General features: G+C 47.1%; 5 protein-coding genes and 1 non-coding gene across 13 annotated transcripts; 5 read left to right on the top strand and 1 right to left on the bottom strand.

Moving 5' to 3' along the window:
- The first annotated feature begins 6,879 nt into the window (after positions 1–6,879).
- On the top strand, positions 6,880–51,754 carry PXN (paxillin). 3 transcript variants are annotated; one of them, XM_058531554.1, is made up of 15 exons: positions 36,877–37,797; positions 39,567–39,793; positions 40,100–40,215; positions 40,645–40,781; positions 40,893–41,094; positions 41,945–42,080; positions 43,581–44,465; positions 45,498–45,773; positions 46,018–46,329; positions 46,944–47,045; positions 47,322–47,492; positions 47,608–47,781; positions 48,409–48,490; positions 48,630–48,778; positions 49,588–51,754. In XM_058531554.1, the coding sequence occupies exons 1-15, from the start codon at positions 37,707–37,709 to the stop codon at positions 49,852–49,854; spliced, it is 3,327 nt and encodes a 1,108-aa protein (XP_058387537.1). In that variant the 5' UTR covers positions 36,877–37,706; the 3' UTR covers positions 49,855–51,754. The 3 variants fall into 3 exon arrangements, with proteins under 3 accessions (XP_058387536.1, XP_058387537.1, XP_058387535.1); XM_058531553.1 differs by lacking the exons at positions 36,877–37,797; positions 43,581–44,465; positions 45,498–45,773; positions 46,018–46,329; positions 46,944–47,045 and adding an exon at positions 6,880–6,996; XM_058531552.1 differs by lacking the exons at positions 43,581–44,465; positions 45,498–45,773; positions 46,018–46,329; positions 46,944–47,045 and having other exon boundaries at positions 37,466–37,797.
- A 3,046-nt stretch (positions 51,755–54,800) lies between these two features.
- RPLP0 (ribosomal protein lateral stalk subunit P0) lies at positions 54,801–58,424 on the top strand. Its single transcript, XM_058531550.1, has 7 exons — positions 54,801–54,902; positions 55,882–56,057; positions 56,168–56,255; positions 56,382–56,528; positions 56,639–56,824; positions 57,671–57,811; positions 58,201–58,424. Exons 1-7 carry the CDS (start codon positions 54,849–54,851, stop codon positions 58,360–58,362), a joined length of 954 nt encoding a protein of 317 aa, XP_058387533.1. The 5' UTR covers positions 54,801–54,848; the 3' UTR covers positions 58,363–58,424.
- Positions 58,425–59,575: 1,151 nt separating this feature from the next.
- GCN1 (GCN1 activator of EIF2AK4) lies at positions 59,576–116,904 on the top strand. Its single transcript, XM_058531549.1, has 58 exons — positions 59,576–59,636; positions 64,080–64,182; positions 67,608–67,671; positions 68,247–68,378; positions 68,894–69,002; positions 71,732–71,830; positions 71,923–72,057; positions 72,920–72,988; positions 73,118–73,226; positions 73,824–73,898; positions 74,170–74,298; positions 75,071–75,121; positions 75,473–75,571; positions 75,790–75,963; positions 78,021–78,173; positions 79,327–79,419; positions 80,514–80,589; positions 80,748–80,907; positions 81,718–81,907; positions 82,001–82,125; positions 82,932–83,110; positions 83,413–83,506; positions 84,982–85,095; positions 85,216–85,414; positions 86,325–86,480; positions 86,958–87,139; positions 88,861–88,941; positions 89,296–89,439; positions 90,408–90,535; positions 90,705–90,894; positions 91,103–91,173; positions 91,818–91,983; positions 92,339–92,533; positions 93,589–93,835; positions 94,298–94,419; positions 94,774–94,888; positions 95,672–95,851; positions 99,083–99,303; positions 100,550–100,618; positions 100,820–100,958; positions 101,048–101,244; positions 101,443–101,585; positions 102,971–103,088; positions 103,203–103,418; positions 104,582–104,746; positions 106,100–106,261; positions 106,545–106,637; positions 106,873–107,016; positions 107,112–107,381; positions 107,627–107,740; positions 108,230–108,460; positions 110,157–110,350; positions 110,487–110,601; positions 112,531–112,627; positions 113,006–113,154; positions 113,902–114,009; positions 115,433–115,651; positions 116,181–116,904. Exons 1-58 carry the CDS (start codon positions 59,619–59,621, stop codon positions 116,304–116,306), a joined length of 8,016 nt encoding a protein of 2,671 aa, XP_058387532.1. The 5' UTR covers positions 59,576–59,618; the 3' UTR covers positions 116,307–116,904.
- LOC131398684 (U6 spliceosomal RNA) lies at positions 114,405–114,508 on the top strand. The gene has a single exon (XR_009216963.1). It is a non-coding gene; the product is annotated as a U6 spliceosomal RNA (small nuclear RNA).
- A 16,511-nt stretch (positions 116,905–133,415) lies between the features above and the next one.
- Positions 133,416–151,507, top strand: RAB35 (RAB35, member RAS oncogene family). 2 transcript variants are annotated; one of them, XM_058531547.1, is made up of 6 exons: positions 133,423–133,606; positions 139,197–139,247; positions 142,281–142,404; positions 147,361–147,485; positions 147,577–147,701; positions 149,144–151,507. In XM_058531547.1, exons 1-6 carry the CDS (start codon positions 133,555–133,557, stop codon positions 149,270–149,272), a joined length of 606 nt encoding a protein of 201 aa, XP_058387530.1. In that variant the 5' UTR covers positions 133,423–133,554; the 3' UTR covers positions 149,273–151,507. The 2 variants fall into 2 exon arrangements, with proteins under 2 accessions (XP_058387531.1, XP_058387530.1); XM_058531548.1 differs by lacking the exon at positions 147,577–147,701 and having other exon boundaries at positions 133,416–133,606; positions 149,144–149,250.
- Positions 151,508–152,174: 667 nt separating this feature from the next.
- BICDL1 (BICD family like cargo adaptor 1) lies at positions 152,175–245,569 on the bottom strand. 5 transcript variants are annotated; one of them, XM_058531543.1, is made up of 10 exons: positions 245,092–245,564; positions 238,176–238,391; positions 179,277–179,393; positions 176,231–176,377; positions 170,092–170,271; positions 169,274–169,492; positions 168,003–168,146; positions 162,046–162,176; positions 156,698–156,818; positions 152,175–153,689 (listed from the first exon to the last, which is right to left on the bottom strand). In XM_058531543.1, exons 1-10 carry the CDS (start codon positions 245,524–245,526, stop codon positions 153,528–153,530), a joined length of 1,872 nt encoding a protein of 623 aa, XP_058387526.1. In that variant the 5' UTR covers positions 245,527–245,564; the 3' UTR covers positions 152,175–153,527. The 5 variants fall into 5 exon arrangements, with proteins under 5 accessions (XP_058387526.1, XP_058387529.1, XP_058387525.1 ...); XM_058531542.1 differs by lacking the exon at positions 152,175–153,689 and adding an exon at positions 153,696–155,244 and having other exon boundaries at positions 245,092–245,568; XM_058531546.1 differs by lacking the exon at positions 168,003–168,146 and having other exon boundaries at positions 245,092–245,563.
- Positions 245,570–266,865: the final 21,296 nt, after the last annotated feature.

Below are 266,865 nucleotides of genomic sequence, written 5' to 3'. Positions count from 1 at the left end.
GCACATACCATTCTGAATACCAGCCCCTCCTCCTGGAATGCCCTTCTCACTGCCTCCCATTCTCCAAAAGTCAGGTCAAGTTAGCTCTTTTCCAGGAAACTTTTTCCAAGCCTCATATGAATCACTGTTAAGCGATTGATTCTCCTTCATATTAATGTCAGCCGTGTCATCTTTACAATGTGGTTGTACTTTATTTTTAAAACATTAATTCATTTTGGGAATAGGTAAAATTGTATACATGGTTCAAAATGCAAAAGATTCAAAAGGGTATTTAGTGAAATCTCCTTCCCACTCCTGATCCCCAGCCACCCCATTCCCCCCCAACCCCCACCAGGTGACACTAGTGTTTATGTATTCTTCCAGAGATGTTCCAGCATGTGTCAGCATCTCATAAACAAACATATTGTTTCCCATTTTTTCCAACAAATGATACACATGTTACACATACTGTTCAGCTGTATTTTTTTAGATCTTGGAGACTGTTTTATATCAGTACATAATGAGCTTCCTCAATCTCTTCATGCGGCGTACCATATAAAGTGGAGGAAGATAGGCACCGATGTTAGCCCAGGGCCGTCTTCCTCAGCAAAAAAAGAGGAGGATTGGCGATGTTAGCTCAGGGCTGATCTCCTCACAAAAAATAAAACAGCACTGCAGCTAAGAACCGTGTACTTGAGTCTTTGCTGTCAGTCCTGGGAAGCTCCGTGAACGGCCTGTGATAAAGGAGAGAGGCTTGGGCTGGGTAGGATACTGGGGTTCTCACCCTGAACCTGCAACTAACTCCACAGCCCAGCCAACTCAACTCGTGACTGGAGTTTGAGACACTTCCTGATGTATGATCACTCCCTGAGAGCACTGTGTAGCTGAAGAGGTTAAGCTGGAGCAGAGGAGCAGGGTCCCCAGCCTTTTATTCTATCAAACAATATTTACTGAACGCCTGCCATTCTAGACACTGGTGAACAAGATAAGCCCAGTGCCTTTTCTCAAAGTGTTGACATTTTAAGGGGGGAGGGAGAGACAAGTAATAAACAGGTAAACAAATTAACACAGAACATAATGTCAGAAGGGAAAAGTAAATACAATAAACCAGGATAAAGGAACGGGGTCTGATGGGGGTTGGGGAGATTTTAGATAAAATGTCCAGGACATGCAGAAGTGATGTGTGAACTGAGACCTCAATTATGAGCAGGAACAGCCTTGCCAAGATCTGGGAAGAACATTCCAGAAAGGGGCTCACAGCTGCAAACACTCCAAAGTCAGAACTAGCTTTCTGTGCTTGAGGGACATAGCCGAGGCCATTGTGGCTGGAGTGTAATGGACCAGGGGAGACTGGAAAAAGACAAGTTCTGAGGTGTGGCCTTGGAGATCCTTGTGAGGAGTTTGGATTTTATTCCAAGTGCAACAGGAAACCGTTGGAATGGTTAAGCAGGGAAATGATGATGAGACAACACACATTTTTTAAACGTTACTTTGTGACCCAGCCATTCCACTCCTAAGTATTTACCTAAGAGAAATGAAAACATGTCCACACAAAGACTTCTGTATGAATATTCACAGCAGCTTTATTCATAGTGGCCAAAACTGGAGAAATAACCCAAATATCCATCAACAGGACAATCGAGAAACAAACTGTGGTATATCTAGACAATGGAGTACTACTCAGCCATAAAAAGGAGCAAAGTCTTAGTACATGCAAGATGTGGATGAATCTCATGAACACACTAGGCCAAAGAAGCCAGACCTCCCCGCATCCTGTGAAAAAAAAAGAGAGAATACATAGTGTATGATTCCATTTATAGGAAGGCATTATAGAAAATGTAAACTAATCTGTAGTGACAGAAAGCAAATCAGTGGTTACACAGGGCCAGCAGTGGGCGCGAGATGGAATGCAGCGGGTGTGAGGGAGTGGTGGGATGTCTTGTATCTTGATTGGGGTGGTGGACACGTGGATGGATACCTCTGTCAAAGCTCATCAGACTAGTCTGCTTGAAATGGGTGCGTTTTACTGGCTGTAAACTCTACCTCAGTAAAGTTGATTTTTTTTTGTAAAAGAGACGTTAGGTTCTGGGCGGAAAATAGACCATAGCGGCCCAGTTTGGAAGTTAGTGCAGTAATCCCAGGTGGTGGCTTGGCTGCCGCTAGGGAGATGGTGGCAGAGGTGGAAATAGGGGAGGGACGCAGGCTGGGCTTGGTAGGTTGGCGGGCAGGACTGGCTGTGGAAGGTGAGGACAGGGAGGACTCGGGGATGACTTCCAGGTGTGCATAGGGTCAACGTGTGGGGCCCATGAGGGAGACTGGGGGCGGAGAGCTTTGCAGGGAAATCCAACTCCCTCCAAAAAAGGGCTAAATAATCTCTTGAGAGCCCTGCTGGCCGTACAATTCCTGTGTGTAAGTCCTCCCTGACCGGGAGGTAATGAATGTCAGTTGTCGAGAAGAATCCTCAGCATTCCTGCCTTATGGATGAGAAAGCTGGGGCTTTGAGAACTTCATCCGCTCTCCGGGAATCCTCCCACTGGTAACTGAGGAGAGCTGGGATTCCAGCTCTGCTCTTACTTTCTCTTACGTTGTTTATTTTTTTCTGAGTGCTCCTCTGCTCCAGCTTAACCTCTTCAGCTACACAGTGCTCTCAGGGAGTGATCATACATCAGGAAGTGTCTCAAACTCCAGTCACGATTTTTGCTGTAACTCAAAACCCACTGTGCTATCACTTACTAAATATTTTTCTGTAAATGGCCCAGTTTTTTTTTTACTTAGCCTCATCCTAATTATAATATTGGTTTTATGTGCTAATTAGATGTTTTTCCATTATACATAAATATATAATTATTAAAATAAGAAACCTCTGTCCATGTACCATTACACATCTCTTATTTCACTGGTAGTACTTGTACCAGTTTTGGGGGGAATTCTTCGTGGGATCACCCTAAAATACTGTGTGCAAGTCAGTGCTCATGAAATCTTTATTCTATATTGATCTAGATACAGCTCTTTTTGTGTGTGTGTGTGTGTGGAAGATCAGCCCTGTGCTAACATCTGCCAATCCTCCTCTTTTTTTTTTTTTTTTTTTGCTGAGGAAGACTGGCCCTGGGCTAACATCGTGCCCATCTTTCTCCACTTAATGTGGGACACCGGCACAGCATGGCTTGCCAAGTGGTGCGTCGGTGCGCGCCTGGGGTCCGAACCGGCGAACCCTGGGCCGCCGCAGCGGAGTGCGCGCACTTAACCGCTTGCACCACCGGGCGGGTCCCCTAGATACACCTCTTATGGATATCACTTTCTCAACACCCAGCTAAAGGGCCATGAACAGTGCGCTTAACTTCCGATACAGCACTTCCACTTCTAGGAACTGATCTTCAGGAAATAATTAAGGATGTGCTCCAATAATTAGCTGCACAGACGTTCTTCTCAGCATTGCTAATTATAGTGAAAACTTGGAAATAACTGAATGTAACCAGGGAACTAGGTAAGTAACTACTGGTACAGTTATGTGATAAAATGCTATTTTGCCCAAGGAAATGATGTTTTAAAAGAATACTGAGTGCTATGAAAAGATGTTCACAAAATATTAAGTGAAAAACAAAAGGTAGGTTTAGGGCTGGCTGGGTGGCGTAGTGGTTAAGTTTGTGTGCTCCACTTCAGTGGCTTGGGGTTTGCAGGTTTGGATCCCAGGCACGGATCGATGTACCACACTTCAAGCCATGCTGTGGCAGCATCCAATATACAAAGTACAGGAAGATGGGCACAGGAGTTAGCTCAGAGCTAATCTTCCTCAGCAAAAAGAGGAGGATTGGCAATGGATGTTAGCTCAGGGCTGATCTTCCTCACACACACACACACACACACACACACACACACACACAAAAGCAGGTTTCAAAGCAGTGTGCAGAAATATAAAAATATATATTGAAACATTTTATATTTACATATAGATGCACGTGTGTGTAAGATAATGGTCTAGGAAATACACAGTTGGTCATTAATTTTTTGGATTATGGATAATTTTAATTTTCATCTCTTAGTTTATCTGTTTTTTTCCTAAATTTCTTCCTAGAATGAACAGCTAAATTGTAAAGAAAATTTCCACACCTGTTTCGTAAGCTCTGAAATTTACTCTTCTAAATCTTTTTTTCTTAACCCCCTCTTTCTTCTCAACATCAATTAGTGCAGTGCTAAGCTTAATTCATTAAGTGGGTGCTTAATAAGTGTTATTCACACAGTATATTTTTATTGAGCACCTACTGTGTGCTGTGCCTTGTGCCAGGCACCGGGGTGGAGTAGACACGGTCTCTGCAGACAGGTGTGGTCTCTGCCTTCCTAAAGTGTAGAGTCTAGTAGGAGATGGACAGACACAAACAATGATTGCATAAGAATTGTTTAATTATAACTATGAGGAGTGCTTCCAGGGTGCTAAAAAAGATCTTAATAACAGGGGTCCTGCAGGTCAGGAAATGGTTTTCTGAGGAAGTGGCTTTTAGGTTGAAATCACCAAAAATAATGATGCCCGGTGACATTTAAAGCTGCGCTGACCATCGTGGTAGCCACTAGCCACATGTGGCTACTGAGCACTTGAAATGTGGCTAGTCCAACTGAGACGTGCTGAAGGTGTAAAATACACATTGGATTTTGAAGACTTCGTATGAAAAAAAGTGAGATATCTCCAATATGCTAATTTTTTTTTTGGAGGAAGATAGGCCCTGAGCTAACGTCTGTTGCCAATCCTCCTCTTTTTTGCTGAGGAAGATTGGCCTTGTGCTAGCAACATCCGTGCCCATCTTCCTCTACTTTATATGGGATGCCGCCACAGCATGGCTTTGAAAAGCGGTGCGTATGTCGGGCCCAGGATCCGAACCTTCGAACCCTGGGCCGCCGAAGTGGAGCACTCGAACATAACTGCTACACCATGGGGGGCCGGCCCCATCTCCAGAATTTTTATATTGATTAAAAGTTGAAACAATAATATTTAGGATATACTGGATTAGATAAAATATATGAAGATTAATTTTACCTGTTTTTTTTTTAACCTTTTTTAATGTGGCTACTAGAAAATTTTAAATTACATAGGAAGGGTGACTTATGGCCTGTTTGCTCTTCTGCCTCCCCTTTTGGACAGTAAACCTCAAGAAGGCAGGCACCATATCAGTTTTATTCATCACTGTATCTCCAGCCCCGGCACAGCTCCTGGGACAGAACAAGCGCTGTTAAACATCCCATCATTGAGCGAATTAATGAGTGATCTCACTACTTTAGCTTCCATTTCTTCCATCAAACTGTGAACTTTCTGAGGAAAGGGACTATGACTTGCTTTGTTCCAAGTGTCAGGCGCGACGCCTGCTAGTCATTCAGCAAATATATATTGAGCATCTCCTACGTGCCACACATATGCTCAGTATGGATATGTGGTGAGCAGAAATGCACAGGTTCCTGCCCTCACATACTTTAGTCTGATAAGGAGATATTTATTAAATAATAATCCTACCACTAAATGTAAATTGCAGTGGTGAGAAGTGCCTACAACACAGAGGTACACGAAAGGCGCCAGAAGAGAATGAAATAGAGAGACTGCCTAGTTCGGGAGCAGTCTTGGCTCTTAAATTTCAGTATGGGAGGATGTAGCAGCTAGGGAGGTGAGCCACTTGGTTCCACCTTCAGAACAGAGCTTGTTATCCAGTTCCAGGAATGACAGCTTCCAGATGCAGGGCCTCCAGGGGAAGGCCACACTCATCCTGGGCATCCCCAGCCAATGGCAGAAGACCGGCCTGGACACTTCTGCCCAGTGGGGACTCTTCTAAGGAATTTTTGCTCTGGGGCTCCCCTTGGGTTGGCCTGTCTTTGTCAGTTCTGAGTCTCTCCTTGCTCAATCTTGCTTCTTCCCCTTTGTCTTTCACAGGTGTTACTGCCAACTCTTTCTGAACATCTGCTTCCTGGAGGACCTGACCTGACGCACAGGGTCTTGGGGGCTGGATTTTTGTGGGAAGGGGAGCTCGAAGCCGTGTTTACAGAGGATTTTTCTATAAAGTCGACAAACTACCATTGCCCATTCCAAAGTGTGGGGAGGGGCTCATAGTCATAACTACCTCTGTGAGAATTAATTTAGATAATAGCTACATAGTATATGACACTCAATAAGTGGCGGCTGTTATTATCACCTGATTTCTGAGTGTGGGAGCGGAGCCCCTCTGGGGTCTGGGATGGCAGTGGGGTGTTTCAGGAAACTGCCCCGCACTGGGTGTAACTTCCCTGTAGTTTTTCCTTTAATGTCTAAGGTGGGGTTCTCTTTGCTCCACGCAGAGTTTTGGAAAATTCTCCCTCTAGGGAAGGCGGACATGTGGAAGATTAAAGGATATGTAACCTCGAAAGAATTGAATCTGGCCCCACAGGCTGGGCTTTCAGTTGCACTGTCATCGGTCCAGAGGGGAACCCCAGGAAAGGTCCTTCAAAGGCTCCTGGCCTCGCCTGGACTGATTTAGTGTTCTTCTGGGAGGTGACCTACTAGGAGACAGACAGGCGGACAAATCTGACTCTCCAGTGGACAGACATGCGATGAGTGAGTGACTGATGGATGGACAGACTGTGAGACGTCAAGACAGGCGGATGGATCTGTCAGCCAGACGGTCAGGCGTGTGACTTAGAGACAGACAGAAAGACTGGCGGGGGGCGGGGGGGCGGGGCCTGAAAGCCTGGGCGCCTCCTACCTGCCGGCTCGGCCGCGAGGGGGCGCCGCCGCCCCGCCCAGCGTCGCCCGCCGCCCGCGCTGGGCGCGCGCTCGCGGGCCGGCGGCGGGGGCGGGGCCAGCGGGCGCACTGGGCGGCGGGGGCGGGGCGCGCGTGCTCGCGGGGGCGGCCGGGGGCGGGGCGCGCGCGGCGGCGGCGCTTTCCGTTCCGGGCCGAGGCTCGCGGCGGAAAAGTTGCGGGGCGGAGAGGAGCGGCCCCGGGACGGGCAGCGAGCGCGACGCCGAGCCGGTTCCCGGCGCCCGCGGCCCCGCCATGGACGACCTCGGTGAGTGAGCAGGAGGCCGAGGGAGGAAGCGACGAGGGGCGCGCGGCCCCGGGCCGGGCGGGCGCGAGCGAGCGGCGGGGGTCGCGGGATCCCACCCACGGCGGCCCGGGTCCGGGGTCCCGGCTCCGGTCCCTGCCAGCCGGGGCTCCGCGGGGCCAGGTCCCGGGCTGGGCCTGAGTCCCGGGCCAGGCCGACCCCGCCGCCGTCCTCACAGCCCCCACCCCCCGCCTCGGGGACGGCCCCACCTCTGGACCCCGGACTCGGGGACCCACCTCCATCTCCCAGACCAGCTTGCACCTCAGGGACCTGCTCTGTCCGTCTCAGAGATGGGACCCCCCACTGCCTGGACCAGATCACCTCCCAGCTATGGGACCCTGAATTCACAGACGCTTCCCCACCCCCACCTCACAGGTCGACCGCCCAACTCGGGGAGCAGCTGCCTAAACTCATGGGCTGGTCCCTCATTTCCAGGACCTGCTCCTATTCCCTCGAGGACCGCCCCCACTTCGCAGACGGGTACCCCCACTTCAGGGATAGCCACTCCGAGCCCACCTCTTTCATTTCACAAGTCAGATTCACAACTTAGAGATGAGCCTCCGATGACCACACCCCCACAAAGACAAGTTTGCCATCTGCCCCACCAACCCCCCACTTCAGGTCCGGTCACCCTGTTTCATGGACTGGTCGCTCTGTTTCATAGCCTGCCCTCTGCACTCTATGGACCAGCCCATCCCCTTTCATGTCGCAGACCAGCCTAATCCTGGGAGAGTAAGCTGGGACATAGGATTCTTCCCCCGCTCCCAGGCTCTGGTGAAATGCCAGGGGAATGAGGAGGGAAGTGGGCCCTGAGGTACAGCCATCTCTGAACTTGTCCTGGCTGGCAGAGTCCCCCAGCCCCCTAGTATCAGATCCTGCTGGAAGCCACACAGGTACGGAGGACAGGATGCCCGGAACAGAGTTTTACTGTTTTCATGTTATTGGAGCTCCAAAACTGCTCTTTTCAGTCTGGACTTGATCTGGTGTTAGGGCAGGAGAAAGTATCTCCTGGAACCAGACGCTAAACCCAAGGCGGTTTGGGCCCGGGTTCTAGGAATGCCTTGAGTGGCGTGAACCCTGGAATGGGAGGATTCACTCTCTCCCTCCCCTTCACGCCTATAGCTGGAGGGCCTCTGAGCTGGGGAGGTGAGGAGGGGGGCACAGTTTCTTCTCTGTAGGAGCCTTGTCTTCCCTCTCTGGACTGTGGGTGGCTTGTGTGACCACTGATGCTTTCTCTGTCCCAGCCTCTGAGTAGTGGATTCATCAGACAGGACTGACGGGCCTCCCCCAGGCGCACAGGGCACTAAGTTAAGACTGGCTATTTGCAGGCACTGGACTTCCAAGGAGACAGGGAGAAGGACTGGGACTTGACTGCTTCCTGGCAGCTTCCTTTTGGGATCAGGCTGCCCCTGAGAGATCCTGGAGCTGGGGATGCTGTACGATCCTGCCTGTTTTGCAGAGTGTGGTGGCTGCCAAGCATAGTTCTGCCTCTCGGTCAGGCTTGGCACCCGTTTTTCCAATACATTTAAGATTGGCATGGCTTCCAGGCAGGTATTTTTTTCACATAAAAATAACTAAGCTGAAAGATGGCTGGGGGATATTTTTTTAATCAGGGCCTGAAAGTCTCCATGCTTTCCCAGTGAGAAGTGGGGAGCACAGTTACTGAAATGCTGATGCGGTTCTGTTGCTTCTACACAGCCCCGGTGCTGTTTGAAGGCCTGAGAAAGTCTTCGTAGAGTTTGCAGTCAAAGTCCGGAATTCCTGTCCTCTGACAGTCTTCCATTTAGGGCCAGGAAATTGAGTTAGTCTCTGAAAGGAAAGAGAGTGTACTGGCAGAGGGGATTATAGGAATTGAAATTTGCTCTTTATGCTGTACTTCCCCGTACCTCAACTTGTCGTATCCTCATCGCAACCCTTTATAAGAGCCCTTTAGGGCCACTGCTGTCATTACTATTGCCTTTTACAAATTGAGAAAACTGAGATTAAGAGAGGTTGATACACTTGCCCAAGGCTGCACAGCCATGAAATAACAAAACCATGACTAGAAGCTCAATCTCTAGCTTCTAACTCTGCAACTCTTGTGTTCCCAGAGGGCTTTCTTCCTGAGGAAGGGTCGCAGCAGGGTGATGGCTGCCACCTGTAACTTCTGCTGCCTTCCCCCCCAGGCTCTGCCTTCCACCACTCTCCCCAGTTGTTTGAATCTGGGCTGCCTGACTTCCTTGGCCTAAGCTCCCAGGGGGCCAGCCACGCCTGGCTGATCAGAGCCTGGGGGTGGGAGGAATGGGGCGTGCAGGAGGGGAGAGGAATTTGCCTCTGCGCTCTGGCCCCATCAGCTGTCTGGATGGCTGCTCAGCACCCTGCCCGTCAGCTGTTTTTCTTGGTTAGGGTGGACACCAAGGCCAGGCCTCTTGTTTTTATTTTTCTCCTGAGAGTGCGCTCAGCTGTGAGCCTCCCGGTCCCTGAAACGGGAGAGTTAACAGTCTGTCCTGTGGCAAGGCCAGAGGGGGCAGAGTCTCCCCCGTGACTTTGGTTTTTGTTCTAAAAAAAAATTGGGGAATTCTCCCCTCCCCTTACCTGCTAGTGACAGACTCACCATGTGCTGTTTAATAAGTTACAAATTTATAGCACTTTGGACAGAAAAACATAAACACAGCCCTTCCCCGTGTGTTCTCTTCGCTTGGTGCTGCGGGGTGGCTGCTGGTGGCTTTTCTCGTTACTGTTTAGACGCTGGTTTGGCCGGGAGTTCATCCTGTTGGAGTTCTGGCTGGAGTTTCCTGGAGAGGGTTCCCACAACACTGAGATGCCTCTGATTACGTTTTCTGACCCAACTCCTTGCTCTGCCCTCGTCCACGTTCCTAGTGCGCTTGGGGGGGCCTGTGACCACAGCTGCGGTCCCATAATGATCATACATGCTAGATGGGAGAGGCACCATACTCAGCCTTTATGCATATCATCACGGCCATTCCAAGAGGGAGGTGTTTTATCTCTGCTTTACAGATGCAGAAACCTGAGCTGTGGAAAGTTCACCAGGGCAGCTGGGATTGGAACCCAAGCTGATCCAATTCCAGATCTAGTCATCTTAATCGTAATAAGGTAGTAAGTGCTTGGTGACTAACCAGGGGGATGAGCCATGGGGCCTGCTGAGTAGTTGCTAGTTACCTTTAAAATTTCTGCCCTGGGGGCCATCCCCAGGAAATGGCCTCTATGGCAAAGGGTGGGTCCAGTTCAGGCCTTGATAGTTTGCCTTCACCATCTCTCGCTGGGGGAACAGCCAGCTGTTGGCAATGCCCAGTTGCTGCTGGAATCTGGACGTGTCTTCTTTCAGCTTCTCAGCAGTCTTGACCCTCTGGGAAACAGTGCCTCATTGTCCACAGGGGTAGTGCTAGGGGGCAGGGGAGTTGCCTGGGGCATTCCGGGCTATGGAGCCTCCCTGTTTCCATGGAAAGTCTGGACTTTGGGCTTGCCCATCTGAGGTGCCTGTGTGTGTTAGGCCAGGGTCAGGGCACCCAGCTGCTGGGCCTGTGGCAGAGGCAGCCTGTAGAGTGATGGTGCGTACCTAGTGGGCTATGTGTCTGCACTGGATCTTCTCCTGGGCTATACGCTCGTGAGGGGCAGAGCTGGGATTCAAACCCTGGTGTGTTTGATTCTTAAGCAGATGCCCTTTCTGCTGTGCTAAGCTGCTGCCTCGGCAGCCACGGCTTAACGTGGAGAGGTTCGGGCTGCTGGGGGCCATAGCCTCGTCACTGTGGATTTGAGGTCCTCCTAGGGAACGTATCAGTATTCTTTTCTTCCAGCTCCCCCGGTCATGGCCATGCATTGGCAAAACTGCGTGGGCCCTCAGCTGGAAGGGCCAGTGGAAGGCCAGAGTTACCGCTGAGGCGCTGAGCACCCCTCTTTCCCCGTTTGCTCATAGTGCATGGAGGGTGCTGACCCTCAAAGCTTCCCTTGGGCCTTTACCTTGTTCCAAGGCTAGAGCTGTTGAAAAAGCTTCCTCCCAGCTTCACTCTCATTCTAGCCCTTCCCTGCATTGTCCTAGTCTCAGTGCCTTCACTAATAATACCAAACATCTGTAGAACACTTTTCTTTTTTACATTGTTTACAGAACTCTTTCCCATAATGTTAATTGAGCACTTACTCTGTGCTGGCACTGTGCTGGGCACCTTACACACATTATTTCACTGAATCCTGTGCGCCATATGAGGCACAGATTCTATTCTTATTACTACTACTGCCCATTTTATAGATGACGAAACTGAGGTACAGTTAGGATGAGCCCACTTGCCCAAGTTCTATAATTAGTGAGTGGCTGGGCTGGGATTTAAATCCAGGTCGGGAATTTAAATGCAGAGTCTGGCTTGTCACCATTCTTTACACCTCAGTTCATGATACTGGATCACATCTTGGTTGCCTGTTGATTTGATTGCTTTCCATTTCTATGATGCTAAAAATCTTTTCCGTCCCCTTCCGACACCCCCTATTCTCTGTTCAGTCTTCCACATCTGTCCTTTTTGGCTTCTTCCCTCTCCTTTGTTCTTTACTGGGGACTCAGGATGGGACACAGGGCACTTATGGCATGTCTCCTGCTCAATGGCCCCACTCCTCCGTCATCTGTCACCTCTCTGGTCACCTGTTACCCTCGAGACAGAGCTGCGAGCTTACAGCACAGCTGCTGGGGGGAACCTGGGGCAAGTCCTCCAAGGTTCTTCTTCTACTCCTGGTTGGAATCAGAAGCGTCTGTGCCCCCCACCCCATATGGACACTCTACTCTCTTTGTTCAAGTGTTTATACATGGCTGCCATTGGGAGCCATCCCATTTCCAGAGGAGGAGGTCATTGAAAACTTTTAAGGTAGAGAATTGAGGATGTCTTGTGAGAGGGAGAGAGGGAGAGAAAGAATTAGGAAGCTGAGTTTCCCTAGAAATCTTGACAAAGCAACTGATTAAAAGGGGCGTGCTGGGATCATCTCCTCACCTGGGATACGCCTGGAACCTCCATGGCCTCCCAGGTCTACTTCGCCTTTTCTGTTAGGGTCTTTTGGGAGTCTCACTTCTGGCCTTGAGCCGGCTTTCACATCCTGATAAGTCTTCCAGCTAATGAATTGATTGCCTAACCAGTGGGGCCCAGGGCTGGCCTCTCCAGGGAGGCCTTGGACGCTGGGCCAGTGGCAGGCAGAACGTGTTGTTGGCCAGGCCCAGCCGAGCCCTGGTGGCCAAGTTTTCCCTTAAAGATGGCCTTTTAATGCTTATTTCTTGTGTGATTGTGGTATTGTGGTTTTATGGGAGAATGTTGTTATTGTTAGGTGCATGTTAAAGTATTTGGGAGTAAAATGTCATGAAGTCTGCAACTTAGTTTTAAAAAAAGATATGTAGAGAGAAAGAGTGAGAGCATGTGCGTGCACATTTTTATACAAAATGGCAAGATGGTAACAATGATTGAATCTAGGTGGAGGGTATTCGGGTGTTCATTGTAATGGTCTTTCAACTTCTCAGTATTTTTAGACATTTTCATGATAAAAAGTTGGAAAAAAGTAAGAAAACATTGCTTTTCCATAGTGGGCTTGGAGTCACTTGACCAGGGGTGCTTGTAAGCATCTGTCTGTGGTTGACCTGAGTGGCTCGGCCTCCTGTGATTCTCGGCCAGGTGGTAGAAAGACTGGGTGGGCAGAGACAGGAGCCAAGCAGGCCTGGGATGATAGTGACTGGTGATTGTCAGCTGGGCATGGGGGTGCACAGCTGCCATGACCTGTACAGAAGAAGGGACAGGGTCGGCCAGAGGCAGTGAGCTTCCATAATGTGGAGGCAGCCTCTGGGGTTATTTTGGGTGTGGTGACATTAATCTGACCAGGGTCAGGGCGAGGAAGATGCTGAGCTCTGGTTGGAGTTTGAAAGGGGTGGTCTGGCTGGTAGGATGCAGAGCAAGCTTCGCAAAAGGCAGAGACCAGCCTCTGGGCAGCTGGAGCCTGGGGGAGGGGATGAAATGCCATTCTCTTCACATCATGAACCTCTTATCTGTGGCCAAGGGAACACCATTAGCCTGTGGGCAGCGTGGGCAGGAGTGGCCCCAGGCTCTTGCTTGCAGCTCAGATCTGGCCATCCAGTTCTCCAGACTTGAGGCTCCCTCTTCTGGAATCCTCACTCCCAGGTCCCTCTTGTTTGTGCTGACTCAAAGCCGCCACTTGAGCCTCCCATCCTTTTGGGAGAAATAGCTGGATTCTGGCACCCCTTGGCTTTGAGGGCCCTGTTGCCTACTAGAAACATTTTGGGCAGCCAGCAACCCTCATAAGGGGAGCGCTTCATGCGAGGGTCTCCTTTGAGCCTCGCAGCTGTCTGTCAGCCTGCAAGGACGCAGAGGCTGCCCACTTGGTAAGGATCATGGGATCTTCCTAGTGTGGTCTCAGAGTGATGTGTCTCGGCCCTGCTCTGCCTGTTTGAAAAGCAGCATGATGTGTGTTTTATTGGGGTGGGGGGAGGGGGTGGTGCTGGGAGGAAGCTTTATGTAATTCTTGGCTGGGGCTCAGGTAATTGTTTTAATGAAATGGAATGCGGCTTATTCAGAACTCACTTGGCAGAAACAGCCATGTTCTGTTCTGTTTTCTTGTTGGGGAGAGCGGGGCACACATTTCCAGCTGTGTGGAATAGTAGAACCCTGGGTAAGCACAGCAAGGTGGGGGGAAGCCTCCCAGGAGCTCCTTTCTGGTTTAGCTCAGGGATCCTCAGGGGCTTGATTCTCCTCTGGACACCAGTCTGAATCTTTTTGAATGAGCCGTGGAGACTGGGCCTCTTGCAACAACAGAAAAACCCTATTGAGAGCAGGCTGTAAAGTGGGCCTGCATGCCCGCCCGTCACTTAGCTGGGTGGCCGAGTGAGATGAGGGATGTGGTCGTGCCTAGCACACAGCAGACAGACCCTCCACCACCGTCTCTGTTTATCCACTCTTAATTCTACCTCACACATCTCTTTTTCCACCTCAGCACCTTTTATAACTCCCCATGCCCCCCCCCCCCCAGTATCTCCCATTGGTGTAGACAGCCTGGCCTAATGTGACCAAATATTCTCCATCTGCAGTTTACCTCACCCCTTTTTCTTCTGGTTCCCTCTTTTTACCTTCTGCCCTTCCTAACTTCCTTACTCTGCTCCTTTTTTTAACACAGCCTGGGCCATTCTTCCACCTGTTCTCTTTTGCTAAGAAAGCCTGTCACTCTTTAGCTGCTGTATTTCCCCCTCTCTTCCTTAAGACCCACTTCTCAGAACCTCCCTTTCTCCTTAGAACCCCCTTCTCTTCAGAACCCCCCTTCTCCTCAGAACCCCCCTTCTCCACAGAACCCCCTTCTCCACAGAACCCCCCTTCTCCTCAAAACCCCCCTTCTCCACAGAACCCTCTTCTCCTCAAAACCCCCCTTCTCCACAGAACCCCCCTTCTCCACAGGACCTCCCCTTCTCCTCAGAACCCCCTTCTCTTCAGAACCCCCTTCTCCTCAGAACCCCCTTCTCCACAGAACCCTCTTCTCCTCAAAACCCCCCTTCTCCACAGAACCCCCCTTCTCCACAGAACCCCCCTTCTCCACAGGACCTCCCCTTCTCCTCAGAACCCCCTTCTCTTCAGAACCCCCTTCTCCTCAGACCCCCCTTCTCCACAGAACCCTCTTCTCCTCAAAACCCCCCTTCTCCACAGAACCTCCCCTTCTCCTCAGAACCCCCCAGCTGCCTTCCCTGCTTCCTTCCCTGATCCCTCTCTGGGGGTGCACTTCTGCGTTATTCCAAAGGCTTTTGCTGGGCCACCTTTTTTTCTCCGAGATACCTAGGTCAGTTTATCTACTTGTGTGACCTCTTTTATCACTTGTGTTTTGGCAGCTCCTAAATTTGTATTTCTACCCTTGACGTGGATTCTATTGTCCAGATTCTTCCGGTCTGCACGCCAGCAAAGACCCAACTCATTTCCTCACTCTCTCTTCGTGGCCTCCTCTATTGTCTGCTCTCTCTGTTATTGTCCCCTCTCTTCTCTTGGCCTTTGTGGAATCATGAGCATTTGTGCAGCACTTTCAGATTTAGGAAACGTTTTCATGTGCTTCATCATTTTTTATGTGATCCTGAAAACAACCCTTTGGGGTGGGTGGTGGTTTTCCCTGTTTGACAGATGAGGAAGCTAAACTAAAGCTCAGGGGACTTAGAGGAAGGGGACACACCCAGTGTCACCACAGATAATGATGCAAGAGCTTGACCTAGGTCTTCTGGCGCCCAACCTATTCTCTTTTTGGTACTTCATACTGGAAATCTTAAGGCGGAGATGAGAAATCACAGGTTGGGTTTGGCTTGCAGACCTGTGTTGCTTGGCCTTCATAGTATTTACAAATATTCCAAAGTTGTTGCCAACATTTAAAGCATCAGGAGATTGTACCTAGAAATCCATATGTCATTTCTTTTGAAAAATCAGAGTTGGCCACACTGGACGCCCATCCTCCATGGCACCGCTTGGCTGACCTCAACAGCTCCAGCCCTCGCAGTGGCCCCCTCTGTTGCCTGAAGTGGGCCTTGCTCCCTTGTGTGTATTTCTACCTGGCCCCACTGTGGGAGATTCTAAGAATGCCATCTCTCTGCCCTATATTTACAGCAAACACACAGTTGCCAAGTTTAGAGGGTTTCTTGAACTGCAGTCTCTAAGTTAGATTTGACTTTTGACCACTAGAAGTGCTTAGCTATGTGTGGAGTCTGGATCTTTGTTCATGTTGCAGGAGATTGCCTCCTCACCTGTCTCCCCGCCTCACCCTCCACCTTTAAGATCTCAGCTGCAGCTACCTTCTTGAGAAGGCTTTTTTCCAGTTAAAACCAGCCAACCTCTTGGCCCTCCCACTTTAGTATAACTTCACAGATCTATGTGAATTGGGCTTCTTTCCTTTTGTCTCCCCCTCTGCCCTGTAAGCCCCTTGAAGCCAGGGATCTTATCTGCCTTTCAAGTGTCTCTAACTGCCATGTACAGCTCCGTTCTCTCTGTGGTTTCTTAATAAATATTTGATGGTGGTTGATGATTAAATGGGTATGAACTGCGGACACGCACTATGATGCCGAACCTCCAGCAAACCACTTCCTCTGCTGGAGAATCTGAGTGAAGAACTTTCTGGTTTCCAGGTGGGGAGGCAGCATGGTGTCACAGATAGAACACGGGCTCCGCCGTCAGCCACTCCTGGGTCTATATCGGTGTTGTCACTTACTGTGTGACCTCAGCAGGCCAGTTTACACCCTGAGCATCAGTCCCCTCATCTATGAAACAGACGCATTTCCTAAAATACTTTAAAGTGCTCAATAAATGGTAACGATGATCATTATTATTCATCCTTGGAATAATCTAGACCTTACTCTGGGGGTTTGGCTTTCTCTGCCACTCTCTCTGCTTCATGTATCTGCTGCCTGTGTCTGCTGTGGCCTTGGTGGTGGGCATTTAGAGCACGTGAGCCTGGTTGACCAGTCAGCTGGGCCTGGGAGAGGGATCTGACTTCAGACATCTCCCAGGAGAATGTGATTTGGGCCTCTTCATGGCCCTGTGGGGTAGAGAGTGTGTGGGGCTCTGCTCTGCAGGTGAAATGGTCATACCCTAGTGCTGGTGGGGTTAGGTTGGATTTGGTTATGTGATGTTTAATTTCCCCTGACCCTCTTTGGTGGCTTTGAGGAGGAAGTGGCTGGGGGAGAGGTTGCTCAGTGGCTTGGTTTATACTAATCGCTCATCTAACATCAACATTTGAGAGCTGCTGCAGAGAGCCACTCTCAGATCCGCTTCTAGTTAGGCATTGGGCTTCTCCCAGAACCCTCAGGCCTTCCTTTGGTCAAGGCAGGCCGTGAAGCATACTCTGTGACATCTACGAAGCCTCACAGGATGGGCCTGGCCAGTGAGGCTCCTAGTAGCAGTCGAAAAGGGAGAGTGGTTTTCTGTATTGTGACCTGTGGTTTTTTTCAGTTGAGTGGGCGTTGCCATTAGCTAGAAGCTGGCCCAGTGATGGGGCTGCTCTGCCTGCCTCTGTAACCTTTTAAGGGCAGTTGACCTATTGGGTCAGCCATGGGCCCCACTGGGGGTTTGAAGTGGCTCAGAGTCCTGGCCAGGCTTTTCCTCACTGTTTCCAGGAACATTCCTCTTCCCTAGGTGGAAATGGGACTGTCCCATGGCCTGCACTTGGTTTTCTCCGAATTTGCTGTTTCCTCTGTGGGCTCCTGGCTTGGCTGGCCAGCAGTGGTGGTTTCTCATCGCTGGTGAGCTCCAGGACAGCCGAGTCAGCTGGCTCCTCCACGGTGGGCGTGAAGGAGCGGCTGCGGTGCCTGGAACACTCCATTCATGCCTTGGAGACCCGCCCTGGCTGTCCTCCTGAGTTTGTGGGTCGCGTGCTGCCTGTCTTGGCAAGTCCTCTGTCCCCGTGAGTGGATGTGCAGTTTCCTACCCCCTCCTTAGTGGTGTCAGCCTAGCTGCGTCTTCAGGGTGAGGTAGCTATTGGGGTAGCTGGGTGGCCTTGTTTCTTCCCTGCCTCACCACCTCAGATGGCCTCTTCAGCTGTGTCCTGGACTGTCCAAGAATTCCGGCCCCTTCTCTCTCTTTGGAAGTCGGCACTCGAAGTCTTTTTGCCTGGTCTGCTGGAGCCAGCGCCAGCCACACCAGAAACAAGCTGGGGAAGAAGAGGAGTGTCACCTGGAGGTGGTTGTCATGGCTTCCTGTTGTCCCTTGTGGTCATCTGCTTCCAAACATCCTGTTTGTGCCCCTAGAGCAGCAGGAACTGACCTGGAGACAGCTGTTATCTGTCTGACCTTGGACAGAGGCATGGGGGCCAGGGGTGTCACAGTCTGTCTGCCCCAGGGGTACCTTGGTTTGCTGTTGGTAGTGTTGGCTGGTAGCAGCTCCTTTTGGCGTCGCTGACTTGGGCTTCATCCCAGCTCCGCCCTTTCTCTTCTCCCAGCTTCTAGTGCCTGTGAGATTTTTCCTCCGAATGTTCTGTTGGGTGTGGTCAGTCAGCACTCCCTTCTCTGGGGTTCTGGACCAGTTCAGTCTTAGACCCCCATGCTTCCAGAGCTGGAAGGAGCATTAGGATGTCACCTGCTCCTGTGGTTGGGGTCTCTGCCCATCACCTTCTTCAGTCAGAGCTGCCTGCTTTTTATCCATTTAGGTATTGGGCTTCCATCGAAGAGTGTAATTGCAGAAGAGGTTTTGTGGTTTTTAAAAAATTTGAAAATAAAAATGTAAAGCATTTGAAAATCACTTATGAGGTTCAACTCACCCATTTTACAGATGGACACACTGAAGCCTGCTGAGGAGAAAGCACTTGCCTGGACACTTAGTAGCAGAGCAGGCTGTGCTTTTTCCTCTTTCTAGCCCTTTTTTGAGAATATCTGGGGTCCTAGTTTTCTTCGTTTCTAGAACTACACACCTGCCACAGTGTAGCCTCAAGCCCTTGTTTTTTTCTAGGGATCTTTCTCATGTCATTTTGTATCCAATATTGTTATTTACTTTTGTAAAAGTTTTTATATTAAAGAAGATACATGCTTACTGTAAAAAGAAAAAAAATAAGGAAGTGGAAGTCATTTCTTCCTTCCCCTACCAGGGGTAACTTGTTAATAGTTTGATATGTATCGTTCTCAGCCATTTTCTATATATTTATAAATATATAAGCATGCATATGATATACATACCCTCCATTGTTTCTTTTTAACTAAGATGAAATTCACATAATATAAAATTAACCATTTTAAGTGTACAATTCAGTGGTATTTAGTACATTCACAAGTTGTACAAACATCACCTCTATCTAGTTCCAGAACATTTTCATAACCCCCAAAGGAGTTCCCGTACCCATTAAGCAGTCTCTTCCCCTTACCCCTTCCCTCAGGCCCTGGCAACCAGTAATCTGCTTTCTGTCTCTACAGATTTGCCTATTCTGGACATTTTATATAAATGGAATCATACCATATGTGGCCTTTCATGTCTGGCTTCTTTCACCAAGGATAATGTTTTGGAGGTTCATCCATGTTGTAGCATGTGTCAGTACCTCATTCTTTTTTTAAGGCTGAATAATATTCCATTGTATGGATAGACCACATTTTGTTTATCTATTCATTTGTTGATGGACGTTTGGGTTGTTTCCACCTTTTGGCTACTGTGAATAGAGCTGCTATGAACATTTGTGTTCAAGTATTTATTTGAATACTTGTTTTTAGTTCTTTTGGGTTTACATCTCTTTGTTGTTTTTATTTTTATTTATTTATTTATTTATTTTTGTGAGTAAGATCAGCCCTGAGCTAACATCTGCCAATCCTCCTCTTTTTGCTGAGGAAGACTGGCCCTGGGCTAACATCCGTGGCCATCTTCCTCCACTTTATATGGGACGCCGCCACAGCATGGCCTGACAAACGGTGCGCCGGTGGGCGCCCGGGATCCGAACCCCGGGCCGCTGCAGTGGAGTGTGTGCTACGCCACCGGGCCAGCCCTCTTTGTTGTTTTTAAAGTTTGTTTTTCTATGTTGTTGTAAATGTCTGTTAAAAGAACTAATTATATTCATGTTCTTTTTAATATTTAACTTTTTTTTACTGATTATCAATGTTGTACATGTTCATTGTAGAAAATTTGAAAACTACAGAGATGCACAAAGAAGGAAATGATGAAAACTTATGGAGATAATCATCCAGAGATAACCACAATTCATATTTTAATGCAATTCTATAACATCTTTTCAGTGCATATATATTTGCGTAATTGGATTAATAATTACCAGCGTTAATATGTTTGCTCTGTGCTAGGCACTGTTTTAAGTGCCTTACTTGCGTTAGCATATTTTTTCCTGGCAACAACCCTACGAAATAGGTATTCTTATAGATGTGGACACTGAGGCACAGAGAGGGTAAGTGGCTTGCCTGTGGTGAATTGCTGGTAAGTGCCCACACCAGGATTGGAATCCGGAGACTTCTGTAGTCCACTGCAGCCCCTTTGATTACACTGGTTCCCACTCAGTGATGCCACTGAGTGCCACTGGAGAGGGAGGAGGAGAGGGGATGAGCAGGTGTGTGTTTGTGTGTGTATTTCATGTATGTGGATCAGGGTGTGCTTGGGAGTGTAGTAATTGAGAAAATGATAAACCAGCTGTATGAGGGGGGTGTTGAACACTGATCCCACCCAGATTTATCAGGGACTGAAAACCACTGCGAAGTGTGGTGTGAGCTGACGTGCCTCCCTCCCCTCCAGGGGAGGTCTGTGGGCCGAGTAAAAGGAAGGGAGCCCTTCCTGCTCTGTGGCCGCCACCCTCAACCCCCTCTGCTTCAGTGAGCGAAGGCCTGGGGTCCCTCGTCTTCCTCAGACCAGCGTTCCATGGGCCCTCTGTCCTCCTGCTCTTCAACTCTTAGATTATTTGCTTGTATCTTCCTCTGGTTTCCTTTTTTTTTTATAATTTTATTTATTTATTTATTTTGCCCCCAAAGCCCCAGCAGATAGTTGTACATCATAGTTGCACATCCTTCCAGTTGCTGTATGTGGGACGTGGCCTCAGCATGGCAGGAGAAGTGGTGCGTTGGTGCGCGCCCGGGATCTGAACCCTGGCTACCAGCAGCGGAGCGCGCGCACTTAACCGCTAAGCCACGGGGCCGGCCCATCATTGAGTATTTTTTTAGCAGTCCATTTTACCCCCACTGTTGGTTTATTTAGCTAGTCTTATTGGTTTGCTTTTTTTAGCAGTTTTTCTACAGTTTACAGTTAACTTATCACAGTCTACCCTCAGACCATACTAAACCATTTCATGTATAACATAAGAACCTTACAATGCCATATTTCCATTTCTTCCCATCCTTTGTGTTATTATTGTCATAAATTTTACGTCTCCATATATTATAAAACCCACCCTATATTGTTAGTCTTTTATATTTACCCACAAATTTACTATTTCTGGCACTCTTTGTTCCTTTGTAAGAAGGGCCTTTTAAAGTCTAAAGAAATTAGCAAAAATGTTTACAAAACATTATAGTTTTCCTTCCTCTCCCTTTCAGTTTCTCTTCCAAAAACTTGTCTTCCTCTTTCTTTCCCTGCCCGTGGAACTTCCCTCAGCATCGCTAATCTTCTGGGCATGCTCTGGGGTTCATCTCCTCTGCAGCTCATTCATGATAATCAGTGATGCTATCAGCTGCTCCAGGATACAGAGCCCCATGGCTGGTGTTGCTAACACATTCCAGCGGTGGATGGTTCAGAAATCCGCACATTCCAGCTCATGTCTCCTGCCCGCTCTGCCCCCTGGGGAGAGGTGTGACAAGATCCGAGGACGCTGGGCCTGCTGTGCTTCCTGTTCCTTCTTGCCCTTAGCTTGGTAATACCTGCCCCCCTCCTCTAGCACCAAATGAAAGTGCCTCCCAGTCCCAGGTCCTGACTGCCTGGGTACCCAGACTGCCTCACAGCGGCCTCACTCCTGTGAGCCAGCCCACCTCACCAGCTTGCCCTCCCCCTCCCACAGAGGAAGCCAGACAGGCCACACAGTGAGTTTAAACCTTAAGTACCCACAAGGGGCTGCTGTGCTGCGGCCACAAAGGCTTGTGGAGTGTTCTTTGATTTTTTTTTTTAAGGGTAGGCGTGGTGCCTGTTGGGGAGAGTTGGTGGTAACTAGATCACAGTACATGGAAATTTCCTGCGATAGGAGAGTGGGGAGGGCTTGGGCCCTGTGCTCATGTGTTGCTGGCCCCCATTGTGCTTTGCATGTAGTGAACACTTTTGAAGGGCCTGGAGGTGGCACGGACTGGAGTGGTGAGGCAGGTGCCTGCAGCACATGGGCTTGGCGAGGGTTGTTCGTTCATTTGTTCGGTGGTCATCCATGGAGCACCTATTATGTGCTGGGCTCTGCTCGATGCAAGGAAGTGAAGGTGGATAAAGACACACTCCCTGCCTTCCATGAGCTGTCACAGGCTGGTGGGACATAGGCACTTAGGCAGACAGTTCCTACCAGTTCTATATGTGCTTTCATAGGGGAAGTGCACAGTGCTTTGGGAACTCAAAGGAGAGAGGCCTCGAACCCTGTGCAGGGAATGTGGTCAGGGAGGGCTTCCTGGAGGAAATGGTACCCTAAGCTGACTCTTTGTCTTGCATTTACTTTAATTGGAATCTTGACATTAAGAAAAGCCCCAAACCTTCATCCTTTATATAGATAGATGGCTATTCCATAATAAGATCTGGGAATCTCACAGAAGAGGCCCCTAGCATAAAAACCACACATTCCCTTTTTTTTAGATAAGGAAGGCAGATCCTTTTTATCCTCATGTTGCAGAAGAGGAAACTGAACTGTGATGAGTTTCAAAGGATAAGGAAGGATTTAGCCTGGTAAAGAGGACAGGAGGGTAGTCTAGGCAGAGGGAACAGCCGGTGCAAAGGCTGGGAGGGAGGAGGCTTTTGTGTGTGTACTAAGTTCATCGGCTAGGATCTGGCACTTTGTGTCCTCCCAATGGAATCTTACAAACTAATCAAACTCAGCCTGAGCCACAAGTCCAAGGACAGTTGCTGGCCTTGGCTTTCTCCGCGGAATGACCTTTTGGGGTGGCCTTGGTATGGCAGCTGAGTTAGGGCTGGCCTCCGGGGCTTCTGTTATCCTCCCGTGCAAATTCTTCCTGGCCTCAGCTGGGGTGGGGCCCTGGCCAGTTCTGAAGGGCATTTCCACGAGAGTTTGGGGCCTGAGATTGTGTCCTGGGCCCGGCAGCCCCAGTAGTGAGCCCGTGTGCTTGTGTGGCAGGAAGGACCTGGTTCCTGTGATAACACACTTGGCCGAGCCCCTCTTCCGGAGGGCGGCTATCGGGGGACGTAGTTGGTTTTGTATTTGAATTTCAGGGACGGACTTCAGCCCTGAGAGAGTGGGCTGAGGGAGGGAACCCATGCTATTCCTGAGTGCTCTGAGAATTCCCAGAGCAGGCTGCATGCGGTTTACAGCTTCCCCCACAGCTGGGCTGGGAGAACTACTTGTTTTCAGAGGAAGAGCGAACTGGAGTGGCAGCCCTGTATCATTTCCCAAATTGCTACTTTCTGGGCCCCTGAGAGATTTATAGGTGACTTGGCTAGGGGAAAAGAAGGGCCCTCGGGCCGGCTCGGGTAGCCACGTGGCTTTGCCTGTCCTCGATTACTGCCCTTGTCACCCTGACCCTCCCATGCACCTTCTTCCCTGCTCCTCCTCCCATCTTCCCTATCTCATCTGATGGATGTTCCATCCCTCCCGCAGGAAACAAATGTGGGAGGCATCCTGCACTCCTCCTTTTCTCCATAGCCACTCAATTCCCAGTTCTTGTTGATTTTACCTAGTTTTATTTAGAGCATTGTGACTTTGGTCTTCCTCAGCTCGAGCCCCACCTCCCTCCGTCTCTCCTGCACGCATTGCCTGAGTGATGTGAATGCAAGCCTGGTCCTGCCCTCCCTGCCGACAGCCTTCCGTGGCTTGCCCTTGTAAGTCCAGACTCTGCAGCAGGCCCTGAGTCCTCGACTCCTCTTCCACCAAGCTGGGACTTGTACTCTGAGCTCCAGCCCCCTCTGTCTGCCAGGCTGTTTCTCACCTCTGCCTCTGTTCCTTCTTCTGCCCAGAAAGCCCCTCCTGCCCTCTCACCCTGGCCCCAATATGACAGTCTCATACTAGTTAGCACTCCCTGGGGACAGACACTGTATTTTGGTCTCCCCTGTGCCCAGCATGGCGTTTGTGGATGCTGTCAGGGCCACCACTGGTAAAGATGAGGCAGCACCCAGGGAGAGGGATAGAAGGCCTGGAGGCGGCAGGTGGACACATACACGGAGCTCGCCCTTTTTCACGGATAGCCTTGGTTACCCAAGTGAGGCTGCGCGTGCCCGCTTTGTGCCTCCTAAGTGGTGGCAGCTTTGCTGGAGAGGAGTGTGTGTGCTGCCTGATTCAGTGCCCAGCAGGGCCCATTCTGGAAATTCCGGTCACCTGGGATTGAGACGAAGACGAGGCTGCCTCAAGCGATCAGACTTGCCTTCAGAGGATCCAGCAGTGAGTTGAGAGGTGCAGGGTGGCCACTGTCAGCCCTCCTCCTGGGCAGTGGGTTCACCATTGTGGATCCTCAGGACCATGAACACTATGAACTGTCTCTCCAGAGAGGTGCCATAGGGGCATGCACACGACGTTTTGTGTGTAATTTCAGGCGGTCTGCACATTCCCTGGAGGGTCATCTGTGGATGCTGGGTTCAGACCCCTGGTTTAAGGTTGAGTTCCCTTGCTGTGGGGGCTCTCCGCCTCCCTTGCCCTGGAAAGGGGAATGAGGAATCCTTTTGCCTGATGAGTGGGGAGCTGAACTGAGTCAGCAGAAGGAGGGGGGATCGCAGAACCGGGTGCTGGCCGCAATGCGCAGGCAGGCGCTTGTCATGCCAGACACTTAGGGCCTCTGGAATAAGTCCAGGGCAGCCTGTGTCCATGCTGCTCCAAAGGCTGAAACCTCTGGCGAGTTAGGAGTTAGAGACCTCAGACGTGCAGCAGGGACTGCCCCGGCCCATTCCTGGACTCCGTTCTCAGAGCTTGGATTGTCGGGAGCAGACAGCACTGTGTGGGGCTGGGAGGTTGGCCTTTGGACGGGGCTCCCAGGAGGACCAGCAGCTCCCTTCCTTCTGTTGGCCTTGTGCACTGAGCTCCCCATGCCTTGAGACTGGGGCCTCTGGTTGCTCCCACTTGGCGAGTCTTTGAACTTGGGAATGGCTTTGAAGCCAGGGAGAGAGATCAGTTTGGGGCCCTGTACAAGCCTGTTGACTTGTTAGCCAAGATCTCCTTGTTGGCAGAGACCAGTGATCCGGTCCTGGTGTATTAACAGATGGATCTGGGGGGCAGTGCGGTAGGGTCGGGCTGCCCGCCTGACACCTTTCAGAGCACTGTCTCTGCAGTTGCTTGTAGCTGGTGGTGCTGGATGCTCTCTTGCCCCTGCTTAGTCAGGGATGTCGGGTTTGTGGGTGGGATAGCTACTCAGCCCCCGTCTGTCACCTGGCATCACCTGGTGTCACCAGGTGAGGTAGGCACTAATGATATGAACGGGTGGTGTGCTTGTGATACGCCAGGCCTGCTTTATGTTCTTTATGTTACCTCTTCCTCCGGATGGCTCGAGCGAGGCTTGGAAATTCCACAATCCCCATGATGTTAGAGGCTGTTATTACGCCCATTCGATAGATGAGGGAACTGAGCTCAAAGAGGTGTCATGCTAGCAAGTGGCAGAGCTGAGACTTAGACCTCAGTTGTTCAACTATAGAACCCACACTACAGTGTGTTGCAAACTCACATCCTACTGAGGCTGGGCAGGGGTTGTGAACAGATGAAGTGGGCCAAAAAGAAAGGGAGCTCGATTTCATGCTGCAGCCACTGGTTGCCCTGCAGGGAAGTAGACTAGTATTCGTAGCTCTCCTGACTGCTCCTGGGAAGCCGAAATCCTGGCTTTCATGTGAAATCTCTCGATTTCTTAAGACTAACTCAGATTTCTTAAAAAGCACAAACATCCCTGTAGGGAGTGGGGTTCAGCCTGCAGGCCTTGGGCTGGTGGTCTCTGCTGTATTCTGTGTTGCTTCCCTTACCCCCTGGTCCTGCTGCCCCTAGAATTCCCTCTGGAAGGAAAAGGGTCAGAGTTCATTGCTGAAAGAGATCTTGGAAGATTTTCGGTGCCAACCGTTAGTCATTTATGATTCCTATTTCACCAAAAAGATGGTAGGTGTCAAAGGTAAGGAACTGTAGAATCTACACGCAGGAGTCCATGCTTATGGGCCTGAGCAGTCAGGGCTCTGCCCACCAGCTGCTGGGCGCCTATTTCCCAGCCCCAGAGGCCGCTGGCACTTCCTGCTGTCTGCCACTCCACACTAAGCTGCCCTGGGCTCCGAGGCTGGCACAGCCCCTGGTCTTCCCTCGGAGGACCTGGGCACTGAGGGAAGGCCGTGGCTGCTCTTGCCTGGGTTTTGAAGTTTGTTCCTCTCACATGGAAACTGGAGTCACTGTTCATAGTGAGATTTGAGTCCTCTCATCCCAGCTCCTACCTCAACTAGGTGTGGGGTAAGACGATGATGGAGTGGGGCCAGGCACCTCCACCCAAGGGACGGTGCCCTTGGAGGAGGACATCACCGTTTGGGGCACAACAAAGAGGGGTTGTGGTGACAGAGACTTGCGCTTTTAAAAAGGAGAAACAAGTGCTGTCGGAGAGGGCAGTTAGAGGGCGGTGCTTGGTCAGCTTGCTGACTTCCTGGGCGACCACTTCCTGTCCAGGCAGGGGGACAGGCAGCAGCCCCAAGGGGCAGTTTTCTTCAGATCAGAGGTTGCCAAGTTAACCACGAGGCTCCCTGATTTTCCATACAATTGTCTGGGGGCAGAGCACAGGATTTCTCATCCCTGCTGTCCTTGGGAAGTTTAGACCAGGAGCGTCCAGGGCAGCCGCACCCCCCAGGGCGCAGCACACCACTGGGCACAGAGCATGCACCGTGAGTGTGGAATGATGGGGTTCAATGCTCCTGACTTATGCTGGCCTGCCCCCTGCCCGGATGGCTCTTCTCCTTGGCACCTCAGAGTGAGGAAACGTTTCCTGCAAACACTGCTGAATCTAGCATCCAGTGGAACGAGTGACATAAATGGTCTACCTGAACAGTCACCCCAGTCTTCCCCTCAGATATTGTTTCTGTTAGAAGACAGTCTCTACGGTTCAAAATCCAACTTCCAAACAAACTTTTGGAATACTCCATGCGTGTACCTTGGGACTTCCTGTGTGATGTTTTGGGGTATCACGTCTGGGCACTGCTGTTGCCTTCTGTCCTGGCTCTGCTGGGTTGGAGTCCCAGAGCTTGAGTGTCTCCTCCAATAAAATCCAAACCAGGGTTGAGGTGGGTATGTCCCCCTCCCCCCATCAGTCAGCTGGTTGCAACCAGCTGGGCTTGGTGGAGGGGGGCCAGCCACGCCATGCCGCACCAAGGCAAGCCAAGCTGGAGCCTGGTACCCTCTCTGCCGCATGGGCCCGGGGCACAGACCACTCCTTTCACTTCTTCCACGAGGCTTGCGATCTGCTTGGCTCGCTGCCTCAGCTCTGCGGTTGGTGGGCTGCTTGCAGGCAGATTACAAGGTCTTATTTTGGTTCTGTTCCCACCCTGTGCTCCTCCTCTGCACCTTGATGTCCCTACATGTGAACCTGATGATGAGACTGGCAGCCCTGAGGTCTCCCTTTCTTTCCCTCCTTTTTTTCTATTGTGTTTCTCATTGTGACTCTGGTTAGCCAAAGCCATGAGGACTGCAGCCTCCATGTGCTGTCCAAGAAGAGGCCGATTTCCCAGTGCGGAGAGTCGGTAGGGATCTGAGCTTGGGGAAAAATTTGTCTCTTCCTCCTCAGGACAATAGCTGAAGACATCCCTCCCTTGTAGATCAGTGACACCATCCCATCAGGGCCTCGGGTCTGTCAGGTCAGGCCTGCCACCTGCCAGCGTGGGGAGTGAGCGCAGGGAGCTCGGGAGGGATCAAGACAAGGCTTGGGGCTTCTGTGTGTGTGATGACCATGCCCTTACTCAGGAGGTGCCGACAGTCAGTCGTGACGTCAGCTGTCAAGTGGCCCCAGGAGAACTTGATCTTCCCCAGAACTGAGCAGATGGCTTCCAAAACTTGTGAGATGGAGAAGAGCAGGGCTGGATGGCATAGATGCCTCTAGGGAAGTGAAAGTGTCATTGAGGGTCGACTGGGGGATGTAGGGGTCAGCTGGCCCTGGCTCTCTTGCTCTCCTATCTGCCCCTTCTCAGAGCTCTTGACTATCTCAGATAGTGGTTCCAACTTGTTCCACGGTGACATACCCTAACGATAACACTTGTAGATAAGGATCATGCGCTGCCTGTCCTTCTTCCTGGGGTTCCATGCACTTCCCAGCTCTTTCTCTCACTTGAGAAAGCATATTGGAACACACGTGGGTGGGGCTGATGGTCATGGGGTGATCTTGGACCCACTTCAGCAAATCAGTTGCAAATGTCAATACTTTATGATTGTTAGTCAAGGAAGGGTGGTGGCATACCTCACGGCTGATTGGTTGCACATCAGGCTCGAAATTCTCTCTCTCCCGCCCTCAGTTGGCTGTTTGGTGCTAGTTGGCTATTTGGTACGTTCAGTGGGGCCCTGATCGCCTGTCTCCTGATGATTCTCATGCTGCCTCTGCCTGTTTCTGAGGGGGCTGAGGAACCACTGATCTGTCTGTGCCCCGGAACAAATGGCCCAGGCCCCCTCCTCTCCAGATAAGGAGACTGCCTGGCAGTAAGCAAGGGCGGAGGTCAGTGCCTGGGGCAGCCCTGGCTTGCATCATGCTGGTCAGATGGGGCCGCTGGCCATATGGCACAGGAGGAAAACACTCATGCAAGTCAACCCGTACAGCGGCAGGTTAGCCTAGAACATGGGGCTCCAGCCTTCTCTGAATTCTTGAGCTCCTAGTGCCACCACTAGGGGCCCATCAGTGGTTCAGGACTCTGCCTGAGGCAGAGGATGAGGAAGAGAGGGAGGGGGAAAAGAAGAAAGGAGACCCAGAGCAAGGGACCCAGAGGAGACAGCAGTGGAGTGGCACCCCAGTGGCCAGCCATTTTGGATTGCTCCAGGGACTCCGGGGACTGGTGCATTGGAAGCAAGAGAGTGGTGACAGGCAGAAGGGATGGCTGCCGAAAGTGCTTGTTCCTCTCCCAGTGGGGTGTCACGGCAAGAACACGGACTAGCTGTGCAGTCAGGCAGAGCTGTCCTCGTGGGGGACTCCCCCTGCCTGCAGAGCGTACTCGTTGGACGTCTCTGAGCTTCTTTGTCCTTATCTGTAAAATGGGGCTGCAAGGCCAGGATCCGAGTAGATGCCCAGTAAGGATTATTTCACTCTTCCCCTCTCCCCCTGTCTGAGCTTTTTTCTGGCCATGCAGGCCTGTCTTTGGGTCCGTTTGTGGCACTCTGCTGGGCTCGGAGCCTCAGTGGCAGGAGCAGAGGCTGCTCTCTCCTGGGCTTGCTCCTCTGGGAGGTCAGAGGCTAGGGACTTCCGTGGAACTTGGGCAGCTCCTTCTATTGTCGTGATTCCAGGTTCAAAGCCACAAGGCTCTCAGACAGCTGTGACTTCCCGGCAGGCAGTAGAGCTGGTGGGGGTGGGGGCACTGGAACCCTGCAGATTCTCTCTCTTGCCTCTGTCCTTGCTAGGGAATGAGTGGAAGGCTTCTGGGCTCAGCTGATGTTCTCTGAGGAGGGCTTGGAATGAACCCGAGGCACGGAGGGGTGAGGTCAGTGGTTTGCTCAGCAAGGAGGCCCAAGTTAGTGACAGACCTGTCACAGCTCCCAAGATTCCTGGCCGAAGTCCCTGGCTCCACCTCCTCCCCCTCCCATCCTTAAGGGAGATGAAAATCAGTGACGCAGATTTATTTACCAAGTGTTTCCTCTGTGTCACAGTGGGAGGGCAGAGGAGGCTCTCCCCAGCCCTCATGGTGGCTTTCGCATACTTTTTCATTGATTACTCACCATGTGCTCTATGAGGTGTCTGAGTAACTAAAGCCCAGAATGCTCTAGTAAATTGCCACTCAGGCTAGTGAGTGGTGGACTTGAACCCATCCGCCTCACTACTTGGAGGCCACTCTGCCACACTGTCAGGTGGGCTGAGATGCCAGAAGGGTAGACAGCTAATGTTACTGACCCAGCTCCCAACACCACCAGAGCAGCCAAATCTATGGTATGGACAGGAGTGGCTTTATGTGTGGACAGTGGTGGCTTTGTGGTGCTGCTTAAAATTGTTCACCAAAATCCCCAAGTACAAGTGCAAAAAGTCTCTTTGAAGCCTCACTTTTTTTTTTTTTTTTGCTGAGGAAGATTGGCCCTGAGCTAACATCCATGCTCATCTTCCTCTACTTTATATGGGACGCTGCTACAGCATGGCTTGACAAGCGGTGCGTCAGAGTGCGCCCAGGATCCGAACCTGTGAACCCTGGGCCGCTGCAGCACAGCGTGCGCACTTAACTGCTTGTGCCACCCGCCTGGGCCCAGAAGCCTCACTTCTTCTTCTTCTTTTTTTTTTTTTTGTGAGGAAGATCAGCCCTGAGCTAACATCCATGCCAATCCTCCTCTTTTTGCTGAGGAAGACCGGCTCAGAGCTAACATCTATTGCCAATCCTCCTCCTTTTTTTCCCCAAAGCCCCAGTAGATAGTTGTATGTCGTAGTTGCACATCCTTCTAGTTGCTGTATGTGGGACACGGCCTCAGCATGGCCGGACAAGTGGTGCGTCGGTGCGTGCCCGGGATCTGAACCCGGGCCACCAGCAGCGGAGCGCGAGCACTTAACCGCTAAGCCACAGTGCCGGCCCCAGAAGCCTCACTTCTTATCTCACATTTAATTTGCATTTTGCGTTTGACTCCATAACATAGCCTTGCTGGTTAATTTAAGGCAATGGTTTAAAACTTGCTCCTGAGTAAATTTGATTGTCAGAAGATGTTCTGGGTTTATCCTGAGGTGGGTCCTGTGCCCCTGGCCTCCAGCTGTCCCCTGGGAGTATGGATATCCTGGTAAAAGATGGTGCTGGTGGTGGTAGGGAGGCACATTCAATGTTGTGGATAAAGGCACACAGCTGGGAAAAAAGAGGGGCTGGGTTTGACTGGAGAGGCAGGTTGCAGTGAGGGGGCCCAAGGAGGAGGTAAAGGCTAGTTTGCAGCCGTATTCTGAGGAGCTCAAGACCAGAATGCCAACCCCAGGGGTTCTGATCTTATCCTGTAGGCAGAGTGGTCATCAGTGGCTAAGTATTGTGACTCCTCCTTGCTCGGCACACATTCATTCAGTGTATGAGAGGCCTGAGAGGGTGTTTGGGCTGTGGGGATCTAGCGAGGGGAAAGAAGGTCCCTGTCCACAGAGGGTGCAGTCTAATGGGAGAGGCGAGACTGACGGGTAGACACACACAAGAAAGGTGAGCTTCCCAGAAGTTCAAGCTGCTGGTGTCTGCTGGAAGGGTTAGAGAGGGAGAACCTGGAGGAGGAGCTGTAGGCGAGTTCCGGAAGGGGCTGAGCAAGGATTCGGATGCCAGTGGAAGTTGTCAGCTGCCTGTGATGAAAAGAAAGAGAGGCAAGTAATGGAGAGAGGCCCGTGAAGGAAGAATTGATGCGACTTGGTGATCAGTGAAACGTGGGGAACTAGAAGAGGGCTGGAGCTATTACAGGGACTAATAGGAGAACCGTGAAAGGCAGGCAGGAGAGAGTTGGGGTAGGGAAACAACCCAGCTGCCTGAGACCCGGAAGCACCAACCTGTTCTGTGGCCACCGTGGGCTGTGTTCATTGTCAGAACTTGACCGGCAAAGAGAAGGTAGCTAGTGCTGTGAAATCTACACATCGTGAAAAGACTACAGCTCATTCCTGGAACAGGCAAACTTGTGAACTTTCTGTTCGCGTCTCTGTAGGGCGGGTGACTCACTTCTGCGCCCCTCCTAACCTCTGTTGGTGATTAACAGGGGTGAGAGGCCCGAGGAGCCGCCCTGCTCTGCCTCGAAGAGCCGGATTGCAGGAATGGATTGGAGTGGATTTGGAATAGCTGAGAAAATTTCCAGCACAGGAGCCTCCCAGGTTCCAGGCTGTCTGTCTTTTTGTATGTAAATCATATTTTACCCATTGAAGCAACTGAGGAATGGGCCTGGAGTTGGGCCCTAGACTTGACCTTAAAAAGTCCAGAGTCTCTGGGTGACCTGAAGAGGTGAATGAAATCTGACCAATGAAATGGGACCTGTGGGGGAGAGCGGGGCTGCTGATCCTGGACAGAGAGAGGAATTATTTACAATAGAAGAGACACTGGATATCCTGCCAGCCTGGACCTGCTTCTGTGCCCGCAGGGGGTGGAGGTGTGCAGAGTAAACCTGGGCGGCTCCTCCCAACCTGCTGCTCAACCTCCCGGAGCCCCATCAGGTGGGGAAGCCTTGATGGCAGCCAGGAGGCTGATCGATGGCAGTGGGGTCCCTGCACGGGTGCCTGGTGCAGATGGGGCCTGGCACGTGGGGCTTCTGCCTGGAGCTCAGAGTGACCTCTGGAGTTGCCTTTCCGCCTTTATTCTCTCGAGTCTCTGGTTACCTGTGCTCTCTGACCTTGGGCGCAAGCCACGCACCCAATAAAGAAAGTGAGCCTGCCAGCACACTCAGGTTGTGTCAGCCCCTGCCAGGCTGGGCTCCTCAGCAGACAGGAAGCCACCCACCTATGGCATGTGGGAAGCTCAGGGAAGAAACACCTTATCCAAAGGGCCACTTCCCGCCTCTCCCAGCAGCAGATTGGAAGACTGCAGCCTTCTCCCCTGGTTTCCTGTGTGTCATACCCAGCCCGAACTTCCTTCAGGGCCCTGACAGGAAAATGGCTGTTCCTGTTGAGTGAGGCATGAGTCAGCGAGGGAGAATGGTGGCTGAGTCTTCATAACCTCCAGGCACGGCTATTAAATATTTAAGTGACACTACGGTATTGATTGTTTCTCATCCATCCCCTAAGGGAGAGCACTTCCTGTCTGGGATTCAGATAATACCATGTCTTGGATTTAGACAAACTCTGAAGTGCTTCAAGGTGCTATATAGTAAATCTCACCCGAAGTTGTATTATCTCGTCCTCAGAGCTTGCTGCCAGAAATGGGGACAAATTGGGTTCTGCCCATTTTACAGATAGAGAAGACGACCCAGAGAGGTGGTACCGCCCATTGACAGGCACCCAGCAGGCTGGGCCTGGAATCATAGCGTCCTGGCTCCTGCTTGGCACCGGCTGTTTTCTCTGCTTGCTGCTCCTTCCCCGTTTTCCTCCTCCTCACAGCGCCTCTGTCAGTCAACCATTCATTATGGGGATGCGGCATGGAGCAAGACAGACAAGGCCCCTGCTCTCTAGAGCTTAATTCTTGGAGAGGAGACAGTCAGTTGACAAGAACCCAAATTGGCAGGGAAGGCCCCTCCAGGAGATTGAGTTCCTAGTCAGTGTCCAGGCCCTGGGTCCCCGGGCTGGGTGGGGGCAGAACAGATCTGGCCTAATTGTGGATGGGCCCTTACTGGTCACAGATCTGCCTTTCCTCCCAGGACAGTTATCAGGATAAATATACCCAGCTCCCCATTCCTGGGGAGTTACTCACTGAGTAAAAGTACCCCGCTGCGGATTAGATTACCTCTGCTCCAACTGCTCATGTGCTCGGGGCTGGGGGAGGGGGCAGACCCGCCTTCTGTTCTGCTCTCCTTCCTAATCTGGAAGAGTGTCAGCAAAGGGGCTGAGATGAGACCATCCCCGAGAAGCCAGTCCTGCTGTTTACATAGCTCCTTCCTTAGGAAGGGCCAAGCCCCGCTCACTGCTTATATCCCTGAGCTCAGGCAGCCGTAAGGAGGCTGGGCAGCTTCTCCTCTGACACTCGAGGTCACCAAAGCCCCTGCAACATGTAGCCAGCAGGGGGCTGAAACCTCCCTTGCCCAAAATTCTGATCCCAGTAGGATAGACAGGCTGTAAGGCTGGGCTTCTCCAGGACCCGTAGGGAAGGGACTTACCAAGCTGGTGCTGTCTCTCTGAGAGTTCGGGTCTAGTATTAAATGGCAGGGATAGATAGCTGGCCCTGGGCTGTTGGGAACGCCTTTGTGCCATGGCAGCCCCTTGCTGCCTCTGCTGGGGCTCTCAGGGTGGTGTTTTCTGTTCTTTCTTTCTGCTTGTCAGCTCCTAAGGAAACTGTGCCAGCCCCTGTGTGGGGCGATGAAAGCTGAGTTAAACTGGCCTGCAGAAGGAAGGTGGGTGAGCCAAGTCTCGAAAAGATCTTGTTCATACAGTGGGCCTCTCCTAGGCCAGGCCTCAAGAATATAAGACGTGTCAAGGTGGAGTCTTCCTGATGGCCAGAGGGCCTCACCTCTTCTAGGTCTGCCTGGGGCTGCTGGTGGAGGAGTCCAGAGTGGCAAGGGAGGGCGAGGTGGTGAGGGGCCCAGCACTGGGGCAGGCATGGCAGGGGAGCCTGTGAGCTCTGGGATGAGATGATGCCCACATTTACCTGCCTCATCCCTAGAGATCTGGGTGAGGGGTCTTTTCCAGGGCAGCTTTGTTTTCCCCAGAATGGTGCCTCTAACTACTAGTCCAGGCTTGCAGCATCCTTTGCCCTTAGGAGTGGGGTGGGATGGGGAGGCACTTTCTCTTCCCCTCCAGGGCCAACCATCTCGCTGATAGAGAGCTTTCTCTTTCGCCTCCGAGGCTAACCATCTCTCTGGGAGGGAGCTTCCGTCTGCTCAGCAACTCCCATTTACTGGGCGTGTGTTCCATTCTAGGGATTGTGCTAAGCAAGCACTGTATATCCATTTTCTCATGTAATCCTTACTCCTGTGAGTAAGATGGTGGAATTCCCATCCGACAGACAAGGAAACTGAGGCACAGGAGCAGTTAAGCAGCCTGGCCAAGCAACTTGGCCAGTGAGCAGAGTCTGTGTGACTCAGAATCCCCCTGTGTGAGTTTTAACATCTAGTGTGCTCAGAACCTGGGAGGAAAGAATGAAACAGCTCTGGGTCCCCTCTCCTTCCCCCAACACACACACACACACACACACACACACACACACACACACACACACACACACACACACACACTCTCCCTCTCCCTCCCTCCCTCTCCCCCTCCCTCCCTCCCTCCCTCCCTCTCTCTCTCTCTCTCTCTCTCTTTGTCTCTCTCGGGATCCTGGATGGACCTTTATCTCACTCTCTTGTCATCTGTCCAGCTCTAGGCCTCTGGTCTTGACAGTCTTTATCACATACTAAGAAGTGGCTGGGCTTGGGCAGGAGGAAGCAGCCAGGCCTTTGAAAGAGCCCTGACTTGTTTTTTATTGGGGGTAGACGTGGAAGGGGTTCATTGATTCTCTTTAACTTACTGGGTGCTGTGTGTCAGTGGGTCAGCCTAGGTCCCCAGAGCCGCAATCTGGGAGACATCCCCTACACTGGGGCATGAGGGGGTCTGGGGTTCCCGCCTGCGCCCCTGGGCTGGTTTGGGAATGCGAGGGGCGAGGGGCGCAGCTGCGGCATTCGCCCTGGAATGCGGGCAGACCGGCCCCTCGGTGCCCTCCCTCCCAGAGCAGCGATCCGGACGCCTGCGTCTTAACTTCGTGGCGGCTGCAGACCCAGCGGCTCCCACCCCGCCCTCAGAATTCTGCTCGGCCAGTGGCTGGGGCCCGGAGGAGGGTCTCATCTCGGCCTGCTCCCGGTGAACCATGCTGCCCAGCCGCCTGCCCCGTGGCGGCCTCCCGGCCAAAAGCCGCTGCCGGTCTGAGCGTCCCGTTTGGGCCCAGACGCTGCCGCGGGGTGGGGACAGGGGCTCCCTGCGCTGCGTCTGCGGAGGGGGCGCTGGCAGCCGGGGCGCGCGTCCCTGTGGGTCTCCGGAGCCCCATGGCTGCGTCACTCTTGGTCGCGCCTTCAAATGATAGTGTGCTTCAGGCACGAGCCGGAGGCGTGGCACTCAGCCCCGTCGCGCTCCTCTCCGTAGCCTGCTCCGTCCCTCCAGCTCAGCCGAGCTTTCTCGGCATTGAGACTTCCCCAGTGCACCGTGGCTGGGGGCTCCCTGGTCTTCCCTGGCACGAAAATTCCGTGTTTCCTTAGGTTACCTTGGGTTACTCCCGCGAGGGAGCCCACGGGCCAGTAGCGCCCTCTGGCGGGCAGTGGCTGATGGTCCGCACCCCTTCGTCGCCAGGGCATGGCTGGGTGGCCTTTGCCCCTGATGGGCTGGAGGCTTTGTGCTCAGCCCCCTCGCCCCCAGCTGCTAGAGGAGAACCCCTCCCCTGGGCATACATGTTGGAGGGACTCACCCAGAGACCTCGGCTTTGCCTTCTCTGTGGATGGAAGTGCCAGAGCCTGCAGAGGCTGGCCCAGAGAGGCAAAAACCTGCAGAATCGAGGGTGGTTTTCTCCAGAAGGGGCTGGGAAGCCCCAGGGAGAGCTTCCTTCCGCAGGGTGACTGGGGCGGGCCTAGTGGCTCTGACTTGTTCTCAGGGTCTCAGGCCTGGACCCAGAAACTTAGTGGAGAGATGCTGAGGAAGTGTGAGGCCTTCCTTAGCCTGAATGAGCAAGCTCCGACGGCTTCAGGTACTGCTGCTGTGTATCTAGAACTGTCCTCTGAACATGTGAGAGAGGAGGGTGTGTTCCGGTGGGCACCATTTTCTTTGACACCTTCTTTGGGGTGTGTGTAGAAGGAATCTGAGCCTGCCCCTAGGGATTTAGAGCTGGGTGCCAGGGAGCTGTAGCTAAAAACTGAGGGAACCCCCCATGGAGCGCTGCCTGCAAGTGGACTCCTTTGTGCAGTCCTCCGTCTGCGCCTCTGTGTACTCAAGCAGGGGAGGAGTTTGCTGAGCTTGCAGGGAGACCTTGGCCCGCAACCATTTTGCAGCCTGTGGGGAGATAGCAGGCTCCTGCAGCTGTAGGCATCCAGAGTAGAGGCCCGAGTGTACTGCCAGGCTGCCTCCTGTATTCCTGGCTGTCTTCCCTGAGGTGTTTGTGGGGGGTTTTGGGGGACAGTGACACCAAGTCTTGTCCAGTCACTGAGCAAAGAGGAAGGGTGGAGAGAGAGGAGGAAGCTACAGCACAGATCGCATTGCTGGGGTTCCTCTCTCTCACTCAGATGACGGAAATTTGGAAAATGCTGTGCTTCTCCCTGACATCCACGTGTTTCACTTTGGATGTTACTTTATTACTTTGCTTTTTTTTTTTTTGTGAGGAAGATTGGCTCTGAGCTAACGTCTGCCAATCCTCCTCTTTTTGCTGAAGAAGACTGGCCCTGGGCTAACATCCGTGCCTGTCTTCCTCCACTTTATATGGGATGCCGCCACAGCACGGCTTAACAAGCTGTGCGTCGGTGCGCGCCCAGGATCCGAACCAGCAAACCCCAGGCCGCTGCAGCGGAGCACGCACACTCAACTGCTTGCGCCACTGGGTTGGCCTTGGTTTTCTCTTGAAGGTCACCCTTGTCATGCCTTGCCCAGATTCTACCCATAGAAGACTTAGGAGGAGAAGTCAGTACTTGGCATCCCACCCCAGTCTCCTCGGAGGAAAACCTTTTTCTGAATTTCACAAAGCAGATAAGATCTGTTTGTAGCTTTCCATGTACTCTAGCATCTGCTGTCCCATACAAACCCCACACCAAGGCTGTGAGGTAGGAATTATGCACCCTGGCTTCCCAAGGAAGCTGAGGCTCGGGGAACCTAAGCAGTCTGCTCTGTGGCCACGGATAGAGGAGCTGAGACTTGAACTCAGGTCTGGCTCGACTCCACAACTTGTCATCTTTGTCCCCCAGGACTGCTCCTTCCAACCAACAGATGTTTCCATGTTGAAAAGAGCCTGTTGAAATCATAAACCAGAATCCAGGCCATAAACCAATAAGCCAGACTGAGAGTCAGGTCATGAGTGAGGGGGAGGGTGTTTGGTGCAGAGGGCAGTGGCGTCCCCCACTCAGAAGGTGTGACGTGGTGGGAAGGTTAACCACCTGTCGTCTACTGAGTGTTTGGAGCCCGAGAGACCCAAGTTCAGATCCCAGCTGTGTCACTTCAGTCAGCTTTGGCAGCGTGGGGATGTGACTCTGCCTCTCGGAACCTCAGTTTCCCCATTTGTGCTAGTGTCATTGTGAGGAGGAAGGGAGGTAACACAGGCGAGGCTCCTGGCACGTGGTGGGCGTTCAAGCCTGACAGCAGCTTCTGTTATCCGCACCCTGCCAGGGCTGCACTTGTTGCTTGCTCTGGGGAGCTGGCTCTGCCCATGATGGAGGAGGGACCCCCCACCCCCACCCCCACCCCCGCTGAATTGGGCCCGGAGGAAATGGAGACGCTGTGTGAAGCCAAGACAGCAGGTGTGGCTGTGGAGAGGCCACTGGGATTGGCCCTGGACACTGGTTCCTTTTCTGCTGTTACCTAGACACACACTGACTCCCTCTAGTTCCTGTTTGCTAGAAACAGGAAGCTAGACCTCTTCCCGAGGACTTGGAGGGGGAGGGGGCTGCAGGAACTGATCTTTCTCTGAAGTCTGGGAGACCTGTGCTGGGCTGCTGGCCCTGGGGTCCTGGGCCTTGGAGCAAGCTTCCCCTGTGACCTGCTGGATAGGAGCCTGGGGTAGGTGTGGCCGGCCTTGGGGGTAGGAGATCAGGACAGGCAGCTGGGAGAAGGTGTGGGCCCACAAACCAAGGCCCTGGGTGTGGGCCTTGCCTCCCTCTTACTTCCTCCGAGCAGGGGTGGGGTTGGGGGCACACCCACAAGGAAGGATCAGACTGACAGCCGTTGGAGCTCAGGCCCTGTCACTCAGGAAGTTGTACCGTTTGAATATGGCATCATCTTGTGGTCACAGCAGCCTCTTCCAGGCCAGATTTTTGGGGTTTGGGGCTTCTGAGGAGTCAGTCCTGTCACTCACTGGCTTTGTTATCTGGGGCAAGTCCCACCACCTCTTGAAGCTGGTTTCCCCATCTGTAAAGGGAGGATCAGAATTCCAACTTCATAGGGTATTAGGAGGATTAACTGAGAGACCATGTATGCCAAGTGCCTAGCATGGATTCCTGTTACTAGCAAATGGCAATAAATACAGTCATTGCTTTCTGATGATTATTATCTCAAGGGATAATAGCCAGGGGCTGAACATTCCCTGACCCCCAGTAGGTCACCGGAGGTGAGAGGGAGCAAGTCCATGAGCATGGCAAGAATGAGGGTGTGGTATCGGGCCAGGCTCTCTGGACTGTAGGGCTGTTGAGGGTCCCAGGAAGGGAGTTCCTACCCCCACCCCCCCGAGCTATACCCTTCTTGTCTGGAGACTGGGGAGCTCCAGGGCCCCCCTGTTGGCTGCCCAGTGCCAAGGTAATGGAATCTTGCACTTGAGGGCTGATTCGGCTCCCTTGTTGCTGTTAAAAGCAGAATAGTGGGGCCCTGGAGCCTTTGGGGCCAGGCTGCTTGCCAGGCTGCTGCAGAAACAGCCTATGGAGCAGTCCTGGCCCCCTGCTTGGCCGAGGGGGTGGGGAATACTGCATCAGCCTCGTTCCAGCCCCCACCTTCCCATACACCTCGCCCCATAGCCCGGAGCCTCGGGAGGAGCTGGGAGCTTGGGGTTCTGCTTCTACCTGGTCTGGAAGGCAGGTGCCACCCCAGCAGCCTCTCCAGTCTGGGAGCTGAGGAAGCCTAAGCTCTTGGAAAGTAAGTGGGACCTGGCACTGCCTGGGCCCCTCCCTGTGACGTGGGGCCCCTCCTGCCCGTTCTCTCCGCCTTGCCCTGCGGACTTTGAGTGCTGAGTTCCAGGCAGGCATTTCTGACTCCCAGCCAGCCAGCTGCACAGCCGTGTCGGGAGGGAACGCAGAGCCAGGTGCCTGGCTCCCAGAGGTAGGAGAGCCCAAGGGCAGCCCCTGGAGCCTCCAGAGCACCCCCAGTCTTGGACTGGGGAGAAGAGGTCGGCTTTGGGAGCTGTTTTTAGCTAGGCTGCTCTGGGCTGGTATCATCCTGTCCTGAGGCTGGTCATTTCTTCTGTGGGTGGGGCAGGTGCTCAGAAGTTCTTAGCTCTTGGGTGCAGGAAGGGAGGGTACTACCACTGGAGAGTTCCTGGGATCCTTGGTTCTCACCCGCTCCTCGTGCCTCCTCTCTGTAGACGCCCTGCTGGCGGACTTGGAGTCCACCACCTCCCACATCTCCAAACGGCCTGTGTTCTTGTCGGAGGAGACCCCCTACTCATACCCAACTGGAAACCACACATACCAGGAGATTGCCGTGCCACCCCCTGTCCCTCCACCCCCATCCAGTGAGGCCCTCAATGGCACCATCCTTGACCCCTTAGACCAGTGGCAGCCCAGCGCCTCCCAATTCATCCACCAGCAGGTAGGTGGGGACAGAGGCTTGGAGGCCCCCAGAGGCTTTGGGGTAAAAGGAGCTTGTCTGGCAGGGGCTTGGAGAGCCAGCAGAGAAATGGGATCAGGGGAATAGAGAGAGGGGCCAGGCAACGTCTGGCGCTCCCCGCCAGACGCCACGTGAGGGGGCCAGTGACCAAGTGTTAATCACCTGTCTCCCGACCAGAATGTGGAAATTCCCTGGTGAGACTGGCTGTGCGTAGGAGTCTCCTGGGGGTGACTGGGCTGTTCCTCTTCCTCCCCTCAGAGGAGGCTCTGAGCATTCTTCTTCCCACAGCCTCAGTCCCCATCGCCCGTGTACGGCTCCAGTGCCAAAACTTCCAGTGCCTCCGTCCCCCAGGACAGTGTGGGCCCTCCGTGTCCCCGAGCTGGTGAGGAAGAGCACGTCTACAGGTACTCCCCAGCCCCTCCCCGCACACCTTCCCCTCCTGCTTGGAAATCCCAGGGACCGGCAGTGCTGGAGGCAGCTGAGGCCAGGGACCAGGCATGGCAATGGCCAGAGGAGGGTCCCACCTCAGGGTCATTGGGTTAAACTGCGGAAGGCCCCGAGGCTCCTGGCCAGCTCATAATGCCTCTTGACTGGCCTTGTCTCCAGTGGCCTCATCGCTGCCCCCTCCATGCGGCGGCTGGGCTGGGCTGTCACATCACCCTGGGGAGCTGAGGAACTGAGGCAAGACTTCCTTCCTCCGTCCTCTTACCACATCCCTTCCCCATTATCCATCCTCCTGCTGGGGGAGACTCCGCCTTATTCTCCTTGAGAATTTGGGGGCCACCAAAGCTGGGGAGCATCTCTGACTGTTGTCTTCCCCTTGCGTCTCAAAGCTTCCCCAACAAGCAGAAGTCGGCTGAGCCTTCACCCACTGTGATGAGCTCCTCTCTGGGCAGCAACCTTTCTGAGCTCGACCGCCTGCTGCTGGAACTGAATGCCGTGCAGCATAACGCCCCCGGCTTCCCCTCAGGTAGGACCGGGTCCCTGGGGCAGGGGCCTGCCAGACCCCCCAGGCCCTGGATGGCCTCTGGATCCCTGGAGGGCTTAGGGCTGAGCAGCCTTTCTCTCTCCCTTTCCCAAGATGAGGCCAACTCAAGTCCCCCGCTACCTGGGGCTCTGAGCCCCCACTATGGCATCGCGGAGAATAACAGCCCGCTAGGGGGCCAAGCCGGGCCCCTGACCAAAGAGAAGCCCAAGCGGAATGGGGGCCGGGCACTGGAGGACGTGCGGCCCAGCGTGGAGAGTCTCTTGGATGAACTGGAGAGCTCCGTGCCCAGCCCCGTGTGAGTATCCATTGGGCTCTCCCAGGCTGGGGAAGGTCTTGCCCAGCCAGTGCCCATGCTCCAGTGTCTGTCCACTTAGCCCTGGTGTCACCTGTCCCCTCTGCAAGTGCTGGTTGTTTGCCAGGCCCTGCATCAGGCACTGGGGGATAGTGGTGAGTCACACGGATCTCATCCCTGCCTTCAGTGAGCCACCATCCATCAGACAAGACGGACGTCATGATACCCTGGGCACACGTAGCTTAGTGGCTGTCAGCACAGGCTGTGCAGCCACATAATAGGGTTCATATCTTGGTTCTACCTTTACTAAGTGTCGTCTCTCAAGCCTTAGTTTTCCCATCTGTAAAATGGGTAAATGGATATGGGGTATTGGGGATAAAGCCAATAACACACGTAAGGCACTTGGAATGGTTTCTGGCTCATAGCACATAATACATAAGGCAAGTGCTTACTAAATGTTAGCTCTTCTCAGTGTTACCATGTTGTTAGAACAATCTCACATATACATACAGTGTAGTGGAGGATGCACAGGGTGCTTGGGCTTGTTTAACAGGCAGGCTTGAACTTGGGCTAGGAGGGCCAGAAATGTCTTCCTGGGAAAGGTACCATTTGAGCTGCCCTCTCTTCTCCTATGGCAGCTTACCTCAGCACTGTGTCCCCTAGCTGACAGCAGCCCCCTCCCAACGATGGGTCCCCAGGAGATATTGGGAGCTAGTGGGCTTCCCCGGGGTTGGGGGTGGCAGGACCCCAGTGTCAGAGCTGAGATGTTGATCTGCTGAGGAGGGGAGGGCCACTCCAGGGGAGCATGGGCCTGGACTCTGGGGTTCCCGCTGATGCTGTGCCTGCCCTGCAGCCCCGCCATCACTGTGAACCAGGGTGAGATGAGCAGCCCTCAGCGAGTCACCTCCAGCCAGCAGCAGACGCGCATCTCGGCCTCCTCTGCCACCAGGGAGCTGGACGAACTGATGGCCTCTCTGTCGGATTTCAAGGTGCCCCGAGGCCCCTCCTCTTCCATGCCCTGTCCCCTCAGACTCCCCCCTTCTCCCTCCATACCTCAGTGTGAGTAGCTGGAACTTGGCCCCTCAGTGTTTGGGTGCTTCTCCCTGAGCCAGGGACTCTTCAGTGCCCTGGCCTTGCCAGCCAGGCTGTGTGGGGACTGAGCGGCCTCACAGCCTGTGAAGGCAGAGAACTGTGCAGCAGGGACATTCCTTCCTCCTCGGGGCTCCCAGCTCCCAGCCACCCAGGCGAGGGGATCAGGAGGCTGGGACAAAGGGCTCTGTGTTGATGGCTGCTCTTGGTGGGGGAGGGCCCTCTCTGCTGGGCCATGTAGGCCTTGGGATCCTGTCCCTGAGAGGTCATTTGCCCTGGAGCCCCATCTCCCACGCTGGCTGTCCTCAACACGTCCTCTTTCTTTCTGCCTCTGGTTCCTGAATCCACAGGCCTCCTGCGCCAGCCTCCCTTCGTCCTTCTCCCTCTCCCTCCAGAGGCCTCTGAGTCCCCACAAGTTCTGTCTGTGGGAAACCTAACCCGTCAGCTACTGGGCCAATCCTGCATGAGGTGACCCCACCTCCCCTCCCGGGCCTCCCCAGGTCTGCCAGACCCGGGATGTTTTGTTTAGAGGATGCAGGGCCTCCATGGATTTAATATTGACTGAACTTGCCAACAGTTGCTGATTTCACCCTTCCACGTGGGTCGGCCCAGACCTTTGGGGCATACTTAGGGAATCCGAGATGGGGAGCCAGTGGTCGAGTGCTCTTGGCCCTGATGGTGTCTCCAAGCCTCCCCTCAGCTGGGGTTACACGATGGGGCGTGGGGCAGCCTGGGCTTGTGACCCTTGTGTGCGGGTTGTTCTGAGCAGCCACGGTCAGAAGCAAGTCAGTAGGTCTCAGGTGTTGGCCTATGGGAGCCCTGCCCCCACGCCCTTTAGGTGGCGGTTGCTTTCTGAGACAGCCAGCCTCGTCAGGCCCCATGAGAAGCTGTGCTGGTTCTAGATGTGCCCCTAGAGCAAAGTTTTGGGGGACATAGGAAAGCTGGGATTGTCTGGAAGAGACAGAGCCCAGAGTTGAGCCGAGGTTGGAGGAGGCAGGCAGCTGCCTGCAGCTGCCTCTCCCTTGCTTGGTGCCTGGGCTGACCTCCCTGGTCACCCGTCTCCCCATGGTCACCTATCTCCCCACAGCCACCTCACCTAAGCCTCTTCTCCCTCCAACCTACTCTGACTGGGTGGCCCCACAGGCGTGGCTCAGTAGCTGCTTCCTGCTGCCTGGGTTTGATGGGGGCCGAGGATGTGGAGTCCAGGAAGACCTTTTTGGGGGTCTGGGTCTTCTTTGAGTGCCAGTCGTTGTGCTTCAGCTTCCTGGGCACCATGGTCAGTGTAGCTGGTGGCTCTCAGAGCCCTAAGGCCGAGCCCACCCCCTGCAGCAAGCCTCATTTCTCACCTCTCCCATCTCTCTCTCCTCTCCTCTCTGCCTTTTGTCTTTCTCCTCCTCCAGACCAGCTCCTCTGCTGTGGCCTCCAGTGCCCTGGGGCTGCCGCCCAGCTCAGCTCCATCCCCACACCACATACTTCATTCTCCTCCTCCTCCTGGGCCCTCTGTATTCTTGCCATCCACTGCTAAACCCTCCCCTGGAGGCCACGGTCACGCCCCGCAGGTCCTCTGCACTGAGGGCAAGGATAGTAGATGGGGCCCTCTACCTCCTGTGGCCCCCAGCTGGCTTGATTTGGCTGGCCTCGGGGTGACACCTGATACCCCCAACTCAAGATCTCCCTCTGCAGAGGGTTCTCTGGGGTCGTTTGGTGCAGAGAGCCAGGCTCAAGTCTGGAGGGACCTACCAAACCTCATGAGTGAGCTCTCCAGGGCTCCCCCCTGCCACACTCTACCCCAGGCTGGGTGTGCAGGTCCCCAGGAGCCTGGAGACCCCCAGGGGCCGCTGACCAGCCCTTTGTACCCAGAGGAAGCTGTGGCTGCCACTTGGGAGCAGCCGTGGGCTTTGGAGGCACTCAGGCCTGAGACTCCCCATGGAGCTATGCCCAGCTTCCAGGGAGTAAGCGAGCCAGCTGTCGAGGCCATGGACCGTCAGGCTGTCTTCCCAGATACCTGGAGTCTCATGAAGGAGCATGGACAGAGGAAGGAGAGGGCAAGGCCAGAGCCAGGGGAGCCGGAAAGCAGCTGCCCTGCCCCAGTTGCTGTGCAGTTAGGTGGAGATACGGCCATGAAGGGAAGCCTGGTCAGGCCAACCCCAGGACCTGAGACCCCCAGGAGGCCAGAGGGCACCACCAAAGCTGCTGCCGAGGCCAAGAGGGAACAGCCAGAGCTTCCACGTGCCGTGGTCATGGACACACCCAGCACCAATGAGAGGATTTCCACCTCTGGCCAGGCAGGCGCAAGCTCGCACGGCTGCTTGGCATGGCCCTTGGCAGGCCTGAGTGTGGGCCACTCCTGGCTAACCGCATGCAGCCTCCCACTCTGCGCATGTCTGCTTGGGCAGCAAATCTCGGGAGACCGTGGCCTGTGGCCCTGACGACCAGCACTTGGCAGTGGGATCTGTGGGGCCAGTGGAGCTCCCTGGGCCCCGGAATTTCTCTTAGTGACAACCCACCTCTTGCTTGTCTAAGGCTTTTGCCTTTAGATGAGCTCCCCCTTCATCCTGATGTGATGTGCGCGAAATGGTTGGAAGCGTGGGCTTTGGAACCAGAAAGAACTGAATACAAACCACCCCTCCAACACTTGCTGCCTGTGTGACCTTGGGCAACCCCCACTAGCCTCAGTTTTCTCATCTTTAGAGTGGGGTAACAAGAGACCATTTTCCCCCAAGGTTGTCCAGAGGACTGAATGAGATAATGCCTGGAAAGTGCTTAGAAAACAGCACACGGTCCTCAAGCCATGACTGATGTTACTGTTGTTATTTGCTTCTTACTTGATTAAAATTTTACGCCCTTTCCAAAAACAGAACAAAACAACAACAACAAAACTGCTACAAACAAATAGGCTGTAATATAAACAAAAAAACTGGTTAAAAGATGTACTGGAGGGAAAGACCTCATTTTTCTATTACAAATCAAAGAAAGAAAGAAAAATCCTCATGCCCTTTCAAGAATGTCCACTTAACATCCTCTTAAATCATTCTTGTAATAATCCTGTAAGGCAGCCAAGAAAATACTGTCACCCCATTTCAAGGATAGAGAAACTGAGGCCCCGGAAGTGAAGTGTCTTGCCCAAGGTCAATGCTGCCTTGGAGGTGAGCACAGGGTGAAGGGACTCTGCTGTGCCCCTGCCTCCACCCCACCTCAGCTTGGCTCTTCTCTAGTGGATTTGTTCTGTCCTCCCTTCCCTGGGCACCTGAGTGTGGACTGAGCAGCACTGGACCGAGCCCAGAGGGGACTGTGACAGCCTCCCCCTCCCCCCTCAGATCCGCTCCGTGATCAGGAGGAGCCGGGAGACGGGCCACGCACACCCCATGTCCCGGGAGCCCTCCCCTCGCCGCCGGCTGGACCCTGCCACCCTGAGCAGGACCCCATCCCAGGAGCGGCTCATCGCAGAGCTGCAGGGTCGGCTGGGCATCCAGCCGGAGGCGGAGGAGGCAGCGGGGGCAGCGGGGGTCTCCGCCGAGGACTGGCTGACCGAGGGCGTCGTCATCACTGTGCAGCCACGCGGGAGGCGGGCCGGGGGGCAGCTTGTAGAGAAGGTAGCCAGGAGATGGCCAGGGCCAGGGCAGCAGGTGCCCCGATTCTTCCCCAGCACTGACCAGAGGGGAGATTTGGTGTGTGGGGAGGTCCTGCATCCTGTGGCCTTGTGAGGCTGGCCTCGCTGTGGGTGCCAGAGTGGGGAGGCCCAGGGTGGCCTGGGAATGTCACCTCTTTGTGTCCCTGCTCGCTGAGCTGATGTTTCCTCCACTTTCTTTATCTCTCTCCCTCCTTTCTTCTTCCCAGGTTGTCTTCTCTCCGGGCTCTCCCATTCCCCTGAGAAGAACCTTCTCTGTTCGGGCTTCTCCTCCTCCTGTCCCTTTGCTTCAGCATCGCAAAGACGCCTCGGCCAGCAGCTCTTCTCCCCAGGCCAGCCCGCCTGCCCCCTCCATCCTGGGGCCCTCAGCTCTCACCTGTGGTTCCCTTGGGGTCCAGAGTGCTGAGACAGGGCCCCGGGAAGACGATGCGCAGGGCCCCACCCCTCTCCCTCCTGCGCCCCACACCAGGAGGTCTGTGGGCTGCCAGACTGACGAGGACCCGCTCTTCCCGCCGATGCAGGCAGGCCTCCTGGGGCCCCAGTGCTGCCCCTGCCTGTCCCCGTCCTGCTGCCCAAGCCATGTGCACACACAATCTCTGCCCCTCTGTCCACAAGCCCGGCACAGACCATAGTCCTTCCTTAGACCTTGCCCTGACCCTGGACTCTCACTTAACCTGATGTCCACTCTCTCATCCCTGGGATGTCAGCTGTCCTCTGCTGCCCCATGGGGCTTCCCTCTGCCTGCCCCTTCCTGTCACCCCTCAGTCCTGCCCCAGGCCCTGTCTGAGAAAGCCAGTCTCTGAAGGGAAACCACAACCTGTTCCTCCTCCCGTGGACCCTAGGCCTGGTACCTGGAGGCCTCTCTGCTTTCTGGCCCAGTCACCTGTCCTTCCTGTGTCCCATGCCTTTGGTTGGCTCATCTCCCTCTCCCTCTGCGTCACTCCCTGGGCCTCTCTCTCTGGGTTGTTTTTTTCTAGACTTTTTCTTCTGATTTTGGTACTGCCAGTAGGGGGAAAAAAATCCTCTTATCTCATCCTAAATTCCCTTTTGTGAAATGGTCCAATAACAAGGTCTCTCTTCTTTTCTTCCTTAATTAAAAAAAAATTTCTTATCCTCGTTTCCTCCCCTATCTAAGGTCCAGGACCTGGAACAAAGAGCGGATGGAGAGCTGTGCTGGGCGACTGGCTGGCCTCCGAACAGCAGGCAAAGCAGTCCCGAAGGGCAGGACGAGGGAGGGGTCAGTGCCAAGGCTGGGGGCTCCGTGTCCTGCTTGCCGTGTTTTCCCGGGCCTTGGTCAGGCCAGCGGGGTGCTCTGAGCCCCTCTGACCGCCAGGATGTCTTGTGGATGCCGCTCTCACCTTGAGGGCTCTTGAGGCCCCTGGAGGAGGTTGCACTTCTTGCCTCAGTCAGCCCCTCTGTCCAGGAGGGAGCAGAGCCCCCAGTGCCGCAGCGCTGTGAGACACCGTCCCCAAGCCCAGAAGTCCTGACCCGTCCTCCCTCCTTGTCTCCACAGTTCATGGCCCAGGGGAAGACGGGGAGCAGCTCTCCCCCAGGGGGCCCCCCAAAGCCCGGGAGCCAGCTAGACAGTATGCTGGGGAGCCTGCAATCCGACCTGAACAAACTGGGGGTTGCCACTGTCGCCAAAGGGGTCTGCGGGGCCTGCAAGAAGCCCATCGCCGGGCAGGTGATGCGGGGTGGGGGCGGGGCAGGGGAGGGAGCAGCAGGTGGGCCCTTTGCTCCTCTCCAGAGTGTGCTCTGTGGCGGGCCAGGGCTGAGCCACTTTCCCCCTCCCTCCTCAGGTGGTGACCGCCATGGGGAAGACATGGCACCCGGAGCACTTCGTCTGCACCCACTGCCAGGAGGAGATCGGATCCCGAAACTTCTTTGAGCGGGATGGACAGCCCTACTGTGAAAAGGACTATCACAACCTCTTCTCTCCGCGCTGCTACTACTGCAATGGTCCCATCCTGGATGTGAGCTCCTGGGGCACGGCAGGGAGGGGCAGCTGAATGAGTCGGCTCATTTCATCTTCATTACAACCCTGTGAGGGTTCAGGTGGTGCCATCTGAGGCTCAGCGAGGTCACATCACATGCCTGAGCTCACACAACTAGGAAACAGTAGGGCTGGGATTCAAACCCAGGCCTGATGCACGTTAAGCAGCCCCACCTCCCTTCCACCTCCCATCCCGAATTGCCTTCTGCGGAGACTCCCAGAGGTTACGAGCCCTGCCTGGATAAATGGAGTGGCATGCCAGCTCCCTCACTCTCCCGCTGTGTGACGTGAGGGAAATGCCTAGCCTCTCTGAGCCCAAGTTTCTTCACTTATAAAATGGGAATCACAATAGAACCTATGACCTTGACCCCATGTAAAGATTAAAGAGTGTGTTTGGCATGACACATCCTTCAATAAATTGGAATTTCAGTGGTATTCAGAGCACAATGAGGAGAGACCCCAATCTTGGGAGTGTTTTGCTCTTTCTTGGCAGTGTGCTGGGGGTGGGGGTGGGGGCGGGAGGGACAGCCTTGCCTGTGCATCTCAGTCGTGGGATCTCTCCATTAGGGCGGCAGCTTGGCTCTGATCCCACACTTTGCTTTCACAGAAAGTGGTGACAGCCCTTGACCGGACGTGGCACCCCGAGCACTTCTTCTGTGCCCAGTGTGGCGCCTTCTTTGGTCCTGAAGGTACTGACCAGCAGACTAACTTGCAGCCTCCTGGGAGCGGCGGGGGTGGGCGTGGGGGGTGGGAGACTTGGCTGATGTTGGAGTCAGGGTGGCTCCGCCTCTGGAGGCCCTAACTGCCCCGCCAACCCCTGCTCCTTAGGGTTCCATGAGAAAGACGGCAAGGCCTACTGCCGGAAGGATTACTTCGACATGTTCGCGCCCAAGTGCGGCGGCTGCGCCCGGGCCATCCTGGAGAACTACATCTCGGCCCTCAACACCCTCTGGCATCCCGAGTGCTTCGTGTGCCGGGTAAGGAGCCCCCTGCCCCTGCATCCTGAGGGGCCGGGAGCGGGCGGTGGGGAGAGAAGAGCCTCCTCCTGGTGCTCTCTGGATCCAACTTGGTGGCCTCATTTGGGGTTATTAATGGGGTGAGCAGGCAGCAGGTACACTTCCTCAAGTCCAGTGGGTCCTGGGCTCATACTGAGGCTGGGAGAAATCAGGAGCGAGACGGACGTGTCCCTAGCCTTGTCCTTTGTCTTGGCCCTGCAGCTGGTGATGTTCGGGAGAAGCACATGTGAGAATTAAGTGGGGTAATGCAAGCATTTAGCCGCCTCAATGGAAGTAGGCAGTGGTTTCCAGACTGCATTCTAGGGGGTAACAGGGGCCCACAGATGTTATTAGGGATCTGGCAAGGGCCCTCTGACCAAATAAATTTGGGAAACACTGTTCACTGTATACCTAAGTATACACGTGAATCTCCAGACGGGAACTTAGGATGCAAAGTTGGACCACGGAACCCTTTTCTCAGCACCAAGGTTTCTGAGCACACATTACAGCCACTTGTCTAAGGGCCCGGGAGTCAGGCCTATGTTTGAGTCCAGGCTGTGCAACTTAGTTAGCTGCCTGACCTTGGGCAAGTCACCTAACCCTACACCTCTGTTGGGAGAATTCATTAAGTGTTTAGTGCGGCACTTGGCACATAGGAGATGCTTAGTGAGTGGGGGTCGTTAGGAGTGTGCGACCATGACTGTCTCCTGCCATTACGCTGGGAGCTGCCTTAGCCCCCCTGCCCCAGCCTGAGCCCCCTTCCCTCCACCCGCCCCCGCTTCTGCCTGCAGGAATGCTTCACGCCATTTGTCAACGGCAGCTTCTTCGAGCATGACGGGCAGCCCTACTGTGAGGTGCACTACCACGAGCGGCGCGGCTCGCTGTGCTCCGGCTGCCAGAAGCCCATCACGGGCCGCTGCATCACCGCCATGGCCAAGAAGTTCCACCCGGAGCACTTCGTCTGTGCCTTCTGCCTCAAGCAGCTCAACAAGGGCACCTTCAAGGAGCAGAACGACAAGCCTTACTGTCAGAACTGCTTCCTCAAGCTCTTCTGCTAGGTGCCCTCGTCCCTTTATCTGCCCCTCCCCCGGCCCAGCTTCCCCGACTGCTACTGTGACCCAGAGGCCTCCCCCAGGGGCAAAGGGGCAAACCCCACTGGAACTGGAAACTGCGTCCTCAGCTGGTGCAGGGTGGCAAGAGGGCCGCAAGGGGCCCTGCCGGCTTTTCTTACTCCCGCCAGAGCCTCTGGGCCTCCTTCCTCCTCCTGCAGCTCTCCCCAGGCTGCCAGCTCTTCATCCTCCCTGGCGATGGGGGCTGGAGGACCCCCATCGGCCACCCACACCACGTGTGTCCCTACAAACTCGCCTGGCCAGGCCAGCACCCCACACTGGAGCCATCTCTTACTCATTTTGGCAGTGGAGCCAGGGGAGGAGGGTAAGCGGGGTCAGATGGGGTCTCTCTTTATCCTTATTTCCCCCTCGACCTAATTATCTTTGTTCTGAGAGTATTGGGGGACACCCGGCTCCCTCCAGACAATGCCAGCATAAATCCATCCATTCAAGGGTGGAAGTGCCCAAGGGGCCATGGAAGGTTCCTTGTGCTCCTCCTGCCCTTCCAGTCTCCCCAGGCCTGGGCGACTGCCCCCTACCCTCCCATAACTGCTCTGGTTCTACTGAGAAAGGCCTCTCCAGCAATAATGTTTTATAGTCACTTCCTCCGTCTCCGGGGATGGCGTGAGGTGGGGAGTCACCCCATGCCTGGACACTGTACTGACTTTGATAGATTTCTACACTGAGGTTTGAATTCGTATCATTTGTGTTGCTTTTACTTCTCTATACAAAATGATTATGAAGAAATTTTAAAGGTGTCCCCTTTTGTACTCTCCTCCTTGTCTACCGCCACTGGTCCTGTTGATGACGGTGGCTGTGGTATGGAGTTTACCTGTACTGAGGGCTTGGGGTGGGGGGAGCAATTTGTATTTTATTTTTTCTTAGCACAAGCAGGTGAACTGGGAGCAGCTCTGAGACTCCTCTTCTTTAACTTCACGGCTCACCGGGACTGTTTTATAAACTGCTGTATTTTGAAACCCCTTCCTTACTACCCAGGCCAGCAAGCTCTTAACTGAAACTGGCTTAAGGGTGTCTTGCCCTTTGGCTCCTAGAATTCTGAACCTCATCCGTCCTGTTCCTGAGGGAGGAGAAGGGGAAAGTGCACTTTGAGGGTACTTTCCTGTCTGTCTAAGCCATTAGGAGCGTCTGCTCCCCTGGGAACTTTTTGACAACAAAGAGAACCCATTGAACATTCTCGGCCTCCTCACCACTTCTCTTCTGCCTTCTCAGGAAAGCTGGTGTCTGATTTGGGCCATTGGTCTTGTTGATTCCACTGGGCGCATCACTTCCCCCAATTTCCTGCCCTCCCTGGAGACTGGGGGTCTGGGGAAAGGGCCCAGGTTGTTGCAAGGGGGCCTGATAGGATTCTGGGCAGAGGGATAGGATCCTGCTGAAGCAATGGGAAACCCCAGAGCACTCTCCCGCAAGGATGCAACAGGAGCAGGCAGACCTGGGGTTCCTAGGAGGTCACTGGAAGGGGGCCCCAGTGGGGTCTGAGGTGAGGAAGATCCAGACCACTCCGCTAGTCTGAAGGCAGAGGCTGAGTGTGCTGGGGTCTCAGAAGAGGGTCCCTCCTTCGTGGCAGGGCTAGGAGCAGCCCAGGTCTGGGGAGGTCAGCCAGGCCCCTCTGCAGGTCTGATGTCTCCACTTCCACCCATAGGCCTTATTGCTCTGTTTACAGTGACCTGCCCCAGGCCCCTCTTTTCCAGGGACTGGGGTTTCTGGGGTCCACCCTCTGGGTCAGTGGCTATTTGATGATTTGATTTTTTTTTCTCTGTAAACTTTTAACCTGGCTTTTCCCCATTTCAGTTCCTGTGATTTATGCCAATAAAGTTTGCCATTATTTTCACCTGTGTTAGTGCCTTTTCTTTGTGGTCTGAGATAGCAACTCAGGAGACTGAACCCTCCCCAGACTCACTAGGACCACAGTTTGAGGGTAAATCATTGATGTTCCCTTACTTGAGGCAAAAATCCCTGGGGATGGGATCCCTGCTCCACAGGACCCTTGTCTGTGGTCGCAGGTCCACCTGGCTCCTGTGTGAGCTTTGCTCTTTCCTCAGCAGTTGGTGGCGGCAGGCTGGGGAGCAGTGTTCTTGGGCCCTGCGTGGGTCAGGCCCTGCCCCAGGTGCTTTGAGGTGGATTCCCTGAGGGTATCCTCACATGGGCCTGTGGGTGGTCTTATCTTCATTTGCAGATGGGGAAAGAGGTTCAGAGAGGAGAACCAACATGCCCAAGGCAAGCCTCTGAGTGAGCACAGACACAGGATGTGAACCTGGGGCTTGCCTCTGCCTGTGTTCCTCCGTTGACCAGACACCCCCACCCCCATGTGCTGGCACACGTTGAGTGTAGAACCATCCCAGCTGAAGGTGGTGGACTTACGGTTGAAGATGGGTCTCTACTGCCCCCTCGTGGTCATGTCTATATTTGCACGCTTCCTCCTTGCTCTTGTCAGAGCCGAAATTCCAGCGCTGGGCACCCAGAGCTTCCTGGACAGCTTTGTTCCCCTCGAGCTGCGGCTTCAGTTTCCCTGTTGTTTGGAATAGTCCTCCAAAAGCAGCATGTTGAATTCTAGTCTGAACTCGGACCATTTCACAGTGAGCTCAGAAGTGAAAATTACCTTCAACTCTCACCCAAAGATAATGACTTGGTTTATTCTTCCAGCCCATGTTGGATTTATTTTACTTTTAGAAATGGATGTGGTACACTTCCTTGTAATTTGCTTTTTCACTCGACTGTACTTTGTGAATATTTTCCCATGTCAATAAATATAGATTTGCATCATTTTTTAATGGCTTCATGGTATTCCATTATATTGATATACTACAACTAGAGATGATATTTATATAATCAGAGCCAGGATGTCCTTGGAAAGGTACCATGGGAGTATGTATGTACTTGGAAAAGTGTGTTTAGTGGGAGACAGTGTTTGGAAGGAACTATAACATAGTAAGGGCCATGGGCTTTGAACTTGCTCCTAGATTTCAGTTCTGAAGCCATCATTTACTGGCAGAGGGACTTGGGCAAATTATTTAACCTTTCTGTGAATTTTCTTATCGATAAAACGGAAATACTAATACTGTACCTCCTCGGGATTGTTGCAACGATTAACAGCAGTGATGTGCAGAAAGTGCTTAGCACAACGCTGAGCATGCAGTAATACGTTGTCATCAAAAAGGGATCTTAGCGGTAACCAACTCCAGCAGTTCTCTAAACAGGCTCATCAGCAGAGGCACCAGGAGGCTTTAAAACAAAATACAGAGATTTCTAACTTGGTCAAGTGAAAAGGGTGGAGATAGGGAAAAATATTCCTTTTGCCCTAGGATCTAAGCTCATTCATTAAAAAAAAATTTATTGATATAGCACAATTGTTCAAATAAGTGTTGAATGGATGTATAATAAAAGAAGCTAACGTTTAGTGACTTCCTCCTATGTTCCAAGAACTGTGTTAAGTCTTAACACATATCTCACGTAATCCTCATACAACTCTAGAATGTGGATACTAGCATTATCCCCATTTTACAGATAAGAAAAGGGAAACAGAGGGTCAGCAAGGTGAAATCACTTCCTAAGATGACACAGCTAGGAAGTGGCAGAACAAGTAAATGGATCCAGGTCATCTGACTGCAAACTCCGCATTCATTCATTCAACAAACACATTATATGCCTACTGTGTGCCAGGGACAAGACAAACGGAGCTTGCATTCTTGCAGAGAGAGACAGAAAACAACATAAGAAATAAATTATATAGTGTGTTAGAAGGTGTAAGTGCTACTGAAAAATAGAACAGAGTAAGAGGGGGAGTGGGAGTGGATTTTTTGGTAACCTTAAATAGGGCAATCAGGGTAAGCCTCGTTGAGTAGGTGATATTTGAACCAAGACTTGTTGGAGATGAGTTACTTGTGTGGATATGGGCAAGGAGCCTTCCAGGAAGAGGGAATATGTAGTGCAGGAGCCCTCAAGTGGGAGCATGCTCTGGAAAAGCAGCAAAGAGCAGCGTCTGGCTGAAAAGAAATGAGTCAATAGGAAAATAGGAGATGAGATTATAGCGGTAGAAGTGGGGAGCCGATCACGTAGGGGCCTTTTTACTCAAGGGAAATAGGAAGCCTTTAAAGAATTTTGAGCAGATGAGGAAATGATTTGACTCAGGTTTTAAAGGATCCCTCTGCTTTGGTAGGGGGAAGAACAAACTGTAGGGGACACAAGAGACCATTCTGTTTCTAGGCATGTGCAATTATTTCTCAGCTCCACGTCATACTCTTTAGCTTGTGACTTGGCCGGTTGGCAGGGGTAAACGTGCACTCTCAGTTCACAAACTCTAGCTCCTTCACAAAAGCAGCTCCGCTCCAGCAGAGGGAAGCAGCTCTGAAAAAGCTCCTCCAACATGAGGCAGAGCCTCCCTTAACTACCTAATTTAAAGGCGGCTTCCTGTTGGCTGGAGTGGCAGCGATATCATCCAATGGCTGTCTATATCAGGTCTGCTTCACCTGACAGGCGTTCGCGCCAGCCAATAGGCACGGGCGCTACCCGTGGCTTCTGATTGGTCCTTTCGTTGACCGATAAAAGGTGCGCGCCGGCGCGGGCCCCTCCTTTAGCCAGGCGTCCTCGTGAGAGGTTCGTGAGGTTGCGGATGACGCTCCTGGCCCCGGCGGCGGGAAGGATGGGAGTCCTGGAGGGGTCTTTGGGGGAGGAGGGGGGGTTTGGGGGCCGCGGAGTCCAGGCCTATCCTGCCTGGCGCCTCGGCGGCGGCTCGCGCTCCCCGAGTGGCGGCGGCAGCGGCCGCCCCAGGCCGGGCGGCAGGCGCTCACGCGGGGCGCGCTCCCCGTAGGCCTCGGGCTTGGAGCCCTGCGGCGCGTGGGGCCGGTGTCGGGGTGTCTGAGCTCCCTCTCTCTCTTCAGTGACATCGTCTTTAAACCCTGCGTGGCAATCCCTGACGCACCGCCGTGATGCCCAGGGAAGACAGGGCGACCTGGAAGTCCAACTACTTCCTTAAGATCATCGTAAGTGCGGAATGGGTCGCGGCCGCTCATCATGCCGCCTCGGCCCCGGGCACTAAAAGGGACAGTCAGCTGCCATGTGCTGAGCGCTTACTCGGGGCCAGCTACTGAGTTAGACTATTGCCAGATCTCATTTAATCTTCACAATTTCCCCAGATCTGCGGCCCCCCTCCCACCCTTGTTGCAGATAAACAGGCGCAGGCGGGTTAAGTGGCTCCTGAGATGACAGCATTTATACCTAGGTCTGTCTGGCCTCTAGATAGGCTCATCATACTTTTACTCATCTGCCTCCATCTTTGGGAAGGTCTGAGGCAATCAGTGACTCATTATAAAGAGGCAAAGTGTTGCATATTTAGGTCCTGTCAATCAAGAAACTAAATGTCCAATGAATGTTATCTTCTTGATAGACTTAAGGTGGGTTTTCCCTGCCCAGAAATTCTGACCGTGCTGCTCTTCAGGCATTTGGCTGCATTGTGGAATGTAGTTTATTGTAGCCTCCCTTGTTTATCGTGAATGTTTTCAGACACACAAAACACTTAAGAGAATTGTACAATAATCATATATCCACAATCTAGATTGTACAAGTAATGTTTTGTATTTGTTTTATGTCTTGTTTTGAGTGCTGTAAATCTACTCTTATTTGGAACAGTTTTTCTGTTAACTCAGCCATTTTAGTGAATCAGAAACACGCCTCATAGTGGGGGAAAATTAAAAATGAAAGCTAAAATTAAAAATTTTTTTGATTGAATGTACAAACCTAATTTTCGCCGTTCATACTCAGCAAGCAAATCTTTGACAACTCTGGCAGTGTGACAGCTCTGGTGGCTCCTACTGGGAAGAATTGTCCCAATCTCTGAGTCACTTCAAAAGCATAGAAGAGACGGAGTGAGATGGAAAGCAGCCATTGTGGGATTTGGTTTCTCCTGAAATTTTTCCTCTTTTCTCCTGTTAAACTTGGCTTGTTTCTGACTTGTTTTTGTAGCAACTTTTGGATGATTATCCAAAATGCTTCATTGTGGGAGCAGACAATGTGGGCTCCAAGCAGATGCAGCAGATCCGCATGTCCCTCCGCGGGAAGGCTGTGGTGCTGATGGGCAAGAACACCATGATGCGCAAGGCTATCCGAGGACACCTGGAAAACAACCCAGCTCTGGAGAAGTCAGTTAATTAATTCTCTGGGTATCTTTGTCCTTCTTCTGCCCTTTTCCTTTTTCCTGGAGAAGAATGGTGCTGAAAGGTGACCATCTCCTGTAAACTTCTCTTTGCAGACTGTTGCCTCACATCCGGGGCAATGTGGGCTTTGTGTTCACCAAGGAGGACCTCACTGAGATCAGGGACATGCTGCTGGCCAATAAGGTAAGGGGAGAATCAGGTTGGCTAAAGAGACCTTATCACTACTTTTGGCTCCTTAAAAGTAAAATGGACTATTCTCAAGTTGTATCTGTGGAGGAAAGACTTCTCATGTTTCTTATTTTTGTTCAGGTGCCAGCTGCTGCCCGTGCTGGTGCCATTGCCCCTTGTGAAGTCACTGTGCCAGCCCAGAACACTGGTCTGGGGCCCGAGAAGACCTCCTTCTTCCAGGCTTTAGGCATCACCACTAAAATCTCCAGAGGCACCATTGAAATCCTGGTGAGTGGACCTGGCTTGCCAGTGCTGGCCAGACAAGTGGTCAGGGCTTGGTTGCCTTGCACCTGCTAGATGTCCAGGTGTTAACTGCCAACTGTTACCTTGTTCTTCAGAGTGATGTGCAGCTGATTAAGACCGGAGACAAAGTGGGAGCCAGCGAAGCCACACTGCTGAACATGCTGAACATCTCGCCCTTCTCCTTTGGGCTGATCATCCAGCAGGTGTTTGACAACGGCAGCATCTACAACCCAGAAGTGCTTGACATCACAGAGGAAGCTCTGCATTCTCGCTTCCTGGAGGTACAGGCTGCCATTCCAGCCCCTTCGTACATTTATGGTTGAGAGCACGACTAGCATCTGACTGAATCCTGGCCACGCAGCTGAAACTAGCTGTGTAACCAAGGATAGTTGAATCTGTCTACCTCAGTTTCCTCATGTGTAAAAGGGCAATAACAATATAAGACTGTTGAAGGATATAATGAGTTAATGAGTGTAAAGACTTAGAACAGTGCTGGGTGCATAATGAGGGCTATTATTTGAGGAATAATATCTGCAATAAAATGAGATTTTGAGTAGTGTCATGAGTCAAAGGAGAAATGAGAAAAATGTGGACAGTTTAATATATGAATGTTGCCAAGAACCCTTTCTTGGGAGGATTGACTCTTCTGAGACTGTCTTGCTTAATTTTGTCATTAAAATATCCTTTAATTAATGAATAAGATGATAGAAGATAAAATTCCTTTTTTTTCTTGGACAAATGAAAAGTTGCAATTATATATACTCTTAACTCCGTCTTTCTTGAAAATCTCCGTGGTGGATGAAATTCACATCTGGAATTTAATGTTTTTCTCTCATGGAACTCAACAGTTTTGTTAATAGTTTATATTTTTCACAAAATGGTGGCTTTTGAAGTAAACATCATCATTATGGTATAGGGAATACCCAGGTTGGGAATGAGGGCAAAAAGCATTTATAAATTACTGGGTCTGAATTGCCCTGCCAGAAGCTTTTGGTGTGGGATGAAGTGTCCTGTGTGAGGCTAAGATGCCGACCTAGCAAGTCTTGTCTGCCATTGAGCTTTGCCTGGACCTCACTGTCTTCTCTCTAAGACATCTCACCTAAAATGTAATTTTTCCCTCTTTATAGGGTGTCCGCAACGTTGCCAGCGTGTGTCTGCAGATTGGTTACCCAACTGTTGCCTCAGTACCCCATTCTATCATCAATGGGTACAAGCGGGTCTTGGCTTTGTCTGTGGAGACTGATTACACCTTCCCACTTGCTGAAAAGGTAAAAAGAACCCACCAGGACCACAGTGGGCCTGACAGTTAGCAGGGGGATAAATGGCAGCCTGCTGAGTTAGTGCTTTTGTAATGATATTTTACATAGCAGGTAAAATTTTTGAGTGTATTTATGAGAGGTTGAGGGGCAGGGGAGGTATGTCCTTTACTTTAGAAATGACAAGAGACCCAAAGAAGGGCTGTTAGTTAATGGGTATAGGACCTGGGCTGAGCTCACTGGGCCCTACCCAAGCTGTCCTGCCTGGTCACTTCCAGGGAAGGCTTCACTGGCTTGGACGTTGTTGGCCATTAAACTAGAGCTCCACAAAGGCCAAAGGGTTGTGAGTAGTAGGGGTTGTGGATGACCATTTTGACCACAAACTTTTCCCCTTGCTTCAGGTCAAGGCCTTCTTGGCTGATCCATCTGCATTTGTGGCTGCTGCCCCTGTGGCCGCTGCCACCACTGCTGCTCCTGCTGCTGCCGCAGCCCCAGCCAAGGTTGAAGCAAAGGAGGAGTCGGAGGAGTCGGACGAGGATATGGGATTTGGTCTCTTTGACTAATCACCAAAAAGCAACCAGCTTTATTTGTGAAACAAAAAAATAAAGGCTTACTTCTCTTCAAAGTCTCTGGACTCTTCATGTTTTGCATTTTGAGGTTTACAGTGCTGTATGCTAGAAACTAAAGCCATGGTAAAACCAGAGCGCTTTATTGAGTTGATGTTAGGATGTCCTCTTTGTAAGTGAAGTACTGCTCTCCTAGCATCTTAGACTTTTTCTAGACCCAGTTTTAACTGTATTTTTATCACACAAGAATTCTTGTTTCCATAGCCGTTCAGCCACTAGCCACGAGTAGGTTTAGTATCAGTTGAGGTAAGCGCTCAATGAGTGCCAGGGTTTTTCAAACTGGTGGTGATCCAATTCATGAAGAGTAGGTGCTGACCGTTATTTAATGTTTGCTGAAAGGTGAGGTGTTTTGTTGTGAAGCTTATATTTATAAGTTTGTACTGGTCATGATGTAAATCTATTTGTTGTAATAGGTCTCCATCAAAAGTTTGATAAGCCATTGCTGGTAGAGGACCAACGAACAACTGAGCTGTGCAGACTCCATTCTCTAAACTAGTCTATAGCGTGGGCAGATCTGCACGAGTAAATTCAGACAGCTCTCCACGGACCATGAGGCCCTTTCCTTTCCCCCAGCCTCCCACCCTGTGGCCTTCGCTTAAGCTCCCAGCCTGGAGCAGCCAGCGTTTCCCCGGGCAGGCTCCTCCCCCAGCTCCTGAATCCTTCCCTGACTGCCACATCTACCCTTGATTTCTAACTCCTAGATCGTCCACCACTGGGTTACATACTCAGAGGACAAGACACTACTAGTTCGCTGTCTCCCTTTTACCTAGTTCAGTTCGTGCAGTCGGAGAAACTCACGGAGAATTTCTCTAAAGAATGTGGTCTTCACTCAGGAAAGGCCCCCACGGGGGTGTCCAGGCTGGACCTGTGGGCTCGAAGTGGCTCGGGGGCTGCAGGGCCGTCTCACGGCGTTACCGATGCTCAGAGAGCCCCCTCCCACGAGGCCAGGCTGAGAAGGGCACCGGGCCCCAGCTGCTGAGGGGCGGGACGTGGGGAGGAGGCTTTCATCGTCTCCGGCGCGGGCCCGGGCACCCGATCCGGCTGTCCGACTCCAGGCCGGGGCTGCAGCGGCCGCCGTCCCGCCCGGGGGCGCCAAGCCCGGCCGGGCCGGGCTCCGGCCTCGCCCTGCCGCGTGGGCCCGCGCTGTGACCCGGAAGCGCTCCGGAAGCGGTTCCGGAGTCAGCGCCGGCAGGATGGCGGCGGACACGCAGGTGAGGCAGGCAGCTGCGGGGCCAATGCGGCCAGAGGGCGGGCGCGGACGGCGGCCGTGGGGCCGGGCCGCTCGTGCCCCTGGCCTAGGGACACCGGGGGGCTGCGGCTGCGGAGGGCGCGGCCCCGGGGCTGCGGAGGGCCGGCCCCTCACGGCTCCGACTCTGGCCCGGCCCTGGCGGCACAGCCCGACCCTGGGCTGGAGGAGTCCGGGGCTCCGGCCTCAGCTTGGGCATCTGGAGCCCCGAGGGGCCCGCCCGACCCCGGGGTTGCAGAACCTCACCTCCTGGAGTCCCTGCTCCATTTCTCCGAAGCCTTCCGGTAATGAGCTGGGCCAATGCCAACTCTTCCCTAAACTTTACATTCGGCAGATGTTTCTCGAGCACCTACTATGTGTAGGGACTTCTGGCATAGTCTTTGGATTTATACAGTTGTGAGTTTGAGTCCTAGCTCGTCGATTCCTGAGACGCTGGGCAAGTTACTTAACCCCGCCAAGTCTCAGTCTTCATCTGTAAAATGAGGTTAAAATAATACTTATCCCGTAGGGTTGTTGTGAGGATTCAGTGAGATAAAGTAGGGATCCGTATATGTTGGTTATTATTAGGTCCAGAGTTAGATAAAAGAACTGTCACTACCCAGGAAGACTCTTGTCACCCTTGAGTGTTATCACCTGTGGGTACCTTGTGGTTCAGAGAAGGGCTTGGGAAAACCTTTTCCCTCCACCCCTTCCTCGTTTGTAGCTGTGAGTGTTTTAGGGTGAAAAGGCAATATTATGGGAAAAAGAAATAGGTGCCTAAAGGACAGCTTGGCTCACTTGGGTCTCCAGGGTGAGGAGATTAGTTGATTTTGATTTGGAGGCCCTGAGGCCAGAGAGTGACCACTTAACCTAAACATTCAAAAGCCGTGTATTCGAGTTTCCTGTTACCAAGGGGTCAGTAATTTGTTTCAAGTTGTGTTGTATTGAATCCTGGAAAGAAGAGTTTAGTCTGTTGGGTATATCGAAAAGGGTTGGTGGAATCCATGCTGATTTTTAACATTAATATTCAAATGCAAAAAAGTCTCTAGAGCTGTGTGGTTCAATGTGGTAGCCACTAGCCACCTGGCTATTTAATAGCCAAATGGCTACTTAAGTTAGTTAAAATAAGATGAAATTAAAAATTCAGTTCTTCGGTTGCATTAGTTGCATTTCAGTGCACAGGTTGCAACTCGCGACCAGTGGCTGCTGTATTGGACAGTGCAGAAGAGTGTTTCCAGGGGCCGGCCCGGTGCCATAGTGGTTAAGTTCGCGTGTTCTGCTCCAGCAGCCCAGGGTTCGTGGTTCGGATCCTGGGTGTGGACCTACACACTGCTCATCAAGCCATGCTGTGGTGGCATCTCACTTACAAAATAGAGGGAGATTGGCACAGGTGTTAGTTAGCTCAGGGACAATCTTCCTCAAAAAAAAAAAAAAAAAGAAGAGCGTTTCCATTACCCCAGAAAGTTCTGTTGGACAGTGCTGCTCTAGAGAGAAACCTGTGGACTTTAAGGTTGTTTGCCTCTGATCTCACCCACAAATGCCTTCTCTGAAGGATCTTAGTGTGCTCTTCCTTGGTTTTGTCCTGACAGGGTCTCAAGTGGGTAACGTTCATTTTCTGATTAAGAAAAAGAAGAGCCTTGAACCAGAAAAGCTCTTTCATCTTTGTGAGAGAAACTAGTCAGGAATTTAATATTGTGGAAAGACAGCTATGTGGAAATTCTAGGTAAAGGGTAGATTGTCTACATGCGTCTATTTTTGCTATCTCCTTAAACCTCGCTAAAACTAGTAAAGGTTTTAAAAAAAATAATCCCACAGGCATTGGGAGAATGGGGAGCAGACAATAGCAGCAAATTTTTGGAAGCTAGAAAGTGAAGAGTGGGAAAGGATTTAGCTGACCCAAGGAAAATGAATCCTAAGCCAATAGTTAGGAAAGCTGAGAACCAACCTGATTTACATTGCGGAATCTCTGACATTTGGCAATTGATGGTATCAGCTAAATTCTGGAAGTGAGGGGCTAAGTTAGGAGGATTGGTTGAAAGCCATTTTTTCAGGTGCAGACCGATCTCTAGCTTTCTTTCTTCACCTTGGCAAAAGACTGGAAGTTTTCTCTCTGGAGAGTGTAAAACAGGATAATTGTGAGGACCAGCATAGGATGTCCAATAGCCGAGGAAATCATCAACAAAATAATTCAAGAAACTTTCCCTGAATTAAAGGATGTGTTGCCAGACCAAAAATGCTTGGCACGATGGATAAAAATAGACTCACAACAAAGCACATTAGCATGACGTTTTAGAACCCTGGACACAAAGAGAAGATGCTACCTAGAAGCTTCCAGGGGAAAAAGTCAGGTCTCATACAAAAGATCAAGAAGCACAGTAGCCTTGGACTTCACTACAACACTGAAAGCTAGAACTCAGTGGAAAAATGTCTTCGGTATTCTGAAGGAAAATGATTTCAACCTAGAATTCTGAAGCCAGGCAGGCTTAAATCACGTATGAGGCTAGAACAGTTTCAGATTTGCAAGGACTTCACAAAATGGAGGCTGTGCTTCACCCAAACACAAGGAAGAGTACATTTTCAGGGTGATAAACCACATCCCAGCTGTACAGGCTCACCTGCCAAGTTGGGGCAGGTCAGAAAGCTCTGGGAGAGACTTCTTCAGGACGTTGGAATTCAATAGAACAGCTGATCTGCCTAAATGTATTGGGATTTAGACAAGTGGCAAAAAGTTTGGGGTTGAGTTATTAATTAGAACAGATAAGGCAAACTGAGGTGAGGTGGGAAAAGCAAGGATTAACTCCAGGTTAATAAAAAAGCTGTGCAGAATAGTAAACGTAGTTTATTAAATGGAGGTTGAATACCGTTTACATATAAGCGCTGACTACTGAGCTAGCCCGTATTATGAAACTGAGGAATTATATTGGGGGAATGGGGAGGGTGTGTAGTGGGGTTGGAGAAGGAAAGAACTATGGTAGAAAAGCAATAAAACTGAAAAATCAAGAAGTAGCAGCACAAGCAAGTTATTTAGAGATATGGAGATAAATACCAAAATAATCAGCCAGAATTGGTGAAAGAGGTTGTCCTTGGGGACTGAGGACTAGGGACTGGTTTTTATAGTAAACCTCCCAGAACTCTTCAACTTTGACTCTTTAATTATATGCATGTATGACTATAAAAAAAGGCAATATTGAAACCATCATTTATGTAGAAGATAGACTTTTGGGCATGAGTATATTCATTGCCAATAGAATTATAGCGGGGCTTTAAGTGTAAGGAAAACTCAGCATTATGTGATTTCTCTATGCGCCCTTGAATCTTTTTCTAGTAAAGCCTTTCTGTGAAACACCCTGGCACCAGTGTGTTAGTTACTTGGGTCTTATTACGCCCTGCTCTACTGCTCGTGTATCCATGACCTGCCCATCTTGTAGCTTGTAAAATATTGCTCAGGCGCAGATTTTCAGGAATGTTTGCAGAGTGGCCCCCTCTCTGGATCTTATGCTTAGATCTCTGTGTGGGGGCATGCAGCTGTGGTAACATCGATGGTGGTTGAAAGCTAAGGACTTGTTAGCATCAGTTTATAGACCTATTGGTTTCAGGTTTAGTTTCAAAAATGCAGCTGCTGTGGCTCTCAACTCCAGTAGAGCAATGGCTTCCCCTCTTGGAGTCCGTTCCTTCATCACCTGTAGAAAGGGGGTGCTGATGCCTACCTCAGAGGCTTGTTGGTAGTAGTAGCTGACTTGGTGCTCAGGATGAGAGTAAATGCTCTATATACACTATCTCATTTAATCTCCGTAGCAGTCTTGTGAGGTAGGTGCTATTATCTGCATTGTATAGAAGATCAAGGTGATGACGTAATTTGACTGAGTTTCCACAGCTGGTAAGAGGCAGAGCTGGGATTCAGTCTCTTAGCCTTTCACCCTTTAGGTGAAATATCCTTTGCTCCACTAATGACTTGCCAGGATACTGACAGTTCCCTCATGGGAGGTTTATGTGAGATAATATAAAGGGAACATGCCCAGCACATAGTATGCCCTCACTAGATTTTGCATAATTCTGAAAGGATATTTTCTGTCCTGAGGTTTTTGCCTTTTGCCTTGCCTCTTTTTATCCAAGTTGAAGTAAGGTATATTGACTAGTTGACAATGTCTGGAAACAGTTTGGATTGTCCTACCTGGGGCGGGAGGAGTGGAGTGCTGCTACTGCCATCTAGTGGGTGAAGGCCAGGAACGCTGCTCAAAATCCTGTGATGTATAAGGACAGCCCTCCAAACAGAGAGTTATCCAGCCCAAATGTCAGTGGGTGGAGGTTGAGAAAGGCTGGGTGAGAGAGATCTTCACTGAATTCTGCACCCCCATCCCCAACACGTGCACACACACACTCATTGTTTTCTAGTCTGGTGAAATTTTCTCTGTGGGCTTGGTCTTCACAGGTTTCCGAGACACTAAAGCGTTTTGCAGGGAAGGTGACAACAGCCAGTGTGAAGGAACGGAGAGAAATCCTCAGTGAACTGGGGAAATGTGTTGCTGGAAAAGGTATTTATTTTCCGTCCATATGGCCTAGAGACGATTCCATTTCAAAGTAAATTGTGTTCTCTGTTTAGAACTATGGTCTTTTCCCCTCGCAGCAACTTCTGCCGTCACTTTCTGTGTTTGCTTGTTATAATGTGCGTTGAAACGGTTGGGTTGGTGGAGAGTTTATCCATTTAGGTGGCAAAGCTTTTCACGGTTTTAACCATTTTGATTGGAAATACATATTTCTAAAAGATACCAACAATCATCCTTAAGTAATTTACCAGATGCAAAAAACATTTTCCTTATGACTTGAGGCACCATTTTTCCCAATCTGTGTTCCATGGAAGTGAGCAAGATGGTAATAGGTGATTGGCCAGTAAAGGATTCCAAGATCAAGTAAGTTGGGGAGATGTCACATTTTTTAATGCCCTCTGGGAGATTCACAGCATATTCCAGGAAGGTGTTTTAACTTTATTAAGCTTTCTTTAATCCAGTGTTCTTCTTGAACCTCTTTTTTGCTGAAAACCTGTTCAGGGTCTGGAGAACACTTTTTGGGAAATGTTGAGCACATGTAGTTATCCTGATTCTGTACCACAACCCAGGGCTATCTCTACCACCTATGGAGTGTATAAGCCTAGTTTGCCTTCATCCAATAAATCCTAATTAGTTTCTGAGTTTCCTTTTGGTATGTTTTTACCATACAGCATTAGTTCTCAAGTGTGGTCCCTAGATCAGCAGCTTCAGCATCATCTCAGAACTTGTTGGAGATGCAAGTTCTCATCTCCACCCCAGAAACTCAGATCTAGAGCCCTGGGGGTGGAGCCCAGCATCTGTGTTTCACAAGCCCTCCAGCTGATTCCTGGGTTTGCTCAGGTTTGAGAAGCAGGGCTGTATAGAGTTGGGTGCCCCTTCTCTCAGCTTTCCCCTCTGTTTAGTTAGGAGCCTACTTTCTACCGCTCTTTCACCCGAGTTCTCCTTTGCCACTTCTGATCTGCTGTCGCCCGGTAACATACCCAAGCTCATTAAAGGTGTGTGTAAATTAAGTAAGTTGCTATTTGTGAGCTTCTAAGAGATTCTCCTGTGTATTCAGGCTTTAGTGTATGCGTTTTATGGCACCTTCAAAAGTCTTTCTGGTCACTTCTCAACAAGGTTCTAGTTACAAAAGGCTGCCATGTGGCAAGATACTAGCTGTCCACACCTTCTGAACCAGGATAGTTGACCCTCCCTACTAAATAACTGCTGAATACTACACTTCCCCCCCATTTTATGGAGTAAGGAGTTCAGTGTGTATGGGTGAAGTTTATAAACTACTCAGGGCCTTTTCAGGGTGATTTTACTCTTCAATCACCCTGAAATTCTACAATTCAGGGTGAATTATATTTGTAAAGTGTTCAGTAACCTTTGATGTATAAGTTGATTGTGGGAAGTTAACTTCCCCTTGCATGAAATCATTAGTTCTCAATTTTCTAATGTTCTGAGTCTGAGCAGGAACCATGGCATAGTGATAATTATCCTGGCCTCTCCTGTTCTTAGGGTAGCAGATAACCAAGTGAGCTAACTAAAGGTGGGGGAAGGATATTTTCAACCAGGCTGAGGAGTTGGAGACTTGCTCAGAGCTGTCTAACCCTGGATGCAGTTGGTCAGCATGGCTCAGCCCAGCCTGGGCTTGAGGTCTCTGAGGCCTCTCTGTTGTTCTCCTTAATCCTGCCTTCATGTGCTTGGACCCTGAGACTCGCTGCTGCGTCATCTCCTGCGCCTGATCTTTCCAGGCACAGGCCTGTAGTGCGGCAGTCAGTGATGACGGGCTTGGGCTGTGGGGTCAGACGGACTCTGCATTCTAGCCATGGCTCTGCCACTTACAGGCTGTGTCACCTGGTTCAAGTTATTTAACCTGTCTGAGCCTGTCTCCTTGCTTTGAGCATAGAGATGGCAGTAGGGCCTCCCTCACAGGGTTACTTTGAGGAGTAAATGAGAACATGTATGGACAGTGCTTAACACGGTGCCTGGCTGTGATAAGCCACAATCTTAGCCACAGCTATTTCTGGCCCACATCACTCTTTTTCTCAGTTACTGAAATAGCCCCAAATCCAATGGACCAATATAGTGTTCAGGGCCCTGGGGTACTGGGTCCCTGTACCTCCTTCACTTGCCCCCTGTCATTTGGGTGCCCGAAGTGTGAGGTACTGTGTGAACCCTCTGAGGGCCTCCTGCTCTCGGTGCCTCCCACGTTAGTCTGTCTTATACCACAGCCTACATTTCCCCCTACTCAGACCCTTCTCCCTCTCGTCTGCATGCTTCAGTCTGGCATGCAGGACCTGTCACAGGTTGGTTTTCCATTATTGAGCTTTATTGTTCAACTGAAGTTTCTCTTTCACTTGGCTGGCCTGTTTGCTTTCCTGTGCCTCTGTTTCTTGGTCTTAAAATGTGCTCAATCACAGTACCCACCTTATAGGGATTAAATGAGTTAATGTATGTGAAATGCTTAGAGCAGGGCCTGGCGCTTTGTGAGCACTAGCTAAGTGTTGGGTGTTTTTATTCATCCTCCTCCCCTTCCTCCTCAGGGGTCCTGAATATGCATTATGTATTCTTACTCCTGTACTTTGGCTCATGTTAATGCTACTCAGCATGTAGTTCTCTCTCTTTCCATTTTTCCATAGCCTACTAATCTATTGGACTAAGCTTCTGTGTCCTTAAAACCTTTAGAAACAGGGCCTGCCCGGTGGCATAGCGGTTAAGTGCGCGCACTCCGCTTCGGCGGCCTGGGGTTCACAGGTTCAGATCCCGGGCCCGCACAGATGCACCGCTTGTCGAGCCATGCTTTGGCGGCATCCCATATAAAGTAGAGGAAGATGGGCACAGATGTTAGCCCAGGGCCAATCTTCCTCAGCAAAAAGAGGAGGATTGGTGACGGATATTAGCTCAGGGCTAATCTTCCTCACAAAAAAAACAAAAACATAAAAAAAAAAAAAAAAAACCCTTTAGAAACCACTCCAGTTACAGGTGTTCTTCCCTTTTCTGATCTCTTATAGTCCTTTAATTTTGTACTATTTTTAAAAACCGTTTATTGGGATATACATAAAGTACACATATAAACGAATAGCCCACTGAATTATCACAAACTAAACACATCCATGTAACCAGCGCCCAGATCAGGAAGCAGAAGAGTCCCAGCACTCTAGCACCCCCATTCCAGAGCATGTTAAGTTTGGGGCCGCTTGTATTTCCTTAGTTTCATTTGTTTAACAAATGTCCACCTGAGAGCCTTTCTGTACCAGATGTTTTCCTCAAGTCCTATTTTGTTATTGCTTTATCCTCTTGGGAATTCTCTCTCAAGTGAACAGGGAGTATCCAGGGGGCAGAGATCATGTCTGGCAAAATGCCTGGCTCAAGCAGATGCTCCTGAAGTAGTTTTTATTGACTAATGTCTGTGTAATCTTTGGTTTCAGATCTGCCAGAGGGAGCAGTGAAAGGGCTCTGCAAATTATTCTGCTTGACTCTGCATCGATACAGGTGAATCCCAGACAAGGGCCCAGTGTCCAGAGCACTTTGTGCAGGGAGGTAGTATAGGGTAGTGGTAAGAGCCCAGGCACTGGAACCAGACTGCCTGGGTCCAAATCTGGGCTCTGTCACGTCCTAGCTGGTGGATCCTGGGCAAGTTACTTAACCTCTCTGTGCCTCAATTGCCTCATCTGCAGAATGGGGCTGATGCTGTTATCTACCTCACAGGTGGTGGTTAGTAAGTGTAAGGTTCCTGAAACAGTGCCTGCCGTGTCATGAGTGCTCAATATGGATGCTGTCATCAGTCGTGCATGTAAAAGCACTTAGCCTAGTTTGAGGCCCGTAGTAAATGCTCCATAAATGTAGGGATTGCCCTTACAGCCTTAATGGCTCATTTGCCCTTATTAACTACTTCCAGAACTCTGGGAGGAGGTAGATTTATCTAGTTATTTCATAACCCCATCAGCTATGGTCACTGGAATACAGTGTAATCCAATTTTCCTAAGAAAGACCAGCGCTTGGCCTAAGCTGCCCTGCCCCTTCCCTGTGTCCGTGTGTCCACCTTTCTCCTTCATTCCTCCCCCTAGAGATGCAGCCTCCCGCAGGGCCCTGCAGGCAGCCATCCAGCAGTTGGCTGAGGCCCAGCCAGAAGCTACTGCTAAGAACCTCCTGCACTCTCTGCAGTCTTCAGGCATTGGCTCCAAAGCAGGTGTCCCCAGGTAAGAGGTAAAGGGGTTGGTGGAGTCCTACTCGGGACTGAGTGCCGATGAGCTGTGTTGAGCAGGTGTGAGCTTGCCTGTCCCTTTCCCCTTTGCAGCTCTGAATGACACTGGCAGTCTGCTTTCTGAGTGGAGGGAGAAGCCAGGGTGGCAGACTTAGTGGAGAAACCACTTTGCTGAGGAATGGTGTTAGGAAACCAGTCTAAGCAAGGCTGTTTTGAGGGGAAGCCAGATGCCCACCAAGCAGTGAACAGGAGAAACCCTCTTTTTGTTTTTATAGTTGTGAGTGCTAAGAGATGGCAGTCTGGCCGATGAGGCCTGTACTCCTTGTCCTGAATTGTTACAGATGATTTGTGGGGAACTGGTTTCAAGTTCTGCCCCGTTTTAGGTCAGGAGAGGGTCCTACATACCAGGCAGGGCTTTGCAGTGAGCATTTATGCTCAAGATGGAGGCTGCTGCTCTGCACTCACCCCTCGCCTCCCCTCCCCTCCCCTCTCCTCCCCTCCCCTCTGCAGTAAGAGCAGCGGCTCGGCCGCCTTGCTGGCCCTGTCCTGGACCTGCCTACTGGTGCGCATTGTCTTTCCCTTGAGAGCCAAGCGGCAAGGAGACATCTGGAACAAACTGGTAGGTTCCCTGGGTCTTTGGAGTAGTAACGGTCAGCTGTCTGCACAGAGTTGGGGCATGTTTAAGCACCTTCTCTGGCCAGTGCTCTTCTTGGTGCCAGGTGACCAGGTGCTTTGAATTGTCCCAAGGTGTGTGACTTTGATGGATGGGCATGAGTGCAACGTAATAACATTCATCTGTTTATCAAATATATATGGTTGGGAGGTTCTTTTGAATGTCTAGATATGCTTAGTGGAGGGCAAGAGGAATGGTCTTATGGTTTAGTGAAAAGGAGTCTGAGGATGTTAGTATGAATCTGATTATTCGCCATGAGATTTGGCTGAGTACTTACCTTCTGAGCCTGTTTCCTCATCTATAAAATGGGAAAAAGTACCACCCACCCCATTCACCACCACCCACCCCTCAAAATTCACCTTCATTGTCGTGAAGATGGACTCAGACCAGATGTGAAAGGACTGTAGAAACTTACAGAGGGCTGTGCAGGTAAATGAAGAGTGTATTGAAAACCATGAGCACCTCTCCCCGAAGCAGCAGCTAATAAGACATTGATGGCCTCATCCCTGGGAGCTCATCCAGCACACTTCTGGGATGACCCTGGAACGGCCATCCGTGATTAACTGAACGATAAGAACACTGAAACCTCATAGGTAGTGGATATGCTGGAATTGGACCCGCTTCAGAATGTGTGTTTCATTGTTACCAGAAGGCCTTCTTATAACATGGTTCATCATGGGCTCCCTCATTGGCTTCTCTTCAATGAATTCTTATAACCATTATCCGAGATAAGTTACTATGCTTGTGGGTTAGTGAGTGGGAGGGGTCAACCCTGGAGTGTTGTGTTTACGGGACAGAATGTGTCAGGAGCTTGAGACCATGTTTATTTTTTCTGTATCTTGAATCTAGGTTTTTCCTTTGCTCGTTGCTAATGTCAACCATACTCTTAGGTTTGTGGTTCATTTAGTTGCTCAAGTATTTGTTGAGGGCCTCCTCCATACAGCGTGCTGTTCTAGGACTGGAGGCTAAAGCAGAGAACAAGACAGAGGAACTTGCTCTCAAAGAGCTCACGCTCTCATGAAGATAGATAACAAAGTGGTGCACAAATAAATGATAGGATGTAAAGTTATGCTGCAGAAAAGTGTGTAGGAGGAGAGAGAGAATGCAGTGAAGAGTGATGGTGGGAGGAAGGCCTCTCGAAGGAGATATCATTTGAGCAGGATATGAAGGAACAAACCATGCCCAGATTAAGGATTGGAACATTCCAGGAAGAGGGAATAGCAATATAGTTCTGAATGTGATATCACCAAGCTTAAAAAGCTATTTTAATTAAAGAAATAAACAGTTTAAAATTCAATAGGTATAGAAGGATATACTAGTTTCCCTCTCACCTCTGTCCCTCGCCACCTAGATCCCCCTCTATTACTACTTCCTTATGTTTGTAGATGTCTTCTCTGTATATATGACTAATAGGTTTTCTTGTACAAATGATAGTGTACCGTACATACTTTTTTCTTTAACTAGACTTAAAATTTGTTCCAGAGTGGTATATAGTTTCTCACTCTGAATGACTATTTGCTAATCCTTTGAGTGGATGTGCCACAGTATATATAACTGGTCCCCTGTTGATGGCCATTTATGTTGTTTACCATCTTTTATTATTTTTTTAATATATATATTATTTTAAAATAGCTTTGTTTTTTTTTTTTTGAGGAAGATTGGCCCTGAGCGAACGTCTGTCGCCCATCTTTCTCTTTTTTTCCTTTTTTTCTCCCCAAAGCCCCAGTAGATAGTTGTATGTCACAGTTGTACATCTTTCTAGTTGCTCTATGTGGGAGGCCGCATCAGCATGGCTTGATGAGCGGTGTGTAGGTCCACACCCAGGATCCGAACCCACGAATCCCAGGCCGCTGAAGAGGAGTGCGTGAACTTAACCACTATACCACCAGGCCGGCCCCTACAATCATTTATTATTATAGAAAATGTTGCAATGAATAACTTTGTGTACATATGCCATTCTGTACACATGCAGATGGAATTCAGCGGACTTCTTAAGCATGCCCTTTTTCTCAGGGTGGCTATTCGCACTCCTCACCAGTGACCTTGGGTGTTTGTGGCCATAAAGTCTCGGAGGTTTTTCAATTGAGCGCCTGTTATGTGCTTCACTCTGGGTTGGATAGTGAGCTCCACACAGGCCGAGACCATCATATTGGTCTTCGCGTCCGTATCCACGGTGCCCAGCATAGTGCCTGCCATTTCATTTAGTCAGTGTTCAGTAAGTATTTGTGGAGTTAATGAAGGAAAAGTCAAGGCAGATAAAGAAATACATGATGCAGGTTCGTTGTCCTCTTCCTACATGGCACTTACCTTGCTGGAATTGTATATTCATTTGTGTGTTTATTTGTTTGATATCTTTCTTTCTCTCTGGACTATAAAGTGCATGAAAACAGGGCTCTATCTGTCTTGGTTCTCATGTGTCTTCATTGTCTGACTCATAGTAGGTGCTCAGTAAATGTTTATTAACAAAATGCATGAGTAAACAGATGTAATTCAACGACAGGGCTAAGTGTGGAGGCTGGAGGGAAGAGGATCTGTCTGGAGTTGAGTGGGAGAGGCCTAGTGGAGGTGAACCCAGGTTCTGACGGGCCTGATGAAGGTCTTGGGCAGGCTTGGAGGATCCCGGGACCTCCACTACCATTTCACCTCCTGACCTGAGCCTGTCCCGGTCCTGGCAGGTGGAGGTGCAGTGCCTGCTCCTGCTGGAGGTGCTAGGCGGCTCCCACAAGCATGCTGTGGATGGTGCTGTGAAGAAGCTCACCAAGCTATGGAAAGAGGTAATGGGAGGCTGCAGGGGGTGGTGGGCGTTGCTTCTTCCATGCCACCCCCCGTGCCGTCTGGTACACCTGCTTTACACTTTCCTGTTCAGAACCCCGGGCTGGTGGAACAGTACTTGTCAGCCATTCTCAGCCTAGAACCCAACCAGAACTATGCAGCCATGCTGGGGCTGCTGGTGCAGTTCTGCACGAGCCACAAGGAGATGGACGTGGTCAACCAGCACAAGGCAAGTAGACTCACTGGAGGGAAGGAGGGGGAACTGGTTTTGGCCTGGTGGCCCCAGCTGCTGGTCTCATCTGAAGCTTGCTGGTTTTCTCACATGAGGCCCTGGCCTTTCACCATGGTAATGAACCTTGAGGAGTTAGACAGTTTTCCCTCCAGCTCTGACATGGGGTGAATCCTGCCATAGTTACCAGTGTGATAGTCTGCCTGTTCATGCCGTGATTTATTCTCCCACAGTTGAGCAGCTGCCATGTGCCAAGCACTGTGCCAGGTGCTGGGGACGCAGCAGTGAGCAAGGAAGCTGTGTTCCCTCCCCCTGCGGAACTGAGTCTGAGAAGGAGTCTGCCCTTAGACAGATAGTCATCTAATTAACCAGAACTGTGATAAGCACTTCAAGGGAAAAATACAAGAAGCTGTGATACTCTGTAATGGGGGACCTGACTTAGGCTGTGGGTCGGGGAACACATTGCTATTGAAGGATTTTCAAGGGTGAATAGGCCTTAGCAAGGTCAAGGGGTGAGGGAAGGCATTGTGGGCAGAGAAAGCAGCCTGCAGGAAGGAGCGTTGAAGAGGTGATGGGGTGGAGTAGCACGAGTAGGTTAGAGAGGTGTGAGATGCAGCCAGCTGAGTAGCAGGCAGGCCTATGAGCCACGCCAAGGATTTTGGACTTGATCCCAGGAGCGAGGAAAAAACTGTGGAAGGTATTTAAATGGAGAATGGCGTGATCAATGGGACCTCTGTGCGTGACACCATGAAATTTGGGGCACTGGTTTGTGTTTTTAAAGGCACTCCCACAAGAGGGGTCTTAGGCCAGTGATGAGATACCTCAGAACGTCAGGGTGTAACCAGGTGCTTGCATTCTCTAGAGCGCCCTGCTGGACTTTTATATGAAGAACATCCTGATGAGCAAAGTCAAGCCTCAGAAGTATCTATTGGTGAGTGAGAGGTGGCCCTTACTGACCTGGACAAGCTAAATCCCATTTTCAATTCTCTGATTCAGAACTGTCCTTTATTCTTGGTCTGTTCCTGGAAGGGCTGGGTGCCTGACTCCTTTCTCTTTGTAGGATAACTGTGCCCCTCTGCTCCGATACATGTCCCACTCGGAATTTAAGGATCTGATACTGCCCACCATCCAGAAGTCTTTACTGAGGAGTCCAGAGAATGTTGTTGAAAGTAGGTTGCTGCCAAACAGGACGATGGGAGGGAGACAAGTTGCCTGATAAGCTGCATGCCTGATACTTGGCAGCAGGAAGCATTGTAGGGGATGGGTGATGTATTCACTGTTTACCTCAGTGGGACCTTAGGAGAGAGATCAGGGACCCTTTTGAGAATATGTTGAAAGTCATGGCCCTTTTGCTAGAAGAATGCACAAAAGTATATCTACTTAGAATACTGCGTACAGTTTTAAAGGTCCAAGAAGCTTCTGGAGACCATTCAGGTTAAGATCGTCTTCTCTAGACAGTTTGAACTTGGTGTGGAAGTGGCTTGAAACCATAGGATATGAGAGTTGAGTCTCTGTCCTGTTACTCTTGGTCAAAGGCGTAGGTGGAATGTTGGAGGGGCGATATTTTGCTGATTGGGATGGGGCACTCTACGTCTTTACATCAGAGCTTTGGGGTAAAGACGTGACCACTCGTGTGACCGTATAGAGATGGAGAGTGGTTGCTTCTGTGTGGCTAGACAGTAGGCCTGATGGCCTTGGCTGGGGAGTAGGGCAAAAATGGGCATTACGCCTGAGGCTGACATGGTCGGTGCTTTCTGTCCCCCTAGCCATCTCCAGTCTGCTGGTATCAGTGACTCTCGACCTCAGCCAGTATGCCCTGGACATCGTGAAAGGACTGTCTGGTGAGTACCCCGACACCTCTCCAGCCCCTAGAATGGCACCTTGGGTTTTGGTTGTACTTGAGCCAATTATTATAGAAAGAGGGGTAGGAGACAGCTCAGGTTAGAAATGAGGCTTTAACCTAAACTACATTTCTTTCCTGAGATCCTTTATAATGAAAGCATAGAGCTAGGATGGAAGAGTAGGAATGGAAAAGGCATGGAAAAGGCAAACATGAAAGCCTGGGTGTTCTGCTCTTGGCAGCCTCTGAGTCACAGCTCTCTGTGTGTCCAGGTCAGTTGAAATCCAACAGTCCCCGCCTGATGGATGAAGCCGTGCTGGCACTGCGGAACCTGGCCCGCCAATGCAGTGACTCTTCAGCAATGGAAGCCCTGACCAGGCACCTGTTTGCCATCCTCGGAGGTGAGCAAGCCTTCTTGGCTGTGGGGATGGCTGAGGGGTGGCCCCCAGCATTCGTGGACACTGGGACCTGACAGGGACTTGGTGCTCCGAGTCTGCTCATGGCAAGGCTGTGTGAAGGCAGTAGAATGTGAAAGTGTGAAGTAAACAGAAGCACGTGCAGGGCAGTGTAGATGGGGGCGATCTCAGTTTCATTTTTTTTGTGTGTGAGGAAGATCAGCCCTGAGCTGACATCTGCGAATCTTCCTCTTTTTGCTGAGGAAGACTGGTCCTGGGCTAACATCCATGCCCATCTTCCTCCACTTTATATGGGACGCCGCCACAGCATGGCTTGGCAAGTGGTGCGTCAGTGCGTGCCCGGGATCTGAACCGGCAAACCCCGGGCCACCACAGTGGAGCGCGCGCTCTTAACTGCTTGCACCACTGGGCTGGCCCTCAGTTTCATTTTTTTTAAGTATGTACATTATTGTTTGCAGAGAGGAAAAAATTAGAGGGAAATACACCAAAATATTAATGTCTTTGAGTAGTGGGAACATGGGTGATTTTTAAATATTTATTTTTATATTTTTTCTGTTTCTTAAATTTTCTGTAAGAGCATATTACTTTTTCAGGGGAAAAAAAGCTAGTAAATGTTGTTTTAGACCCAGCTTCTCAACAGAAAGGCTATTTATGGAATCAGAAGCTATATCTTGATGTCACACACATGACCACATTATTCACCCCCTTGGGAAGGTGGCAGATGTGAATTTTGTATCTCTGCTGTCTCTCCTCTCAGGCTCAGAGGGAAAACTAACTATTGTAGCCCAGAAGATCAGCGTCCTCTCAGGTACAGAATTTCTCCACGGTAGTGGGAAGTGTGGTAGTAGATGAGGTGTAACGTTAACTGTTAGGTAAGGCGAGTCCTTCTTTGGATCTTGACTCCTCTGCCAATCTTGGACATCCCAGCCTGGCTCCCAGGACTCTGCTGCCTGCCTGCTTGGCAAGCAGGACCTGTTCAAGTCTGGCGGGAGGCCTGGCTTCTGTAGGAGGCAGGACTTTTGGAGGAGGGGTAGAGGGAGGTCAGTGATGGCCAGAGGAGAGGCATGGCTGCTGGGGAGGTGGGCAGTGGCGGGAAGACTCAACGTGTTGGTGGTTTTATGCTGATGAGGGGCTGAGCAGGGGATCCCCTGCTTTCCAGGGATTGGGAGTGTCAGTCATCACGTGGTATCTGGGCCTTCCAGTCAAGTCCTGAATGGGACCGTAGCAGAGCTGTTCATCCCATTCCTCCAGCAAGAAGGTAATTGTGTGCAGCATGGTGAGAATGCCATCTAGACCCATCCTTGACCCTGGTTTTCATAGTCAGAGCCTCCCATGAACCCCTTCTGAAGGCACACCTCCCCCCGAAGCATTGCTGCTTCCTCTCTCTCATACTCCTGGTTGCTTTCGTGCGCTGCTGGCAGGGATTTGACGCGCATCTAAGAAGTCAACTGACTGGACTTCTGCTTCTTGTCTTAGTTCACGAAGTCACCTTGGTGCACGCTGTCTCTGTCCTGGCTCTTTGGTGTAACCGGTTCACCACGGAAGTGCCCAAGAAGCTCACTGAGTGGTTCAAGAAAGCCTTCAGCCTTAAAACCTCCACCTCTGCAGTGAGGCACGCCTACCTGCAGTGCATGTTGGCCTGCTTCCGAGGTGAGAGCCTCCCCCGCGGAGGTGACCGAGTCTTCAGGGCATGATCACCATTCTGGGCTTTCTCTTTTGGTTTAGCTTATTTTGCATCATTTTCTCCTGAGTCTCTGGGAGCGTTGGGCTTAGTCATCCATAAAGCCCAGAATCAGTGTCCAACTTCACAGCAAATTCTGCCTTCTCCCCCTCGTCAGAACTTCAAAGTAGAAAGCTTATTCAGAGAGCACCCGGAACCAGAACCTGCTGCTACATTACCTGAGATCATGGAGAAACGATTCTGATAGGACAGATTTAAAAGGGCTAACTTCATATAAACTTTGTGCTGGACCTGTTAAAAACAACCACTGCCCTCGGTTCAGTGCCAGCAAACCTACTGTCATTTGGACATCGGCATCCACCTCTTCCCGGGCAGAGCTAGGGGAAACTTTCAAATCTGTATAGGAGCTTGATCTCCAAGGTGCAAATCTCTAACATTGATTTCCACCTCCAAAATAGGCTTGTATTTCTTTAAAAAAAACGTTTAAACTTTTTTTTTTTTTTTTTGGGAGGAACATCAGTCCTGAGCTAACATCTGATGCCAATCTTCCTCTTTTTGCCCAGGAAGATTGGCTCCTGGGCTAATATCTGTGTCCATCTTCCTTTACTTTCTATCGGACGCCGCCACAGCATGGCTTGACAAGTGGTGCGTCGGTGCGCACCCGGGATCTGAACCTGTGAACCCTGGGCCGCCGAAGCAGAGCACTCACACTTAACTGCTGTGCCACCGGGCTGGCCCCAAAAAAGTTTAAACTTTTGATGGCTGTGTTTAAAGAAATGTCTAGGAGATGCCACAGCTGCCTTTAGAGAGGGGACACCATTCTGTATGGTTCCTGTATTCATATATCAGTTTGCAGTTTTGCTGCGTTGATCAACCTTGATTTTAAATTGAGTTCTAGATAGTTGAGACTTGGTTTAACCCAGTCTCTGCAACTTGAGCTAATTCTACTTGATGCCTTTAAAATAAACATGATATAAAATAAACTTTTAAAATAAACATTTCTAGGGGCCAGCCCGGTGGCGCAAGCGGTTAAGTGCACGCGCTCTGCTATGGTGGCCTGGGGTTCGCTGGTTCAGATCCCGGGCGTGCCCTGATGCACTGCTTGTCAACCCATGCTGTGGCGGCATCTCGTATAAAGTGGAGGAAGATGGGCATCGATGTTAGCCCAGGGCCAGTCTTCCTCAGCAAAAAGAGAAAGATTGGCAGATGTTAGCTGAGGGCTGATCTTCCTCAGGAAAAAAAAAAAAAACATTTCTTGAATTCAAATCCATGACATCATCCAAAAGAAAAACTGGTTTCATTGTGAAATCTTCTGATATGCCAGTTCAGTAGTTAAGAAAACATGGGTTTAGCTATAGTTTTAATAGGTTTCTGCATTTTTTTTTTTAAATGGGTTTTGTAGTTCATGGGTCAGCAGATTGGTTCTGGTTTTGAAATTTGGGTCCGGAGGTCATCTGGAATGGGGGAAGAACCCCAGATAGTAATTGGTAGGCTCGAGGTTGGCCCTGGTTCTCCCTCAACCAGCTGTGTGGTCTTGGGCAACTCATTTAACCTCTCTTGGTCTGTTTCCTTATCCATAAAAATGAATAGCTGGACTATTGGGTTAGTAAGGATCCTTCTAGCTCTAACTTTATGGCTGTAGAATTTGATTTAAGCCTCAGATTCTAAATTTTTTTTTTTTTTTAATTTATTTATTTTTCCCCCAAAGCCCCAGTAGATAGTTGTATGTCATAGCTGCACATCCTTCTAGTTGCTGTATGTGGGACGCGGCCGGAGAAGCCGTGCGTTGGCGCGTGCCTGGGATCCGAACCCGGGCCGCTAGTAGCGGAGCGCGCGCACTTAACCGCTAAGCCATGGGGCCGGCCCAAGCCTCAGATTCTAATTCCACTTCTTTGAGATATTTGACAAGGTAACTGAAGGGTTTTAGTCAGCCAGTTCAGACCTGGGTGGGTAACTCCTTTCTTGAGTAATCTTGTTATCCCTGAGGATCAAGGCCTTCTGTAAGGTTCTGGCCCTTTCTCCACAGGTGACACACTGTTGCAGGCCCTGGACTTACTGCCCTTGCTCGTCCAGACAGTGGAGAAGGCAGCCTCCCAAAGCACTCAGGTTCCCATAGTCACCGAAGGAGTCGCTGCAGCCTTGCTGCTCTTGAAGCTTTCGGTGGCTGATTCACAGGCTGGTAAGAGTCCAGAGATGTCTGGGCTGGTAGCAGACAGGAGCCTCTTTCAGAGTCCTTGGGAGGAGTGTCTTGATGTTTAGAATTTTACAGGTTCAACTTGGCCACTTACTGCATTGGGTCAGCCACAGGGCTGCTTGTCATCTGCAGGGATGAGCCTCAGGTCGCACTGAGCAATGGGAATGCAGTCAGGGGACCCTGTCACTGTCCTCCATCATCCTGTTGCTCCAGTGCTCTGGGACCAGGGCCTGTAGGTAATGCCCAGACTGACATGGGTTTAGTAATGGGATGTTTTTTAAAATTGGTTACACAGTTATAGAGTACAGAATTCAAAAGGTACAAAAAGATATAACGTGAAAAGCTTCCCCTTAGCCAGCCTGTCTTCCAGCCACTTAGTTCCCCTCCCCGGGCAGTATTACCAGTTTCATGTCCAGGGATAGTCAGTGCATCTTCGTCCAAACATGCTGGGTAATGTACTATATAGGCCATGTTATATACTGAACATAACTTGGGAAAGATTCCAAATCAGTACAACAAAAAGAGCTTTCTCATTCTTTTTTGTGGCTACGTGGTGTTCATGCTTTCTTTAGTCCACCTCATACTCTGCATGCAGACATACCTGAACTTATTCCTGTGGTTAGAAATGGAGTCCAGCTCCTTTCCTGTTGTGTGCCATCTCTGTATATGCTGGGACACTGGCTGGATGTCAGGAAAGGCTTCATGACAGAGGGAGCATTTGAACTAGGGTCCTGAAGGCTAGGAAGGATTTCACTATCTGGAAGGGAATGGCCCAGTGTGAGTTCAAACCAGCCCCAGTCAGAGAATGGCAGGGAAAGCACCTGGTGTGAACCTCAAGTATTTTAGCCTGGCACCTGGACTAGGGAATTTCAGATGGGAGGCAGCTCGCCTGCCATCTCAGAGACAGCAGAGAACCACCGAAGGTTTTCGTATAGGCGATGATACTAGAAGGATGGTTAGGTCTCAGAATGGGGGTGGGCAGAGGGCGTAGGAATGACCCATCCCTGCTGGCAGATCACCCCTGCCTGCTGTATCAGAGGGTCTGGCAGCAAAGCCAGCCTCACAGCTTCGGGTTGAGGGGACCAGCCCTGGTGGACATGGTGAGCTGTGTTGCAGAGTAATCTTTCGATTCTTGCAGAGGCCAAACTGAGCAATTTCTGGCAACTGATTGTGGATGAGAAGAAGCAGATTTTCACTTCTGAGAAATTCCTGCTCATGGCTTCAGAGGATGGTGAGTTACTCTCCCCTTAGTTGAGCCCGAGGTCGGGGCTGAGTCTCTCTGCCAGGTCTTCGGGGGGACCCTTCCCCAGTTACCTGTTGTCTTGATCAGTCAGCTTTGCAAAAACCTGAACCAGGGTGATCTGGCCCACAGCCTGACTGTCATGGGAATGAATTTATTCCTGCGGGGCGTGTATAAGGCTAGGGAAATGAGGGGAAGTGGGAGATTTGTGGAGACAGAGCACTAATGGTTGTGGAGCTGTGATATTAGGTGTAATTATAGCTGATTGGGTAATTGGTGCTGTCTCGGAGGTTTTCTTTTATTAAGAGGCAGCTGAGAAGCTCTGGTGGAGTGTGGCTGGCTCCACTCCCCTGCCAGGAGACACAAAAACTACTGGTTTCTTTCCTGGCAGAGAAGGAACAGTTGATCTTTAAATGTATGTTTAAAATTCTAGGTTGCCTTAGGAGTGTCTGCTGCTAATTGGTGATTTGAAAAGTCTTTTTGACTCACAAATCACAACATCCTATTAATGATCTACAACTGTTAGTCACTTTCTGATTTTTTAAAAAAAACCTAGCTGGTTTTTTGTGTAGAAAATACATTCACATAATTCAAAAATAAAAGATCCAAGAGAGTCTACACTGAAAATTATACCCTTGCTTTGATCTCTGGCCACCCACTGTCCCTGGCCGTGGAGAACCAATTTTACCAGCTTCTTGTGTATCCTTGATGTTTTATATTTATACCAGCAAATATCTTTATGTGTTAGTTCTCTACCTTTTTTACGCAAACAGTAGCGTGCCTGCGATACACGTTGTGCTGTCTGCAGTTGGGAATCATTCCGCGTCAGTATATAATGAGTGTCTTCGTTCTTTTTTAGAACTGCGTAGTAATTTTTAATTAATTAAAAGAAAGTGAATACTTTTCCTTATTTCAAAATACATGTGTGTATAGTTAGCCAAGAGAAGGAACTTCAAATGAGCTGTAATTTCACATCTAGTGATAATCACATTTACATTTTGGTGTTCATTTTCCGATTTTCTCCAGTTCTTTCTGGATATGTTCTCTATTTTAAAAACACGTCTGCTGTTTCTCTCTACTCCTAGCCCTGTGCACCGTGTTGCATCTGACAGAGAGACTTTTCCTCGACCACCCTCAGAGACTCACAGGCACCAAAGTGCAGTACGTGAGGCTCGCTTACCTTTGCTCTTGGGCCAAATGAGGCAAACCCTGTCAGGATCCTGAGAACGGGTGGTGTGTGTGTGTGGGGGGGTGGGAGGGCTGACTGTGGAGAGCCCTGCACCTGGCCTTCCCCCAGGACGGTCTGTCCCTGCTTACAGGCAGTACCACCGGGCTCTGGTGGCGGTGCTCCTGAGTCGCACCTGGCACGTGCGCAAGCAGGCCCAGCAGACAGTTAAGAAGCTGCTGTCGTCTCTCGGGGGCTTTAAGTTGGCGTACGGACTCCTGGAGGAGCTGAAGACTGTCCTCAGTTCTCACAAGGTGAGGGCATCTGGGCTCCAGAACTGGGGATCTCAGACCTGCTTCCTGACCCTGCTTGTGCCATGGGGTGTTGGCTGGGCCGCTCTTGGGCTCTTCTTGCTCACTCACACTCTGTGTGATGCCAGAATCTTCTCTCCCCTTGAGCTCCAGTAACATCTTGTTTCGTATAATTCCTTTTCCTTTTCATAGACCCTTTTCTTTCTTCCCATGCCTTGACATGTAGTGCAACCTTTTTATCCCTGAGTAATGGAATAACACTTTGTTTTTAAAGCACTTTATGACTTTTAAAGCATTTTCTACCCCTTCTCCCTTTTGCTTTTTCACAATGCCTTTAAAAGGCTGACAGGCCTACTACCCTTATTTTATATGAATTGTCCAGGGTTCCAGCAGCTGAAATGACTTGCGCAGGGTCTCCCGGCCAGTGGGTGGTGGAACTGGGAGTAGACTCTAATGACCTGGGTCCTGTTTATGTTTCAGTGCTCTTTGTGCTCCATTTCCCTGCTTCCCTCCCTCCCTAGTCCTGCTCGAGGGATGTGGGCCAGTGACAGACCAGTGGTCTTCGGCTGGGTCTCCTGGACCGGTTTCTCTTGCCTTCTTTTCCCCTATGGGCTTTTTAGGTGCGAAGTCACAGGTGCTTCCTCCTTACAGGCACATCTTACAGCCTGCGAGTCCCAATGCAGGGAGCTGGGTATCGGTTTCCACTCCAGCGGGGCCCCTGAGAAGAACATGAATAAGAGGCAGCTGTGTCCATGCGGGCCAGGCCTGCACAGGGCTCTGAGCAGTGGGGGCGCATGTGTTGTCTCCACGCAGGTGCTGCCCTTAGAGGCTCTGGTGACTGATGCTGGGGAGGTGACTGAGGCGGGCAAGGCCTATGTGCCTCCACGGGTCCTGCAGGAGGCTCTGTGTGTCATCTCCGGGGTGCCTGGGCTGGAGGGTGACATCATCAACACCGAACAGCTGGCCCAGGAGATGCTGATCATCTCCCACCACCCATCTTTAGGTCTGTGGTTGGAGTGGGTGTGCAAGGGGTTGGGGGACTCTGTCTTAAGAGCAGGCTGGGCAGAAAGCCTCAAAGAGCTCCCCTCTGCTTCAGTGGCAGTGCAGTCTGGACTCTGGCCAGCACTTCTCGCTAGGATGAAGATTGATCCTGAAGCCTTCATCACCAGGCACCTGGATCAGATCATTCCCAGGATCACTACACAGAGTCCCTTGAACCAGGTGATTGTTACATGAGCTAGTTCTGGCCTCAGGTCAGAGTGTGGGAAGGGAGGATTCAAAGAAACAGGTGAAAGTATGATGAAATGTGGGCTTAGACCCTTGGGTTGCAACTGACAGAAAATGCAAGCTGGTTTGAGCACAAAAGGCGACTTGCTGCCTCATCTAACTGCTAAGTCTCAAGATATGACTGGCTCCAGGTGATGCTGGCTGCAGGGACTCAGATGTTGTCCTCAGGACGTTGTGGGTAGTGTCTCTCTTGTTCTCTGTCCATCTGTCTGTCTCATCCACCTATCTTATCTCTGCTTTCCACCATGTGGGCTCCTTTCTCAGACAGTCTTCCCCTTTCTGGTAGCAGGCTAGCTGCTAGAGTTCCAGGCTTACAGCTGATCCCCCCTCATCAGCTCCAGTGGAAAGAACTTGTGTTTTCCAATCATTTCATCTGGCATGGGGTCTCACTGTTCCTGGTTGACATGACTTGGGTCCTGTGCTCATCTCTGAGCCTATCCTTCTGGTCTGGACCACGTGCCCACCTCTGGAAAGGGTGGGGACAGCTTCACCTGAACCACAGAGATTGAGAGTTGGGGAGGAGTGTGTCCCCCAAATCAGGCTGCTATTCTAGACAAAGGGGTAAATGCTTATTGAGAAGGCAGGTACATGCCACAGCTGTCCGCTCTGGTGGGCAGTGCTCAGAAAGAAGAGGCAGTGGCAAGAAGGGGAGCCAATTGCTAGGGGCATTCAGGCGTGGCAGGACCCCTCTCCACTGCTAGCCTTGGAGCACACTGACCATGTCTGTGTTTGTCTGGCAGTCTTCCATGAACGCCATGGGCTCCCTCTCCATCCTATCCCCAGACCGGGTCCTCCCGCAGCTCATCAGCACCATTACTGCCTCCGTGCAAAACCCCGCGCTGCGCCAGGTGACGCGGGAGGAGTTTGCCATCATGCAGACTCCTGCCGGGGAGCTATATGACAAATCCATCATCCAGAGGTGAGATGCCACTTGTGGGCTCAGTTGCCCCAAGCCTTAGTTTTCTTGCCTGTAAGATGGAGACAACGCCTCCTTTGTAGGGTCGTTGTGAGGAACAAATGAAACAACCTATCCATTCATTGGACAAGTACCTGCTCTGTTCCAGGCACGTGCTTAGTCCCAGGATACAAGAGCATGTTGAGTATCTAGCACTTTCCTGGTGCCTACTACTTAAAAGCTAGCTGGGGTTTTATGGCTAGTGGGAGGCTGAAGGGCCTGGTGGCTGTTTTGAAGCCGGCTGATCACCAACTCTGGTGTTTCAGTGCCCAGCAGGACAGCATAAAAAAGGCCAACATGAAGCGAGAGAACAAAGCTTATTCCTTCAAGGAGCAGATCATCGAGCTGGAGCTGAAGGAGGTGAGTACACGGAAGCATTGCACACGCGCTGCTGAGCTTGGTGGCCTCAGGCTGGGGACTTTTCCTGCTGCACATATGCTGTTCCCTTGGGTCATCCTGAGACCATGGCACACTCCTCTGATCCCCCGCAGCCCCCTAGGTCCTCCACACTCTTTATTTAGCCTTTCTCGGTAGCTTTCTCCACCCCCAGCTCAAGGAAAACAAATTTCTTTGTTGGGTGCTGGCAGCAGTTCATACATTCCTCCACTAAGTGGTGTTGCCTGATTCCATGCCTGTCCCCCCAGCTCCTGGAAGGCTGGGACCCATCTTGACTCTTGACTGCAGGCACAGGGCCTGGCACAGTGTAGCCTCTGAGGAATCGTGGTTCGATTGCTGTGTTCAGCTTGTAACAGAACTGGTTCCAACAGGAGCAGAACACACAGGGCTCTTTCCTGTCTTAGAGCCTTTGTTCTTCCCTTGGTCTTTATCAGACTGGGTTCTTCCTTTTTTTTTTTGTGAGGAAGATCAGCCCTGAGCTAACATCTGTTGTCAATCCTCCTCTTTTTGCTGAGGAAGATTGGCCCTGGGCTAACCTCCGTGCCCATGTTCCTATACTTTTTTATATGGAACACCGCCACAGCATGGCTTGACAAGTGGTGCATTGGTGCACGCCTGGGATCCAAACCTCCGAACCCCAGGCCACCGCAGCAGAGTGCACACACTTAACTGCTATGCCACCGGGCCGGCCCCCAGACTGGGTTCTTCTTGTCTTTCCCATCTCTCGTCTTTCACGTGTCTCCATGTTCCCTTCTTAGAGAGGTGACCACCCTCCCCCACCATCCAAAGTAAACTCCGCCCCTCTTCCCAGTTACTATGCATCATATTTATTCCTTTCATTACATTTGTTATGATCTGAAGTCATCTTATTTATGTGTCTGTTTACCTGTTCATTGTTGTCTTTGCCCACTAAATTGTGAGCTCCATGAGGGCTGAGACTTGGTCTTGTTCCCCATGGTGTCCCCAGCGTCTAGAACAGTGCCTGGCACAATGCAGGTGCTCAGCAAATACTTGTTGAATGAATGAGTCCTTTCTCGGCCTTTTCCGGGCTTTGGTTTATACTGGGAGAGAGCTTCTGTAGGGAGGGCCTGGGCAGGCAGGGAGGCTGAAGTTTTGATTCTGAAGCCGTGTGGCTACCAGAATACCCTTTTCAGCACACTGAGGGACTTTTCATTTCTGTAACATATAAAAGGCCTTCCTCGTGTTTGTCAGTAGAGAATCCAGTAAGAAATCTCTTCTCTACTGCTCTCTCCGTCCTGTAGAAACCAGGTGGCTGTGGACTTTGTGGGAGGTGGGGAGGGCCCCTTGGCAGGTTTGGGGGCCCAGGTCACAGTCTTAGGGCTGGCCTGGTGCTGACTGTGGAACCGAGCTTGCCCTCCTCTGTGGAGGGAGGGAGGTCTGTTCCCTGGAGATGGAATTGCTTTTCTCGTTCCCTTCAGGAGATAAAGAAGAAGAAGGGCATAAAAGAGGAGGTGCAGCTGACCAGCAAGCAGAAGGAGATGCTGCAGGCGCAGCTGGACAAGGAGGCGCAGATCCGCAGGCGGCTGCAGGAGGTAAGTGGCTGCCACCACCACACACTCGTGCCGTGAGAGTGCTGGGCGGCCCAGGCCCGCTCCTCGCCGTCCTGGAGTGGGGCCCCGCTGACCTGCCTCCTGGGGTGACTCTGCTTGCAGCTGGATAGTGAGCTGGAGGCGGCACTAGGACTGCTGGACACCATTCTGGCCAAGAACCCATCCGGCCTCACCCAGTACTTCCCTGTTTTGGTCGACTCTTTCCTGCCCTTGCTGAAATCTCCGCTGGCCGCTCCCAGGATCAAGAACCCTTTCCTGTCCTTGGCTGTCTGTGTCATGCCCCCTCGGCTCAAGGCTTTGGGTTAGTCCTTGTTCGCTGGCTGTGGGCATGGCCCGGGGCAGGTCGGGAGGTGGGCAGGCGATGCCCCTGAGTGCTTGTGGGGAGGTGCACAGTGATCGAGGCTACTGACTTTTGTTCCGCGTGGAAGCAGCCTTGGGAACCTCAAGCTGCGTATCCTTAGGAAGGCCATAGCGCCTCCTCCTCTCTCCCATTTTATGTCTGCTGTGCTGTCACTCTGAGGACCAAGGTTTAGACTAGTCAGTATGATCTTTCTGTAGCAGTTTTAAAACTAAGAGGTCAGAAATTCAGTGGCAGTGGGGAAGGTTTAGTGCCACATGGCCAGTCAGCACAGCCCAGAGCTCCTGAGCACCCACTTGTCGGTGATCAGAGGTCTCTGTGACCATTAGCTTTCTTTTGGCTGTGCAGAAACAGAGACTAGGTAGAGTGACTGGGAATTATGGTGGCCTCACTTTGTGGGTTGTTTAACGACCTTAAGCAGACTTCCTCACCTAAAGGGTATGTTCCCATGCTGAGGGTGGAATCTGGGAACTGTCCTGAGTGGAAAAGTCAGTTGGTACATATAGAACCTGCCGGAGGCGTTACCTGGCTGGCCGGGCTGTTACATGGAAGATGGGAGTGCCATATGGATAGAGCTTTACTCTTGGCTGAATAACCCGTGGGTGGTTCATGCCTCTTCTCAGCGTACTTTTAATTTCTTAATGTCAGGACAGCTCCCTGCCTGCCTACCCTTCAGCACTGTCACAGAGACGAAATGAGAAGTGAGGTTGAGGATGTTTTGGCACAGCAGAATTGACTACTGTTAAGTCAGAGGGATGTGGCATCTCTGCCCTGGGTCCCTGGTTTGCGCCCAGGCCAGATTCTGCATCTTTGCCTGGGTCATCCCCTGCTGTGTCCCTTCTCTTTTACACAGGCACTTTGGTGAGCCATGTGACTCTGCGCCTGCTGAAGCCAGAGTGTGCCCTCGATAAGTCATGGTGCCAAGAAGAGCTGTCGGTGGCCGTGAAGAGGGCGGTGACCCTGCTGCACAGCCACACCATCACCAGCAGGGTGGGCAAGGGTGAGCCAGGTAAAGGACAGGGCAGACAAAGGGCCCGAGGCAATTTGAGTGGTGGGGGAAATGCATGAGCTATGACGTCCCCCAGGGCTTCCTGAGGCTGTGGCCTTGGGCAGCTCTCTTCCCTCTCTGGCCTTCATTTCCTCATCGAAAAAACGGGGGTTGGACTAGATGGAGGTTTTCTGAGTCCAATCCTGGCATTCTGGGAGTTGCTGTGACCCCCACTGAGGGTTTGCTTCTTGTCACTGGAATGCACTTGTCTGTTTTAACTCATATTCTGGAACTGGGCAGTGTTTGGGGTAAGAGCAGGATTGGCTTTAGAACGGGGCTACCAGCTGTCGCCCCTGTCGTCATAACATGTGCTTCTGGGTGTCAGAAAGGGCCTCCAGGCTTCCCGCCTGCCCACTCTCTCTAAGGACAGAAACTGAGGCAGCAGCGCCGAGTACCCTGCCTTGCCTGCAGGATCATGTCTGCTTCTTGTTCTCATAGATGCCGCGCCCCTGTCCGCGCCAGCCTTCTCCTTAGTCTTCCCGTTTCTGAAGATGGTGCTGACCGAGATGCCCCACCACAGTGAGGAGGAGGAGGAGCGCATGGCCCAGATTCTTCAGATCCTCACTGTGCACGCCCAGCTGAGGGCCTCACCCAGCAACCCGCCTGGGCGTGTGGACGAGGTTGGCAGGGGAACTCAGCTCTCCCCTTGGCTTGAGTGGGGTTGGGGAGGCAGGAGCTTTTGACGCTTCTGGTGGGGCAGTGGAGTGTGTGTTTCTACCTACAGCAGCAGCTCTTGGTGAGGAGAACCCAAATGTTCTCTTCAATGCAGCTGTCAAGGCCTCAAAGAAACTTACAGGTCTCCTGTGTCTGATAGTTTCTGAAAATCCTGAAGAAATTGAAGGATTTCGTATCAATTTACTGTGTTTGTTTTGCTTCTAACTCAGAAGACAGTACTGATCATTCTTCCTGTGACTTAGAATTATGAGATTGGACCTTATTCATTGAGGGGTTTTCTTTTTAATAGGTTGTGTTCTAAAAATTTGCCAAAGTAGGGGCTGACCCCGTGGCATAGCGGTTAAGTGCGTGCACTCCGCTGCTGGTGGCCCGGGTTCGGATCCCGGGTGCGCACCGATGCACCACTTGTCAGGCCATGTTGTGGCGGCGTCCCATATAAAGTGGAGGAAGATAGGCACAGCTGTTAGCCCAGGGCCAGTCTTCCTCAGCAAAAAGAGGAGGATTGGCATGGATGTTAGGTCAGGGCTGATCTTCCTCACAAAAAAAAAAAAAATTTGTCAAAGTAATACATGCATATTTTTAAAAATTCCAACAGTACAGAAACAAAACAGAAATGCCACTCCCCAGAAGTAACTGTTGCTGATAGTTGGGTGTATACCCTTGTGGACCTATTTTTCAGCAAGCACATGCAAAACTCACACGCCCACACACAGTAAAGCAAAAATAGATTGTACTGCCTTTTTCATATGATATATACTCTGGGTCTTTTCCCATGTCAGTGCATATGGATCTACTTTATTGATTTTACAGGCTGTGTGGGATTCTGTGCAATGGGTACACCATGTCTTAGTTAAGTCTTTACTTGTTGATGGATATTTTAAGGTTGTTTCTAATTTTTCTCCGTTTGGAACAGTGCAGTGGTGTGCCCCCTTGTACGTATATGCCCCTTGCACACCTGTGTGAGCATTTCCATATGACAGATGCTTGGGTGTGGAGTTGCTAGGTTATGTGGCATGTTCTGAGCTATGTCCTCATCAAGAGTTCCCTTTTTTCCAAACTGAATGCAACCTCAGATATTGTTGTTTTTTTTTTTAATAATTTTATTTATTTATTTTTTTCCCCCAAAGCCCCAGTAGATAGTTGTATGTCATAGCTGCACATCCTTTTAGTTGCTGTATGTGGGACGCGGCCTCAGCATGGCCGGAGAAGCGGTGTGTCAGTGCGCGCCCGGGATCCGAACCCGGGCCGCCAGCAGCGGAGCGCGTGCACGTAACCGCTAAGCCACGGGGCCGGCCCCAACCTCAGATGTTGTTAATCTTGCCAACGATGGGTGAAAGGATGGTATCTCATTTTATTTTGTGTTGTTTACTTACTTGTAACGTTACATAAGTATCTCATCGTGTGTTTAGGAGCCGTCTGTATTTCATATTGTATGAATTTCAAGCGAGTTTCAGAATTCATTTATTTTGAGTCCCTGAGGATCATGGTTGACTGGGGTTGGCTCCTGTGGATTTAGTTGTAAACCTGATGGGCTTTCTACAGTGGACTTGGCCATATAACCCAGAGTGTTCCCCTGTGTGTGAGAGGATGCTGCTTCCTGTGCTGCCAAACTTGGCTACAGACCTTCCCCAGAGCCTCACCCTGACTGTCTGCTGTCCTCTCCTAGAATGGCCCGGAGCTGCTGCCTCGCGTGGCCATGCTGCGCCTTCTGACTTGGGTGATCGGGACGGGCTCTCCCCGCCTACAGGTGATCTGGTTTTCAGTTGGCTATTGCTGTGACTTAGTTGTTGACCTCGACTTCAGGTCCCGGCACTTGGGGTTGAGTCCTAGTTCTCTCTCTTGGCCCTGAGTTTTGGACTTGGGCAGAAGGGCTGCTTTTGAGAGCCAGCCTGACTGTTCTCAGCTAGTGAGGGGCTTTGCCTGGGTCCTGTCACTGGCGTTGGCCTGGAGCTGGGGTCTCAGCCCTAGTAGGGCTGTGGGGTGGATGTTCTCAGTTCAGATCCCTCTCTGAGCCCCTCAGCGCATCACTTGGCCCCCTGCCTGGCCCCACAGTAGTAGATAATTTGCTGAACTGAGCCCAGCGGATCGATGTCCTCCTTAGGTTCTGGCTTCAGACACCCTGACCACCCTGTGTGCCAGCAGCAGTGGCAAGGATGGCTGTGCCTTCGCAGAGCAGGAGGAGGTGGATGTGCTGCTCTCTGCCTTGCAGTCCCCGTGTGCTAGCGTGCGGGACACTGCGCTCCGGGTACGTGCCCACTCCTCGGGGCCACCATGGTGTCCCTTGTCACTCAGTGCAAGTATTTGAGCTGCATGAGGGCCATTCTCTCAAATGTCCCATCAGATCTAATGGGAGATGCCTCACATCTGCACTAGTGTGTCCTGGAGGCAAAGAGAAGAGCTCACACAGTGTGGGTCAGGGTCATTCTAGGAATCAGCAAAATGAAGCATTTGTCATGATGTATCAGTATTTTTTTCTTCACCTCTCTGAAGATGTCACCTAATTTCTAAAATGGAATGTGGATCTTGGTACTTTATTATAGACAGACATAACTCACAGAATTAGTTCATTTCTTTAACCTACTACCTTGTATTTGCCTTTTCTTGGTGCTTTTGGACTACAAACTAAAGGACCTCCTTAGAATATGAGGCAGTGTTTCCCAAATGCCAGTCTGCAGCCTCCTGCTGTTGATCTCTGACAGAGCTTTCACTGGTCCTTGGTAAAATCTGAAAAATGATGGCAATGTGGTAAATTTTTCTTAAAACAAAGGAAATGCCCTTCTTCTGAGGTTTTATCTGTCTTGCTTAGTTAGAGTTGCATTTTTAAATTTTACATTGAAAAATATTCTACCACCACACCACCAGCATTTCATGAAAGAAAAGCTGAAGAGACTGAGCAGCTAGTGAGTTGAGCTGACTTATAACATTCCCTAGACCAGCCCTGACCAATGGAACTTTCTGCAGTGATGGAAATATTTTGTATCTATGCTGTCCAGTACAGTAGCTGCTAAGCCAACCTGTGGCTTTTGAGCAATTGAAATGTGGCTGGTGTGGCTGAGGAACGTATAGCTAATTTTAGTTGATTTAACTTTGAAGACCCACGTGTGGCTGGTGGCTACGTCTTGGACAGTACAGCCCTGGAGGGAGGTGGGGAGGCAAGTCAGGGGCTCATCTGAAAAGTCATGTCTCACACGGTCCAATCCCACACCGTCTCAGGGGCTGATGGAACTCTACATGGTATTGCCAGCGCCTGACACTGATGAGAAGAATGGCCTGAACCTTCTGCGGAGGCTCTGGGTGGTCAAGTTTGACAAGGAGGAGGAGATCCGGAAGCTGGCTGAGAGGTAAGAGCCATTAGAAGGTTGTTTTTCCTGCTCCGTTGTGTTTCCCCTTATGAAATAACTGGACCCAGCGTGCTCAGCCTACAGCAAGAGAAGGGCCAGGTGGTCTGGTTTGGCGGGACGGGCGCTGGAGATCCTTGTGTGCCCAGCCCCCGCCTTTGGTCTGTTATAGTCTCTGGTCGACAATGGGCCTGGATCTGCAGCCAGACCTCTGCTCCTTGCTGATTGACGATGTCATCTATCACGAGGCAGCTGTGAGGCAGGCCGGGGCTGAAGCCCTGTCCCAAGCGGTGGCACGTTATCAGCGACAGGCAGCGGAGGTTATGGGCAGGCTCATGGAGATTTACCAGGAGAAGCTCTATGTGAGTAGCCTGTGCACCCTGATGTGGTCTGGGTGGTGTAAGGGTGGGTTGGACTCTGTTCAGCCTCCGACCCGCTCCAGACAGGAGTCTTGGAGGTCACTGGCTCAAGGTGGCTGTGACTGGTCTCTCGCCTCACACCAGGTCGCTGGCTTGCCCAGCTTGGCTGGAGAGAGCACTGTAGTGCATTTATCAACCTGTCTTGTTGCAGCGGCCGCCCCCAGTGCTGGATGCTTTGGGACGAGTTATCTCAGAGTCTCCTCCAGATCAGTGGGAAGCCAGGTATAATGGCTTTTGCAATCTTGTTCCACTCAGAGCTTTCTGAGATGTAGCAGGTTGGCTGGGCTGGGTGCTGTGAGGAGGCAGCGTGGAGTAATGGGACAATGGAGGGAAAGGGCAAGACCTCCCTCTGAGTCAGAGAGACCTGAGTTCAAGTGCTGGCTTCTCCTGTGCTAGCCGTTTGACCTTGGGCCTCTGGGCCTCTGTTTCCTCAGAGATCCCTGGGGCCCTTCTTACTGCTCTGTAGCTGAAAAGAACACAGCAGTTTGTCATCATAGAATGTATCCACTTCTGGGTTCCTTTAGCTCTCCTCCTCCTGCAGCCTGCCCTGGAGGTAGAGGGGTAGACATTGCACTCAAATGTGGGGAAATAGAGGCAGAGCTGGCTTCCTGCCCAAGGTCATCCTGTAGGAGGTAAACTCCGGGCAGGTGGCAGGTCTCTATTTGACAAGTGGGCTGTTGCAGACCATTGGCAGAACATTGGGTAAGCACTGGACAGTGGGTGCCATGCTGTGCTCTGCCCCCCCAAAGTGGTGTATGCTGCTGGCCAGCCCCCTCTCCTTGTGACACAGCAGGAGAGACCCCACCAGCAGAGGAGGCCCCTGGCTGGCCCTCGCCCCCCTGACACGCCCCCCGCTTCCTTCCCAGGTGTGGCCTGGCTCTGGCCCTAAACAAGCTCTCCCAGTGTTTGGACAGCTCTCAGGTGAAGCCACTCTTTCAGTTTTTTGTCCCTGATGCCCTCAACGACCGAAACCCAGATGTCCGGAAGTGCATGTTAGATGCAGCCCTCGCGACTCTCAACATCCACGGGAAGGTAAAAGGTTTCAGCCAGCTGAGGGGGTGGGGAGAAGACTGGGCCAAGCAGGAGGCGGGCCGAGCAGTGGTAACACAGGGAGGCTGAGTGCCAGAAATCCTGGCAGGGCACTGGCCCCTATGAAAGTTCTATTTGTATTTCTTTTGAGCCAAAAAGACCCCAAAAGGGTGTTAAATTCTAATAAGTCTTTTGTAGTCCTGCCAGAAAACTGGGAAACCCACTGGCATTGCTGGCTGGCTAGTCAGGATGCCTGTCCCAGAGCCAGACTTAAGCTTGGTCCTTGGGGCAGAGGCCATCATTCCCAGACGCAGCCTATAGGGTTGACGTGAGGCTCTCTGTGTGGTTGGCTTTCCAGGAGAACGTCAACTCGCTGCTGCCGGTGTTCGAGGAGTTCTTAAAGAACGCGCCCAACGATGCCAGCTACGATGCTGTGCGGCAGAGCGTGGTGGTCCTGATGGGCTCTCTGGCCAAGCACCTGGACAAGAGTGACCCCAAAGTGAAGCCTATTGTTGCCAAGCTCATCGCCGCCCTCTCCACCCCCTCCCAGCAGGTACCTGCCGCCTGGCCTGGGGCCCCGACTGTGGATAGGCAGTGGGATGCTAGGACTGAGTTGGGTGTCAGGGTCCAGAAGGCCCAGTTCTCTGCGAGGAGTCAGCCCCTCTCTCAGGGAACAGCCTGGTTTATAGTCAAGAACACCCCTGGAGAGGGAATTATGTTGTTTTGTTCTAATAGACCTCCTAGATATTTTTATTTTTTCTACTCATTTACTAACAGCCTTTTTTTGCACTTAGTATAAACCTGGCACTGAGGATACAAACGTATAAAAAAAAAAAAAAAAGACTCCCTCTGTGTCTAACTTCCCCTGACCCTCTCTTTGTATTTGTTATATGTTTCAAGGGCCTTTTAATGCGGCCTCCAGGCCATAGTGCAGGAATTTTTTAAAATCTTTTTTGAATGTATTATCTGTGACTTGCATTTTGGACCACCCAGAGTGTCCTCATCAAGTGCAGGTTTACAAAATTATGGTCAAACAAGTGGTCAGAAAACCCAACCTGCAAAGGGTCCTGCCCGGGCTCCTGGCAGCGTGACACTCTGCTGCTGTTGGGTTGGGCTTAATGAGCTGTGGCTGGAAGGCGGGATTGACAGCGTCTTGTGGTGCCACTCAATTTGGGCCTGGCCCTGTAAGGCCCAGCTCCATTTCCCTGTGACTTTGACAAGTTTGAAAACTGGGAGGTTGGTCTGTTTTTAAGGAGGCACAGTAGTGTGCTTCCCTCTGGATCTTTCTCTGTGAGTGAGTGTAGTCTTCCTGGAGTTTTCCCCCACCCATCTAGGCCTAGGTTCCCCCTTTAGATCAGAAATAGCACCATATATGACTAATGCTCTCGTCTCTAACAGAAGTAGTATGCACCCCGATGGAGCTCATGTCATACATGAGCGTGTAAACTGTTTGCTTCTCCAATGCCCTGTGTAGTTGCCTGTTGACAGGCAGGGGATGAGCTGGGTCTTGGGGACATCTAGTGGTGAGGTGCCACATAGGACTGTGTCAGCCACCAGGAACCGGCTGTGGTTGAGCTGCGACACTGACGTGCTGGGCCTCTCCCATAGGTCCAGGAATCTGTGGCCAGCTGCTTGCCGCCCCTTGTGCCAGCCATCAAAGAGGACGCAGGAGGGATGATCCAGAGGCTGATGCAGCAGCTACTGGAGTCAGACAAGTACGCAGAGCGCAAAGGGGCTGCGTATGGGCTGGCAGGCCTGGTAAAGGGCCTGGGCATCCTCTCGCTAAAGCAGCAGGAAATGATGGCAGCTCTGACCGATGCCATCCAGGATAAGAAGAACTTTCGCCGGCGAGAGGGTGAGTGTCTCTGAGCTCGGTGCTGCCCTGTATGGGAAGTTGGTCCCCACAGCTGCCAGAGGAAGGAATCTGGTCTTTCCTTCCCCACTGAAGGGCTGCTGTTTGTGTGTGTGCTGCAGAGGGGGCAGTTGTGTGTGGCCCGTTCCATCTGGTCCTTGTTGGTGTGGCCTAAGCTAAGAGAGAGATTTCTCACCTTTAGCTGAGAGAGATTTTGTCTTTCTAGCTGTTAGTGCCAAGAAGTGATGGATGTTCCCCTGTTCTCTCCTCCTTTCCACTCAGCCACATCCCTGCTCTGGGGCTTCTCAAGCTTAGGCAGAGGGTGCTGCTCCTTCATGGGGCAGCCACTTTAGTCCCAGAGCTGCCTGAGTGTTTCCAGATGGTGAGGAGGTGGCAGGGAAGTAGTCCTGTGGCTGTCCCTAGAGGACATTCTGTTGCCAGCTGTCCCGCCTTCTCCTCCCCCAGGAGCCCTCTTTGCCTTCGAGATGCTCTGCACCATGCTGGGGAAGCTCTTTGAGCCATACGTGGTTCATGTGCTGCCCCATCTGCTGCTCTGCTTCGGGGATGGGAACCAGTATGTGCGTGAGGTAAGTCCTGAGGCTGCACGTGAGATCTGCCGGCAGCTGGGGGCCAGCCCCTGGGTGTGAGACTTGACTGGGAGTCTCAGGTGGTGTAAGACCCCACCGGTAGAACCCCTTCTGCCTGCACCTTGGGCACTGGTTACTGGGACAGAGTCCTCTGGTTCCCAGTAAAGTATTGAAGCTCTGTGACGTCAGAAACCATATCTCTCCTTCTCAGCTGTATCTGAAGGCCCCGGTACAGGGTCTGACACAGTGGACTCCCAGTAAATGTTGGTCACCAGGGGAACACTCAGTCTGGCATCAGGCCTTGACCCTTGCTTGGGCACGGAGGCCCCTGAACGTCTTTTATCCTCCCTTGAGGCTGCAGATGACTGTGCCAAGGCTGTGATGAGCAACCTGAGTGCTCATGGGGTGAAGTTGGTGCTTCCCTCCTTACTGGCTGCCCTGGAGGAGGAATCCTGGAGGACCAAAGCCGGTAAGGCTGCTTCCTTCCTTGTCTCTGTCGCAACTTCCTTTTCTGAAAACTGTCCTTGCAGGGATCCAGGTAGCCACAGCTCTTATCCTGTGTTTGTGCTTCCCAGCCCAGGGATAAGGCCAAGACTCTCTGAGCCATTAGGGAGCGCAATCCTTCAATAATTTGTGTGCTTTCACACAAAGAACAGACCTCTGACAGGAGCCACAGCCTTAAGTCCCCAAATCCCAGAGTTTTAAAGCTAGTCTGTGGCTAGTTCTGTGATTTTAAAGGTTTTTTTCCCCCATTAACCCCCTTTTAAAAAAATATAATCTTATCTGGGATCCTAATACAGATACAAGCAGAGTTGTTCTAGTTTGGGCAGGGTTGAGGTCTGGGGTCCTCCCACTTGGCCTCCCCCTCAGTCCTTCAGGCTTTGCCCTACAGTTTGAAAAATCACAGATCTAAATCAGTTTCTTCATTTGTGGATGAGGAAACTGAGGCCAGAGAAATTGAGTGAATTTGCCTTGGATCACCACCAAGACTAATCCAGATCTTCCCCATCCTGGTCTCACCTCTTTCCCCACTGCTGCCTTGCCCCTCACCCGGGATCCCATGGCTGTGCAGACCTCAGGAGCATTTTGCTCGCTCTGCTGGAGCCAGTCCCCTCTGCCCTCTTCCCAGGGACCACTTGAGCACAGTCTGCGGAGGAGCAGGCTGGTTGTCACTTGCCTGGTCAGGCAGCCCAGGCGACTCGCCAGCCTCTGCTCAGTGATTCCATGCTGGGCGTGTGTCTACCGTCTGCAGGATCGGTGGAGTTGCTTGGGGCAATGGCGTACTGTGCTCCCAAGCAGCTGTCGTCCTGCCTGCCCAACATCGTGCCCAAGCTTACAGAGGTGCTCACCGACTCCCATGTCAAAGTACAGAAGGCCGGACAGCAGGCGCTCAGGCAAATCGGCTCCGTCATCAGGAACCCGGAGATCCTGGGTATGCCTCTCCCACAAGGGCACTGTCCCTGGCTTCTCCTCCCGTCCCTGATACTGCACGAGGCATGCACCCATTCAGCAAAGATCTTTGCCCTCTGAGGACAGATGTTCACATTGAAATATCCTCTAAATTCTGGGAAGCTGGGCCGGCCCCGTGGCTTAGTGGTTAAGTGCGCGCGCCCTGCTGCTGGCGGCCCGGGTTCGGATCCCAGGCGTGCACCAATGCACCGCTTCTCCGGCCATGCTGAGGCCGCGTCCCACATACAGCAACTAGAAGGATGTGCAGCTATGACATACAACTATCTACTGGGGCTTTGGGGGAAGAAATAAATAAATAAAATCTTTAAATTCTGGGAAGCGCTTTTCCTAGAATAATTAGTGGAAAGTAGGTGGAAGCAATCTGTTCTCCCACTGGTCTGGAGCAGTTGTCATTGCACAGATAGGGAAACTGAGTTACTGGCTCAGAAGCAGCTTGACTCTGAGAGAGCCCCATGCACTAAGCTGAGCCCTGTGGTCAAGAGAACTGAATGACAAGCTCTGGGCCACATCAGCATCACCCGAAGTGTTAGGTTCTTTGGGAACTTACTTTCTGTCTCATTCCAGGAGACCTGTGGTAGGGGGAGGTGAGGGAAAGATTATTCCCCTTAACTGTCCTCTTTAGTATGGTTCTTTCTTGAGTCATGGGAAGAGGTTGATTTCTAGAAACAAAGCCCAGCAGCCACCTTGACTAGCACATCACTTGTTAAATTTTAAGCTTTAACGTGAAGCATCCTTGCCCACTCAGTGGAGTTCAGCCAGAGTGTTACTAGACTTTGTTTCATTCAGAAAATGATGGGATTTTTGTTTGTTTTTGTTTTTCAAGGGATGAATGGATATACTTGGATTTTTTTGTTTTTTTTTCTTTCTACGATGTCCAGCAGCCCTGGGCATTTCTAAGGCCCGGAACAGTCTCCTTCCTTCCTTCCTTCCTTCCTCCCTTCCTTCTTTCCTTCCTTCTTCCCTTCCTCCCTTCCTCCCTCCCTCCTTCCTCCTTCCTTCCTTCCTTCTTCTTTCTTTCTTTCTTGAGGAAGATTAGCCCTGAGCTAACATCGGTTGCCAATCCTCCTCCTTTTTTTGTGTGTGTGTGTGAGGAGATCAGCCCTGTGCTAGCATTTGCCAATCCTCCTCTTTTTTTTTTGCCTGAGGAAGACTTGCCCTGGGCTAACATCCGTGCCCATCTTCCTCCACTTTATATGGTACGCCGCCACAGCATGGCTTGCCAAGCGGTGCGTCGGTGCGCGGCTGGGATCCGAGCCGGCGAACCCCGGGCTGCCGCAGCGGTGGAGCGTGTGCACTTAACCGCTTGCGCCACCGGGCCGGCTTCAATCCTCCTCTTTTTGCTGAGGAAGATGGGCCCTGGGCTAACATCTGTGCCCATCTTCCTCTACTTTATATGGGACGCCGCAGCAGCATGGCTTGATAAGTGGTGCATCGGTGCATGCCTGGGATCCGAACCTGAGAACTCCAGGCCACTGAAGTGGAGCATGTGCACTTAACCGCTATGCCACCAGGCCAGCCCCCAGAACAGTCTCATTTCTATCAAATGAGTGGAAGTGCCTTCATTTTGGGAATCCAGCTTAGGTCTTTTTTGCTTTAATTGAGAAATAATTTGCATAATACAAAATTCACTTTTAAAAAACGTACAATTTTGTGTTTTTTAGTATATTCACAAAATTATGTAAGCATCACTACTGTCTAGTTCCAGGGCATTTTCATCATCCCAAAAAGAAACACCATACCCATTAGCATTCACTCTTTATTTCATCCCCTACCTCTAGTCTCTGACAATCACTAATCTGTTTTCTGTCTGTGGTTTTGCCTATTCTGAACGCTTCATGTAAAAGGAATCATACATGTGGCTTTTTGTGTCTAGCTTCTTGCACTTAACTTTATGTTTTTAAGGTTCATCCACATTGTAGCATGTGTCAGTACTGCATTCCTTTTTATGTCTGAATAATATTCCATTGTATGTATAGATCACATTTTTTTTATCCATTCATCAGTTGATAGACATTTAGGTTGTTTCCACTTTTTGGCTATTAAGAATAATGCTTCTATGAACATTTGTGTATAAGTTTTTTGTAGACATTTTTCACTTCTCTTGGTTAGATACCTAGGAATGAAACTGCTGGGTCATGTCATAACTTTAAGTTTTTGAGTAACTACTAGAATGTTCCAAAGCGGCTGTACCATTTGAGATTCCCAACAGTAATGTATGAGAGTTCTAATTGCCAACCCTGTTATTATCTGTTTTTTTGGTTACAGCCATCCTAGTGGGTATGAAGCGGCATCTCATTGTGGTTTTGATTTGCATCTCCCTAATGACTGATGATGTTGAACATCTTTTCATGTGCTTATTGGCCATTTGCATATCTTCTCTGGAGAACTGTCTATTCAAATCCTCTGCCCTTTTTTTTTTCTGTGAGGAAGATTGTCCCTAAGCTAACGTCTGTGCCAGTCTTCCTCTGTTTTCTGTACGTGGGATGCTGCCAAGGCATGGCTTGAGCAACGTGTAGGTTCACGCCCGGGATCCGAACCTGCAAACCCTGGGCTGCCGAAGTGGAGCGGGCGAACCCAACCACCACGCCACCACACTGACCCCCCTCTGCCCTTTTTTAAATTGCGTTATTTGTTTTTTTTAATTGTCAGCCACCAGCATGGGTCTTCATAGTGGTTAAATTCCCTGGGCTTTTGGAAAAGATAAGCCAGGTATTTCTCTTGATATTCCTTCTGCTGGGCTCATGGTGCTGAATCTGAGAGCTCATTTTATCTGGGCTTAGCTCCTCTGAGCATTGTGTGCTTCACTCCCACCATTGGTTCAGTGGCCTTTGGTGTCTCAAAAGTTTTTTCACAAAATCACTTCTGGTTACTGCTTCCAGAGTAAGGTCGATGGTGCTCAAGCAGCTCTCCTGTGGAGGCCCAGCACTGTGGCTGCGGCTCAGTGCCCACTGAGGCTAGATCACAGCTCCACAGTGCAGAGGGGCGACAGCTGCCACCTCCACACTGCTTCCTCCTGGTGGAGAGGATTGCTCTTTGCAGACAGGGTGGCTTCCCCAGCTGGCAACTTGTGGGGCTCCAGGGAGCGGTAGCTGGGACTCCCTTCTCTTCTGATCCCCCCTAGTTCTGGGGACCCAGCGGCTTTGCCACACCGTAGACTTGTACAAACCAGCCTCTCTCCTGTTTGGACATGCAGCCATTGCCCCGGTCCTGCTGGATGCCCTGACAGACCCCTCCAGGAAGACCCAGAAGTGCTTGCAGACCCTGCTGGACACGAAGTTTGTCCACTTTATTGATGCTCCGTCCCTGGCCCTCATCATGCCCATCGTCCAGAGAGCCTTCCAGGACCGTTCCACAGACACTCGGAAGATGGCAGCCCAGATTATTGGCAACATGTACTCCCTGACAGACCAGAAGGTAGCAGCCCAGCTGGTCCAGGACAGACCAGTAGATGCTGGTTTAGGGCACAGAGTCCCTGCCCACAGTAGACATGGGAGGGCTGTGTGCATTTGGTCCCTGATTATGTTTAGGGGAAGAAATGGACCATTTTGGGGTGGAGGGTAGAAATCTAGGCTCTGTGAGCATCTTGCACAGGACAGTGGCTCAAGTCCTTGTTAGCTCAGCCCCTAGGTCAGGCCCGTCTCAGTGGGCCCCTTTTCCAGATTGAGAGGGAGGAAAGGTCCAGCCTCACCTTTGTTTGACCTTTCAGGAGTGTTGGGGAAGTGGCTGCTGCTTTGACTGCTTGCAGTGTTTTCTTGTCACAAGCATTTGCTTCTGTAGGCCTCTCAGAGGAAATCAGCCTAGTTGAGGAGATTTACTTTGTTTATTTGTTTGTTTCCTTGCCCCAAGGGTTGCATTCGTGGTCTCACTGTCTGCCACAGCTCTGCTTTGCTTGCTGAGCCTACGGACACAAGAGACAAAGTGGGAAGTTATGTCAATCCTAGAAAATTTGGGAAACTGAAAAACTAGAAAAACAAAAAATTTTGTCTGTAGTCTTCCAACACTAAAACAGTTACTGTTAATGATTTTTATTACATTTTAAAAATTGTATTACTGAACACAAACTTATTTTCAAGTTAAAATGTTATTCATAAAACTGATTTTTAATAGTTATATAATATTCCAACAAGTTTATATACTATAACTTACATAATTCTATCATTGGTCATGTAGTGTCCAAGGTTTTTTGCTGTTTAAAATGATGCTTCAGTGAACATAAGGCTTTTTCTATATTTAAAACTGTTCCCTAAGCTGAATGCTATATCAAGAGACATAAACCATTTAAGGTGAAGAAAGGGAAGATGATAATGCAATTCTGAAAGGAAAATGCCAGAAATAATTTCCTAGATTCCAGAGGCTGGGCAGGCCTTGGTCCCAGGAGGGGAAGAGCTTTGGACTATAGCTGGCGGCTCTCTCATCTCCCAACCTGTTGAAGATGGGCCTTGGGTCCCGCATAGGTTTCCCTGAACAATTGCGCAGGGCCCTCAAGGAACCAGTCAGAGCAGGGAATTCTTTGCCAGTTGCCCTTCCCCACCTGTTCTGGAAGCCCCCCTGCTGAGCGCTCCTTGTCAGCAGAATGGTGAGGTCAGGGTCCACAAGAGAACGAATCCCAAAGAAAGTAGGAATCGGGCCTCTGCTTGAGTCACCTCTTGTGTTATTGTAGGATTTGGCTCCTTACCTGCCAAGCGTGACACCTGGCCTGAAAGCCTCTCTTTTGGATCCTGTACCTGAGGTGAGTCTGGGAGGAGAGGGGTCAGGAGCTTGTTATTTTAGCCCAGTCCTCAGAAAATTTGATTCTGAGAATTCCCTTTAAGCTGCTTTTATGTCTGTTTGCTAAAGGGAGGGACTCCTGAGGGGTCCTTCTTTGCTCCTGTGTGGTCACCTAGTTTTGAGTCACATCTCCTCACCATCCCTGCTCTCGGTTACCTGACAGGTGCGGACAGTGTCTGCAAAGGCTCTTGGGGCCATGGTGAAGGGCATGGGGGAGTCGTGCTTTGAGGACTTGCTGCCATGGCTGATGGAGACGCTGACCTATGAGCAGAGCTCTGTGGATCGCTCAGGCGCTGCACAAGGTGAGGCTAGAGCAGGCCCAGGGGCCAGTCCAGGAATGCCCTCTAGGGGCCCTCAGATCTAGTGGGTTCATTCTGTCCTTTTGTTACAGGGTTGGCTGAGGTTATGGCTGGCTTGGGGGTGGAGAAGTTGGAGAAGCTGATGCCGGAAATCGTGGCTACAGCTAGCAAAGTGGACATTGCACCCCATGTCCGAGATGGCTATATCATGATGTTCAACTACCTGCCCATCACCTTCGGGGACAAGTTCACTCCTTACGTGGGGCCCATCATCCCCTGCATCCTCAAAGTAGGCACCAATGACCATGCTGAGGGTGGCGTTACTGAGGAGGGCAGGATGCATGTGTTCTCCTGGAGAGCTGGGCTCCCTGCCAATTGGGGCTGGGTGGCAGGAGTCCTCATCTTGCTATTCAGGGAGTCCCATTTACTTTGGGGTCTGGGTGTCTGGGGGTGGCAGCCCTGGCTGACCCACCTTCTGTGTGCACAGGCTCTTGCTGATGAGAACGAGTTTGTGCGTGATACCGCCCTGCGTGCCGGCCAGCGGGTCATCTCCATGTACGCTGAGACGGCCATCGCCCTGCTGTTGCCCCAGCTGGAGCAAGGCCTCTTTGACGACCTCTGGAGAATAAGGTGAGAACTCAGACAGGAAGGCCCAACAGCCCCAGCTTTGCGCTTTGGGAACTCTGAGGAACGAGCAGAATGAGTTGCCAAGAACTCTCTCCACTTTCTCCAGACCCTCGCTTTTAACCGTTTTGTAACTCGCCTGTTTCCTGTAGCATTGTCTTCATTCTGATTCTCTTTTAAAAAGTTCTCTCTGTTCAGTCCTTCAGTTTGTATTAAAATTTTAAACACAAAATTTTAAACACAAAACTTTTTAATCTGGAAATTCTACTTATAGGAATTTATTCCAAGGACATATTTGGTCAAGTGCTTAAAGATGTCCATAGAAGGATGTTTGTTGCAGTATTATTTATCATTGGAAAATTGGAGGTTGGTTTAAGTCGTAGCACATCCACAGCATGAACTTTTATTCAGCCATTACAAAGGACAGAATAAGAGGACTATCTAAGCTGACACAGAAAGCTCCTCAGCCTTCCCACTTCCCACGTTGTGTGGGGCGTGCGTGTCTCTGTAGAGGCCATGTGTGCAAGAGTGTCACCAGAGTGTCAGGGTGTTTAGGTGGTGGGAGTTTGGGTGGTTGTTTATATTCTTTCTGTACATTTTTCTGTATTTTTTGAATTTTCAGTTTGAATATGACTATTATTATTATTATTTTTTTTGTGAGGAAGATCAGCCCTGAGGTAGCATCCATGCCAATCCTCCTCTTTTTGCTGAGGAAGACCGGTCCTGAGCTAACATCTATTGCCAATCCTCCTTTTTTTTTCTCTTCTCCCCTTTTCTCCCCAAAGCCCCAGTAGATAGTTTGTACGTCATAGTTGCACATCCCTCTAGTTGCTGTATGTGGGATGCCGCCTCAGCATGGCTGGACAAGCGGTGCATTGGTGCGTGCCTGGGATCCGAACCTGGGCTGCCAGCAATGGAGTACGTGCACTTAACCGCTAAGCCACGGGGCCGGCCCTATGACTATTATTTTTTTATGATCATTAAAAACAATAAACCTCATTTAATTTGAAGAGAAATAAAGTTTATCTTTCTAGGCCGTTCTGATGTCTCCACTTCTGTTGATCAGCATTCCTGGTTTCCTGTTAATGCTTCCCTCTATGTTCTCTCTCTCTCTCTCTTTTTATAACTTAGATTATAGAAAATTTTACATTTGCTTTTTAAAAGTGTTTATTCTTTTCCACGATTAAAGTTTATTAGTAGAAAAGTTGGCAAGGAAATGTGTAGAAAGTGTGAGGAAATGACCATCACCTGTAACTTTTCTCCCATTCCAAGATAACCACCATGAATATTCTGGGTGCATTTCCTTCCAGTCTCTTTTCTGTGCTGTGCTTGGTTGTGCCCTGAGACTGCCCCTTGTGGCTGTGTGACTCTGCTGTTGGCATCCTTCTCAGGTTCAGCTCTGTTCAGCTCCTTGGGGATCTCCTGTTCCACATCTCAGGAGTCACTGGCAAGATGACCACAGAAACTGCCTCCGAAGATGATAACTTTGGAACTGCCCAGTCCAACAAAGTATGTGCCTTGAGTTGATTTTCCTTGCTTTGCTGATGGTAGGGATGTGCCCTGGCACTCATGCTGTGGAGGCTTCACCCTGTGTGTTCTCTGTTTCCTTTCCACTGGCTGCAGGCGATCATCACTGCCCTCGGGGTAGATCGGCGGAACCGGGTGTTGGCAGGGCTATATATGGGCCGCTCGGACACCCAGCTGGTTGTGCGGCAAGCATCCCTGCATGTCTGGAAGATTGTGGTCTCCAACACACCCCGCACCTTGCGTGAGATCTTGCCCACTCTCTTTGGTCTCCTGCTGGGTTTCCTGGCCAGCACATGTGCAGATAAGAGAACGGTGAGTTTCCCGGGCCTTGCTTCTGACCCAGCAGCCCCTGATAACCTCCTTTCAGAGGCTAGAAAGCTGGGTCTGCAGAGACCGGGAGAGCGCCTAGGGTCCCCTCTCTAACAGGAGAACATTTATGTATTTACTTAGTAATTCCACAGATATTTATTGAGCATCTGCTAGGTGCTAAGCAGGGGCCTAAGACCTGGGAATATAGTGGAGAAGAAAGGCAGCCTCATTCCTTGTCCTTGTGATGCTACAGTCTGGTAGAGGAGGTGGATATTAATCAAATAACCACACAGACAGATGTAAATGCAGCTGTGGCAAGTGCTGCATGACACTGCATATGCTTATCACAGGGGCATTTGACCTAGCTAGGGAGGTCAAGGAAGGCTTCTCAGAAGAATTTATGCTTGAAGATGAAAGATGAGTAAGCAGCAGCCAGGTGAGGGAGGTGATGAAAGACTATTCCAGACAGAGGAGTAGTGCTTTAGATACAAGGGTGGGATGTGCAAAAGCCCTGTGGTAGGCAGGAACGTGGCCAACGGTAGGGGCTGAGCAAAGGCTGGTGAGTCTGGAGTGAGAAAGCAGACAGGCGCAAGCATGGTGTGAGATAGGGCTGACACTTCAGGCTGGGACAGGCCGTGTTTGTTGGTTGGAGGAGGGGCTCAGCCTGGACTGATGATCACTTTTGCCAGTCCCCTTTGGCCCACTCCCTGGCACCCTACCCCCATCCCTGAAAGGGAAACTGCATATTTGGCTCTAAAGAAAGGTTTGCATGGGGCCTCAGAGGAGATGGGTTTTTTCCTTAAAGCATTTGTTCCAAATTCAGCTCCTCTTGGGCAAGAGCACAGGGTTAAGTGACTTCTAGGCTGCAGTTTTCAATCCAGGGAAATTGGCCCTTGACTGAGAGCATATGATGAAGTTCCTGTTCATAGATAAGGTGCCGGCTCTTGCTTTAGGCTGTGTAGGTGTGTGTGACACAAAGAGATAATTTTATTTTGTAGTGTTTTGTAAGCACCTAGGGGGGGCTCTTCAGGGGTAAGAACATTTGGGGAAGTTAAGTCAGTGACTCAGATAAAGTCTAAGAGGTCCAGGGCCCTCACTGTGGAGTTGTCCTCTGGGTGCCCTGGGCTTTGCAGGGAATTGACGTCTGGCTTGATCTCTGCGGACAGATTGCAGCAAGGACGTTGGGAGATCTCGTCCGGAAGTTAGGGGAGAAAATCCTCCCTGAGATCATCCCCATCCTTGAGGAAGGCCTGCGGTCTCAGAAGAGTGACGAGAGGCAGGGTGTGTGCATTGGGCTGAGTGAGATCATGAAGTCCACCAGCCGGGACGCCGTGAGTATCTTCTAAGGGCCCCGCAGGCCCTGCCCCTGCAGGTGACCTGACTCAGAGGGCTGGGGGGAGGTTACAGGAGAAGCTGCACTACCAGGGACACTTCATTTCCCCCTCAGGACACATGAACCTCACTCCAGGGGGCACTGCTGGCAGTGGGGTGTTGGCGGGCCGCATGTGGACTGGGGTTTCCCTCCTCTCAGCTTTCCTGTCAGTTTTGCAGGCTAAAAACTAAGTGATTTAGAGGCCTTGAGTGGCTTTTGGAAATCAGAGATGATCTTTTTCTCACTACTCCTGAGGTTGCTCCAGATTAATCCCTTTTGTGTCACTTTGTCAGTTCAGTTAAAATGTGTGGTATCCTTAGCAGGGAAAGGAGGGCGGCAGGGAGCAGGAGGTGCGTGCACTTGTTCTTAGAAGGAGTGGAGTAGATAAGAGTAAGTACCCAGTGGGTGGAAACGTATTCTCTCCAGCAATAATACTCTTTCCATAGTAGCAACATTTGAGGGGTTTGGAATCCTTCTTACTGACCTTTCTAAGGTAATTGATCCTGGAAACATGCCTGGGGAGTAGGTTGAATATATATAGGGCTCTCGACAGGGATGAAAGCACCAAAGTGATGAAGTGGATGGCCAGTGAGAAATGTAAGCACGTAGCCAATTGCTTAGCCTGAGCATCCTCATCTGATTTACTGGATCCTTCTCCGGTGTGTATCAGTTATATGTATTACATTTGAGGTTTCATATTTCATTTGGCAAAGAACACGAATAAATTCTGTCACCAAATAGAGTTGTGATTCATTGAATAGTTACTGAGTCCCGCAAAGGCCGAGACCTTGCTTGTGGTGAGGCCAACACGTAACCAGTCCTAAGATTCATAGTGAGCTTGGCTGTGGTGGAATTGGTTACAAAGGAAACAGAGCTGTCCTTGGGCCTGCTGTAGCCCCAAAGACTTCATAGAGGAGCAAGTATTTATTTGAGTTGAGACTTGAAGAAGGACTTGGAAGTTTTCCAAGAGGAAAAGCAAAACAGGGAGTCGAGGGAGAGGAGGCCTTGGCATGCAGAGCCTTGCTGTGGGAAGGAGTTTGGAGTTCCTGTGGGAGACGGAGAGTATCTGGAGAACTCACCTGAAAAAAATCAAGCTATTAAGTCTAGGTGAAAGGTCCTCAGGGGTAGATTACATATCCTCTCTGCTTTTTTATATGTGCACAGTTTCACAGAAAACTCAGTTGAAAAAAGTCAAGCCAAGGAAGTGGCAATGGCCTGGCCAGGCCAGAGGGCCTCACCCATCCTCCCGGGCTTGCTTCCGCTCCCTCCTTGCCTCTGCAGTGTCAGGTACAGCCCGCGTGTGCTGTTGCAGGTGCTGTATTTCTCTGAGTCCCTGGTGCCCACGGCAAGGAAGGCTTTGTGTGACCCGCTGGAGGAGGTCAGAGAGGCGGCAGCCAAGACCTTCGAGCAGCTGCATTCCACCATTGGCCACCAGGCTCTGGAGGACATTCTCCCGTTTTTACTGAAGCAGCTGGTGAGTGGATCTGCCACACACCTACCAGTTTGGCTTTTACTATCTTTGTAGAAGCAAAATGCAGGGGGCTTATTCTGCCAAGGCAGCCGCAGTGTGGGCCCCCAGAGGGAGTGAGCGCAGCAGGATCAGATTTGGCTGTGCTTCTCCGCTGACAGTCAGTAAGTGTGGGTGCAGTGGGAGGGAGGGAGGGAAGTGGAGAAGGAAATTGGCAGTGGCTGGTCCAGACAGCAGAGGTGGGGATAGGAGCCAACTTCTCGGTGTTGCCCCCAATGCCCCTTTGCAGGATGATGAGGAGGTGTCAGAATTTGCCTTGGATGGTCTGAAGCAAGTTATGGCCATCAAGAGTCGTGTGGTGCTGCCCTACCTCGTGCCCAAGGTAAATCCCAACACATGGCAACCCCCTGTGGCTCAAGCTACAGCCCCATCCTTGTTCCTGGGCCTGCCAGGAAGACCAGTTCTGAACTCAGATGTTGGGGGAGGCTGGTGGTGGGTATGGGATGCCCTGGAGCAGACACTCAGCCCTGAACAGCGGGAAGGGATCTCCCAGAGCCTAGTGCAGCAGCCAGCACGGGGCAGCATTCATTAAGTTGATATTATTCATCATTCTACAGCTGACGACTCCCCCTGTCAATACCCGGGTGCTGGCTTTCCTTTCATCTGTGGCAGGCGACGCACTGACCCGTCATCTTGGAGTGATCCTCCCAGCAGTCATGTTGGCCCTGAAGGAGAAGCTTGGGACTCCGGACGAGCAGCTGGTGAGTGTGGTGATCAGTCTCGCCAGCTTTCTAACGGCTGTCCTATCCTTCCCTGGCAGAGCCATGCTCAGCCCAGGTGTCCCCTGTGGTTTTAGGAGATGGCCAACTGTCAGGCCGTGATCCTCTCAGTAGAGGATGACACTGGGCACCGGATCATCATCGAGGATCTGTTGGAAGCCACCCGCAGCCCTGAGGTGGGCATGAGGCAGGCTGCTGCCATCATCCTCAACATCTACTGTTCCCGATCGAAGGCGGACTACACCAGCCACCTGCGGAGCCTGGTCTCGGGCCTCATCCGCCTCTTCAACGACTCCAGCCCTGTGGTTCTAGAGGAGAGCTGGGATGCCCTGAATGCCATCACCAAGGTCAGGGGACTGCTGACCCCACAACCAGCTTTTGATTGTAGGCAATTCCAGACGCTTATAAGACTAGACTCTAAAAATAACCCCCCGTGTACCCATCACGCAGCTTCAACGTTTATCAATCCATGACCAATCTTGTTTACACTCCCACCCACACCCTTTCCCCTGCTATATTATTTTGAAGCAGTTTTGAGAGGGCTGTACTTAGAACTCTGACATCCTCTCTGCTTTTTCCTGGCTTCCCACAGAAGCTGGATGCTGGCAATCAACTGGCACTCATTGAAGAACTGCACAAAGAAATCCGGCTCATAGGGAATGAGAGCAAAGGCGAGCATGTGCCAGGGTTCTGCCTCCCAAAGAAGGTAAGCCGGGGGCTCGTGGTGCAGGCTGCTGTGGGTATGTGGCCTTCCTCCATCTTCACCCCCAGTCCCAGGTCTGGTGGGGCAAGGGGAGCAGCCACGTGTTAATCTGACTTAGCACCCTAGGTGCTATTCCGCACTTTCCCAGACAGCGTGTTTCTTTTCTCTGGTGGCCAGAGGAGGGCAGGGTTCGTGCTGCTTTCATTGTAAGCTGTGGAGGGCACCTCAGCCAGAGCAAGTGAGTCACAGAGGTGACAGCAGCGCATGGACCTCTGTGTGATAGGCCTGTTGGGGGCTCTTATCTTCTTGTCACTGTCAAGCCAAAACTATTTCCCAGCCGGCACCGTCTCAGGCTGTGATCCTGGCAGCCGGAATCAGTCTCTCTTGTGGAGCTGAGGAGAGGATGGCTGACAGGAGCGCCTTGCTTCCAGTGGGAGACACCTGAGCCCAGTGCCCTAGAGATTTGACCCTCGGGTGTGGTTCTCTTGTCAGGGAGTAACCTCCATCCTTCCAGTGTTGCGGGAGGGAGTCCTAACTGGCAGCCCAGAACAGAAAGAGGAAGCAGCCAAAGCTTTAGGCTTGGTGATCCGCCTCACCTCAGCTGACGCCCTGAGGCCCTCCGTGGTCAGCATCACTGGCCCTCTGATTCGCATCCTGGGGGACCGATTCAGCTGGAACGTGAAGGCGGCTCTGCTCGAGACACTCAGCCTCTTGCTGGCCAAGGTGAGCGACTAACGAGTTCATTCTCTTGGTCCGTTCGGATCTTAGAGGACGTATCTGTCTGCAGGAGACTGGCACACGGTGTTGTGTGGCAGCAGAGTGACAGCTTATTATGGAGAAACAGCATAGCACAGGGATTAAGACCTTGGACTCTAGACTCACACTACACGATGGTCAATTCCAGGTCCACCACTTTGTAGCCATGTGGCCGGATGACTTGGGAAAGTCATATAACCTCTGAGCCTGTTTCCTCACTTATAATTTGAGAGCACTAATTCTCCCTGCCTCACGAAGGCCGTGAAACGTGGGGCTTAGATGAAGTAACACCAGGCACAGTGCCTGACACATTCTAAGCACTCGATACACGCTAATTGCTATTATTTTGAAGAACTACTGGTTCAGAGGAAAAAATCTAGGGCCACATAAATACAGTTAAAACATTGTTTAAATATGCTTTCGTTCTGTATTGCCACCTCATAAAGGGAGATGCAAAGAATCTGATGAGAGACTGAAAAGGAAGTCTGAGAGCAGGTGGAATAACTTCAGTTTTTGCCAAAAGTGTAAGAAGCAAAGATCCAACATATTAACCATTTGTAATGTTTTATGGGGCAATAATTAAGCCTTTTAGATTTTAAAAAGTATCAACAAAGCCAAGATTTGTTGTTGTAATAAAAAATTGAATTCTTACTTGAGATTTGGAAACAAAAGCAAGCTGAAAATGTGTAGCTTTTTTTTCCTTTGGGGAGAAGGGTGTGGAGAGCAACTTCCCAGCTGAAAAATGGGGATTGTGAGCATCAGCTTCATTCTGTAGAAAATTGATTCTTTTTTTTTTTTTTAATTATCATCTTCACCTTGTGTTTTTTTGTGTGGTATTTTTGTAATTCTACATACAAATGGAGCTCTTCTCTCACAGCATTTGTCCCTTAGGCCATGAGTCAGATGTCATCCCTGGGCAGATGGTTCCCACCTCAGATTTGCTGGCTTTAGTCTGTGATGTGTCTTCCAGCAGCCTGCAAACCCCAACCCCAGTATTTCCAGACCTCCAACCAGCTACTTTGATTTTCCCATTTAGCAATAAGTAAACCTTTGTCTCGGACCCATCTGTATTTTATCACAAGTGTGCCTGTTTTTCTATATATGGTCAGGGATTAAACTGGATTTTTAATGGGAGGTGTGCACATGTGTACAGGGATGACTTTCTGAGGTCATTTGTTTCATAGGATTGTTGAGGGCTGACTGTCAAGTGCTCAACCTGTGTATCGGTTGCTCAGTAGATGATACCTGCCCTTAGTACCCAGTCCATTTCCCTGTTTGGGCACTAGAACAGATCTTCAACCGTGCTGACAGCTGGCTGCCGCCCCACTCTTTAATGTATTCGGAGATGGAGGTTTCAAGTCACTAGTCCACGTGGATAGGTCTCCACTAAGCCATGCGGACGGTGCCTGTGGTGGTGATGGTCGCCCTCGTCATCCTCCTCCTCCTCCTCTCAGTGCAATGAAGGATGCTGAAAACAGAAGAGGAGACTGAGCATAACCTGCCTGTGCTTGGCGCTCCTCGCTTCTGGGATATCTATTCCTAGCCTGTGTGTGAGAGCTGGGTCAGCTCGTGGTGGTTTGTGATTGATTGTTTTTGTGCCTGTAGTACACTGTGGCCTGGGGCTCACCATAGCTGTGCTTTCGGGTGTGGGTTTCTCAAACAGGTTGGGATTGCCCTGAAGCCCTTCCTGCCCCAGCTGCAGACCACTTTTACCAAAGCCCTGCAGGACTCCAATCGGGGGGTGCGCCTGAAGGCCGCTGATGCGCTGGGGAAGCTCATTTCCATCCACATCAAGGTAGATCCCCTCTTCACAGAGCTGCTGAATGGAATCCGTGTCATGGAGGACCCGGGTGTCAGGTGAGGTACCAGTAGGGGCGTGCTGTGGCTGCGAGGAGGCCAGGCAGCTTCTGAAGCAGCCCTGGGCAGGGCCTGTGTGGGCAGGAGCAGTGGTGAGGGAGAGCCAGGTTTTAAGTTGGGTGCATTGGTTCTGTAGGGACACCATGCTGCAGGCCCTGAGGTTTGTGATTCAGGGAGCAGGGGCCAAAGTGGACACAGTCATCCGGAAAAACATCGTCTCGCTCCTGCTGAGCATGCTGGGACATGACGAGGTACAGCTGCAGGTGGTGGTGGGGCTGATGGGCTTGACTGCTGTCCCTCCTCTTGGGTTTGATTGGTGTCTCTGCTTGTGTTAGACGAACTTGGTACAGCTGCCAGCTGGTCAGTCGGCATAATCATTCCTGACATTCATATCTCTCTTTCTGGCTTACCAAGCATTTGCTTGTGAGGGAGACAAGGTGGGTAATATTGATACTGATTATTCTGTTTTATAGGTACAGAAAGTAGGTTTTTTAAAGTCCATATCTCTCACTAATCTCTAAATTTAAACAAGTCACTTTCCCTCTCTGCCCTCATTTCCCCATTTGTAAAATGCAGAGCTTCAGTTATTGGTTCAGGAACATTTGTTGAGCCGAAGGGCCTAGCCCGGAGATGAGTAAAGCATGGTCACAGCTCTCAAGAAACTTGGTGTCTGATGACTGTCTGGGTGGGAGGTCTTAGCACTGTTGAAGAGGGCGAGACTTGCCTGGGGCCACACGCTAGCAGGTGGTAGAGTCAGAACCAGGATCGGAGCCCTGCGACTCCTGGTCCTGTCCAGGTGCCAGCAGTGTGGCCCTTCCTCACACAGTCTGGCAACATTTGTTAAGTACCCGTCGGCTGCCCAGCACTGTGACGGGTCTAGTAGGGGATGAGTCTGTGGATAAGAATTTTCTTTCCCCTTTGACAGACAGCCCTCTGTTGTGGGGCCTAATCTCTGGAGAGCGGCCTTTCAATTCACATGGTTTTACACTTCATTGTGTGTCCACACAGGGGCCAGCCATTATTGCTGCTGCACTTACCACGGCTCGGCAGGTCTGGTCTAATCCCCAGCTGCCCGCTCTCTGACTAAAGCCCCGGTCTTCTCTGGGGGTACAGATGGGAGACTCTACCTTCTTTTGGTCCCAGTCTGTCAGGGTTTTTACGGGGCTGTGCACAGTACAAGCAAAAGTTAGTATTTAAACCAATTTGCATTTCACCACAACGGAGCTTGAAATAGATCCTGCTGGAGAGAGTGCGTGTCAGAGAGAGCCAGCTTTAGCCTTGCTTGGCTCCTGGGCTTCTGCTTGGAGCTGAGGCCCAAACTGCTGGCAGACCATCGTCACCCAACTCAGAACTTCCCCTGGATCAAAGGTGGCAGTCCAGGGTGCCAACCTGGCATCAGCCTCTCCCACAGGTCACTAAGTCCCTGGTTGGTGGTTTGTTTTGGGGGAGGCACATCAAGTTGGTACTTATTAATAATACAGCACATAACTTAAAACCCACTCGCTCAGGATCCCGTGATTAGCTGGCAAGGGAGGGGCAGTAAGGAGCCATTTGTGTGTCTGGCTTTGATTCTCACAGAAAAAGCGTGGTTGTCACCTGTCTTCTTGGGGTTGATTAGTGGCTTCTTTTGACTTCCTCAGACAAACCCGAATAATGGAGGTGGCAGTGGGCACCGACACAGTAGAGAGATAGCAGGGAGTCACTCTGGACACAAGATGACACACAAAAAAAGGAGCTCAGAGAGGTTCTCTAGCTGCCTCTGGTGACCATGGGCAGGGGTGTCCCCTCTGTGCGCCCCTCCCTACCTCACGGGGCTGTTGATAGTAACTGAGATAATAAATGTAAAGCATTCAGACGTCCTAAAAAGAAAAGTGCTGTGTAAATACGGTTATTATTGCTATTATGATGATTACCATATGCACGCACACTGGAGTTTTCTATAATTAAGTGCCAGATGTGTAATTTTTAACTCCTTGCCAAGCAGCAGTTGCAGTGAATGGCAGTCCCATTCTGGCAGCGGGAGCGCCAGTGCCTGGAGTAAGGGCTGTGTTTAGAGTCCCTGAGTTGCTTTGTTCCTCCTTCCCTTCTGCCCTCCGTCCGGGGCACAGTGGGTTCCCTTGGTTACCGTGGAGCCGGTGTGGGGCTCACACCACCTTTCGTTCCCTTCTCTGCCCTGTCAGGACAACACTCGTGTCTCCTCGGCTGGATGCCTGGGGGAACTGTGTGCCTTTCTGACGGAAGAGGAGCTTAGCGCTGTTCTTCAGCAGTGCTTGCTGGGTAGGTCTCTTGTCCACTGGGGCCGTCCCCTTCAGAGCCCCCCAGCCCTGGGGGAGAGTTGTGGGCGCCTGTCTCCCCTGCCTCTCAGAAGGTCTTTTGGCAGCTGGACCACCGCTCCTTGGGAATTCAGCTGTTAAAACAAAATGGAATTTCCAGTGGTCCTGTAGCCCTGAGCTCTGCTCAAAGAACACAGCTGTGAGAGACCCCTCCTTAACATGCCACGTTGGGCAGGGAGGGCTGCGCACAGTGTGGACTGGGGTTTCCACAGGCCCCGAGTCGGCACGCTAGTCTCAGAAGTGGGGTAGGCCTGTGGGCTTCATGGGCGTTGGGGGCATGCTGTAAAGTGCAGGTTGACCCCAGTTGTGTCCTTCCACCCAGCGGACGTGTCTGGCATTGACTGGATGGTTCGGCACGGGCGGAGCCTGGCACTCTCTGTGGCTGTGAATGTGGCTCCCAGCAGACTCTGTGCAGGGAAATACAGCGGTGAAGTTCAGGACATGATCCTCAGCAATGCCATGGCAGACAGGGTAAGGCTTCAAGGCAGCCAGACCAGTCCTCCCCCTCCCCTAGTCAAAATTCCATGGCCATAGCTTTGCTGACATAGCCTGGGGAACCCCAGGCTGGGTGGTAGGAGGCCTGTTTTCAAATTTTGCCTTTGCTGGGCCGGCCCCGTGGCATAGTGGTTAAGTTCACACACTCTGCTTCGGTGGTCTGGGGTTTGCAGGTTCAGATCCCCGGTGTGGACCTACACACTGCTTATCAAGCCATGCTGTGGCAGGTGTCCCACATATAAAATAGAAGAAGATGGGCACAAATGTTACCTCAGGGCCAATCTTCCTCAGCAAAAAAAGGAGGATTGGCAACAGATGTTAGCTCAAGGCTAACCTTCCTCAACAACAACAACAAAAAATTTTACCTTTGCCGGTAACTTGCTGTGCCCTTGGACCAGCACTCAATCTCGCTGGGCCCCAGTTTAATCATCTAAACAGTGAGGAGTTTGTTTGGAGCATCTAGAGGTCCCTTCTAGGTCAGAAAGTCTCTGGTCCCTGTTCCCGGGAACCAGTGACACTGGTTTTATTCGTCTGCCTCACAGCCAGGGTGGCATGTCTACATGAGAGCTATTGAGGAGTCTTAGCTGGGGTGTAATAAGGGTAGAGGGGCTGATGATAAAAACCAGGGTCCTGGAGATTCCGGGGAATGGGATTGTGCCTGGCCCTGTTGCTCCGAGGAAGGAGCAGGATGCCGTCCTGTCTAGCCCTCTCCTCTCTCCACAGATCCCCATTGCGGTGAGCGGGGTCCGGGGCATGGGCTTCCTGATGAAGTATCACATCGAGACAGGAGGAGGACAGTTGCCAGCCAAACTCTCCAGCCTGTTCATTAAGGTGAGCAGGGCAGCCTGACTTGTGAGAAGGACCCAGGCCCAGAGAACACTGGAAGTGTGTCCTCAGACCAGCTGTGTTCTAGGAGTTCTCCATGGATAGCCTGCGGGAGATCTCCGAACCCTTAGGGATAGAATGCAGAATGGTTCTGTGTGCGTTTTTCCCTGGAAGAATGCCCAACTTTTTGTCAGATTCTCAAATAGACCTGTGATCCCAAATCAAGTGAAGAACCACTATTTTAGGCGTTCTTTCTAGGCACCCCGATTTTGTAAAATTGGGAACAAACCTGGGTTCAAATCTTAATAAATCTTCTCTTCCCTGTCTCCCTTTAGCTGGCATGGCACTTATTAGTGTGGCTCGTGTGGTGGCTGCAAGGCCTCAATTAGGAAAGCCGGGGAGTGCTCGCTTCGGCAGCACCTATGCTAAAATTGGAACAATACAGGAAGATTCTTGGCCCCTGCGCAAGGATGACATGCAAATTCGTGAAGCATTCCATATTTTTATGCAGAAATAGAAGTATGATGTACACCTGAAATTTACACAATGTTATAAACCAATGTTACCACAATAAACCAAAAAATAAAAAAAGAAAGGAAAGCCAGGGAGCCAGACAGTGGAGCCCCCACTGCCTGTGTAGTAAAGCGTGCTTCCCAAACATTAATGTGGACACAAATCAGAACCAGAATCTGCATTTTAAGAGATGCGGCCACGCTTGAGACTCTGCCTTTGTAACCAGCTCCCAGGCCTGTCAGTGCTGCAGGTCCATGGACATGGCTTTGAGTAGTGAGGTTCCAAAAGGTGATGGCCCCCTCCCTGCAGACACCAGAGCCCTGCTGAGAGTTTACAGGGCCCTGATTAGACTGAGCCTGTGAGGGCATCACCCTGCGTGCAGCTCTTCATCAGCATTTGTTTACTGGGGACTCTCTGGGCGCTGGCTGGGCTAGACCCTGAAGGTGTAGAGATGACCAGGGCAGACAAGATCTCTGGAGTTGGAGACACACAAGAAGCCCGTGGGGAGGGCCCTAATTTAGATGGTGTTGTCAGGGAAGACCTCTGAAGGTTGACATGTGAGCTGAGACCTAAAGGATGAGAAGGAACCAACCAAGTGAGGATCCGGGGCAAGCACGTCCTGGGCAGTGGGACCAGCCAGTGCAGAGGCCCGAGGCAGGAAGGAACATGGTGTGTTGGGGGAAGTGAAAGCGCCACGTGGGCCAAGAGTACTGAGCAGAGGGGAGAGTGGCACGAGATGAGGTAGAGAGGGAGACGGGGCCGAATCACGCCTGTCACCCTCCCACAGGAGGGAAGGCATTGGAAGGGAGCACTGGGGTCAGTTTCCGTGATGAAGAGAGTGTCAGGGCAGGAGTTTGGGCTTCTTTGAGAAACAGACTGGATGTGCCTGACTAAAAGCCTGTGTTCCTCTTCATAGTGTCTGCAGAACCCATCCAGTGACATCAGGCTGGTGGCTGAGAAGATGATCTGGTGGGCAAACAAGGACCCATTGCCTCCCCTGGACCCCCAGGCCATCAAACCCATCCTGAAGGCTCTTCTTGATAACACCAAGGATAAAAACACAGTCGTAAGGGCCTACAGCGACCAGGCGATTGTCAGCCTCCTGAAGATGAGGCAGGGAGAAGAGATGTTTCAGGTGGGAGCCTGGACTGGAGCGCCTCCGCGGGGCATGCTGGGGCATTCGTCTTGCAGGCCTCTTCTGCATGACAGTATTGAAGCATCATACTCTTCCCTGCCACCCCGCGTGTGTGAGTGTTGAGGGGCAGATTGTGATCCGGTGCCTGAAAACACATTCCTCTGTTCTTGTGGTGTTCAGACTTCTTTCAGCAACAGAGCCCTTTCTTCAGATAAAATCTCCTGTGGCAACCAGACCTAGAAAACAGATCCCAGTAGGGCTGCTGATGGAAGCCCAGAGCCCTGTTCACTCAGTCCCCTACCTCCTCGCCACCTTGAAAGCACTGAAAACTCGAACCACTGCTGCCTCCCCACATGAAAAGCATGATGAGTGTTTTCTTGGCTTTCCCTGGATCCTCTGATTCCCTTATTTTTCCAGATTTCACCTCAGTGGTTCTAGTTCTGAGGTTAGCATTCATTTTTGTCTTTGATTGGAGAAACTTGAAGCCACATCTTCTGACTCTGTCTCCTCATTTCCGTCTTCCCCACAGTCCCTCTCCAAAATCCTGGATGTGGCCAGTTTGGAGGTGCTGAATGAGTGCAACCGGAGGTCCCTGAAGAAGCTGGCCAGCCAGGCCGACTCCACAGAGCAGGTGGACGACACCATTCTGACATGATGGGCCTGGCCCCGCCCACCAGGCTCCGCAGCAGCATTTCGGCTCCACCTCTTTGTTCAATGTTTTCATTTTTGAAAATACGTTTGTTCCGATGGGGAGCTTAGGAGATGACGTTCCCAGAAAGCATTTTAATATATCAACAGACCACAGCCAAAGCCTTAAATCAAACCCACACACAACTGAAAATTGCCTTTTCCATCTCTCACCCTTTTCTTTGGAGAAGACAAGAAAAAGCACATGCATGAGCCTCACTGAATGGCGGCCAAGAGCTGATCATGCAGCTTAGCATGGCCAGGTCTGGAACAGTCGGGTCAGTCCTTTGGTTGCTCTTCTCCTGTGCTTGAGCTCTGGTTCCAGAGCCAGTGCTACCAACCTTTTGCCTAGATCCCGAGTTGGGCACAGAACTGAGGCGCTCTGCCTGGTGTGGTGTGTCTTGGCGTGGCTTTTCAATGTTGTGCAGCCTGACTGGATCTGACCCCTGTCAGGTGGCGATGATACTCACACAGCCCTGGTGGGTCCCAAGTCGGGGGAGGGGTATAGGCTTAAATGCAGGCTGTTTGAAGGAGGAATGTTTAATAAAGGCTTTGATTTAATCTTGTTATAAGCAGATTTTTTAAAATCTCCAAACATCCGTTAAACATGAAGCTTCCTGCTTCAGGAATAAGGCAAGGCTTGCGACTGTTTTCGTAAGTATTGGCAGCACTCTGATTTCTGGGCGACTCTCTCCTGCTCTCAAGAGTCTTGTCGATGTCTGTAGACTTCTGTGTCCTGACGTCGGGTCTCGAGAGATATGCAGCCAGGCCTGCGATCTTAGCCGATGTAGAGAATGCCAGGGTCCAAGTAGCCACTTCTCTGCTCTTTCCTGACTCAGAAAGGCAGAGAGCTGCTGGTAGTCAAGTTTTAAAGAGAAATCCATCCCCTCGGTGGAGTCAGAAAGAACCACATTCCTGTAGTCAGAGGACTTGCCAGAGGAAACCAAAGTTGCAGTTCAGCATCTGCCTCCTTTGTGAATGACTTCCTTCCTCATGGTTCTTAGAAGGCTCGTGATCCACTCGTCCTGTCTCACGGAGCACGTCCCTTGGCCCAGTGACGCAGGTTTTCTGGGCTGTTTCCCTGGTCACAATGTGGAACAAACCTCTATCAAAATTACTGGTCAGAGCTGTAAAAGGAAGGAAAACTAAATATGGTGGTAGCGAAATCACTTTGTAAAAGGTCTAAAATGCTATACCAAAAAAAGCAAGACTTTGCTTATTAATAATCCAGCAGAGGTAGAGAGTAGCCTTGTGACTCAGCATCTTTGATGAATAAGACAAGGGGACCTCTACAATACTTCTGATGAAATCTTTGCTTTCTGTGCCTGAGCCTTACATGTCACAGGACTTCCTATTTTCTTGCAGCAGACATGGTCTCAGCTGGCTAAATGTAATTGTAGAATTGCAGGGCTGGAAGGGACCTTGAGAGGTCAGCTGAGTCGGTCCCCATAGCCAGAGCAGCCAATGGTTACAGCTTTTGGTAGCCATAGTAACTCTTCTCTGCTTCTGGGACTCAGATGGTGATCAGTGTCCTCCCAGCTGCCTGGGGCTAATGTCCAGCAAGCTGTCTGCGTACATGGTTACCTCTGCCAATTAGCCATGGAGGGGCAGGTGAAGTTTCTGTGTGAGCGGCTGTGGGCTGGGAAATCTCTGTTAACCCCTGAGGTGGTCTTCAGTGTTTCCTCCAGGATCTGAGAGTAAGTGCCTGTGTCCACCTCTGGTGTTCAGTCCCCAGTCTGGAACTATGGGACCTGATGTACTTGAGGTGGAAGATAGTAAGCAGAATCCAAAGGAAAAACACCAGGTTCCAGTTCGAGAAACTGGAGGAGGATGAGATCTCTCTGTTTAGGATAGACGGATGAAGGTTGATTCACAGACGGAGATGACTCAGAGGCTCCCAGAGCATGCTGAATTGCATTCCCTGAGTCTGGAAGGAGGGTGTGAGTTCCCAGAAGGGAGCCGTGAAGGGCTGTCACAGACTGACAGTGGAGCAGGCGAAAAGGACCTTGCAGCCCAGAGTCACAGCAATCCTGAAAACAGCAGCCCAGGCTGAGCGCCCTGGAGGAAATGGAGCGGCAGCAGAGGAGCAAAGCTGTCTGCCCTGGTGGTTGGTAGAGCTGTTTAGCCTTCGGCAAGTCATCCAACCTCTCTGGGCCAGTATTCTCATCTGTAAAATGAGGAATTTGGAATGGAAGCTCTAAAAATCTCTTGTTCTCAAAGTTATCCTTTAGGATTTAATACTAGTTATAGCAGATGACATTTGGATTTTTTTCATTTAATCCTCTCAACCTCTGAACTGGGTTCTCTTGTTATTACTATGTTCCAGAGGAGGAAATTGAGGCACAGAGAAGTCATTTACCTAGGGTCATACAGCTCATAAATGGCAGTTTCTCCCAGAGCTCATATTCCTAGCCTTTCTCTTACTTCTGTGCTGGCTAGTTAGGCACAAGCATTTTTCATTCTTGAGAGCAGAGCCTCCAGACCTTCCTGTCCTGGCACACACAGCAGAAATACAGGTGCCCCAAACAAGGTAAATGGCTGAGGCGGCTCCAGGTGACTGGCCCAGGGCTCCACCCGCCCCAGGCCCCACCCAGCTGCTCTGTGGCCTGATCAATACGTCATCCCGTTTACAGGACACTTGCTGAGAAATTCTTTAGAAAAGACATTTATTCTCTTAAGACTTTTAGTGATCCTCTAGAGAAGAGACTCCCGTCTTTCTCTCCCATGTGTCTGAAAGGCAATGACAAAATGATGTGCCCTTAGCTAATCCAGGGAAAACGAAACTGAGCATTCTCAACCCTTCAGCTAACTCTGGGAGCCTGTGGAATCCTGGGCGTCAAGATTATTTTAAAATCTGGGAGAGTGTGACGTGGTTCACATGCCTTCTAGGACCCAAACCTAAGTGAGTTTCCTTTGTCCCACTGTTGTGATGCTAGAGGACTTGGGAGGGGGCAAGGGACCTGTAGGATTAACACTATTTTATTTGCAAGGATTCAGAGACAATATTTTACTGAGCAGATTTTGAAAAAAGATTGGCAGTTTGGAATGTTCTTATAAGTACAGTTATGTGTGGACGTGTCTTACATTGTTTCAAGCCTTTCTAAATTAAAACAATAGGGAAAAACAGGAACCAGCCTAACTTAAAGATCTAGGTACTAAAATATTTTTAAGGAAATGCAGATAATGGCTTTAAAGTTCTGTCTAGTGTACTAACTATAGTGGAGCCACACGGACTTTGAAGTCAGGTTTGAACCTTAACTTCACTGCTTAATTTTTTTTTTTCTATCTCTATGTGTTTGTTTATTGTTGTTATTATCTACTACTTAATGAAGGAAATCATACGGTATTTGACCTTCTCCCTCTGACTTATTTCACTTTGCATAATACCCTCAATGTCCATCCATGTTGTCACAAATGGCTGGATTTCATCGTTTCTTATGGCTGAGTAGTATTCCATTGTGTATATATACCACATCTTCTTTATCCATTCGTCCCTTGATGGGCACTTAGGTTGCTTCCAAGTCTTGGCTATTGTGAATAACGCTGCAATGAACACAGGGGTGCATGCATCTTTACACATTGGTGTTTTCAAGTTCTTTGGATAAATACCCAGCAGTGGAATAGCTGGATCATATGGTAGTTCTATCCTTGATTTTTTGAGGAATCTCCATACTGTTTTCCATAGTGGCTGCACCAGTTTGCACTCCCACCAGCAGTGTATGAGCGTTCCCTTCTTTCCACATCCTCTCCAACATGTGTTGTTTCCTGTCTTGTTAATTATAGCCATTCTGACGGGCGTGAGGTGATATCTCATTGTAGTTTTGATTTGCATTTCCCTGATAGTTAGTGATTTTGAACATCTTTTCATGTGTCTGTTGGCCATCTGTCTATCTTCTTTGGAGAAATGTCTGTTCAGGTCTTTTGCCCATTTTTTAATTGGGTTGGTAGTTTTTTTGTTGTTGAGATGCATGAGTTCTTTATATATTTTGGAGATTAAGCCCTTATCAGATGTATGGTTTGCACATATCTTCTCCCAATTGTTAGGTTGTCTTTTCGTTTTGTTGATGGTTTCCTTTGCTGTGCAGAAGCTTTTTAGTTTGATGTAGTCCCATTTGTTTATTTTTTCTATTGTTTCTCTTGCCCGGTCAGACATGGTGCTTGAAAATATGTTGCCAAGCCCGATGTGGAAGAGCGTACTGCCTATGTTTTCTTCTAGAAGTTTCATAGTTTCAGGTCTTACATTCAAGTCTTTAATCCATTTGGAGTTAATTTTTGTGTATGGTGTAAGGTAAGGGTCTACTTTCATTTTTTTGCATGTGGCTATCCAGTTTTCCCAACACCATTTGTTGAAGAGACTTTGTTTTCTTCATTGTATGTTCTTAGCTCCTTTGTCAAAGATTAGCTGTCCAGGGCCGGCCCCATGGCTTAGCAGTTGAGTGCACGCGCTCTGCTGCTGGTGGCCCGAGTTTGGATCCCGGGCACGCGCCGACGCGCCGCTTCTCCGGCCATGCTGAGGCCGTGTCCCACATACAGCAACTAGAAGGATGTGCAGCTATGACATGCAACTATCTACTGGGACTTTGGGGGAGAAAATAAATAAATAAAATTATAAAAAAAAAAAAGATTAGCTGTCCATAGATGTGTGGGTTTATTTCTGGGCTTTTGATTCTATTCCATTGATCTCTGTGTCTGTTTTTGTGCCAGTACCATGCTGTTTTGGTTACTATAGCTTTGTAGTATATTTTGAAATCAGGGAGTGTGATACCTCCAGCTTTGTTCTTTTTTATCAGGATTCCTTTAGCTATTCAGGGTCTTTTCTTGTCCATATAAATTTTAGGATTCTTTGTTCTATTTCTGTGAAAAATGTTGTTGGAACTTTGATAGGGATTGCATTGAATCTATAGATTGCTTTAGGAAGTATGGACATCTTAACTATGTTAATTCTTCCAATCCAAGACCACGGAATATCTTTCCATTTCTTTGTGTCTTCTTCAATTTCTTTCAGCAATGTTTTATAGTTTTCTGTGTACAGCTCTTTCACCTCTTTGGTTAAGTTTATTCCTAGGTATTTTATTCTTTTTGTTGCAATTGTAAATGGGATGGTATTCTTAATTTCTCTTTCTGCTACTTCGTTGTTAGTGTATAGAAATGCAACTGATTTTTGTATGTTGATTTTGTATCCTGTAACTTTACCATATTCATTTATTACTTCTAAAAGTTTTCTGGTGGATTCTTTAGGGTTTTCTATATATAAAATCATGTCATCTGCAAATAGTGACAGTTTCACTTCTTCCTTTCCAATTTGGATCCCTTTTATTTCTTTCTCTTGCCTAGGGCTAGGACTTCCAGTACTATGTTAAATAGGAGTGGTGACAGTGGGCATCCTTGTCTGGTTCCTGTTCTTAGAGGGAGAGCTTTCAGTTTTTCACCATTGAGGATGATATTAGCTGTGGGTTTCTCATATATGGCCTTTATTATGTTGAGGTACTTTCCTTCTATACCCATTTTATTCAGAGTTTTTATCATAAATGGATGCTGTATCTTGTCAAATGCTTTCTCTGCATCTATTGAGATGATCATGTGATTTTTATTCTTCATTTTATTAATGTGGTGTATCACGTTGATTGATTTGCGAATGTTAAACCATCCCTGCATACCTGGAATAAATCCCACTTGATCATGGTGTATAATCTTTTTAACGTATTGTTATATGCGATTTGCTAGTATTTTGTTGAGGATTTTTGCATCGATGTTCATCAGTGATATTGGCCTGTAATTTTCTTTTTTTGTGTTGTCCTTGTCTGGTTTTGGTATCAGGGAAATGTCGGCTTCATAGAATGAGTTAGGGAGCTTCCCCTCCTCCTCAATTTTTTGGAAGAGTTTGAGAAGGATAGGTATTAAGTCTTCTTTGACTGTTTGGTAGAATTCACCAGGGAAGCCGTCTGGTCCGGGACTTTTATTTTGGGGGAGGTTTTTGATTACTGTTTCGATCTCCTTACTGGTGATTGGTCTATTCAAATTCTCTACTTCTTGATCCAGTTTTGGAAGGTTGTATGATTCTAAGAATTTATCCATTTCTTCCAGATTGTCGAATTGGTTGGTGTATAGCTTTTCATAGTATTCTCTTATAATCTTTTGTATTTCTGAGGTGTCTGTTGTAATTTCTCCTCTTTCATTTCTGATTTTACTTATTTGAGCCTTCTCTCTTTTTTTCTTGGTGAGTCTAGCTAAAGGTTTGTCGATTTTGTTTATCTTTTCAAAGAACCAGCTCTTGGTTTTATTAATTTTTTCTATTGCTTTTTTGGTCTCTATTTCATTTATTTCTGCTCTGATTTTTATTATTTCCCTTCTTCTACTGATTTTGGGCTTTGTTTATTCTTCTTTTTCCAGTTCCTTTAGGTGCATTGTTAGATTGTTTATTTGAGATTTTTCTTGTTTGTTGAGATAGGCCTGTATTGCTATGAACTTCCCTCTTAGAACTGCTTTTGCTGTATCCCATAAATTCTGGCTTGTCGTATTTTCATTTTCATTTGTCTCCAGGTATTTTTTGATTTCTTCTTTGATTTCTTCATTGAAATGAAGTCATTGTTCAGTAGCATTTTGTTTAATCTCCACGTATTTGTGGCTTTTCTGATTTTCTTCCTATACTTGATTTCTAGTTTCATACTATTGTGGTCAGAAAAGATGCTTGGTATTATTTCAATCTTCTTAGATTTATGGAGACTTGTTTTGTGGCCTAATATGTGATCAATCCTGGAGAATGTTCCATGTGCATTTGAAAAGAATGTGTATTCTTCAGTTTTTGGATGGAATGCTCTGTATATATCTACTAGGTCCATCTGTCGTAGTGTGTCATTTAAGGCCAATGTTTCCTTATTGATCTTCTGTTTGGATGATCTATCCATTGGTGTAAGTGGAGTGTTAAAGTCCCCTACTATTATTATGTTACTGTCTATTTCTGCTTTTATGTCTGTTAATAATTGCTTTATGTATTTAGGTGCCCCTACATTGGGTGCATAGATATTTACACGTGTTATATCCTCTTGTCGGATTGTTCCCTTGATCATTATGTAATGCCCTTCTTTGTCTCTTTTTACAGTTTTTGTTTTAAAGTCTATTTTGTCTGATATGAGTACTGCTACCCCAGCTTTCTTTTCATTGCCATTTGCGTGGAGTATCTTTTTCCATCCCTTCACTTTCAGTTTGTGAGTATCTTTAGGTCTGAAGTGTGTCTCTTGTATGCAGCATATATATGGGTCTTGTTTTTTTATCCAGTCAGCCACCCTATGCCTTTTAGTTGGAGCATTTAGTCCATTGATGTTTAAAGTAGCTATTGAGGGCCGGCCCCGTGGCTTGGCGGTTAAGTGCTCGTGCTCTGCTGCTGGCGGCCCGGGTTTGGATCCCGGGCACGCACCGACGCACCGCTTCTCCGGCCACGTTGAGGCCACGTCCCACATACAGCAACTAGAAGGGTGTGCAGCTATGACATACAACTATCTACTGGGGCTTTGGGGGGTAAAATAATAAATAAATAAAATCTTTAAAAAAAATAAAGTAGCTATTGATAAGTATGTACTTACTGCCATTTTTTAACTTTTTTTTTCTCAGTGTTTTAGTAGTCCTTCTCTGTTCCTTTCTTCTTCTATACAGAATTGATAGTCTCTTTAGTTTGACCTCTGTCTGAAAGCTCTACTCTTTAACTCCCCTCCTCCCTCATTTTATGTTTTTGATATCATATCTAACCTCTTTTTGGTGCATTTGTATTCATTACCCTCTTATCATGGAAATAGATAATTTTTCCTATTTGTGGTCTTCTCTTTTCCCCTTAAATCAGTCCCTTTAACATTTCTTGTAGCACTGGTTTCTTGGTGACAAACTCCTTTAATTTTTGCTTGTCTGGGAAATTTTTGATCTCTCCTTCCATTTTGAATGATGACCTTGCTGGGTAGAGTATTCTTGGCTGTAAGTTTTTTCCTTTTAGCACTTTAAATATGTCGTGCCACTCTCCTAGCCTGTAAGGTTTCTGCTGAGAAGTCAGCTGGTAGCCTTATGGGGTTTCCTTTGTATGTAACTTGACTTTCTCTTGCGGCTTTTAGGATTCTCTCTTTATCTTTAATTCTGGACATTTTGATGATGATGTGTCTTGGTGTGGGCCTCTTTGGGTTTATCTTGTTTAGGGCTCTCTGTGCTTCCTGTACCTGGATGTCTGTTTCCTTCCTTAGGTTAGGGAAGTTTTCATCTATTATTTCTTGAAATAGATTCTCTGCCCCTTTGTCTCACTCTTCTCCTTCCGGGACATCTATAACACGTATGTTAGTGCACTTGATGTTGTCCCAGAGGTCCCTTAGACTGTCCGCACTCTTTTTAATTCTTTTCTCTTTTACCTGTTGAGCTTGGGTAATTTCTTCTAGTCTTTCGTCCAGCGCACAGATCCGTTCTTCTGTATCCTCTACTCTGCTTTTGAGTCCCTCTAGTGAATTTTTCATTTCCAGTATTGTATTCTTCATTTCTGATTGGTTCTTTTTTATATCTTCTATTTCTTTGCTGCCATTCTCACTAAGTTCATCTATTCTTCTTCCCAGATCAGTGAGCATCCTTAACACTCTTTGTTTGAACTCTCTGTCGGATAGGTTGCTCATTTCTGTTTCACTTAGTTCCTTTTCTGGGGTTTTGTCCTGTTCCCTTACTTGGAATGTATTCCTTTGCCTCCTCATTTTGCCTCTTTCCCTGTGCTTGTGTCTACGTATTAGGTAGGTCAGCTACGTCTCCTGCTCTTGGATAGGTGACCTTATGTAAGTGATGCCTTAGGGGGCCTGCAGTGTGCTTCCCTCAGTTCTCAATGTTCCAGGGGTGACCCTATGTGGGCTACGTGTGTCCTTCTGTTGTGGCCTGTTTGCTCTCCCTGTAGGTGCCCAGGGAGGCTGAGTTATGCTCCTGGCCAGCTGTTGTAATGCTCAGCTGCTTGTAGTTGTTGTGGGCCCTTCAGTCTCTTTATCAGGTGTGGGGAGCCCCAGCACAGTTGGCTGCAAGTTCTAATACCACATTTGTGTTGCAGTATTTCTTTTAAGTGAGTAGGCCCCCAGCATGGCAGGTTGTTAGGCTCAGGGCCTTACAGTTGCTATAAGCCTCCAGCCTTTAGGTCTCTTGTCAGCTCTCTGAGGATTGCAGCTGGGTGGGGCTGGCCTCAGGCATGGGAGCACCCAATTATTTCAGGCTTTGGAAGGTGGGGCAAACCCCCTATGTGGGTCTTTGAGAAGCACAAGTCTTCTGCAGCTGACAAGCCCTGCCACCCTCAGGTCCACACACACAGTCAACACAGTCCTGCCCTGTGTGCGCGCCCCCACCTCCAGAAGCGGACCCAGTCTCTCCACAGCGGGAGCCCCACACACTCCACCACCGCCCCACGCTCTCCAGCCGCTCCTTGTGCACGCCTTGCCCCACTGAAGTCGGCTCAGTTGCCAGGCTGCAGAGAATCCAGTCACCAATCTATGCAGGCCCATAAGTTGCCTGAGGGCTTGTTGTTGGGTGGGGCCAGTCTCTAGGGTGGGCTGCGAGCTAGATTGACTCGGTGCTCTAGCGGGTGGGGCAGACCCTGGGCTAGCAGGCCTCAGGGAGAACTCCAATGGCGTCTGTCAGCACGCCCACACCAGGCCACAACAATGGCCGCTGCCACTGTCCCAGTCCCTGGAGAGGTCTCACCTATCACCAAGATGCACTCAGGGCCTATTAGGTGAGTCTCTTTTCACCAAAGCACTGTGCACCTTTCTTTCTGGTGATTTTAGGTTGCTTTCTGAAACGGGTGAGTTTGCGTGCGGGCCCTTTAAGAGCCGGTTTTAATTTCTTTGTGAACCAGCTCTTCTGGGGGTACTCCCCAATGTTTTAGTAGCAGGCAAAGTCAGATATTATGCCACTCGTCTTGATTGTGCTGGGTCCACAAAATGCCCACAGGGGACGCTCCCCGGCTCAGGGCCCCGCGCCTCCAGGGAGGGCTGCGGACCTGTGGGCTACTCCCGGGCGGCCGTGGGGGGCTGCGGCTTGTGAAGGCGGCGTTTTTCCTCTCCAGAAGGGAGTTTCTGCCTCTTCCACCTCAATTAGGATTGTCCGTTGTTGCAGGAGTTCCTCTTATCCAGTTTTCAGTCTGTCTCGGGGGTAATTTTTCCACGAGTAGTTGTAAATTGGCTGTGTCCACGGGAGGAGGTGAGTTCAGAGTCTGCCTACGCCGCCATCTTGACTTCCTCTACCTCACTGCTTAATATTAAGCTAGGTGACCCCAAGCGTGTTCCTTAACCTCTCCAAGCCCATGTGTCCTCAGCTGTACAGTGACAGTTCAGTCACACAGGCTTGTGTGGAGTGAATGAGGTAATGCACTCAGCACAAGGCCGGGCACAAAGGAAGTGCTCGATGCGTGGATGATGTGAGTAAAATGACGTACATCAATGAAGAGACAACTATAGGCCCCCATTGCTGCATTAGGTGTGTCACAGGAATATGACTGCTCTCATATTCGGGAGTTAATTGCTGGACCCAGAATTTGCAGATGTGCTGTTAACTTTCTGAGCCTGACGTCTGAAAAGCTGCTCACTTTTTTTTTTTTTTTTTGTGAGGAAGATCAGCCCTGAGCTAACATCCATGCTAATCCTCCTCTTTTTGCTGAGGAAGACGGGCTCTGAGCCAACATCCACTGCCAATCCTCCCCCTTTTTCTTTTTTTTCCCCAAAGCCCCAGTAGATAGTTGTACATCCTTCTAGCTGCTGTATGTGGGATGTGGCCTCAGCACCGCTGGAGAAGCGGTGCGTCGGTGCGCGCCCGGGATCCGAACCCGGGCCGCCGGCAGTGGAGCGCCCGCACTCAACCGCTAAGCCACCGGGCCGGCCCTGAAAAGCTGCTAACTTAAAATCAGATTTGAGGAATGAGGATTACTGTGTTTCAATGTCTGAAACACTGAATGAGAAGTACGTAAGCACGTGGATGGGTCGTCACTGTGCCTGGACAGGAAACACTGTACCTTCAGTGTCAGAGCAGTGCTTCTGACAGGAGGAGCTGGGCCTTACTTTATGAGGCGTGAAGTTGAGGTGCAGATGGAAAGGAGCGTCTCTAAGGTCATATAGCCTGTTGGCTACAGAACTGGAAAAAACCCATATTTCTTGATACGCTGGTCACGAAGCCCCAGGGCCATTGTAGAAAAATAATTTTGGAAGGTGAATTTAACAAAATAAACTAGTCAAGTTTTTGGCATGTGGCTCTGTGGAGTGACTGGGTTTCACTTTTCGGAAAGGGTAGAGCCCAGTGTTTTCACTGGGTGGTTCTGAGCTGCCCCTCAGTTCTGGTAGGAGGGCTCCTTGCAGCTGTCCAGGGGGAAGGATAGTGTTGATGTTAACAAAGCTTAAGAAACTGGAAAAACTGGTCCAAGGATTATTACCTCAGTGGGATTTTTGGGTGAGACTTTCCCAAGTGTGCCCACGTGGAACACACCCGTCACTTTCTGATGCTGTTCTGAGAGAGATTTCTCTGGTTGAGATAGCAGCCTGGTCATAAGCTACATTAGATCCTTCTTACCATTTAGATTCCTACAAAAAAGGGAGTGGGAAGCTGGGGTGCAGCAGTATCTAATCCAGCATTTCTCAAATATTATGGCCTCAGGACCCCTTTATACTTTGAAAAATTATTGAGGACCCCAAAGAGTTCTTGCTTATATGTATCTTACCTATTGATAGTTACCATCTTAGACATCAAAACTGGGCAGCTTTAAAAGTTTTATTAATTCACTTAATAATAATAAATCTAGGAGCCCGCCTGGTGGCGTAGTGGTTAAGTTCACATGCTCTGCTTCAGCGGCCCAGAGTTTGTGGGTTAGCATCCGGGGTGCGGACCTACGTCCCCACTCATCAGGCCATGCTGTGGCAGGCGTCCCACATATAAAGTAGAGGAAGATGGGCACAGATGTTAGGCCAGGGCCAATCTTCCTCAGCAAAAAGAGGAGAATTGGCAACAGATGTTAGTTCAGGGCTAATCTTCCTCACCAAAAAAATAATAATAATAAATCTATTACATGTTAGCATAAATAAAGCATAACAAATGTAACTACGTTTTCCAAAACAAAAGCCATTTTAGTGAGGAGAGTGGCATTGTTTTATATTTTTGCTGGTCCCTTCTATGTCTGGATTCCCGTGTCTGCTTCTGCATTCAGTCTGTTGTGATATCACGTGTCATGTAGGCTCTGGAAAACTCTACTGTACACTCACAAGCGAATGAGAGTGGAAAAGGCAAATAACACCTTAGTATTATGAAAACGTTTTGACTTTGCAGATCCTTTGAAAGGGTCTTAAGGAGCCCTGGGGTGAGACTACACTTTGGAAACCACTGCTCTCATCTAAAAGATGAGGGGAGAAAAATCCTACTGAAGGCTTTGGTAGGAGCAGGGGGTGGGGGCTGACCCTGAGTTCTAGTGAGAGACCCCAAATTTAGCCCACGCCCCACAGAAAGCAAACTCGAGAGAGAGTTCAACTGAACTGTTTCTGATGTTCCTTCTAACTCTTTAAATTCTACGTGTGGCTTCACTTTATTTTTTTATTTTATTTTTATTTTATTTTAAAAAATTTTTAAAGATTTTATTTATTTATTTATTTTTCCCCCAAAGCCCCAGTAGATAGTTGTATGTCATAGCTGCACATCCTTCTAGTTGCTGTATGTGGGACGCAGCCTCAGCATGGCCGGACAAGCGGTGCATCGGTGCGCGCCCCGGATCCAAACCCGGGCCGCCAGCAGTGGAGCGCGCGCACTTAACCGCTAAGCCCTGTGGCTTCACTTTAATTCAACAGACACCAAGTGCCTTCCACGTGCTAGGTTCTGGAGGATACCAGGATGGTCCCTGCAGTCAAGGAACTCAATGCTCACTTTATTTGGGGGGCTACCTAAGCGCAAGACCATGGCCAAGTCTCCTGGTGTGGCATCAAGCATGCAGGTATGGGGCAAAGGGCCAATTTCCCATCCCATCAAAGGGAGACCGGATGCAATCTCCTTTATTCCTTTCCTCCTGGACCAGCACGTTGGATGGTGCCCCATCCCAGCTCCTAATTTAAAGTCCCTGATATTCAGTTTACCTGCCCTCTCTAAATTCTTATTTATCACCCATTTCCACCTTCTTATGTGATTGCCGCATGTGCCTCCTCCCACGTTACCCATCTCGGCAGCTTTAGAATCCACTGCTGACCGGTCTGAACTCTGGATTTCACAGGTCTTTCCAGGCCTCCGCTGCACTAACCTTCCTCTCTCCTACCACTACCCTTGAAGCACCGCAGGCTGTCTCCAAGCCCTCAGGCTTGAGGTTCCCTCTCCTTTGCCCTCTCAGCCTCCCTGTTGGTGACACTGCACTTCCTGACTCTTCTCTTTGCCAGTTAGCTCTTTAAAGAGACCTTCACCCATCTTCAGTCCTTACTGTTCACTGGCTGCTAATCCTCTGCCACCCTAAGAAATACTTCATTCAACCCCACTGTTCTCACCACCAACCCTTTTATTTCTCTTTTCATTCACTTTTTTTTTTAATTTATTTTTTCCCCCAAAGCCCCAGTAGATAGTTGTATGTCATAGTTGCACATCCTTCTAGTTGCTGTATGTGGGATGCGGCCTCAGCGTGGCCGGTGCACGCCCGGAATCGAACCCGGGGCGCCAGCAGCGGAGCGTGCCAACTCAACCGCTAAGCCACGGGGCCGGCCCTCACTGCCACACTTCTTGAATGCACAGTATATACCCACCGCCTCCACGGTGTCACTATCTGTTCCTATAAACCCCTGTACACTCCTGTCCCCCTTACTCTCCTTTATTTCTCTCTTTAGACACACATTTATTTGTATTCTCTACCAGAATGTAAGCTCCATGAAAGTAGGGATTTTCAAGTTTTATTTACTGCTACTTCTCTAGCTCCTACATCAGCGCCTGGCACACAGTGAGCCCTCAAATATTTGTTGAAGGAATGAGTGCCTCTTCTTCCCCCCTTGTACCGTAAGCTCCACCAGGATGGGGCTTTGTTTTGCTCATGTTACATCCTCAGTGCCCAGCACAGTGCCAGGCACCTGGGAGGCACACAAATATCTACTGAATTAGTGAATGAATGAATCCAGTTGCCAGGTAAGTTACATGATATTTTTTTTAATGCTGCTTTGTCTGGTTGATATTGTTTGCATATTGTCTTTTGCATCCGTCCCTTCCTGCTGTTACCTCACACCTGGGCTTCAGCAATAACCTTCACAGCCCTGCAGCTGACATCCATTCTGCATGTTCACACCAGATTACTTTCCTAAAGTAATCTTTTGATATTGCTCCTCTGCTCAGAAACTTTCAATGCCTCCCTATTGTAGTTTCTCATGTACAAACAGGTGGTGTTGCAAAAGCTCATCTGTCAGTTGGCTGTTCCCAACAGTGGAACAGTTTCCCATCAGTGGTACACATGGACACGTAGCTCAGACCACAAAAATGAGTGTCTCTCTATGTCAAGTTTCTATCTTTCTGCCTATCAACTATAACATAGCTACAGTCATTGAATTGTAGTTTAAATAAATGTAAGACGTTTCTAGAGGAAATGTGCTCAGAGTTTCATTTTTAGGACACCATGCACATATCCTGGCCTATAGGGAATTCCCCCTCAAAGCCAAAATTGATGATTCTCACAGGCTGTGACAGCAGCTGTCTAAATACCCGTCATTCACGGCTCTCTAAATTCCCATTCCATCATGAAATCTTATGATGAAATCTCTCCCCCATCATTGTAGCTAAAAATAACTCTCCTCCTCTGAAGTCTAGACTGCTTATTTGACAGCTATTTTATCTATTGTATTGTCTTGTATTTTTAATTCCTCAGGAGTCTGTCTCATCTGATGATACGGTAAGTTCCTGGAGGGAAAAGGCTCTGTTCTACAATCTGTGGCACATAATAAAAAGCAAGCATTCATTAAATAGTTACTGAATAAATGAAGTAATGCCTATTGCTTTCCAGAAGACACAGGCAGGCAAATCAGGAATCTGGTCTTTAAAATGGCCAATTCTGCTCTACTTCTTGTAAGTATCCTGCAGCCCTGCTATCAGGCGGCTGCCTTGGAAATGTGTGCTCGAGTCTAAATAGGAAATGGCTGAAAGTATGAATGAGTCAGTGCAAAATGACCTTAGGAACAGCATTAGTTACTGTCTGTCACATGCCTCTATGTGCCAGGTAGTTTACAAACATCTCTAATCCTCACAACTGTTCTGTAAGGAAACTGACACTCTGAGACATCGTGAGGTGACTTATCCAAAACCTCAAAGCTTTTAAGGGATGGAGCCAGGATTTCAAAGCTAGCATTTGAACCAAAGTCGCTCTGACTCCTGAGCAGACCGAGATGATCTGGAGCAACCTCCTGCCTCACTAGCTGGTCAGGGTTGACTGTGCGTGTCTGGTGGCTACACTGAGGCTTCCTTCTTCCCTACAACTGCTGGATCAAAGGGGATCCCAACCTAGCCTTTCCCAGACCAAGAAGGACCATTTTTCAATGGTCATATGGTCATACGAGCAGCTCCTCTCCCAGCTAGGACCTTCAGATTCTAGGCCTATGTTCTTCTGACATCACCAGATTCTCAGCTCCTGGAAAAACAACTCAAAGCTTGAGTCAGACACTCCATGTGCTGTTGGAGGATCCTGCCTGCAACACTGTTTATAGTAACAAAACACTATAAACAACATGAATGCCTATCAACAGCAGAGTGGTTAAATTACAGCAAAACCATATGATGGCGTACCATCCCATGCAGCTGCTAAATGATGGCGCATCTAAAGCTAAAAAAGCAACGTACATACACAGATGTGTTTGCGTAGGCATAGAAAATTCAATGAAGGACATTTATTCATTCATTCAACAAATATTTTTAAGCATTTTAAGGTATCCAACAAAGTTATTAACAAGGGTTACCTATGAGGAGTGGGTCTGAAGGAAAAATAGTAACTTGTACTTTTTGGTAAGCTTCTGTACATTTCTTTTAAAACCATGAGCATTATTTTTTATAAAGTCAAGATAAAAAAAAGTACGTTTGATAAAACAAGTAGAAATATCCAACAGGAAAGGGGCAGGGCTATAAGTAACTTAAAAGTCTTCTCTACAATTCTATAATGAGGATGGCAGTGGGAGCATCCTACTTTTAGGGCAGCTGGGAACTTACTCTAAAACTGAAAAAACCCGGCTGATGATACACCAAACACCGCTTAACTTCTGGCGGCCCCGGTCTTCCTACCCACACGAGTCTGAGATGTGTATCTGTGGGTGCTGTGAAATTGAAGCCGAGGGAGCTGCTGCTTTCGGTCCCCGGGGTGCATCTTACACGCCGGCTCACTCCTCTCCCAGGCTCAGCGTCAAGAGAGACGGGACTCTGAACCTGGAACCACCCTCCCCATGTTACCAAGGAAGCAACTCGGGCTCCCAGAGGTCACAGGGCTAGCATGTGATCCGACCCCGCGCTGACCTCAGAGGCCGCACTCCTAACACGCTCGGCTCGGGCAGGCGACTCCCGTCCTGTAACACTCGGCGTCCATCCACAGGCCCGTGACGCGACGGGGGCCGGAGCCGCACTCCACAGGCCGCGTCGATGCGGAAAAGGGGCGGGTGGCCGAGTCCCGTCTCCAGACACCGGGAGCTCGGCGCAAGCCCCGCCCCACGGTCACTGCGTGCCCGTCTTTTCCTCTCCGCAGCGCTTGAGGGGCTTGAAGATGAAGCAGCGAGTCTGTCCCGGGCCAGGGCCGGGCTTCTCTGGTCCTCTCGGCTTCTTTCACTTAGAACTCGACAGCAGCTCCGCTCTCCGAGCCCTCAGGGCGACGCAGGCGGCAACGGCGAGACTCAGCAGGCAGTCGCTGGCCAGCCAGGCCCGCGCCCCCCAGACTCTGCCGGGGCGCATGCGCGATGCGCGAGCGCGGAGAGGGCGCGGCCGGCCGCGACTGCGGCTGCGCAGAGGCGGTGCCAGGCGCTGCGCCTGCGCAGTGGCGGGGCGGGGCGGGAAGGAGGGAGGCGGCGGCAGCGGCGGCGGCGGCTGCTGAAGAGGAGGAGGAGGAGGAGGAGGGGGAGCAGAGGGAGGTGTTTCTGTCAGTTCCGGCTGTTTGTTCGGGAAGTGGATCCGCCGCTGCCGGAGCAGCCCGGAGGGAGCTGCAGATCGCGAGGCCAGCACCGACCCCGCCCGCCCGCGCGCGCCCCCCCCCGCCCGCCATGGCCCGGGACTACGACCACCTCTTCAAGCTGCTCATCATCGGCGACAGCGGTGAGGGCCGCGGCGGCCGGAGGCGGCGTGGGCCCTGCCGGGCGCGGCCCGCGGGGGCCTCGGGGCGGGCAGGCGGGCGGGGAGGTGCCGGCCCGCGCGGGGCAGGCGGGCGGGGCCGCCCGGCGGCCGCCGGCCCCAGGGGCGTGCCGAAGGGCCCGGGCCGCGCCGAGGTGGGTTGGGGCACCCGGCTGCGGAGCTGGGGGGCCGGGCGCGCGGGGTGCGCAGGGGTCGGGGCCGGGGCGTCCGGTCCGCTCACCGCGCCTGCCCTGGCCTCACGTGTGACCTTGGTCAAGTCGCGCGATCTCTGGAGTTGGAGAGCCCCGGGTTCGAGTCTGGGGACTCCCAGCTTCCTCACTCCGTGACCTTGGGCGTGTTGTTTCGCCTTTCTGAGCCTCAGTTCCGTCGTCTGAGAAGTGGGGACTTGCCTCGCTGAGTGGTGTGAGTATTCGGTGAGGTGAAGCTGGAAGAGTGCTTAGCAGCCGACCTGGCGTAGAGTTAGCTCTGGGTAGACGTTAGCTATTGATAGGATCGTCAGTATCCTTTGTAAGCCCCAGTTTCCTCCTCTGTCAAGTGGGGATAGTCCCAGAACCTTCCTCGTGGGATTACTGTGAGGTTTAAATGAGGTAAGGCAGGTAAAGCACTTCGCACAGGGCCTGGCACATTCCTGCTGAATTGTCATCTCTCTGTGGTTCCGTTTCCTCATCTGTGAAATGGAATAATAATAGAATCTGCCTCACTGGGCTGACTTATTCAGTGACATAATGCACACATAGTGTTTGGAACCGTGCCTGGCACGTAGTGAGTGCTCAGTACGTGTTTGCTGTTACACACTGTATACCAGACTGTACTGGAGGTGGGTCAGCCAATATTACAGAAGGGCTTTGACCGTGTATACACTGTGCAGAGCTCCTAGCTCAGTGCACTGCTCCATCTCCAGTGCCCAGGGCAGTGCCTGGCACCCAGCGGATGCCTAATACATATTTGTTGAATGAATGAATATTAAGTGTCCTTAGAAGAGATAGGCTGGTTTCTGGGAAAGGGTAGAAGGTTTTAGAGGTGTTTGGAGTGTGGCGGGTAAGCAGGTTTACGGGGTGACCAAGAGGTCAGGGAGGCAGGCCCTAGAAGGTTTACGGGAGCATCGCTAAGGTGCTGGGATTATATGATGGGGAAGGAGGCTGGGGAGCAAGCCAAATTTATAGACTAGACCGGAGTTGAGTGTGGGCAAGGGGGTCATGTGAATGGAGCCAGGTTGGTGGGGGAGCCCGTGGATTGTTAAGGAAAGAGGGAACCAAATGAAAGATGTTGTAAGACCCTGATGTAGGAATGTTGGGTGACAGTGTCATAGCTGGGCCAGGGAAGTGGGTGGGCTTTGGTCTCACTGTGGAGCTAGATTGGGATGTGGTTGGTGGTTTGGATCAGGTGAAGGATGGCTGAGGTTTCCGTGGTTACTGGGGGGACGGAGAGGTAAGGGGAAAAGTTAGGGGCTAACTAGGGAGATGAAGAGTAGCTGTGGCTGGGGAAGGAGTTAGAAAAGTGGAGGACGATTCATTGTGGGTTATTTTTTTAAACATTTTTTTTTTTTAATTTTATTGATTTATTTTTTTTCCCGCAAAGCCCCAGTAGATAGTTGTATGTCATAGCTGCACATCCTTCTAGTTGCTGTATGTGGGACACAGCCTCAGCATGGCCGGAGAAGCGGTGCGTCGGTGCGCGCCCGGGATCCGAACCCCGGGCCACCAGCAGCGGAGCGCATGCACTTAACCGCTAAGCCATGGAGCCAGCCCCATTGTGGTTTGAATGAAAGAAAACCAGACAAGCTGTGTAGACTTGCTCTTGGAGATGGCGTCTATCTTGCCCCAGGGCCCTGAGGCCTATGCCTTTTCAGGATTTGCTTTCAGCCCTGGCCTTGGTTCTGAGGGGCTGGCACCAGCGTGATTTCTCTCCTTTTGAAGTTGAAGTCAGTTCACCGAAAGGTCAGGGGTCCTTATCCCTCTACAAGACATCTAGGGCCTGTGCGTCGATATCCAAAAACGAAAAGCATAAATTCTGCACGAAAATGCAGCTTATTGGCTTTTCTCCCCTGTGAAACCCAGGGGATGGTTTTGGCCCCCTTTCTCACAGTACATTTTGCATGGGGTATAGATTTTTCACTCAGAAAGCAGGTGTGGGAGAAGACTCACTGGGTCAAGATGGATGTGGTCTGGCTCCTAGTTCAGTCTGAGCATGTAGGACCACGTTGTGTAGAGGAGACAGATGCTCTGCAGTTTAATTTCCCCTGATGGTGAGCTGATACTCAACGTCGAATGCTTCTGAGACTGGGAGATGGTAGCCATGGAAGTTCAAACTAAGCTTTGGCCACTGAGCAAGGAGACTAACGTCATGCACTCTTCTGAACTGGGCTCCTTGTGTGGCTGCTTCCTGAAGGTTTATCAAATGATTTCACAGACCCTCTCTCATCTGCTTCTCACCTGTAGCCTGTGTAGTTTGTCAGATAAGGAAACTAAGGCTCAGAGGAGCTGACTGACTTGCCCAAAGTTGCACAGCTCGTCAGAGGCAAAGCCAGGGGTTAATACACATTGATGCTATGTGTGAGCAGCTGGTGTCAGGCCTGGCAAACAGTAGGCCCTCAATGAATGTTAGTTTATTTCTTTATGAATCTAGAGTTCTTCTTCCCACTCTGCCACATTGTACATGCTTCTGGAATACATTCTCTCAGCTTTTACAGCTCTTCTTTATGCGTGAGGTTCTACGCTTTCTCCTAGCCTCTTTGACTTTGGCTCTGCTTTGTAACAGCATTGCATCTGATCCATGGGGTCAGCCCTTCTCATTCGTAGAACCCGGAGGCCAGAGTGGCTGTCAGAGATCTGGTTAAAGCCTCGCACTTTACAGATGAGTGAACTGAGGCTCAGAGCGGGGACGTGACTTGTCTGAGGTTATACAGTGAATTAGTTGCTGAGCCAGGATTGAAACTGAGAACACTTTACTCGAAGGTCTAAGGGTCTTCAACAGTCTAGAGCTGAAGCAAAGAGGCGGGAGGGAATTATAGCCCAAGGGAAGAGCAGGACTGAGGGTGGGGACTTCTGTGGAGGTTTTTTGAGGACCAGAGCATTTGTGTAGGCCAAGAGGCAGAAAGCAGGGGACAGGGGAGTTTGATGCAGGGAGAGCGGCAATGACAGAGTGGTGTGTAAGGTTTTTGCAGAATGAGTCTTTGTCTCCTGGCCACCAAGAGGCATCAAGGGCCTGGGCCTGTGCTCCTTGTAGGGAAAAGATGATGGGCTGGGCTGGTTGGGTTTCATACCAGATGTGGCCCGTGGGAAGCTGTTGATTGGCTGTGGTGAAGGTAGTTTGGTACCTATGGCTCCCTCCCTTCGGCTGGTGCTGTTGGGTGAATGGTGGCAGCATGTTTTCCCAAGAAGGCCTCTCCCAGGGATGTTTAGGAGGTGGCATTTCTCAGGGTGGGTTTCTGTTCCTTCTAAAGGGGCGAGCAATGCTGGAGGTTGGTGTCAGGCCCTAAGCAGCAGTGAATGTGGTGACTGTAGTGGTCTTTCTGCAGCTCTGCAGAGGAGCCTGGGGGTGAATGCAGGGTCCCCTGGGAAGCCAAGTTGGAGGGAAAGCCACGCTTCATTGCTTCATGCAGAGAGAGCACCTCCCCCTTACCTGTTTTAGATATTCAGTCAGATAAAACGTAATTTAAACAAAGGAGTCTGTTGCCCCCAAAAGTTTGAACACCACTGCTTTGGCTCCTGTTAACGCTGTAGTGATAGCGTTAGATAACATAGCTGCCAGTGCGATTGGCATTCCTTTAGTCAGAAATTCATTAAACAGTGCTTTTTGGTGCCTACTAAGTGCTGTGCCCGGCTTCCAGCACTGTGAATGTCCAGGGTGAGTGAGGCGAGATCTCCTTCCTAGAGGGACTCACAGCCTAGTGGCCCAGACACAGGCTTTTAGCTGAGTAAGCAGACCCAGAAGGCTCCAGGAGGAAGCAAAGGAGCCGGCAGGGCCGGTGGGGTGTTGGCGTCAGGCAGAGCTGTGAGGGACCCAGCCCAGGACTCAGGCTCTCCTTGGGCTCAGCAGGAAGCCTCGCGGAGGCAGCGATGAGGAAGTGGCTCTGAGCAAGAGCACTGCAGGCCCAGGGGCTGAGCAGCAGGTCCTGTGGGTACAGCTCGCATCTGCTCAAAGCTGCACCCCCAGCCTGTCTTTGGGAAGGTAAGACCCAGGTTTACTCCATGAAACAAGCTCTTCTGGGCATCCCTGGACATCTCACTTGGAGAAGTCCCCAGAAGAGATCATCAGAGAGGTTTGCCCAGAGAGGATGTCTGGGGTTAGTGGGATTTAGAGAAACACAGCTGGGGATGGGGGGGCGGCAGTGCCGTCTCTAAGGATCTGATGACCGCCATGGGCTCCTCCCCACAAATATGCACAGATACTCAGAATTTGCACTTAGCTTGAGGGGTTTCTGAGACCCTAGGTGAAGATCTCCTCATAACTAGCTTTGATAGCACCGCTGCTAAAAATCTAACAGGAGTGAGATGCATGAGCCCCTTTGGGGTCTTTTTATTTCAATTCCCAAAACAGACGCATGAAGACTCCCCAAGCAGTATGTACTGGAAAGAGCTTAGAGCTCCGGGGTAGACAGCCCTGGATTCAGATCCACTTCCTGCGGAGGCACCCTAGGCCAGCTCCTTAGCTTCTTGGAGCCTCAGTTGCCGCTTAAGAGAGGCGGTTGGAGTTATAGGAGCAGCCAAGTGCCCACCACACACAGTGCTGTGTGCATGCTAATGCTTTCCTTCTGTGGCCAGTTGACCCAGCTGGCCCTAGGGGTGGTGGCAGTAGGGGATGGGACAGGAGGACACCGGACAGGTGCACCTTGGCAGGCTAAAGCTGCTGTGTGTGGAAGTAAAGCGAAGCCAAGCTTATGAGGGTTCCGCCTGTTCTTGGAACAGGGGTGCCAGGAGATGCTGTGCTAAGTGAAACAGTCTGAGCATACGTGAGCTGTGGGGGCTGATAGGTGTAAGGCAGACACGCCCTTTCCACCCCTCTGGCTGGCAGTGACATCAGCCAGGGGAAAATGGCTGATGGTCGTTTTGGGTTGTCTGGGCCTCAGTTTCCTCACCTGCAAAATAGCCTGATGGTCTCAAGAGTTCTTTCCAGCTCTACTATTCCTTGTCTCACACTGCACACAAACTGAAGCTTCACGTGTGGTGTGCAGTTTTCTAGGGACCATGTTTTAGACACACTTTGGGGCTAGTGTCATTTGGTTGACCTTCCCCCTGTTTTATTTCTGTATCTTTCTCTGGGTCTGTGCTGGGGCTAACCCTCAGTACAGGGCCTGGGCACAAGTCCCTTTCTCATCTCTCCCCGGGGATTTGGGGGCAGCTTGTCTTACACTAGGACGGAGAAAAAGGTCAGAGATTGAGTGGGAGAGATGTTCTTGGTGTGTCACTGGGTGGGGAGATAAAAAGCAGCATCAAGGAGGGAGATGGGTCCTGCCGAACTGCTTAGGAGTTAGGACCTGGGAATCTTCTCCCTGAAGGATTGGGGTTGTAGGGGGGACCCATCCTTCTCTCATCTCCTGCTTCCTTTCCTGCAGGTGTAGGCAAGAGCAGTTTGCTGTTACGTTTTGCAGACAACACTTTCTCAGGTGAGTGTGCCCCTGGGGTGCTGCTGGGGTGTTCCGGTTACGAAATCCCTTTCCCTGGCGCCAGAACACACTTGCCTCTGCCTAATGTCGGAAACATCCTCGTTCTGATTGCCAGACGAGGGAAGAAGCAGCGGAGGGAGGCGTAGGTTAGAAGTCTCTGTGGTCGGTCTTTATCTTGTTCAAAAAAGATCCTTTTGCAGGCCCATCCTTTTTCTACCCAGGGTCTTTTGTGCCTCAACATTTAAAAAAGAAAAAAAAAATTAAAAAAATATTGCAAGTTAGTATATGCCTATATAAAATTTCAAACAGGAAGACTCGATAAAGTGAAAAATGCAAGCTGGCCCTTCACCTGCGCTTCCCGGCACCCCCCGCCCCTCATGCCCTGGTAGCCTCTGTTCCGCATGGTGTATATCTTTCCGACTCTTTTCTCGACACCTGCCTTCCCCTCAGCACATCAGGGGGCATCCTTCCACATCTGCATACTGCCCTCGGGTTCTTAAATGGCTGTGGAGGTTCCCGGGCTGTGCACAGATGCACATCATCCAGTAACAGTGCCCTTGGTTGTGTGTGCTTTCTGGTTGCATCTATTTTAGGTGATGCTGCATTGCTTGGGGTACATTGTATGCTTACTCTTATAAAGAAGTGGAGTTACTAGGTCAGGGGGTATGTGCGTTTAAAATTTTCACAGGTACTGCCAACTCGCCTTTCAAAGAGGCTGTACTGAGTTCACTGACACGCTCACTGAAGGGGTCGAAAGTGCCCCTCGTCAACTCTGATCAGTGCCGGGTCTTAGTAGTCTTCATTTTTGCTGAGCCGGTAGGCAAAAAGTGCTATCTCATTTAAATTTGTATGTCCCTGATCACTGGGGAAGCTGGGCCTGTTTTCGTTTGTTGAACCCATCAGGTTCATTGCAGAGGCTTCTGGTTGGCTTGGCCTCTCTGATCAAGGTCTGAAACATGACTGTCTTGTGGGGAATTCCCTGTGGCGTGGTTGAGGAGTGAGCTACAGTTAGGAAGTGATTACATGGCTAACGCCTCTCTCAGTGGAGAAGTGGGTTTCTCCCCACAGTAGCCCTGCAACACTACTGCTGGTGTGATGTTGGAAAGAGTTGTCTTCCCCGTGTGACCGTGAACGTAACTAAGTCTCAGCTCATCTGTAAAGTAGGACTAACCATCGTCCCTCCCACCTGGGTTACTGCGCAGAGTACCTGAGATACCGCAAGTCACTGTGTCTGGACTAAGTAATCTCTCAATAAATACAATCTTCCAGTAAACATTGCTGTCTGTTTAAGAACGGTAACTAATGGGCAGCTTCTCATTATGCTGAAAAACATTCCTCTTCCTCCTTAGGTCCCTCTGACTCCCCATCCTATCAGCTTTCAACTCCTGGAGGGTTCTCCTGCAATCTCTCTCCTCCTTTCCATTTCTCCTACCAGTATCTTAGTTCAGACCATTGTTCTAGCCTGAAGCGTTAGAGCAGCTCCTACCCATCCCTTACCAGACTGCTGAATTCAGCTTACTAATGCACGTCTCTGGCAGCGTCTTTCCTCTGTTTTAATACCTCGGTGGCCCTCTCTTCTGTGAGCAGAGTTTATAGCAAGGTTTCTCCACTTCAGCACCATTGACACTTTGGGCCCGTAATTCTTTGTTGTGGGGTCTGTTCTGTGCATTGAAGGATGTTGAGCAGCATCCCCGGGCTCCACCCCCTCCCCCCCGCCCCTGGCCCAGTTGTGGTCATCAAAAATGTCTCCAGACATTGCCAAGTGTCCTCTGGGTGGACACAGTCATTCCCGGTTGAAAACCACTGGTCTTCACGATCTCTTTCCAGCTCAGCTTTCCAACTTTCTCTCTCTTACTGTTTGTTCACTCTTGTTTTTTCTCTAGCCCTCTTGCTCACTCGCTCATTCAGCGAGCAGCTGTCTACTGAGTTCCTGCAGCGCTAGGTGTGGGGCCACCCTCCGTGGCGTCACCCAGAGCTCGCAGAGCGCCAGATGCTGTCTTGTTTTCTGAATATATTCCCTCCGCTTGTGCCTCAGCTCCTTTCCTCTGGGTGGATGTCTTTCTCCCACCTAATTTCAACCTTTGAAATTGTACCTGTTCTGTGAAGCTAGGCCCAAGTGTGACTTCCTCCCCAAAGCCTTTCTTGATCCCCTTGAACTTTGACCTTTCCTATCCCCTTTCCATACTTCATATAGTCAGCATGCGTGTGTCTTGTCTGCAGCACTGTGTTATACTGTAAGCTCCTAATGGAGCGAGAAGGTGTGTTCTTCTTAGCAGTTGGGCCTTTGTAAGCCTGGACAGGACTGTTACATCGGCCAAAACTTCTCTTCAGCTCCATCCTTCACACAGATGCCCCAAGAGAGCTATTTACAATGCAGCTCGTGCTCTGGTTAAAATTGTCAATGCCTCCTCATCACACACAAGGGAAAGTCCAGGCTCTCTAAAATGGCACAAAGGCCCTGAGATCTGGCTTTGGCTCCCCCACTTGCCTCCCACCATGTGCCTGACCTCACATGACCCCCACCCTATTGGTAGTTTTGCTGCTGTCTTCTCTGCCTGGAGGAGCATTTTGCAAATTGCAGGTCATGACTTGTATGTTAGGAAGTTAATTTTGTGGGTCATTTAAGATGTTTGGAATGGAATAGAAAAGAAAAACCCCACGTGCATCATAGGCCTCCCACCATTCTCAGGCCACAGCTAACATGTCCCTGCCAGGCCCCTCTAATTGAAGGAACCTGTCCCCTCCCCTCAGTCACATCCCCTGTTTTATTTCCTTTGTGGCACTCATCGCTCTTGGAATTGTCTTCTTTATCACTTTGTTTCATTGTATCCCGTCTGTTGCCCTCACCTCGACTGTGGGCTCCATCGGGGCAGGGACCTTGTCTTTCTTGTTCATGGCTGTGTCCCTGGGACGTCGAAAGTGCTGGGCACAGAGGGAGTGGGGAGGGATCCTGGAGCCCAGGGTCGCCTGTGCAGTTTAGGATGCGGTCTGACGGGGCACCTGGGGGCCTTGCTAATGTGCGTGTGTGTGCAGGCAGCTACATCACCACCATTGGCGTGGATTTCAAGATTCGGACGGTGGAGATCAATGGGGAGAAGGTGAAGCTGCAGATCTGGGACACGGCGGGGCAGGAGCGCTTCCGCACCATCACCTCCACGTGAGTCAGGCCAGTGCTCCCCTTCGGACCCCTCGCTACCGACATGTGGACACCGTTGAGTGATTAGTCGCGGGTCATGGTAGAAATGTCCCTGGGGTGGGCCCTGAGGCTGTCGGGAGGTGAGCTCCTTGCTGGCCATGGTGGGTGGTGTCAGGTGGTATCGGGCTGAAGTGAGCCCTTCCTCTTCCTGAAGATGCGTGAGGAGGAGGGGACAAGGTGTGGCTGAGCAGTGGCTGAGCACCCTGGCTCTGGGTGCCAGCAGTACAGTACGTGTCAGTCAGCTTACCCTCTGGTCTTCAGGTCCTTTGTCTGTAAAATGGGATAATGGTGATACTCGCTTCACCAGGTGGTCAGACACTTAGTCAGTGACAGTTACTCTTGTTAGGTATCAGTTGTGACTGCTGGGGTTGGCCGTGCAGGCTCCCGTCACCCACTGTGACTTCTTGGAGGCGGCCTCTCTCTGTTGGATGGCCTGGAAGGAACACTGATACGTAGGAGGCCGCTGAGAGGCCCCTCCTTTGCTTCCCCTAGGCTGTTTACTGGGAACCTGGCTCATCAGCGGGTTGCCCTCTTTGCTGCTACAGCACCTCTGTGGTTCTTAGCAGCAAACAGGAGGAAATCCCAGCGGGAGCTCCAGACCGCAGGAGTCCTGTGAGGGGCTCTTGGTTCTTGGGCTGTTAATGGAACAGGTTCCAGGAAAGAGCAGGGCTTGGAAGGCAGGCAGTTTAGAATTTACATTTCTCTTCTACTGTGTGACCTTGGGCAAGTTGCCTAAACTCTCTGAGCTTGTTTCCCAGAGGGTTTATCTTTAGGATTCTTGAATGCTGAGTCCTGTGTGCCAGGTACTCTGTGCTTGGACCTCTCACGGGTGATCTCATTGAGCTCTCTGAAGCTCTCTGCAGTCGGGACTACTATTATCCCCATTTTACAGATGAGGGAACTTCCAGGTGGGGTCCTGCTCCCAGTGAGTGGCAGAGCCTGCGCTCCACACCGGGATGTGTGCAGAGCCGGAGCTGGTGTCTGGCCCGTAGTGGTTGCTTCTTCGGCGGCCTCTCCTTTGCCTCTTAGCAGTTCCTGTGTGAGTGGGGGCTTCTGGGAAGATGTGTGAGGAAGTTCCTTGGCCAGAGATCCCTCTCCTCGCTCAGCATGGAAGCGGGGTGGACCCAGGCTGGCTGCCCATCCCGAGGCTCCTCAGGATCTTCTGAGGGCTGAAGAGCCCCCATGGCGGTGGCTGGGAATGAGGGGGTACTCCTGGGGCTGCTGGCCGGGTGGGTGGGCGGTCCGGGTCAAGGAGGTTTCAGGGGCTGGAGCCCGAGCAGCCCCTTAGCAGGAGGTTCTGTCACCGGGTAGCCCTGTAGTGCTCGCATGAGTGCCGTGGTCTGTGACTCCCTGAAATCCCAGGGTCCCCATCCTGGGGGCTTTCCAGTGCTGCTCTCTGCAACACTTGCTGATGAGCTGCCTGAGCCCCCTCGTGCTCAGCAACTGCCAGCGAGGCCCTAAGGAGGGCAGCTGGGATCAGAGGCTCCTTAGGGTAGGATGGACGTCGTGAGGTGTGAGTGGCCCGAGCTGTGGGTCTAGACCCAAACAAGCCCAAGACCTCCTGTCAGGGTCTAGAGGTCTGGGCACTAACCCCAGCTGTCTTTACTCCTGGCTGGGACTGTCACTAAGGGCTTTACTTGCTTATTTCATTTAATCCTGATAAAGAGTCCTGTAATTATCTCCATTTTATGGATGAGAAAACTGAGGCCCAGAGGGTGAAGTGACTTAGCTTGGTTGGTTAGTCCAGAGTTGAATTGAGGTCCGTCTGATGCCAAAGCTCTTGCTTTTAACCAGTCCATGGCCCTGCTGTCTGCTGGCTTCCCACCCCCAAGGCCCCAGGGCTGAGGCAGAGGGCAGATGCTCTGGTGCCTCCTGTGGCTGGAAACCAGTCAGGGAATTCAGGGGCGGCTGAGAATATTGGGCCTGTGGCCACGAGAGATGCCTCAGGGAGGGCAGTGGGGCCTGGGCTGCCTGGGCCCTCTTAGCAGAGCAGCTCCCGCCCTCCCTTGGCCGCCATGAGGTCAGCTTCTCTCAGAGAGGGGCGGGAAGTGGGTGAACTGCCTCCTTCATTCTGTTGTGGAGACTGGAGTTACTCAGCTGCCCGAGGGCACCGTGTTTGTTTCAGGGTGCGTGAGCAGGGGGGCGACGCTGCACGCTGGTGCCCTGTGGGCACTGGCTTGGCCCCTGCAGGCCATCTTGCCTGGCTGGCTGGGGAGGCTGAGGGTAGCTCCATCTTGGGGTCCCCGACGCTGCCCCTCATGAGGCAAGAGTCACCACAGGCCATGCCGAGGGGCCACGGAGAGACTTGATGCCCTGTGATGGTAGTTGGCAAGGAAGGAAGGAGTCTTGAAGAGTTGAGGAGTTTGTTCTCTTTCTAGGGATTGGGGCAGTCAGGGTGCAATAGTGTGGCCTTTTCTGAGTCAGGGCATTAAAAGAGAAACTAAAACTGCATCCTGTTAGCCAGATGAGAAAAGAGCCCTGTTGTCACCCCCTCATAGTTTGTCTTTTGTTAGCTGGGGTGGCTGAGCCTGAGAGGTGTGGATCGGGGGCGGAGTGAGGTGTCGGATGGTGAGGTGAGAGGAGGAGGTGATGAGGAAGGAGAGCCCCTTCGATACCTGGCCCTGGATCCCGGAGTTGGACTGGGCACGGTGACTTCAGGCAGGTCACTCCACTCAGGCTCACGTCCTCACTGGTAAAATGGCGACCCTCATGCCTCTCATACAAGATGTTGCAAAGATTTACAAGGTGGTGGATAGAAAGTACCATTCCTGGCACAGAGCTAAGTCGTGGTGAGCGGAAGTGATCGCTGGTGGCAGTGGCCATAGGAAGCTCAGAAGCACTGTGCTCTCCTGGCTGGAGCTCTGAGCCCAACCTCATCGCCAGACCAGTCTCTCTCTCAGATAAAGCCCCTTGCCTGGGCCCAGAGAAGGCGGAGCCTCCCCCGGATCAGCGGGGGCTTCGTGCTGGGGCCGCAGCTGTAGGCATTTCTTGGCATCTTTGATAGTCTTAAGCAAAGGAGGGTTTGGAAATGCATTCCACTGCTTGCACTTCGTTTGCTGGCAGGGGACAATTGTCTGTCCCCTTGGTTCCTGGCATGCATTTCTGCACCCGCTCAGGTGGGTGTCCACCAGGCCGAACCGGGTGATGACCTGGCACTCCCAGCAGCAGCTGCCAGGGTACAGGGGCAGGGCTGAGAGCTGGTTCTGAGGGCCCAGCGCCTAGACGAGCGCCTAGACGAGCGCCTAGACAGCTGGACAGTTAGGGCTCCCCAAGGCAGGGGGTGGCGCTGTGTCCCTGGGAAGCAAAGATGTGGGCGGAATGAAGCCCCTGGGGGCTCTCAGCAGGTGGCTGGGGGGGGGGAGAGATGGGTGGGGAGACAAGTTGGGCTTGACCGCAGAGCACAGCAGGGGCTCCTCCTGCTCACAACCTTGGTAGCCAGATCAGGGAAGCTGCTTTCACTGCTGCCTCCCCGTGCCGGCCCTTGGTTTTCTTCTACCTGTGTCAGGGGCCCCAGGTTGTCACTGAAGGAATATTAATAATGACAATAAAGAGCCACCTTTCCTTGACCGTTTACCACTCGCTGGCCCTTGCAAAAATGTGTATTATCTCCTTTATTCCTCCTGAGTGGAATTCCCCAAGAGTTAAGAACTGGTATCCTATTTTATAGTTGAGGAAACTGAGGTGCGATGAGGTACATGCAGTAACCAGCCCAGGGTCCCCCAGCCTTTCAGAGCTGGAGGCTTTTGTCCTGTGCTTGGGCCTAGAATATGAAGAGTTGGCAAGAGACCTGATTGGCAGGCAGGTGAGAACATAGCTGCACCCCCAGCCTGGCTGGCTCCATCCTTGCTAAGCCCGGGGGCCTCAGAACTGCTGCTCGGGAGGACCCGCTCTCCTGCAGGCTTGCGGGCCCAGTGCCCAGGCCCTGATAAGCCTCAGGAGGGCGGAGTGCTTGGAGTTGGGCCAGGTGGCAGCCAGCGGGTCAGGAGGAAGCAGCCCGACCACTCAGGAGCGCGGCCTCTTGTGGGCAGTGGTTCTTACCCTTGTTCTCAGGAGCCCCTCGTTGAGTGAGAAGCTCTGCAGCTCTGGGTGATTGCATAGTGTTGGGGCAGGGGGGTTGCCTGGCCGTTGGGTCAGTGAAGGCTCTCCGGGAAAGTGAGAGGCCCTGTCCTTGTCTTCGTCCCAGGAGTGATGTCCTCCTGAATGACTGGGGATGCAGTGTCTGGAGAGGAATGTTTGCATCCTCCTGCCTTCCAGACCTTCTAGCTGACATCAGGCCATGGGGTCTGCACATTTGGATGGTGGCACGGTGGGTGTCTGGGACACCCTCTTCATCCGTGCCTAGCTGCCCATGCAGTTTCCATGCTCTCCCTCCCTCCGACATGGATTGGGTGAGCCCAGAGTGGCAGGAAGGGAGGTGCCCACCTGCCCCCAGGGGAGTGAATGCAGACCGTGGCAGGGCTTCACAAATGCTGCATCTTCTTGGAATGGTATTTTACTGGGACAGATTTGAGGAGAGAAAAATTTTTTTAACGTTAAAACAAAGACAGTGATAATATGATGTCAAATGCAAAAAGTGCCTGATTTTTAGAAATAAAATGAGAACTTCAAAGAAGTCTGGAGCTAGTGGCAGACTCTGAACAACCTGGTTGGCCGCCTCAGGGCCAAGCACTCCCTACTCCCTGGTGCCTTGGGGACAAGTGTGAGAAGCAGTGCTGCCGAGCGTCCTTCCCTGCTGGCCGGGGTCTGGGTCGAGTGTGTCCAGCCGAGGCCACGTGGAGAGTAGACTCTGGGTGTCCTGCGGGAAAGCATTTGCCCCTCACCATTTCCCCGGCTGCTGTCTGGATGTGGGCGGGTGGTCCTAGTGAAGGGGCTGCTCTTGTCTAGGCTGAAGCTCTGACGCAGACTCTGGCCCTGCAGGTATTATCGGGGGACCCACGGGGTCATTGTGGTTTATGATGTCACTAGTGCCGAGTCCTTTGTCAACGTTAAGCGGTGGCTTCATGAAATCAACCAGAACTGTGACGACGTGTGCCGAATATTAGGTGAGGCTGGACCCAGTGGGGTGGGGACAGTGGGATGGAGGTGGTGGAGGGTGTTCCTGCAGGGCCGGGCTGACTTTGCTTTGCTTTGAAGTGGGGAATAAGAATGACGACCCTGAGCGGAAGGTGGTGGAGACAGAAGATGCCTACAAATTTGCCGGGCAGATGGGGATCCAGTTGTTTGAGACCAGCGCCAAGGAGAACGTCAATGTGGAAGAGGTGAGGCCTGGGCTGGAGCGGGGACAGGGGAGGGAGTGGGGCCCAGCTCTGCTCTACCACCACGGCCCTCCTCTTCCCATTCCTAGCCTGCCCAGGGCCTCCAGGCGGCCGACAGAAAATGTCACAGTAACTGCATTTATCGAGTGCCTACTGTGTGCCAGTCATTGAGCTAGGCCCTTTAAAGATGTCAGCTCATCTCTCGACAGTCCTCAGAGGTAAATTATTCCCATGTTTCAGATGGGAAACTGAGGTTCCAACTTAAGGAATATCACCCAGCTCGTAAGAGGCTGAGTCAGACTTGGACCTGTTTCGCACCACAGCCATGCACGGTTTCCACTCAGGTCTCTGCCTCCTTGGCCCTCCTCTGCCCCAGCACCGTGCCCTCTTCCAGGTCTCTGGCTTCCCCTGGGGCCTTGGTCTCCCTGCAGAGACCAGGTTGCTTTCCTGTGCCCTCCAGAGCTCAGGTGGGCACTTGCTGTGAGCCCCCGCGAGGCTCCTGGGGATGCACATCCCCCGAAGACTAGCTGAGCCTCCAGCCCAGGGCAGCTTCCCTTCACTTCTGCTGGGGCTGTTGGAAAGCAGTTCTGAGTCTGTGGGAGAAAAGCCAGACCTTTTGCCACAAGCCCAGGCTGGCTGCTCACGGCTTCGGGAGATTCCTGGCCACAGTGTGTGGAGTCCAGAGGCCCAGGGAAGCCGAGATCCCCACTGCATCATGGACCCTGACCGCAGAGCACTGCGGAGCCCGGGTGCCTCAGAGTTAGGCTAGGATCACAATTTGGGCCTCTCCGCTAGGGGACCTGTGGGGGGGCCCAGGTGACCTTGGGCAGTGACTTAACCTCTCTAGGCTCCCTCTGTTCGTTCTGTAGATTGGGGTCAGGTGAGAGTCTCTGCCTTCCGGGGTTAAGTGAGGCAAATTATGTCCGGGGCTTGAGACCTTTCCCGGCCAAGTGGAGGAGAGGACTGTGGCTTGGTAGGTGGAGTTCCACTGGATCCTGGCATTGCAAGGATGTCTTGGGGGTGGTCCCAGGAAGGTTCTAGGACATGCAGTGAGGTGCATGGAGTAGGCAGGCTCCTACACGGAGCAGGGTCCCTCTAGCCCGAAACCAAAACAGGGGCACCTTTATCTGTCTTGTCTGAAGATTCCAGCTAAAGGAAAGGGGTTCTTTCTCTCTTTAAAAGACAGACTAGAAAATACCTGAGAGATTGACTTCCCCAAGACACAGCTCATGGGTCTTTTGATCGTTTCTTTTTGACCTTTATAATTTACCACGTCCTTCAAGAAAGGGTTTGAGGACATACATACAAAAAAATTCAGGATTAGGAACAGAAAGCTGGGCCCTGGGAGGCGGGGAGGCGGCCGTGCTGGCCAGCAGAGGTGGCGCAGCCATGACGGGGCCTCCTCGCTAGGTCTGAGGCTCGCCCTGCCTCCTTCATCCTCACAGATGTTCAACTGCATCACAGAGCTGGTCCTCCGAGCAAAGAAAGACAACTTAGCGAAACAGCAGCAGCAACAACAGAACGATGTGGTGAAGCTCACGAAGAACAGTAAACGAAAGAAACGCTGCTGCTAATGCCCCACCCAGCCCACTGCAGAGACTGCACTGCGGCCACTCCCCTGGCCTGAGGCCCGTGGGCTCCTCGGGGGACAGTCTCAGTTTCGTGCCGTTATTTAAAGAATTCTCTCCACGTTTTTGTATCGGGAGGCGCCATCGGCACTTCCTCCCCTCCCCCCTCGAGTGCCAAGAAGGTGTTGGACAACCTGCCCTTCCCTTCTGGTGCCCCTGCCCCCTGGCCAAGGCGCCTGGGCCCGGCAAGGACGCTGCCAGCCGAGCGGACTGATTAACCAGAGTTTGTACATAATGTATATTGCTTTAACCAGCGCGTCACCCTCGTCCTGCTCTGGCTTTTGCCTCCTTAACGCCAGCCTGCTGCGACAGACCTTCCCTCCCCTCCCCATCCCATCTTACTGCCAGCAGCTCCCTGAGGAGCCAGGATCGCATTCTAGCCACATCTTTTGCCAACCTGGGCTGGTGGAGTGGGCTCCATGTTACTCGTTCTCCTATAGGCTGTCGGCTTCTGTCCCTGGCACACGGGGTGTCCCCCATCTCCAGGGCCTGTGCTGTCTCTGTTCCCAGCCCAGCTCCCTTCCTTCCCCATCCCCATTCTGGCAGCTGGGGAATCCTGGCCCAGAGGTAGGCCTGGAGGTTCCTGTTAGAGGCCCTGCCTTCAGCTGGCCCTGCCCTTCGGTTCCACAGAAGGAGTCACTCCTGACCTTTGGCCAACAGATTTCTTGTCCTGCCTTCTAGATACCTCTGGGCTACAAACCCAGGGGAGCCGTGGCTTCTAATTTATACCAACCTGTTTCAGTTCCACCAGAAAGGCAGGGGATATTTGTGCAGGGATGGGGCTTGCAGGGGGGCTAAGGAACATTATTTTAACAGATAAAGCAAATGAAGCCAAATCAAATGAATTAAGTTCCTCACACCTTGTTTCTCTTCCTGAGGTTTGGTTGGCACAGCAGCAAAAGTTGTGGCCTCCCCACTTTGGGTCCAGTGTTTTTAGAAAAAGCGAATGGCTTCCTGTCATTGTGGGGCTGGGCTCTCTGCAGAGCAGCTCTGCCTTCTTGGCTGGTTCTTGGTGGGAAAGGAGAGGGGGCCTTCCACCCTTGTCTGTGTCGGCCCCGCATCTCCCACTGAGTTCCTGGGTGTCGGATGCAGCACCAGGCACCTTTGAATGTGGGGAGTGGGTGCCAGGGGCTGCTGGACCATGGGGATGACGCCTCTGAGCTGGGCGGCAGGCAGCCTTGGATCACTGACAGAACTGTTTTAGCAGCATGAGGATTTCTTAGCGGGTGGGAAGGAATGGCAACCGGGGTTGGGAGCCAGCCAGCTTGACCCACTCTGGTCCCCTGGAGGAAAAACCAGGGTCATCTGCACTTGATTACTGTCCCCTTCCCTCCTGGGACACCTCATTCACCTTTACCCTAAAAGGATCACGTAACCTGGAAATAATTTATTTCAACACCATGATGTGTTTTATTAGATTTCCTTTCCTAGGCGATTTCCAGGCGAAGCCCTGATTGGACAATCACATCACAGATCACACTGCAGATTTTCCATGTTAACACTGCTTGATGGGTTTTTAATCAATAAAAACTGGGGGTTTCTTCTGACCTGTCTCTCCACTTCCCCCAAACTGCCAAAAGCCTGTGGTTCTGTGTGACAAGCCTTCACTTTGGAGCCGCAGGATGAGGTGGTGGAGCTCTGCGGACTGGGAAGGCGGTGCTGTGGAGGGTGGCTGCAGGGCCAACCAGCAGGCAACCCTGTCTGGTTAGGGGGCTGGGAGCAAAAGCGTGGTCTCCATCCTCAGGACTGTCCGTGGGTCCTGTCGGGGGTGTGCAGAGTTTGGGGCTCATGAGGTGGGCAGCATACTTGACTGAGCATTCAGGTGACGCCAGTGTGGCAGTGCTTGCAAATTCAAGCAATAAGAGGACAGGGGTCCTGGAAGCTTCCAGCCCAGGCTAGAAGCCACCATGGCTTCTGGCAACTGGATGTCCAGCCCCAGGTGGTGGGGTGATTTTGGTGACAGTGTGCCTGTCCCGCCAAGTGTTACATGCATGGATGGGGGGTGTGGGGGTGGGGGACTCACAGGGCTGGACCGATATCCTGGTGGACCTGATGTGAAATTCCTGTCAAACAAACAACAAAACTTTTAAATGGTTTGCTGGGATTATTTCTGTATTGAAAGTTTCTAATTATGCTTTTTAAGAAAAATACTAAAAATAAAGGTTCAAGCTGCCAAATTTTCTTCCAGGGTCTGTTTCCTCTCCTCTAGCTGCGCTCTGGGTGGGCCTGGCTTCTTCCTGCCCATTGTGTCCAGCTCGTTTGTTCTGGTCTGTGTCGCACAGGTGCCTCTTGCGGCCCAGGGACACTTTCAGAAGCCAGGTTTGTTTTCTCCACTAAAGGCTGGTCTAGGTTGAGCTTCCCCTCTGGTTGGCTGCACTGCCTAGGAGCACACGTGGTACAATGCCAGGGGAAGCTCTGTGTTTATTCTGTGCATGCCCGGAAGGATGCAGTGGAGGCTCTGCCTGCGGCAGTTTCTTTCTGGCTCGAAGTTTCTGCCAGGCTGTAGGGCCTGCTCCAGGCTTGGGCAGCAGTCTGACAGGCTCTGCCTGTAGCCAGGCAACCGCAGTGCTGGCAGGGAGCCCAGGGCCAGGGTGGGCGTGGAGGCGGTACCTTCAGCCCCTGCTCCCAAAACAGCTGTCACTGACAGGATGCCTCCACCCTCCAGGGGAGGTGCCCCCAGAGGGCTGAAACCACTGATGGGGTGCCAGCGTCTGAGGCGACCTCCCAGGTGCGTGGGGTCCTCACTATCGGCTGCCTCTTCGTGGCCAGCCCGCGGCGGTTCTGAAATGTAAGCTGCGTTCTGACCAAACCACCCCTCCAGGTACCCAATGACTGAGGCAGGAAGCTCTGTAGAAATTCATTTTATTCGTAGACTATTTTCAAAAGAAGCAGTGATGTGCTGTTTTTCTAAAAATATGCCTTTATAGATTTATATATATGTATATTATAAAATCCATACATGTATTTACACGATTGCTACATAGAAAATTACAGCACTGTGGTATGTACATATCTATAGATACATTCTTTCCGCTCATCCCTGCTGTGCTTTTCCCGGGGGAGGGAGGAGATGATCCTTTGTAAAGCAGCTTGCGGGCTGGCTCGGCCCGGGGCGCCTCTGAGTTAGGGCCTCAGCAGGGACGGTGGAGTGGCTGCCGAGGAAGGAGCAGAAGCAGCAGGGTGCAGGATTCATCCTTCCGCAGGCCTGTGGCCAGTATCTGGAGACATCCACCCCGTGGTACCAACGCTGCCCTTGAGGTGGAGGTGGCTGACCGCAGACCCCTCTGGGGCCCTTCTGTGGCCTGGACTTGCTTGGCTGAGCCAAGAACTTGTCTATCTGAGGGGAGCAAGGGGGCTGTGGGAGGAGGATGAGACCCTTCCCGGCCCTGGCCCCATGAAGGGGAAAGGGCTGGACAGCTGAAGACTGCAGAGAGCCTGTAGAAGACTGGCTGGCCTGCCCCGCTGAGGGGGAAGGCCTGCACTGGAGGTGGCCCTGGAGAGAGAGCGGGGGCAGCCAGAGGGCAGGGCCCTTCTTCCTCCTGGGCTCAGGGGATGGCCTGAGCCAAACTCCGGGAAAGCCCAGTGTGGCTGAGCATGAGACTAGCCCCAGCCATCAGGCCCCGCAGGCTGGGTCTCCTGCCGGAAGAGGTGCTCTCGGCAGAGGTGCATGCACGTGGGTGAGGGGCCACCTCCTCCCTGTACTCCCTGGGCCAGTGGCTGGGGGAGGGGTGGAGGCTCAGGCCTGGGCCTGGTGCCCTGCAGGACTAGGCCCCCGAGGCTCTTCTTCAGGCATGCAGAGAAGGGCCTCCATTTCTTCTGTTCCCCATATTCCAAAACAGGAGGGCAGCGGTGCCTGCGGTTGGGCACGGGAGCCACTGAGGGGTGGTGAGGTGGGCTGCGATCTGTTGGGTCTGAGCCGCAAAGCCCGACCAAGGGGCCACTCTGGAGGCAGCCTGAGCCCTGCTCAACAGCAGATCCTGGGAAAGCCCAGGCTGGGCTTGGCCGGGTGGTGGGGGCAGGGCTCCTGCCTGTCCCTCTGTTGAGGGCAGCCTTCAGAGGCCAAGTGGGCCCTCCTAGACCACTTGGCCCCAGTGTGGGTGGGCAGTGCAGCCACTGAGCCCGGCCTGGGAGGGCCCTTGCCCACACCCCCTTTTCAGTCACTTCCAGTCCACCCATCCTCGCTGGCCTGACTCCTCCCAACTCAAATTTTCCTGAAGAATGAGAAGAGCCGTTTGCCTTCAGCGGTGCTGGGCTCGTCCCCGCGCCCCGCGCCGTGGGCCCTGGAGAGGGCAGCAGCAGGCCGGCTCCGTTCCTTCAGGTGTGTGTCCATCAGCTGCCGGTCAATGACCCTGTGCATGTCATCCTGCAGAGGGCAGAGCGGAGGGGGCTGAGCAGGGCCCTCACCTGGCGCTGGGGGCGGGGCGGGGGGGTGGTGGCAAATGTTGGAAAGAGGTGAGATGAGGACGAGGAATGAGATGAGTGAGCGGCTGCAGCCAGGGCTGCCCTGACCAAGAAAGCGGCAAGTGTAGACACGATGTGGGGACACACGCAAGCCACGCGACACCTCCATTCTCCTCAGGGCTTGAGCTGGCTTCTCGCTAGTGTTAGCCCCTCAGCTGACCCTGCAGATGGTCTGTCCTTATAGGCCAAGAGAACGGCGGCAGCTGATAATTCCCTGTCTCTCCACCCGGGCCACCGGCCCCACGCCAGTGCTCAGCCTCGCCTGTGACCGGCCCTCTCTGCCTTGCCTCCTGTGTCCCTTGGGGCTGGGTGGGTGCCTCTCGCATGGTACGCACCCTCCCCAGGCCCTAGGGCGACCTCAGCTTGCCAGCTCTCCAGCCCAATGGCCTGGCCTCAGGGGGCTTCTCCTGACCCTTTTTTCCCTTAGAATTCTCACCAGCCTAAGCTGCTGATGCCCAGGCACCACCGGCAGCCCCGCGTGGCAGGGACACAGGCTCCCTGGGTGCTACCCTTGCCCACCACCAGCCACGCGCTCAGCGCCCCACTGGTGAGGCTCCTATCTGTGGCAGAGACCACGGGCATCACCATCTTCAGGGCTTGTCTTGCTCCAACTTAGACCCATTTCCTTGGCTTCCTCACTGGGGTAGCACCTTTCTCCCTCCAATTTGTTGAGCTGCCTAGAAAATGGCCCCCTCACCCTGACTCCACCTTACAGAACAGCAGCTTCTACTCCACAGAGGGGCTTCTGGACAGAGCAGCTCTACTCTCTCTCCATTCTAGTTGCTAGATTCTGATTCTGTGGAAGATTCTATTCGACAAAGGCATTCTGCCACTCACAAAGTACGAAAACTACTGGTTAGAAATATCAGCAGCCCTGTCTAGTTAACATCAGTAGGAAACATAATGGGCATCTGTCTGATTCCTTCACCCTTGAACCTGGTGGGCTCTGGGATGTCCTGGGGAAGAGACACTGAGCCTGGGGCTAAACCCTGGAGTGGGCGAGTCAGCTGCTCATGTCCGAGCACAGGACAGTGGGGCACTCCCTGAAGGGGGGCGGATGAGCTCTGCGGCTCTGAGCCCCCAGGTGACAGGGCAGGAAGTGGGGGTGGCCGGGCCCCTCTCCCTGGCCAGCTTGTCCCTCACCTCCCACACTCGCACCCAAGCTCTCACTAGTAGGTGTCACTGGAGAGTCTTTGCAGGTTTCAGTGTGAAACAAGGGGACTTTCCTGACCACATTACCAGATGGTGGCACGTGTGGACCTCTTGCTCGCCCCCTTGCTCACGTCCCGCTCTCCTGCCTTCCTCTCCTCCCATCCCTGTCTGTCTTCATACTCCACTCCCTTCCTGCACCTCTCCTCCCCCTCTGCACAGAAACAGGAGACAGGGTGCCCACTTCCACGGCCCCAGTGTCGAACCCTCAGCACAGTGCCCTGCACTTGGGACATGCTCAATAGAACCTAGGTTGTTAAATGCAACGAGAGAAACATTAAAGGGTCCTTCAGAAAGAAACCCGTTCAAAGCTAATGTTTTTCCTAGCACATTGCAAACTGCATTTTTCATACTTTAAAATTTGTTAAGGTAATCCCAATAAAATACACCACTTTAGAACTTCATACACACACACGCATGAGCTGCTCACAATTCCATGCCTGCTGTTACTTCTGTGGGCAAAACAACTCATTTATGAGGAGATGGCACCAAGAAACCAGGGGTCAGCCAGTCAGTACTGGGCCACGTGCTGCCAGGCTCACTGGACACGATGGTGATGGGAGGATGGAGGCTGGGGCTCGATGGCATGGCACACTGCACAGAGATGATGCTGGGCTCCGGCACACACAACACGGTGGGCCACGAGGGAGGCGGCAGGGGCAGGACTGCGATGGCAGCTGGGGAGAGGGTGGGCAGGATGAGGGCTCAGTCTCACCTCAAAGGCAGGAGGGGTGTACAACTAAAGCTGTTGATACGGGAACTGAGAAAGGCCACTAGATCAGAAACCAAAGGAGCCAGATAGTAAAAAGCCCTGAGGAAGCAAACTGTAGCCGGGAGAGAAGAGAGAAGAACAGGGGCAGTAAGCCAGGGAATGGCCAGCTGACCAAGGGGCGGGAGGCTGAGGAGCCAGGGACCAGCTCTGTGGGGAGGGTGCTGGTGCTCCTGTGGCCAGCCCAGCAGGGCCCTTGGAAAAATAGTCACTGTGAACCTGCCCTCCACGGTGGGGCTCGCCTGGTAGAGCCGCAGGTGGCTCTTCATCTGTCTGCTTAGGATTTCTTTTGGGGAGAACCATGAATGGTTACACTCATATCCTGAAATGGTACCACCCTAACCTCACTAACAAAAAGCAAGTACAGCCCTGGCCCAGTGGGAAGCCATACTGGGCCTGGGATGGGGCAGGCTGACTGGACTCAGAAAACAGTGGTCCTAGAGATGGACACACTGACTCATTTTCCCCAGGCCTGTGCCAAGACAGTGCTCTTTGGAAAACGGAAGCTGGCCTTTGAGAGGGCAACAGCTGCCAGCAACCCAAGGGTTGCTGTACTACATCCAGCTGTGAATTTTCCTTCAGTCATACAGGAGTTCCTGGGCCCTCCATGTTAACAGCTGTTTCTTTCTAACTAATTTAAACAAAGCCGAGACGACTAGCTGAAGGAGGCCCCTGTTCAAGCCTGGAGATCACCACAGCCCCAGAAAGCACAGCCCGGGGTTCATCGCTCTCAAGAGCATCCTCAGGCATATTCCCCAGGGACTACGGGAGCACAAGCTCTGAATTTCACCAGGTGAAAACCGGGGTTACTGCTCACCCACGCACATGGGATCCTCCAGTAACAAACTCTCTTTCTTACAGTCTGCCTTCATTCAGAGACCCCTTCTGGAGCCTCGTCTTCTCTCACCCTGTGTCTCAGGGCTCTTGTTTACCTGCCAAGCCTCAAGCTGCTGTGAGAGGTTCAGCTTCTGCTGAATGGCATCCAGCAGCTGGCTGTTGAGAGACATCATGTCCATCTTGCACTTGGCGAGTTCCAGTTCCACAGCGTTCTTCCTGAAAACAGACAAGCCGGGGGAGCATCGTCACCTTGTGCCAGAGGCATCTTGTTTTGTACCCGGGGCACCTGGAGTCCACAGGATGAGGAAACAGGCTCTGACCCCAAACTCACAACAAATAGTAACTTTAACAGAAACTGTGATGTTACTTGTAGAGGGCTGGAAACTTGGCAACGTGCTTTCACATACATTTTCTCCACCATTATTGGTCATCCCCAACTCACAGATGAAGAACTGGTTAAAAGAGGATGATACTTAAATCAGGACTGGAACCCAGAGGGGATCAAAGGCCTCAAATAACTCTAAGGAGCTGCTAATCCTTCCCCCAAAAGGCCAGTCCCCATGGAAGGTGGGGTCCCTGTCCTTCTGGTTCTCTTCTTTTCACTAGCAATCCCCCCTTAAAGGATCTGTCCTAAAGATACACATGTGTACAAAAGTAGCCACACAGTGATCATCACAGCTTCGCTAATCACAGTAGCCAACAATTAGGGGACTGGTGGTAAATTATATGATGGAATACAGTCAGCAACAACCATGACGTTGAATATTTACTGACAGTGGGGAAATACTCATGATGTATTCCCAGGGGAGAAAAGCATCAGACCTCAGACAGGCTCTGACCCCAGAGTCACAACGGATAGTAACTCTAACAGTAACTATGCTGTTACTTCTAGAGGGCTGGAAAGTTTGCAGCTTTGCAAACGCTGGCCTTATGAAAAAAAGCATCAGACCTTGTCTCACATCTGATGATACTAGCTTTGCAGAAAAACTGCCTGTATTTGCAAGTCATACACAAAAACTTCTACTTGGTTGTTTGTGGATGCTGATGATTGATGGGTAACCGCTCCTACACACTTTCGCATTTTGTATTTTTCACATTTTGATGTGTTTCACATGTTACTTTGCATTTCCCCCAAATTCCTAAATCACAGTTCTTCAATGCAAAAGAAAATTAACTTTTTTGGGGGCGGGGGAATGGGAGTACAAAGTGCGAGAGACTAACTGGGCAGCCTCTGCGAGGAAGAACTGGTTGTCCAGCTGCCAAAATGAACATCACTTAGCCTTTGTCTTCATCAACTGCTACCTTTCGCATCTGAAACGGCAAAACTAACAAAAGTGTCCTCTCGCACAAGGCCAGCGGCCAGTGCGCACGGCCCAAGGACCGCTGGAGGACCCGCCTGCACAGGCCGCCCCGCTCGGGCCTCTGGAACGCCGACCGCACCAGTGAAGCGCAGCCGGTAAGCGGCGCAGTTGGGAGTAAAGCGCTAGGGCCACCGACTGGCACTTCCTCTCTGGCCTCAAATCCACCGAACAATTAGTCACCTCCTCTGGCACACCGCCTGGGCCCAGAACGGCGCTCCGCCCCCCCACAGAAGCCGCTCTACACAGCTCGCCACGCGCGGTCCGCTCGCCCGCCCTGCAGCTGCGGGGACAGGCGCCGAGCCTGCCCAACGAGCGCCGGCGTCTCACACGCCGCAAGGCCGCCCCCCGTCACGCCCGCTGCCACTGGCTGGCGGCGAACAGCGGAAATCCTCGCGCGGAGCCAGTTGCCATGGACGCCCAGCCAGCCACCCCGCGTCAGAGCGTCCGAGCAAACCCCTGGCGCCCCGCGCGCCACAGCTTCACGAGCTTCCGGGCATCTCCCGGCAGGTGGCGCCACGAGCAGCCTGAGGACCCCGGAATGTGCTGACTAATGCCACCGGGCGGAGGGGCGGAGGTCCAGCAGCAGCGGCGACGGCCGCTCGGCTGGGAGGGGGTCCCCTTCCTTCCGGGAGCCCCTGAAGCAGGGCCCACCTTGCCGACCTCCTATCCCGGCCTCGGACTGCACCCTCGGGAACGGTTGCTCACTAGGGACTCCTGGTGCTTGTCATTCATGAGAAAGCCCAGCCCAGGGAAGCAAAGCTGCAGAAGACGCTGATCAATACAAGGAATATTTCAAAGGGCTAGAATTTTAAATGAAACCACTAGTAGCTGACTGCTTTTTGTTTTTGTAAGGCAGACTGTAGCCCCAGATTTTTGTTTTTAGTGAGGGCCTTTCACTTGCAAGGACATAAAATTGTTACTTAACTTTTCTGAAACTCGTCTATTGTATAGGATAAGGAACACTTTAAGGTTCTGGCAGCCCAGTGAAGGCAGGAAAGTTATTTTTCTTGGGGGTTCCTACCCCTGAGTACACATTAGAATCACGGGGTGGGGGCGGGGTGACATTTTTAAGAAGTAGCCCCAAACCCTGAGATTCAGACTGAATTGTTCTGGAGAAGGCCCTGGCATCTGGGGAGTTCCCCAGATGATTCTAAAGTGCAGCCAGGAAGGAGAATCAGAGATGATGTATATGAAACCATCTCGTAAAACTCTTAAGGTCCTATACAAATGTGGTGTGGCTCCCCCACATTTAAATGATTCCTTAGGTCTGTTGTCTCAATTCTTGTACACCAAGAAGTTCATTTCTAAGGGATAGAAAAAGAACTATCCTCCTGGAGTGATGTGACACCCTCCCTAAGGGCCAGCACTTTCTATAAGGTCCAGGAAGGACAGGGGCCTCACTGCAGAGTTCTCCCCACCCAGGGAGGATAATTTGCAAATCAGCTTGGTCAGACTCCAGGAGGTTAACTGGGCTTCCTTTGACAGTAGGTAACGGTATGCATTTCCAAGTTTCATGGAGATTTGGTGGCCTCCTCTGTCACCCGGGTGTCAGAGCCGGGTTCCACTTATTTTAAGGGAGGAGGACTAGACAACATGTTTCTTCTTCTCTCCTGCCCCCTGGCACTTTCTCTGGTTGTACTCTCACCTCCCATGCTGACGACAGAATATGGTCAGAGCCTGACATTCAGGTCTCTTCTGGTTGTATAGCTGAGAGAAGGTGACCAACCAGTGTCTACTTCTAACTGCATTCTGCTTTTTATTCCCAATGGGCTTCCACAATTAGCATCTTCATTTTACTCCCTAATTGTATGACACAATTTCACCTTTTGTTCTTCATAAAAATATGCTCCCACTCCAAGATATCACACTGCTATTCAAGTATTCACTAATTAAATCCACTAGGAATCCAGTGGCAAAGATACATAGGTTTGTGAGCCTCACTGAGTGTAATTCCTAAATGAACTGGAAATTGACAGACAACCTGATATGAGGTTCTTGATCACACAGAAAAAGGGACCCAAAGGTAAAACTAAGAAATGGAGAGGACGAAAATGAGAAAGCAGAAAGGGGGATAAATGTGTGTGGAAGTGAGAAGGGGGAAGGTATGGGGAATTTTAAAGTCAGAAATTAAAATGTGTCATATTTAAAAAGGCATATAGTGGGGCCGGCCCGGTGGCGCAAGCGGTTAAGTGCGTGCGCTCCGCTGCAGTGGCCCAGGGTTCGCCGGTTCGGATCCCAGGCGCGCATCAACGCACCGCTTGGCAAGCCATTCTGTGGCGGCGTCCCATATAAAGTGGAGGAAGATGGGCACAGATGTTAGCCCAGGGCCAGTCTTCCTCGGGAAAAAAAAGTAGGAGGATTGGCAGATGTTAGCAGAGGGCTGATCTCCTCACAAAAATAAATAAAAATAAAAAGGCATATAGTATCTATTTACAAATTATTTCAAATGGGCTCCTTTTAGCTTCTCGAAAAGCAGCCACAGGGTAAGGGGAAAGGATGTGGCGACAGGAGTCAGAGACCTGAGGTGCGGGCCAGAGATCACCACGGGGGAAGTATCTCAGCTTTCTCATCTGTAAAATTGGGATTAAAATTTTTTACTTTTTGCTGTGGCTGGGAGGATTAAAGGATGATAGTGCTTTGTAAACAGTAAAGAGATACACAAGTGTTGTTATTAATGTGTTGTAAATCGCCCCAAAAGCAGACACGTTTTTAGTACCTTTTATCTCCTCACACTCAGTTGAATAGGGTAAATTGAGTGTATGATAAATAATTTACAGGGGGGTGGGGAATATATAAACATGTTGTACTTCCAAATTTTTTGAATGTAAGAGAATGCATTTATGCATTTCTTCTCTGCTAAAGAAAACCCAAGACATTATTTAAAAATGACCCAGTTTACTGGAAATACAGGGGACAGAGAAAAAATGTTAAATGACACTCTGGGGATGCAATCAAACTCAGAATGTAGAAAAACTATGAGACAAACGATCCAGTTTCTTCCATAAATAAACACAATATGACAAAAAAAGATGGAGGGGGAAGTGTTAGAGACTTTTGGGATATATCACCTAAATGGAATATGCAGACTTCGGAGTCTGATTCTCATCAATTATAAAAAGACATTTATGGGACAACTGGGGAAATTTGAACACTGGATACTAGATGATATTAAGAAATTATTTAAGTTTTTCAAGTGTGATAGCTGTACTGTGGTTGTGTGTTTCACAAGAGTCTTTTTCCGGTTGAGATCTATGTTGAAGTGTTTATGGATGAGATGACATGATGCCTTGTGATGTACTTCACACAGTCCAGTGGGGAGGTGGAGGAAGGGGTGGGGACAGAGATGAAACAACACTGGCCATATGTTGATTAATGTTGAAGGTGGGAGACAGGTAGGTAGGGATTCATCCTATGTTTTCTACTTTTGTGTATGCTTGAAAATGTCCATAATAAAAAGTAACAAAACAACCTAAAAAAAACACAGTTGAGGTAGATATATATAATGAAATTGAAAAGCTTTGTAAGATATAAGCAGAAGAAAAAACAAGACACGTACAGCATCATCCCACTGATGTTTGAAAAAAACCCACAACAACTATATCACATATGCATCTGCATAGGAAAAAGATTTGCAAAAAATACACACCCAACTTCCAACAATAGTGTCTCTCTGGGGAGAAGAATGGGACTGGGGGTGAAGGTGGGCAGCAGGGAAACTCACTTTCACTTTTGTATTCTTCTGTATAATTTAACTAAAATTGAGCATATATTCATGTTACTTGTTTTTTTTTATTATTTATTTATTTATTTGGGAGGAAGATCAGCCCTGAGCTAACATCCGTGCCAATCCTCCTCTTTTTGTCGATGAAGACTGGCCCTGGGCTAACATCCGTGCCCATCTTCCTCCACTTTATATGGGACGCCGCCACAGCATGGCCTGACAAGCGGTGCATCGGTGCACACTCGGGATCCGAAACCGGTCCGCCAGCAGCAGAGCGCGCGCACTTAACCACTACACCACGGGGCCAGCCCCTCATGTTACTTGTAACGAAAGTAAAATTAAACAAGCTATGCCCACTCACTTTGCAATGGCCTTGTCCCGGTCCCTGATGGCCTTCTGAAGCTGTTCCTTTGGTTCCTTGTCCTCAGATGTCACTCTGAGTTGATCTCTCTCCTCCTTCAGTGCAGTCATCTCCACACTCAGCAGTGTCACCTAACAGGAGACCAAAGGGATGAATGTGATGATATACCATTGCTGCTGGCCTAGTGTGTTTCCCTCCAACAGGGAGAAAGGAATAAGACGACCCAGGCAGGGGCAGGCTGTGCAGTGCAGGTTGGTAGCTTCCCGCTGCCCCTGCTCTGAGGGAGGCCCATCTCTCCTGGAGAACGGCTGCCACATACTAGGCTGGAGCTCAGTGGCCAGGGGGCTCGGGTGGAATTCAGCCCTGGACTGCAGCTATGGGGCCAGATCCCCTTTGTATGCACCACACCACACCACCTCCTCCATTTCAAGGCACTCCCAGGGAAATAATGAATGAAGACCACCATTACTCAGGGCTCTGAAACACATTTTTGGGGGTAGGGACTCAAGTTTTGTTTCTAGCCATCTTCCACTCAACATGGAACACTGCTATCCACAGGTCCCAAAGCCTGGGACCTGGCTCCCATTTCTGTGACAGCACTCAATGCAGCCTGGCCCTTCCATCTTCTTCATTCAGCTCCCCAGGTCAAACCTACATGGAATTTAGACACCTAAATGATGTTACCACCTTTCACTTCGAACCTGTTACCTTTTCTGTGGTCCATCCCTCAGTGAATGGCACCACAGCCCATATTTACTCGGAGTCATCCTTCGGTGGTGAGGTGCCCCTCCTAGTGGTTCCTTTGGTGACCACAGCTTACCTCACCCACTGTATAGTAACCCCCTGTACACCTTGAGCTCTGAGATGGCAGGAAGCATGTCCTAGCCATCTGCGCATCTTAGAGCCTGACTGCGTAAGATGCTTAATCCCAAAACACTTGTGCAGTGGACAGTTGTCATTTTTGGCTAGTCATCATCTAAAGCCCCTTCCTATTTTGGGGGCATTCCTGGTTGCATGAGTCTTGGTGGGAGACAGGGCATGCCCTCCCACTAAAGAAGCCAAAAGGGGAGAGACATATCCTTTCGTAGGCACCTGGGCATGGGCATGTGACTCAGACTTGCTAGTCACACCTCCTACCTGGGACTGCAGCTCTTGAGGGTACAGCAAAGCCACAGGCCAGTGGGAAATTATTATACCAACAGCAGATTGTTTCTGCTGCCTCACTTCCCGTGGCTCCCCCATGTTTTGGAGCTCAGCTGTCTGGCCTTCCTGTTGATTCTTTAAGCTATAAATTTAATACCAATACATTCTCTTTCTGCTTAAGTTAAGCAGAGCGAGTTTCTGTTGTTTGCAACCAGAGACTCTTCCTGGTAGAGCTTTCAATAAATATTTGTTGAATGAATGGAAGGGTGGGAGGACTGAGCTCTCACAGTCGATAGGATCAGACTGGAGTCAGGATACCTGACCTGCCCTCTTGTTAAATATTACATACTTTGACATATTTCCAAGGGAGGATCCATCCATACAGGTCTGTCCCTCCCATAAGGGGACAGACGTCACCTTTCAACATACTCCTCTGCTCTTCCTTCAAGTCCCAAGTCTAATCATCTTCAGACAAAATGAAACTGAGCAAAGGCCCCAGGACTAAGGCTGAAGATCAAGTTTCCCAAGAGACACTTTGGACTCCCCAGACTGAGAGAGCAGAGTTGCCAGCTCCTGGGGTAGCGCACTAGGGAGGAAATCAGAGGACACTCAACAATGAAGCAGGATATGGGACAATTTGCAGTCACCACGGGCAATGGATTTTGCACTCTTAAGTGCCTGGAAGGGAACGTCAGGACCTGGTGCTCTGTGCTTTCATGGTGGGAACAGCTCCAGTGAGCAGGGTGAAAGGCCTTAGGTAAGAACAGGCTGGGGCACCTGCAGAGGCCACAGCACACAGAGGCAGCCAGCCTCGAGGCAGATGAGGCAGCAGGTAAGACGCCCAGCCTTGCCCTATTTCTTAGCAGGTTCTGCAGCCTGGTAGGCCAGAACTCAAGACCCAAAAAGCACCTGGCAGAGACAGCCAGACCTCCTCAGACCAAATGAGCACTGACATGGCCTTGGGCCAGCCGTGGGCCAGCCAGGTGTTCTGCCAGCTGAGTCAGCGACAGATCAAACTACATGCTAGGCAGGAAACGCCAACATTTAACATGTTCCAGATAAAACTCCACAAGAACTTTTTGCTTTGGCCTGGAAAACCTGGTTAATGTAGAGACCACCAATGATCTGCCTTAGAAGTGACAAGGAACTTACCCTCTCTGAGCTGCACATACTTTTCATAAAAAGCAGAAATAAAAATAACTATTCCCCACCATCAAGTTGTTGTGAGGATCAAAGGGGATAAATACCATCAAGGGCCCAGGTCAGAGCCCAGCACAGGGGTGGAAGCTCCACTCCCTTCCCCCCTCTCCAGCCATGCGGGAGCTACGTGCTGATGGCTGCCATTGATCGAGCTTGTTTACACACTGACTTAGGTTACAGCCACCCCTACATCCACCTTTCCCAAATAAGGTGGGTGCCCTCGCAACTGAATAGCATCAAAGAAAACATCCTAAAGTCACATATCCTGGGCTTTATCTGCCCTTTCACTCGACAGTTATTTGAGTGCCTACTCTAGGTAAGGCACTGTGCTAGGCTCTTTAGGAGAAGACAAAGACACGTCAGACCTCGAGCTTGTCATCGTGGGGGTCTAAGGCTTGACTGGGAAGATAAGTTGTAAACACAGGCAACCACGACAAAGCAGGGCTGGGGGGCTCCATGAGGAAGAGAATCAAGAGAGTTTCAAGGAGGAAGTGAAACCTGACCAGGAACCTGAAGGATGACTAGGGCTGAGATATGTGCAGGTGGCAGGGGAGAGTCTTCTGGGCAGAGAGAAAGAGTCAGAGAAAAGACTCAGGTGTGGGAAAGCATGGGGAGTGTGTGCCATGCCCTTTTACAGCCTTTATTCAATTCTGCTGAAGCAAAGGAGGTGAGACAGAAACAACAGGGAAGAAGCTTGGATGGCTGGAATGCAGCCAGACCGTGGCGGCCATGAGGCCTAGAGGCTTCCCATTACTTGGTGATGGGAAATCAATCCAGAACTTGTCTTAACAGGTGTCCCTTTTAAAGTCGTGCTTCAGGAAGATCAATCCAAATCACGTGGAGGGTTAGTGGGCTGTGGGAAGGCAGATAAACTGGGAAGTGACAACCAAAGCCAGGGTGTGAAAGGATGAAGGTCTGAAACAGGGCAGCGGCTGGAAGGATGGAGTAAAGAGAACATACTGAGATTTTCTAAACGAAAGGTCACCAAGATTTCATTAGTGAGGGTCTTCACTGCTCCCAGTACATGTTCTCCTGTGTTTTCACGCCCCATCTGGAATAACTGGTCTGCGCTTCAGAAGTCAAGCATAAAGGAGCCAAACGACTGTGCCTCCCACGACCTGGTTTACTCGGCAATGGCTGAGGGGCCCCATGGATAAGGAGGTTTTATATTGCTCTGAAGGTCCTCCCTACCTCCCAGCAGCTCTCCAGACCCCATAGCCAGCCCCCACCAGGCAGGAGCCTGGAGAGCTGTGGGGAAGGGAGGAGAGGGGCGGGGGGGTAGGGAGGGAGCTCTCCACAGCACACTTGAGGATGTGGGGCAAGTCTTTAGATCTGCCTACAACCTGGCTATGGATTTTTGCCTCAAACAGATAATTATCAGTGAAATTAAACCTGGGCTCTCTTTTAGAACAAATTAGTGGTTACCAGAGGGGAAAAGGGTCGGGGGGGAGGGCAGGCAAAAGGAGTAGAGGGGCACATATATACGGTGACAATTAAAAATTAGACTATTGGTGGTAGGCATGATGCAGTCTATACAGAAACTGATAAATAATAACATACACCTGAAATTACACAATGTTATAAAACATTATGACCTCAATAAAATAAGTGGGGGGGGGAACCAAACCCTGGGCTCTCTTTTATTTAAAAATTTGGGTAGGCTTCTGAGGGGGTAGTGTGCTGCTGGTCACTTCACTTTCCAGGCCCCACACCTTTGACCTGTGGCCTAGTTTCCAGGAGAGAAGAGAGCACTCTTAGGTAGGAAAGCAGTGGGCTTAGAGGCTGGGTCATCCACGGGATGAGGTGTGACCCTAGTCTAGGAGCTGTTTGCTGGAACCTCGGTTCCAAGGGTACAAAGCTGGTCTGATTCCCCTCAGGATACTGTGAGAGGCCCTAGGCGCAGGGGCACTGTCATCGTCATCCTGTGCCTCCCAGGGTCTAGCAGCACAGACCCCGGCACGTGCTGGGTACTCAGTAGGCTCTGAACTAACTGCATGAGGAAAGTCGTGCCCATGCAATGGCTGCCATTTCCGGTATCATTTTGGAACTCAATCTGCATCTCACCCACGGCCTTGGGAGGTCAGTGTTACGCCCACGGGATGGTTTTGGATGGATGTAGTTTAGCTGAGAAGTTCGCTGCTTTGACTGAGCTTTTGGGAAGACATGACCCACGGGAGAGGCCTAGTTCTATATCCTGTGTGGGACTGAGCATAATCATCTGCTTGATGCACTATCTGAAAGGGAATCCACAGGAACTGGCCTAAACCAGTTATTAGCTGAACTATTAAGGAAAATTCCCTGGTGGAGATGATTTCCTAAATAGTTCCACACCAGACTCTCAGCAACCTATACCTTGCTTATGTTTCTGAATGAAATAATGCCCTCTGGTGTTTCTAGTTTTATGATTCTGAGAAGCAACAAAACAAAAAACCAGCCAATATCAAAGAGCTGATAAGCAGAAGCAGCCCACAGAAATTTAAACAGGCTGTAAAATAAATAAAACTGTTATTAATCCAAAGAGCTTTTAGATCCACTTTCTCCTGCATTTTATTCTTTCAGGTTGGAAGATTTGTCCCTAAGTCTGAACCACCTGAGGGTCAGAGGTTTTAGGCACGAGAATGCCTTTGGCTGCCCAATCCCACTCCCCAAGGCTTTTTTTCAACAGCATCTTTCTGTCTTCCTTATCTGGTCATTCACAGAAAGAAGGGTGCAGTAACGGCTGGGGGTGGGTCTCCCAATATCTTCTAAGAGGATAATATTAGGAACCCTAATGGGTACAACCCCAAAAGGACAGGAGTTTATTTCTATAAGGTCCTGTAAATTGAAGAAATACTGACTGAAGCAAAAGCCAGGCTTCAATTCCATCTCTCAGCAATGTCGTTTAGCAAGAAGGGATGACTAGTTTGGGACAAAGAAAGAAGGTGGCAGGCTGGGTGGGGCAGGGTTTAAAATGCTACCTGTTTGGTGTCCCCCACAAGTGGGACAGAACCTCTACACACGACCCTAGTCAAAAGGAAGAGCCTTTACTCAACTCCTAGGATAAATTTTAGAAGCTCCTTTCTGGGTGGGGCTGCTCATAAGCCCTTTAAAACTTTTCAGATCAGAATATATAAATGTCCTTTCTCCAGTGTTCTCAAGAGAGATGAAATCATGATCAAATAGGAAAGGAACAGCGAGAGCAGCAGTAAGTGCGTCTAAAGCTGAAAATCAGGCTGGCAGAGGTGATGGCACTTACAGAGAGAGAACAGGCCTGCAAAGATCAATTGTCCCCTGGTTTGCAAACTTCCCCACACAGAAGCTCCTGGAAAAACATCCATAAGCATCCTGGGAGCTGTGGCGCTTTAAACTGTCAGAATCCACCAGATTATTATGCTGGAGGAAATGCAGGGTCAGCTATTCTTATCCCTGACAATCTACTTTGGGCTAAACCAGAGAATTGGCTTCTTCTCCTGAAGACACCCAGCTCACCTCAACTTCAGGTCACCCTCCCCTGAATCTGCTAGAGGAGAGCCGCTTCTCAAACAGACACGGAAGAGAGAAACTCACAAAGGTCCCAAGAGAGCCCGGGGACACGTGCACATTCCCTGCACTGGAGTGAGGATGGGGGTGCTCACCTGTGTGTGGAGTCGCTGCAGTTCTTCTAGGCTTTGCCTCAGTTTACCCCTCTCTCCCTCCATGAGTTCCCTTAAGGCTCTTGAATCCTCACTGGTTTGCCTTATCTGTTCTTCTAAGGAGTCATCGTCAATTCTCCGGGAGCTCTGACAGCAAGAGAGAGCCGGCCAACCAGAGAGATGGTGACAGTGGAGAGGAGCAGAGAGATGGTTAGTGGGCAAGATGGAGAGGAGAGAGGGGAGAGTTGGGGAGGGTAGAGGGAGCGATGGGGAGGGGAAGCGGAGAGATGGTTCAATTCAAGGGACAGCAAAACAGTAGAGGAGACGGGGCAGAGAGCGAGAGAAAGGAAGAGGAGAGACAAAGGAGGGAAGAAAGAAAGGGTTAGAGGAGAGAGATTCTCCTGCTCAATTTCAATCTGCAAACAATAGCTAGACATTTATTTTATTTTTGTTTCAGGCTTCAGGGAAGGGAAATTGTGTGCAGTAAACAGCACACCTCACTCTGATAGCTCCCTTTTCCCACAATGACCTGGCCTCCATGCTACAATACCTTCCACAAACCAACACAGCACGTTCAGATAAGGACAACCACCCCTTCACCTTACTTCATCTAATACAGGCAGAAAGACACAACTACTCTGTAGGGGGATGAAAGCTGAAGAGAAACAACAGCCTGAGAGCCAGGAGGGTGAATGGAGAGTAAGTCTGGCAGAAATCTGTCGTGAAGCTGGAAGAAATGAAAAGTCTGCCCAGGAAACCTATGGGAACGTTCCTCTCCTCCATGAGAGGAGCCACATCTGGAATTCTACATGGCCCTTGCTGTCGAGCTTCTCAACTTTCTGCACTCACTTATATTCTTGTAGCAGAAGCTTCAGATCTTTTCAGTTTGCTTATTCATCACTAACCCCACCACTAGGATCAATGGGCTACAGAAAAGTAACTTGCAGCTTTTACCTGGTTTCAAATTTAAATATTCAAAGCTTCCAAGGAAAGCCCTTGAACTCAATGCCACCATGGCCTGTACATAAGTAAATGGACAAAGGACTCCATTTGTATCTGGTGTCTGCAGGAAGATGACCGCGGAGCCTTCTGTCCTCTGGCACTCAGCCCCTCTGCCTGATCACCACTATTCTCAAACAATGAGGGCTCAGAAGAAATTCTTGTAGATTTTATAAGGTTCCAGTTCCAGGGTTAACCTCACCCTCTGCACTTGGTTTCAACCTCCTACTAGCCAGGTCGTGTGGGGTAAGGAGCTTCTCAGCCTGGCCTCTTACCGTGGGCTCCATGCCATCCACAATGCTCTGTATCAGTCTCTTGAGCTCGCTGAGGGCAGTGCGCAAGCTGCCGGCTGGCACATCCTTAGCAGAGGAGGTTTCTGAAGACTCGTCCATTGAGGAGTCCGTGGAGACAGCCGAGTCAGCACTGTCATTTCCTCGAAGGTGTGAGCAGAGATAGCGAACCTGGCAGTATGCTTCCCAGAGCTGCAGTCTCAGCTGCCCCACAAAGAATTATTCTTGGTTATGGACTCTAGAAAACCTGGTCATCTTTTCCTAGTATATGAACCCAAGCTATTGATACCCAAGATACTAGTTCTAGGAGAAAGCTGTTTGTTTTATTTAAATCACCTGTCCCAAGAAATACCAATACTTATTCTGGGCCCAGTATGTCTATACAGAACTCCCAATTCTTATTTTCCTTGCCCTCTGGTCTCTCCCATTTGCCATATAAAGCATTTCTTTATATAGTCAATTACTTTGGTGAGTCAGTGCATGATTAGGGGAATGAGTGGTTATGAGTATTATGAAAAGAAGCCAATTGGATGGATCATGAATGTTCTAGAACCCTGTCAATACAAGAGGTATGAGGCTGATGATTAGTCAACAAGCATTTCCTAAGACGCACCGGGGTGACAGTGACGCAGGGACATGCTTGGTCAGGGCCTGCTTCATGACAGCTCTAGCCAGCAGGCCCAGGGGCTTGCACAGGCGCAGGGCCACAGCCCCTCGCCAGGCGGAAGCGGAAGCAGCAGGCACTGGGTGACAAGGAGGACAGAGGGGAAAGCCACATGCCGTGGCGACGGGGGTATCAGCACCTGCTCCCTCTCCTGCTCCAGCTCCTCGGCCTCCATGCTCTGCTCTATTTCGGACAGCAGGGACGTGCTGGTGGCAGCAGAGCTCTGCAGACTCCTCTCCTCAGTGAGCTCCTCCACCTTCACCTGCAGCTGTCGGTAGGAGAGCCGCACCTCCTGGAGCTCCAGCTGGCTTTGATGCAGCTTTCAGAGAGACAGCAAATGGTAGCGAGGCTTGCCAAAACCCAAAACCAGAAAAACTGAACCCGATCATGCTTCTTGGTCCAATCACCAACTTACAGAAAAATACAGAGGAGAGAGGAACATGCTAGACTACACTAGGGGGATGCAGTCAGCAAAATCCAGGTTTGGAAAATTCTATAGGACAACCGCTCAGTTTCTTTAACAGATAAATTTTAAGAAAAAAAAAAAAGATAACAGGGGAACCTACAGGTTAAAAGAGACTTGAGACATATCAACCAACTGCAATGTGTAGGCCTAAAATTTGTATCTTGATTCAAATGAAAAATGTGAAAAACAATTATGACATTTATAAGACAATTGAAAATTTGAATACTGACTAGATATTTGATGATGCAAAGGAAATATTGCTCATTTTTTTTAGATGTAATAGTCCTGTGATTACATGTTTTTAAATTTTTATCATTTAGAGGTATTCTTTATTTATAGATGAAATTATAAAAAATCTAGAATTTACTTCAAAATAATACTAGAGAAGCAAGTGGATGTAATGAAGATGGGGCAGGTCTTGCCAGGGCAGGATGGTTTGTAGAGCCAGGAAATGGGATAGATGGGGCATTATTATTACCATTCCATTTTTTAGTTTGTCTGAAATTCTCCATAACAAAAAATTAAACACACACGTGCACGTGCGCGCGTGCGCACACACACACACAGTAAGATACCATTAGACTCTCACCAGAATGGCTAAAATAAATAAGTAAATAATAACAAAATAAAAATATCAAGTGCTGATGAAGACGTGGAACAACCGGAACTCTCACCGCGGGTGGCAGTGGAAGATGTACAACCACTCTGGAAAGCTGCTGGGCAGTTTCTAGCAAGTGAAACATAGCCCTATCCTATGATGCAGCAGTTCCGCTCTCAGGTGCAGACCCAACACAAATGACCACATATGTTCACGAAAGAAAAACAGGATGTTCACAGCAGCATTATTCATAAAAGCCACAAGTGGGCAAGAATCCAAATGCCAATAAAACAGAATGGACATATTCACACGCTGGAATACTATACAATAGTGAAAAAAGAACACTGTTACTACATGCCACAACATGGACGAATTTCACAGACATAATGTTGAGCAAAAGCCAGACATAAAACAATATATAATGTATGATTCCATTTATAAAAAGTTCTAAAACTTCACTGATAGATGAGATGAAAGGCAGAAGAGAGGTTTGATTTTAAGGAAGCGGCAGCGTATTGACTGGGAGGGGGCAGGAGGGAAGCTTGTGGGGTGCTGATAATGGGCTACATCTTGGTCTGGGTGGTGGTTACACAAGTGTACATATTTGTGAAAATTCACTGGGCTGTCCACTTAAGATTTGTATGCTTTACTATACGTATGTTGTATTCTAATGAAAAAATTAAGGGGAAAAGGATTGTTTAGAAAGGAGTGGGGGGTGAGATTTGGAGTAACGTCTGGGTAGTAACAGCAAGAGTCCCCAAACCCACGGGAAAAGCAGTCTCTCTCTACTTTCTGTGTCATACCTCCTGGTTTACAGATAAGGCCATAGGCCTGGGAGGGGCCTTACTCAGCCTTTGAGGCTCAGAGGAGAGTGATGCCAGTGGCAAGGAGGGGACAGCAATGCAAGTATCATGACTTACAGGCCAGGGCTCCTTCCCTCTCCCCCGCTGCCGCTACCTCATCCCTCTCTGCATTCGCTGTGGCCCTTCCTTCCCTGTGGAGTCCAAACAGGGCACTGTGACCTGCTGAGGTCACTACTGCTGAATGTAAGGGACAACCGTACCACGGCTGCTAACGCCATGATCTCGCTAGCACACTTACCACTACACCTGCTTTCAACACAACAGACCTCGACTGCAGAATCTGAATCCGTCTGCTAACCAGATGCACGTGTCTACGTACTACCGCCGCACAAGAGCAATGCTTCCTAGTCTTGTATTTGTGGACTGCCCCTTCCCACCTTTTAAAAGATTTTTTTAGGAGTGGGATGGGGGAAGAACTTCCTGGGATTTAAATTTAACTAATTTAGCCTTTTATAAAATAGCATTTCTGGGGTCACCCCTGTTCATTAAAAATAAAGCGGACACGGTACTGTCTTTTCCAGACTGTTGGCCAGGTGGGCTTGTGGCTCCTGCAGAGACGCAGAGAGCAAGGGGTGGCAGGCAGCAACTCAGAGCTCTGAGTACTTATAAATGGAGAAAGCTGTCTTGCAGAGCCTTCAGCCAATCCTTTAGGTGCCCTGGGAGTCTCACCTCTGCTGGTCAGCATCAGAGAACAGTTGGCTAATGGCACTGGTGGTCTGGATGCACCTTATCTAGGAAGAGTTTGGAGGCTGGGTACTCAGAGAATGAAAAAGGAATTGGCGAGCCTGCTCTGTATAGTTTCCATGGATCAGCCAACTGCTGGTCCAGTGGGAACTCCTCCAGCCCCAGTTTTGAGGAAACTCAGGAAGAAAAAATTAGAGTTAAAAAAAAAAAAAAAAAAGACATTCCTAGGAAGCATTTGGCACAATTACAAACAGCATACTAAACGGGCAAAATGCTTTACAATTATTTTCTAGACAACTCCACGTACATCTCAGCAGGAGAAGTTCAGCACAGACAAGTACAAGTTCTTATGCACCAAACAAAATTAGTTCCATTACTCATGCACACTCAAAGGTGCTTAATTACTTATAACAGCAAAAGAACAAAAGACCAGGACAAGTCTGCCCTCTCTAATCAATAACTGATCCACAGACATATGCAGAAAAATTGAACCAAACCAGGGAAGGGTCTATTAAAATATAAGAACCCTCTAAAATAAGAAATATCATCCTTTATATAACAAAGATGACACTAAACATATTTATATGTATGAACAAAGAAAACACCAAATGCCTTGTGTTTGCACAGTATACTAAGGTCAAGCTCACATGTCTCTACAGTTGGCAGAAATGGGGGCACTCTCCCCATTTTACAGTGAGGGAATTGAGATGGTGTGATGTTAAGTGATTTGCCTAACGGTACAGTCTCAGGTTTCAGAGCAAGGTCTAGACTCCAGGTCACCTACTTCCTAGGTTGCCCACAGTGAGTGGGCCTGTGCCCTCTGCTCATGAAATTGGGATGAGGCCCTGCACACATGTGTAAGATGCCCAGCTGGGTACGAAATAGGGCAGTTAAGTGGCCGTTAGAGGGACAAAATCCTTTAATCGGTATTAAGAGTTTAGCAAAATGCCTGATTTTTTAATTTATTGGGTGCTAGATAAATAATAATTTTTATCCCTATTCTCAGCCTAAAAAAAAAACCAGAGTTGGATTGGATCAGTGATTTAAAAATCTGTGTTTGGGGGCTGGCCCGGTGGCGCAAGTGGTTAAGTGCGTGTGCTCCGCTGCGGCGGCCCAGGGTTCGCTGGTTCGGATCCCGGGCGTGCACTGACACACTGCTTGGCAAGCCATGCTGTGGCAGCATCCCATATAAAGTGGAGGAAGGTGGGCACAGATGTTAGCCCAGGGCCGTCTTCCTCAGCAAAAAAAAAAAAAAAAGAGGAGGATTGGCGGATGTTAGCACAGGGCTGATCTCCTCACAAAACAAAAAAAAAAAAAAAAAAAAAAATCTGTGTTTGACAGCAGAACCCAAATTACACAGTGAACCAGATCAAAGGAGGGCTACCCTGGTCGTGGCAGGCCTGTTGCCCTGCCTCTCATCCTCGTCTGAGGAAAAGGATTAAAATCATGGGATTACACACATTCCAAGGTCACTAGCTCTATATTTTACAAGCCTGATTTAGGACCATTCAGCTACCACCTGAGTAAGCTGGAATTTTTACCTCTGTACCAATACAGGCCATTTTAGGAACAGACAGGGCTTTCTGGAGGACACTGGTAATTGGCAGCAGGTTAAGGAGAGTTTCATATGAATTGAAGAAAAAGAATTACAAATAGTTGGCAAAGATGAGAATTCAGCCCACAAATGAAGATTTTCCAAATCAAAGTGGGAATTGCCTAACTTGATGCAGGCCCTGGGGTGAGTGATATTCTCTCATTCTCAAAGAAGTCCAACAGAAAGACAGTAGATGTGCAGATGGTGAAGATGTGAACGTGGCGTGACTTGGGAACACAGAGCCCACGGCGTCAGCCAGGTACTGGATGGTCCACACTGGTCCTGGCTGTTCCCCATCCCCACGTCCCCAATTCTTGACTTGAAATAAGGACTTCTCATTTGTGAATTCATGTTAGACTGAAAGTTTCTTTTAGGCAGGGGCCATTTTCCCATTTTTCTGTACTTCTTTTCCTTCTCCTCTCCATACTCTACCCTCAGCAAGGGTCATAAATGCTGGTGAACCACTGACTTGCAGAGGCAGTGATAGGCTAGAAGTTATCACTGAGCACCAGGTAAAGCAGGCGGGAAGGTTCTACCGTAGATTTTGTCAAGGACTTACTACACTACTTTGGACAAACGATTCATTTTTTGGACAAACGATTCATTTTTCCTAAGCCTCAGTTTTAGAATGTTTGCAAAAGCACTCTGTTCCCTGTAAAGAAGCACACAAATGTTCACTGCTATTATCATCATCAAGCTTAAAATATGAGCAAACTCTCTTTCATCTTGAAAACTGTGCTGAGGCTTTAGCCAGCATCATTTTCTATTCAACATTTTCTGAGGCCCTACTATATGCAAAGTTCTGAGCTGACGGTACAAAAAACAAGGAGGGAGCAAAATCACTAACTTGCCCTTAAAGAGGTTAATCGCTCAGATGGCAGCTTAGCTGATGGTGTAACAAGTGATCTTACCCTAAGACATTTCTTTTTTTCTGTTGAGGAAAATTTGCCCTGAGCTAACATCTGTGCCAATCTTCCTCTATTTTATATGTGGGTTGCCGCGACAGCATGGCTGCCGAGTGGTCTAAGTCCATGCCTGGGAACTGAACCCAGACTGCCAAAGCAGAGCATGCCGAACTTAACCACTAGGCAATGGGGCCGGCCTCTAAAATGTTTCTTTGTCCCACACCCCAGGGCTTGCCTCAACAGCTGGCCGCTGGACCCAGTGCGGCCCTCTGTGGCCTGGTCTCTGGGCAGGGACCCACCTGGTGCTCGAGTATACCTGGCTGACCGCCTCCACACGAATGACTGTTGCAATCTACTCCACTCCCTGGCACACTCAACGGATGCCCAAGGGGAAGCAATGCACTCTTAGCCACTGGCCCCAGTTGCTCTTAGGCCAGCCCAACAAAACTTTCTTGGTAGCAGATGCTACACTCTATTTTGGGGGAGGCTGGGAGGGATTATCCTTTTGTTTAGGGGGTTGTTTCTTGTCAAGTGTAAGCTTGGGGATATAGCTGAGGCCTGGTGGCAGTTCCCAAATAAGGACAAATATGGCCATGAAGCAATTTCCTTTAGGAAGAAAAAAGAGGCTAATTAGGCTCACACAGGGGTCAGCCTGTGCCTTTTCTAGCAACTGGCAGAAGCAGGATATAAGTCTTGCTGTGTTCAGTGGGCAGCATCTTGGTTTCTGCTCAGTGCCAGCCAACTAATTGCATCAGCCTGGGAGAGCAACAGCAGAGAGCATTGTAAACTGAGCACATAAAGTCACAAGCTCCCTCTGAAATCTCTAGCAGGTTTCACCAACCCTAGGAGGCAGAATGACACTCCTGGTGTTCCAGCCATGTTAATAGCCCAGAAAGAACTCTGTGAAACTGCTCCAGGGGCCAGTGGCTCAGAACAAATTGAAAGGATGACCTGTGGGTAGCGATGCATTTCTTCTCAGCAGAGCCAGACTGGCCAAGTTAGTGAGTACCCGAGGTGAACTACAACCAGGCCTGCGGAGAGACCTCAGCCTCCCCGACTCCTGACCTTGGTGGTGGCACTGGCCTCTCAGCCTTTCCTTTTGGCTAGGCAGCTAAGCGCTCCTTTTATCTGGCCCTTGTCCTACAGGACTGCTTTTCTGCCCTAGTACCTGTAGGTCTTTGTCATGGCCCTGCCTCTCCAGGATCAGCACCCGGTCCTGTAGCTCCTCCACGGTCCCTTGGAGCAGGTCATTTTCCTCTAAGGTGGCGCTGAGACGATGCTCCAGCTCCCGTTTCCGATCCGACAGCATCTTGATCTGAAAGGGTAGAGAGCCACAGGGGTGGTGTGGAGTTACACCCGGGCTGATGAGTAGGAAGGGAGGCACTAGCCCCCAAACTTGAAGGCATGTGTCTCTCCAAGTGCTCTGCCCAGGGGCCTGGTGCCCCCATCTCTGAGAGAACAGCTGTGAACTCCTAAGCTGAATAGAAAATCCCTCCCCTCTAGAAACCTGTCTGAGAAGGGGTGGGAGTTAAGCTCTGGACAAGCTGGAATGTGGGATGCCAGGCAGAGGAAGGGATTGTTAGTGTTCTGGAAATTCCACAGATAAGACAGAGAAGGGCCTCACCTTGTCTGCTCATGACTTTACCTCAACTCCACAATTAATGGGGGAGTGGAACCTAACCTGCTGTACCATTCTTCCTTCTCAAGTCATGAGCACAAGAAAATACCCAAGATAGCCTCTGGAGCCACTGTATTTTGATGTTCTACGGCTCTTTCTGTCCTTTCCCCCACTGCTAGCAGGTCTGGCTCTAGAGGTCACAGTTTAGACCCGATGCCCTGAGTTAAGGTGGGGGCTAGCAGGATACAGAAAACACAGCAGTGCCTGCATCAGCCTGGGTCCTGGGAAGGAACACGACACAGACACAAGCAAACAACTGATTTTATTCAAAGTATCTTTTGCTTGAGCAAGTAATTTGTAAATAGAAGCCATTTCTTTCCTTTTATTAAACAGGCTGGTATGTTTATACACTGAGTATCTAGCCAGTCTCAAGAGAGACATAAATCTCATTTTAGAAAGATCTGTCTAGCCTCTTTAGTTTCAGTGAGAAAACAGAGGAAAAGAGGAAAGAAATGCAAAGTCTTCCGTGGCCTCAAGGTCTGCAGGGTGAGAAGCTGCACTAGCACTCCCCAGGGCCAGCGATGCTTCACCCCAAGAACACTGCCCTGCTCAGGGGGTATAGGAAGTCTTCCCAAGTCCCTCCAATTGCTAGAGGCCATGGGGGGCTTTTGGAATCCTGTGGGTCCCCCTCCCATTTATCAGTTCCCTGTTGGACTGATCTCTCAACCAGCTTCTTGCTTGTAAATATTCTCCTGATGTGGTTAAGATGTTTTCCATGATCTTTAGTCTAGCGTGGATAACAATTCACTAAGGGGACCAACCTCAGAAGTTTTCCAGTGGAGATTTTGAAATGAACATCTAACTTGTCCCAAGTCCTCTGAAATCCACCTTTCTGTCTGCTTTTTGGCTGTTCTTACTAGAACAGTTCTCTAGTTCTCTCTGCACTAGAATTCTGTTCACGGGGCAGATCTTCCTTGGCCTCAAATCAATCAGATAGGATGCCATCCTGGGGAAATGAAGTATGTGGCCATTGTCCAAAAGATCAGGTATCTGGCCAAAGAAATACTGACTCTCAAGTGTGCACCTGGGTAAGAGACCAAAAGGAGCAGGGCCCTCTTGTGAACGGGCCCACTATTCCCCACACTGAAGCAACGTTACCCACGTGAAGGGAATTCTTACTCCAGTTGATTTGCAATTAAATGCCCTCTGACCTTTACATTTTCTTATGGATAATCTTTGTTTCCCAAGTTCCACTCAGTGAAGCAATGAGGTAATACAGTTCTGATACACAACACAACCCTGGTCCCTTAAAAAAACTTAGAAGTTCAGAGTTACATGAAGTAACTTATTTGAAATGAACAATTTCACAGCTCGGCTTTTAAAAGTAGCAGTGTTATTGGACGAAGCAAGGAATCGGCATTAGGCAGCCAACTCCCTCACCCCACCCTACACACCCTGAAACCTGTGACCAAATCTGGCAATAAACATTCCTGGGAATGAACTTGTGTCACAAGGGTCTAGAAATAGTGAGTGGGGGGGTGGGGGAGAGGAAGACAGGCAACTCGAAGGAGCCAGACCTTGTCAGAGGCAGCTGAACGGCAAGTCATGCACACAAATGGTCACAGACAGGCATGCCAAACCCACCAAACAAACTACTTACTTCAAGAACCTGCTGCTCAATACCAGTAGGAATTCCAAGGGAAGGGACAAAGGAAGGGAATGAGAGGCAGGAGAAAAGAGAAGATATTGACAGACTTTAGGAAAAACATCTTCAGGTCATTTAGAAGAAGGGGAGCAGTCGTCTGGGCTTCTCTGGGCCTGACCACGCTGGCTGATTCCTTAACCACAGTGGGGTGCACATTCATCTGGCCTGAGACTGTCCCTCAAAGTGTAACTTAGCTTAAGGGCTGCTGTTCAGACACTTAGCTGAGGGGTCCTCAGGGGCAGATTAGGTGGAAGCCTCCCCAGGGGACAGCCCCTGTTTGGGCTGGTGATATGACCCTCCCACAACCAGACTCTCAACAGTATTGTCCCCTAAGTGCTATTTTCTTTTTCCCTCTGGCCCACTCAGGGCCACAGACCCTGCCTAGCCTCTCATATGCTTTTAGTAATATTACTCTTTTCCAAACATCACACAAAGTGCTTTCTATGTATTAACTCATCGAATCCTCACAACAACCCTATGAAGTAGACACTTCTACGACTAATTTTATAGGTGAGAATAACAGGCCCTATTAGGGTGGACTGAACTGGACCCAAATGCAAGGCAGAAAGAGAAGATTCCCTCTCTCACCTTCTATTTAGGATTGGCAAGGATGTTTTTGGAGGGATCAACATATTCAGTAACAAGCACGTCACTCATGATTTCAACACACTCAACTTTGGGCAACCTTATTTTTCCAGACGACAGGTTACCCAGAGGAACATGGATCAAATGTTCCCCATTTAGTTTCTCACAGATATGTCTCTCTAGAGATTTAAGATAGAGCAGGTTTTTGTTTCCCAGTTGAGAGGGTTCCTTATCCAAAAGACCCAGGGTAGCATCTCCAGTGAGAAGCAATTCCATCTCCAAGCACTGCCGCAAAGGGAGGCTCACCTCGGCCTGAAGGCTTTCGAGCCGGATGATGTGCTGGTTGGTTGAGGAGTTTTTCTCCCTGAAGTCTTCTCTGAGGGCATGGACCTGCATGGAGAGTTGTCTCTCAACTTCTGATGCCTGCAAGCAGAGAAGACCTTCAGAGCCGATTCAGAGGTTGTGTCAAGCAAGTCTGTTCAGATTTCTGCCTTTCATTTCTCAAGCATCTCTTTGCAAGTCTCTATTCTATAAGGAGTACAGGATGAGATGCTGGGTTCCTACCCCTAGTCCATTTGTTCTCTAGCGCCCAAACAAGACAAACCCCATCCCCACCTCCACCATGAATGACTCTGTCTAGGTCCAAGAGCACTTTGCTGATCAGAGGAAACAGGCCTAGGAATTAGTAAGCTCTCAAATGTTAGTTATCATCATTATTACTCTGCACATAGTAGAAGCTCAGCAAACGGCTATTAAATTGAAAGAAAGTCTCAGTATTTTACATGAAAGAATAAGACAGATATACCTACTACCCTAGAAATTCCTTTATTTCTCCCATCCATTTCCTCAGCGAGGCCCAGGTAAATCAATCACGTATCTGCATTTCCCATTTCTACTCAACATGGGCACTATTTGAAATTCCCTATCCTGTCCAAGATTTTTGCCGTTCATTCCTTAAGGACATTTTTTGAAACTTTTAGTTCTCTGAGGAGGTGTTCATTTCCCATCCTAATCCATTTATTCTCTAATACTGAAACACAGCAAACACCAAATACCATTCAGTGTGTCCACACCTTCTCTTGCATATGCAGGAGAGTATTCTGAAAGAATGTTCCCTTGTAAGACATGAACTCTAGTCTTTCTCCTGTGGGCCCAGCCCAGCCCCCACGGAGGAGAGCCCTGTAGAGAGGAAAGCCACAGGACAGGTTAAGTAACTGCCTCAGTGCTTTTTTGAGGCCAAATGGGGTCGGTAAGCTTTATGGGTTCTCAGGGGAGATCACTGTGTGCTAAAATGGTTAGGAAAAGCTTTCGGAGGAGGTGGGATGGTAATAATGTTAAAACGGTAGGCTAGCTGTTCAATGAGGCTCTCACAGTACTGGGTACATGTTCAACAATTCTTATCTTCAAATGCTAGATAATCAATTGTTCATCTTTTTTTGGTCCCACAGATTCAACAAATGTCCCCTAGACTAGAGGGCCACTTGAGAATCTCAACCTATAGTTCTAATTTTTAAACAATTATAAAACACATGACAAAATAAAATCAAACCATCTCTTTTTCCTCCTTATTCTAAATTTAATTTCAGACACCACCAGCTTGTCTTAGACTTCTTAATCACTGAGAAACACAATGTTAGTCATCCTTGCCTTAAAGTAACATTAGTAATATTTACTGAGTACTTACTATGTGCCAAGAACGGTGCTAAATGCTTTAAAATATTGTCACAACCAAAGTAGGGCCTGCCACCCTCAATTTACTACCAGGGAGACAGGCTCAGGGAAGTGAAGAACTTGCCCAACATCTCAGTAAGTGACGGCATCAGGATGGTAAACTTTGTGCTACCTTATCCCCAAATTATGACTGCAATACCGCCTTCTTACAATCTTGAAATCATTTTTCCTACTTCTATCACTCACTATTGAAACCAAACTTTACGAGTCCAATTTGGCAAGGCCTTTTTCTTTCTTTTCTTCTTCTTTTTAAATACTAAGCAATTTTATTTAAGACTCTTGAAATTTCTTCTAATAGAATTTAGGTCCCATAAGGAAAACTTCCTCTCATAAATGCTGCAGCTTGATGGCATGTACTGAATTCTGTTGACTATCAGGGTTTCAAATACGTTTAGATTTGAAAAGCACTGGGTAATTCAGGCAGCTAACCTTATTCCGAGCATCACCATCTTCACATGAATCATGAGACAACCAAGCCATAGAGATGCACTGAGGGTTATGAATCTAGCCCAGGTGGTATCAGAAATGCTGCTGTACACTAGTCTCCTCTCAAAGCAATCTTCCTAGAAATAAAATGTGTCTCTTCCCACCAGGAAGCCTGACTCCAGAGTCTGAGCTCCTACCACTAAGCTATAATGTCTCCTTTCAACGTCTGATTCCTCAGATGTGCCCAAGGATGTACTGTTCACAAAGGCTTTTAACCTACATCTCGCACTTGAATCTTCAACAGCCCTAAGAAGCAGGTATCACTGGCCTTGCTTGGCAGACAAGGAGGTGGAGGCTGAGAGCGAACTGGCACTGTGCTGGTCTTTGGCCTCCCGGTTCTGTGCTCTCCCCACCACACCATGGCCACCTCCAGCCAGGTGGCAGTCATTTGCCTGTGACGGTGATGGAGCAGATGGATCGACCAGACATATAAATCTACCATTTGCAAGAAGCTAATGCACCTGTCAAAGTAAATTATTTTCTTCTTTTTCAGAGATGGAATCTGGCTCAGATCTTTAGACCTAATAGAATGAATATTAGCTATTCCTGTATGTAAATTAAGTAATAACCCCTTAAGTTCATACACAACTCTAATGTTCCAAATGGTTTCCGATCAAAGTATCAGGAAGCCTACAAAGCCAATTTTAGCTCCATAATGAATTTCAGAGCTTCTCTGAAGTTCTTCAAGTAGGAGAGTTAGCCAGGGTAATAGCAGTCTTTCTGAAGGGACCTGCTCTGCTCCTGAGAGGAGGAAAGGTACGAGGAAAGAAAAAAAGTTAAGAGTCAGGTTGTCAGGGTTAGAGTTCCTGTCCTACCATCTATACGTGTACAAGCTATATGAGTCATTTCACCTGGGTCTCACTTTCCCAAATTATAGACATATTCCTCCTTTACACAGTAACACAAAACGGGCAGGTCTAAAGGAAGGCCCATTTCCCTATTTCTAATTCAGGACTTTGTGACATTGAGCCAAATCACTGAAGTTTAGGGAAATAAAGAAAGAAAAGAAATGTTGCACTCTCACAAATTTCGGGCAACTGTGGGAAACAGTAAAAGATCCAAGGATCAGTTGTTTGGTTTTTTTAAAAACCAGGAGCTAAGAACACCATGTGTATGTTACAGGGCGCTGTCATATGTTCAGTCCACTGCTGGGGTCTGCACCGAGAACAGCTTGTTAAGTGCCTCAGCCAACATCATGAAGGTTGTGGGTCAAGCTAAAAAATATGGAGAAAACCAGAAATATCTGGCAGCCATACCTTTCAGTTCTGCTCTCCTGGTGGCCTTTCAAAGCTATTCAATAGCCAGCAAATATCCCAAATATTATAGCTCTCTTGAAGATAGAAATTTTCCTACTTCTAGGTTTGGGGCAGCAGTTGTGGCTCTGGGTGCTTTTTTGGTGGTGGTGCTGGGGGTGATATTAGGACAATTCATTCTGATAGTAGAAAATGGCAGGCATGGGACTTACAGTTACCTCTCAAAATGATGAGTTTTGTCTACTGTGCCTCAGTAAGCAGTCAATAATAGCTGTGGCAAAACTGTGGCAAAGAATGACATCTGTAATCATAGGTGAATATAAAAAAGATGGTATGATTTTAGTTCAAGATATGTTCTCTTCTTCTTAAACTCAAGATTTTTTCTATAATGGGAATAACAAATGTTCAGAGCAAAAAAAATTAAAGGGAACTGGAGGATTGAAATGAAAGTTCAAGTCTCCACTTATCCATGGTCATCAGTGCCACTCTCCAGTGACATCTCTAATACCATCCATATCTCTAATATCATGTAGATGATATTAGAGATGTTTCTTGTGAGTCCTGAAAATTCTCTATTCATATCTATCTAGCTGAAACATTACCAAAAATTCTGGCTTTAAATATACATATACTTTAACATTTTTTCATGTCAATATGTAGATCTATTCTTTTCAACAACTATCTGGTACTTAGTTACATGAATATACCATAATTTATTTAACTAGTCCCTATTTATGAGCATTTAGAGTACTCCACTTCTTTGCTATTATAAACATTGCTGCAAAAAACATCCTTGCTTACCCTTCTTCATGCTTGAGGGAGACTATCCTGTAAGTGAATAAATTTCTGTAAGTAGAAACGGTAGGTAAAAGGATATGCACATTCATTTTGATAGGTCTTGCTAAACTGTCCCCCATAAAGGGGACAATTTAAACCCCTACCAACAGAATATAAATATGTCTCCTTCCCAATACGTTGCCGCTACTGGGTATCACGAAATGTTTTAATCTTTAGATAGTTATTTCTAATATTCTCAAAAATGTCTCTTTTACTTTCACTGCATACAGGCTGGATGATAAAGAATATAAGACATTCAAGAAATAACTAGTTCTGTTAAAGAATGCTGAAAAGTTTAACACTTATATAGATAGTTCTTGAACCATCTGAAATGAACTCCTGTTATAATGTGACTGTTGTGTTATTATTATTTAATTAACCCTCAAGTTGGCAAAACAAATTGACAGTGTGTTTCTTCTCCCTGATAAGCTTGACTTGGTCAGAGAACCATCGCAGACAGATTCCTTTCTCCCCTGAGCAGAGCTGTTCCATGATTACTTTTCTTATTGACATGATTAATAACAACATGAACATTTCCCCAAACTGGAACATTTAAATTAAGTTCGTTTAAACTGGCCAAAGCAGAACTATTAACTACATACTTTCTCATTAAATGGAGGAAAGGAAATTACATTAGTTACACATGAGCATCCATTTAACTTATTTGTCAAAAGGAAAAAAAAATGAACCAATTAACTTAGAAATTATAGTAGGAAAGATCTACTATTTTAACACTCTGCCTGATTTACTGAGTTTTACTTTAAGAGAGAAGTTCTCAATTTTTTCTGCTAGGGCACAATGAATAATGAGTATCTGCCTGAAACACCTCAGCAGGGAGTGACAATGAGGATGATAACAACACCTATAGTGATGGTTCACATTATCAAGCATCTATTATACGCTTTACCCTGTTCTAAGCATTTCACATTTGTTATCTCATTTAATCTTCACAATAACATGCAGCAGTACGTAGTCTGACTTTTTCCATTTACAGATGAGGATATCGAGGGTAAGTCACTTTCCCGAGGTCATCCTGGTGCTGGTAAGTGCTGGAGCTCCAGCTTTTACACTCATACTCTCAGCCTCAACCCACAGCACTCCCTGTCCAACCCCCTTCGCTCCCTCTCAAAAATGTTCTTTAAAATGAAAGTGACTAATCAGAGCAAGAACCTTGAATTTATTCTAATTTAGGATCAAGTGTGAATTATTTAAAACAACTTGTAATTTACTGTGGTTGAAAACTGTTACTTTAGGACACTACTTTAAAAATAATTAAATTTATTTTTCAATTTAAATGTAACAGACCCCCACTGCAGAATATGGGTATGTTTTAAAAACATTGTTAGCATTTTTTTGATTCCACCCCCCCAATCTTTCTACAAGTATTTCTGTGTGTTCGTGTACAATTAGTTTTGCATCAAATGCATTTCCATGTTATTTATTATTACTCTTCTTAATCATCATTTTAAATGACTGCATAATATTCCATCAAGTAGATATGTTATAATTTCCTTTACCACTCCCTTATTGTTAGGCATCTGGGGTTGTCCCATATTTTGCAATTATAATGAATACCTGTCACTGGGATGGTGGTAGTAGAACTTTACCTGAGTAGCAGGAGAATGGACAACCTTACCATGTCAGAAAGGTAGATGAATATACTTTAGAAAAGAAAATCTATACCAATTTAAACCAAAAATGGGTTTATGATTAGCCTTTGCTAAACTGGAAAATCCAATTAACTAGAAGTCTGTATTTTCTTATTTTCAAGGTTTTACTGTTAAAAATTTTCAAATTTGGTAATGGGTGCCATGAGCCTACTGAGAGCGTATTACATGACAAGCCTCCTTTTTACTATCTTGATGATTGATAGTAATAAAAGTGATAGCCATCTACTAGACGATAAATAAATGCAAAAAATGTAAAACAGTCTATCTGTTCTCATTAGGTGTCAGTATGCCAATTCCTCCCAGAGCCTTTCAAACATAAAACTCAGAAGTAAAGTTTCTCATGTATTTATATTTTCCTTAATATATGAAGACAATAAGATTTTCATCAATACCTTTCCAAAGAAAAGGCTTTGTCTCTGGTAATATTGTAGGCTAGGTTATTTGGACTGACCTTCCTATTGAAAACAGCTGAAAATACTGAATAAAACAGAAAAGACTTCTTAAAAGCATCAAAGAGCTGACAAGATAGTGATAGAGCCATGTTAATGTTTCACATATGCAAATTATTACAACCAATCAATAGAACACAGACAGAAACAAATAAATCTAACCACACCACAAATGAAAAACATAATCACACTGATGGAGGTGGAGAAGAAAATGTACCTAAATAATTTGGAAAACAGTCTTTTGGACTTTTTAACTTTCTTGGACTGTAAGGTCCAAGAAAAAAGGAATTATACACAGATACTGCACTATAGTTAATAAATTTGTTTCTTACACAGGGACGGATTAGTGATTCTGACACTACTGTGTTTAATACAATTGAACACATAAGTAAATATATCATGGATAATGAGAAGCAGGTTTTTCTCTTGAGGTAAAAGAAGTTACAAATAAGGAAACAGAGAAGGCCAGAATGAACTCTGTGGTGTTGGACTGGAATCAGAGATATCACTACGAACTTATGGTTTTTAATATATATACAAATGAATAGACTGAGAAATAATTATAGATATCTGTTTATGAGTGTGTTAGTATATATTTATTTCCTAGCTCTGTCCTCTGAGAGGGCCTACAAGTAATGACATCCCAGTAGCAATAAGCACACCTAGTGCTCAAATCTTGGTTTCTAAATACCAATCTTTAAAAAATGAAGCAAGGCTCCTTGCAGAAATGGCTGGTTCAGGGTTGGGGCAGGAAAAATACAGAATGAAACTGGAACATCTTGTGCACCAGAAAGAAAGGAGCACTCAAAAAGTGATGGAGGTATACTGAATGGACATAGGTGTCAACTTCAAGGAGATCCCAATGGCTAAGACTGGGATCATTTGATCAATAACACAAATAATGACAGTAATGAATTATAATGCATAGAATAAGATATTCATTAGTCCACACTGATAAATAAATAATTGAATAAATAAATTAATGGAGGAAAAGGGGGAGCTCTTCCTTAAAGAAGAATTCCAATTAATAAATGTAGAAGGAGGGGGTCGGCCCCGTGGCTCAGCGGTTAGTTAAGTGTGCGCGCTCCACTACTGGTGGCCCAGGTTCGGATCCCGGGCACACACTGACGCACCACTTGTCCAGCCATGCTAAGGCGGCATCCCACATACAGCCACTAGAAGGATGTGCAACTACGACATACAACTATCTACTGGGGCTTTGGGGAGAAAAAGGGAAAAAAAAAAAGGAGGAGGATTGGCAACAGATGTTAGCTCAGGGCTGGTCTTCCTCAGCAAAAAGAGGAGGATTGGCATGGATGTTAGCTCAGGGCTGATCTTCCTCCCAAAATAAATAAATGTAGAAGGAATGATGGAAATAGAAAATTGCCATTAGGCAAGCATCACAACAGTAATACTGTTTTACAATAGTATATATTGTTGTAATCAGTTATTACTGATCACAACAGTAATAACTGTTGCAGGCAAGAACTAGAGGATGAATACTAATAATTAGTGGGCAAAAGTCTGGTAAGAAACAGGATGTCTGCATCATCTCAAAGTAACTCCCCATAAGATTTATTAATTATAAAGGGGAAAATAATAACTTCTCAGTGGAAAAGGCTGGCAGACACACCATAACCAAGGGATAAAAATTAATATCGCCAGTAAAAAAACATCAACACCACGTGTCCTTGATACGATGCATGGAGAAGGGCACATATGCACTTCTGTGCTATCATTGTAAAACCGCATAACCTCAATCTAACCATGACAAAATATTACACAAACTCAAATTCAGGGACTTTCTATAAAATGATGGATCAGTACTCTTCAAAAGTATCAAGTTCAAGAAAAACAAAGTAAGATTGAGGAACTCTCAGAGATTGGAGGAGACAAAAGAAACATGGCAACTAAATGCAATATGGGAGCTTGAACTGTACCCTGGGCCAGAAAAAGAACACTGGTGGGAAAACTGGCAAAATTCCAGTAGGTATGTAGATTAGTTAATATTGTCTCAATGTGAATTTCCCGGTTTTGATAACTGTACTATGGTTACATAAAATGTTAACATTAGGGGAAGCTAGATGAAAGGTATATGAGAATGTCTGTACTGTTTTTGTAACTTCTCTGTTAAGTCTAACATTATTATTATTTTTTTAAATACCAGATTGGTAGTGTCCCTAGACACTCGGCAGAAGAAAACAAATCATCTCTGAAGGATGGTACCTTTATCCAAAGATCAAATAATCTCCACAAATAGTTTTCTATAAAAATAAGCATATTATAGTAAAACAAAAACAAACATACTCATGGAAACAAAGACCCATGAGCAAGAACTAGCATAAACAATAGCAGAAACAGATCCATAAAGACTTCAGACCCTAGAGAATTGTCAGATATAGATTATAAGACAACTGTGTTGATTATGTTTAGATAAATAAAAGATTAAAAATATCTCTAGGGAACAAGAAAATATAGAATACAACCTACCATATTGAAAGAGACACAAGATATCTAGAAATAAAAAATAATCATTGAAATTAAAATCTAATGGGTAGTGTCAAAATTAAAGACCTCTAAGCATTAGAAGATATCATTAAGAAAGTAAATCTGTAAGGCCCAGATTGGGACAAAGTATCTGCATACCATATACCTGTCAAAGTGCTTGTACCCAGAATACATAAAAACCTCTAACTCAATAATAAAAAGACAACCCAATTTTTAAAATATGTAAAAAGATTTGAATAGACCCTTCACAGAGGAAGATGTATGAATGGCCAATAAGCAGGTGAAAAAGCGCTCAACATTATTGGTCACCAGGGAAATGTAAACTAAAACCACAGTGACATAACATTACACACCTATAAGAAGGCTAAAATTAAAAAGACCAACACCACCAAACACAGGCAATTGTGGAATAACCAGAATTCTCATACATTTTTGGTAGGAATGTAAAATGGCATAACACACTTTAGAAAAAAACCCTGCAGTTTCCTATAATTAATAGAGTTTAAGAATCCTTGAGACAGTTGGAGAGAAAATTACCAAATTAGAAGACTAGTCAAAAGGAATGATCCAGACTACAGCACAGAGAGACAAAGAGACGGAAAACAGAAGAGATATGTTAATATATCCTCTGTAAGCTTAAACTGTAATTCCATAATGGGACAGAAGAAATATCTGAAGAGATAATGGCCTGTTAATTTCCTGACTGATGAAAGACACCAATTGACAAACTCAAGAATCCCAATGAACCCCAAGCAGAATAAATAAAAAGAAATTCATCCTTAGATATATCTTAAAGAAACTGCAGAACACCAAAGACTAAGATAATCTTGAAAAGCTGACAGAAGGAAAAAAAGACAGATTATCTTTCCAAGGAAAAGACTTGATTCTCCTAACGCCCATTAATAGGGCCCATATTAGCTGATAAAAAGACACAAATAAAAATGTAAATCTGAAAAGGCATCTTCTTGCTTAAATCTTCCAGTGGTTCCCTGTTACCTATAAGCACAAAAGACCTTCTGAGGTCAGCCCCCCACCAACCTTCCATCTCCTGTAACTGTGTCCGTTTGCCCCTGTTCTCTTTCCCCAGACATGCTTCTCCCTAGTTTTTCACAGGACTAACTCTTCTTTATCTTTCTAGACGTAGCCACAGCATCGCCTCTTCCAGGAAGATTTCTCTGCTCTCAGACTTTCCAGAGTGCTCTCTTTTGAGTTCTCATAGCACCCTGGGCACATATCTCTGGCAGAGTACATACTACATTTTATTAGTTATCTGCTTTTAAGTCCTTCTCCCTCACCACATTTTAAGTTTTTTAAGGGGGAGTGACTGTGTCTAGTTCATTTTCGTATTCCCAGTGGATAGCACAATGTCTGGCACATGGTAGGTACTCAAAACACATCTGAACTGAACTGAACTAAGGATCCTTCAAGGCTGACAGAAATTGCCCTTGGTAAATTAAAAGAATCAAGTCTCAATGTATAGTAGTATGGTTACTATGGGATGAAAAAAAAAAAAAAGAATAAAAGTCTCCAAAAAACTAGAGCAGACACACGGACCCCAAACTTAAATCAAAATGTTAACAGAAGTTTATTAAGCCTTTCCTGTGTGGCCAGATTTCTGCTAGGCACTAGGGATGCCATAGCGAGGAAGACAGATCTGGTCCCTACTTCAGGTTCCAAGAACGTCAGAGTTGCACCTTACTAAAAAAACCAAAAACCAGTTATTTGAACTCCCTCATTATACAGATGAGGAAACTGAGGCCCAGAAGGGATGCCTTGGTCACACAGCAAGTGACAGGTAAACAAATGAGATACCAATTTAGGGAGAATGACTGAAAAGGATGGAAAAGCAAATCACAGGAAACAGGGACGTGTAATTTTAACAAGAATGCACTTCGCTTCAGCAGCCTGGGGTTCGCAGGTTCGGATCCCGGGCGTGGACCAACAAACTGCTTGTCGAGCCGTGCTGTGGTGGTGTCCCAGAGAGGAAGATGGGCACGGATGTTAGCCCAGGGCCAATCTGCCTCAGCAAAAAGAGGAGGATTGGCAACAGATGTTAGCTCAGGGCTAATCCTCCCCATACAAAAAACAAAAATAAGGCACCGAATAAATATTTGTGTATACTGCTAGGTGGTACGAGAAGTGAACAAACAGCTCAAGACAAAATATGGTAAATGTCTTAAGAGAAGGAAGAACAAAGTATACAGCTATGTGACTTTGAGAAAATTATACAACCACTATACCTCAGTCTCCTCATCTGAAAAATGGTGATTAAAAGATCTACCTTTAAAGTTATGCCAGAATTAAAATGCAATAATGTAGATAAAATGTTTAGCACAGATTAAATATGTAATATGTTATAGCTATTACTTTTATTTATGATAAAGTGAAAACTCCAAGTAGAATACTGACATCTGTTCAAAGGAAAACATGCAATTTGAAAGTTGAAACCTCAGAGACTATCTGGTTCAAATCCCTAATTGAGCAGCTGATGAAACTGAGGCGGGGTCAACCAAGTGAGGCCTATCAGGATATGATCTGAGTGAGCCAAGGTAAGCGTCCTCCCTAAGATCACAGAGCTTCTTAGCTCTTGACTCCCATTTCAGTTTCTTTCTATTTTATTACTTTTTCTTTTTTTTTTTTTTTTAGGACAAAAACAAATAGCCACATATTGGATGATTTTCAGAGACACCAAAAGCACATCCCTTGGAATGAGGAAAGTCCAATGCCACTAACAATGTTTATTACCAGGTGAGGGAAGGCCTGATAAAGTCAATGCATTATCGGTGGCCCTGCTTATACGAGGTATGTGTAAAAGCTGCTCTTTGACATTTAGAAGGTGTATGCCCACTAGGTAGGGGCCCTGTCTAATTTTGTTTTGTTTGAAATAACTTTAAAATTAAAGCACAATAATAGTTTTATTATCCTCCTTTTAACCACTGTCACAAACGTAATCCCTCAGCATCAAAGACCAGCAACTCTGGCAGCACAGGCTTTAATTGAAAAAGAAAAAAGGACAAATGTTAATACGCTTTTGTTTCTGAAAGAGGGCCATTATTCAATGTCAGATCCCTACTGCTAGTTAATAAAAAATATTTCAGAAGAAGAGATTTTTTAAATGTTCTATGAGGACTCATAATAAAATAGTCCCCATATAGTCCCAAAATACCGTATTCACAATCAGAGCATTTGGTTCACTTGGTCTTTTTTTTTTTTTTTTTTAATCAAAATGACACAATCCTCTGTGTTAGCTTGATGGCCTGGCAATTTGCATTAATTCCAACATGGATGGAACACTCGCTTTCTATGCTTTGAACTGAGCATAGAGAGATGAATAAGACTCAGTTCTTGTGAGAAAACCGTCTTCCAAATTCAGTCTGAAAAGAACATAGTCTTTCTTTTCTACCAGTTACTGCATTGCGTGACCTCAGGCAAACTGTGTAACTCTCTGTGCCTTAGTTTCCTCACTTGGAAAATCAGGATAAAGTGGTAGCTACCTCAAAAGGTTACTGTGAGGATGAAATAAATTAATATGAAAAGTGCTTAGAACAGTGTCTGGTACACAGTAAGTACTATATGTGCTAGCTGTTGCTGTTGTTGCCATCTTCATCATTACTATATTCTAGCTCTAATAATCTCAAAGATCAATCCTGACTGAAGATCTGACGTTCAAGTCATTGGCACAGAAAAGTCTAAAAGATTAAATATAAATGAGGGCAGATCTTGAAGAACCTAAGAAAGTTTGGCATAGGGATTGATGGAGGATGGAGAGAATGACAGGCCTAACTGAGGTGGAGTTGCAGAGAATTCAGGCACACTCTTTCATCCATGGATGGTGGTATGGTAACAATAGAGAAAGCCTGAAAGGTCTTGGGGGTAAAAGGGGGAGTATATATAGAAATGTAGCCAAGCTAAAAGAACTACTATTCAGCTACACTGAGGCACTGCATTGTCCCCAAAACATGTCCATGTTGGAACAGGCCTCCGTCTTCCCTCAGGGTTGAAAATATTGTGAGTAGACTTCCCAGAATGTGAAATGTTTCTTTTCAAAAGGAGATTACATGGAGATGCTTGGAAAAGAAACTGAGAACCTTTACATAATAAACAGGAAGGCTGGGGGAAGGTAGATACTTTAAATGACATTCTACTTAGCAAATTTTAATTTAGGACAGCGATGGGAATGGGCTGGGGCAAACACTTAGGCAGCCTTCACTGAAAGACAAATGGTCACAGGGACACATTCAGGATTCCCTGAGAAAATAACTGTTATGTCTAATCCTATTAAGAAGAAAATTCTAGTATTTCTAATGCTTTTTTTTTCTTTTGGTCATATGGCTCACCAGGGGACTCATCTAGACCTAAAAAGGTTAGAAAGTTCAAATGTTCTTGCTCAGAGCAGGAGAAGGGTTAGGGAAAAATTGGTTTCCTAACTGGTGGTCACTTTCTTCTTCTTACCACCACAAAAACAAAACTAATAATCAAATTATGCCTTTTTCTTTTTTCCCTGAACATGCCTTCATGATTTTGCTTATAGCATGCTCCCTTTTTGGAATGTCTTTCTCCGAAAATTTTCACCTGATAAATTCTTAAGCTTAACAGCCCAGTTCAGAGGTCAGTGACCTCTATATCGCTTTTATAACCTCCCAGGGTAAAATTACATTATCTGCAGTCCTATAATACTTTGAGTAGTCATGCGTCTCTTATCGACAGGGGTACGTTCTGAGAAATGCGTTGTTAGGCGATTTCATCATTGTACGAACATCATAGAGTGTACTTACACAAACCTAGATGGTATAGCCTACTACACACCTAGGCTATATGGTACTAACCTTATGGGACCACTGTCATATATGTGGTCCATCGTTGACTGAAACGTTGTTATACGGCGCATGACTGTATTACACACTCTATTTTGTTTATTTGTTTACTACACACTGTTTTGTTGTTTACATGTCTGTTTTCTTTCTTACACTGTGAAGAACTTAAGGACAGGAATTGTATTTCCTATTTTTGTTTCCCTAAAGAAGTACATGGCACACAGTAGGTGCTCAAAAGTTTACTGCATGAGATAAAATCTGCACACCTTACGTGAGTACTTTCTGAGATAGCCAAGCTATGACCATAGAAAATAGAAGTGGGATTAAGCTAAACCCTAGGAGTGTCCCTTTAGCAAAATTCCAGCAGGACCATCAGGGAATTAATGAGATAATTCCCTTTGATTTAAATAGCCCATCCCCAGGAAAGGGCACTATCTCCTCCCATAGGTCATCATGACTCAAGCAGATTTACTTAGGCTTTGATGTAAATTATCCATGACTGATCCGTGGATTTGCTGCTTGGTGCTTCTACCTACACCCTCACTCTGCTTTTGCATGTGGAACCTTTTAATACTCAAAACCCACAACTTCTTTCCCTATGCCTTCTACAAAACCTCACTAAAGTCCTTTCTTTTATAAGGTCACTGTTGTTTGATAGGAGATAGATCTGAAACCTTTTTGGAGCTTGTTATTAAATACGCACCCCCCAAGAAGTATATGTGGGAGTAGTCTTTAAATTCAGATTTCTTTTATCCTGGAAGAGAAGCTCATGTTCTGTTAGCTTGGGTTGAACCAATAAACTAAACCTGAGGAAAAAGAAGATAATGAATATTTATTAAGTACCTTTTATGTCCAAGCACGGCTCTAGGTAACATACATTATTTCATTTTATCTGAACAATGCTATGGGACATGTCCCATTAACCCATTTTATAGATGAAGAAACTGAAGGCAGAAGAGATTAAGTCACATAGTTGAGGTTACTTAATTAGTAAGTGATGGAGCTAGTATTCAAAAGCAGGTCTGATCCCAGAGCCAATGAAAATGCCACCACACGACCACATGCAAGGGAAAAGACTGCCCGCATATCTACCTCTTATTAGGTTTAGCAGCAAGAAACAGACTTCTTCCTGAATGCTTTGAGATCTCTTTTGTAATTTATCTCTAGCCTTGACCTGTCTCTGACCTCAGGTTCCTATATCCAAGTGCCTACTCAACACGTCCACTTGGATAGCTAATGTGCATCTCAAACTTAACACATACAAAAACTGAACTCCCGATTCTGGGCCCTCACCCAAACATGCTTCTCCTGAGTCTTCCCTTTCTCAGGAAATGGAACTCGCCCAAACACAGGAATTAATCTTGTCTCCTTTTTTTCCCCTTACACCCACATTCGAACCATTTACAAATCCTGTGGGCTGTACCTTTGAAATTTACCTCAGAGGACTGCTATGAGCATGAATGAGTTGGTATTTATAAAGCTGTTAGAACAGTGCCTGGCATATAATAAGCACTATGTGAGTATTTACTGAGTAAAATAAATATCCAGCATCCTACCATTTCTCTCTGTGTCTCCACTCTCCCACCCTAGTTCCAGCCAGCGTCACTGCTCAGCTAGACACAGACTGCAGTAATCACCTAACTAGTCTCTCTGCTTCCAGCCTTGTCCTCCTGCAGCCTATTCTCCATGCAGCAGAGCGATTCTTTAAAAACCCAAGTCAGATCATGTCACTGCTCAAAACCATCTAGAAGCTTTCCATCTTACTCAGAATAAAATATAATAAAGTCCTTGACACGGCTTATAAGAGTCTACAAGATTCCTTCCTCAATCCCAACCTCATCTCTGATCTCCTCTCTTATCCACTGCATTCCCTCTGTTCCCCTCTTACTGGCCTTGCTGCTGTCCTCAGCCCTGTTGAGTACATCATGATCTGTGCATTTGCTATCACTCTGTCTTGAACACTCTTTCCTTAGACATTCACAAGGCCTGCTCCCTCACTCACTCAAGTATCTTCTCAAACATCATCTCCTCAGAGAGACCTCTTTTGTTCACCCTACCCCTACACAGGTCCATCTCTATTGCCGTCCTCTGTTGAATTTTTCTCTATAGCACTTATCACACCTGACATATAGCTCTTTGTTAATTGAGTTATTGCCTCTCTCTCTGCTCTTGATGTCAGTTTTAAAAGGGCAGGGCCTCTGTTTCATTTGCTGCCATAACCCCAGTACTCAGAACAGTGCCAGACACAGAGTAGAAAAATTTGCTGAATACAGGGAAAACATGTATATATTCACTCATTTTCAACTTACAGTTGTCTATAACATACTCCTAAATGTCACAGGGAACAAAACAAATTCTATATAATTCCCATATTACAGAATGAGTTCAGTTTTCAGCAGCAAAATTTTATTTTTAAATATTAAGAATTTTATTTTTAAATCTTTCCTTTCACTTGAGCAAAACTGACAAAAAATAAATCATGGCAATTATTACCTTTGCCCCTAATTACTTATAAATAGTCACAAAACTGCTATGTAAATTAGATATAAAACCTTTTTCCTCCCTCAGATTTACCTTATCTTGTTATGCCCATTTTACAAAAACTGTTCAAACAGAATTCAAGCAGAATCATATTTCCTTATAGAAAAAAATCCATGGCAAGACTGTTTCTTAAAAGCATCTCCTACTAAATGTTCAAACATGGAAATACGGAAAAGCAGAGTTTAGATTTTGGAGACAGCAGCTAAGTTGTCTCATAAGCTCCCAGTGGGACATTCTACCAGAAAATTTGGGCATTTATTGATGAAAATACTTCTCACATCTTGCCTCACTAAGATTATATATCAGCTGATCATTGCCATGGAAATAGTAGTAATGCTAACAAGGATTAGCCCCATAAGGTTTTACCACCGGGTGTAGAATTATTTTTCTGTGAAGTCACTGGGGAAGCAACACAAATATTATACAGGGATAAAAAGTTGGTGAGACTCCCTATAATTGGGGGAGGGTAGGGGAGCCCAAACTCTTTGTCCAAATCACTCTATCCATTTCTTATCCTCATAATGCCTACAGCTTGACCGTCTAAGTTCTGAGCCTCTTTAAATCCTACATCCTCCATGAAGCCTTTCCTAATAAATTCTCAGTTCTGGCCTCTGTCTCTCAATTCATATTTTTAAAAATGGCTTTCATATCAGACTTTAAGTATCTAATGACAGTGTCTTGCATGGTGCCCTAAATGCAAGTTGAATGAACCGTTACTGAGTGCCTACCCTGAGCCAGACACCAGTGCTAACTGCTGTCCCATGAATTATTTCACTAAGTCCTCATAATAATACCTGTTAGGTAGGTATTATTAACCTACTATTTAAATGAGGAAACTGAACTTTGGAGAGTTTAAGTGACTTTTCCAATATGACAATTTATTTCCCCAAAACAAGCCTTATCACTGGCGCTGGACTGTAGGCTCCTCAAAGGAAAGGGTGGTTCAACTTTCTCTTGCAACTTCTTTCAGTATGCACAAAGGGCTTGGCTCACAACAGGCAAGGAGCTGACAAAAAGTGATTTAAAGAAAATCAATAAAAAAAATAAAAAGAACTACATTTGATGTGAGCAGGTGGAGAGTCAGAGACTGCTGTGTGTTTTTTTTTTTTTAGAAATCAAAGGTACTGAAAGACTTTTAACAATGTCCAAATACTAGTTTGAAAAAAAAATTAATTAAAAAGCTTATATAAAGCTGTAACTATGAACATACTGGTCATGGGATATGTTGCAAGCCATTTGTTATTACTAATAAAGTAATGTAGTAAATACTTCAGTTCAAAAAACATCAATAGTAGCAAATTCAAAATGATCACTCACTATGTTTTCTCGAGTAGGAGACAAAAGGTATAGTTGCAGCTAGTCCTTTGGGCAAACTGAACATTACAGAAGCATTTTGAGCATGTGTCTTGATGGCAAAAGGGTTAAGAACCACTGGTTTAAGGAAAAAGTATTGGGACATGGATTACCTGTTACTGGACTCCGTTCCCAACTGTTCCTGGCTCACTGGGGAACACAAGCAATTCATGTAAGCAATCTGGTCTGTCTCCTCAGGCTTTTAAAAAACATGGGACAAACGAACTCTACCCAATGCTGGATCTTCCTTCAGGGGCAACTAGACATTACTTAGTGTTCTGAGTTGGTATCTGTTCTATTTTCTTGTTTCTCCAAACAACGTGAGGAAGCACGTGAGGAAGCACTTACTACTTCTGGAAACTGCCTAGTGGACTGGCTTTGTGAAAATGAAAGCAGTGGGCCGGCCCGGTGGCTCAAGAGTTAAGTGCGCACGCTCCGCTGCTGGTGGCCTGGCTTGGGACCCCGGGGGCGCACCGATGCACCGCTTCTCCGGCCATGCTGAGGCCGCGTCCCACATACAGCAACTAGAAGGATGTGCAGCTATGACATACAACTATCTACTGGGGCCTTGGGGGGAAAATAAATAAATAAATAAAAAATCTTTAAAAAAAAAAAGAAGAAAGAAAGAAAATGAAAGCAGTAAGCCTAGAAGTTGACTCAGTTGTTTCCTGAGAAAAATGGAAGGTCAAAGGATGAATCTGTTAAAAAAATTCAGATTAAAAAAAAATAGAAATGTATTATGTGAACCAGGCTACAGAAAATGTCTTTATGATTTTAAACAAAGTAATCTGTTCCCAAGTGAACAACTAGTCTCAGGAGGAGTTAAGAGATTAAAAAGATGTTTCACTTTCTCAGCTATTAAATACACAATAAAAACCCATTTCCTACTTCTCCAAGGTGTTAGAAAATCGATTAGTTAACGTCTGTGAAGGCTTGCAGGTATAAAGTGCTATCTCACTGTCAAGCACTATTCTATATAAACTTGTTTCTGCTTCCTTTCTGTCAGTCAACTTCCATGTCTATCTGGGAGGCCATGATGGAGATTAAGTAATTAATTGCAGTCTTACTAGCCTGAAAATTCTCGGGAAGAGGGAAGCTTAAAAAGATAGAAATAAAAATTTGGGGCACATTCAGACAGAGGCTCATTTAAATGCCAGAATAATTATTCCAAGCCAAAACGAATCCAAATAACCTGTCACCTCAGAGCTCCTAGGTGGCAGAGAAGGTGCTCTATAAATCAAAATGATCACTCATTAATAAACCTAACTTACTAAGGAAGAGCAAAAGTACAACAAAGGCAACAATTCCAAATAATGTGGTAACCCAATACCGTTTCAACATACAATTATTGAACATCTACCATAGGAAAGGCAATATGTTAGGCTATGAATAAGATGCAGTCCTGCATTCAAGGAAGGACATGAAACACATAAATGAACAGACTAGGGATCAGATTTGCTCAAGTAAAATCAACAACACAGAAGCACATATATTAAAACATTTAATTGGGGGCAGTCTGGTGGCGTAGTGGTTAAGTTCACATGCTCCGCTTTGGGAGACCAGGGTGCACAGGTTCACATCCCGGGCGTGGACCTACACACTGCTCATCGAGCCATGCTGTGGCAGCGTCCCACATATAAAAAACAGAGGAAGACTGGCACATATGTTCGCTCAGGGACAATCTTTCTCAAGCAAAAAGAAGAAGATTGGCAACAGATGTTAGCTCGGGGCCAATCTTCCTCACCAAAAAACCCCACAAAAAACAAAAAAAACATTTAATTGATAGATCTTAGGTTCTGGAAAGTGAATCCTCAAATTAAGCATACAAATCAATGTATTTATTTATACATTATATTTATTTGATCATGGTGAATTGATATTTCTATACATCTATATATTTCTAAGTTTTCCAGCCAATCAGCTATAACTACCATATAAACCCAAAAGAATGGGCTATAGGCCACATGAAAGAACTACATTTCCAGATGAACTTTAGAGAAAAACAAATCTGATGCTTCCAGTACAAGGAAATTGCTTACCGATTCTATAGCTTGTTAGCAAAGATTGACCAAAGTACAGCTGATCTATACTGTAACAGAAAGAATTAAACTAGAATAAAGGCTATCCTATTGATGATGGAGAAAATTCATAGAAGTCCTGAAATAACCTTCTGTGGTTACACACCTTCTGATCCATTAATTTTACTACCAAGAATCTATCCTCAGGAATAATCAAAGAAGTTGTCAAAGATTTATGTACTAGAAATTCCCTAGGTGTATATCCTATAGAAATGTGTTTATGTCCACCAGGATATATGTCCAAGATTGTTTATAACAGCATTATTTGTTAATAGCTAAAACCTATAAACAACTATCACAATTAATTAGGTATATTTTCATACAATGGAATATAACATAACCTAAGCTACATGTATCAACATGGATGAAGTGTAAAAACAAATTGTTAAGCAAAAGAAGTCAGACACAAAATAGTTCACACTGCATGATTCCATTTATGCCAAATCCCAAAACAGAACAGCATTATTTACAGATACATACTTAGCAAGTAAAACTCACTATAAACCAAAGGAAAGGACTAATTACCATAAAAGTCTGGATAGTGGTTCCTCTGGGTAGCACAACAAAAAGGGGGTTGTGCTGTGGAGGGGACTTGTAAGACCCTGAGCACAAGGCTCAGTAAAGCCGTACTCGACTCCTGACCACCAGCCTGACTGACCATCTCACCAGGTGAGATAAATAAAAAGTTTTCTGATCCCTGTGCATCCCTTGAAAGAAACTGTCATGTGAAGCCAAATTCCAGTTAGGGAGTTTCTTGGATGATCTTACATCCTGAACAGGGTCATAAAGTCACATGTTATGCCCTCTCCAGAGATCGACTGCCCAGGACCAGATGCTTCTGTTCAAGCCCAGTGCTCCCAATCCAGGAAAGGAGACCTCCTGCCAGACGGCAGCTCTCAAACTCCTTTGTGTTTAATTTTAGTATCATAATTTTAGTTAAAAATAAGTCCAGTCATGCCTTCCTAAAGTTATACTCAAGAAACTTTGACTGTATTTTGCATGTTCCCAAACTGTACTCATTAAAAGACAATTCTTAGTTTGTCATTTCTACAGATGGCAGATCTCATTCATTATATTTGAAGTCTCCCTAATCTCATTCTTAAAGATAAAGTATAATTTTTACTAGTCTACAACTAATACTGGTTCATTTTCCAGAATTAGAACAGTAAGTTATACAGACCGAAACCATGTAGGAAAGTTACATGCAAAAATTTAGTTGATGATATGCTATTTTCATCAAAATGCTCAATGACCATGAAGGATGAGAAACTGAGTTCCAGTATCTGGTAGCCTCAAAAGAAGAATCTTTCATAAGTCAATGCCTGAACATTCCACAGAGTACTCTTCTTGTCAAAAGGGGAAAAACACAACTGAACAATGGAGGATCTCACACCATCACCATAGCCCAGGGGTCAATCTCAGCATCGCTGATGGAGGGACAGCCAGCTATGTGTCATCTGATGTAATGCATCATAAGTGCACATCTTCTAGCAAAAAGTGTTTGATTTGAATCCATTAAGCTTTAATATATAATTTTCAGTTAATAGGAAATGCCAGGGAATAGAAGAACGAGCTAAACGTCACTATGAGGAAGCAACCGAACAAACTCAGAAGCTAAAACTTTCTACAGGACAACTGGCCCAGTTTCTTCAACTCGTTAATGGAAAATGGGAGATGTACTAGAACAAATAACACTTAAGGGACCAGACATAATGCAACAGACATGAGGCATGGTCCTGGATGGGATCCTGATTTGCAAATCAAGAATAAAGGATATCTTTTGAGGTCAAGTGGGGAAATTTGAATACAGACTTGGAATTAGAATAATGAAAAATTACTGGAGTGCAAAGGTGGAGATCACTGATTTAAAAAGCAGGTTACAAAATAGTATGTGCAGCATATGATATCATTTTGGTTTAAAAAAACTGTAGATGTATTTTTATATTCCTAGGAAAAGGTCCCTAAAGACTGACACTAAGCTGTTTCAGTGTTGATCTCTGGAAGGTGGAAATGTGATTTTTTATTTTTTAATTATTTGACATCTCTATTTTCTAATTTTCTTCAATGCACACGTACTGCTTTTACCATAATAAAAGGACAGTTAAAAAATAAGTTAAAACAAAATCTCCAAGGGAGTGAATAATAAGTGCCAAGTAAATGATAATGAGTTCAGAAAATGAAGTAATCACTGTGCTAGAATGGCGAGAGAAGCCTCCATGGAGGAGAGGAACTGCCAGCTGGTCCTGGAAAAACGGACAGAATTTGAACAAGCAGAAACTAACTTAATTTTTTCACCTGTCAGCCTAAAAGTGACAGGGCTATAATGAGGACAGCTTGGCTAGGTCATGAGATACTTAGGCCAAATAAACAAACAAACAAACCTCCCTTTAAATCCTAATCAGCTGCTCCTTGTTTCTGTCATTGTTCATGACCCCAGAGCCACCACCAGGAAGAGGAGCACCGACTTATTCTGGTCTCATTTTCCTAAAAGATTCCCTCTTCCTGGCTTCTGAGAACGGAATGTTTTGCCTCTGAGAATGGAATGTTCTAACACGGGCACGTGTGGGGCCCTGCATACATGTAATGGAGTGAAGGAAAGACATGGTAGAAGGAATTTTGAGATTGTCAAGAAAGCAGACATGAAACGGCCTCTTCAAACTGCACAGGGCTCCACCACTTTCATGAAATCGCACACTCCAGTCTTCTTTCTCTTCTCGTGTTTTAATCTGATTGAGTCATTCACACATTCAGTAGACATGTGATAAGCACCTATCATGTGCCTGGCACACAAAAAGTTACACACACAAAAAGAACTGTAAACAAATGATGAACTCTAGTTAATGACATATCTCTTAAAGTATTAGGAGTAAAGTGTACTGATGTCTCCAACTTACTTTAAAATGCAGCAGAGAATAAGATGAAGTGACAGATACTTGATGCCTGGCCTGTAGCTGGTAGTCAGTTCTCAAAAGTTTGCTGAATATATGAAAACCAAAACCAAAAAAAGTTAAACATGGTAGGTTCTAAATTCATATCTGGAAGCATGATCTATAAGATAGATTTGAAATTTGTTCAAGTCTAAAGTTTTTGATCCTCTGAGAAGCAGGATCCTAGAGACAAACTGGGTATTTGTGATGTCCAGACTGCTCATCACTTACACACTGTGATAAGTAGCAAAGGTAAAGAAACCCAGCAGTAGAAATGCAACTAGAAGTATTTATAAGGGGAAAAAAAAGAAAGTGACTAAGAGAAAGTGTACACTTCCATAAAAGAAGCACTCATTAGCAGACATGTGAGCAGCCACTGTGGTGATGTGGGCATAAGCCCTGGACTTGGAGATTAAGCCCGGAATTCCAGATATACTAGTTTTACTACCTACTACTCATGTCATGTGACCTTGGGAAGTCATTTAATCTGAGGCTCCTCTTTTGTAAAATGGGGACAATATCTGCCTTTCTACCTCACCTGTTGCTGACCACGGAAATGTAAGTTTTATAAATCTTAAAGCATAACACAAATGTGAGGTATCCTCATCATCCTTTTAGGTCTAAGTGACACAAGCCTGTCTCAATTTACAAAATACATCCATCTCATCAGGAAAATAGAGCAGATCATCACTATTAGTCCCTTTCTTGGGCTTATCTAGTCCCTTAATGAGGATCTGAAATTTTCTCTAAATCATGGGGCTACATTAATGATAATCTAGATCTCCTCTACTTGTTTCAAGCTCAATCCACTTGGCATACAGCTATTCTTTCCAAGAGTATGTTCTATTTCCCAAGTTAAGAAATTTAGTTCAAAAGAAGGTAAGTAGTTCTAACAACAAAAAAAGTTCTGGGGTCAAAAACGTTTGGGAAACATTGAATCAAATAGGTTTCTTTACTAAAAGACTTATAAAAACTTTTAGTAAACTAATATACACTGTAAACCTCCAAGAGAGGGATATAATGCTAAACGTTTCCTGGACTCACTTGGCTATGGAATCTTTTATTCTGAGATACATTTCTTGGGATTGATGCAATAGTGGCACACTTCGAGGGAAAGCTGCTGTAAACACTTCAGAAAATACTAAATAGATCTACATTTCAATTCAGAGTTCCATTGATGCAAGCAACCAAGTTAAAACTAAAAAAAGAACACTTAGTTATAATACTGGCAATGTCAGAAACTGTGTTCTACAGAATGAAGCTGAGGGTTCTTTGTGTTACCTACTGAAGGGAAAAAACGGTGCTAACCTTAGGCAAGATTACAGCAATGCAATTTAGGGCACAGAGCAGAATACTGCCCTGGGGGTTCCACAGTGCCTTCTGTTCCTGCCTGTTGTGATCTTAACATGCCTACTCTTATACGACTTAGAGTAAATCCACTTTGGGCCTCTGACCACAGGCAGTAAGAGCCGTGGTTCTATGGCCCCACATCCCCAGATCAGGGTCTACCTCTGCTCACTCAGCATGCTTTGCTAGAGCCTCCTCACTGGCTTCTTGGATCACAACCACCTCAGTGATTCTTTTTTACCAGTCTGCTTTTTCCTAAGTCATCTGGCTGCCCTCTGATTTGACTCCTCAGTTACCTGTAACTATGGGATCTGTAGTCTCTGCCTAAATAGCTAGGTTCCTGGCCACTCCTGTCCCAGTACTGCCTATTTCATAAAATAATATGTTTTCTTGTTATTTTCAATATTCATCGTTTTTGGAGGAACCAATTCTCGGATGAATGACTGACAATGGGCCTTTGAAACATTTAGTAAAGCCAATGAAACAGGAGTCTGAAAAGCAAAACACAGAATTAGAGATGTTTTCTTATTAAAACTCTAGTGAAAATGAGACTCAGAGAGACTACCTAACTAGTATTCCTAATAAAGCCTATAGTCCCAGATAATCATAGAGCTACATTCCAATTCCAGACCCTTGACTAAACTGACAGTCATGACCCCGGTGATCAGACATTATGAGAAAAGCAAAGCCATTTAACAGCTAGCCTTCCAAAATAACCAATTTCTTGGATGAATTCTGAGTCATTAACAGTTTAGAGATATGGTAAAGCAGAGTGAGATTAATACCGACCACTGTCTCAATTAAAACTGTCTTAAAAACACCCATTTAGGAACATGACAATCACCATTTTAGCGCTTCTGAACCTGTATCTTCTTGCTGTTTGCCTATCTTGGACTATAAATGCAAATTAAGAGTAAACAGATCTGTTAATTAGGAATAATGGTGTTAAGTGATGTTAGCCTATGTCTTGGATGAAAGTAGCTAAACTAAGCCTATGGGGACTAAAGATATTTTAGATACTTACTACACTATACTCAAGAGAAAATTCTGGGGCAAAAATTGTTCCACAAGAAAAGTCATCTTTTCAACAACACCTGGGAAGTGCAAACTGGATTTTTAAAGATCTCCAAGAAGTCTGAGGAAAAAGAGCCATGACAGAACATAAAAAGTGACAACAGTATGACAGTTTGTGCAGGACCTAGCTGATCAACTCTGCACAAATCACAGCTTCTCTGGATCTCAGTTTCCTTATTTGTAAAATAGGGATAATAATACCTGACTCAGTTTCCTTATCCGTAAAAAACAGATCATACTATCTAATTAACAGTACAGTTATAAGTCCCAAATTAGATAATATATGAAAATAGATCAAACTATAAAGCACAAAAATGCTGTAAGCAATTTCAAGGTAAAGTGATGCCTCAAGGGGAAGAGGATGAAATTCAACTTGATTTCATATTCCTTATATGACTCCAGTTTCCGCATGGAATTTCCACCACAGGTTAAAACCAACTCCACCTCAGCTGGATGTGGGGAAAGCAACAACATCTTGTAGTCCCAAGTCTTTGTCAGGCCATAGCACAGAGATCTCATACTAAAGAGCACATCCACAGAGACAGCAAGGAAAGCAAAAAAACTGACCAACAAGCTAAAGCCTAGCCACAATGCAGCGGGAACCTCCTTCTCACATCCCACTCCAACAAGTGCTGGGTTTGCTGGGAAGCCGCATCAGTGACTGGTCCTTCCTTCCATAGGAATCCATAAAACCTGAGCTGAAGCAGCTCTGTGCCTCAGTTGTTAGTGTATCTCCTTGGTATAGGTGCTTTAAATTTATCTTCTACTGTTTTTGTCCTTTTTCTCTTTTTTTTGGTGAGGAAGATTGGCTCTGAGCTAACATCTGTTGCCAATCTTCCTCCTTTTGCTTGAAGAAGATTGCTGCTGAGCTAACATCTGTGCCAACCTTCCTCCATTTTATATGTGGGACGCCACCACAGCATGGCTTGATGAGCAGTGTGTAGGTCTGCACCCAGGATCCGAACCTGTGAACCTGGGGCCACCAAAGCAGAGCGTGTGAACTTAACCACTATGCCACTGGGCCGGCCCCTGCCCTTTTTCTTTTTCTTTAAAATATTTTATTACTTATAAAACGTAACAGGAGTAATAAAGATACATGAGTAATGACATAAACTTATACATTACAAAACAGTATTTTTGGTGTCATACTTTATATAACCAATAAATAATCAACTATATTAATATTGTATCTTGATTGATCATAACACTTTCCTGGCTCACTTTTCTGAAAATTCATTTATTATATTGTTATGGACTGAATGTTCGTGTCTCCTCAAAACTCATATGTTGGAATCCTAACTCCCAATATGTCATGGTATTAGGAGGTAGAGCCTTTGAGAGGTAATCAGCTCATGAGGGCAGAGTCCTCATGAATGAGCTGAGCGCCCTTACAAGAGGACAGCTTGCTTCCTCTCTTAGTTCTCCACCGCGTGACAACTCAACGAGAAGACAATCATGTACAAGCTAGGAAGCAGGCCCTCACTGGACACTGTATCTGCCTTGCCCTTTTTCTGATGAGTGCCTAGTTCCTGTCGGTTTAGACTTGGCACAGCCTTCTCTTACATATTGTTTTAATGTGCTCAGACTGCCACAACAAAATGCCACAGATTTGGTAGCTTAAACAACAGGCATTTATTTCTCACAGTTTTGGAAGCTGGGAAGTCCAAGACCAAGGTGCTGGCAGATTTTGTTCTTGGTGAGGGACCTCCTCCTAGTTTGCAGATGGCTGCCTTCTCACTGTGTCCTCACTTCATGGAGAGAGGGAGAGCTCTGGTCTCTGTTCCTCTTCTTATAAGGACACTAATCCCACCATGGGGGCTCAACCCTCATGACCTCATCTAACCCTAATTACCTCCCAAAGGCCGTACCTGCTAATACCATCACATTGTGGAGTTAGGGCTTCAACATGAATTTTAGGGGGAAAAAATTCAGTCCATAGCATATGTTATCTTCCACATTCTTACCCACTCAGCTTCTAACCCACTGTTCTGAATGACACATATTTTTAAAATTCATTTAAAATTTTTTTATAGGAAAAAATTTTAAGCATATAGAAAAGCAGAGAAAACACTACATGAATGCCCATATACCCAACACTTTCAAGTATTAAATGTTAATGTTTTGCTCTGTTTGCTTTGTCAATTTTTTTCTAAAGTATTTTAAAACAAATCACAGACATTAGGATAATCATCTCTATAAAATCTATATTCATATACATTTCCATATGAAATTTAAAAGAAACTGATAAACTGGACTTGTCAATTTCTACAAAAAATATTCAATACGAAGCTCTAAAAAAAAGGAATGTTACAGGGGCTGGCCTGGAGATGTAGTGGTAAAGTTCGTGAGCTCCGCTTCGGCAGCCCGGGGTTTGCGGGTTCAGATCCTGGAAGTGGACTCACACACTGCTCATCAAGCCATGATGTGGCGGAGTCCCACATACGAAATAGAGCAAGGCTGGCACAGATGTTAGCTCAGGGACAGTCTTCTTCACCAAAAAAAAAAAGGGATGTACGTACCACAATAAAATCAATAAAAATTAAAAATAATTTTTTAATATCACCTGGTACACAGTATATATTCAAATGTCAACTATACTAATAAATCTTATTTAAAAAATAGTTTTATTGATGTATAATTGACATACAATAAACTGCACATATTTGAAGTATACAATAAGTTTTGACAAATGTATACACCCATGAAACCATCACCACAATCGATATAGTGACACATCTATCACTCCCAAAAGCATCCTCATATCCTTTTGAAACCCCTCTCACGCACCCCGCCCTCTCTCCACCAACTACTGATCTGCTCGACCACTTTAGAGTAGGATATATTTATTAGCGTTTTATATAAATAAAATTACATAATAGGTGTTCTTTTTTGTCTGGCTTCTTCCACTTAGAATAATTACTTTCTAGATTCACCCATGTTGTTTTACGTATCAAGAATACTTTCCTTTTTTATTACTGAACGGTATTGCATTGTATTTACTGTGCACTGTGTTTACTTATTCACCTGCTAATGGACATCAGGGTTGCTTCCAATTTTTTGCCACTACAAACAAAGCTGCTTTGAATATTCATCTGCAAGTCTTTGTATGGGCATATATTTCTTTACTTTTGGGCAAATATCTAAGAGTAGAATAGCTGGATCATATGGTATGTTTAACTTCTTAAGAAACTGCCCAACTCTTTTCCAAAGTGGTTGTACCGTATTATATTTCCACCAGTGGTGTATGAGAGTTTTTAATTGTAACAATTCTTTTAAATTTTAACCATTCTAATAGGTGTGTAGTGGTATCTCATTGTGGTTTTGACTTGCCTTTCCCTAATGCCTAATGATGTTTAGCATCTTTTCATGTGCTTATTTGCACATATGTTTTCTTTGGTGAAGTGTCTGTTCAAATCTTTTGCCCATTCAAAAAAAACTAGGTTGTTTGTTTTCTTATTATTGAGTTTTGAGAGTTCTTTATATATTCTGGATACAAATCCTCAAATACACGCTTTGCAAAGACTTTCCCCCAGTTTGTGGTTTATCTTTTCATTTTCTTAACAATGTCCTATGAAGAGTAGAAGCTTTAAATTTTGATGAAGCCTAATTTATCAATTTGTGGGTCATGCTTTTGGTGTCATATCTAAGAAATCTTTGCCTAACCCAAAGTCATAAAGATTTTCTCCTATGTTATCTTCTATAAATTTTATGGTTTTAGGGTCTATAATTCATTTTGAGTTAATTTTTATATACGCTACAAAGTATGGAGCCAAGCTCTTTTTTTTTTTTTTTAAATATGTATATCAAATTGTTCCAATACCATCTGTTGGAAAGGTTATCCTTTCTCCACCATATTATCTCTCACCTTTGTCAAGAATCAATTGTCCATATATGCGTGTATTTATTTGTGGAGTCTCTAGTCTGTTCCATTTATCTGTTCATCTATCTTTATACCCATACCACACTGTTTTAATTATTGTAGCTTTATAATAATTCTTGAAATAAGGTGGCGTTACCCTCCCAACTTTGTTCTTCTTTTTCAAAGTTGTTTGGCTATAGTAGGTCCTTTGTGTTTCCATATGAATTTTAGAGCAAAGTGATATATTTGACTTGTCAATTTCTACCAAAAAAACCTGCTCAGATTGGACTGGGATTGTGTTGAACCTATAGATCAATTTAGGGAAAACTGACACCTTAACAATATTGAGTCTTCCAACCCACGAACAAGGTATATATCGTCACTTACTTAGTTCTTCTCTAAGTTCCCTCATCAATGTTTTGTAGTTTTTGACATACAGATCTTCCACACTTTTTGTCAGATTATCTAAGCCCTTCACATTTTTTTGATGCTATTGTAAATGGCATTTTAAAAAAAATTCAATTTCTGATTGGCATCATTAGTATGTAGACATACAGCTGCTCTTTGTATACTGATCTCGTATCTTGCACTCTTCCTAATATACTTATTAGTACTAGTAGCTTTTTTGTAGATCCATCACATTTTTTACTTAGGCAATCATTATCTGTGAAAAAAGACAATTTTACTTCTTCCTTTTCTTTTATGGATGTCTTTTATTTCCTGACTGTACTGGTTAGAACCTCCAGGATGATGCTGAATAGAAGTGGTGAGAGCAGACATCCTTGTCTTGTTCCTGACCTTAGGGAGTCTTCCACCATTTAAGTACAATGTTAGCTGCAGGTTTTTTGTAAATGTCCCTTATCACACTGAAAAAGTTCTCTTTTCTTCCTAGACCACTGAGAGTTTTCATCAGGAATCGATGTTGGATTTTGTCAAATGCTTTGTGTCTACTGAGATAATCACATAGTTTTTCTTCTTAAATTTGTTAATGGTTTTTCTTTTTCAGTTTGTTAATATGAATTATATTAATTTTTAAGGTTAACTCAACCCTAAATTCCAAGAATAAACCTCACTCATTCTTTTTTTAATTCTTTTAATATATACCGTTGGATTCATTTAGCTAAAATATCGTTTAAAGTTTTTGCATTTATGTTCATGAGGGATATTGGTTTGTAGTTTTCTTTTCTTGTAATGTCCGTCTGGTTTTGGTGTCAGGATGATGCTGGTTTCATAGAATGAGTTGAGGATACTCCCTCCTCTTCAAGTTTTTGGAAAAATTTGTGTAGAACTGGTACTATTTCTTCCTTAAATGTTTGGTAAAATTCACCAGCAAAGCCATTTGGTCCTGGAATTTTCTTTGGGGAAAAGTTTAACTATAATTTCAATTTCTTCAATAGATTTAGGGCTCTTAAGACTATTTCTTCTTGAGTGAGCTTTGGTAGTTTGTCTTTCAAGGAATTTTCCCATTTCACCCAAGGCTGTCAAATTTATTGGCATAAAGCTGCTCATAATACTCCCTTATTATCCTTTTAATATCTGTAATTTTATTTATTTTTCCCCCAAAGCCCCAGTAGATAGTTGTATGTCATAGTTGCACATCCTTCTAGTTGCTGTATGTGGGACGCGGCCTCAGCATGGCCAGAGAAGCGATGCGTCGGTGTGCGCCCGGGGTCTGAACCCGGGCCACCAGCAGCGGAGCACGCGCACTTAACCACTAAGCCACAGGGCCGGCCCTATCCTTTTAATATCTGTAGAATCTGTAGTGATGTCATCTCTCCCATTCCTAACATTGGTATTTTGTGTTTTCTCTTTTTTTCCCTGATCAGTCTAGCTAAAGGTTTATCAATTTTACTGACCTTCTCAAAGAGCCAGCTTTTGGTTTCACTGATTTTATCTACTGATTTTCTGTTTTCTGTTTCACTGATTTCTACTCTAACCTTCATTTCCTTTCTCTGCTTACTTTGAATTTCATTTGCTCTTCTTTTTCTAATTTCTTAAGGTGGAAACTAAGGTCAATGATTCGAAACTTTTTTTCTTTTCTAATATAGGCATTTAATGCCATAAATTTCCCCAAGAACTGCTTTACTAACATCCCGACAATTATGACATGTTGTATTTTCATTTTTATCCAGCTCCAAAAACTAATTTCCATTTTGATTTATTCTTTGATCCATGAGTTTTTTTTCAGAAGTGTGTTATTTACTTTCCAAATGTTTTGGGTTTTCCAGAGATCTTTTTGTTATTGATTTCTAATTTAGTTCCATTGTGGTCAAAGAACAGACTTTGTAGGACTTGAATCCTTAAAAATTTGAGACTTTTTTTTTTTTTTTTAAATTAACACTTCAGTCATTTTAAAGATTTTATTTATTTTATTTTTTCCCCCCAAAGCCCCAGTAGATAGTTGTATGTCATAGCTGCACATCCTTCTAGTTGCTGTATGTGGGACTCAGCCTCAGGATGGACGGAGAAGTGGTGCCTCGATGCGCACCCGGGATCCGAATCCGGGCCACCAGCATCGCAGCGCGCGCACTTAACCACCAAGCCACAGGGCCGGCCCGAGACTTTTTTTTAATGACCCATAATATGGTCTATCTTGGTAAGATGTACACTTGAAAATAATGTACATTCTGCTATTGTTAGGTGGAGTGTTCTACTAGGTCTAGTTCTAATCAGGATAAGTTGGCTGATAGTTGGTTCAAGTCTTCTATATCCTTGCTTTTTTTCTGTTAATTTGTTCTATCAATTATTGAGAGAGAGATTGAATTGTGAGTTTGTCTGTTCTTGCTTGCAGTTCTATCACTTTTTGCTTCATGTATTTTGAAACTCGGTTATAAAAGGCATAAACATTTAGGATTGTTATGTCCTCTTGATTCACTTCACCATCATTATGAAATAACCTTCTCTACTACTGGTAACATTCTTTGCTCCGAAATATACTTTATTTGATAGTAAATAATGTAGCCACTCCAGCTTTTTTTTGACTAATGTTAACATGCTATAATTTTTGCACACTTTTATTTTTAACTTATTAGTTTCTTGCTTTTTTATCCAATCAGACAGTCTCTGCTTTTTCACTGGTGGTATTTTGACCATTTACATTTAACGTGATTTACTGATAAGTTTAGGTTCAAGTCTATCACCTTGTATTTGTTTTCTATTTGTGCCAACTGTTCTTCATTCTCTTTTTCCTCTTTTTCTGCCTTTTAAAAAGTTAATGAAGTATTTTTTATGATTCCATTTTATCTTGTTTGTCATATCTGTATAGAATATAGATATCCCCCTTACAAAGCTGTAATTCTTTGTTTTGTTATTTTAATGGTTGCTTTAGGGTGTATGATATTCATCTTAAATTTATTATAGTCTCTCATCAAGTGACAGCACATCAGTTCACATATCGTATAAGAACTTAGACTTCCATTTCTTCCTCTCGCCTTAAGGCTATTGTTGCCATGAATATTATTTTTATATATATAATAAATGCCATAATACATTGTCATTTTTTTTAAAGAGTCAATTATCATTTAAAGAGGTTTAGATAATAAGAAAAAAACTATAGTTACCATTTCTAGTGCTCTTCATTCCTTTGTGTAGATTCAGATTTCCATCCGGTATCATTTTCCTTTTGCTTGAAGGACTTCTTTTAACACATTTCTTGTAGTGTGAGTCTGCTGATGAATTACTTCAGCTTTTATATGTCTGAAACATGTTTATTTCACTTTCACTTTTAAAATATATTTTTACTGGGTGTACAATTTTAGGTTGACAGATTTTTTTTCTTCAGTTCTTTAAAGATATTGCTCCATTATATTCTTACCTGCATTATTTTTTTTATGAGAAATCTAATGGCATTCATATCTTTGTTCCTCTTTACATAGTGTCTTTTTCTCTGGCTGCTTCTAAGATTTTCTCCTTATCACCAGTTTTGAGCAATTTTGATTATGTGCCTTGGTGTATGCAGCAGTTGGGTCCAATCAGGAGACAGAAATTACACAGTAGATTAAAAGGGGAAATTTAATATAAAGGATCATTAACTATGATAAAAGAGTAACTAAAAGAAATAAGGAAATTTTATATGGTACCTTATAGCTGAATCAGAGTACACATAAAAGACAAACTTAGAAGGATTCAGACCTCATTAGGAGAAGGTATGGTTTAGCCCACTGGATAGCAGAGAAGTTTGTTGGTTTGGCCAGGCCAGAGGTAGTCTGGAGTTCCCAAGCAAACAATAAGCTACCCTCTGGAGTGCAAGAGGGGGAGTAGCTAATTGACAATCAACAACATGCAGTAGGGAGTCCAAGTGTTGGTGGGGGCAGGAAGTCTTCAGAGCACAGGGTCACATGGAGGCTCTAGTTTATATGTTGAGAGAGCTGAAGAAAGGACAAGAGTACAAACGCTGCAGAGAGACCACGTTCTGGGGAAGGCTCCACCAGGTGTCCTCACACCCACACCTCCAACCCCCAACCTGTGCCAGAAAGAGCAGAAGGGCTTCTTTCTCCTACAATGTCCCTCCAGTGTCAGCACCCTATACTAAGAAAGCTTAATATCATGCTCACTTTAAAGAAGAAAGACTTAAAAGAATTGCTTTGTTTATCTCAGAGCATATATTAAAGGGTGCATTTAGAACGGAAAGGCAATAAATTGATAACTGACAGTGTAGTTTTCTTCATGTTTCTTGTGTTTGGGGTTCACTGAGCTTCTTGGATCTGTGGGTTTATATTTTTCATTAAGTTTGGGTAATTTTCAGCCATTATTTATTCAAATATTTTTTCTGTACCCGTCTCTCCTTGGGGACTCCAATTTCACATATATTAGGCCACCTGAAGTTGTCCTACAGCTCAATGTTGCTCTTTTCTATTTTTTTCTTTTTTTCCTTTCCATGTTTCATTGTGGATAATTTCTATTGCTATGCCTTCAAATTCCCTAATCTTTTCCTCTTGCACAGTCTAATCTGTCATTAATCCTGTCCAGTGTATTTTTCATCTTAGACATTGTAGTTTTCATTTCTAGAAGATCTATTTGGGTCTGTTTTATACATTCCATGTCTCTAGTCACCTTCTGAACCTACAAAGTGCAAGTTATAATCACTCTCTTAATGTTCATCTCTGCTAATTCTAATATCTGTGTCAGCTCCGGGTCAGTTTCAATTGTCTGATTATTCTCCTTATTATGGATCATGTTTTTTTTTTACCTCTTTGCATGCCTAATAATCTTTGATTGGATGCCAGACATTGTAAATTTTACCTTGTAAGGTGTTGGATATTTTGGTATTCCTATAACTCTTCTTGAGCTTTGTTTTGGAATATGGTTAAGTTACATGGACACAGTTTGATCCTTTTGAATCTTTTTTTTTTTTTTTTGGTGGAAGATAGGCCCTGCACTAACATCTGTTGCCAATCTTCCTCTTTTTGTCTTTATTCTCCCCAAAGCCCCAGTACATAGTTGTGTATCACAGTTGTAGCACTGTAGCTCTTCTATATGGGACGGCGCCTCAGCATGGCTTGATGAGTGGTGAGTAGGTCTGCGCCCAGGATCTGAAATGGCGAACCCCAGGTCACCAAAGCGGAGTGCGTGAACTTAACTGCTACACCACCAAGCAGGCCCCTGATCCTTGTGAATCTTGTTTTTTAAGATTTGTTAGGCAGGTCTAGAGCAATGCTCAGTGTTCCCGAGTACTCTATCCAATGCCTCGTGAATTATGAAATTTTCCTCTCTGCCTGGTAGAAACAGTGCCTATTGCTACCACTGTGTGAGCAGCGGACAACATTCCTTCTAATCTCTTCAAATCCCCAATTTTGAGTAGTTTGCTCACATGCTTGTGTTGATCAGTCTCTGCTGAGTACTCAAGGAGACCTTCTGCAGATCTCTGGTTCTTTCCATGTCTCTCTCTTCTTTCTGGTACTCTGTCCTATGAACAGTAGTTGCACTGGTCTCCCCAGACTCACAGCTCCATATCAACTCAGGCTCTGCTTCAGTTTCTGCTCCTGATGCCAGAGCCTAGAAACTCAAGGCAGAAGGGAGCAATTGTAGGGCTCACCTCTTCTGTTCGCCATCTCTCAGGGATTACCGTCCTTCACTGCCTGATGCCCAGTGTCTTGAAAACCATTGTGTCATATAGTTTGTCTGTCTTTTCAGGCAGGAAGGTAAATCTGGTTGCTCTTATTCCAGGTTGGCTGAAAGCGCAAGTTCCCAATATATTTTTTAAAACTATGTTGTTCAAATTATGATCCACACATTGCATTTGCCTCTTATGTTGCATTTGGAACGTTGCATTTGGAAAACTGCATTTGGAAAATAAATTTCCACCCCATATCTCCTTAGTTTCTCTATGAAATTGAACAGACCCAGCCAGTTTTCCAATAGGATGTCCAATGTCTGGATTTGTTTGATTGCTTCCTTGTTAAGTAACTGGATCCTCTAACCCAGGGTTGGCAATTTTTCTTTAAAGATCCTGAAAGCAAATATTTCAGGCTTTGTGGGCCACATACTATCTCTGTCATATATTCTTGTTTTTTGCTTTATTTATTTATTCTCACAATCCTTTAAAAACGTAAAAACCATTCTTACCTCAAGGGCTATACAAAAACAGGCCTTGGGCTGGATTTGGCCTGAGGGCCATAGTTTGCTCTAACCCCTGTATTTTCTATAAACTGAAAGTCAATCTAAAAGCCTTAAATAGATTCAGGTTAAACAATTTTCACAAAAACACTTCACAGATGATGCTGTTTACCTCATACTGCTTCCCAACCAAGAAGCACATAATGCCTGGTTGTCACACTATTTGTGATGCCAAGATAGATCACCAGGTTAAGGTAATCCCTCTATTGTAAAGTTGTGTTTTTCCCCTTGAAATAATCAAATAATCGGTGAGGTGATATGTCCATTTCTCCATCTACCTTTCACCTAATGATTTTTATCTTCTGTAGATGACTTTTGCCTGCATCAGTTCTTTTATTGGGAGTTGACATGGTGATTCTCTAACTATATCATTACCTCTACAAATATTAGCTGGCATTCTTATGTAAAGAAGAACATACCCTCATCACCTAGAGTTACTGTTACCTTAAAAAAAATAGTTGTTCCTAGAAAAATGCTCAATTATTTCTTTTATCAATATTTAGAGTAAGGAGCTGATATCAGAGTAATTTTTAATGCTGACAACCATGTGGAGGAGAGCTTTCTCTTTTCTGAGTGTTATTATGGACTTATAGATTTTTATACATTCATGTGTATAAATCAATTGTGGTCATCATTCTCCCTAATGCTCCAACTGTTCCAACTTTAGCCAGTGGGAATCCTTTCAAACTGACTTCTGCGTCCTTTTGATGTAATTCCATTAGTTTGTTTCAAATTGAAGTATAATTATTCCATTAGACATTGAAAGCTGTCTTGCTTCTAGCACAAGATGATGTCTCAGGCTCACCCTGTCAAACTCCTACTCTAGACTTGGAATTACTCATTTCTCCAAGGAGCTCTGGTTCCTTTCAGTGGGAACAGTATTTAGAAAGTAAAATCTGGGCACCAAGGGTACTCATTACTACTAGTATTTCATTGCTCCTAGGCCCTTTGTGGACAGAGCTAGGAAAAAAAAATATGACAAACTGCATTTCTCTTATATGTTCTGATTTTGGCTTGTCTATTCATCCTAATCTGTTTTGACTTCTCTCTCATTCCTTGCCCGGTTATTCTTCACAGCTGCCCCTCATCCCCATTCTCTTGCTTACTTCACACTTGCTGTAACTACTGAAGCATTTCTTTCTAAATACTAGGTGCTACTATTTTTGTCTCTGGGTTGTATGACATTGCATGACTTTGACCATGAATCTCATTAAACAAAAATGTAAGAATATTGCCATTAAAATAATGTGTAGCAATATTTACTTGCTGAATACTAATGTTATAATGCCACGTCTCTGTTAATTATTTACCTATGAGGTGAACCAGTCAGATTTTTTTCAAAAGAAATAAAATTTTTCTGTTTTCTGTATCATCATCAAACTTTAAAACCTTCTGAGCATATGGTACTATGATTGGCACCAGAGATACAAACAAGTCTAAGACAGTCTCCAACTTGATAGTCGCTGGGCTTTAATGCTCAGTTGGTGAGACACAGCATGAGTAGCAGTACAAATACGGTTGCCATTTACTAAGCCAGGAAGTATGCTAAGGACTTTATATACAGTCTACAATCCTAACAACCCTGCAAGATGTATGATTCTGTTTTTGTATTTAATAATCCCTGTTGTTTCCAGATGAGGAAAATGTGCAATTGCAAACTCTCTGAACCTCAACCAACACAGCTAGTAATCAGCAGAGCCAAAATAAACCCAGATTCATCTAGCGACAAAACTTGAATCCATTCACTATGCCACACTGCCTCCTAGGAGTGATGATGGATGAAATATGCCATGACTTCAATAAGGTTTAAGGTTTTTGCTTTCATTTCACATAACCTCCTTTCAGACACTGACTGTGCTACGAGGTGGAAGAAAGGCTTACCTGAGAGGTTCTTCCAGGGGCTTGGTGTCAGTCTAATAGGGTAACCCAGAGACTGCATTTTGCTTAATCCCTTTACTGATGAAGGAATTAAAATACTTGTAACACTGGCTGCTGATACTAAATTAGGCAAGAACAGCTGTTACCAATCCTGGTTTCACATTAGAATAGTAATCCTTGTCTTTGGCCACACATTATAATCACCTGCTTTTAAAAATCATGATGCCCAGGTCACATCCCAGAAAAATTAAATCAGAATCTCTGGAGGTGGGGCCCAGGCATCAGTATTCAGCTCAAAAGCTGACCAGATAATTCTAATGTGCAATCAGGGATGAGAATTATAGCTTTAGAACACAGAAATAACATTTGCTAAGTGACTTTGATAAACTGGGGGTGGGGAGGAGAAGAAGGTTCCTACTCAACAAAGATGAAACCAAAGGAAACGAGTAGCTATAAACAGCAATTTGAAGTCAGCAAGAGTAAGTATGGAAACAGGTGTTTCCAAGAATCCATAAAGTCTCTATTCCAAGGTAGTTTAAGTAAAGGAGAGACTGCGATTAATTTAGCCTGGTTCAGATAAGTTAGAATTCTCACTTGTATGGCTCCAAAGCCTATATTCTTTCTATTAAGTCATACTGATCCCTAGTAGTAATAGCTGTCACTAATTGAGCACCTACTATAGGCCAAATGCTTCACATGTTTTCATTTAGTTTTCAAACAACTTTATGAAGTAGGTCTCTATTTGACAGATGATACAAAAAAAGGCACAAGACAGCTTACATTTACTTCTGAACAAGTCACCTGGACCAGTAGCTCCCAACCACGGATACTTGGGGGACAGTGAACGGCTATAAGAGTGCACAGAAGGCACTGCCTGGATTGAATACATCATCATCAAACACCGTTGTGATTACAGAATATAAATCCTTCTAAAAGTATTACTAAATCTGTAATAATGTGTCCTCTTTATATTTTTTATCAATCTGCAGATACTAAATGACACCTATTACCATATGAGAGTCCATAATTTTTTTTAAATAGTAAAAAGGGGTCCTCTTGTGGAGAAACTGGAATCCTCATACATTGTTGTTGGGAACGTAAAATGGTACAAGCCTCTATAAAAAACAGTTGGGCAGCTGCTTAATAAGCTACACAGAGATATTTCATATGGCAATTCCACTCAAGTATCTACTCAAGAGAAATGAAACATATGTCCACAAAAAGACATGTACGTGGATCAAGTTCATGTTCATAGTAGCACTATTCATAATAGTTGAAAACTAGAAACAATCCAAATGTCCATCAACTGGTGAATGGATAAACAAAATGCACATATCCACACAAGAGAATACTATTCAGCAATAAGAAGGAACTAAATATCAATACATGTTACAACGTAAGTGAACCTCATAAACATTATGCTAAGTGAAAGAAGCCAGACACAAAAAACTACATACTGCCTGATTCCATTTATATGAAACATCCAGAAACGGTACATCAATACAGACAGAAAGATCACTATTTGCCTGGAGCTGAGAGTGAGGATGGGAGTGAGGACTGACTGCAAAAGGACACAAGGGAGCTTTTTTTTTGGGGGGGGGGGGGAAGTATGGAAATGTTCTAAAACTGAATTATGGTGCCAGTTGCACAACTCTATACATTTGCTAAAAATAAATGAATTGTACACTTACAATGGGTGAATTTTATAAAGTATAAATTATACCTCAATAACGCTATTCAAAAATACTGTAGAAAGTTATTGGAATATATTTTTAAAAGGGGAGGGTCCTTTTAATATAATGTATTTTTAAAAGGGGAGGGTCCAGTCTCCACTGAGAGACTGGAAATCAGTGGCATAGACAATGGTGAAGGAATCCAGCAAGAGTGAGTGTATATTTGGTGATCATTTTGCAATATATACAAATATCATATCATTATGTTACACACCTGAAACTAATATATATGAACTATATCGCAAACATTTTTTAAAAGGTAATTAAAAAATAAAGTGTTTCCTGAAAAAAAAATAGTGTACACTAAAGGAAGTAAAATATTAATTCTCCAAGTGGGTAAAACCTTTTAGTAAACAATCAAATTTGCTATACACTTGAGCCACAGAAGTAAGTAATACACACTTGGCTTGTGAATGTAGTTCTAATGCTTACAAGCATCTATATTTCAGACAAGGTACTCAGCTCTTTGGGAGGTGCCCTGAGTGCACAGCCCTTAACTCAACAGAGTCAAGTACATGAATTAATCATAATCGATGGCAGACGTAAGCAACAAAGGAAAGGTATGAAAGTGCTGGTGGTCAACAGAAGGAGAGATGAAAACTGGTGGGGGAAGAACAGCAAAGGCCTCGTGAAGGAAGTGGCAACTGAGCTTGGCCTTAAGGACTGGGGAAAATTCCAACAGGTGGGAAAGCACAGGGCGCTCTCAGGAAATAACTTAATCTGTTTGAAGCACTGGGTACAAATAGAAAGGTAGTGGGAGACAAGACTGGAGATGTGTGCTAGGTCTAGATGGTACATGGCTTTGAATGCCATGCCAAGGAGGCTCAACCTTATCTGGCAGGCCAAGGGGAGTCCCCTGGAGGCAATGAGTTGTTTAGACTGCCATGGAGGAAGGGAATCTGACAGTGGGGAAAAAATGGAGGGGCAGAGCATAAAGGCAGGGAGATATGTGGGGGATTACTGCATAAAGTTAGAGAGCTTCAACAAGGGATACAGCAGTGAGAAGGGAAAGGATGGACTGACTCTCTGATTCTCTGGTCCTGGGAAGGATGGGAAGTTCACCTTGAATTACACGTCATCTCTTGAGAGCTGCTGTTTTGTCACTTTCCCCGACTCTCATGGGATTTGTCTTGCTCCCCCACTGACAGTTAAAGTCCATAACTGACACCTTTGGGAGTCCGTGTTTCAGAAGACACATTTTCACTCATCTTGTTTTTTCCCAAACAAAAGGATTCTATTTGGTAAATAACTTCCTTCACTTTAGGGAAGTACCATCACATGCAAGGGATGACCTTTTATTTTGAATTCTACCAATTTTTAAACAGGACGTTAATTTTGAAAGACTGGCTTTAATCCTATGCTATGTTCAATTTCAATCTGGTTTTTGAGAAATAAGTCAAATGTTTAAGTAGATTGCAAGGGTTGCAATTAATTGAGTTGATTAAAAATTGGTGTGCTTTTCACAAGGTTCCTGTTAAACACAGAAGTTCCTTTTTAATAATACATGTCTGTCTGCTTTTTAAGTAAAGACTGCATAAAACAAAACACTATTGTTTAAGTAAACAAAATTACTTTACTGAAAAGATTCTAAACTGTTTTTTACAGACTTTTTATAACACACATTTGCACAAACCACAGCTTTACTTGCTCTGTGACCTTAGATGAGTCACATCCTCTTAGGGCCTTAGTTGTTTCTTCAACTGTGAGATCAAAGAGTCAGACTAGGTAAGAGCTAAGTAACATGGGTTAAGCTTGACCTTTAAAATTCTAATATGAAGGGGTTCTTACCATCTTAAAACACTATGCTAGAAATATAAAGTCAAATTAGTAATTACCTACTCTTTCAGTCTTCAGAACAAATCAATAAGCCTTTTCTGGATCACTGCCATTGTTGGGCATAAAAACCAGTTAAAGACACAGTCCCTGCTTTCAGGTTGTCTAAAACCAAGCAAGAAAACAAACATAACCATGTGTGATAATAAATAGCAATAAAATTTAGACCACAGGCATTATCATTTAGATAAACTAAGTTTGACAAAGAGCATTCACAAATGTCCTTAACCTTTGAGGGCAATGTCAAAGATAATGATTATATTCCATGGATAGCGCTCCCTATAGGAGGCAGGATGCTGGTCCAGCATGAGCTGGACACAGTATGGCAGGTCTCCTATTCATTGTTCATAATCTGGTAGTTTTAATTCTGTAGAATAATAATAAAGGTCCTAAGTGATGGAGTGTGTCCACGATTCAGCTAACACCTCATTTCCTTAATTTATATAATATCAGAAAACATGGAACTGATATCTATTACTTAGATCTTATCATTAATGTAGAAGGAAAGCCATATGCTAAAACATCTCTGACATCATAGTTACGTCTTGCCTGTACTGAGCCTGACCAGAACAGTGTCAAAGGAGGAGGAATAACTGGTATCCATAGCAACATCACCAGACTGGGACAATGTAAAAAGCTGTAACCTAGCAACTGATGACGAGAGGCATGTGTAGGGGGAATTCTTCCAGTTCTGCAAATGACAAACATGCGGCACTGAACGAGACTAATAATATTAGGGCAATGTGGAAATTCTGACTTATTTGTAGAGAGTTGAGAATGTCAGCCTTGTAAAATCTTAGTACTATACTGCATAATTTTAAACAGGAAAAGCACGTAAACACCTCCTCACTGACCACATCATCAGTTAGTTGTGTGCAGGGAAAGTACCTCATGTGTCATGACTGAAATGGAAAATAAATTGTGTTGTGGCACCAATCATCCCAACCTCTTTTCTCACTATCTAGAGGCACTGAATTTTGGTGAGAGTTCTAGAAGCAGCCCCTGGTCCCAGAGAAGGGTGGATATGTTCCTGCATGTAAGGAAGGCAGCATTACAAAGCTACCAGACTCACAATATACCACATAATGTGAGAATGTCCCCCTTAAGAATTTGTTTTTAATAGAGATTACATATATACATGCGGACATGTAGAGAATGAAAAGAACCATCTAGCTCAATCCCCTTGTTTTACTGACACAGAAACTGAGACCCAGAGTGAGGATTTATTTAAGGTCAGAAAGTGAGCATGGGCTAGAACTGAGGTCTTCTGTTTTCCAGGCCAATTCTTGCCATTAAAACATGATGCTATTTTTTTCCCCTCATGTTTAAACAGGAACACTGTTTGGACTTTATGGGAATGAGAAATAAACTTCTAGTATGTAAAGCCATTGAGATCTTAGGGTTTATCTGTTATAACAGTGTTATCCTACCTAATATAACCATGAATGGGTCTATCCTACCCCAAGGCAATCTGAAAAGTGTACCACTTTTCTTTATTTTGGCGATTCTGGATCAAGTTACAGCTTCAAAGGAATTTACCCAAATCTGTGATTACCAGAGATACTACCTGAGTACAAAAAGACCAACAGCTTCTCTATTAGGAACAAAATAGTCTATGTGTACAAAAATGGTGGTACTGTTACAACTATGTCTGCCGTTCTAGTTAGAACCTGTAGAATCTTAGCAATCAGCCACTCCAACTCCTTCAGAAAATTGAAGCCCAGAAAGCAAAAGTCCAGGACTTTCTCTGTCTCTTTTTTTTTTTGTGAGGAAGATTAGCCCTGAGCTAACATCTGTTGCCAATCGTCCTCTTTTTACTGAGGAAGATTGGCCCTGAGCTAACATCTGTGCCCATCTTCCTCTATTTTTATACGTGGGACGCCGCCACAGCATGGCTTGATGAGCAGCGCACAGGTCCATGCTCAGAATCCGAACCTGCGAACCCCGAGCCACCGAAGCAGAGCATGTGAACTTAACCACTACGCCACGGGCCAGCCCCCCAGGACTCTTTTTATTGACACCATTACGGCCGAGACCAGGGAGCTGTTCACCAACCCACTTCTCCCTGGGCACAAAGCTGGCCAACGTTTCCCAGCCTCTCTGGTAACTGAGTGCAGCCCTGTGACTGAGTTCAGACCAGTGAATGAGTGGAAGCAATGTGCACCATTTCCAGGCATGGCCCACAGAAACCTTCCAGGCTCTTTCCCTTTTGCTGCAACCTTGGAAGCCCACCTATTGAAGGTGGCAGAGTTACGAGACAGAGGGAGATGGGTGGATCACTGAATCATTGCTTGAATTAGGGACCATCCACCAATCAGGAATACTAGTTTTTTTTTTGTGAGGAAGATCAGTCCTGAGCTAACATCTATCGCCAATCCTCCTCCTTTTTTTTTTCCTTTTTCTCCCCAGAGCCCCAGTAGATAGTTGTATGTCATAGTTGCATATCCTTCTAGTTGCTGTATGTGGGACGCGGCCTCAGCATGGCCGGAGAAGCGGTGCGTCGGTGCCTGCCTGGGATCCGAACCCGGGCCCCCAGTAGCGGAGCACGAGCACTTAACCGCTAAGTCACGGGGCCGGCCCCCAGGAATACTAGTTTTTAATTCGTCTGTTAAGCTACTAAGATTTTGAGATTCACCTGTTACAGAAACTTCAATATTAATTAATAAAACCATAACTAGGGTTACCCCTCTACAAATACCACTCTGCTTTTTCCTTAATCATTATTATATTATTTACTCCCACAGAGATGGCTTGTTTTACTTCTCCGTACGAGCCCCACTGGAAGAGCAAAGGACTGGGACTGCAAGTCACTTAACTTCCCTGGACCTAGCTTCTTTAACTATTTATTCATAGATTAGGGATTTAAAAATCATTTTTTCATACATAGCTGAAAAACCTTTTTAATAAAATACTAAGCAGAACTTCAATATATAAAACATGAAAATGCTCAGGTTGAAATGGATATAGGGAAGGGTACAGGAATCCACCAGCTTAACGTCCCTTTCAACTCTTCCTTCAGCTACTCCTGAGGCACCTCTTGGAGACCTATGGCTCCTGAGAACATAGTTCAAGAACTGCTGATCCAAACCAAAAGGTGTCAATTATAGTTTTATTTTTTGGCAGCACAACGCTTTTCCATGTGAATCTTACGAGATGCCTTAATAAACAGATACAGATAAAGGTAATCTTTTATTAATATGAAATAGCTTATAAATTTAAGTGTATAATATTCATAAACTCAACAAGAACAATGAGGCCTTTTCAAAACAATTTGAAATTGGAGGATAAGGATGATAGTGGCAGCTTTACTCAGCACTGCTATATTTGTGGATTTAGTCTTGATTTTAATAATTTTATTTATTTATTTTTCCCCCAAAGCCCCAGTAGACAGTTGTATGTCATAGCTGCACATCCTTCTAGTTGCTGTATGTGGGACGCAGCCTCAGCATGGCCGGAGAAGCGGTGCGTCAGTGCACGCCCGGGATCCGAACCCGGGCCGCCAGCAGCGGAGCCCATGCACTTAACCGCTAAGCCACAGGGCCGGCCCTAGTCTTGATTTTAAAGTATTGAAAATAAATTTTTTTATTCACTCACTGAAGTAGTTACAAATGCCACCAGTTTTTACACAGCTCATCTTACAGCAGCATAATACTCTCTAGTTAACAGAGATGGCAAGAAAGGCTGTAGGCCAACATCCCCACAAAGCAAGTTAGCTGGCAGCACAAGCTGAGGCACCCCTGGTCTTTCATCTGTGAAATGTGGCATCTATCTCAAGAGAGGGCAAGATATCTGTTTTGGTAATGGTTCTTCGAAGTGTTACAAAATTTTAAAAACAGAATCAAATTTGCAGAATCTCTGAAAAAGCAAACATTTTATAAACCTGTCCAGCTAGGCTAGAAGTTCATTTTCAGTTCTAAAAACTATATAACAGCATTGGATTACTGTTCTGGACTCCCATGAGGAGCAATGGAGAAGACGCAATCAGTCAAAACATTACCTGCTTTTCTGCTGATTATGTTTACTCACTGAATACAGAAATTTTATTTTTCAAGGCAACAATATTTAGGAACTGGAACTATGGGTTTACCAGCATCGGTAACAAAAGAGTACGTAGTTTGTTGCCAAATTTTTTATCTCTGCCAGTAATCTCCAACCTTCCTACTACTTGCAACCCATTTGCTAGGTCAAAATTTGGAGGCCCCACCTCACAACAGGCAGGGGTAGCTCATTTAACCCTGTTTCCATCACTCCAACACAACACACTAAGCTGTCTGCAATGTCCGAGGGAATCCAGATTTCAATGTCAAAAAAAAAACTGGTTGCCATTGTACTAAGTCAAATCTAGCAGCATTAACATCTACTCCCACAGTCATTCATCTGAATCTTGGGCCTTGCAATCCCTCAAATTTAGACTTAATAAGCGAGAACCTTAGGCTCTCTCCTTTGAAAAAGATAATCAGAACTAAATACAGTTGTAACTAACACAACCAACCTGAAGACAGCTGAATCAGGCATGGCTCTCTCTGGGTAAATAATTAAGAACAGGCTCAAATAATCAAGACACGAATCTACCAATAAAAACACCCATATGCTGAAAGAACAAGCAATTACCACCCTAATGTGTTTAACCTACTAATTAGCAATAGTACCAATCTGGAAAAAGCTGCAAATGCTGTCTTCACAGAAGAGAGCTCCTAGATGCAATGCCCCTTTTCTGTTCTAGCGGAAATGATCCTCTCAACAAGTCATTTTCAATTCTTTTAGCACACCCTTGATAAAACAAATAGAAACTGCTAAAAGTGGATCCCAAACCTTTGGATTCCTTTTACTCAGTCACTCTGAAGTTAACGGGCATCCAAAACAGTAACACTCAGCAAATATCAACTACAAAATACACCAATAACATGGCAATCCACGGAAGGAGGTTTTTATTTCTGATTGACTACCCATCCTTGAAAATGTATGAAAACCAATCTTCATGGTAACCTGTAACCACTGCAAGGCCTTGGCAATGTCACTAAACTTCTGATCCTCAGTTTCCTCATCTGTCAAATAAAGAATAACCACCACTACTTCAGGCACCGAGTGGGAATGAGATCACAGGAGCTCCCATATGTGAACATCCTTTGGAAATTTAAATTACTGTTATTTGGTTGGGAAATAATCTTGTTTTCATAACTTCTTTCAAGGACAGGCTGACTAAAAACTGCCGTGTCCTTTTTCTACAACAACGCAACACCTGTAAATGAAGCAGATTTTAAGAAGAAAAAAGTAACTCAGCCCCCACCCCAAAAGGAACAAAAGTTCCCTCAGCAATTAAAACTACTTGTGATGAGCAGCTGTTGTCGTTCACTGTAAAGTGTCCTGGAAACAAAGATGGCTATGCATCACCCACCAGAGGCAGAGCGACTGTGACACTAATGGCCACTATTTTAAAGCTTTTAGCCCTGAGAAAGAAACCTGGGAGAAATTTGCTTCACGAAGTGTACCAGATGCAGAGCTGCTAATCCCAAATGAGCTGTTTAAAGAACAGGGATCTGTTTACTCTTCAGAGGAAAATTAGTCCTTTCAGGGAAGATTAGCTCCAGCTAGTACGCATGCTATATTCTTTGTGTGTGCATGAGACATTAAGAGGCAGACTGAAGAATACAGTTCTAAACAGGCAGGAAACAGACAAAGCACCTGTTTGCATCAACTTCCTCCTACACATGTCACCTCACAGACATCAACTCAGAAGAGTCGCTCCTCTAGGAGCTGAGAGTGTGGGGGGTGGATGAGGAGGAGATGGGGAATCACAGAGTGTAGAACTCGGGAGGGGGGAGCGGGCACTCATCTGAATACAGCTTCAGTCACTCTGAATGAGTAAATTCTTGGGTGAAAACCACACAAAAGGTACTAGGACGGAGTCTCAGGTACTGAGAGAGCTCAGAGGCTATGGGAAGTTTACTCAAAATTTCACCTCAATACAATAAAATTCCCACTGCTCTACTTATGTGAAACTAATAGAGATGTTTAAAGGGTAGTTCAAACTTAATAGTACAAAAACAATTATTCGATTTTACATCTCAACCTACCCCTCCTCTAGTCTTTGGTCTCTCAAGTCATTCATGTCACTATTCCTCCAGTAGCTTGAGACAAAAATCTAGGCGTCATTTTTGACCATTCTTTCCTTAACTCCCTTTCTCATATCCATCCATTCCGTTAACAAGTCTTGTTGGTTCTACATCAAAACACACATCCAATCTAACCCTTCTCACCACCTCCACAGTCAAAGCTACCATCAACTCTCCCCTTGGAGAGTCACTTCTTCACTGATCTCCATGCTCCCATAATCCATTCTCCTACAGTAGCTAGAGTAATCTTTTAAAAACAGTTATAAATCAGGTCATGATGCTCCCCTGCCAAAAACACATAACTGGCTTCACAGCACACTGAATAGAATCCCAAATCTCTGTATCATGGCTGGAAAGGCCCTACATAATCTGGCCGCTGATTACCTCTCTGATCTCATCTCCTATACTATACTCTTCCCAAGGTGACTACACCCCAATGACATCAACCTGCTTTACATTCATTCCTAGGCTTTTAAATACTGTTCTCTTTGCCTGGAACACTCGCTCCTTTTTATCTATCACGTGCCTCCTGAAACCTCACCTCTTCAAAAGTTCCTTCCTGACAATTCTATTAAAAATTGAGTTGTCCCCATAGCTACCACTTTCTCCCCCTTACCTGGCTTTACTTTATTCCTACCACTATCACCACCTGATTTGTATTTCTTATCTATTTCCTTCTATACTGTCAACCTCCTACATTATTTTAGGACAGAGAATTTATCTTGTTCACTATAGTATCTCTGTTACCCAAAACAGTTCCTTCATACATAGTAGGTGTACATTATAAATACTTGTTGAACGAATGACTGATTTTTTCATTTTATTGCAAAATATAACATATATAAAGACAAATACAGGGGCCGGCCCAGTGGTGCAAGCAGTTAAGTGCACGCGCTCCGCTGCGGCGGCCCAGGGTTCGCCGGTTCGGATCCCAGGCACGCACCGACGCACTGCTTGTCGGGCCACGCTGTGGCGGTGTCCCATATAAAGTGGAGGAAGATGGGCACGGATCTTAGCCCAGGGACAGCCTTCCTCAGCAAAAAGAGGAGGGTTAGCAGATGTTAGGTCAGGGCTGATCATCCTCACAAAAAAAGACAAATACATAAAACACGTATGTACTGTTTAACAAATAATTGTAAAGCAAACACCCATGTAATTACCACCAAGGTCAAGAAGTAGAACATCACAGAAGCCTCCTCCCCAAGCACCATTCCATGACAACAATCCCTCCAACCTCCCCACACACACTCCTCAGATAACCATTATCCCGACTTGTGTGAGGAAAACACCTCAGTTTTCTTTATAGTTTTACTACTTATGCATGCAGAATGATAGGTTTTTCAGCCTTAATAAAGATAAACATTAGGGAGAGTAGACTATTAAAACATTTTTGGAGAGCAATAGGGTAATATCTATCAAAAATTTAAATGTACATACCTTTTGACCTAGACATCCCACTTCTAGGAATCCATTCTAGAGAAATGCTAACATAAGAGTGCAAAGATGTATGAACAAGGATGTTCACTGTAGCAGTGTTTGTTAACACTAAAACACTAACCAATGCACATGCTCTTCAATAGGAAACGGTACATCCACATGTACACGGAATACTATATACAACCATTAAAAATATGAGGGGCCGGTCCCGTGGCGTAGCGGGTTAAGTGCACGCGCTCCACTGCTGGCGGCCTGGGTTCGGATCCCAGGCGTGCACCGATGCATCGCTTGTCAGGCCATGCTGTGGCGGCGTCCCACATAAAGTGGAGGAAGATGGGCACAGATGTTAGCCCAGGGCCAGCCTTCCTCAGCAAAAAGAGGAGGATTGCCATGGATGTTAGCTCAGGGCTGATCTTCCTCACAAAAAAAAAAAAAAAAGAAAAAAAGTCTAATATAAAGTGAAAAAAATTAACAAAACCATTTTGTTTAAAAGGAAAAAAACAGGGCCAGCCCGGTGGCTTAGTGGTTAAGTGTGCGCACTGCGCTACCGGCGGCCCGGGTTCGGATCCTGGGCGTGCACCGACGCACCGCTTCTCCGGCCATGCTGAGGCCGCGTCCCACATACAGCAACTAGAAAGATGTGCAACTGTGACATAGAGCTATCTACTGGGGCTTTGGGGAAAAAAAAAAAAAGGAGGAGGATTGGCAATAGATGTTAGCTCAGAGCCAGTCTTCCTCAGCAAAAAGAGGAGGATTAGCACAGATGTTAGCTCAGGGCTGATCTCCCTCACGGAAAAAAAAAAAAAAGGAAAAAAACAAATAGAAAAATTATGCACGTGTGTGTATGATATATGGAAAAATACAAAAAAAATTAACACCAAACTGTCATTAGTATGTTCTCTGACAGAGGATCATTGGGGATTTTCACTATTTACATCAAACATTTCTGTATTGTCTGAATTTTATTTTACAATGAAATGAGTTCTTTCTGCCATTGGGAAAAACGATGTATATATATTTTTAATTTAAAAATCTATGAGTGGAAACTTAGGGCAGAGGCATAATTGGAATTCCTGAACATCTTGTAAGGGATATTCAGTAAGGCTTCGTTCCTTAAGAAGCCACTCCTATCCTAGCTAGATAAACCAAGTTTCACAAAAGAAGACTCCACTGGGAGCCAAGCTTTCATAGACATAGATATACAAACTGCCTGGCTTCACCTGAACTACAAGTGGATCTTTGTTCTTGATTTCAACCTCTCCACCACCAATCTTCAGACCGTTCCTCCAAGTATCTTGGCCTAAGTCCTTCTAGTTTGAAATGCAGGCTTTGATCTCTCCTGGCCTTGGACCTAGGCCTAACTTCCTGTTGAATTCTTTTATCCCCCTCCCTATCTGTGATTCTACAGTAACGACCTTTTTTGGCTTCACTCAGCCTTTTGAACGGCCCTTTTTGTATACTGCCCCAATTATAGCTTCTCCTATTGGCACAATTAGACGGTAATATGCAAAACCATAGTGACGAGGCACATGCCCAAGATTCAGGATGTGAGGAATCATGGAGAGGTTTGCTAGAGACACGTGCAGAGCTGCAATGAGGGGAAAAAAGACTAATAGGGAGGGCCCTGGGAAAATAAAAGCTAAAAGAATATAGCACTGCACTGAAACAAATAATAATAAGGGAAAAAATAATGGTTTTTAAGGTGAATTCTCAAGAGTTTTACATCCAGGGCTGCACATGGAGCAACCATACATCCTCAATGAGGCTCTGTTCAAAAGCAGGCACCTCCACTGCCGCCTTCTCCACACCACAGACCATTTCGGGTTGTAAGAATGGATAAGATGACAGAGTTGAAGACAAGGAGTTCTCTCATCCAGAGTATATGCTCCCAGGAAGAGGGAGGAAGCCATAACGATACCCAAATCCAAATAATGGCCAATCCTCCTATGAGACAAGAGAATTTTTTGGTAAAAGCTAAAATGCTTACCTCCATCTCCATCAGCAAGGTCAGAGGACTACAGGGCCAGTCACTCAGTAACTGACCAACCTGCGGATCCCTGGAGAAACAGCACAACATAAAACACTAGATCCCTAGGCAAGTGAGTCATCATTATCTACAGCTTGTCTGTCACAGCGTTGACATCCATGGTCCCTTTGACCACTGGTTTTCAAATAGCACATACACAGCATAAGAGTGAGTTTGAGAGTCAAGAGGGCTCTTCTTTAGAGGGCATGGAGGGGTTGTGTGTCCTTCAGGAACTTACAGTTCTAAACATTTCTTTATCAGGTACCTTAGTCATTTAACAAAAATAACAGCCAACAACCTTTGATTAAATGACTACTCTGCTAGATACCTGTTTAGAACAATAAACAAGCCAGATGTAGTCCCTGCTCTCAAAAAGTTTACAGTCTAACAGTATTCATCAAAGAACACTGTTCCCTCAACTCTTCTATGGCTGACTCTTCACCCTGCAGGTCTCACCTCAGATGTCATCTCTACAGAAAAGCCTTTCCTACCTACTCCTTCTAAAGTCACTCTCTTTTTTTCTGGTCATTTGCCATCACAACACCCTTAATAGTACCTACTACAATCTATAATTATCTTGTGGATTTGTTTAGTTATTTATTTATCTCTTCCTACTAGCCTCACACAACAGAGGTCTTGTGTTCCCCACTATATCCCCTGTGCTTTGCTCAATAAATATTTGCTGAATGTTGAATTAAAGAAGATCTAGGGGCCGACCCAATGGCTTAGCGGTTAAGTGCATGCGCTCTGCTACTGGCCGCCCGGGGTTCGGATCCCAGGCGTGCATTGACGCACCGCTTCTCCGGCCATGCTGAGGCCGAGTCCCACATACAGCAACTAGAAGGATGTGCAACTATGACATACAACTATCTACTGGGGCTTTGGGGGAAAAAAAAGCTGGAGGATTGGCAATAGATGTTAGCTCAGAGCCAGTCTTCCTCAGCAAAAAGAGGAGGGTTAGCATGGATGTTAGTTCAGCGCTGATCTTCCTCACAAAAAAACAAAAAAACAAAGAAAAAAAAGAAAAGAAGATCTAAAAAAATAATAAAGGTTACACTATTTCACTCAAAAGAATAGAAGGCCAGTTAGTCATTCAAGGAGAGTGATGAGAGAGGTCGATCTGGGACTTTTTCAAAGAATAAAACTAAGGGTTCTAAATCTCTCTCCATTGGGCATGGCAACTCTTGGTCATATGGTTGTAAACGTGTGTATCTTCAGTGTGTAAATATGTTATTGACTATATGGAACCCCCCAAGGAAAGTGGCACCACTGTGAGCACCTCCCACAGACAGCACGAAGAGCGAAGAGTTGGACCTGCTGGCAAAAAACACCTCAAAATGGTTCTTGTTTTGGGTTGAACTGTGTCCCCACCACAAATTCAAATCTTGAAGTCCAAATCCCAGTACCTCAGAATGTGACCTTATTTGGAAATAGTGTCTTTAGAGAGGTAATTAAATTAAAAAGAGATCATTAGGGTGGGCTCTAATCCAATATGACTGGTGTTCTTACAAGGAGAGGAAATTTGGAAACAGAGACAGATACACATGGAGGGAAGACAGCTCGGAGAGACATAGGAGAGGATAGTCACGTACAAGCCAAGAAGAGAGACCTGGAACGGTTTCCTCCTTCACAGCCATCAGAAGGAACCAACTCTTATGACACCTTGATTTTAGACTTGCAGCCTCCCAAACTGTGAGACAATAACTTTCCGTTGTTTAAACCACTCACAATCTGTCATACTTTGTTGTGGTAGCCCTAGCAAACTAATGCAGTTTTCTATAACCTCTTAAAAATTTTATTTTAAGTTATCCTAGCTCTTCACTTAACATTAAATGTTAGGATTTTTTTTTCCTTAAAAAATCCATACAGCTTCAGAAATCTGTGGACAAATAAACAGTGCTGAGACAGTAATCCATATAGAAAACAACTGGATCCCTATATCATACTAAAAAATAAGTTCTAGATAGATTAAAGATCTAAATGTAAAAAATAATCTTAAGTTTTTGTAATTAATATGGGAAAATATCTATGTCAAAGGACAGGATTAAGCAAAACACGAACAAATGATAAAGGAAATGATTAATAAATCTGACTTCATTAAAAGTGTATACTTCTGTTTAATAAAAGACTCCATAAACAAAGTGAAAATATAATAGTATCAAGAATGTGTAAATGTGTACATACTAATAAGAAAATAGGTGAAGGATATAAACAGGCAATCAACAGTAAACATAAAAACAAAAGATGTTCGACCTCACTCGTAATTCATTAAAAGAAAATTAGAACGATAAAATTTTCATTTCACATATATGAGACTGATTAAAAATTTAAAAGTCTGACAATAACCAAGTGTTGGTGAGGATGTGAAGAATCACACACATTGTCTCTCACACACACTGCTGGTTAAGAACGTAAACTTGCTTAACCTTTTTTGAGAGTAATTCGGCAATATCTCATGAAGCTGAAGATATGTTTACTCTTGGACCCAGCAATTCCACTCCTAGGTTTATCCTCAGAGTAATGTAAATACATGTGCACAAGAAGAAAAGGTACAAGAATATTCACCACAGGAAAGTCTGTAATAGCGAAAACTTAGAAACAAATGTTTATCAACAAAACAATGAATAAATAATGAAATACTAAACAATAGTTAAAACAAATGAACTGGAACTACATTTACTAATATGGGTCAATCCCAAAAACATAACATTGAGCCAAAAGGATGAGTTACAGAATGATATGTACATGAAGCTGCCACTTATTAAATGTTTGAAACATGGAAAAAATTAAATTATTATAGCTAATGGATATATATATATATATAATGGAGATATACTATACATATACATATGTATGTATAGTGTAAGTATAAAAACATGAATGGGGGGGCCGGCCCTGTGGCGTAGTGGTTAAGTGCACGCTCCACTGCTGGTGGCCTGGGGTTCGGATCCCAGGCGCACACCGACACACCGCTTCTCAGGCCAAGCTGTGGCAGCGTCCCATATAAAGTGGAGAAAGATGGGCACGGATGTTAGCTCAGGGCCAGTCTTCCTCAGGAAAAAGAGGAGGATTGGCATGGATGTTAGCTCAGGGCTGATCTTCCTCACCAAAAAAAAAAACAAACAAGAATGGGAAGAAAGATGACTCTGGAAAAGTGGAGAGGAATGAGGTGAGAGCCTCAAATGTAGCAATAATGTTTTCTCTCTTTAAAAAATCTGAATATGACAAAACGTTAAGATTTTACAAAGCTAGATTTATATTTTTCTCTGCAGTTTTCTGTGTGCTTGAAATATCTCATGATGTTTTAAGTGGACAAAGCAAAAATCTACATAATAATCCATTCAAAGATCACTGAGATTGTATACATTCTGTCCTGCAGGGAACTGAAGCCCTGACCCCTACTAAGAAAATGAGATTAGGACCAAGCACATGGTTCTGCTATTCATGGGATGAGGAGTGAGGGAAGGAGGGGGAAAGCAGTGTGACTGATACATCATGTATAAAACTTCAGGAAAAAAGTGTAAGAAAATTTCCTAGCCCAGCTGCTACAAACTCTAGAGCTATGCCTTTTGGGGAAGGAAAACCTTAGAAGTCCATAAGCAATTTTAACTATCACTTTTTTGGAAGAAATTGTTCTTTACATTCTTTGGTCAACAGGTGCTCAAGTCTGACCTTAGTGTTTGCAAGAATGTTTGAACAGGGTTTTATTAGTACAAACTGTGAAAATGCCTTCTTTTAACTCTTATTGTAGTTTCTAACACTACTGCAATTCATTTTGTGTGTGTGTGTGTGTGTGTGTGTGTGTGTGTGTGAGAGAGGAAGATTAGCCCTGAGCTAACATCTGTTGCCTATCCTCCTCTTTTTGCTGAGGAAGATTGGCCCCGAGCTAACAGCTGTGCCCATCTTCCTCTTTTTTTTTTTTTTTTATGTGGGACGCCTGCCACAGCATGGCTTGATAAGTGGTGTGTAGGTCCGCGTCCAGGATCTGAACCTGCACCTGCGAACTCTGGACCACGGAAGTAGAGCACGCGAACTTAACTGCTATGCCACCAGGCTGGGCCCTGAGATTCACTCTTAAAATAGTATCTTATTTTAACTGCTTCTGAGGACTGAAAAGGCTAAAGAAGCTTATTACTGACATTATTATTATTATGAACAAGACTGTTTCTACATGGTTCAAATCACTGCTTTGGCTTGCTGCTGTACACACAGGCTAGAAATTTCCACAGTGCCTAAACTGTGTTACAACCTGTGGCAGGTTAAATCAGTGAATAATCAATTCAGGACTCTTTAATATTGATCAGAACTCTGATAAATTTTCTGCTGTTTGGGAGAAAATCATCTAGGGGCTCTGGAGGTGTCAGCTGTAATACCAGTGAAAAGTACTGTATTATGTATCAGAAGGATCCTCACAAAACCTCCATTTTAAGCTTTGAATGCAGGTACTCTCCTTAGGCAACAACATGGCCCATGTCTCTCTCCTCCTCTTTCTAAAAGCAAGGCCCAGTGTATTGTTTCCACTTTTGATATAGTTAGGATGATCAGTGTCTAACATGTCCTACTAAACCCCACTGTCAATGACACTGCGGTGTTACTTTCTAATTTAGAACATGAATTACACTTTCTCAAAATATGTCAGCCTGAGTTTCACAAAAATGAGACTCACAAAATCTTAAAAGCTAGAAGAGAATTTAGAAGGCATTTTGTCCAAATGAGCAAACAAACTGGGATAAGGGTATCCCCAGGGCACATGCAGCAGTGTCCAGGGGATACCAGGTGCCATAGAATAAACCTGACAACTCCTAGGAGGGTCAATTTTACACAAATATTTTTGAATGGAGATTTAGCTACTAAACAAAACATTTTTATATGTTGATATGTGCTGGGGACACTTCAGATTCTTTGGCTCTCAAGTTAGAGAATCAACGTTTGACTAGATGTGGAAGTCCCATCTAAATGATGAGGACGTGATAATTATAATGATGGCTACCATTTATTGAGCACTTACTATATGCTAGACATTGTTAGAGCTTTACATACATTATCTCATCCAGTCCTCATAACATTATCAGATAATAGTAATAATATAATTGTTTCCATTATACAGAGGGTGTTAAAAAGGTGAAAAAACTTTTCCATGGTCACCGAGCTTGTCAATAGCAGAGTTGGTGTCTGGTCCCAAGGGTGTCTGGCTCCAAAGCCTGTGATCTTAATTGCTGTCTCAGAAATTTGAAATTGAGGCACAGGAACTCTAATCAGTCTTGAATTGGAAGATCCTTAACCAAGTCACGTATTGTTCTGTCCCTCAGGTCTTCCCAGCTATAAAATTAGAACAATATCTATCCCTTCCTTCATCATAATGAGGATCCAGAAGCTCATGGGAGACATATGCTCGTAGCATCCTATTTTAGAGCCGAAAACAACCTTGGTCACACAAAAACTTGTAAATGAATGCTTCTGGCAGTCTTATTTACAATAGCCCAAAAGTGGAAATGACCAAAATGTCCATCAACAATGAATGGATAAATAAAATGTGTTATATCCATACAATGAAATATTCTTCAGCCGTAATAATGAATGAACTATTGATATATGCTACAATGTGGATGAACTTTGGAAACATTATGCTAAGAGAAAGAGGCCAGTCACAAAGAGTCACATATGTATGATTCCATTTATATGAAATGTTCAGAATAGGCAAATCCATAGAGACAGAAAGTAGATTAGTGGTTGCTGGAGGTCAGAAGGAATGCGAGTGACTGCTAATGGGTACAGGGTTTCTTTTTCTGGGGCAGTGAAATGTTCTATAGCTAGGTAGTGGTGAAGGTTGCACAACTCTGTGAATATACTAAAAACTACTGAATTGCACACTTTTAAAAAGTAAATGTGGCAGCTGGCCCAGTGGTGTAGTGGTTAAGTTTGCGTGCTCCACTTTGGCGGCCCAGGATTCGTGGGTTCAGACGCCAGGCGTGGACCTATGCACTGTTCATCAAGTCATGCTGGTGATGTCCCATATACAAAATAGAGGAAGACTGGCACAGATGTTAACTCAGGGCCAATCTTCCTCACCAAAAAAAAAAAAAAAAGCGCTCTTTCCCCCCTGCCAAAAAAACCAAAAAAAAATAAATGTGAATTATATCTCAGTAGAGCTGTTATTAAAAAAAAAAGAACCTTGGACACCATGAAGCAAAGGAAATACATTTTAAAATACTTTGGACAAAAGCATTAAAGAAATATTGTACTACATTTTAGATATTACACATTTCATGCTTATAAAACATGCTATATACATTGTAAGAAAAGCATCATCTTCTACTATCTCTGCTGGTTGTTAGTTTGTCCTAGGAGAATCTTAATTCACTTCAAAGTATTCAACTCCTCTAGTTCATGAATATCCAGTTAACAAAATGCAATCTAAACTGGCTACTGATGGAAACCCCAGGGGCTTGTCCTGTTTAAAAAGAGAAAGGGAAAAAAAGCCACAAAACTCACTAAGGGCCTACATTCAAGGCCAGAGAGGATAACAAGAATCTAGATCTAGTGGCAATGTTATCCTCCTATATTCTTTGGGAGCATCATATCAGGATTTTCTACAGAGAAATCAGGCAAAGGAACCTCAACTATAAAGACACTGCTTTAGTAAAATAACCATCCCCAACAAACCCTTACCTTCACATACCGCTTAACATAAACATGTTATTTCATTTTCATTTCAACAGTACGCGCATGAGGTACCAATTTTTACCCCTATTTTAAAGACAAGGAAAGTGAGGCACAAACAAGGTCACCCAGTTAATGAGAGGCAGAGTCAAGATTCAACATGCATCTAAATTCCAAGCTCTGTGCTCTCTTGCTGTGTCATGCTAATATTTGCTTTCTCCGTTCCTCACTCTTGGCCACCTATCTTTCACCAGATCAGAAAGCAGAGTTGAGTCTGCTTCTGCCCATGTTACATTGTAACATAAACTTAGTCCCCAAGAAATAATTTCCCCTTTAATTGTTTTGTTTTGTCCTAGTCCTTTCATAAGTCTCCATAAGAAACGCTTGCTCAGAATAAGTATTAAATAAATGTTTTTCAACAAATCAATCAATCTGGCCAGGCCTATCTAGTTAGTTTAATCTTTCATGAATAATGAATGAAGACTCAAAAACCTTTACAAGAATAGAGATTCCCTTCCTAGTTGCTGAAAAAGGTTTTAGAATTGAGTCAAAATGCTGTTACTGAGCTAGCCCTGGAAATGACTTCTTGAAGAACTGTCCAACTCTTCCTTTCCAGCCAATCAAAGGGCGATCTGATTCCCTAGATGGGAAGCCTGCAGACAAGATCTTTAGCTTTACCTGTCACCTGAATTCTCACCTTTCACATACATTCTGATATTTCCAGCAACTAGCTATTTTCCAGGTTATTAGGCATCTTTTTCTTTCTCTTTCTCTGTTTCCTTCTTTCCTTCCTGCCTTCTTCCCTTCCTCCCTCCCCTTCTCCCCCACTTTTCCCTTGGTCTTTACCTCTCCCTCCCCCCCTTCTATTCTCTCCTTCTTCCTCTGCCTTTCTCTAGTGGTAGCATTTACTTCACACTTCCTTGTGAGGCATGAAGGTTTTGACCAGTCTCAGAGAACCCATGGGAAGCAACTATGACACAAACTAGTGAAACAACTTCATACAGTGTTACCCATCGAATTAGTGAAGCACCAAGAATTTACCATACACTGCTCTAGCTAAGCCTTTCCCAAAGACCTAAGCACGGAACACTGACCTGGCAGACAAGGGCAGTGCTCTCATTTGTGCTTAGGGATGAGATCAGAGCAGAAGTTCTTTTTTCCTCTGGTAACTGAAGAGTTAGCAGTTTTACTTTCAACACATAAGAAGGATTGAGGTATAATAGTAAATCCAGCTCTTAATTTTCAAAAGTAGGTGGATTTAGAGACCAGGGCATTAACAACATTCCTGCATTTGTTAAAAAGTTACGTTCTGTATTTAAATTAGATTTCCACCTATTCAGTCCTCAAACTCCTTTTTTGCAATCATTTTATAGTCTTGACCTTGGTTAATTAATTACTACTTCCATGACACCACTCTATAAAGGTACAAGTAAAGAATTTTTACTTAATGTAGAAATAAAGAAAACACATTTTAAACATAGATATACATACCTCCTTTCATATTTAAATAATATTAAGGAATGTACATCCACAAATGTAACATCAATGAAAATCATTTTCTCTAGAAATTTTCCCTAAGCCTTTCAGTTTAAAGACGGTACCATTTAATATTTGAACTAAATGCATTAACATAATTTTACCAATGACAGACTTTCTCTAGGTAAGGAATAGACTTTTAGAGCTATAAAGAATGTCAGAAATCAGTAAGCACAACTCTTTCATTTTAAATATGAGAAAATTCCCAAGTTAAGTGATTATCAAAATCTCATAGCTGACTAATGACAGGCAAGAAGCTTGGCTCCTGACTCCTGGTTTGGCACAGCTAAAGTTCTTGCAGGTGAAAAATACTTAACTTGTTGATATCAACACCAAAGACAACAAAAAAATCACAACTACTCTTACCATATATATGACTGACATTACACAGAAGCTCCGTTTCAACTTTTAGTATCTTACACCATAAATTCTTAACTTGTGACTCACCCTGCTAAGTTGATCCAATAACCTTTGGTTCTGTTCTGATAATTCCTGGACAGCCCGTGTTTTTTCTCGATCTGCTTCCCGTAGATGAACTTGCTGCCTCTCCAGCTCATCCTGAAGCTGTTTCACATCACTCTCCAGCTCTGAGACGCGCCCTTCCCACTCCCCTTCTCGGTTCTCAAATCGTCTCCTTAGTTCGTGTTTCTCTTGTTCTAAGTGCTGGGTGAAAAGTGAAGAGGATTTAAAAACTGTTAAAAATTCCACAGCCTTTCATTTTTTTCTCTTTTCACGCTCTCCTAACTTTTCTTTTTCCCAGTCACTCAGCACAATAAAACATGCTGCCACATAGGAAAAGTTGCCCACTTCACAGCTACAAAAACATTCCCTTCTTTCAGAGCAGGGAAGGAGTTGGTTTTAAAAGGAGAATGCCATTCCACTGAAAGCAATTAATGTTACTGTGTTTATTCTTGTCCTTGGACAGGGGGTTCTAGACTTAGGAATTCACTTGAAATTGAGCAAGTCATCCATTAATTGGTGAATTACACACATAAGACCAAGCACTTAGAATCACAGAATTTTCCGAGACAGAAAGAACTCCAGAGATCCTTCAGATTAGCCATCTTTTCTTACAAATGAGGCAACAGAAAATAAGAGGTTAAGTAACAAGCTCAAGGTCAATATTAGTAAATGGCAGAGCTGGGATTTGTGTCTAAGTCACCTGACTCTGTTTAGTGCTCTAAATCACAACTCAATAAATATTTGTCACTATATATAGCACTGTATTTCAAAATCATTAAGGCAGGTTCAGGCCTACTTTAAATCATGGCCTATTAGCCTTGCATAGTTATTTCTGATCCATTCATTCATTCCTCAGTGCCTACCATGGGGCCAGCCACTGCGCCGGGGGACATGATGTGCAAAAGAGACATGGCCCTTGCCTTTATGAAGTTTTCATTCTAGTGGGAGTGGCTGAAATAAGTTGTGTGACAAATGGTATGCAGGAAAAGTACAGATGGTTTGAAGCAGCAGCTCAATAGAAAAGAATTCTTTTGAACTGAAGGAAGTAAGAACATCTTTTTGTTTCTATGAGATAAGCACGGATGTCTCTTTTCAGAGGCAAGTACGTTCTCCTACTTAAAAAGCAAAGTATATACAAAAAAGCCAAGTTTATACCTCAAGGAGTATATGAAATATAAGTTCAAGAAATGGTCCTCAACATGTGGCGCTCTCAGAAAAGCTCTGGTATAATTGTTCAAAATATACTCACTTAGACCCTAATTTCAAAGACTGTGATTCAGTTAAGAATGGGTGGGGCCTAGGCATGCATCCATCTATCTGTCTGTCTGTCTATCTGTCCGTCCATCCATCCACCCATCTTGGTTCTACAGGAAATTATGATGCACTGAAGGTTGATATCAAGCACTGAGATTGTTTCAACAAGCTAAGATAAGCATGTGAATCTTCTCCTTTATAGTACTCAGTCATCTCTTCACCTTGGGAAGCTATGTTCTTACTCTAACCAAGTTCTCACTTTTCAAAAATTTTTTCAAAAGCCTTAAGGGCCAGTGCATAGTTATACAAGAAAATCAGTCCCATTACTTCATATCTGAGATGTTTCTAAAAAAGAGATTATCCCATTTCATCTTGCCATCTTATTCCTCCTACTTTGCTCTGAGTGACTTGTGAATTTGCTCTGAGTGACTTCTGAATGTTTCTGAATGTTGAATTTACCCCCAAAAAATGAAAATATACCACAACAGAGCAGTCCAAATAATGTGGCAAAACATAAAAACAGTGATCCAAAATTAAAATTCTGAGCACATTAGCAAAGGTGGTTTTCACTGAAATAAATGTACAGCCCCCCAAGTTGACCACTTTAAGGGAATAACTCATTTGGATATAGCCACTCTAGTATATTTGTTGAAAAAGTCACATTATAGTTATACTTTATACAGACTCAGTTTGGAGCATGTGGGAAAAGGAATGACAAGAGAGGGAATTCGACTCACGAGCATGAGAATTTTCTGCTCTATACTTTCTTCATATTGCTAAACTCCCCAAAATGAGAATGTTTTAGTCACTGTAGAAGCTTCAGACAGATGAAATACAGAAACAAATGCTAATTGCAATCCTAAAATTGTGATACTTGGTTTTACTGACTTCTTCCAAAATGAAAAAGATTGAGCAGAAGGCAACAGCAAGAATTCAGTAATCACAGTGTTACTGAGAGGCCAGATAAATTAGGCTATGTTCTAAAAGAACAGAGAGACTTAAAAATATTCAGCAAACAGCTGTTAGTGAACAGCCCAACCAAGCAACTAAAACAATCCAATCCACTTGCGGGGGGGGGGGGGGGGTGTTGAGGACAGGTGGTGCTGATCAGTCTATTCTGTCCTTATATTTCCTTGGACATGTGACAATTAGGACAATCCTAATTCACGTGTCCCAGCACTTTGAAAAAAAAATGAAGACTTTCCAACGAACATTCAGAATTTAGCCTTTTGTCTACACTGAGAAAAGAAAGGTTTCTCCTAGAATTATATTTTCAATTAAGTGCTAAATTAACCAGTAAACTCTAGGCAGAATATCAGGAAGTGTGGAGGTCAGGCTCTGCCCATACTATTCCTTGTTTCTCAGGGTTATATGGTATTTTAAAGTTAATATCTACACCTGAAACTAATATAATGTTATCCGGCAATTATACCTTAATAAAAAAAAAGTTAATATCAAAACTGTCTAGGTCATCAAAAAGAAGGAAAATCTAAGTAACTGTCACAGCAAAGAGGAGACTAAGAAGATATGAAAACTAAATGTAATGTGGTATCCTGGATGGGATCCTAGAACAGAAAAAGACATTAGGTAAAGGCTAAGGAAATCTGAATAAACTAAGGACTTTAGTTAATAATAATTGTATCAATATTGGTTCCCTAATTATGGCAAGCGTACCACATTAATGTAAGATGTTAATAACAGAGGAAACGGTGCAGGGCATATGGAAACTCTCTGCCATCTTTCAACTTTTCTGTAAATCTAAAACCATTCTAAAAAAATAAAGTTTATTTAAAACTCTGAAAACACAAAAGTTAATATCATTAGCCTACCTAAAATTGGTTGTTAAAAATATAGATTTCTGCAAAGAACCAAAAAGCAACACCATTCTCATAAATCCAGCATACAGTTCTGGAAAAATACAAAGAAAAAGCACTATTTTTTAAGTGGACTGAGCACTGAATGCATATAAGGACTTCTGGGTTTGTTTCCCTAAATCTACGAGTGACTCCCACTATGTAATCATTTTCATCTTACTTGTTCTGCCCTCTTCAAAAAATGGTACCAGAATCATGAGAATTGGCCTACGAAAGGGGGAAGAAAATGTAATTGAGGAAAAAGACTATCTCTGCAGTAAGAGATAACTCCCTCTTAGCTGGAATGGGAAAAAAGGGGATCCTGTACATTAAAAACAATAATTTTTAAAACTAAATAAATATTTAATCTCTAAAGAAAAAAAGTGTATAAATGCAAGTTATTGTCTTATTTCATATTCTGGGGAAAAAACTAAGGACCTGGCTGGATATAAGTTTTAAAAGCAAAAGGGCTAACTGTAGATGCAGAAGAAATAAATTTTTAAAAATGTGTTTAGAACTTTAAGCATATAAAAATCTGATTCAGTGAATGAATAAAATACAACACAGTCAATTTAAGGGTGGAAAAAAATGACCAAAACCTTACAGTCTTTCAAATTAAACTGAATCTTCACTTTAGCCCTCTTCATTTTAAGAGATGTATAGCTAACAAACTTCTGTGTTAACCTTTAAACCATTAAAGACTTTAAAGAGTGTGCCTCGAATGAGAAAGCAGTGTAAGATCAAGTACTTTATGTTTTAAACGATAAAACAAAATCTTGGGTTTGGCACACAGACCTGGAAAGATATTCAATATTAACTAATGAATAGGTAGAAATATAGATCTTGAAAATGGCTAATTGGTCCTGAAGTTAGACAGGTGCCAATTTTTTTTTTTTTTTTTTTGTGAGGAAGATCAGCCCTGAGCTAACATCTGCCAATCCTCCTCTTTTTGCTGAGGAGGACCAGCCCTGGGCCAACATCCGCGCCCATCTTCCTCCACTTTATATGGGATGCTGCCACAGCATGGCTTGACAAGCAGTATGTCGGTGTGCACCCGGGATCCGGGCCGGCGAACCCTGGGCCACCACAGCGGAGCTCGAGCACTTAACCACTTGCGCCACCGGGCCGGCCCCAGAAAGGTGCCAATTTTGTAGTAGTAAGGAAGCAGATAGGACTAAAACAAAACCAGTCTCATTATTTAATAGTCAAACCAACATTCTCTCAGACTCCACTCACGCATTTATCTTTCAAACCAACCTGTGAGAAAATGTGTTTGACTCCACTGGCTGACAGTTTGTGGAAAATTACAAACGCTTTTTAAAGTAAGGGCTGGTTCTCTACTCCTAAATGTTTAATTTAATTGAAAATATATCAGCGTGGCTGTGTTAAACTCGAGAAAGTATTTTGTCTAAACAGACATTCTAAAATCTAGGCTGCTTAAAAAATATATGGTGGGGGAGGGCTGGCCTCGTGGCTTAGCGGTTAAGTGCGGGAGCTCCGCTACTGGCGGCCCAGTTGGGATCCCGGGCCCGCACCCACGCACTGCTTCTCCCGCCATGCTGAGGCCGTGTCCCACATACAGCAACTAGAAGGATGTGCAGCTATGACATACAACTATCTACTGGGGCTTTGGGGAAAAATAAATAAATAAAAATTAAAAAAAAAAAATATGGTGGGGGAAATTCACTTGCAGGTATTAACTGAAATATCCCATTAATCAGGTTTGGCACTCTAATAATAACACTAAAAGAATTAACAAGGAGCTAATGACATTATCTTTGTAAGATATTTTTAAATGTATGTTTAAAAAAAACCTAAAAATTTTTTATGATAATTTTTAAATACACCTAGAAGAAATAGTATAACTGAATCCCCCCATCACTCAGCTTCAATAATGGTCAATACTTGACTTTTTAAAAATAACCTTTAAAAAATGTTAGTTTTTTAATTGTGGTAAAGTATACATAAAATTTACCATCTTAACCATTTTTAAGTGTACAGTTCAGTAGTGTTAAGTACCTTCACACTGTTGGGCAACAAACCTCCAGAAATCAAAAATAAACTTTTAACACCAGAGTTCATATGCTGACCTGTTGAGGTGTGAAGATTTAAAAAAATAAGAGTTTTAAACTATTTTATTATTGTCTATTAACTCAAGACAAAAAGTCAAAGGAAACTTACTTTTTAATAACAGAAACTTTCTTGTTATAGAATTTTGAAATCTTTTTCCTCTGTTGAAGAAATGTATAAAGGCTCCACATGGAACCCAGGATGTGTGTAATTGCATATTCAGGATTATTCTGACAGCTGTCACTAATCAAACTGACTGATATGATGTTCCTTTCAAGTTATGTGTCTCTTCAATCACGTCCCTCACTGAAGGAATTTAAATCACACGTATAAATCTCTGCAGTCGTACTTCTATATAGAGTCGTGTAATCGAATCTCTTTTTGAAAAAAAGATACCCTTTCATTTCAAGACCTCCACTTCAAATGAAAATTAAACAGTTCAATTCATTGGGTTGCTTTTTGGCAGTCTACCCATAGGTTTCACAAACCACTTTTCAAAGAGGTATCTCGGGAGTTCATCGACTGGCAGACCTAGTGAACAGGCCAACTGAACTACAGGGCACTCACTGGTTTCCTTTTTTCTCTCTGATTCACTTTTGATATGTTAGACTACAGACACACTTAACTCTTATTCTAGAAAAGTTTCTGAATCTACATTCTGACAGTTCAACCAGTAGCAGTGATATGGTACCAGACTAGGGTCAATTTCAGATGTCATTCAGGACTGTACTATTCTCTTGTAACTAAGAATAAAAAGAACTGTTTGCAACCAAACTGGGTAACAATAGTAAACGCACAGGCAGAAAAGGATAAGCTCGTCTCCACTGCCATACTCTCCTCTCCTTTTTAAAATCTCCCTAATTTTTAAATATGCGGCATTCCGTACTACTTTCAAGGCCCCTTCTAGTTAAGGGCAAGAGAACAAACAGGGATAGCTCCAAAAGACTTTGGTCCAGAGAATCAGCAGAAATCTTACAATACTTTAAAGGGTATTTATAATAATGAAGTAACATGGTTCTCATAGGTTGCATTTGGCCATCCAGTTGCATGTGTGAGGCCCAGAACACAGAAAAATACTGTTTAAATACACATGAATACTGGGGTCCAAATTAAATCCACTACCAATGGTCACATGCTGAGCCCAGGCTCGCCTGATTTCTGCAATGGAACCACATTTCCTAATCCCTGAGTATTTGAAGGGTACATAAAGCTCCTTTAGAGGCACTTGTTTCCCACAACTCTGAGCTCCCGGGAAGTTAAGACAAGGGCATCTGGAAGCCTTAACGCCAGAACTGGAAAGCTCCAGGCTAACACCCTGATTAGAGATTAACCACTCCAAAAACCGGGAGTGTATTTTAAATGCTTTCCGACGTTCTCATTTCTCTGCGTGCACACAGCACCTCAGTGCTGTATAAATTAGTCATACTGTAAGCTCTATTTTAGATGCTGTGTACAGTACATATATAGAACGGCCCACAGCGCTTGGAGGTGTGCATGGACCCATTTCCTGCGAGCAGGGTGAGAAAGTCAGGTGGGTTCAATGGATGCCTTGGTCTGATAATCCGAAACCCTCCATTCTACCCCCTTCCTAGGCGGTTTTCTGTGAGGGAGGGTGAGCAAAGAAGGAAGGGGTGGGGTGGGTGGCTCCCGAAGCTGCCCAGGGCCGGGCGGGGGGTGCCTGGGCTCCCTCTGCTTCCTACCCATCCCAGAAGGGACGTCCTCACCTCCAGCTTATCCGTCAGCTCCTTGTGCATCTGCTCGTACTGCCGGCTCATGTCCTGGTTCCTCTCGAGCAGCGCCTTGCCCAGCCGGGCCGCCAACACCAGATCCTTCTCCTTCTGCCGGATCACCGACAGCAGCTCGGGATCCTGGGCGGGGGGCGGCTGCGGTCCGGTCCCCTCGGCCGGAGGCCCGGGCTCGGCCTGAGGATGCTCCCCGGGGTCGGACGGCCGTTCCCCGGTCGCCAGCAGCGCCAGCTCCTCCTCTAACGCCAGTTCCAGCTCCCCGGGGCCCCCGGTGAAGGAGATGAGGGCGGCGGCGGCGGCGGCTGGACTCCCGACTGCGTCCGCGGCCGCGGCGGGCAGCTCCATGCAGCAGGCGCTGTCCGGCTCAGCGGGTGCTGAAGCGCGGCCGGCCAAGCCCAGGCAGAAGGCGGACATGGCCCGCGCGCGCGGAGCCCGCAGCGGTGCGGCCCGGCCGGCGCGCGCCAGGCTGCAGGGGGGAGGGGCCCCGCCGCGCTGCCCCGCGCCCCGCGCCTCGCCTCGCGCCGCGGCACGCGCCCCCCGGGGCCCCCGGAGCCCTGGGCGCGGCGCGCGCCGGCCGCCCCTCCCCCGCGCCGCGGCACGCGCCCCCGCCCCCGCTCAGCTGCTCGGCGCGCGCTGGGGAGGAGGAGGGGGTGGCAGAGGGAAGGCGGAGGAAGGGAAGGCTGAGGGGCCGCGAAGCGGGAGGAGAGGCGGCAAGGGGGAACGCCGCCGCCGGGTTTTTAGCCGCCCTGTTGCTGCTGCTGCTGCTGCCGCTGCCGCCGCCGGCCCGGCAGCGCCTCACGGGGCGGGCTGCGCTCCGCTGTCGGTGCGACGCTCGCTGCTGCTGCTGCCGGCGGCCGCTCTCTGCAGCCGCGCTCCATGTCCCTCGGCTCGGCGGCAGCCCCAGCGGCAGCAGCGGCGGCGGCGGCGGCTGCTGCTGCAAGCGCCGAGGCGGCGGCTCCACATCGCGCGCCGCGCAGCCCGGCGAGCTCCTTCCTGCCTCCCTCGGCTCCTCCCGTTCACCCGGCCGGCCGCACCCCGCCCCGGGCTTCCGGCCGCGCCCCCTCTCCCCGCCCCTTGCCGGCGCCTGACGCGCGCGGGCACCTGTTCGCCGCGCCCGCGCGGGATTCGCCGGCTCGCGGGTCTCCTCAGCGGCGCCCAGGTGGCGCCGGCGGCCTTAACCCCTGCGCTGCCTCAAGCCTGGCGGCGGCTGCGCGCGCACCGCCTGCGGAGGCGGCTGGCGCGTCCGTAACGGTCGGGCTGCTCCCCCCGGCGCGGCCACGCCCCCGGCCTCGCGCCCCCGGCGGGGTGTGGCCCCGCCCCCAGCACGAACACCTCGGAGCGCGGCCCCGCCCCCGGCCTCGTTCCCACCTTGGTGCACCGCCCCGCCTCCCGCCTCGTTCTCACCTCCGGGCGCGACCCCCCCCCCCGCCTCGCTCTCCTGTGCTGGGCGTTTCTCGGAGTCTGTTGCGGCTCAGTTTCGTCGTCGCCTTTTAGGTGGTCTCCAAGGGTACTGGGGACATTCCTCCAAGACGGGTGGCCAAGCCCCAAGAGAGACTCATAGTCATGGAATTTGGGTCTGGCCCCCACGAGAGCTAAGCAGTCAGGAGAGGGAGCCCTAGAGAGCAGTAGGAGAAGGGATGACTTCAGAAACCCGGCGTCTTAATGATGATGACTCAGGGATATGAGGGACCAGATGCCTCGGAGATCTACAGCCCCGAAAGAAAGAGGTTATGTTGAGAAATAACGGAAAAAACTGCTCACAGATGGAAATACGAAGCAAAGACTCTCCCTAATAATAACTTCCATTTATTAGGCAGTTAGTATGTACTATGTCTTGTGTTAAGTGCTTTATATGCATTAGCTTAGATAATCCTCACAAGAATCTTATAAAGTAAGTACTGTGACTCTCCCCATTTTACAGAGTAGGAAATTGGAGCCTCCAGAGATACAAGATCAGATCCAGGCAGGCTGACTCCAGGGTTCATGTAAATCGTTATCCTTACTTTCCTTACATATAAGTCTTGAGGAAGATAAATGGTAATTTGTGAGGGAGATGACCTGGGTGGATATCGAAGGTAGTTTCAGGAAAGCTTCCTGCAATGATCAAAAGATTGAAGAGCCTACTGGGTGATTCCTGTCAGTTCTTGCTTTGACCTCATTGGTGATGCTCTGTCTCCTATTTTCAGAAACAATCCCATCTGAAGCTAGAATTGCTCCCTAATTCTTTCCCTTTTCTTTTGGACAGCAACCTGCTTTTTAGTTAAATCATACCTTTATTCTTTTCATCACAGTGAGATGGAAATTTCAGGACACCAAGAGGCTGAAATGGGCCAAATGGTTTCTCATGGCTTTTATTCCTTATTAAATTCAGAACTTAAACAATATTCGGGTATATACATCACTTTCTACCCTCAGTCTGAAAGGTGAGAATTGGAAAGGGCTTGAGCCTCAGGGCTGGCTTCGTTTGCTTGTTGATTGGAAAGGAGACAGACCACGGAGGGGTTCCTACATCAATCTTAGAGCTAGATTTTGGAAGTTGACAGTGGTATCATTTCAGTCATGAACTGTTCTAACACTATATTATGCCCTCTTGAGCAGAAATTGTGGGCCCATGGTGAAATCCAATTGCAACTCTCTTTTGATTAGGAAAGGACAAGTTTCTCCCTAATCTATTTATAGAGACACATATCAAGAGCAAACAATTCCTAATCAAAAGGGATTTCAGCTATTTATTTTTCCTTGATGCAGACTTGCAGCCTGTCTTTCCTAAAAGATCTTTGGCTTGCCTTTGTTGAACTCAATGGTCCTACTCTATTAGATTTACCTTAGTTAGAATGAACTCTCCACAGTGCTAACTCTAGCTCCTGAAGATCCTTCCTCACAATGTTCCTGCCTAACCTGACTAGGAAGTGATTGTTTTCTACTGTAGGTTTGGCCCTAAGCGCTATCTTCCTGTGAATGGTCGAAGGAGACCAGTTCAAGTTTGGAGAACTATTTAGAATAGTGGTTCGTAACTTTTTGGTCTCAGAACCTCTTTATACTCTTAAAAATTATTGATGATCTCAAAAACCTTTAGTTTATATAGGTTTACATATTGATATTTAAAAATTAAAACAAAAATTTAAAATGCTTATAATAAACCTATTACATTTTAACACGATACATTTTAATGAAAAATAACTATATAATCCCAAGTAAAAAAAAATGAGTGAGAGGAGTGGCATTATTTTTCATTTTTGCAAATCTCCTTGATGATTGGCTTGATAGTAGAAAACTGGATTTTTGTATCTGTGTCTCCATTGAATGTGATATTTCATTTTGATTGAAACAAAATGATTGATGAAGAAAATCTGGTCTCACAAAGATGTAGTTGGGAAAAGGAGGAATTATTTTAATAGCCTTTTCAGATCATTGTGGATATTTTTCTTTGATATTACACCAAAATTTGACAAGTGATAGCTTCTTAAAGGTTAGTTGCAATGTGGAATCCAAAACTATATCAAGGAAATCCATTGATCTATCTTCCACTTTGAATGGATCTTGTACCTACATGTGATTGATTCTGTAACAGCATGTATTGGTCATTTGGAAAATATTTGTTCACTGAGTCGTGCAGATCTTCCAAATATTGTCACATGTAATTATACTATATATTGAAAAATCACTCTGATCTCATCAGAAAAGTAAGTATTAGCAAGCTATCAAGCTCATTGAGGTGGATATGAATTTTCCAAAATTCTTATTCCTACTTGAAAGCTCCAATTTTATCATTTGTAATAATATTGTCTGTTTTCCCTGAAGTGACAGACTTGCTTCATTAATTTTTGAGAAAATGTCTGTCAAATACCCAAATCTGAATACCATCGTTTGTCAGTCATTCATTCAAGGAAAAATGGTGTTCCATGAAAAACGTGGCTAGTTCAGCTCACAACTCAAATGATGGTACAAGTGCTTTATCTCAACACAACTATTGTAGTTAGATATGCAGCAGAAGTGCTTTATGGATACCTCTCATTTAATATAAGTACAGGATTTAATACAAGTACTGCTTCATCAGGGACGTTCTTAGGTGAAACTACATTTTTTCTTCCTGTGAGTACATGGTAGTGAAGAATAACATGTCTACCAGTACACTTGAGTACCACGGCCTTGATTCCTGCTAAGGTATCAGTAGTATTACCCGCCATTGCTTTTGCACCATCAGTGCAAATGTCAACACAGTGAAAAATGAAAATACTATTAGACAATTAGTATTATTATGTAATTAGTTTTACTATTATTAATAAAATTAGAATCACTATCATTGCAATTATTATGAAAATAATGTTTACTTCGTAGGCCCCCCTGAAAAGGTCTTTGGGACCTTCAGGAGTTGGTGAACCACACTTTGAGAACTGTTGATTTAGAGCCACTCAAGACTATTAGCTCAGTCTTGCACTAAGAAGAAAGAACAAGTTCTTGCATACAAGGAAATTAGTGCCAGGATTGAAAACTCATCAAAGCAAAGTTATGAAAACCCTCAGTCTTCTAAAACTTATTTAGTTTATTCTGCTTCACACTGGAACAAAGTAGGTAAAATATATTTAGCACTACATTCCTTAAATCCTTTATATGACATTTCATTTAATCCTCACAATAACTCTATAATGCTACTATGTAACACCAATATATACCACTACATGATACTAAGATGCTAGTATTTTAGGCCTGTATGACTCTAAAATGCTTGCTTTTAGTTACCATGCCTCACTTCACATTTTTATCATTCAGATATTCCTTTAAATATATTTGCATTAGTGTTACTTTTGGTACCTGGATATTCTGGTGAACTTGGGTATGACCCATCTTAACATATCATGGATGGATTTCCACGTAAGTGCTGTTACATTATTAAGGGCAAAACATGAAATTTTCTTTCTTAGAAATCCCAATATTTCCAAATATGACAACACTCATCGAATTTCCCCAAGTTGTTTATTTTTATTAACATCTTGATCTGCAAAGCTGGAAAGTGTAAAAGACAAAACATTTTCCAGAAAATTTGTTTTTGAAAAGTCGAGTGTTGAAGACACATGAGGAGCTGGCAAAACGTGATAAAGCAGTTCTACGCTTGGTATTTTCATTCAGCAATTACAAGTGTGTGTGCATTTTTTAAGTTATATATTTTATTTATGAACTAGTCGTGGGAACATAAAAGTCTCAAAAATGCCTCAAATGTTACCCAAAAGCTTTTTATGTTTTTTGGAGATGAATTGATTCAACATTTTGCAAAATGTGGTGTATTTACCCCTAGTGATTCTTAAGTTGATTTTTAAGGGAAAAAACATTAAGTTCAGTGGCTGGTGCTCACCAGCATCAGTCTTTAGCAGACACCTTGCCCTGCCTGGTGTGGGAATGTGCTTTCTCTGCTACCCATCATGATGCCCCAGCTTGCCCTGCTGTCACCCCTTCCCAGCCCCACCTAAATTGCCGCAACTCCTCCCATTTCTAGGTGCTCACCTTGACAGCTCCCTCACTCATTCCCCCTCACCCCCCTCCCACCCCTCGCTGGGGCCTTTACTTCCACCCCACACTCCCTTTTACCTTTTCTCAGATCACCTTTCTGCCTGAATTTCCACCTCCACCCTCCTTATTTCCCCACCCTGCCAAGCTTTTTGTTTCTCTCGGCCTGGCGCTCTTTACTTAGTCAAAGCCTCATCTCCCTGGTTCCCTCTCCCCCAGATCCAGTCCCTTCCCATCACCATCCCTGCCCAACTTTTCTCTTCCAGGTGAGAGTTCGCCTCTCCCAAGGATTAGCTTAACACCCCAGGTCTTAGCTGCATTTTTACCTCTGCTCATTATTTCCTGACTATTCAGGAAATACTTTGGAGTTTTCAGCTCCAGACTCATGTTTCAGCTCCTTCTCATCAGGCATTTCCAGATTTTGCCCTTACTGATTAAGAGCATGGACTCTGGAGCCAGACTCCCTGGGCTGGAATCCCAGTGCTGCCACTTATCAGTTGGGTCATCTTAGACGTGTATGCCTCAGTATCCTCATTCATAAAATGAGGATAATAGTAGTACTTACCTAATAAGGTCATTATTAAGCCCAAAAGATTTCATATATGTAAAGCACTTAAAATGGTGCCTGGCACATGGTAGGTACAATATGGGTGTTTGATAAATAAATAAATATGTAAAATAACTGAGCACAGATCTCTCCCTCTGACACCATGATCTTTCCTAACTTTTACGTCTGTCTTCTTCTGTCTTATATGCCTGTTTCCTTTCAAAATAAATGTATTAAGTTAAAAAATGAGTCAACTCAAATAAAAATAATAAAAAAGAATATAGGTGGCTTTGGGTACGGCAAAATCATGGTGATGGTATGCAAATGACTAAAGTTGGAGTATAGTGGAGTTATTGAGAGTGATGATCTGGGGTTTCTGGGTTACATCTGGCACTAGCCAACTGTGTACATTTGAGCAAGGCATTCAATGTGCTTGGGCTTTGGTTTCATCATCTGTATGCTAAGAGGTTGGGCTGGATGATCATCCTTCATCTTCTAAACCAGTGGTTCTCAACTGGGGGTGCTTTTGACCCCTGGGGACATTGAGCAATATTTGGAGACATTTTTGCTGGTCACAACTGGAATTGGGGGATGCTACTGGCATCTAGTGGGAAGAGATCAGAGATGCTGCTTAACGTTCCACAATGCACAGGGCAGCCTCCCACAACAAGACTTATCTGTCCCTAAATGTCAATATTGCCGGGGTTGAGAAACTCTCATCTAAAACAACAGGCTTCTACAATTTGACCATGGGATTTGTTGCCTGAGAAAGATACAAATGGGCTATACACAAGAAAGGCTATGATGAGAGCCCAAGGGTGCTTTGGGCTGCTTTTAGAATTCCCATCAGGAAACCAGCCCATAATAGAGCCATACTACTTAGGCAAACAAATAAATAAACAACAACAACAACAACAAATCCTTGTGTTTGGGGCTGAATTGCTCCCAACATTGACTAAATTGCTCCCTACTCTCCTCCTCCCTCTTCTAATGATTTGCTGTCTCCATTGCCCAAGCTCATCAGAAAATGACTGCTTTATGCTCTAGAGTTGGCTATTTGTGGTTCTTCCAATGCCCACATCTAGAAAGATTTGTGATTTAATTATCTGTGTTCACATTTCCCTGCTTCTTTTCAATGATTTTGGCCCTAAACACACTGCTGATGTGTTTTGCTACATATTATCATTCAACTGAAGCTATTTATAGACATTTCCTAGTTTTATTTCATTTCAAGAATTTGCCAAACTTTTGTTATGTCTTGTTCTTTCTGCATCACATTCTGGTTTAATCTGTTGGCAGGCAAGTTATTTATACCTATTGATACTGCTCATGCTAACACTGTTTCTTAAGTGAATCCCCCCATTTTTCCCTTTATTTTCATCAGTTTCAGAGTAAATTGATTATAGAAATAGTATATCATCCAGTTGCCAGGACAACTGAAAACTTTTGCTGGTGGCTTGGTAAAATGCCTTTAATCTATTTTTCATAGTTTGTGTTATCATTGCTACTACTATCCTTTTTGTTCTTAGTAAAAAGCCTTTATGTGATTCTTGGTGTCTTCCTGTGGTCAGAGGAATTGTCATTTTCTGAAGAGTCAAGATTTAATTGCATGTCCTGCAGAATGTAGCTATGTTTATGGCTGGGGTGTATATGCAGATGCGAGATGTGTAGGCATGTTAAGTGTTCTGGGAAGATAGTTGGAGTAATGCACCAGCTAATATTGGTGTTTAATTTATAATTGACAGGAACTGGGAGAAATAAGTTTTTATTGGTGATTAAATATTTTTATAGGTGAATTAAATTTTTAAATTCCCCAGTTAAAAGGAAATCCAGTGAATTGTATAGTTATCAAGGCAGTTGGCTAGTAAGTATGTATTGAGTAACCATGAAAAGTTGGTATGGGTTTGGTATTAACATTATACAAGACTTTTTTTTTTTTTTTTTGCTGAGGAAGATTCACCCTGAGCTAACATCTGTTGCCAGTCTTCCTCTTTTTGCTTGAGGAAGATTTGCCCTGAGCTAACATCCATGCCAGTCTTTCTCTATTTTGTATGTGGGTCACCGCCACAGCATGGGCACCGACGACTGGTGTAGATCCATGCCTGGGAACCGAACTCAGGCTACTGAAGTGGAGCACACCGAACTTAACCACTAGGCCATGAGGCTGGCCCCCTCATAAGAGACTTTTAGGATTTGTGAAAACATAATCCCTATCCTCGAGAATTCTATCACTGCTTGTGTAAGAGAGTGTGTTCAAAATGGGTGAACATGATGTAATCTATGCAGAAATAGAAGTATAATGATGTACACCTGAAATTTATACAATGTTGTAATGTTACTGCAATAAACAAAAAATTAAAAAAAAAATGGGCATTCACCCAGTCTCATGTGGCTTGTCTATAGCTCACATCAAAGGAAATATAATATAGTGGATAAGAATATGGTTTCTAGGTTAAGATCCAGTTTCAAGTTGAGGGTCCCCCAGTTACGAGCTGAATAACCCTGGGCAAGTTAGATAAACTCTCTGACTACCAGGCATTGTGTAAATAAATAATTTTATCCACTAATGTGTTCTTAAGGCCTAGCACAGTGCCTAGTATATAGTAGGAACTGGACACGTTTTTATTATGAATGAATAATGTATATAAAGCAGTTAGCACATTGCCTAGCACATAGTCAGTGCTCACTCAATAAGATATTTAAAAAAACACTTTGATCTCAGAATGCCAAATTTGTTACATATTAACATGGTCTGTATGGTTTGTATTAACCTCTTAATTTATTCAGAACATTCATCATATAGAAGCTGTGGTGTTGGATATTATGTAGGGAAACAAAGATGTCTCCGCTATAATACTCGCTCTCAAAAGGTTTACAATTTAGGGGCCCGCCTGGTGGCATAGTGGTTAAGTGCACGTGCTCCGCTGCGGTGGCCCCGGGGTTCGCAGGTTCAGATCCCGGGCATGCACCGACGCACGGCTTGTCAAGCCATGCTGTGGTGGCATCCCATATAAAGTAGAGGAAGATGGGAATGCAGGTTAGCCCAGGGCCAATCTTCCTCAGCAAAAAGAGGAGGATTGGCATCGGATGTTAGCTCAGGGTTGATCCTCCTCACAAAAACAAACAAACAAACAAAAAGTTTACATTTAGTAAAGGATAGAAAACATGAGCGGAAATAACTATAAGTAGTATTGAATTATATTAAACACCTTATAAACACCTTATAAGTTATGTTATGCATTTTTTGGAATTCAAAGAAGGGAGATATAGATGCAGTGGCATAAAACTAAAAGTCAGTGTGATTTTTATTATCACTATAAGCTGGCAATTCTAAACAACGTCAGCAACATACTCTCACCTCCCTCCTTGGTATGCCACTGACAATATTTGACAAAATTGATCAAAGAACACTTCATGAAGTTGGCCCTTAAGGGACATAGGGGATTCCATGGGCAAAGATGGAAGGCAAGGCAAGTAGAGGGAACAGCTTCTCCAAAAACACAGTGGCCAGGAAGTTGTATTGGGAGAACAGCAAAGGAGGGGGAGAATATGTTGTAAAGATAAAGGTAGGTTGGCATTGGCTTGCAGAAGAAAAGATGCTGTTTATTGAGTGCCTACTATGGGTGGCCAAAGGATTCGCTTACACGACCTTGCTTAAACCTTACAACAACCCTTCCAAATGCATATTATTACCCCCATTTTGTAGGTGAGGCAACTGAGGTTCTGAGAGGTTAAGGATCTTGCCCCCAAATCCAGCAACTAGTGAAGGGCAGAGTTGGGATTTGAACAGAGGTGAGATTGCTTATAAAACCCTTGGTCTTGCCATCTATCAAGCCTTGAATGCTAAGCCAAAGGCAACAGGGAGCCATTGGAGATTTCAAAACCAGGAAATGATCTGAGTAGAGCTGTATACTTCAGGAAGATTAATCTTGTGCTGGTGTTAAGGATGAGCTCAAGGTGGGTGTTGGGAATCAGGGAGGCCAGTTATGATGCTGCTAGAAGAATCTAGAGGGAAGGTATTCTGGAAATGGAAAAAAGATGTCAGAGAGATTGTAAAGAAAGAATTGCTGGATTTGGAGACTGACTGGATATTAGGAAGTGGGAGTGAGGAAAAAGGGGATGCAGAGATGCCTCTGAGGTTGCTAACCTCAGAGTGGTTGGCGCTATCACCAGAATGATGGTGCTATCACCAGAAATAGGAAAGCAGGAAAAAGAGAGATAATCACACAATTAAGCCCTTTGATTTGGCTATGGCTAAGGACATCTGGCCTATACAGGGAAATAAGACAAGCATGTAATCAGTATAAATATAGCAATTATAAGAGTGAGTTGTTGATGAGATCTTGGTCAGGAATTGTATCAATGGGGTTGAAAATGAAAAGTTGTTTCTCATTTGGAAGAAAGCTTCCTAAAGGAAACTACAATGGATGGAGGATGAGGGCTAGAATACTTGACAGAAGGGGACAGGTTGTTTTCTGTGTTTGGAAAAGCATTGGTGAAGGCCTGGTGGTAGGAAACAGAGAGCTAACCGTGGCTCCACGCCTGTGGGAATGGAAGCTTCTCTCTATTGGGCCGGTGCGACTACAGGTGGAGTGATCATTCTTCCGTCTTCCCTGAGTCCCATCTGCAGCAAAGTGAGTTGAGCTTCTTTTCCTGACAGCCCACTCCACCCACTCACTCCCAATCTAATAAAGGAAGGGAATCAGGAGAGAAGCAGGCCTTCCTGATGGGTTTAGAAATAATTGCACAGAAGAAAGCTCTATGCATGTTTTATTATATATTTGCATTTATAAAAAATCGAGAATTTGCAAAGGCTTATATTCAAGAAGACATATGAAATTACCCAATTAAAAGAAGAGAAGATGGCAAGGACTTTTTAAATTGAATTGAAGAAAAACCAAGCAATACGTCAAATGTATAAATTTGCATTTCCCAGGGGTCTCAATGAAGTGATTCAGCTTTTTTTAGTAAGTGGGTCAGAAAACTGCTAATCCTGTAATGATTCTGTTTAACTGCACTCAGCTGGTAGATTTGTTTCTTGTGGATCTGAAAAACAAGTATGTTAAGATTGTGAAAGTTGATGTCAATTCGATATCAAATGGCTTTGCTTATCAGCCGTGAATATGTATTTATTTTCTTGATTGAAAGTCTGTCCTTTTGATTGACAAGTAGTGACAATATTGTTTGTGGCTTTATCCTGAAATGCTATGTTCTATGTTGCACAACTCTCTGGTATGGCTGCTACAGTGACACCATGTAATAGGGAGTCTCAAACAGAATGAAATTCAACAGGACATACTGTTGCACTACATGAGGACAAGTATAGGAGCTGATGTATTAGTTTTATGGAAACAGAGCTCAGGTTTAAAAACACAAGCCATGAGTTAGCATGGGAGAGCTTTTTTTTTTTCAGTTTTGGTAAAATACACGTACATCAAATTTATTATTTTAACCATATTTAACCATACAGTTCAGTGGCATTAAGTAAATTCACATTGTTGTGCTACCATCACCACCATTCATCCACAGAACTCTTTACATTTTGCAAAACCAAAACTCTGTACCCGTTAAATGATAACTCCGCATCTCTTTTCTGCCTCCAATCCCTGGCAACCACCATTGTACTTTCTGTCTCTATGAATTTGACTATTCTAGGTACCTGATATAAGTGGAATCATACGGTATTTGTCCTTTTTTGACTGGCTTCTTTCGTTTAGCATAATGTTCTCAAGGTTCATCCATGTAGTAGTATATACCAGCATTTCCTTCCTTTTTAAGACTGAATAATATGCCATTGTATTATACACCACATTTTGTTTATCCATTCATCAGTTGATAGACACTTGGGTTGCTTCCACCTTTTGGCTATTGTGAATAATGCTGCTGTGAACATCAGTGTGCAAATATTTCTTCAAGACCCTGCTTTTGATTCTTTGAGTATACCCAGAAATGGAATTCCTGGATCATATGGTAATTCTATTTTTAAAATTTTGAGGACTCTCCATATTGTTTCCCATAGCGATAGGAGAGCTATTTATAAGTCATCTGACATTGAGATGCATTTATTCATTCATTCCTTCACTCTCATTCTTTCAATACACATTTCTGGGGTCTTGCCTTGTGTAATGACTATGCTAGGCTCTGTGGAGTATATAAATAAGACTAATTTGGTAGTACAAAAGAGATCTATAAAATAAATATACAACACATCAGAATAGAGAGATACAGTCACTCCTAAGCCAGAGCAAGGCTTGAATTCAGGGGTTCAACATAATTTTTAAAAATTTTGTCTATCAGAAGAAAAGATGGTCAATCTAGGAACCTAGACAAAGGAGCATCACAGAGGTAGATATTAGGAGTCCTATTAAAACATGGCTTAGCAATGGACTTCTAGTAGTAGACTCATTGGTAAGACTATCCCAAGAAGGGCAGAGTGTGTCAGAAAATTAAGCTGAGGAACACTTTTTTAGTTCATTCATCTAATTCTCTTTGTTCTAATTATATGCTCCTTAACGTGTGTTCTGATTGCAATTTGGCTTCTTTGCCTACAAAGGGAGAATGCTTTTTAGTCATGCCAACCTCAGCATTATGGTCTTTGAGAGTTTAAATTTCTCACCATAAATTAATAATTTGGCATCCTGGTTTTGAACATGGGACTTAGTAAGCTCTAATTAATCTGAGTCCAATTCTAAAATATTTTGCCATTCTTGATGTGCTGGAAAAACCAGATTTCTAAGCCTTTGAGACCATAGACCAGAGCCAGGCCATAGATGTCTCTGAGCCTCAGTTCCTTATCTGAAAATGGAGATTAAAAACAGTGCTTATCTTATAGAGTTGTTGTAATGATTAAATAAATAAATTCATGTAAAGTGTTTAGAACAGTTCCTCATACATAATAAACACTCTATAAGTATTGAATCTTATTATTAATGTGAAATTACCTTATGAGGTTTCTTGGTAGACAAAGTCTAACCTCACAGAGCACATATGCTTCTTTTCTATTGGAATCTGCATAACTCTTATTCTCAAAACGCAAGCAAATGAAGGATTTATCTTTGGTTGCCTTACCTCTTCTTTTGGTGCCCTTTCCTCTACTTCCAAGCACCATACACCCTCAGGATTTTCTACTATGGCGAGACAAAGCCAGCACCCTCGCAGGCAGGCGAAGCTCTGCCCTTCACATAACCCAGCTTGCAAGTTCCTAGGAACTGGCAGGGTGACTGTAGCGAGTAGGAGAGATTTATTGACACCAGTGAAGGCATGACTAATAATGGCTATGAATTACGTATATGTACATTTTAACCTTCCTGGAAATTTATTGCCAACATCCAAAGGAATGCTCTCAAATTGGAGAATTCAATTGACTGAGATTGGCCAAGAGGGAAAAAACTTGGGGGGTCATATGGGGCCCATTTGGTGCCCCCTCTCAGGTCTATTGTTTTCTTTACTGTCCCTTTCAAGAATTCTGGTCCCGTTAACTGTAGTTAACTGCTCTGTAGTTCATAAAAGAACTGCTCTGTAGTTTCATAAAACAAGGGGTTTTATGAGATTTGCAGGACTCTGGATGAGATGAGGGAAATTCTTGGGCTAAATTAGGGGTTTCAGGTGTGGGTGAACTGCTGCATAGTAAGTATAAGATAGTTTGGGGGTGGGGGCAGTAGAGTAACATGAGATGGAGCTGATCTGAGCCTAGGACTGACTGTTTCTTTTGGAGCAAACTAGGCTGGTCTAGGGGACCTGAAGCAAGCCACCGATCACTTTGCCACTTCTAATTATGAGTCAATATGTGACACCAAAACTAGAGGGTGGTTCAGAGAATCTCAAAATATGATTAAACAGTTGGTAAATACAACTTACAAAGAAAATGTGAGTGAATAGAATTATTTAACCTGAGATAAGTAATAACACACCCTACGTTATTTTACTGAAGGATGGTTATATTATTCAGGCTCTCCAGAGAAACAGAACCAATAGGATAAATAGATTGGAGGAGATTTATTATAGGAATTGGCTCTCTTGGTTATGGAGGCTGCGACATCCCATGATCTGCTGTCTGCAAGCTGGAGAACCAGGAAAGCTGCTGGTGTAATTCAGTGCAAGTCCAAAGGCCCAAGAATAGGGCAGCTGCTGATTAATTCCCCTTCAAAGTCTGAAGGCCTGAGAACCAGGAGCGCCGATGTCTGAGGGAAAGGAGAAGATGGATGTCCTAGCTCAAACAAAAAAAGCAAATATGCCCTTCCTCTGCCATTTTCTTCTTTTCAGGCCCTTAAAGGATTGGGCGATGCCCACCTGCATTGGTGAGGGTGATCATCTTTATCAGTCTACCGATTCAATTCTAATCTCTTCCAGAAACACCTTCACAGACAAACCCAGAAATAATGTTTCGCCAGCTATCCTGGCAGCCCTTAGTCCAGTCAAGTTGACATAGAAAATTAACCATTACAGTGGTAATCAATTACCCTCTAATTGAACTGAGGACTTTAATTAAATATCAAAGAAAACTTTCTGAAAATGCTGGCTGCCAGACTCTGGAATCATTTACTAAGTTTACAGACTCTGGACTGCTTTAAAAAATTGGGGTGCTGTTAGAATGGCTATAATCACCAAGACAAAAAACAACAAATGCTGGAGAGGCTGTGGAGAAACGGGAACCCTAATTCACTGCTGGTGGGAATGCAAACTGCTGCAGCCTCTATGGAAATCAGTATGGAGATTCCTCAAAAAATTAAAAATAGAAATACCTTATGATCCCAGCTATCCCACTACTGGGTGTCTACCCAATGAACCTGAAATCAACAATCCAAAGAGACTTATGCACTTCTATGTTCATTGCAGCGTTATTCACTATAGCCAAGAAGTGGAAGCAACCCAAGTGTCCCTCAACTGATGAGTGGATAAAGAAGATGTGGTATATATATACAATGGAATACTACTCAGCCATAAAAAAAGACAAAATCATCCCATTTGTAACAACATGGATGGACCTGGAGGGTATTATGTTAAGTGAAATAAGCCAGAAATAGAAAGACAAACACCACATGATTTCACTCATAAGTGGACGATAAACCAACACACAGACAGAGAGAACTCTTTGGTGGTTATGAGGGGCAAGGAGGGTGGAGGGTGGGCACAAGGGGTGAAGAGATGCATTTATATGGTGACTGACAAACAACAATGCACAACAAAAATTTCACAATAAAGAAAAAAATTGGGTTGGTGGGCTAGGATGTAGTTGATATAAGATGGCTTGGGTGTGGCCTTGGTGAACATCCAAATATGAATGAATGGTACACAAATGAGCTTTTCATTAGTCTCTTATGCCCTATCATTCTATTATAATTAACCATAGAAACAGAAATTAGTCTGTGTTAACCTAAGCTCATGCACTATATTGGTCATTTATGTCAACATGTAGTAGCAACATTCTCAGAAAGTTCTTGCCTTTAATTTAAGACTTAGGTTAGTATGGTAAGTGGGCTTTTTTGAGATGTCTAAAAACAGACCAGGATGGTTTGTTTCAGCTGTGGGAAATTTTGAAAGTGAAAAGTGAAGGATACAATTTTATATCAAAGACAGCTGCAACTTCCATGATAAAAATTACTTTTCTTTTCACACAAATGGAATTTGACATTAAAGCTAAATTAAGTCTCTACGACTTAAGTCGGGTTATGGAAGCTAATTAGACTCTTGTGTAATAGATATTCAAAATTAGGTATGACCACAAACTGTTACTCTTAGAAATAAACCCTTGACCATTTCTTAGGGGTGGGAAAACTTTTGTGTGTTGAAGCCACCTGGAGAAGAGTGAAAATGTCATTGTTTACCCAGGTTTGGGCCACCAACCTTACTTACCTTCCATTCACTTTTCCTTTGAAGTTCTGAGTAAGTAGGACTCTCTTCTGGGTAGGTGCAAATATAGGAGCCAGAGGAGAAAGAGCAGAAAAATTAAATGAGGAAATTGAGCAGGGTGTCAGATCAGAACCAGCTGTCTCAGTAAGCCAGCAAGCTTTTACAGGATCAAACTCAAACCTATATTTTTCAACTTGGCTTTTCTCTTTTCTTGCTTTTGGTACTTCCTGTGTTTACTGGTGAAGCTTCTTTTGAAAATTATAGATGATCTAATCTTTGCTAAAGGGAATAAGGGAAAGGGGGTTTTAAATTTGTCCATGTTTCAGCCAATTAAAGGGAGAACTGTGGAGCAAGTCAGAGATGTGCTGGGTTTTTTGTTTTGTATTATGTTTTGCCAATTTCTTTTTCTTGTTGAAATGAACATCAAGCAAGTCATTTAAGGTATAGAGTCATTGTACAAAACTGAGAATGTATACAGTATCACGTACAACTGCTCTCATAAAAATGGGAATGTCCCAGGAGGATAAAGTTACCAATTTTAGTTATCCTACAGTTCACTAAAACTTGAACCACACCAGTGTAGCCTTTAGGGTTGACTGATCTTTTCGGAAAACATTCTTGTGAGTGTCTAGCATCGTCATCTAGTATTATTTCAAATGATGATTAAAAGTGAGTCTTTTGTGTTAGGAAGTTTTTTCTGTTATTTATTTCTTAAGCCTCTTTTCCAACTACTGTGGCCCAGTTCTGCTTATTTTAGGAAGCATGCATACAATTTTGCCATTAATGTATTCAGTATCAATTACCACTTGCACACAGCTCTGTGTGGGTGAGTTGCAGAGTTGAGAAATTCCTTACGAAAATGAATTCGGAATTTTAAGTTTCCTTTGATCGCTTTCCCATTTCAGCTGGCTACCTGGGGTGAAGAAAAGCTCGAAACTCATCTGATGCTGCTTTTAACTTTGGGTTTAAGTCATGCAGATTGGATTTAACTTTAATAAAAACAGAAGAAATAAATCCTGAAGTGTACATGTTCGTCCAAATTTATAGGTCCTAGACAAGAAGCCTGAGTTGTTTTTAAAAATGCATAAAAAATGCACTTTGCATTCTTGCTGTTTGAAATCTCAGGTATTGCTTAGCTTAAGTCTAAACCAGGCCAACAAAATGATGTACGAGTAGATTCTTGGCAAAATTTTCTTCAACTCCACCCAGGCTCCTCTCCCTTCTTAGGCCCTGCTTTTCCCTCATCATCACCAAGATGCCCTCGTCAGCTTCAGCATGTTGCCATGAGCTGGCCCCTTGCCTGCCTCTTAGCCTTATTTTCTTTCATCACATTGCCTATTTCTCAAAGTCCTGTTTGTGATTAACTAACCTTGGCAGTTAGGATAACAAAAGGCAAAGCAGTTCAAGCAGCATGTGGGAAATTTTACAGATGGTTTCTTTCCCTTCGGTGGAAAAAACCAGAAACTATTGGATGGCGTATATTGGCTCACAATTAATCATGAGCCACGTTTGATATCCATGAACCTGACCCTACCAGAGTGTTCTGACTTACAAGATCTGCCTCCCTAAGAAGGTAGTAGGTAGTGCATCCTTGCCTCTGTCTGGGCCTAGAAGGAATTAAGCCAATGAGAGAGAAACCCATCTTAGATAAACACATCCTAGATCTGGCTTTGTATCCAAAAGAATTAAAAGCAGGGTCTTGAAGAGATATTTGTATATCCATGTTCATAGCAGCATTATTCACAATAGCCAAAAGGCGGAAGCAACCCAAGTGTCCATTGGTGGATGAATGGATGAACAAAATGTGGTCTATCTACACAATGGAGTATTATTCAGCCTTACACGGGAAGGAAATTTTGACATGTGCTACAATATGAATGAACCTTGAGGACATTATGCTAAGTGAAAGAAACCAGTCTCAAAAAGACAACTGCTGTATGATTCCACTTGTATGAGGTACCTAGAGTAGTCAAATTCCTAGAGAGAGAAAGTAGAATGGTGGTTGCCAGTGGCTGGGGAGAAGGGATAATGAAGAGTTGTTTAATGACTGGCTATAGAGTTTCAGTCTTGCAAGATGGAAAAGTTCTAGAGATTGGTTGTGCAACACTGTGAATACACTTAACAAGACTGAGCTAAATTATACTAAATACTAAAAATGGTTAAGATGGTAAATTTTATGTTATGTGTATTTTACCACAATTTTCAAAAAATCCTGGACAAGGAGTCAGTGAGAAGCAACTCTGATGACCAGTTTGAGACTGTGACAGGGAGAGACAAGCACCGGGTCTTGGACATAGATGGGGCTATTGTGGTTGGTGCCACCCCCTCCCCCCTTCAGGACTGAAGGACATTTGCTCCATCTCCCAGGAGTGCTGCGGGCTGACATATCCCGGTTACCAGCCTTTTGTGGGAATTGTCCTCTGCTGAAGAAAAACATCTCACCCCGCATCACACCCACTTCCCTGGGGCAGCCTGCATCCAGTGAGTGGTCAATGCAAGGGCAAAAAAAGGCCCAGTCACTCCTCTCGCCCCAGTTGGGGACAGCTCTGAAGGGCAAGCCCAGCTTCAGAGCTCCCTATGGGGTCAGCTGAAATCTCGCGACTGGACCACAACTTCTCCCTCTGTCCAATCTTGCTTCCTTTGCTTCCTCCACAGGTGTTGATGCTGAGAGCCCTCTGTAATAAACACCCTGTATGCTAAGCTCTAGCGATGAGGGTCTGAATCATATCACCAGCTAAGACACCAAAGCCAGCAGAGGTGGTAGCTGAGGCTGAGGTGGATCCAGAATGGGTAGCAAAAGAGGGAGAGGATGAGTATCAACTGGAGCCTTGAGACCAACTGTAGGGGCCAGGACTGTGGCTCATCCAACTAATCCCTTCCTCTGAGTTCTCCCTTCGGTAGAGAGGCCCACGGAGCCATGGAGGAGCTGGTTCCTGAGAGTACGTGGAGATGTGTGTCCAAGCAGAAGAGCAAAAGGTGGACTCCAACAGACACAGAGATGTGCCATTCAGATCGCTCTTCAAGGAAGGACTTGCTGCCCAGCTGTGAGGAGTGCAGTCGGCAAACGGCCTGCACCTGTCAGCTCCTTCAGGGTTGGCCTCACCTAGGATCCTGTCCTTCCTAGGGCTAAAAGGATGAGGACATATAAAGAGATGCCTATTTTGGCCCACGAGCTTCCTGCCAGGTTGACCTGATGTTTGCGTCCCTGCAAAATTCATATGTTGAAACCTAATCCCCAATGTGATAGTATTTGGAGGTAGGGCTCCCTTGTCCTTTCCACCATGCAAAGTTACAGCAAGAAAACAGCTGTCCATGAACCAGGAAGTGGGCTTTTACCAGACGCTGAATCTGCCACTGCCTTGATTTTGGACTTCCCAGCCTCCGGAACTGCAAGAAATAAATTTCTTGTGTTTATAAGACACCCAGTCTATGGCATTTTGTTATAGCAGCCCAAATGGACTAAGACGTGGGTTGACCAAGGTTCTGTTAGGCTTGCATTGCAGATTGACTTCTGCCTCTTCCCATTCTTTACACGTCTTGCCCCCTAAAACTCCTTCTCAGTGTTTGCTTCCAGATAACCTGACCCACTACACAGAACTGATACTTTTAGCTGATATTCTTAACCTATCTCACGGTCTACCACACTGTAGGTCCTGGCTAATTGTTAGTGGAATAAATAAATCAAATTCAACAATATTTATTAACTACTATGTAAAAGGCATTATTATCCTGGTCACGCAAAAAGAATAAGAAATTCTGTCTATAATGGGGCTTATTGTCCAATGCCCTCATAGCTTGCACAATGGGCCCATGAACAAAGTGACCATGGTGGCAGGGATGGAGATCAGGTATAGGCCCAATAACACCATGGAGCTCCCAAGGATGCTCCGGCTATGCCATTGCTGAATATTCAATTGTTAGCAGCAGAAATCAATATGGCACCAATCTTCATGGGAATTAGGCACAGCCACCAGGTAGCATGTCCAAGACATCAGTCAGACCCTTCCCACTTTGGAGAAGTTAGAAATTCATTCTTTTAAGTTATTATGTACTCCAGATATGGGTTTGCCTCCCTTTTCAAGTGCCTCTACTAGCGCTATCATCTGGTGGCCTGCAGATGTCATGTAATGACATATCCAACACAACCTTGGGTAACAAGGAACTCATTTTACAGGAATGGACTTATGAAAATGGGCATATAACCACAGGCTTCACTGCTCTTACCAAGTACCCCATCACCCAGAAATAGCTGGTCTGATAGAATGATGAGATGGCCAGTTATATTAACTGTTTCTTTTGACAGCTGGGGCCTTGCTTACCCTGGAGAGACTGCCTCTCCCAGGACTAGCCAATTCGTAGAGATAGTAAAGGACCTGCCTGTGAGTGCCTTTCATGTGTAAACCAACCAATGCAGAGCTCATACCCCCTTTACCTACTCTATCGTTCTCTTATACTCTGGGCCACTATCCGCCTGCCCTAATCATCCCAGGGCCAGGTACCACACACCTAGAGACAGTCCCTACACTCCAGAGCCTGCTGAAATTATTCAAACTAGCCCATCCAAAGCCTGCTTACCCAGCCTCACCCATTCCTTCCTGTGGCAACCACAATAAAGACTCTTGCTCACATTTCCTCTCTGCTCCCTCTGCCTCCTGACTGACCCTGTTGCTTCCCCATGTGGCCCCGTGTGGCATGGTGTGCCCCCTCCTCTTGGGCACTGTGAGTAGCAAACTCTCTTTTCAATGGTGATCATCTCCTGATCTGTTGGCCTCACTATACCTGAACAATAATAAAACCTGTATTTTAAAATACCTGTTGAAGGCCCAGTTAGTATGCTGGCTGGCAAACCATACCCTGCAGGGTTGGATGCTATCTTGAAAGATGCGGTTTATAACTTGAACCAACAGGCAATATATATAGATAGTATATTGGAGCCGGGAATCAAGAAGCAGCCTTTCTCACAGGTACACCCAGTGATCCACTTGCAGATTCTGTGCTTCTCATCTCTGTAACCTTGGGCTCTATTAGATCTGTTTTTTCATAAATAAGCTACTGTAACAAACAGACCCCACAATACAGGGGCTTAAAAAAGTTGGCAATTTCTTTCTTGCTCGTGTTCTAGTCCATAGGAAGGAGGTAGTCCAAGGAGATTAGGCAGCTCTGCTCCAGGAAGCTGAATAGGGACCCAGGTTCCTGCTGTGTTGTTGCTCTGCCATACCGGGGCAGGTAATGTCTTCATCTGCATAGTCCAAGCTGGCTTTCCAGGGTCACGTCAGCATTTGAGCCTGCAGGAAGGGAGAAAGAGGAACTCAGTGGGCAAGCTGCTGAATTGGCACGCTTCACTTCTACTCGCGAGAACCTAGTCACATGACCACTCCTAGTGCAAAGGAAGCAGGGAAATGTAGTCTCTAGCTGGGCTAAAACTCCTGGGGTGGGAGGGGCAGTCCTATTACTAAAAGGAAGAGAGACTAGATACTGGATAAGGTTGCCAGAATTAACACATAAAAACACAGGATACCCAGGTAACTTTGAATTTCAGATAAACAGCAAATAATTTTTTAGTATAAGTATGTTGCATTTGGACATATTCATTGTTTGAAAATGATTTGTTGTTTATCTGAAATTCAAAACTATCTGGGTGTCCTGTATTTTGTCTGTCAACTCTAATATGGGGGCACAAAGAACAGTGTCACTTTTGTCATGGTATTGTCATTTTGCGTTAGTTACAAGTGAGCCATTAAGGCAACCCAGATTCAAGGGAGGGTATAAGATCACCTCTTGATGAGGGAGTGGCAAGATCACGTTGCAGAAGAGCGTGCAGGAGGGGAGATATGGTTGTGGCAGTCTTTGGAAAG

This window comes from Diceros bicornis, chromosome 35, assembly GCF_020826845.1.
Source record: "Diceros bicornis minor isolate mBicDic1 chromosome 35, mDicBic1.mat.cur, whole genome shotgun sequence".
In the NCBI taxonomy this organism is placed as follows: Eukaryota; Metazoa; Chordata; class Mammalia; order Perissodactyla; family Rhinocerotidae; genus Diceros; species Diceros bicornis.
The sequence above is the reverse complement of the archived record's forward strand: the minus strand, read 5'-3'. Positions and strand labels throughout refer to the sequence as shown.

What these genes read in the sequence shown, in the direction of transcription:
- RPLP0 (XM_058531550.1), top strand. Translation starts at nt 54,849, where the DNA reads ATGCCCAGGGAAGACAGGGCGACCTGGAAGTCCAACTACTTCCTTAAG. An exon ending in AACAACCCAGCTCTGGAGAA is followed by an intron (nt 56,058 to 56,167) that starts GTCAGTTAATTA and finishes TTCTCTTTGCAG; the next exon opens with ACTGTTGCCTCACATCCGGG. An exon ending in CCTTCCCACTTGCTGAAAAG is followed by an intron (nt 57,812 to 58,200) that starts GTAAAAAGAACC and finishes CCCTTGCTTCAG; the next exon opens with GTCAAGGCCTTCTTGGCTGA.
- PXN (XM_058531554.1), top strand. Translation starts at nt 37,707, where the DNA reads ATGATGGAGGAGGGACCCCCCACCCCCACCCCCACCCCCGCTGAATTG. An exon ending in GGATTTCCACCTCTGGCCAG is followed by an intron (nt 44,466 to 45,497) that starts GCAGGCGCAAGC and finishes CTCCCCCCTCAG; the next exon opens with ATCCGCTCCGTGATCAGGAG. An exon ending in GGGGGCAGCTTGTAGAGAAG is followed by an intron (nt 45,774 to 46,017) that starts GTAGCCAGGAGA and finishes TCTTCTTCCCAG; the next exon opens with GTTGTCTTCTCTCCGGGCTC.
- GCN1 (XM_058531549.1), top strand. An exon ending in GAAGATCAGCGTCCTCTCAG is followed by an intron (nt 75,122 to 75,472) that starts GTACAGAATTTC and finishes CCTGCTTTCCAG; the next exon opens with GGATTGGGAGTGTCAGTCAT. An exon ending in TCTCCACCCCCTCCCAGCAG is followed by an intron (nt 92,534 to 93,588) that starts GTACCTGCCGCC and finishes CCTCTCCCATAG; the next exon opens with GTCCAGGAATCTGTGGCCAG.
- RAB35 (XM_058531547.1), top strand. Translation starts at nt 133,555, where the DNA reads ATGGCCCGGGACTACGACCACCTCTTCAAGCTGCTCATCATCGGCGAC. An exon ending in GCTCATCATCGGCGACAGCG is followed by an intron (nt 133,607 to 139,196) that starts GTGAGGGCCGCG and finishes CCTTTCCTGCAG; the next exon opens with GTGTAGGCAAGAGCAGTTTG. An exon ending in TTCCGCACCATCACCTCCAC is followed by an intron (nt 142,405 to 147,360) that starts GTGAGTCAGGCC and finishes CTGGCCCTGCAG; the next exon opens with GTATTATCGGGGGACCCACG.
- BICDL1 (XM_058531542.1), bottom strand. Translation starts at nt 245,526, where the DNA reads ATGTCCGCCTTCTGCCTGGGCTTGGCCGGCCGCGCTTCAGCACCCGCT. An exon ending in GCCATGACAAAGACCTACAG is followed by an intron (nt 170,272 to 176,230) that starts GTACTAGGGCAG and finishes TCTCTCTGAAAG; the next exon opens with CTGCATCAAAGCCAGCTGGA. An exon ending in TGGATGGCATGGAGCCCACG is followed by an intron (nt 168,147 to 169,273) that starts GTAAGAGGCCAG and finishes TCTTGCTGTCAG; the next exon opens with AGCTCCCGGAGAATTGACGA.